This window comes from Phalacrocorax aristotelis, chromosome 13 (assembly GCF_949628215.1).
Source record: "Phalacrocorax aristotelis chromosome 13, bGulAri2.1, whole genome shotgun sequence".
In the NCBI taxonomy this organism is placed as follows: Eukaryota; Metazoa; Chordata; class Aves; order Suliformes; family Phalacrocoracidae; genus Phalacrocorax; species Phalacrocorax aristotelis.
Genome location: NC_134288.1, coordinates 11,876,070 through 12,136,867, shown reverse-complemented (window position 1 = coordinate 12,136,867; position 260,798 = coordinate 11,876,070). Strand labels below are relative to the sequence as shown.

Genomic DNA, 260,798 nt, shown 5'->3' with positions numbered 1-260,798 from the left:
GCAAAACCAAGGAGGGTCTGTGCTGCTTTACAGTCCCGCTGTGCCGTTAGGAGCAGCAATGGAGAGCATCCATCTCCCTCTGGTTGTACCCGTGGGCTTTGAGTATGTGGCACGCACACGCCTGAAGTATGGGAGTGGAGATCTGGGCTTCAGGAAAGACGCGTGCTGCACAGAGGGCAGCTGCTGTGTTGAGATCCAGGTGGCACTACAGGAGTCTGGCTGTTTTCTGAACTCCTGTCTTGCCTGCTTGCTTTCCCCTGTTGTAGGGCAAATGTTAAAGACACAGTATCTTGGCCATTATTTCTGCAGCAGCTCTGCCCAGAAAACAGAGCAGATCAGGGCATTATTGCACCAGGAGCTGCAGGTACACAGCGAAGGAGGCAGCCTCCTTCCCAGAGAATTTGCTGCTGAAAAACAAAGCAAGTTCACCATGCCCTAACAGTGAGATTTCCCTTCCTCCTTCCCCTCTTTTGCATGACCCAGTTTCTCCCTGGCAGCCGTTTTTCTAACACAGATGCAATTTTGTAGGAACAGAATTCTTGGGTATCACCCACTATATTAAAGTGTCCTTACACTTAATGAGCAAAAATCAGTCACCTCCATTCTCCCTGCAGCTCCTGGTTAACATTCTGTTGTAAAATAGCTCAATTGAGCACCAGGAAAATCCACAAAATCTTCATAGTTTTTAGCCATTCACCCCTATTGTTTTGATTTCTGGTAGAGGGAAAGGTTGCCTGGAAAGCAGCAACAAAATAAAATTTAAATATTTTGAATCATTCATGCCTGGAAAATTCATCTTCCAAAACTGAGCTGAAATGCACCACCTCTCCAGCATTTTGGTGCTGCTTCCAGATGAGAAGAGCAGGACCCTCTATTGTCCCTAGACCATCAATTATTAAAGAACCAAATAATTTATTTTATGGATCCTTTTATTTTGCATTCAGCCTTGCTCTGTTCAAAGTTATATTCTCATTCTGCTGCCTAAGGAGTTTCAGTTAGCATCTTCAGCAGTGAAAATCCAGAACACGTAGCAATATCTTTGTTTTCTGGCTGCAGGAGATATTTGTGCAGGGCACTTCGCTCCCAGTGGAGCCTCCATTGCTTAGGCAGAAATCCAGACCATGTTCAAGCTGGAGTGAAAAATGTTGCCCTCTGCTCGTGACGCCTCTAGCTCAGGGTTGACTCCTCAAAAAAGCAAAAGTCCTTTGGGAACCAGAGCTCCTCGCTCCACCCATGCAAACCTCCTACCCAATGCCACGCAACTGGGCATCACATCATGCCCCACCAACGCGAAGTTGTGGAGAGTCAATGAATTTCTTTTTTCCTTTATAAAAGCACTGTACCTCAAGCAATGAGGAATGCTTTCAACTTGACCCATATTTCTTATTTCAATTATAAAAGTAATTTCCATAGTTCACAAGAGGAAAATTTCAGGTGCCTTTTGAAACAAATGTTACATTTAGTAAATGGCCTCTAAAACTTAATAAACATCCATCCAGAAGTTAATGTATTTAAAATGTCTTTAAATCCTCTTCTGCCTTATTGAATTTGTTTGAACTGTAGATTGGGTTGGAGTATATTCATGAGGGTATTTAAGCAATAAGGCAGCGCATCCTGGTTATTATTACAGGTCCCTTGTAGGCCATGAAGTATGAAGCAGAGCATGAAGTGGTTTTGGGCACTCATGTGCAAAACCCCTCCAGAAGTACTCGAGCACAGACACGGCCCCGAGTGCTGCGGGGTGGCCGAACCAAAGTGCTGGGATTGTTTCCGAGGGGAAAAACCATGCTGGGTGAGCACACGGCAGCCAGCCCAGCCTCCGCCAGCTGCCAGCCCAGCCCTGGGCTCACTCAGCCAAATGCCGGGGGAAAGGACGGTGATGGAACGTTTAGGGTAGGTCAGCTGAGCTCACCAGCGACTGCAGCTACTGAAGAGAGAGAAAAAACAATTGTTTCGTCCTTGAAGACAGTCTTACTAAAAGCAAAATAAATGGGAGGAGTCAAAAAAACTTATATGAAACTTCAACCTCTCAGAGATGGCCAGAATATCATCATAGGTGAGAATACAACAGCCACACGCTTACCAGTGCATGCACTCGCTATAAATTTTTGGTCTCTCCAGAGAGGATCTCTTCCTCTTGCTTGAAAGTACTGGCAGGCTCGGCTGGTTTTTATCACCAGTGATGTGACATTTAATTACACTCGGCTCTTGCTCTATGAAATCCTGAAGAAATAGGAAGCAATATTCTTCTAATGCAAAAATGTAAAACCATCTTGTAAAGCAGCAACAGTCCACTCTGCTTTCACACTGCTGCTGCTCCGCTGTGCACTGCTGAGATGTCTCAGCTTTGTTGTAAACTGAAATTACATTACGAATGATTAAGAACACATAGCCTGGAAGATCTGCTTCGAGATCTGCAAAAGTACAGAAAGAATAAAGAACTCCTCTCTTGTGAGTAACATCAGTATCTTGGATGGACCATTCCATCCTCCCTCATCTTGATGAAATGCAGCATGAAGATGAAAGGACAGACACATTACATTTTGCCATTGTATTAGCTTCAGTTGCATTAAAGGCTAAACCAGTTAGCCTGGGATTTCTTTGTTCCTTCCTTCTGCTGCTTCTTTCTCATGTCTTTGGAAGCTGATAAGTAGAAAGGGTATGTCCAACACTTCTGCAATGGAGCTTTCAGCCTCACGCACCACTAAAACTCATCATAATTAATCAGGATGTCTGATTGCTCTGTATCTCATCACTACTCCTTAACTATGTAATCTCCAATGAAAATATTCACATACCGGTTTTTCTTTATAAATGTCTCAGGGCTGAACAGGTCACATAGGTCTGTGGTTCATCCACTGCTGAAGACAGACATGCAAGGAAAGAGTCCAAGGGCCAGAGCTACAAGGGAGGTTTGTAAAACGCCCATTTTTCCAGAAACGCATGAAGAGAAAGCTGCTGCATGGCCAAACTGGCATTAATGTAGTAGGTACTCTGAATAACTGGAGTGTGGCTTGCACAACGTGAGGCTCGCTCCTCTGAAATCACAGTTGTTGTGGCATCGCCGCCCTGAGCTCAGCTGGAGAACAAACACTTGGCCACTTCTGCCAGCCTGTACCTACATGCTGTGCACAGTCACTTGTGGACTCACCAGCACCCCAACATTTCATGAACATAACTGAGATGTAATAGCCATCATTACAGAGATTTAATACTGTTAGTGCACTGCTAACAACCCAGCACACCCCATACCTTTGTCGCTGCAAGGGAGCTCTTGTTTTATGATATGGTTTTCAGGCACAGAGAATGTAAGGGATTCACTCAAGATCTCTAATGAAATCTTCTTGTAGACCAGAGATTCAAACCCCAGTGTTTCCGGCACAGTCAACTCTGATTCATCTTTCCCTTCATTCAGCTTAAGCAGGTAGTCCATGAGCTATTTTAAGCCTCCATTCCAAGACATATATTAGCAAAGCATGCCAGCGTTCAACCATTTAAAATAACTTCTCGCCGATTGTCAACAACAGCAACAACCTTGGCATAGCACTTGGCAGCTTTCAAAGTGTTCTTGATGGTGCTGTTATCCTTGGGGTCTGCTTCCGTATAGAAAACACACAGACTGCAGGAGGTGAGGCATTGTGTTCTGAATTTAAAAAAAAACTCAAAGAGGAACAAAGTCCATTAAATGGGAATGACCTTAGCAGTGCCATGGAGAATTACAATGAAATCTGTGACACCTGACATTTTCAATATTCTAGTTCTTCTGTCCACTTGAAAAGCAACTACGGCTCTCAACAGCATTTTTAGTACAGCTCCCACACAGAGTACGCATTCTTACAAAGTTCCACGTTACTGCAATAAATCATATTTGTCTTCCTTCAGATTGGCAACAGGGATAAAATTAATTTCTCTTTACCATCATTACAAGCATGAAATTAGATTTTTCATGACCATCCCAGAAAAAAACACCTTATATAGCCAATGGTGTTTCCTGACTCAGAACTTGAGACTTACTCTTCTCCTTCCTCTGGGCTTGATCTGGATTAGGACAAGCAAGAGGTACAGGGACTTTAAAGCTAGCCACCAATGACACCACAGCAAGGCAGCCAGACTGGTGGATTTTCTTGCCCAGAGAAGTGAGCATCCTTCCCGGGGAGGCAGGCGGCTGATCTAGCAACACATGTAAACACAAGCCTATAGCTTCTGAAATGCAAGAAAATACAAATTTGTGGAGCGCTTGTGAGCCCAGGTGAAGGCCCGCATGCACCACTGGTACGAATCAGTTTGCATCTGCAAAGAAACGCAGTTTGTGTTTTTAAGTGGCCCAGTCTAGCTTTGTTTGTTTCTCTTTACTAAGGTTTTTTTTCTAAATATCATTTAGCAGGGGAAAACTGAAGCAGTTCATTTTATTCGCAGCTCCACAGCCAATCTTAAATGCCAGAGGCACTGATCAGATTAAAACAGAAATCACAGCTCATAGTTTGTGTCTGGAAGGAACAAAGACTCTGGTCTTGATTTTGATTGAATACAGGACGATATCTCTTCCTTCTTGTATATATTACAAGGCAAGGAAGGAAAGCGTTTATCACAGCATGCCTCAGTGCTTTTTAATATACTGTTTATCATATGGAGCTTACTGGCATTCACAAAACACCCCTGCAGATTTCAGTTTGTATCTTAATAAGTTTTCATGGACTTTGGGAGACAGAGAAAAATACACGTTCCCATGCTGCCACTCTCACTCCGTTTATATGCCATTAAAACTACTGAAGGGCAATGTCCTTGGCTTAGTAGAGCTAAGTGGTAGAAATCCCTCTCCCCCTTGCCCTAGGGTGATAGGATCTCTGTGAGATCAGCCACGTTGTTATAAACTGATTCCTGGGGAAGAAGTGTTGTCTTCTGCTGAAAGCATTTCATCAGTAAGCTCTAAGAAAGAATAGGAATAAGTGCGAGTTGCAGATTTTTACCTGTGGTGAACAGGAAAGCCAAAGGTGCCCGTAGACGAACACTAAAAAGAAAGCATGGAGGGCTATCTCTGCTCCGCTCATCAGCCTGGATGACAAATGCTACATTAATGAACCTCTCTATGGGGAGATAAAGGCAGGAAAGGCTTCTGCTGGGAGAAGATCTCGCATTGTTTGGTTCCCCGTTGAAATGCATGCCAATCCAAAATCTAGTGACTTCAGTGCTCAGCTTTGCAGAAGATTGTGCCAGATCAGCTTAAGATGTGGGACAAAGGGTACAAAGGACTCCAAACATATTCAGAAACTGTGGGAGAAATAAGTGCACAATGATAATTCTATTTGCTTTCTGTGTTTCTATATATATCATATCATCAAAAGGATTTGCAGGCTTCTTTCAGAGAGAAGACAGTTGTGTTAGCGGCATCAGCAAGTAAAAAAAAATACTGGAAAACGGAAAAGGAAAAAAAGAAAACATTCTGTTCCTCTCTGATTATCACATCTTCACAAATCAGTCAAAAGCTTTTCCCTTCAACCAAAATCTAACTTCCACTTGTTTATGACGGTTCACCCCCCTGTGCTATTAATTTTCCTTGCAGATTGCCTCCAGGGTTCAGGGTCTGCCTGCTTTTTATATCCATCTCTCCAGGAGGCACCGTAGGGTTTGGAGATTGGTTGTCTTGATCAACACAAAAAGGCTGGTTTATGTAAGAAGGGGCTGTGAGTCACAGCAAGACTTTGATGAGCCCAATAGACTTCCTTAGTTGTTGGCACCAGAGTACTGGAGAATTAGGAGCTGAAATGAAATACTGAATCAGGTGATAGGATGGGAAAGATGTCTTGTTGGGGCGACAAATTATAAAGCTGAGGATATTGCATATTAATCTGAAATTGAGCCTACTTCTTGAGAGGTACAAAATGGAGTTTCTTGGGAAGCTGTTAAATTGTGCACAGAGAAATACAGAAGAGAACCATGACCAAAATGAACTCGAGGGGAGAAAGGGCTAGTCAGACAAAGCACCCGATGCCATGGGATGAAGGAAGGGCATGGGTACCACCCCATTAACCTGCTCAGTAAAGCATCCCCTCACCAAGCATCAGAGAGAAGCAGAGTTTGCTCACATCTCCCAGCAAATGCCTCTTCCCACAACTGCTGTCTCTTTTTGGCCAGATTTCTGTATTTTTTAACTGTTCTCAACTGTCCCTTACAGCAATTATTCCAAAGTGCAACCATGGGCATTTCCCTTCTGCTCAGATGAAATTCACTTCTAGTCAGTTCGGTCATAGCTCCTTGGACCACTTAAAAGCATCTCCTGTCTTTAGTTTCTAATCTGTACATACCCAGCTTCAGGGAGAGCTGCTAAGACACTTGGAAAGTCAGCGGGAGAAGAGAGCAGGAGGGGAGAAAAAGGATCTGAGCTGATGCTGCAGAGGCTGAGGAATGGGACACTCACCTGGCTTTCAGGAGAAAGGGTAAAGGGGGAGTGGGCTAGCAAGGAAGGAGTTAAACATTCACATTTGGAGAGGTTTACTGGGTTATCTGCTGCCAAATACAGATCCAGAGCATGTCAAGCTGCATTTGTTGCCAGTATCCCCCTTCACATATCCATCTTCTCAATCAAAGAAATTTTCACAGTCATCCCCATTCTCCAAATATTAAATTCAGAAAAAACTGTCAGTCCCAGACCCTTAATACGGGTGTGTGTTTGGTCTGATTTATTTCCTCTCCACTGCAAATATTCACATCTTTCCAATCATCTCCTTTTATTTAGGATTAACAAATAGAGGTTTCACCTGAGCAGCTGTGGTTACACCCCATGAATGCTTAAATTGAGAATAATTTGTGTTTCTGTTCATGTCAAAGTATCTGCTTTATAAAATGGCTTGAGTCAAGTCTACATTTTCACTGTTTGTGAGCAGAAATATTTCTAGTTTATTGGCATTGTGGACAGATTTATTCCTAGCTTTGTTTTCTTTAATAAGGCTGTAACTTTAATAAGATTTAAATACTGGTTTCAGTATACAGATTTCAGTTACATTTGTTCACTGGTCAAGGCACAAAAGAGTAAATATTTCAGTTAAATTGAGTGTTAGCATCTATCTACTATTCTACCAGCAGTAATGAATTGCAATCTAAAACACAATTCAACTCTAACTATAAAGATTCAGAGCTAAAAGTCCTTATTTTCCCTTAAACTGTTTTGTGCTTCTAGAAAATGTAATGTTTCAAAAGTCAAACACTGAGACCTCATCATAACCAGATGTACCCAGGAAAACTGTGATGCAGAAAAATGGATTTCATCTCAAATAAATCATGAACTATGATGGGAGCAATGCTACTGCGAGTTAAAGCCTGAAATTTGCGCAGATATGTAGAAAGCAAATCCGAGACAGGTAAAACTGAGATTGCACAACTAGGATTAGGTGAAGACACTGAGATATCACAGACAGGTATTCCAGCCCCATCATGGGGATCACGAGCAGCCACTTGTGGATGTCACTTTTGCAACTCATCTGAAGGACAGCACTTCTGTAAGCAAAGACCAGTTTTAAGCATTAGTTTGAAAGAGGAGTTCACTTTTCACGTGAGAAGTTTGCCTCCTCTAACATCTCCAACTGCCTCTAATCCCGCTCTCCCATCCCGAGCTGACTCTGGCAAACCCCGCTTAGTTTCAGAAGTGTCACAACCTCCTCCTCAAAAGTGATAGTAATAGAGACTATAACAGTCATAGAAAGCAGAGGAAGATGCATCAGAGATTTCTGATACACAGAAGAAAAGCTGAAAGTCAATGTTCCCACACCTGTATGTGAGCAGTCCAGATGTACTGTGCCAAAAGAGTTTCCGCACTGCCGATAAACTTACATCTACTCAAAGGCCAACCTTGCACACATTACATTTACCACCAGCTTTTTTGCAGAAACGGGGACTAAGCTGCAAACAGCCAGGTTTTTGGCCAGTGTACCCAAGGCTGAACCAGACCTCCACCACTGCAAACCATGAACTGGTATTGCCTGTGTTGAACATCCATGGCTGAGGGCAGCACAAGCTCACATCCCCTGCGGCATCTCTGGGCCATCCCTGCTCGCTCATTTAATTCCACCTGACGGTGGGGAAGCGTGATGCCAAGCAGGAGTGCCAACCCTGTCTGTGGGAGCCTGAGTGATGGAAAATACCTAGAAGAGGCTGAGTCTAGCTCTGTATCTCAGCCCCATCAAACTCCAAGAGGTGATCTAGGATCCTGGTGCAGGAACCTTATATTTTCTCCTCTCTCCTCCCATCCTGTTGGCTGGCAGCTCACCATTCCTTTCAAACCTCACCAGGAATTTGCAGTTTGACATTCCCAGGAAGTAGGTAACTGAGGATTGACACATCTTGAAACAATGCTCCCATACTTAGATGCAGAGACAGAGCCACATTAGGCTATTTGTGAAGAGTGTTTGTGCGCACAACTGCATGGGGGGGGCGGGAAGGAAGAAAGGGTGTCCTATAAACTCCACGACAAATGGGAAGACAAAGGTAATTCAATTACTCTGCACAATGATGTTACCAAAAAGGATGAAGAACTTAAATAGATAATTGTTTATCCTTTGTTTTCATTGTTGATTCAAAACTAATACAATTATTTGTGCAGGTGATGTCTCAGTTCTGATTCACATGGGGGGAAGAGTACTTCTTGTGCCTTATGAACTGTTAATTCAACACGACAGGTTTGACCTGAGAACACTAATAATCTTGTCATCTCAGTTGTCTGTTGGCACAGAGCTGGGCTGATATATTCTGTCTCACTAGTTCAGGCAATTTTGTAGGAGAGATCTCTCGGGCGAGAACTGTGTACAAGGGGAATATCTTTATTTTTTCCTTTTTGTTTGTTTGTTTGTTTGTTTGTTGCGGTACTCTTTCACTTTGGTTTCACCACCTAAGTCTTTCCTATATTATGGCTCCAGTAACAGAAGAGATATGAGTGGGGAAATCATCTGCAGGGTGGACTTTGGAGTACAGCCACAATGTGGATGTGGCTGAGCTGTTCCTGCCCCTGCCCCTGCCCATGCCCATGCCCCTGCCCCTGCCCCTGCCCCTGCCCCTGCCCCTGCCCATGCCCCTGCCCCTGCCCATGCCCATGCCCATGCCCATGCCCATGCCCATGCCCATGCCCATGCCCATGCCCATGCCCCCGCCCCTGCCCCTGCCCATGCCCATGCCCATGCCCCTGCCCCTGCCCCTGCCCCTGCCCCTGCCCATGCCCCCGCCCCTGCCCCTGCCCATGCCCATGCCCCCGCCCCTGCCCCTGCCCATGCCCATGCCCCCTACTGTCAGCAGAAGATAATTGTTTCCTTTCTCTCCTAATCATCCCTGATACTCAAGTGGCAAAATCCTCACTCACAGGTGTTTTCCATTTGCCCCTTCCCATGAGAAGAAGCAGGGCTTCTGCTAGGGACCCTCCTGTTTCAGTTTAAGTTTCCGAATACTCCCACGCAGCCCCTGGCAGGTGGCCCCCTTGTACATAAGCTGCAGGCCAACCGCACCCACCAGTACTCCATGCTTTTGTAGTCCAGAAAGTACAAGAACAACTTTCCAGGAACCTGAGCAAGACTCCAAGCTTGCATGAACTTGAAGATATGATCCCTCAGGGAGAGGGAGGCTCAGCTCTTCCTTTCCTGTGTCCTCCTGTGATTCGATTTTATTTTACCCTGCCAGGAGAGGCTTCCCACTTGTCTGCTATATCCTGCCAAGAGAGAGAGAGACCTGCAGTGGGAAGAGATGATTGTTAACACAGCTGCTGCGGGATGCAGTATTGAACTCACTGAGATTCACATGGTGTCATCTTCAACCCCCTCCAGAAATCCAGCATTGCTGTAGGGGCCATATTTAAACACTTGGAGCTCTCAGGATGGGTCTCTGAGGGAAGGCTGGAAGTAACAAATGCTGGGTATTACCCATTGCTGGGTGTCTTCAGAAAACAACTCATTTGCCTTATTCATCTCTATTGATCCATCTCAGTATCTTCTTTTTCTTCTTGGGTTGAATAGCTCCATTTAGCACTAGGAGCCTCCATCTATATGCATATTCCTTTAAATGAAGGAAAACAGGCAGGGAAGACAGAATCCTCTTTATTTTACTCTGTCTTGAAACCTTGGCTTGGTAATCTTACTCACCAGTAGAGATGAGCATATACTTCCTTCTGGAGTACCGAGGAGAGAATAAAAGCTCTGTGTGCTACAGCTGCTGCCTCATGATCTTCACCGCTGGGAACAGCTTCAATTGTTACATCAGATTTCCCATTTCCCCTTGTTGCCCGTAGCTGAAGTAGTTATCGTGTCATTGGATGAAATGGATAAAAAGCAAAAAATATATATACACACAGTGGGTATTCATTATTGTAGTAAACCCCTTGGCTTGTCCTCTTTTCTACCTCATGGCTATCCCTCACAGACCAATATCATGGTACCTGGGGCTTTCTGAAGATGGACAGATCACACCAATCAGCTCACCCTAACTGTGCAGTCTTGCAAAGCTGTTGCTAAAGCACCAGTGCATCTCAGGAGCTACCTGAGCCTAAAGGCTAGGGCATGGACCACAACAGACACTCAACAGCATCCAAAGAAAATGATTCCCAAACACAGATCAGACACAAAATATCCATTAGGAACCAGAGCTGTGGGATGCCTCTTCGCACAAACTCCTCCACTCCTGCTGACAGCAGATGCTGAAATAAACTTGCTCAGATGTCACATTGGAGCCTGGAGACAGGCCAGTGGGAAGGGAGGAGGTGTGGGGGTGGATGAGGGGGAAGGATTTTTTGCTCTATGCAAACATCCAGTTTCACCACTGACAAGTCTGACAGGTGGAAACCAATTAAAAAAAAATCCTACTCACAGGTGCCCAGCTTCTTTGGAGAAGCTCCTCAGTTCTCCCCACTCCTTTGTAGCAACTGTTGGGTGCTGACACAAGGCAAGTGAGCTAAAGCAGCCGTGCCTCCCCAGTGTCCCAGCACTCTTGCTCAAACAGGGACTGTGCTGAGGTCTTTGTCAGCTAATGGGGTAACGTGGCCACAGTCCCTCTGCTTGCACACCTTGTGGGACGGTACATCAACCACTCTGCTGCCCATAGTCTGTGGAACAATGCTGCAGAAAGGTTGATTGCAGTCTTTTGCTCCCATTTTCCCATGAGATGCTAACAAAGTGTCTCAAAAAGACATAAGCTATTTCAGTTTGATGCTTAGCAAAGCAAGAACAAGGACTAGCCTATTAAGATGAGTCATTTGGCTTCAAAATTCCATTTTCTATCACATACTAAAAAGGATCTAAGTGAAAATATCTATGTCAAAATGCAGGTCCTGCCAATTCATCATCAGACAGGCTTGACACAAGAGCAGAAGATAGATTCTTCCTCTCCCAGGGTCAAGTGTGAATTTAAACACACATATTCTCAGGAATCTGCATCAAAGATCCTGAACAGCTCATAACAGAAATAGCAAGATGGACAAACAACGTTATTATTCACCTACATTTACAAAATCCCCATGCAAAATAAATGTGCATTAAATTACTGCTGCAGCATCTATGAATCACACACACCTTAATGTTTTCAAATTCCCCGATGAGCTTTGCTCTTCAAGATACTAAGCAAATTTCCCCCTGCACCCTGAAGTCAGTAAGGGTGGAGAGTTGCCAACGCTTTGTAGGATAAAGCTTTTTCTGAGACAGGAAAGCCTTTCCAGAAAAGCAGCTTGATTCTTGTCACTTGCACTTCAAAATAACCCCACGGGATCTCAATCCTGCAGACCCAGGTAGAAGCAGTCTGGGTTTAATTTTTCCACATACAGATCAGACACCAAGAGTACCAGCTCCTCTTCAGCCCTGCAGCTTTGGGACATGTATCACCGCTGGCTTTCATGTTATGCTCTGTTTCCAAGCTGCTCCCAAGACAGGCTGCACACTGAAATACAACAACCATTCACCCCTTTCCCAGGGAGCCTCCCATAAACAGAGTAAAGCTTGATTACAAACAGCTGGGTAACATCAGCAAGCATGGTCAGCCGGCCACAGTGGTGTCAAGGGGTTTGGTTTCTCAGTACTTAAAATGATGGACTCGAATTCTCTGAGGTCAGGAGAAATCAAGTCACCATTTTAATTTCTCCTAACTTTAGGACACGAAGGACAATAGTACTTATGGGTGTGACAGCAGCAACAACATTGTGAGTTGTTCCTCCTTAGGAAAGTATTACTGTTAGCTGCGGAGACCCTGCTGATAGCAACAACAGAAAGAAACCCGTGGCTTTCCTTGGCCCACAACAGAGTCCTCACCTCACTGAAGAATTCTCAGCTCAAGCAAAGGAGGCCCTTTCTATCCATCCAATGGTCCAGAAGCTCTTTTTCACTTAGCATTTGTTCCGGGATGCTCACCTCTGATGATGCTGCCCAGTCATCTTCGCTCACATGTGAACGCATGAGAGATTTTATGCTCTGAAGCCTTTCAAAAGGTTTCGCTCATAATTAGAGCCACTTCTCTCCAAGGAGCCCTCATGGCCTGGTGATCAAAGTCATCATCCGTCATCAGACAGAGCTGCACTGTTGTTGTAACCCAACTTGCTGCAGTGCAAAGCTCATTAATACAAGTTGCATTCATCACTGGTCATTGCACGTAGGGCTGACATTTTGAAACGCTTGGCAAATCACTCAGCAAGGTCCCTGTGCTGGTTTTGGCTGGGACAGGGTTAATTTTTTTCAGAGTAGCTTGTACGGGGCTGTGTTTTGGATTTGTGCTGGAAACAGTGCTGCTGACCCAGGGATGGTTTCGCTCCTGCTGAGCAGGGCTCACCCAGAGCCAAGGCCTTTCCTGCCCCTCACCCCACCCCACCAGCGAGGGACTGGGGGGGCACAAGGGGCTGGGAGGGGACACGGCCGGGACAGTGACCCCAGCTGACCCCAGGGCTGTCCCACACCACACGGCGCCATGCTCAGCACATGGAGCTGGGGGAGGAGGGGGAAGGGGGCACGTTGGGAGCGATGGCGTTTGCCTTCCCCAGCCCCCGTTGGGCGTGATGGAGCCCTGCTGTCCTGGGGATGGCTGAGCACCCGCCTGCCCGTGGGGAGGAGGGAAGGGATTCCTTGGCTTGCTCTGCTTGTGTGCGCGGCTTTTGCTTTACCTGTTAGACTGTCTTTGTCTCAACCCATGAGTTTTCTCACTTTTATTCTTCTGATTCTCTCCCTCATCGCACCTGGGGGAGTGAGCGAGGGGCTGTGGGGCTGAGTTGCTTCCTGGGGTTAAACCATGACAGTCTCCCAGCCCCAGTTTACTCATTCCCTCGCAAAAAAAGGATCTGCAGAGTAACAACTGACAGAAGGTCTTATTCACCAATGTCTCTTACGTCTGCACTCATGAATTTTCATCCTATTGCCTTCCTCACAGGACTTTCAGAAAGCCAAACTGATTTTATTGAATGTGACAGGAGATAACAGTGCCTCATAATAATTGCTCCTTTTTTTTTTCCATCATGAAAACTATATAACATAGCAACCTCAAGCTTGCTGATGAGCAAAGGGATGCCTTCCTAAGTCACAGACTATAATGCAAGCAGCTAGAGCTCTACTTACCATCATTATATCCCATGTAAAGAGGATGACTAGGGAGGTTAGCAATGATGTCCAAAGCATCTTATGATTCAGTTAGTCCCCTTATGGACAACAAAGGAGAACTCAGGATAGGAATAGAAACACATCAGAGTGCATCTCCCTTCTGAAGGACATCCTGCTAAGATGCGGAATGAGCAAAATGGCTTGATATACCTTGTTATTCTAATTCATTCCTGGAGATGGGCAGTTAACTGTTGGATAATTCCAACAAGGGAGTCTTCTCCCATGGCCAAGAAAAAGTCTGCCTTCATTTTGAGACTCAAAGGAATCAGTTGCTGAAAAGTTATCCAAAGCCAAAGGGAAGACTCTGCCTAGAACATCTGCCTCTCTGAGATGGGCGTCACTCACCAAGTATCAAAAGGACAGGAGATGAAGCAGGTTGGAACATGGAAGGCTTGAGAGCAGAGGAACCAGCTCTACGTGTGCTTGAACTGTGTGTGCAGTTGCATGTGTTGGTCGGGGCACCTGGCTGCACAGTGGCTCCCAGGGGTGCCTGCACTTCACGCTACAAGCACAGAAAAGAATGGCTGCACATTTTGTTAGAAGAAAATCAGGCAGTTTGGAGATGATTAGAGACGGAGAAGGAAGTAATATCACTCCTGGGTTCTGCTTTTTGCACAAAACCACTGTAACGGAGATATCAGCATCCTAGAAGAATGCTCATATACTTAATTTCTTCCCCATTTCAGTCCCATCATTCTCCAGTGACTCTCAGTTTGCTCCACTTGTAATATTTTTCCTCCAACAATAACAAAATTTATACTATTTTCATAATCCTTCAGTTTGCTGCACATTCTAAATAGCAGTCTTGGAAACTTGTACAGGGAGTGTGCTGCTGTCATTTGAAAGCAAGAAATTATTAAGGGGCCTACAGCCAGCCCCCAGATCTACTCCTTGGCTTAGCACAGCCAAAATGTGACAACGGAAGGATTACATTTGGAAAAGGGAATACAGAAATCACTCCATCAACCTGTGGCACTAAGCTCCAACAAGACCATCAGACACTTCCACACGCGTGTACGCTGGAAACATGCCTCCTGTGAGACCATGGCAAGGGTGAGATGCACACTTCAGAAAATATGTATGGGTTCTTGCAAATGCTTTCTGACTTGTTGCCCATGCCAGAGCTTCGGTCTCTTTGTTCTGCCCACTTCACCATTCTTTGCTTGAGACAGTGGAATTTCACCTTGATCCCAGAGAGGACTGGTGAGCTATGATGTTTTCTCCTCCTGACAGCTCTCTGCATCAGCTTGACAACAGTAAGTCAGAGCAAAAGAGATGTAAAAACTTCCTGAAAGCGCAGCTCATTCTAGGTGCACTCATTCGGCGAAACATTTTCTGGGGCTGCAAGGGAAGAACATTGTGTGAAAGTAATTGTACTGCATTTAATTAGCTCTCTGTCTCTTTTTCAGGTCTGCTACATGCATATTTCCTTTCTTCCTGTTCAATTATTTTACATTACTCTCTTTCAACTCATTTTTTCATTTAGCACTGTAACTAATTCTGTAGCTGGTTGTTTACTTAGGAAAGTGAAACTGAGGCAATTTGTACAGGAAAAAAACCCTTTCTGTGCTACAACAGGCATTTCTAGCGGCAGTCACCAGACAGAGACCCCTTCTGCTTCCCCATGTAGACCCCAAATAGCTAAAATCACCCTGACTGCACTATATGAAGCAAAGCAGCAATCTAGTTTAGATCTATGCAAATCCTACCTCCTTGGCAGCATTTTAAAATCAGGAGGAGCCAATATCAATGGCCTTCTATTAAAGTATTACATCAGAGCCTACACCTTTGGATAGAGAATACGCCTGATTAATTTTCAGCTAAATCCCATATGCAGTGGAGATGTGTTAATCTGACCGGGCACTGTATCCTTGTTTGGATTAGCAGAAGTTAATATTCCTGTGCTGGAGTGATTACCATTCTCAGTACTCATCTTTTCAGCTCTGTTATAGTGTCTTTCACCAGACAGAAGGATACCCTGGCATAAGCAGAAGCACAAACAGAAGAAGCAATAGGATTAACACAAATATATCACATCCACAAACTCATGCAGAAACTATTGGCAGCAGAAGGACCAGAGGTGGAATAATTCAATGAGCGTTTGCTAATCGAGGGGTTTGGATGAGCAAGCTCCAGGAAGGTAGCTGATGAGATGATGTGTGCTATGCAGTCAAGAACAATACATAATACATTAACTTCAAACATCATGGTCAAGTACTGGTTAGAAAGCGTATTCCAGTGTCCACTATTATATCCCTGGAAGCAGCCCAACCTGCAACCATCACCGTTGGATTGTGGTGACGCTGAAGATAGACAGTAATATACTGTCTAACGAACTGATGCGAGAAAACCTGCGCAGCTTTGTTTTGCATCCACAGTGAAACAGACGTCTGCCCCCCTCCCAGCTCTCACTCTTTGAAAAATTAGGTTTGATGGGATCTTGCCTATTTCTCCCTTCCCTCAGTTCTGCTCAAATTTCTTTGAGACAAGAATACTGCCCTAACAACCAGCTGAAGTGTCCCTCAGTGAGCTCAGATGTAAAGCCAGGCTTCTAAAGTTAGAATTTATGCAGAAGGGGAACAGGCATTTTGAGTTACTTTGGTCAGAATCTTAACTTCAATGTGCACAAATACACAAATGTACTTGGTGGAGAAGTGAGTCAAGGTAGCAGTACATGAAATTGCGTTAATGTTCTCTTTTCTTTGCCAGTAAGAATTAAAGCTTCAGGGCAAAGGTCTACTCTTCACCTGATTTTATTATGAGGTCTGGATTTAATTGTGAGCATCCTTTATCAGCTCTGTTCATTCTCTTCATCAGACTCCAGATGCACACATGAAAACATACATTAGTCTTCCCCTGCTATTTCAGCTGTCCCTGAAATACCGAAGCACCATTTTTCACAGCAGCATCAGTGGCTCCTGGGATGCCAGAGGGCAGCTTAAATGAAGCTGGACAAAAACACCTAGCCAGTTAAAAAACTGCCATGTTATAGCCACCTTAACTAAGTTGATGTGGCTGGAAGAAGAGCATGTCCTAACATCAGGGGGTAGTAGAGTGAGAGTTTAAAAACGTGAAGAAAGGATTTGTTACTGAAAAGTCAGCCTGGGGAAATTTTGTTTACCCAGTTTTGCCTACAGATCATCTCTTTCTTTTCTTATTTATCACTCAGCTTCATTACATAGTTCCCTAGTCATGCTGCCTTTACGCTCTCCAATTGTTTTGGGATTTTTCTCTCTCTGTGTCCTTACAACCCAGTTTCTGAAATTCCCATCACAGGCTGAAACCAAATGATACTGACAACATGATTTTATAACACAAAATATCATCATGAGGTCCTTTTCCCACACCGTTTCAAGCATATTAATTCAGAAGTGGAAGCCTCAAAATAGCGCTACTGCCACAAGCTCGTACTGAAAACCGAGGTCAAATACACGAAGTGTCTTTATTTATGAGTTCTGGTAAGTGTAAGCAAGCGTTGCCTAAACCTCGGATCCAGAATGTAAGGAGAGCATTTGTAATACATAAATATTCTTGGTCGGCGACACTGAATGCGGTACGACTGTTACTGTAAGACCAGCTTGCAATTTTGGGTCAGAGCCAACTGAACTCAAAGGATGATTTCTTATACCTCTGATAGGCCTTGGGATCAGGACCAATTTGCCTTAAATTAGGCATCTGGCACTTAAATAAACTAAAAACTGTCTTAGTTTGTGGGCTTCCAGTCAGACTAGCAGCACTATGCTGTGCAATTAGAAAGCTCTCATGTAATATTCCTGCCTGGATATAGCTTTGTCCCAAGATGATAAATTCTTTACAAATAGATAGACATGATATAGTTCTATTATAGATGCTCTATGCGTGCTTCATGAAGGGTCTTTCTACTTTTTTAAACTCCTTCAGGAAGCATATTTTCTATTGATTGTATTGATTTATATATATCAAAAGCCATATGTGTAAAAGGATAAAATAAGTTCACTTTTTTTCTAAACAGAAGAGAAGCAGGATATAACAGAAAATTACATAACTTGTAGTATGTTACAGTAATTATCTGGTGAAGGAAGAGATAAAACCTGTTCCAAAGCAATCTCAGGTAGGTGGGAACAGATCACCCCAGCATTAAATTAGCCCTTGTTTTATTTACAGAAGCGTCCTGTCAGAGATTTGTTTGTTCACTTGAAACCTGGTTTCTTCTCAACCCTTGGAAAGCTGACCAAGCATTTGCATGACCTGATTGACACCAGTGACATGTTCGTCTTGGCCATGCAAGAGAAGGTTGTCAACTGTGCTGCAACATATGTGGACTTGGCTGACTTGATAAGAAGAGACTCCTACATGTTGAGAGGATCTTGATGAGGCCCTCCCGACACTGCTCTTCCATCATGCTCTGCCAGCTTCAGGGGTCGGTTATGTCAGTTCTTCTACACACTGGCTATTCAGACAGTTCCTCAGCTGTTGCTGTTTTATTAGGAACAAAACAGCACAGCTTTGGCACAGGAGGGATCAAGCCCTCTACTGCCAAGAAGCTCTCATCTTAGTTTGTGTATCACTAATCTGCACTTACCGTTTTTCATGCTGGGATGATCATACGTAGAAACAAATGTACGCATAAAACCCCTGGCACTCAATATCTGGAGGATTTGGCTTTGGCCAAGAATACTGTGCACGACATTTCATGTGTTAAATTCTCTGGATCCTTGTTAGAAAAGGCAGACCCTAATATTTACTCTGCTCCATGTGTATCTTTGGCTTTCACAGCCTCTTCATTCTCAATGACCCAAATAGTTTCTGTCATGTCTTGTTGATAATCTGACTGTGATAAAACCTCTCTTAGTGTTATTAATCTCTCATGCGGAACCACGTGAGCAGAGCGCTCAGACTTACTAAAGCCTGTTTCAAGAACCTTTGAAAGCAATTCTCCCATTGCATCTGCCCCGTAGACCGGGTTTCAAATATGAGAGCAAAATGTCAGGTTCATGTTAATATGCACAGGGACTTACTGCAAATTATATATAGTAATGTTAGCTATGTGATTACCAACTATTATTACATCAAAGGCACTAGTACCTACTTCAGCTTTAATTATATTGATTAAACAACACAGGCGCAAAGCAAAAGGAGTTAATTGATTGCTGAGCACAGTGAAAGGCTCTTCCTTCATCTCAGGAAGATCCCTACATGTAATTATAAAGATGCAGCTTGGCCCATAGTGCCCATGTTGTGCTACAGCAATGGGCTGCCCTTTGCAATTTCTATCATCTTTCAGGCTTGTCTCCCTGCGTTCTTGCCTCTACCAGATTCGTAGTGACATCCCCAGCAGGAGCTGCTGAACCCTTGAGCTTTCTGCCATTCACTTGCTTCTTCTGACATGAATTGGATGCATTGGGCAATGCTGGGGAAGGGTGGAGGGCAGAGAAGCAATTAGCAATCGACCCGCCTCAGGGATGAAACAATTTAATCTCAAGCAGCTGTGTGGAGGCAGCTGGAAGGAGGCTCCTTCTTATTGCTCCCTTTTGGAAGGAGGACAGGAGGGCAAGGGTGAATTGGATGGTCTTGGGTTTTTGTTGTTTCACTGTTTCTTCAGCCTCTTTTTTCAACAATCCCAGGATGTATGATATACAGCAAGGGCAGAGATGTGTGAAATTATATAAATGGGAAAAGAGGTCAAGCCAAAGCATTCTTTAGAAGAAATGAAATATCTCTGAGTTGTTATATCTTTTCTCAGTGCCTTTCTTTGCTTGAATCTTCTGGCTAAATGACCAGGTCTCTTGGCACTGTTTCTCCTTCCCCAGTCCTGGAGAGGGTGCTTTTTTTCCCAGTAGTGGGCTGTTTTCTGGGTTTTGTATTAGCTCTGCTTAGTGTAAAACTAGTGTCTGCCTCAGAGGTGGATGCACTACAGGTGCCTTTGGAAAGCAGAGACATGAAATGCATATGAGCCATGGAAATATGATGTCTCTATCCTGGCACACCTAGCTAATAAGAAAAACTGGAAAACTTTTGGTGCTACAGACATCTACCTGGTGGTAGAAACCATCCCTCACAAGTATTTTTTAGTTTACTATAGCACCTAGAGGCAACAGAAAAGCTGAAGTGCCTCTGGGTTTGATGTTGCTCTAACTTAGACAGTTCCTTGCCTACATTTGGGTTTCATTGTCCCCAAGATCTAGAGGTCCGGTAGCATCAGATCAAAAGTTTAATTTTGGGATCATCACTATAACAGGCGGGTGAGTTTTCTCCTTCCGTGGTCTGAGGATACGTCTTTTTTTTTTATCTCAGATGTCAGCATAACTTTTATTGAGCCTTCACAATAAATATTCCAATGTTTAGTCAGTGTTATTGTTTCCAGGCAAGGGGTGACTCAGTGCTGCTGTAGACTGGCATTTTCTCTTGATCTTAACTGAATTAAAAGTCTAAATTAACAGTCTGCTATAAAAATGAAGACATGGCAGCAGCTGTCATAAAACTGTCTCTGTGGAAAGAAAAGTGGAATTTGCTGCTGATTTGCAGATGGTGGATCTGGGTCTCAGACCAGAGTACAGTATGCCAAATGGAGTTACACTGAGGTCCAGTGAATTAAAGAGCTGTAACTGCATTGGTGAGAGGATACAAATCCTCTATTACAATCAAATAATAACCAGCCAAATTATTTCCACCTGGCTACTTCTTACGGTTCATAGTATGGCCTTATTCTTAGGAGAAAGAACAGGATGAAAGAGGACAGTCTGTATGTCTCTAGGAGAATGCTTGGAACAATTTCCCTGACATAGTGCATCATTTTGCATTGGCTGCTTTGTCAGCAGATCTAAGGCAGATGGGGGAAATTCCCCCATCATAGAGGGATGTGATTGTGCCATAGCAGTAACCACTTGCAATTACCTGCAAGATCGGGAGGTTGCCAAAACCTAGGGACCTTTTGCTGTGAGCACCTTGGGGAGACAGGGGTAATGCAGTCCCAGACAGAGATATGCTGTAGGGACTGCGCATTGAATGAGCAATCCGGACACTTGAGTTCCAAATGCAGTGGGACATGTGGGGATGGAAGACAGAGGCAAGGCCAAAGCACTCACATTTTCAAGATAGAGTTGTTTCTCCACCTAAAGTTTATCTCCAGAGAAAAAAGGAATATGGGATTGGAAGAGCTATTGACAGAGCTCGGGATCCAGAAGAGCCATGTGATGTGTCAGTGTTTTGTACTATGACTGCAACATAAAAAGTTCATCTTCCTCTCCTTGGCTGCAATGTGAGTTTGTCATTTCCTCTGCTTAGGAAAGAAAAAAAAGATGGAAAGATGGAAATTATGTTCTGCTGTTGTAGCCCATCTCGTAAAACATCACAGCTGATGCGATAGCTGGGAGTGAAAGTGGGTCACTCTGGTACAGCAAGTGACTTTAATTAAACTTCTTGGCAGGATCCATGAAGGCACTGTGTTCACACCTCTTAATTTAATCTTTTTTGGGTGGTTGCATACAGCTACAGGATCTCCCTTTCTCCCTGTCCTCTGCAGGCATCCTCTGTTCCCTCTACTGCCTCTGACCCAACCAGCCCCTTTTCATATAAAAGCTGTAGAGAATAAAGCTTATTGAGCTCACTGGAAGCGGGTTGGATTGGTGGCATTTTGAGTATTCCCCTCTGACAGCCCTTCTTCCCTTGCTGCTCTCCTCATAGATGGTCAAGAGAGGACAGGGTGGCACAGAAGCAAGCAGCCGCCCAGCCGATACCAGCGGTGCCTGTATCAGACCTGCAGGCAACAGACAGCCTCTCTGTGTTGGCTTGGGAGATATTGGTGGAGAACGAGAGCTTTCAAATAAGCCCTCTGGAAAATTCTGCAAGATAATGCAAAATTGTATAAAATAGTATGAAATACTGAGTTGTGTCTTGGTGCCTCCTACATCACATTGTATTAGATTAAGCTCAGCACCAGGACAATGTATTACATAGCATCATAGTGTATTCACTTGAATTTGTACTCAGTGTATGTGCATCATATGATAATGGCTTGCTGTCAGCAAAGGTTGTTGGAAAAAGGAAGACTATTAATACAGACATAATGAAAACAGAGAGAGTGGGAATAATTACATTTCCTAGTTCTTGTCAGAGGTCTACTGGGGCTCAGGGAGTGGCGTGCACAGCCTGAACATGGCAAGAAAGGAGCAATTAAGGGAATTCAGAATGGGCGGAAAAAGAAGTATCGCCACGGAAGCTGAGACTGGATGGACAACTTTTCTTCTTTCTAAATTAGGAAGGATCTACCTTTTTTTTTCCCTGAAAATATATGCCACCAAGTAAATAACTATTCATGGAGATGCTCTTCGGAAATAGCTTCATTCAGAAACTCTGTCCCTGGTAACAGACAAGCATTTATTGGGTTTATAGGAAGAACACGGTGTTTCTTAGGAAAGATCTAAAGTTTCTGCCGCCTTATTTCTGTCTTCCAGGCTTCTCATCAAAGGAATAAAATTTGATTTAGCACTGGATCTCTGTCTAGGAGACACCTGTAATTTAGCCATCACTGATTTGGAGGGACATCAAGTGTAAATGGACATGGAGTAAACACCAATGTATAACTGATATTTTCCTGTCAGAGATAATAATTTATAATACTGAAAACAGGTCAGAACTGATTTCAAAGTGATCTCACTGTTGGAGAAGAAGTGAAAAACTTGTGAAACTATATCTTCTGCAGATGTATGTTCAACATATATATATTTAAAGACCACAGAGGAACAGAGGAAACAGAACAGGCTTTTAGGATGCCACCTGACAAGTGAGTCTTGCAGTCAAGATATTAAACTGTGAGTTAGAAAAATATGCTTTAGTTCCTGGCTCTGCAAGAAATGCTCCCTGTGACCTTTAACATCTCGTTTATTCTCCTGCTGTCTCCAAAATAAATAAAATGAGAAAAATCTTAATATTGTTGCCCAGCCTCCAAAGGGTACTACAGTGATAAATGCATTCATGCATCCAAGGCACCCAAGTAATGCCATGACTACAGCCTTATTAAACCAAGACGGATGCTTCATGCTTTGGCCCATCATTCACCCATGGGTCACCAAGTCAATCCATATCCTATAAATGGAAGTGACAGTCACACAACAAATTTGCAGGGCTGTGGGAGAAATGGATCCGTTACGTGCTTCTGACCCCATCACCTGCCCTCTGCCCACAAACACATTTATTCCATCCTTTCCCACCTTTGCAAGCTCCAACCTGCCAGCATTTGACAACTGAATCTCAGCTTTGATGAGAAATATTTAGGGAACTGCTTTGTGAGAGCTGCAAGATGAGCACTATTCTAATTCAACAGTGCTCAGATATCAGTGTAGCAGGGCGGGAAGTGTCTCCCGCCTTCTCTTTAACTCTATCTAATTTATTGCTTTACATTTAAAGAATATTCATATGAAAACCCTGCAGTGACCAACAACCAATTTCACTTCCAGTGTCATGGAATAAGTTACCATATATTATCAATAAATAGAGAGAGAATGTAACAATTCTAGAGAGAAATGTTGTTCAGTAGGAACTCAAGTGGACTCAAATGGAATAATACAGCACAAAAAGATCACTGCGCCTACCCTCATCACCAGCTATTTGTAGCAAGCACAGCATCAGCCATACTACCCCAAGGCAGTCCTGTCAGGATCAATGACATGTTTAATTAATTCAGCCAAGAGAAAAACAAAGGAAAGAAATCTCTGCATTCAATATTTTCTTTGCACTTTGTATAGCCCTCTGAAATGAACTCTGGGATGCGCAATAGGCATTTCAGTACCCAGGCATCCATCTGCGCTCCCTGCACTCCCCTTCCAACGGCCTTGCAAGCCATGCTGAGATGGGAAACAGTCGTCTGTTGTGTATTCATGCCCTTTCGTGGATCTCACACTTTCAGGTTCCAGTCTTTTAAGAGCCTGATTAGTCACAAAGATTTTATCAGCCCTTTGGTAAGGGCTGACCTCCATCAAATTGGGGGTGTCCTACCCTTCTTATGAGGATATTTGCTGGTGTCCATTCAGTACCCAGACTCTGCTTTGGTTTCTCTGAAGCAATCTAATGATATATGTTAATCTCTCTCTCTAGTCCCTAGCTTTTATTTTTAATTATTTCCTTTGCATTGCACATAGAAGGCTTGAGAAGTGAAGCTGCCAGGGGCGGATCATGCTGTCACGGAAATCGGGGATAACCCTCGTAACACCAATGCAGCGTTAAAAGGCAGGCATTCTTTATTCACGGTGCCAGATGCACGGGGGATCGCTCCACCTAACGTGCATACCTTACACACCTTTCCCACGTGATTTATAGAGACCAAAAATATACATACCCATTCTATCCATACATATTCAATATTATTCTCTGCGGTGACTGGCACAAACTTGCTCGCTTCACGTGTAAATTACTGCACAGGCTCAGTTGTCCTTTCCCATTGTTCGCTTTTGAGTAGGTGGTATTACTTGGGTCGGTGGTCGCGATCTCCCCCTGCTGGAATTACCTTTTACCTACTTGGCTCTTAATCCTGGCAGCCCTGGCCAGTTTTCTCAGTCCACTACACGAAACTACATTTTGTCATCCTCTTCTGACAGAAGCACATTGTCTATTGTTTCATTCGCATTAATGATTACCTAGAGACTAAAATACAGATCAAAGAATACACTGATTTGCGTACTCCATGTCCCCAGACTTAATGTCCAGTTGGATAGGGCTGTACAAGGAGTATAGCGACAGCCATGGTTGGTTAATTCCATCACCCTGGTTACAATGCACCTAAACAGACCTGATAAGCCAGTGTATCGGCAACACTACCAGCCTGGAGACAATGCTGCAGACGCCTGCACGACCTCAGGTAGACCAGATCGTTATCAAACATGATCTCAGAGGAGCTAATTCTTTATTAGGAGTTTATTAGGCTCTATATTGACATTCCAATCTCCAGCAGTTGACAGAACAAGCACAAATTCATCTTCTGGCTGACTGGGCAACCCTCTGCTCCTCTCATGTTGACAGATCTCAGCTGAAGCACATTTTCCGTTTTCTTGGCAAATAAGTCAAGGTTTTTTGCCATCTGAGCTGTCTCAGGCCAAATTAATTCACTGACACACACACGCATGCCCAGCTCAGGACACTGGGCATGTTGTCTTGGTGCCAGGAAGCACATGCTAACTGACGGGTGAAAAAGGACATCTCAAAACCCGGGTGACCCTATTAGACACCTCCAAAGTGCTAGTGTGGTTCCAGTCCTGTCCAGCTGTGGGCACTGAAAAATCATAGAATTTTTTTCTATTTTGTTTATGCATATACATCTGTATGTAAATTTACAGACAAACACGCACATATGCAGGTGTTTGTGTGTGTGCTGGAGGACATCTGTCCAAACAACCTAAGCAGAAACAGCACTACGTTAAGGTTGATTGGATTATGAGGAACTACTGTACGGTACGTATATTTGAAGAAAAAAATAGAGTAACAGAACTCATTTTCCCAACTGATCCAGCCTGCCCAAATACGCTTCCCTTTTCTCAGGAGACTTTTTTATACTTTATTTGGAGCTGTTGATGATTTCTAATGATTTTCTGCATGACCATGAAGACTATAGATGGACTCTGTGCTCCCCTACCATGGGGCTTCATGAATGGTGCAATCAAGACCTTTCAGATAGCTCCGATGGCCACAGGTAACAAACTGGTCGCTTAGGGTACATGGCAAGCCAGAGTCTGAGGGGCTTAAGGAGTTTCTCTGCTTTTAAACGTGATAATGTTTTGCCAGAAGTAGCACCCTGTGCTTGTTATAAAGCATAGTTTAATAAACTGGACCTCGAAAAACCTCTTACTACCACCACTTCACACCTCGTTTTCATACAGTTTGTACAGGGTCACTGTATGAAGCAGGGCTCTCTCAGACTGCTTGGGTTCCTGTGATTTCTCAATAGAAGGCAGAAAGGCAGATCTCACTGGAGAGAGCACACACAAGAGGTCCAGACAAGGATTTTCTCATCAAGGGACCTGCCTGCTGTGTTTCTGCGATATTCACTGGAAATTTGTGTATATCCTTCATAAATTAATGTCAAAGAAAATAAAAATCAGATATCAACCACTTCGCATCCTAATGGAAAGAACTCTAAAAAGCTGTGAACAATGGCTAATCACACAAGTGAAGAGGGCGGCAATTCAATTACCCAACCCATTAACTACTAACACAGTATTTGTTTCTTCGCTTTTCTGATGAAACACAGCAAAACACTAAGATAAAAATCAAAATGCATGATAAAGGCAATCCCTAAGGGTGTATTTATCGACACTCCTTTATTTGCGTAGAGCTGCCACCTATAAGAAATAAAGTCCTTGTTTGAATCTCATTTCAATAAAGCCCACACAATATGCAGAGGGACACCCATCCTGCTGAAGGTGGGTGTCTGGCAACCACTTAAGCCGATTCCACTCCTAAACACCTGCTGGAGGTTGCAACAGCTTCATCTGCAGGATTCTTGGCTGGCTGTTTGATCCGGTTTTTATAACTTGTCATCCGTGTGAGATGGGGGTGGTCCCATCCCGCCAACCCCATCTGCCTGAGGCTCCAAGACTCGGTTGTCCATTCTTCTGCTTCTCACAGCACACACTTGTGCAACTCGGTCAATTTGCATCTCTCCTGCATTCCCCATATGAGTCCCACAGTAACAGTCACTGCGCAAAGTTTTGCTGCGAGGCAGGACCTGCTGAAAACACGTTGGAAGCTAAAGGGAGATGGTAGGTAGGAAGAGTCATTATCTTAATTTTGTGAGCAGACAACTGAGGTAGGGAAACAGGGTCTACAATCTCACTCAAGTTTAAGAATTAAGCTTAATTCTAACTCTCCTTAAATCCCAGCCCAAGATCTTACCTGAAACACATCTTCTGAGCAGCGGTTGTGAAGGGGTAACTGAAAAACTACCCTTTTGTTAACTTCATCATTTTGGATCCCATTCTGTTACCCTTCCCCACATGGGACAACATTTAGCTCTGCAATTCATCTCACTTAAACCTCAGAACTCCATGGAAAGAGCAAGTCACTAATCAACTTGAGAGCAGACGGAATCTGGCCTTTAGAAGGGGATGGAATAAAAATGGGAAAGCAGAGGATCTCCAGGGAGTTTAAAGTGTCTGTCAAACACACACCAAAGCTCCAGTTAAGTGGGCTGTGGAAAGTTTAATCGGATGGCATTATCCCAAACTGAATTCATTTGCTCGTGTATAATGTTAATGAACCTCGGCTGCTCTTGCTGAAAATAGAGTATGAATGTGCATTATTTTGAGTGCATGCATTAGCCACCGTTAGTTCCTTAATTAGTTTTTCAAAGACTGTGTCTGAATGGAAAGGTTATGGAATAATAAGTGATAATGGACTCTTATTTTATTTGGTGCTCTTTCCTAATTATGGGACATTAAAAGAATGGTAAAGAGAAATAATTTCTTTTCATCAGAGATATCCATGTTGTGGGCAAAATGAAGCATGTATGTTTTCCACAAATGATCTGAAACTCTCAGAACCAGACAAGTTCATCTCAGATGGAACTCCCCTTTCAAGGGACACTTTGCCTGCCAAAAAGGAGTGTATTTTTCATAAAACCTTTGGAACCTGCCAGCTTCACTGTAATCCACTTGACTGATGCTCCAGTTCTCTTTAAAGAGCAGATCTGCATCTAAACTGCTTCGGTCGCAAGGACAAAGGAAACAGTGAAATTCCAAGAATTGAAAGCCATCAAGGCACTGGCAAATGCATTGATGTCCATGAAAAGAAATGGATCTGGAGCTACAGGGCAGGCTTTCACGGAGAAAGAGGGCTGATTATGTAAACACAAAAAAGGCCAGGGTCTTAGACAAAGACAGTGTCAGACTTCCTGTAGAAAATGGGAACAGTTCATGAAAGAGGTTTTCTTACTAGCGAAGACCTTTGCATTTTTTTAAGCCAGATTATGTAGCAGTACTCAGAGAAGCAGAGACAACGACCTACCTGAAACAGGAGACGCAATTCTTACCACGGAGCAACCTCCTGACAAAGGGACTGAAAGATGCATGTCTGCTTTCCTGTCTCCTAATAGGGAACCCCATTATGTCCTTCATATCCACAGGTGGCAGGGAGAGATCTCCCTTACCCTGACATGGGTGAGCAGTAAATACCCCCCACCATCTTTCTCCTGCCCCTTGCTGAAGGCTGGGTGTTGCTTTAGGGTTTGCTGAGGAGGGAGCAAGGAGCACTGAGCAAGCACTGTTTTCTTTACCAAAGAGCCATCTATGCTCCACAGCCAACATTTGAGGGTGGAAGCCAAGAAAGAAGTCTGAATACAGGCTGTGACGGCGTGGTCTAGAGTATAGGGACTGTATATGCAATGGGGCCGATCTGTGCACAGAGGTAGAGCTGGACTGATCTTAATCTCTTTCAAAAATAGTTTCACTACAAGCGTTCAGAATGCAGATGTCCAAATACTGTCTTTAATTTAGTTTGTGGTGGTTTTTGCTCTTCCCAGAAAACTAGAGGCACAAACTACACCCACAGAAAGGTTTCTATGGATGTCCACGCATGTCCCACTTTCATTGAGCCATGTTTAAATCACAGGGTTAGTTAAATAAGCCCAGCTTTGTGCACCATGCAGGCATTAATTAGATCTCAGGGCTCTACTGAGCTATGACAGGAGGGCTGTGCTTCAGCCCATGCATGTGGCATGGAATGATTTCCTTAAAACTCTGCCAAGAAATCATCTATTCCCTGTGCTCCCTCCCTGAGGATCTCACAGAGGCGGGGTGGGGTTGTCTGCGTTGGTTATTGATTACCCTGAAGGAAAAGCTCAGGGTAAAATTTTTGAAAATATTTTCTGATTTTTAAAAAAATAAAACGAAGTTGGATGGTACCTTATCAAATCACACAAAGATCATTAGCTTCCACTGACATGACTTTTGGCTCGATAATAAACGACTTAATAAAATAATAGTAAGTATTTCCATTTGTATGAACCTCTTTTCTGCATGGGAGATCCTTGAGGACATTCTCATGCCGGAAATACATGAAATTCAGGCCCATTCCCTCTGGTATGTTATAGCTGTTCTGTTCACATCCATTTCCTTCACCCCCATATATAACCTCTTTTACCTTCACTCCTTTTGCTATAATTTCTTTCGTATGAACTGAAAGAGTTAGATCTGTAGTGACTAAAACTTGTTGCTTTGGGGGAGTCAGAAAGGCTTCAAGACAAGAAGTGCCTAAACAAAATTTACAATGCAGATGTACAGAACCATAAAGATAAGGACACTGCAGAACTACCAAACTCCTGTCTGGAAACAATCTCATGATCCCTGAGGTTCCACTCAGAAGCACCCAGGACAAACAGGCAACAGCCTCACAACTGCCACTGCTGTGAGGGGCCTCAGGCAAGGAGGCACTCAAGGACATCATCTTCCGCAAGTCTGATGGGGAACGTCCTGGGGGGATGCAAACAACCCAGCAGCAGGCACCGGTCGAAACCAAGACAAAAGGACCTAAGGACACCTCCATCTAGATAAAAGTCAGGCCACCAGTTGAAACCAACACACCTTGCAATACACTGTGACAAGATTACTCGATGGGCTAACTCATGGCCATATGTGGAAGAAGGGACTTAAAACGCCTGGGTAATTAAGATTCAAGTACTATAATTAGTACCAGGAAATCTAATGCATATGTATATAACTGAGCACTGTAAGCTTTGTCCATCATGACCTGGGGATGCACATTAGGAGGAGGGATCACCTGTGCATCCAGCGCTACAGTAAAGAATACCTGCTTAATAGTTGTTCAGGCTATCGAGTCCCGATTTCAGCCTTTCACAGCATCAGAACTCTTGATGAAGTAAACTGTGTTTTGACTGAACACATACAAAAAAATGTAAATTTCTATCTTTAGAAATAATTGCACCTCAACATTAGTGTGCAAGGCTTGATTTTGCTTGTAAGGGATCCGTTTGCACACAAAGACTCTCTATGCCTTAGCTATTTTCCTTTGCTTTGTTGCCTAGAATAAACTGTAAACACCACAGTCCCTGCATGGTCGTGCATTTCATTGTATCTCATTTCCATACTCGGGTTTGCTAGCAAGTCATACTCAGTGGTTTACAGCAAAAGAAAGATATGACACTAATCTGTCAGCCCCGTCATTGAAAAACTGACACGTTATAATGTCTAGAGAATTGCCCCTAATCAAACAATTAGTTAAATTGCAGTGTATTTAATTATTGGTAAACTTACCAGATACTGTAGCACAGAGCAGTCAAAACCTCATCAGAAATAATTTTTCCTTGGAAAGATGTTGTGTTGTGTCAGGATAACGTTTACCACACTCACACTTCTCACCCTGGATTAGTGGAGTCTTTAATGTAGACAAGGATTACTGTATTATTTGCAAACCTATTCAACAACTGCTGATGCCATGATGAGTCAAATCAGTGTTTTCCTGAAAGTCTGGAATACAAATGAAACCCTGAGGGAGACTAATATCATCCCAGGCTGTTCTGAAGATCATGAAGGGACAGTGAGGCTTACTTAGATGCTCTTTTGTTTCAACCAGAAATTTAATTTGTCAGAACACTAGAACCAGCCTGTGATAAAAGCTTTATACCAAGTGGTTTTTTCTGCCTCTGTGAAGGAATCCTTTCCAAAGAGCCTGCTTTTTCCAACAAAAATATTTCTGATCAGTTCCTGCTCACAATCACATCCCAAACATTTTTAAATAAGGCAGAGGATGCACAGTATCAGCCACAAGAGAAAAAAACGTCTGCAGCTGTATCTGTCAGGCAGACACAGAGCACCCTGAAATGCCCCGGCTTTTTCAGAGTTTAAAGATGAATCATGGCCACCTGCAACTGGCAAAGAGGGAGAGTGAAGCTACCAGCATGAAGAGCCCTGGTGCAGGCTTGCATCCTTGCTCTCGTGGTTAGAAAAGAAGCCTTTTTATCAGCTGCCAGCAGTCGAGTTTATTACTCCAGACAGAATCTCATGAGCCTTTCACTCCTAATTCAGGACTTCAATAGAAGAGAGGAGAAGAAGGGTTGGAAATGGGAGATAAAATGAAAATCGCTTCTTAAATTCAAGTGACTAACAGATAATATTTTATTGATGTTTTACCTGCTTCCACCTGTCAAGTAAAATGCCAGTGGGCAGTATCAGACAGAAGACGGATGCTTTCTCCCCGAGTGTAAGGACTGCGAACTGGGAGACACAGATTTAGTACTTATTCATACCCAGCTAAAGAACTTCCTGTGCTGCACTTCCTTCTGTCTTCTTTTGCCACACAATAGGGAATTACAGGCAGAGGAAGAGTGGAAATACCCCAAACCCTCTTTGAGGATGACCATGGTGGGCAATCTCTGCCACCTCTGATACCTGATGCATACTTGGTTCTGGGTTGCTGTCCCAGAGGCTCAACAAGACCGAGCACCTAACAGTTGAAGCAAGAAGCTGCAACAGAACAAATAAGATCTTATTATCTTCAGATTAATAATGGGTGTCTTCCCAGCCATGTATCAGCCAAACAGAAATAGGTCAAAAGCAAGGTGAATGGGTGAAATTTCATGTCCATGACATATCTGAAGTAAAACTATAGGATTTGATGTCCCCTTTGGCTTTCAGCTCAATAGGGTTGTACTGCAGTAGTACGACAATAACATAGTCCTTGGTCAGAGCTTTTGTATTATTTCATGTAATACCATTGTGGTGCCCAAAGGACATGGGGAATTTGTCTTGACAGAGGAATTCAGTCCCTCAGGATCCTGTGTCTTAGGCCCTTCAGCAATATTTCATTTCTGGAAAACAAATTTCATTTTCTAAAAGCTAACTGCTGTATCTTTTTGGTGTGCAATGCCGAGAAGGAGGGAAACATCTGGAAATTTCATTTAACAAACTTAAGAAGTAAGGCTGTTTTTTGGGGCTGCATGTTCTCACTGGAACACCTCCAACTCCTTACTCAAGGCTCTTTTTGTCTCCTCAGGGGAAACATTATAGCAGTACTGATGTCCTGATGGATTAGACAATTTCTTAATAATTAATGACAGTTTCCCTGTGCAGCTTGGTCAGCATCCCACTAAACAGCACAAAACAAATGAGGTAACAACAAAATAGTTCACCAATAGGTAATGCAGGGCAAGAGCTCTGAGTCGTCTTTGCTTTTGCCATGCACCTTCAAATTCCTAGTATGGGAAGCCTGTTTAGGGTTGCATTTTTTTAAATAGGTCATTAAAGACCATCAGGAAAATGAGCTCAAAATTTTGCTCTCAATAATAGCCCCTGAAGTACTGTAATTTATGTTCCTTGAGTGCAATATACTGTAACTCTGTAGAGACTTCATCACCGCAGTGTACCACCCACCCAGAAGACGTGTAGATGGGGTAGGGCTGACTGCTCACGAGGAAAGAGCTAAGTCCCTCCAGAGGACAAGTCAGAGAAGCATAACCTAAGTTACCCTACGGAAAAACCTCTCCATTTCTCTCAGCTGGGTAGATGGGGACCTAAGCTTAGCCTTCTACCTGAAGAGCTGTTTGCTGTTGCCCAAAGTGAACGTATCCCCAAGTCTCCCCAGCCTGTAAAAGGCAAAACACAGTCACCCTGCCTGTGCTGTGCTCAGGCCTCATCGCCACGGTTTCTGATCTCCTCCAGCAGCATCAGGGACTGACATGCAGATGAAGAGACTTAATGTTGCCATCAGAGAGGCACTGCCTTATTAAATTATTAATGAGCTGCTGTTTTCCCCAATGTTACTGAGAAATTATTATTTGAAGAAATAATAAAGTATACTTTATACATGTATATATATACATACACTCTACTTTATCTATATATAAGGATGAAGTATTAGGAAAAAAAATTCAGAAGCATCAGGTGTTGGCTCCCATAGACTCCAGTTATACATTTTTCACTCTCACATTTAATTATTTGAAAATATTACTCCATTCTTTATCATGAAGAACACTAGCCATATGGGATAACCAAGCACAGAGAACTGTGGATCTGTTACTTACTGCAAAAGAAAATCAAACTGTAGATGAAATGGAAAAAGGTTGAAATATTTCAGAGCTGCTTTGCTATACCTTGACAAAAAATAAATAAGTGGAAATCAAGTATGTGCTCTCCACTATTTTCACACAGAGTGAGAAGTGCAGGCCACATACAGATTAAATACTATTTAAGTAAGGTGGATAATTGAGTTTGGCAGGACCTGCAGAAATCTCTCCTACAGTGTTTAAGGAAATGCTCAGACTTAAATACCTGACCATAGGTTACCTTATATTTTCCTGCAGTCTCTCCTGAGTATTCTCTATATAATGGAAGCAGAAGAAAATTACAACTATTGAAGTCATCATATCGTTTTACCTACTGTGCTGGGAAAACACATTAAAAGAAGAGCTGGATTTGGAAATATTTTTGTCCTGTTGGAGCTTACAGACTCATTCTTTACTTGTACAAAAAATCAGTACTGGGATCTGTTACAGCAGAAATCAAAAATCTCGAACTCTCAAACGAATTCTGTGCTGAGTGAAAATTTCTGTTACCCAGAGAAGCACATGGGTGGAAACTAGTGCTGATTTCAGGCAGACCTCGAGCCTGAGTGCACATAAATTTCTTATGTTGTGATCAAGTCCAGCCACAGTATAAGATTAAGGTTATGAAATGCTAAAATTATGTAATCTAAAATGACGTTAGCAGATAATTTATCAAGCTGTTCAAGAAAGAGGGATGTGCCTTTATTTAAATATTCTCCAAGCAGAACTAAAGGATCTCTGAATGGGAGAGGAGGGCAACAACCAAAAATTGAAGCTGCTAATAAAAAATAATAGGCTGAATCCTCAAGTATGGCTTAGCAAACTGCTGCTCTGGACAGAGTAAAACACCAGCAAATGTAACTCGTCTTCTGTGTGCAAGAATATTCACCGAGAGCCAGGTCAGGGGCAGCCTGCATGACACCCAGCACCCAGGGACACCCAGAGACAGAACATCTATCTCTAAGGGCACGGGCAAAGCAACCTATGGAAACATATACTAGTAGCGGTAAGGCTACCTACCCTCTCCAGCTCTGGATCCTGTGCTGACGGCAGCTCAGCAAGACCAGCAGATCTCCCAAAGAGCTTTTAGTATATTTTCTTGTCCATATGGATTGCAATTCTAGTGAGAAGCTCTCTCATCTCACCAGCTTCCTGTCCATGAGTAACCTACTACTAATCTCCGCAACTACCTGAAAGGAGGGTGTAGTGAGGTCGGTGTTGGTCTCTTATCCCAAGTCACTAGAGATAGAATGAGAGGGAATGGCCTCAAGCTGCATCAGGGGAGGTTTAGATTGGATATTAGGGAAAATGTCTTCACTGCAAGAGTGGTCAGGCACTGGAACAGGCTGCCAAGAGAGGTGGGGGAGTCACCGTCCCTGGAGGTGTTCAAAAACCAGGTAGACGTGACACTTGGGGACATGGTTTAGGAGGCCTGGGGGTGTTGGTTGGACTTGATGATCCTAGAGGGCTTTTCCAACATTAATGATTCTACAATTCTATACTTATAGGCCATGCTGGGTGACATACAGTCCCAGACTTCAGCTGTGCAATGGGGACAGCCAGGCAACCCAAATCTGCAGACTGTGGGAGGATGTCCATCAGCAACACAGTCAACACAACCAACCTTGTCACCTAAGGGAATGGGGGCCCTTCAGAGGTGTTATCACCCTGTGACTGCAAACAGGACTGGTGCTCTCACTTCTCGGAGCCATGCCATATCAGTCTGGCAGCTTGCAGCCCACTGCACCTTTTGCTGTGCGACCACTGGAGCAGGAGGTTTGGCCACCCACCCTTCACTAGTTTATCAGTGAGTGAAGTATTTCCAATGAAGAGACCTGCCTTTTTGCCAGTAAAAAATTTCTCAAATTCTCCTGTATCGCAGGTGCCTACATTGCCATCTCATCAATAAGTAAATATGATCACTGATTAGACACTAATAAGAATTTCATGCTATCATTCTGGCAAAAATTGGTGCCACCAACTTTCTGACAGTATTGGGTTGTTGTAAGCCTGGTAGGAGTTTGATTAAACTGTAAGTGAAAATGCTGAGCACTGCCACCAAAAAGCTTCCTGGAGCTGTAGTCCCAGGTAGCACTTAGTCCCCTGCAGGTATTCTAATTAATCAGAATCACAGCATTTCTCAATCAGAATTCCTTGTTCCCAAAGCAATGCTCTCACTGACAGTCTTCAAACAGAGGAGACAGAGAAGAGGCAGATAGCTCTGCAGATGAATGGACGGATGGACAGATGGAGGCGAGCTGTTACACTTACCACTGAGGGTAGGTCCCATTCATGGCTGTGGATGCAAATAGGCTTGAGCTGGCTTTAAACCACTCAAGCACCATGAACGAGCACTATGGAAATCAATGGGGGCTGGGGAAACCCCCTGCGGAATTTAAGTATTCATTGCAGCTGCCAAGTAAATTATATATTGGGGCAATGCCTCCAATTACTCCTGATTTAGCTAGTTAAAAGGTAATCTGTGTAGAACTGTATGACCTGACAACTTTCATAGTGTAATTATGAAAAGATGCCAGCTAGTAGGTATGATTTAAACACAGGTGTTGGTTAAACCCATTCTGTATTAGAGGGCAGTTCATGTCAGTCAGTTCTTTAATGTCTCCTTCATACTTGCCATTTGGTATCCATTATGCATTCGTCTCTGCAGTGCACTGAAATTTTATACTCCAGTTCATCCGGCGTTTACCTTTCAAGTCTTGCTAGTTCTACTGTAGCTAACTAAATTCACGGGTTTGAGGTTGTGCTTAGTATATTCCTGTTCTGGAGACAAATCCTGGTTGGTAGGTGCAGTCTCAAGACAGAAAAGGAGGTGGAGCACTGAAGGAAATAGCATTGCTCCAACGTTGGCAGCTTGCTGTAGCCTTCAGGTAACTGTCACGCACTGTCCTTGGAGAGTTGCCAGCGCTGCTCTGCGAGTGGCTTTGCCTTGATGGGTGCTTCTCGTGCGCTGGTCTCTGGGGCAGGAGATTCAGGGACACGTGCTCAGCAGTAACCAAAGGGAGTAAAGGGGTTAATTCACATCATTTAATAGCCTTCCCCGTGGCTGACTCACGAGTGATACTGAGAGGTCTGTGATACGGCTCTGCCCAGCCACCCCAACCCGGAATGATGCCAGTTCTGGGAAAAGGTTTGAAATTAGGGCCATGGATTACAGGTGGGGGGACGGTCCCAGGTGAGAGAGCCCTGCGGCAGATCCTGGAGGAGCAGGAAGAAATGGGACGTTTCTATTACTGTTCATCAGGCAGAATAATCACAGCCAGCAAGATGCAGATGACAAAGCTGTGCTGTGTTCGCATGTTCAGTAGGATACCTGCTTCGTAATTAAAGACTTCCACAGCAAGAAATACTGCACAGTGGATTTTATAGCAGTCTATAAAGAAGCAAAAGGGCACTATTTGCCTTCCAAGATCATCTGGGAAGCCTCTACTTAGGTAGAAAAGTTGTCTAACTGTGCCCGCTTTCTGCTTCCACCACCTAATGTCTCTGCCCTGAGGAGCTCCCCTACGAAACCAAAGCACTGACAGGAAAAGGCATGGGAAAACAGCCGGGAAGGAGGAAACTGGATGCTCCCAAGATATTTGCAAGCACGTTGTTCTGTGAGCAATGAAGCCCGACAGCCTACAAATTGGTGTTCCATGGCTGGATTCTCTCATATTTATTAAGGCACATATTTTTGTCCGAAGTCTTCCCTAAAGATTGCAATATTCATAATGACCCTTTCTTGTGTGTCTTCTCTGATGTCTTCTTAGGGCTGTGCTCCTACTGCAACTGTTCGCCAATAAGAACACTAACAAAGTCCATCCTCCTCGCCAGGCTACCTTCTGCTAACAAGTTTATCAGTCATTAATTCCTTCAGGAACTCTTTCTATCATATGAACTGAAATAAAACCAAAACTGACCATTTGAAGGACAAACTCAGAATTTGTTTACACAAGAATTCCTATGGAAAATAGGTTAAAAGCAGAAAGATGTGAAATACCTCAGATCTACTGAAAGTCAGCCTTTCTTTCTTACTCTTTGGGACTCCTAAGGATTTCAAGTCTAGTAGGGCAGCCATGGCTTGCTGTAATACCTGGCTTTATCCACCATGATTCTTTCACTAGCTAGACGCTAGAAGCACTTGGGAACAGAGTCTGTTTTTATATGACACATCCACAAATGCCTGATGCAAAGGGATTCTCACTGGATTTTCTGGCTAGTATCACAGTCATAGGAAGAAGAAAAACACCTGGACATCGAAAAGAAAATCCATGTCTCTTCAGTCACAAGATAAGGCAAAAGATCATCTTGAGTGTAGCTGGGGCAAAACAGAATTAGTACTTATGACCTTTTTATTTTTTAAGTTAATAAACACTTTATAATGAACACACAATAAACATATCCCCCCCCTTAAAAAATGAAATAACTTAAAGATTTTTGAAAGTTTCTCTTTTTCTGGATGTTTGAGAATTGCCTGGTATTGCCTCAGGTTAACAACAATCAGAATACAGTATTCTGCAAATGAGCTCAGGAAACTTTCCCCAGGACATCTCTCGATCCACCCTTTGCAGACTAGCGTTTTCAGCTTCCCTGTCTATGGCTCTGCATTAACATGATTTATGTGGCTTTCACTTGCCTTGGACAGGTGAACCTCTTCTGAACATCCATCACTGATTTTCACTGAGTAACATGAGCAGCAGCAGCATGTATCCTTGTGCTGTAAAAAAGAATGTAGTTTCTAGTCCTTCATGGTGTTAATTCACAGATAAAATCAATGAATTCCCATCGGGACTCAAGAGTAGTCAGCAGCAGCCTAGACAAAGGATTATGGATTCAAAAAGGCAATTTCTTCTGTCCGCTCCACGGCTGCACTGTGTGGACAACGCACATTGCTTATTTAGCTCACAACAGTAACAAAGATTTTCTTTAATGCAGGCCAGTATCAGCACGCGTTAGCACATCACTGCAGCGGCTCTGGTTTGGGGTTGGTTTTTTTTTTGGTTTGAGGGTTTTTGGAGGTTTGTGGTTGTTTGGGTTGGTTTGTCGGTCTGGGTTTTTTTTCCAGAAAAACCTAACAGAGTGGGAAGGTAGAAAAAGTACTGGCAGAGCCAATACAGAATGGAGTTTAGGACAAGTAAAGGGAAGGATAAAGGAAAATCCATCCTGAGGACACTCTTGCTCCTGATTGCCCAGGATACTTGTAACATAACAATTTTGGGCTCAGACACACATAGAACAACCTGTGCTGGTATATAGTTTGTAGAAATTGCATAATAATATGAGTTAGCCTAGCCCCAGCAAAGGCAAGATAAACTTATTCAGTTTTATCTAAAAACTACTACATAATGAGATCAGTATATCATTAATTCAGGAAGAAACTTAAGAACTGTTTTGATTTCAGAAGAGTTGCTCTTGACACACACCACTGAAAGCTGCATGTGGTGCTAAAACAGTCAGATATCTTTTTAAAGCTTCTGGAGGAATCCCTTGTGTTTTGTAACATAAAAATTACACCTTAAGTGAGCTTCTGAAATCCCTGACAGAACCACAAGGTCTTATTCTCCTTTCATTTTTACTAGTAGAATTACTCATAGTTTATACGGATAAAAGAGATGAGAATAAATAAAGCCAGGTTGTGCACTAACACTCTCCAAAGAATCATTAAGCTAATTGTGGCTTGTTCACTGGGGCCTGATTCCAGCCTCGCCGCCCTGCCCCTACAGCAGCACAGCCAGGGCCAGCAGAGTTTATTTTATACACCCAAAGACAACATTAAGATAAGTCCTAAGGAAAAGTACAATATGACTGAAATGCAGCACAGCAGTAGTTTTAATACTACAACGCTTCAGTTTGTTCCCTATGGATATGCAAGAACTGTAATGCATGCAAAGCACTCAGTGGGACCATATTTCCTCCAAAAATGTTTCCCACAGGAAGCCAAATTACGTTTCTTTATTCAACCCAGACTAGTTAAATTTGCATTTGCAAAGTGAGCACCAATTTCTTCATGATTTTTTGCTCCTCAAAGAGAGATTTTTTACAGTATGTCACATTTCCCCACATGCACAAATTCCCCACCCAGAATTGTGTCTGTTTAGTTACCACAACCGTGTGCACACAGGCCAGTTACTCCTCTAATGGAGAAACAGCAGATATATTATAATATTAGACACGCAAACCTGGTATGAAAATACGAACGTCAGTCTGAAATTCAGGATCGGTCTCTACTGGTAATTTTAATGCAAATAAACCAAGGTGACCTACTTCAGCACATCAGCTCGTCCCTGATATAGACGGTTCTTCCCAGGTTTCCTTTTGCTCTAGGTTAGGGTTTAATCTTTGTTGCACAGGTGTGACTATGGATCTACTTAAGCGACTTCAGCAGCTATCGCATTGATCCCAATAAGAAGATTTGGACTGTACCGACTGGCCCAATGTGTCATAGTGGATTTGTGACAGAGATGAAAAGAAAATCCATGAGTCCTGATGCACTCCCTGCTGTTCTGCTCCTTACACAACACTTTGTTACATAAAACCTTTTCTGGGGGAAAAAAAAAGGAGGGGGGAGAAATGGAAAAAATAACATCTTTTTGGTTGTAAGCCAGTTTTCTGTATCAACATGGCAGTAGCGTGTGAAGTGAAGCAAGATTTCCTTATAGCACCATGTGACAAGGCTAATCAAAATAAACATCTAAAAAATAAAGAAATTAAGGATGAGGTAGCAGACTGTGGGGAGAGCAGATGGTTATTTAAAATAACAGCAAATTTTGCATGCTGACTGCAACTACAGCTCTTGTCACAAAACATAGTTGTTAATGGCAAAAGAGAAGGCAGGAACATCATCAGGGTATTTTGTGGGGTTGGTGAAAGCCGAAGGATGAAAAATATATGGGGAAGAGGGTATTCTCAGCTCTCTGCAAAATCTGCCCCAAACACCATGGCACTAGAGCAGAGGCAGGGGAAACAGAAATGCAGTAGGTGGAAAGAACGTCATATTGACCAAATTTGTCACACAATATACAATGTCTCTCACAAGCCCAGGGATCAGACATTGAGCTAAAGGAGAATCTTTTGTCTCCCTAGGAAAAGAAAACCACAAAATCTGTAGTTTACAGTACCTGAAACCCAGAGAAGAGGGTCCAGACCCTGAGAAAGGAACTGGGAAATCAGAACTGCACTGACCGCTTAGCTCAAGTAGTGATTCAACTCCAGCCACTAGCACAGTTCCCACCCCCATGAACAAATCCACAGCTTGAGTTCAGAGACATGGCTTTAGCCACTGGTTTTGCTAATCCTGTGATTTTACAGGCTCTTACTATATGAAAGGGTTGTTGCCATGGGTCAGTCCCCACACAGGGCTGTTCAGCCATCGTATTGTGCAGAGGTGTGCCAAGTTATTTTATCTTAACCTGAGCTCTCAAGGGATGGGGCAGCAACCATACCTGCCTTCCCAAGTACTTCCATCTCCTCTCGTGACAGCCAGTCCAGCCAGGCAAGTGTCAGCCACGCAGCTCAGCGCTACTCTCAGTTATTGCTGCATGCGGACTGCCCCTTGGTTTTGCTAGGATACAGAGCAAAGAGAGGGGCAGATTATTGCTAGGCTGCAAATTACATTAGATAAAATAATAAAAGCCACAGATGGGTCCATTTAGAGACAGACAGGGGCATGAGCCAGTTCACAAACACGTTTTATAGCCCCCAAACTTGTATCTAGTATTCAGGTGGCTCATAGACCCTGATTAGGAGCAAAACACTCACTCAAAGAGGCTACCGCCACCTCAGAAGGGTTCCCAGTCATCTGAACATCCCCCATTCATTCCACACGTGCCATTCCCTGGGATGACTCCCTGAAAATTACCGTTGAAGTGTGTCTGGTTTAAGGAAAAAAAAATGGCAATCTCCTCCTGACATGACTGTTGTGACAAACTGAACTGCAGGAACAAAAACTTCTCTCTGTACAAACCAACCACTTGACAACTGTGTGGGAAGGTGGGTGGGAGCAGGAGGGGAAAGTGGCTCAAAGCACCCTAAAAAATCCATCTTTCTGTACTCCAGCCTGCAGCAGCTGCTATGGGAAGTGCTCTGGAATAGCAACCTCCCCCTGCGCATCCTAAGTGATGCTACTGCACCAATCCATCTGCTCTCAGAGACCTGATCTTCAAATGTTCTGCAATCAATAGGAGCTCCAAGTCCAAAGAACAAGGCAACAAAGAGTTCAGCTACATGGTCATCTCTGACCAGGCTACGGTTCACCCCAGACTAGGGAGGACAAGACTCTTCACTGAAGACCATGCCCAGATTACCCCATCCTCCCTAGACCCATGTTCCCTATGCCTAAGCCTTCCACACTGATCTCAGAGTCTTTCCTAGCAAATTGTAAAATAATGTATCTTTCTAGTTCTGCAGGAGGGACTCTGGGAAGGAGGGGTGGCAGGTGTTTCAACTCCCATCGCCATAGCAAAATGGGCAGCTCTCAATATGAAAAAAAAATCCTTAGCTTTAAGCTCACGCTTGTTTCAGGCTGGCTGGCCGCTGCCAAGTGCATTCCCCCATGCAGGCTGCACCATGCATACCGGCTGCTTTCACGGGCAGTACATCCACCAGCATGTTATTTTCTACAAGTTCAAAGATAAATGTATTGCTGGAACCTCAAGTAAAAACAGGGAGATGCAGCTTCTGAGAAAGAGAGGATGCTGCCAACCAACTGCCACACAGCACCTTGGGTGACTCAGCTTCAATGGAGGGGACCTGAGAGCCTCTGCCCGCAATTTCTCTCTGCCCTGGCGTGTGCTGTTTGCAGCTTGCCCAGTGTTACCTCTGCTAACTGTGAATTCATGGCTGACCCTCTGGCAAGGAGCGCCAGCAGGTTGCTATTGCACCACCACCCTGTCCGCTGGGACCAGCCATCCAAGTGGGGTCAGCCAAGCAATGATATAAACTCAACAAAGGATAAATGCTCTTATAAGTTCACAGAAAAATAACTGTTTTCTTCTGAGCCGCTAACTTTAAACTACTTTTTACTGTGAATCTCCCTTTAAGGCTGAATAATAAAAATAATAATCAGAAATTGCAGACAAACTGCTTCCTCTCTACAGTTAAAACTTTCAGAAGTGAGCTGTCGGCACATTTAAAGAATGGAAAGCAGCCGGCTCTGCTCTGCGCTATTAAGTGTTTTTAGCACACCAGACACTTTGGGATCTTGGCACAGTGAGCAATATGCAGAAGCAGCATCTTTTCTGTTTCCTGCAGAGGAGGGGGAAGACGAGGGACATATTCTAAAGCCTCAAAAGCTGGAGATGACAGTGACATAGAGGATGCAGCTGTATGCTTTTTCCAAGGATGACGGGTTTCCATGGAGTTCACACCACACATCACCTGCTGTTCTGTGGGCCATGTGCGGTACCCACCCCGCTCTGGCCTTCTGGATGCGGGAAACCCTGCCAAGCGCGTGTGCATTTTGGAGACACAGATACAGCAACACAGGCCTTTCCCTGACACCTGAGCACTGACTTTGTAGTTGTATCTATCAGAGAGGTGGAAATTGTCAGTTTGGATCGTTCCCAAGGTCCATTTACTCCACTTGCCTTCTCTGACAGTGGCAGCACCAGATGCTTTGCAAGAAAGTGAGAAAAATCCCTTGAGTACTGCAAGCTGGGCAATGCCTCAGATCTGGGAAGGTATCATCTGCCTTATTATCTGCATTTTCCTATCCTTCCAGCTGGTTTTCTGCCCCAATAGAAATGTGTGTGTTTTCCATGACTGTGAGACAGCTTTTCTAGGAGTTATTTCTCTCCTTCAGCAAAAAAATAGGGTTCCTGAATTTTTGGTTGAATAGATGCTTCTGACCTGTTGCATCAGGCTTCTCCTTACTCAGACACATCTCAGACCTCGTCTCACACAACTTCCTATTTAAAAATACATTTAGCAGCTACGTCTGCAACAGAAAGGACAAAGGCAAAGGCTTATTGCTTGCCTAGAAACACAGAATTTTTCATCTGTCTATCCTGATAAACTACTGCAGCTGAATAGCAAATGAAATTCAAGCATTTTTCCTACTTCTCTTCCTCCTAAGCAATCATCCTTGCAAAAATTAGCTGTGTGGATGCTCACAGTATTTAAGATCATGGTCTGCTCAAAGGTGTTTTCTGAAGAGAAAGGAAAGTTCTGCGGAGAGTCTCAATTCCTGGTGACTGGATTTTATACAAGACCCTTCTGCGGCATTATCTGGATAAATTACAACTCTAAATTTTCTCAGAGGTCATGCATCTTTGTACTGGCTTTGTATACCCTTTTCTTTAAACTCTCTGACATTATGCAACCTTTTTGTACCACCTCTCATCAGCACAGTATCTGAACACTTCTCACATAAAAAGTAAGAGTGAATGGAAACTTCAGTTAATTCTTCGTGTTTCTTGCACTTCAGGGTAAAACTTTAGCTTTGATGGAGGTCTTATTTTTTATTTCAGATGTTACTATTTCTTCTTCATTTAATATTGCTTGATTGAAAGTGCTTTACTGAGCAGAAAAGTTGTTCCTAAAGCTGGGACTCAGGGCAGGACAAATCTCATCACTACCAGACAGAACAAGGATATTTGCAGGGTTATGGTACACAGGTGGGAAAAAGATGCTGGTAATCCAGAGCAGAATCCCAGAACCACAGCTTGAAGGTAGTTGAGCACAGCTGGAAGGACCCAGGACAAATAGCAATAAGGAAAGAATAGGAGAGCTGACGGAGACAGTGCTAAATCCACTCAGGAAGCCCTGTCTCCCGTGTGTCACAGGCAGATGTGGTGAGTCATCATCCTGCTGTTGGGGAAGCAGAGCTATAGCTACATACATATGCGTCCTAATACTCAATTTTCTAGTTCCTGCCAGAGCATTTGACTAGAGCCCTTTAGACTGTTTAATTCAGTTTTGCAAATATATCCTACCCCAGTGGTCTAGTGAAACAAAAGCTTATGGCTTTCTTCATTGCCGAAGGCCTTGAAATTCAGCACGGCAACTTCATTACAGAATCAATTTATCAGATTACATTAGAGTCCTTCAGATTTGAAAAACGGACACCTGGTGAGCTTCTATGTTACATTTCCAAAACTTCTTATATTTAGCAGCATTTTCAATAAGTTTGTTGGCAAATTAATTGGCAGTGTGATTAAAGTCTTATTCGGGTACCCTATATAATGATTCAAGCACCCATATGAATATCTAATGAAACATGAGATTAGACTCACTATAGAAGAGAACAGGAACAGTGACTGGAAATGTTTGCTTGGATTTTTTCTTTTGAAATGAAAGTTCTTGCCATGTTCTACTACCCAAAAATTTACACATCTCTGCCTCTAATACTCTAATAAACATTTGCCTTGCAAAACATCCAGACTTAAGGTTAAATTATTAAGTACAACCCCAGAAGATATAATGGAGGTTACTGCCATGTTTACAAGCTCTGATTTTCTTTTGAAAAAAAAAGAAAGTCTTTCCATCTGGTGTTTTCAGTCTGCAGGCCCCTGGCTTGCTTAGTGAAGTACCGGACAGGCAACAGGTAACCTTCAGTTTATTTTCAAACCATCCAGCCTCTAGAGAGCTGTGTACTTAAAATACCTCCAAAACATTGTTTTTCCCTCTACCTACGTGGCCTGAAAAAAAGAAGAAAATCACCAAGAAACAAATTCCCCTGCCCACTGTCTAGATTTGTTTGGGTTCCTCCTGCTCAGTGCCACCTCTCCCACCCACCACAGGATCCATTAGGACCAGAACTAGCAGGATTTTCTGAAGGGAAGCACCCAAGTCATTCATCGGACAGAGGAGAGGTCCAGCCTTTTTGCTCAGGTGGGAGGCTCTAAGGCTCAAATTCCCCCTCTCCTTTTGCTTTGCATTTAACAAGTAATCCCCCCTGTTATTTCTGGCATCCCTGGTTGATAGCTTAGCAGGAATCATTCTGTGCCTGCTTACAGAAAGGTATGCACAAAATACCTAATGCCCTCTGGCTGTAACTGAAATCACCTAATCTGCAGACACCTTCCTCGTAAACAGCCTGATCAACAGTCCACAAACGTCTGTGGAACGTCTTCACCAATTTTACTAAATCCCAAGCTTGGATGTGGCTCCTTCTTCTGGAATTTGGCATGTTGAGCTCATACCCATCGTAGCTGTCTAATATCACAAAGCACCACCAGCCCTTCAGTACCAGCCCTGCTGGCAGCGTAAATGCAGATAACAATCACCAGTCTCAGGCTACACAATAAAAAAAAGTGATGTTAACTGCCCATTAAGCCTGATGAGCAGGACTTATCTTCCCGATTAAAGGAATAATAAAGTAGTTCTGGATTTGACGAGCGCAACTGTTGTTGCTACAGAGCTCAGGTGCCAGGCCCGAGCAAAGCCTCCTTGTTTTTATTTCCAGGCGTACGAATTAACAGCATTTTCCCTGCTCTCCTTGCTGCCCACCAGGATCACACAGGCACTGCAGGCATCACGGAGCTGCTGTCACTGGTGCCACCCAGTACCAACCATCCAGCCATGGTAACACAAACGCAGAGCTGCTGCTGCCATGCCAGGGCTTCCGATTTTCCTAGTGAGTTGATTCCAGTGCAAAGTTGCTGTCATTAAAGCCTGTTATTTTCACAACGCATCCACACAGGGCACGTTGTGCAATTTCCCTCTGTATAGTAAACTCGTTATCTCAGTGCTCTGTCTGTCTGATTCACGTGGACGCTGGTGAGTAGTTTGTTACAGGAACAGAGAATGCAAAATCAGTATCTAGGAGGGCTTTAAAACTGAAATAGAAACATATTCTCAGCAAGGGAATGGACGAAAGATAAGAATGAGAATGGAGCTGTGGGAATACCTGAATCCCGCCCCACTTGGATATTTAATGTGGTATTAAAAAAGGCAGTTATGGGTTTTATTCTGTTAGTTCATTTGTGAAAGATGGGGCGTTCTGATCTCTGAAACCTTTGTACTCCTTAGTCTGTTATTATGAATTTTTAATTAATACAAAGTATTTTAAAATCCTCTAAGGAGGCTTTATTCTCTGCAACTTGTTTGTGGTAAAAACTGGAGAAGGTGCTTTAGAACAGGCTTCCTACCAGTAACAGTCCAGCAGGACCAGGAATAAATGCATCGCCATGGGATAGTTTGTAATAACAGCTCAGAATCCAGACCCTGCTCTTCCCAGCAGAGCAGCTCCTAAAACAAGTCTCCTCCAATCAATTTTTGTCACCTCTTGTGGCCATTCGTTTGGAAAACCCTTGCAGCTCTCAGATAAACCAGTTACAAGAAGCTCTGATGCCTTTTAATAAGGAACAACCCAGCAACAGTGGGAACAGAGCACCCGCTGTCCAACACGCAGGAAAAGGTGGGGGCAACAGTCACTTCCAGATTCACGGTCCCAGCTGTACCCACCAGCCAGGGCAAGGTGTGAGGAGCGGGTCCCAGGGAGCGCTCAGAACTGGACAGCCTGCTGCTACAGGAACAAAGGCACCTCCAGGGGCTGTTTCCAAATGACTGCTAATGCAACAAAGGGGAATAAAAATAAGTGGTTTGCACATAAAACAGCAATCACAGGCAGTTCTACTTAAATGCTGTGAAACCAAATATTTCCCGCTTATGATTATAGCCTATAATGGCATTTCTGAAGGATCTTACTGTGCTGCTGACACAGACTAGAAGTGAATAGGATAGTCCCAGTAAAGCCTGATGTCCAATGGGTTGCTGGAAATTATTTACGCTAAATGGTTCCCTGAATAGCCTGTTTTCCTTCTGCAGAAATTAGGCAGGAGCTCACCTCCAGCGTGACTTGGCTACTTCTCTTTATCTTGCTGTGCTCCCCCACATGCAGCTCAGAGAAACACAAGAGTATTCAAACAACAAATTCTGACAAACTTAGTCACAGGCTTTCATTTAAGGATGTGTGGGATTAATTATATAGGAAAAGTTATACATCAGGAGTTGGAGGCCTGGGGTATTATGGTGAGAAGAAAATCACAGAATATCAGGAAACTTGTTTCCATTAGAGTGGGGAAGCACAGCACGTAATCATCACTTTTACTGCACTTCATCAGAGCCGGCAAGGCTGACACTAGCACACCTCTTGCAGCTTCTCTTTCAAGCTGTAACCCTTCCCGTACCACAGGGCTGTCGGACAATTTCACCCTGCTGTCTTAAACCAACCCAGCGCCATCACTGCTGCTCCTTCGAAACCTCCAATAAAATTGCTTCGTTTCTGCCAAAGGTGCTCTTTTGCTTTATGAGAAGTTCAAGAAAACTGTGTACAGAGACTAAAATCCCATTCCAAGTTCACCTTGAAACTGTTTATTTCTATAGATCAGACATTTTAAACATGTTGTTTGTTGCTCAAAACAGGTTTACTCTAAACACTTCCAGCTAAGCGGTGTCTCTGTGCCAGTATTTCTTTCTAGAGGTAGATTTAAGCATGAGAACTAACATCACATCTTTTCTGATGTTAGAGAAATTTGAGTCCAAACCCAAACTGCCCAGCTAAAATCTATTCCAGCAAGAACACAAACCAGAGTACAACTCCAGATTATAACCCAGTAAACTAGGCATTTGGATGTACCCCAGACTACCTTTTGCACTTCAGTGTCATCCCCTAAAATCAGTGAGCAATTGTGTTTGCTGAATATAAGGTAGTCATAGTGGATGGAGGCTGAAGACATGTAACAGGGTACGCTAGCAAAAAATCTTCAGTCTGGATTGATTTAACAGTTCATGGTCCTCAGAGTGGGGGAGTGGTAAACTGCGAGAAGATTAGAGAACTAAAACATTCAGGCTAGGAAGCATTACTCCTCTGCTCCATTGTGTACAATAATATCACAGAAGGGACAAGTACAAATAAATTCAAAGGTACGTAACCGGTGTTAGTGGTGCTAATTCCTCAGCCACAACTGAAATGGTGTTGCAGAAAGCAAGGAAAGAAATGCTGTGAGAACTTCAAAATCCACTGAATTTCAGGGGATGTAATGCAGGTATCCAACCACCCAGTATCATCAGCAGGACTGCACTTAGCTGCTTGACTGTTCTTAAAAGAAAACCACTCTTTCATTACAAAGTCAGAGCTGTGTTTAATGACTTGTAAAGCTACACCGAATTTTGAAAGGAAGAGACTGTCAGAGTGTACCAAGAAGCCAAGTAATTAGCCTGCATTAATCTTTGGTTGCCCCCAATCCCTAAGGTGACCCAAATTTGTAAGTTACGTGAGCTCTGAAGTCTGTGTAACCGCTGGGTCAAGCCACGCGGATTACAGAGAGTTTTTGTCCTGCGGCTGAATGCAAATGCACAAAAAAATAATAATGATTCTGAAGAACATTCAGGTTTCCAGTTGTTGACACCAACAGAGCTTATAAAGCAGCAAAAAGACAGCTGCTTCCATCAAACAACATCAGTTTGAGATCTGATGCTTGATCCCACTTATCTTAATTATAACCTTTCATTAACTGTCTGAAGAGAAAAACAATTTTAATATAGAATCTCTTGGCAGAAAACTCAATTGAACAGTAAATTGAGGAAAAAATTCAGACTCACAATGCAGTTAATAGCCATAATGAAAAGCTTTTTCCCTCAGCTGCCCTCTCATTATAATAGGTCACAAAGTTTTAAAATTACATTATCTTCAATGATTGGTCATTTTTTGCAATTTAAATAGCAATTGTTAGTCCCAACTGGAAATTAAAATGTAGGGTTTGGTGACAGAAGAAGTTTTTTATATCACAGATATTAATATTACCTCTTAACAGGGTTTAAAAATTTTTGTAGTCTTGTCTTCTTAGATGTCTGAGGAATACAGCAATTTAAACCTCTTGGACAACCCTTGCCCTGTTGTAAATCCACAGAAATGAAACTGCTCCCAGTGCTGTCCACTTGAGGGGTTTCCACTTCTCAGACATGTTGAAGGGTGTTTTGCAAGGGAGCTGGACTTGGATGTGAAACTACCCAAAAGAGCAAGTATCTAAGCCAGAGGGTTTCATCAGATCTGCCTGTAATGAATAAAAAGAAGATAAACAAAAAAAAGCATTGTGTAAAAGAAGGAGCTATGTGGCATGAATCGTACTGCCACATGGCCACAGCACCTCTTTCTGTTTGCACCCCCGTGAATCAGGAGTAACTCCAGTGACTGAACTTAGAACATTTAGGCCAGTGTCATAAAACAAGCGATTGTCATCGTGTTTAATTGTCTGTTGTTTAAAGCACTGTCTGTTGGCAACCGAAGAGCAAAGGGAGCAGCGCACACGGTGTAGTCATTGTTCCAGCAAGCCTGTCGTTTCCATTTTCCGGAAATGCGTTTGTCAGCAAACTTCCTATTATGAACCTGAGTATTACCTGCACTAGAATCAGGAGCTTCAAACAGCCCTTGTCAGAATTCATTCTATAAATTGGTCTGGAAGACAACTATAAAGACACCTGATCAGCAACCCTATCTAATAAAACTGATTAGAAGTGCAGCTTTGCTTGAGCCCCCCTTGATCATGGTGAGAGCAAATAGAAACTGTTCTGAATTTGAACAAAATAGAAACAATCCCATCAGGGCACACAGATAAGGGAATATACAGATAGAAACTGCTGCAATAAAATATAAAGTGGAAATTGAGGTAAGATTATCTTTCTTAACAATGTAGCTAAGTTGATCCAAGAATAACAACTTTAAAAATTCAAAGTGGTGAATGCAACTTATTGTGTTCTTGGGTTCCTCTTCCAGAACAGACTGCAGATATGGAAGAAAATTCATCAGCTCTCCCTTACCTCCCCACCTGTGCTGAAGATAAATTAGGCTTCTGCACATGGGTACATAAACCGCTACACATCTTTTGTGTGAAGCTGTTTTCTAAAGGTGGAAAGCTTCCTGCTTCATCCCACCTTTCTTCAAGGAGAATATTCAGATGGAATCAACCAGATATTTAATGCAGAAAAATTAAATGAATGTAGTAGCAAGACTCTTTAAAACAGCTTTAGAAACTGCTATGCACAAATGGGGAGAAGCAGCCACTTTCCGTGTTGTGCCCATGTTTGAAAGCCAGCGCAGATCGTTGCAGCTGGACGCTGTCCAAAAGGCAGTAGCAGATTAAATGTTGTCCTGTGCAAAAGCAGAGCTTCTGAACTGAGAATACCATCAAAATCACCTCTGAGGATGAAAGCCTGGCTGCTGTATAAGGACAGCAGTCCTGTTGGACCCAGGGCTAACTCTACATCCGTGTTTCTATCACTTTCACCGATGAAAAAGCCTTCCCATAAAAAAAAAAAAACAAAACACAAAACCAAAAACCACAATTATGAGACTAGTTTAAAGGGGATCATTTAACAAAGGCAGTGAATGACCCAGCATTTTAGATTTGCCATATGAATTGGTTTTGCCAGCTCTCATTTTAGATCTTTCTCTTCTTTGGCTATTGAGCATTTGGTCTTCAGGCTGAAAAATAAAAGGGACAACAGCAGAACCAGATATAGGGAAAAAATGAAGCATGGGAAAGGCCAGTATAAAAGGGAATTTCTGAGAAACTCAGCTGAGAAGTAGATTTGGTGGAGGGTTCTTGCACTCAACAGAGCTGAATGACTTTGTCCTCTGACCAAGGTCAGGTGGCTCCTCTAAGGTCACATGCCTCTTCCTTTAAAAGCATCAAACAAAACATTGGTGGATGCAAGTTTTCTTCTAAACTTACCACAATTGCAAATTGTAAATACCTTCTATTTTCATGAATAAGTAGAGACTTATTCATTCAAATGAAAAATTGTGGTGATTATGTTTAACATCACCAAAAGTAGAGAGCGCTTCAGGTAATAGCTTCCAGGGAGGGGAAATAAAACACTGGGAATAAAGCCATCCTTTTAATCTTGTAAATATTTATTATCATTACATGAGCAATTCAGAAATCTGGTCTGCAATGTTAATAGGACCCATCATAGTTCACCTGAGCCCCAAATTTCCTATTGTTAAAGCAAAACAGATTTTTTTTATTCTTATTATTTTCTTAAGGTACATTGTACTCTATTATATGGTAAGATCTGTATGGATTCCAAATGAACTTTCATCTGCTTCTAATAGTGAATAAAAGAAGAAAACTTTTGAAAGTCAGAAATATAATGTGATTGAATACTTCCTATGTTAGGGCTGCTAGTGAACCTAGGGCCTAATTCAGTGTCTCTGAAGCTGCCGCAAAAAAACCCCAAAACCCTTCTATATTTTTAAGGTTTGATATCTCTTAGCAGCAAAGAGAGCTGGGAAAAGAGCTGGTTCTGAAATACTTGGGAGCTAGCTCTGACATATAGTAAATGTGGCAAATATAAATAAAACACACCAAATCTTCCTTCACAGGTATACAGTCCCTAAAATATAAAGTGCACAGATACCTGATTTGAGGCACATGAGTTAACAAATCATCCCTCAAACAAGATGACATTAGTAGTTAATAAACGCACTGATTTTGTGTGAATGAAGGGTCAGCTTTGCCTCTCTCCCATCCAGCCAGATCAAGCCACCTTGGCAAATCTGAAAACTAGCCAGTGAAGGCAGATTAGAAAAAAGGAGGATTTTTACCCTTCCTAATTCTTTTGACCATGCAGTAGCATCTCTAGTGTGCTACAGGACCTCCAGGGCCTAAGACTTACAGATCAGCATAAAGTGGCTGGGGAATCACAGAGCTCTGACTTTCCCTAGGATATTCTTAAATTACTTCTCCAACTCCAAAAGGACAATCTGTAGCACATGCTGCTTCTCTGCCTCCCACTTCTAATGGCTTCTGAAGCCAAGAGAAACACCCCCACAGACATCAGTACATTCTGTATCAGCATCTCCTATGGACAGCGGAAGTCCTTTTCTAATGGGAATGTAAGAAAAGTGTGAGTAATTCAGCTCATCAGCAGAGACAGTTTTAAGAATGGGATAAGAGCAAGAGGTACTCGATAACTGTTACATGGACTGGAGGATGAGCCAGTAGCACCAGGATGTGTAGGTGGGATCCAAAGCCAGCCAAAGCATTACGTGCACCTGAGTCTTTCATGCCTCACCCTCCTGTTCCAATCTATAAAGAAAAAGTTAGTGAGATTTTAAAAGCATGCCCCCCAACACACATGATAATATCAAATGGGTATTTTCTTTATAAGTTTCTCACATAGTTAAACGATGAAGTTATCTATTACAAAAGAAATTGGGGCCTTCCTACCATTTAGAAAATTGCTTAAATTTGATACTTTACCTCTGATATCGTGTCAAGGAGCACAAAACCAGCATGAATGGCTGAGGCAATTGAGAAATCCTGAATAGGAGGAGAAGCTCTGTCTCTTTCCAAAAAGCTTACAGTCGCAGCTTGCTGGGAAAAGCTGTGAAATGTGCTAACCGGCTTTGTCGCTAACATGATTATGCAAAGTAGATGATAGTAATAGCGCTGCCCTGCCATCACTTACAATGGCATCTGTTCTCTTTCAATTTTATGTAATTTTCATTGAATTTAGGTCCATCAGGTTGCCCTGCCATAGGATTCATGTGAAAATGAGATCCTTATTCTAAGCAACTGATGCAGTTGAAGAAACAGGAAGTGGTAAGGCTGCTATCCATTACGCAAAGGGAGGAAGATTATTCCAAAAATGCAATGAGACAAAATCTACTTAAATGTGCAAACGTTCAGTTACTTCCATTCCAGAAAAAAATTAAGCACTTCTAAATAAGAGGTCTGTATATCACAGCTGTCCTCAGAATACTCTAACATATGTGTTCAGACAAGAAATATGATATACATGTAAAACTGCTTACAGACCTGACCCAGCAAAGAATCCACTCTGATAGGAATCTGAGCCGGAGTTTGGAGTGAACGCTCACTTCCACTAGCCTGAAATAGCAACTCTGGGGTAGAGGCTCCTGAGCGAAATAAGTAATGGATAAAGCAGAACCAGTAGTTTAAAGATGGGCAGTGATCTTAGCAAAGTAGTAGAACACATTGGCCAAGTCAGCCTGTTTCAATCCACTATAAATTCCTCCAACACCAGAGTTTAATTATGTGGTGATCCTAGTAGGAAACAGTGCAGAAGGTGGCAATTAGAATTTTGGCGTGCAGTAGAGAACTGCTGATCCAGTGGGCAGGTTTATGTAATTAAGTCTCCTGTGAAGATAACATACATAATTTGCCAAACTTTTTAAGCAATAGCTCATTGGCATCATTGACTTTTACATCAACTTATGTCATCTCTGTACAGTTAATAAAATCACTGAGTTACGGTATACAAGCAGGAATGCACTGAAATAAAGGTCTGCCTGCTGAATCAGAAAACAAGAAGTGGCTAAGTATATCAGCCCATCACAAAAAGAATGATTACCTTCGTAGTATTGTTAGCTGTATCTGTTCCTTTTTACAGGAACAGATTTCTATATATATTTATACTTTTATATTGTCATGCCAGTCACGACAGTGTTGTCTACAGCCTTTCTTTAAACCTGTTTATTTATTAGAGGGTTTTTTTTTTTCCTCCTGAGACGCCGTAGGCATGCACATGGTAAAAACTGACATTTCCTTGGCTATGAAGATGGAAACACTTCCAGGCTCCAGATCTAATCCAAATACTTTATATTACTGATAGAGTTACTTTGGCTTTTTTGTGCTGTTTTAGAAGGAATAACTGGCTTTGAAATACGTGGTGTAAATTACAACCCAAAAAGTAAGAGTTGCAGGCCTGAAATACAGTACCCAGCTGTCTCCTGTCTCTTACAGGTGTCTCCTAAACTGCCAAATAAATAGAAACAGGAATACAGTCTATATGAAATTCCACCTTCACTGAAATCAATGGATTTTTTTCCCCTTTGATTAACACTTAAGCATAAGACAACTATTTATTTTCAGTTGGTCTGTTTTAGGATTATTAAAGATAGTGGTGGGTTCATTGAAAATGGTGAAGGACAAAACTCAGAGACTTTAGGCAACACCAGTTGAAGCTGCTCCTGATCCAGAACGGCAGAATTTGTCTGGCTGAAGGCAAACTCTGACCCACATTAAGAGGATCTCCTCCTACCAATAGAACCACTGCAAATATACTGATGATTTTGGAGAATCCAGTTTCTTCTCCATGTGATGGACTTCGCTCCATACCCAGTGAGGAATTTGGCTCAACAGATAAAGCTCTGTCATCAGATATGTTGGTTTATCAAGCATTCCCTACTGTGAGTAATTATATTCTTTGCACATGAGGATAAACCCAGAATTATGCAGTGCTGGTTTGGTTCTATAAATCAAAGGCAGGCTTGAAATTCTGGAATCAAAACAGAAGTGTTTGCAAAACAAAACAGGAGACAGGACAGGCCTGTTTTTCATGATTAATGAGGAAAAAAGATCCTGTTACTAGCACTTTGTGGACTCTTGTTTCAGAGACATGCTGAATCTAGAGACATATTTTTACATATCAGACAAGTTCAGGCGTTCTTTAACAAGTTACTTGGCTTAAGCCTGGATGGTGCTGCTGACTTACCATCATTGCAAGCCAAATTTCAAACTAACACGTCGTTTCCACAGCTTTCTGTAACAACAGCATTGCCTGGCTGGTGGCAGCTGCAGTTTGTTCCTAACACATTACTGTTTGCCAACGCACAGGGTCCATACTAGGAAGCAATCCTAAACATCACCCAGAAGTTGTAGCCTAAGAGATGATACTGAAGGGCATCCGTGAATACTCTCAGGTAGTCGAAGTTGGAATGCAAAAAAAGGGCCCTGACGTAACGTCCCAAACCCTTGACTGGCACAGTTCTGTCAAGGTTGTAGTTGTTAAAGGAGTACACGTACTTCAGGAAAATCAGCTGCCACCCTCCGCCTCAGCAAAAGGCCGAGTGTGGTCATCATTTTAACGTCAGCTAGCCAGGTTTAGTGCTTGTCTGCTTTCCTTCTGAAGATCCTTTGTGTTTATGCTGACTCTTTTTTATTTTAAAAAGTAGTTTTTTTGTTTTGAAAAATTAATTTTAAAAATATGTCCCCATAGAAGAAAATGATGATCTGAACAATCCTGATGACAACGGTGAAACTATCATGAAGGGAACCCCTTCTAGATTTATGCTGACCAGCGGGGCTAGTGTGAGCTTAGTTTGGCAGGCACTTTAGGCACTATTGATAAAAATCACCTTCAGTAAAACATGATGTGGTATTCCCATGTTGGCTTGGGATAACCAGGCATCCATGAACTGATTCTCGTGCTCACCTTGAACTGGTTCATTCTAAATTCACTGGTTCTTCTTTACGCTTCTCTGAAAACCTGGGACATGACGGATTTATTAAACGGAGAAATCAGTAGGATGGCTTTTTCTTTCCTGATCCCCACTCTGCACTGGGATATTTTGAAAAGTAACAGCACAGTAATGAACACCTCTGTGTGTGCTTAGAGACAATTATTTGCACTGTTTTCAATCCATTTTTCAAAGGCTATGTAGCCTCTCTCTGCTGGGAGAATGAGCACAACCAATCACAAGGGAAAAGTTCAGTTCAGGAACATATGTCTCAGCAAGCAGAAGGTATCCTCTGTCTGACAGCTGCTTCCCCCCTCTTTGCTGCATCTCATCCCCCTCCCCCCCCCCCCCTTTGAATTCTATTCCATATTTTTGCCCCTGTAAGAAGCCATTGAGGCCAGATCTGAGAGTGATGTCCCCATTCAATGTTCTTGTTTCAAATAACCAAACACACCTTTTTGCTAAGAACTTGGGTAATTTGAAAAAAGGTGGGACCTATCTCCTTGCCAGGGGCCGGAAGAGGCAATGCCGCTCTAAAGGGCTGTGTGATAAGACTCTAACAAGAAATAGGTTTATCTTTTTCGGTTCTTCCTCCTTGACAGGTTTAATGGGGAGAAAAGCACATCTATATCAAACTGCCTTAACTGATTTATTAAAAGATGTGCAAAATGATCAAGCTCCAACTTTTGGACAATTCCTTGGGTAGCCCTGTAAGCAAAACTTCCTACAGGTTTCACACTGAAAGAACAGATTGTGAAAGCACAGGTAAAGCTTACAAATCAGATCAGAACGCCTCTTTCAGGAGGTCCTCCTTAGTCAGAAAGGACATTATATTTGGAAATAATAAAATATGTCAAGGCACTGAGATTGCATATCTTGTAGGAGGATTTATGGACCTGAGAGTCATTTGGTGCGGGACTATGTATGTACTTCTGCATGTAAAAACTATATATGCAGTGAAGATGTCATAAGAGTTGCTAATTCGCCAATCTGCCAAAAAGGAAACCCAGCTATGGCTAGTGACACACCTCAGCATCAGATGGCAGCGAGTGCTGAGCACATCCATCAGCTTTAGCAGGGATCCCGGTCCATCAGCTCCAGCAAACTGCAGTACTTGTCCTTCAACTTCTGTAGAATAAAGCCAGTGATGATCTCCAGGGGTCTCAGAAGCTTTCATTCACCTATATAAGAAAAATTATTTTAGATTCTGTATCAAAGATGTACTAAAAACCCCAAGCAAAGGTTAAGTGACTGGTTTTAATGCAAAAGTATGCAGATTATATTCTTTTACAAATGTTCATGTGGCATACCAAGTTATCCAGGATTCGGAATGAAGTTTTCACTTTGTTAAGGGCACCAACACATGGTGTTCTAAAATAATGACAGAAATAGTTGTAGCCATATTGCTTATCCCAGAAATCCAACACTTCTAGAGAGAATGCCAAATGCTGGGCATATTTCTCAGTTGTTCAGACTGCAATGTCTTATGAAATCCCAGATCGGGGGGACACGACCTGATCCAGCAAAGGGCTGAGAGCACCCTTAGTCGATATAACAGGCAGCCAGGTTTTGAAGGCTGAAAGCAGCCCAGAGAGTGGGAAGGAAAAGAGGAACTAAATTGTGCATGTCTTACATTGACGGTATTTGCTTAAAGCCAAAAGTAAGATTTAAACTTGAGCGAGAGGAGGGTAAATTTTTCAGAATCTGAAAAATCTGTTCAACAAGGGGGAAAAATGTCTAAAATTTAAAGAGAGAAAGATGTAACTCTGGTCCAAATCCAGGCAGAGGCTGTATGTGGCATTATTATAGTCTCGTGTATGTTTCCGAGAGACATTGAAAGAGACAAGGAAATTTAGACACAGGAAAACATAATTATTTGTGACTCAAACAAAATAGCAGACAGTTTATGCACATACTTTTCCTGTTGAATTAACATTATTCTACTAAATTAAATTATTTTCATGCACTATTGTACTTTCAGAGGTAGCCATATGTTTTTTTCACATTGTTTCACATGCTATTTTTTTTAGTCATCAGAACTTAATGACATAAAATTGCTATCTGATTTGACACAGTTATTCCCCCTTGATGATACTCTTTAAGTAGAAGCATAATGTGACAGACAAGAGTGCTGAAGCTCAGTGTTTCACACAGACTTAAAAATAATAAAACAAAATTTATTCCTGCAAAACTTTGGAAACTATTCTACGGAGGAACAATTTTTCTACTCTGTAATTTATTTGCTTTTCTTTCTTCATTTCTCTACATCTAGAAGCAAGTGTATGAAAACAGGAATTTAGGTGATCAGGAACTCATTTACTCCTGCTGTGCAGTCATCACAGGAAATCATAACCCTCTCTTTTGGTAGCAGCTTAAGACTAGGGAGCAGCATAGATCAAACAAGCATTGGAAGACTAAATAGGTCTGAGAGCCATTCTGGATTTAGGGACGGATTCAACTGGAAAAGCATGCAGACTTGTATTCGAGGTTGGCAAATTCTTGCTGACAGATAATTTTGGCTCAAAATGAGGAAAGTAGTGTGAAGTCTTGAGCTGTGTTAAGGCAGGTTCAGAGCAACCAGGACGGGAGAGACTCCTTTCCATTTTGAGAGGCCAGCCTGAACCCTGCTGGAAATAAGGATTTGTATCCAGGCATCTGTACCCAGGATCTGCACCACCTAACCTCCCAAGGCGTCACACGTGAAGTTTTTTGTTTAACTCATTCCAAATGTTTACTTAATGTTAATCTGGTTTCAGTATAAGCATGACATCAAGCCCCAGAGAACAATAAAAGTCAAGTTAATTCTTTGGGTATCAAAGGTACAGAAAGTTTTACATTTCAGAAGATTGCATTTTTCCCTTCCTACTTTTTATTATTTGGATCATTTGCATGAAAATAACATCCCTTTGCTTGTGAATTTTTGCCCCCATCGCTTTATTATTCACTGAGAACAGTTGTTCTTTGCATATATCATTGTCATTTGCTATTGAAATAATTTCAGTATCACAAAAAGGATGAAGATTTCAAGTGAGGAGTGAGTGATAGGAAAAGCTAATCACCTAAGCAACAGAAGTCCTGTTTCATGCCTCCGTGTCTAATAATACCTAACAAGGCTAAAAACCTATCACCGAGGGAATGATACATTCTCTTTGTTCCCAAACAAAATGGTTTTTTACGCCTTAAATAATTGCCAAAGCTGGTGGGTTCTGCATTTTTCAAGCGTGCCAGGCGTAGTTATTTATTGAGCACCAATGTCATGGTGATATAAAATGATGCTGTTGTGACAAGGACGAGTGGTCCAGGGGGTTTTGCAGCGCTCGGCACCCTTCCCCAGCGCCCTCTTCCACCTTGGCGGCTCCTTGCACCAGTGGACGGGCTGGGAGGGTGAGCCTCGGGCCCCGGTCCGACCCCCCAGTGCCGCCGGGACAACCCTCTGGTCGTCTCAGATGTAGGACAGGCCGAGGGAGGCCACTGGGGAAGATGCCGTTGTGCTGCCTCCGTGACCGGTCCAAGAATCTCAAAACCCAGAGACCAGAACTAAGAAAGCTCGGCAACGGCCGATGAGCAGCTCCTCGGAGGCTCCCGGCGGCCTCGCCCCGTCCCCGAGGCCCCGGGCTGCCTCCCCGCCTCACGCCGCCGACGTCGGGAGCGCGGCCCGGCCCAGCCCTGAGGCAAACCCCGCCGGGACCTCCCCCTGCTCCAGGGGCGAGGCCGCCGAGCGCCCTTCCCCGCCGCCCCGCCTCGCCTGGCCCCGCCCGAGCCGCGGCCCGCCACCCCCTCCTCCCGGCCGGCAGGAACTGCTGCGGGCGGCGGCACGGGCCGGGGCGGCCGGCCCGGGCGGCGCGGCCATGGGCGAGGCGGAGGGCGGCTCGGCCGGCGCTGTGGAGAAGCCGCCGCTGCCCGCCGCGGCGGTCGCTGCCGCCGTTGCGGCAGCCGCGGCGGCAGCGAGCGCAGCCCCGGAGCCCGGCGTGCCGGCGGAGGAGGCGGTGGTGGTGTGGAGCCCCGAAGTGGAGGTTTGCCTCTTCCACGCCATGCTGGGCCACAAGCCCGTAGGTGAGAGCAGGCCGCGGCCGAGCCGCGGCCTCGGGTGGCGGCGTTGGCGGGGGAGGAGAGCCAGGCGCTGGGTCCCGGCGGGGGGCCCGCCGCGGGGCTGGCGGCCCGGCCGCGCTGCCGTGCTGCCCCTAGCGGCCTCCCGGGCCCGCTCCCGCCGCCGCAGCCGGCCCAGGGCCCCGGGGCTTCTCCCGAGCGTGGTGGGGCCTGCGGGGAAGGAGGCGCAGAGCTCTCCCGGCCTCCTCAGCCGCCCCTCCTGCGGGCAGGGTGCCAGCCCTCCTTGCTCCCCTCCGTCTTCCTTGACCTGCTGCCTTGTGCCTCCCTTCGGTTGTTTTTCGCTCAGCCTCTCTGAAAGCTCCGGCTGCGGCCACATGTCAGCGTTGCCCAGTGGGGCACCCTCAGCCCTCCTCCAGAGCAGCACCTGTAACGTAGGGTGAAATACCTGCCAGGCAGGGCTGCCCGGGGTGCCCTGTGGCTCTCCCATGCCGTATGATCTCCCTATAACGACAGGATAGGATGCTTTTTTTATTTGTGTGGCATAAGTAAAACTGTTAGCAGTGTTAACTGCACCAAGTTCTTCCCCCAGGTGTGAATCGCCATTTCCACATGATTTGTATCCGAGATAAATTCAGTCAGAATATTGGACGGCAGATCTCTTCCAAAGTGATTTGGGACCATCTGAGCACCATGTATGATATGCAGGCTCTTGTGAGTATAAAGGGTTGATGCAGCCACATTCTTATTTCTTATAGTTCAGGAGTTTTGATAGGCCAAAATCACCGGGCCTGACGTACCTTTCATGTTACTAAGAATCACATGTCGTTCCAGTGAGCTGATGGGGTTTTCACCATATAAAAGTACATTAGGTGGGAAACAATAAAACCTGCAGTGGTTTGTGTTTTGGGTGGTGGTTTGTTTCTTTTTTTTCCATACTGTATTCTGACTTTGTGTATTAAAGTTGACTAAATTCTGGTCTAGAAAAAATTTAAGTAGATATTTTAAGTGTCAGATAAGGAGGTTATATGTGTTTACATAAGAATTTGCCATGTTTGGGTTCCAGAAATGATCTCAAATGGCCATGAGTGTTGATCTCTGATACCTTGACCTTAGTAATCAGTTTGGCAGCGGGAGCCTCCTGAGTTTCTAATGTCTGAAGCGTCTTGTTAAGAATTATTGAGCTACTAATTGCATGTAAAATACAACTTGAGATTGCACTTCTAAATCCAAAATAAAGTTTTTACCAAAGTCATTCATGGAGATCTTTCTTTTCTTTCTAAGCACGAATCTGAGATTCTTCCGTTCCCTAATATAGAGAAGAATTTTGCTCTTCCTGATGAGATGATTCAAGAGGTGAGAGAAGGTAAGATGTGAGAGCAGACTCTTATTCTTGGTTGCTCTAATCTCCTCTCAGAATGGGTAGTTTCACACAACTCAATCCAAGGCCGTTCTTTCAGACTGGTGTGTGAGGTGTGTCAGGAAAAGGAAGAGTTAAACTTGTATCTGTTTATCTCATGAATTTTCAAATGAGCTGAATGAAGGAAACTGTCCGGGAATGGATTGCACTGCGTGTACTGTTCATGTTCTCAGTATCAGCCTCTGGGATTGACCACAGTCCGAGGCAGCCTGGCAGGAGAGAGGCCTCTGGTCAGATACCACACAGTGTCTCTCATATTCTTCAATATGATGTAGATGGGATGCTCATACAGCAAGAACATGTTCTCTTTATCCACGTGGATTCAACTTCTCCTGGGTGTATGCACGAGATCTGTGTGCTTCCCTGATACTGGTTTGCAGAGTGAAAGGCAAAATGTGATTCTCTGCAAGGTGATTAGTGGTTTATTGTGAGTTTTTTGCACTTTGTTGAGGCGGCTGTAATACTACATCAGACCATAATTTTTGCTAAAATAGGTGATCTGCACACTTTTATGTGGTTCATTTTGTAGCGAGATCATTTTTTAAAGAGTAGGAGCTATAGGGCTGATGAAAATAACATTTTCTGTGTTTCATTTGTATTTAATATATCTGTGATAAAATTTTCTGTAGGAATGATGATTTCAGGCAGTTAAATAGCAATTCAGCTAATGTTTAAGAATGTACACCCGGAATGTATTTACTGAATAGCTGCAATTTCAGTAGCTGGAGAAACTTGCTTTTTGGCCATGGACTTATACCTTATGCTGGCATAACCAGGTCATTTTTAGGCTATTACTATTTTTAATACAGTTCATATGTCTTATTTTTAAAATCATTACTTGTTTTTGATGTCCAATGCTAGATTTTTCATGAGGCTTTTTTTTTCTGTAGTTGCACTGAAACTGATGGAAAACAAAACGGGTATGAAATGTTCAGAGGTGTTTGTATAGATTCACAGTGGTTTCATTGCACTGTGAAATCATCTCTTTGTGTTTTTCCCTTCTTGTGATTCAACTACTTGGTTCTTCCAACTCTCGCTCGTGCATGACAAGCCTCTCTTTACTGTCTAATCTAATAGAAACCTCCAGCAGTGTGACAGGAATCTTAGGCTGAGCAGTGAGAGCTAGATTTTCCAAGTTCATCCATGTGTGTGTTACCGTTACCGTTACCCAAGGAGGGAACTAGGAGGTTCAAGCATCTGCCAAATTAGTTCTTGTGATGTTTTAAACTGTAGTGGAATGCTTGTCAATTACTAGGTACACTAAACTTTACACTAAAAATTCAGTATAAAATCATAATATAGCTAAGACATTGCGATACTTTTTGCTTATTTAGCATTTCACTTTCTTCCTGTTAATAATTCAAGTGGAACTTCTTGCCGTGAGACCTCACCTTGTTCAGTGCTTTACGTGATGTTCATAGTACGCCTCGGCTGTTAGCTCCGTTTGCTTTCACAGCACTGAGGAACAGCTGAATGTTGCACTGAATAATTGTTAACATTATGCACATACGCTGAGGCTACTAATGCAGAAAAAATACGTACGGTCCTTTAAAACCATCTAAGCACTGCCTAACAATCCTTTCTGTAGGAAAAGTGTTGATAGAAGAAGAAGTGAAAGAGGAAATAAAAGAAGAGATGGAAACGCATGCGGGTCCAGAAGAAGGTAAATTTGTAACTCTCTACTGTGTAATACGAGATTAAAAACCAACTGTAACTCCAAGAAATTAATGTTAAAATGTAAATGCCAAATACGGTGTACATTGTGATTTGTATTCAGACTCAGCATGTGCTCATGCCAAGAACTAGGATGATTTCAGAATGCACAGAGTAAGCAGTTGCCAATGTCTGATACTTTGAAAGATTTCTCCTTTGCTCCTAATTCATACGTGCAGAGTTGTATAGCTTTGGAGTTTTTTGGTTTAAAGATGTACTTGACAAAACCCCGGGAGTCTGAAGTAATCTGAGGATCTCTGAAATAAAGTTAAGTCCAGGTTTAGTGAGCCTAAATACTCTGTGTTAGGATCTTTATAGTCATGGGGGAGAATAGGGCCTATAAATCAAAAGGTTGTAAGATTGTATGCTTAAATGGGAAGGCAGGCAGAGTGGTTTGTTTTATTTTATTTTATTTGCATTATCTTGCTTCTTATAAGGCTTATTTTCCTAACACTTTGCGGTAGAACAAAGTCAAATGTGAACAATAGAGATCCTGCTATTTACTGTAACAGACAAAGCCAACTGTTAACTAAATAGTTCCATAATATTTATATCACAGAATAAGTGGTGTTTTAAGATTGAGTGTAATAAAAGATCTAAAAATGTATTTTAAAGATATATTAAATTTCACATTTTGGGTGTTCAGTTTTCAAATCTATTTATAATACCAAATGTAATGACTGTTGCTGATCATAAACTTCATAGATTGGTCCTCTGTTCTGTAAGTGTTCTTATTAAGTATTTTAATTTGAAGTGCTGTTTAATTCCACTTAATTTCATTTTTAGCCTGTCAAATTACATGCCTGTCTTTAAAGCAAATAATAAAAGCAAGATGTGCCTTTCTTACAGAAGATTTTTCCTTTAAAAGTGAAAGTAATACTTAAATGGTGGTTAAATATGCTGAGAATTGACCGGTTTGAAAAGTTTTATGTAATATAAAGAAATTTGATATCACTTCTTGTTTGCCTATGTGTATGACTCTGATCTGGAATCATTACTTTGATCCTATTTCAGTTTTTGCACCCTCTGGAAGTTTAGGAAAAACAACTGAAAAGCCAAGCAGCAAAGAGAAAGAGAAAACTTCATCAGATTCTGGGTCCAAAGAAGGATCTGATAAGAGGAAGCGCAACAGAGTCACTGAAAAGGTCTTAAACGCAAACAGTAATCCTTCCAGTCCAAGTGCTGCAAAACGACGCAGAACATAAAGCAAGCTGTGAAAGAGAGAACTAATAAACTATGGAACATGAGGAGGGAACAGTAAAAACGAGTAGCAGGATAGTCGCTTCACAAACTTTTTGAGAAAGGAAAAGGTATCTGAGCCAGGTATTTGAAGAATCTGCACATTGGCTTTACACATGCAGGACTTTGTCTTTCATAACGTGTCGTCAGCGCGAGTAGCTGAGCGATGGCTACCTTCTCAGGGCGCCGGGGAGAAAGCTGGCAGCGTGCAAAGGTTATGCGTATGTAACAATTCCGGTGGTTGCATTTCAAACGAGTAACAGGCTCTGTGTCAGCAGAGTTTGTGAAACAAACACTCAGTGAAAAGCGTAGGTTATTTCTATAAGTTTTGGGTCGTTTTTTCTGCCTTTGCGTTCTTGCTGTCTTTGCATATCACAGACCTTCTGTGAGTAATGTTGTCTGGCCATTTTACTTACTGCAAACGTAACATTTGTGTCAAATGTCTGAATTCATCAGGCCAGTAAAACTAAAATGACTTTAAATACAAATAACTACTGAGTTGAAGTACTCTTTCGCTCTGTTTGCTGGAGGAACCTTTACTTCTTTCACCCTTAGTGACGTAACACTTTTCAATCTTTCTAAGTTTATATACCATAAGTGAAGTGAAAATGATAGTGCCCCTAGAAGAATAACAAGTATCCTAAATAAAATATCCAGTGATGTCACGTGGTTTTGTAAGGGCTCAGCTGAGCTGCGCATGAACCTGGAGATGTTGCTTTGTCCATTTGTACTATAGTAGTATACAAAGTGGGGTTTGTACTTCATTATTTATTTTTTTAAAGCAGTTTTAGTAGATGTTAATGGAATTGGTATTCCAAATGTTAATTTTGTTCTACAACTTAAGAATCTTACTGACATTGTAATGCTTATCTTTTATATGCTAGAATATTAACATTTGATAGAAGTTACTATTTTTGTGTTGTGACAAGATGGACCGCGATCAACAAGCACATGTTGAATGGTGAATGAGGTAGGCTGAAATGTTACTGAATTTGTTTCACCATATTAACTATCAGTTAATAAAAAAAAGAATTACTTCTTAATCTGCCAGTATTGCCTTCAGGGTGAGGAACTAGGCATCTACTAGTTTTTGCTTTTATTCTAGGTACGTAGCCAAGTTCTTGTCTGCCTTATTTGTTTAATTTGTTTTATACCAAGAATAAATTTGACTTGTCTTTATTTTACTAAATGGTAATTGTTGCATAAATTGATTAAAATTTGGCCCAGCTTATTTTGAAAGTTGTTTAGGTATCTTGTGTCTTGAGTGAAATTGGTCAAAACTGCCTACCTGGTGGGTTTTCCCCTTTTTTTACTAACTTTGTCTGGATCTTAGGATCTGCTACCCTGTTATTTCTGTAAGTTAACTGATAAGAAATCCTGGCCTGAGGAAGCAGATAGGTTGCTGTAAGTCTCCCGCATAGAGGATTTTCTCTGTTCTAACTAGCATGATGCAATTGTGAAGTACTGACTTGAGAAGACAAAGCTTTTGTTGCAGTCTTGGAAGCTCACCTGTTCACCCTCTGATACTCACTGGTGAGCGCTGGAAGGTCAGAACTCCATAGGGATGGCTGCTATAACCACTTTTACAGCGCGATGCAAGCTCACTGTTCTGGGGTCTGAAATAGTGGGGCATAAATTCTGAACCAGAAGGTATGAAATGCCATGAATTGAGTGCTGTGCTCTGAGCGATAAGCCTTGCAAAAGACAACCTGCCTGCTGGAGAGCTCCGTGGGGCTCTGGTTCGTGGGAGAGATGCTACAGGTGTCTTGGCGCTTTTCAGGGTGGGTAGAAATCAAACTATTATAGCCTTACGTGAGGAATCTCCTGGTTTTAATTTTGACATTCAAGAAGAATGCTCAGTTAATTTATTTGTTGGTACTGTCAAGTTGCAGAGGTTGTAATCATATATCACTTACAGATCTATCTTCTGTGCGATGTGATAAAAGGTGAATGCCTCCGAATTCTTAAGGAAACAAGAAAACTTAAAAGTGCTGTTTGTTGTGTTGTGATCTACGTAGATCTCGTCCATAAAGTGCAGATTTTCTAACTTGCAAGTCTCACGGCCTTGGGGGTAAATCCTTTTCATCCAGGGGATTCTAGTCTAAATTTTTTTTGCTATACCAATGAAATGGTTTTTTTATAGCGTGAAGTAGAAGTGTGTCAACATTAATGTGTACAACACTAATGTGGTACAATCTCTCGACACCATCCTTGAAGCTGGAAAGGTCCACTTGGGATTTCAGGGTCAATCCAGCAATATGAATTTTTTTTAGGAATTTGTTGGTTGCAAAGTTAGACATTTGGAAAACACAAATGCTCTAAATGACCCGACTGCTGCAGCTCTCTTTTCCTCCCTTCCCTTTCACCGAGTCCTGGCTTCTTGGGAGGATTGTTGTGTTACTCATTTTCCTGTAAGAGGAATATTCCCTCGCTCAATGGAAGGGGTATGTTTTTGCCGTGTGAAGTTGTTGCATCCTCAAGTTCTACTGAACTCCTTGCTCTGTGAGGAAGAGGAAGGCTCCCACAGCTCCGCTGTCTCGCGCGGCCTGGGGCGGAGAGGGGTGCACAGCCTGTTCGGGACCCCTCACCCCTACCCAGCGCCGGGGTGGATGGGAAAGAGCAGAATTACGTTTCCTCCTTTTATTTTTTCCCCTCAGGAGGGCAGCGGGAAGGACTCCGGGAGACCCGGCGGCGGCCCCGGCTGCGTGAGGGAAGGGGGAGACGGAAAGGGGCGGGCTGGCGCGGGGAGGGCGGGAGCGCGCCGGCCAATGGGGCGCGGCGCCGCAGGAAGGGGGCGGGACGAGCGTGCGCTTCCTGCCCCCACGTGGCCTGGCTTTGTGCTGGGCGCGCGGCCCCGCCGCCCCTTTCGCTTTCCCTTTCCCCTTCCCCTTCCCCGCTCCCATGGCGGCCTGGCTCGGCTGCAGGGCGGAGGAGGGCGAGGCGGAGGACGAGGCGAGCTGCTGGAGGTACGACTCCACCTGGGAAGAGGAAAAGGAGGAGGAAGAGGATGGCGGCGGCGATGAAGGCGGCGAGCCGGAGGGAGCGGATGCGGCCGGCGGGGAGGAGCTGGTGCCGAGCTGGGCGCGGGGCTCCCGGCAGGCCCAGGTGGGTGCCGGGGGGGCAGGGGTGCCCCGGGGCGGGCGCGGGGCGCGGAGCAGGCCCTCCGGGGCGGGAAGGGGGGCGGAAGCTCGTTCCCCTGCCCGCCCCGAGCCCCGCAGCCGCCCCTGGCCCCTGCCCCGCGCCGGCTGTTGCTCGCTGCAGCTCTTCTCCGTTCAGATATTTAATAGCTGGGTCGGTACCGTGAGAGCTGCTGTAGCCCTTGGGATTGTCTCGGATACTTCGCCTTGTGCGACCGATGTTGCACGCGTGGATCTTCCCAGGCCGCCTGCTCTGTGCTGTCAGGGCGTTTGGTGCCTGCTCTCTCGCATCCTGATTTACTGTCAGGAACTGGAGCAGCTTAAAATACTTACGAGAAATCAAAAGGTTTTTTTTCCCTGGCAGCAATCGCTAGTGTATAATTTTCTCCTCATCTTGAAGTCAGTCCTCAAAGAGAAGAGATGACCTGATCAGGAAAGAGCTCTGGAGGTGGTGAAGGCAGAGGTGTGCTGTGACTTCATGACCCCTTAAGCTTTACTTAACTGCCGTGAGCTGGCCTTTAATATTTTTTTCCCCCCACCCCTCCCTGTGGTCTGGGTACCTCACCCCATAAATACCCCCAGTTCATCTTCTGTGTGGCACCTGCCGGTTCGCCACGTTCTGGTGGCCACTGGGCTTGGTGTTATGACACTGATGTCCTTCAGCAGCTCCTTGCTTTTAAGTTTTTTACTGGCATCCTCATCTTCGTATGGTGGCCTTTTGTACTCTTTCATGCCTTCAATAAGAAGTCATCGCATAACACCTGCTTTCAAAAGTTAGCTGCAAGTTTTTATTTCTTTTAGACATGTTTTTTTTCCTAGGGAACATATTACAAAGCAACTCTGAAAACAAAAAAGATCCGCTGATGCTTTAAAAACTGCAGGTATGTGTGCAGTTGCAATTGCTGAGGTAGTGCTGCAAAATGTGGACGCTTACCTCCAGTGCCTTAGAATAATGTTGATTTGAAATAAAAGGAACTTGTTAGTCTTATGAGGTTCCTATCTTCAGCATCAATGTTTCTGAGTTTGGCGTTGAGCATCAGTAATTTCTTCTACAGCATTGCTTTAGCAAATGCAAACCTGTGTTTTTCGCTCTTTCCTGGGTCAGTCAAAACCCACAACAGTCCTTTAACGTAACTCCTCCCCTTTCTGGGAAACAGAAACTAACCCTTCACTTGAGTTTCATTTCAGCAACTCATCCATAATCCATATTCTTAGAATATAAGTAGCAGATAAAGCTTTCTAATTAATATACTTCTAAAGGAGTTTATAAAAAATTTAAAGTTTAATATTAAGCATTGTTATTAAAATAACCTCCCTTTAAAAAAAAATAAATCCATGCAACGTAGTATTCCAGACACTCATGTCTTCCTACAAAAACACACACCCTATCCTTTGCAAACAAAATCAACGTTTAAATAGAGCGGATGGAAATGCTCATGCATGTCTGTGCATCTTCATGGAGTTCACTGCAGGGACTGTAGTTCGGCCTTACCTGTGCATGTAGGTCTGTGAAGGGTCACAGGTGTTTGAGGAGGAAGAGTTGCAATACTTAAAGGAAGAGGCAGGGATTTCCTCTGAAGTGATTTGCATAGTTTGAGGGCACGCTGTCAGTTTTCTTTTGAACGTGGCTGGAATTCTCGTTTTGTTCACAAGTTCTAATGTCTTTAAAACATTCAGATTATTCTTTTTCAGTGCATTTGTTCTTCAGATTATTTTTTTTCCTTAAAGCAACTTCTAGATTGCCACAATGGTAAAAGCAGGGACCGTTTTTCACTCCAGGGAGTGGACTTTTCAAATTTTGCCTTACAAGGGAGGATGTTGTTCCTGAGAGTTACGGCTTCCGGAATATTGTTCTGTATCTTTAAAGAGGCATTCTTCCTTCAGCGATGAATGGGTAGTCATCTCTGTCAGGGCCTGAAAAATTTTTAAGGGCAATAAGCATGAATACAAAAACTCCCAGTAAATCTTCTGCTCTCCATTTATGCCTTTACAACCTGCCAAAGGCATGAAGCAGGTTTCAAAACTATTTCCTACTTCTGCTTGTTTTGCACTAATTCTCATTCTTCTCCCCTCAGCCAAGATTGTATGCTTTATGACTGGACCTGCTAATGCTTGTGTTCAATACTGAGGTTAGAGGATTTTTTATTATTATTTTCACTATGCACTTTTAAAACCAACATAAATTCTACTTTTATCGTTGTGTCTCACTTGGGGCTCTGCAAATACTCCATCTTTGCAGTCTGAAATTCCTGCAGATGTGTCTTCTCAGCTCTTGTGCATTTCAGTGCGTTTTGCTTCTAGGAGCAAGCCTTGAAAATCTCGGGGTTTGTGCTCATTTTAAAAAGGTGACCTCTTGGTCTGCTGTAGCGCATGGGTTCACGTTGCACTGCTCGGAGTGGTGTTTTAGTAACAAGCCCTGTAGTTCTACCTTCAGAACTCTCCATCAACAGAGTTTCGATCACCCTTCTAGGATTCTGTTGTCCTTCTCATTACTGTGTCTTGTTCACAATCCGCATGTTCTTTCATCCCTTTTGATTGGAGCTGGTTTCCAGTTTTCAGCCAAATATTGTTTGTGTTATCCTCTGCCATCTGTGTTCTCTGCTTTCCTCACGCGCTTTGCACAGCGATGCATGTTCTGCCCGATGCGTTGCAGGTTTGGAGGGAGAAACCCGCTTAGAGCGCTATCGGTGTTGTGAAAAATAAGGAGGTTTGACTTAGGCACTTCAGTTTGCCTTTCTAACCTGGAGGGAAAGGGAAGGTTATATTTCTGTGTGGCTTGAACAGAAGTTTATAGAGACCGAGGAGCAACACCTGCTTGGAGGGAGGGCTGAGTTTTGCTCTTTTTGCTTCCCCATCTTGTTCTCTCTAATGGTGTGCTCCGGAACACCTTTCTCCTGGATCTAGCTTCTTTCTAGACAAGCCTTATAGCACCTCGCACCATTGCGTTCCATCTGTCTCTGTATCTACACTTACTCTTCGGCAAACCAGTTCTTTTTCAGAATTGGAGCCAGTCTACTGTTAGCCTGTCCCACCTGACTGCGTTAAAGGATGTTATTTTAGAACGTTAAGTGTAAAGAATATCTGGAAATTGATCCTTCTCTAATTGGGAAAAATTTTTCATTAATTCCACATGTACCAGAATTTCATACTTGGAGTTCAAAAGTTATAATGAAAAGCATCAATGAATTTGAGTGCTAAATCCCAGTCTCAGCTTACATCTTGACCAAAAGAATAATATCAAGCGTTCTGGCTGAAAGTATTTCTTAATCTTGTGTTTGGGGCCACTTGTGGGTTTTTTTTTTTCCCAAATGTTAGCTGTGTAGCAAAGCTTTTTATGGTTGTGTGCATTTCTGCAGTCTGGGTAGATTCCGGGGGTGGACACCAGTGCTTGGATTTCTAATCCCGTATGGGCCGTGTGGCTGTGGGAAGTTCTACCACCTATTTTGGTCTGTGTTGGCATGTATAAAATGGAAATGTGTTGTGATGTAGAAAGGCGTTATTTTAGGTCATCACAAGTTACTACATTAAAAAAAAAATATTTGAGCTTTATTTAATCCCTGTCACCAAAGTATGGAGGACTCATGGTGTGTAAATGTATATTTAAAATGTAATTTTAGAAACTTCTGCATTGTTGACCTCCCTCTGTGGATAAAGCTTTGATCCCCCAAATACTGTGCATGCTTCATAAATTTCAAGTATTATCCATTCAGCAGCCCTGCTGATTGTTGACTTCATTACAGCGAGGTGTTAAAAAATCTAATCCAGTTTCTGCCTTAATAATTAATGAACCAGTGATCTGTAATCACTCTTCACTAAAAAGTGGCTTTGTTTTTTATTTTTCTCTGGGCAAGTGAGGTTAGGAAGTATAAAATGAAGTTAAACAAAATAACTTGGGAGAGCATTTGCTGCTTCTTTCTTCTAAGTTTCTTAAAATGCTTATTTTGCAAGAGTCTGCACATCTTCTCTCTGTTCCACAAAGACCCTGCTCTTGCTGTGGGCTGGCGTTGAGTGATCTACCTGCACTGTGCTTCGCACTGGGTGGCTCCTTTTAATCATGAGAAGTCTTGTTCATTTTGGTGGTGCTGCCTCAGAACACTCTTAAGCGCTTTCGTGGTTTGGGACAAGGTGGTTCAGCACTTGGCAAGATCAAACCTGTCTCTGTTGCTTGTGCAGTGTAACAAAATCTCTTACCATTGAAGTAACCCACTGTAAAAAAAAAAAAAAAAAACAGTTAAAATGCATTTTAAGTCAAGTCATACTTTCAACTTTAATTTCCATGAAGTTCAGAGGAAGAAATGAAGCTGTTCTTTGTGATTTCTGTCTAAATGCTACATTTGCAATGAATCTAGTGCATCTGTGTAGCGAGGAGAAGCTGACACCTAACTGTCAGGTGGATGTGGCACCACAGGTTTTTCTCTATAGCAGTTTGAGTTATGAGTAAAATCGAGTGAATTCAGCTGTAACTAGGTAAATCTGTCACTTGGCAACTAATAGGGATCATGTGAGTCACTGCTGTGGGTAGTCTCATTTCATGTGTATTTTTTAAATTTTATTAGTGAAGTTTGGTTTCAGACTGTTTCAGCTAAATGCCTTTTATTTGTAGGAGCAAAGATCAAATTCATCACCGCTGTCTCAGAGGGGTTTTCAGGTAGGATTGATATAAAGTTTAGTTACTTGGAGAGATGAGCAATAATGAAGATGATGATTGGAACAGAAGTCCAATAAAATAAATGTAATGTGACCATGTGGCTCTGTAATTGTGCACTGCCTAATTCAGCATGATGCTAAATCAGCAAGGCTGCTCTTGAGCATAAAGCAAAGATGAAGAAAACGTTATTTCAGTAATGTCTACAGGGAATGAGAATCTTGAATTTAAGGGTTCTTTCTGCATCTTAAATTCTACAATTCTGAAGTCTGATCTCTGTCTTGACTCGGGTATGTACTGACTCTGAGAGAGACAGGCAGGGAGGGCTTGTCTTGTTTTAGAACCTTTTCAGTGAAGAAAATTATTTCTTACTATCTGGGATTTCCAGCTAGTTCTGACAGTTTCTATAGGAAAACCCAGCTGGGATGAAGATATACATAAAACATAACAACCTTGATTAATAAAACTAGAAGGAAAAAGAAATGTTTTCATTAAAGGAGATGGTGTGAACTTCCTCTTTAGTCCAAAGCGGTTTTCATGAATGCAAAAAAAACGACTGCAGTCACAAACTGGCTGGTTTTTGGGGTGCTGGGAGCGCCGAGTGAGCGCGCAGGAGGGGAGCATGTGTGAGAGATGCTCAGCTCAGTCAGTGGATTTTTCTTTTTTTCTTCCCAGAAGACAACTTTATTCCTGATGTCTGATCTGGCTCTTTTCTCTAGTTCTCAGGCAGACGCAACTGGAATGCAGCAAAAGACTTGCAGAGATACAGACATCATTACCCGGTATGGACTAAATGATGATGCACATATTTTTGTGGCTCTTCCTCATCGCGTGATAAGTTTAGGAACACTCTCTAGGTTTCAGGGCACCCTTTTGTCTTTACGTTGACAGGCTCAGAACCTTTAAAGGATTCATTTGTGAGGGAGAAGGGATGATGTGCATGTGGGTGCATCAGAAACGAGCTGTTACTTCCCAAAACACATTTCAAGGATTTAGCTTGAAATGTTTAGGAAACATGAGAGAAGGCAGAGAGGTGTTGAAGTGAATCTGCCTTTTAAAAGGTTGCTGCTTGTTGATTTCTTGTTCTCATCTCCAGGGTTTGATAGAGTCGGAAAACGATGAGGAAGAAGAGATGTGGAACTTAAGCTTTTATAAAAATGAGATTTGTTTTTTGCCCCAGGGTGAGTACCTTGTATGATGACTGTTTGATGCAACTCTGCTGCAGCTGGTTGAATTGGTGAAAGAGTAGCTTGATCCATGTGGGCCAATTATTTAAAAAAAAAAAACAAACAACAAACCAAATGCACCACCAAACTAAAACCAACAAAACCCCAAACTAAAACCAACAAAAAACCCACCAAGAATTTTTATTTTAAGATGTCCTTGTCCCTGTTGTATGTTCCTTAATTCTCCCTTTGGTGGTAGAAAACCTTGAGTAGTGACTGGCTAACTTTAATTTTCATTTGTGTCACTTCTTCTTGCCTGACTTTTTCCTTTTCTTTTCAGGTTTGTATATTGAAACTCTGCTTGAATCTTGGTGGGACAACTATGAAGTTCTGGAAGAAAACCATTCTTACATACAGTGGTAAACTGTCTGCATGAATATAGTGCCTCTCCTTAGTTGTGCCTCTTGAGAGTCAGTTGTATCCGTGTTCCTGAATTCAGCTTCCTGAAAGGCCCAGAATTACTCTTGAGCGAAACCTGTGTCCACTTTATTTTTATTGAATTATATTCTTCTGGAAACAATGCAGTGGAAATCCTGAAGACAGAGGGTTCCAGTGCAGCAGTGGCAGTCGATCTGAGTCGCGCTTGGTCTTACAGCGTGCTGCAGACCAAAGTATTAGCGAAGCGAGAGAGATCAAGATAAGCGAAGTATGTTGTTATCATTGGTGTAGACAATGATTTTATGGGAGGAATTTATTTGTCATGTAGTAAACTACTACTGTGTCCATAGGGATGTGAGGTCTCCAAGAGATGCCTGTGATATCACAATTTTTGGAATCTTTTTTAGTTTTAACAAAATGGATACCCTGGGTTGGATGTCAGCTTTGCTCATCTGGGCTGAACATTTTTTTCCCTTCAGGCTATTCCCTTTACGTGAACGTGGGATGAACTGGCGTGCCAGACCACTCACACGTCAAGAAATCCAGGTCTTGAAAGCTTTTGTCTTGGGGGGGTTTCTGGGTTTGGATTTTTTTTTTTTTTTGAGATCTGAAGAATGTTAGGATTTTTCCTAAATGCCTTATATTTGAAGTCTAGATTTTTTTTTACATTGCTTCCTTGGGGCCCTAGTGTGAATGGAGCTCACTCAAGCACTGTTAAGCATTTGTCTGTCTTGTGTCTGCCAGTAGCTACCCCAGCAAATGGAATGATTAGTGATATAATCAAGCCTTGATTATAATTCAGGTGCCACTTAAACTGGGGCAGGTAATTAGGGAGTTGCGCCTTGTGCTCATTGGTCTGTCTTGTTTTCAGGCATTTAAGAAGTCCAATGAAGTTATGCAACGGTTTAGACGTGCTTATCAGCTCATGCTGAGATTTTATGGAATCCTGCTGGTCAATGAGGAAACTGGAGAACTTAAGAGAGCAGAGAATTGGGCTGAACGATTTCAGAACTTGAATCGGTGAGTCTGTCATACTGCTGGTCATTTACTACAACTAGGCACTTCTCTGAGTAGAAAAAAATCAAAGTCAAGAAAATCCTCAGCCCTTGAGGAATGGAGGCTTTTGTTGATAAACAAGTTTGCTAGTTAAGGTATTTTTAACTTGGCTCAGCCTCTGACTGTAGGTCATCACACTCTCTTGTTATTTTAAGTGACAAGTATAATAGGGAAACCAACTGAGACTGGTTTTCTTTTGTATCTGGTGCAGCTGGTAACAGCAGGCATTCCTCTTGTTGATATCCTGAAGTACAAAATACAGACTTGGAGATGTTAATATTCACTCTAGCAGAGCTTGTGTTTAAAACCATATTTTAAGCAGGAATCACTGAAACATTTTCACAGGCGGCCAAATTGCCTTTGTAGTATTTTGTTAAACTACAAAATAGGAGTCTTTCCATATGCTTCCCTGATTGATTATAAAGCTGCCTTAATGTGTGTAAAATGCTTTGAGTCCTTGGTTGAAAAGTGCTCTGCAAATTGATGGTAATGTTTTTATATTACTGCAGGTTTTATTATGGAGGTAGTAACAACCCTTCATATTCTAGTTCCCCCAATGATATTAACAAGGTCTCTAAAAGGTCTGGGAATATTCTCAAAAGAAAAACCAACTTGAAGACTGTCAAGTATTTAAAAAAAGCTGTGCCTAGCTTAAGTCCCTAAGTCATGAATTTCTGGCAGCATCCTTACAGGCCTGTAGTCCTATGCTTTCCTACAAGCTTACCCTGCAGGGTCACTGTCAGGGACAGGGCGTTGGGCTGCGGGGACTTGCATGTCTGACCCAGTATTGTGGCTGTTATCGACTGGTGCATGATGCAGAAAGCCAGAGCCTTTCCAGCAGTTGAGGTTATTAATCCAAGCAGTCCAACAGGGGCTAGGAAGGTACTGCTAAAGGCAGAAAGCAGCAGCAGCAGTAAGTGCTTTAAAAGTAAGCTCACCTATACTCCCATCTGCATTGTCAAATAGTCTTGTAGATCACAGACAGTAATGCACTAAACATTTTGCAGGTACCCTGGGGATTTGTTGTGACTTCAAGCTTGTAAGACTTACTTTAAAACTTTGCTTATCTGTTTATTTCAGGTTTAGCCACAACAATTTGCGGATTACGCGCATCCTGAAGTGCCTGGGGGAGATGGAATATGAACACTATCAAGTGCACTTGGTAAAGTTTTTCCTAACAGAAACTCTTGTTAAGGAGACGTTACCAAATGTCAAGAGAAGTGCCTTGGATTACTTCCTGTTCACCATCAGAAGCAAACAGAAGAGAAGAGAACTAGTCTACTATGCTTGGCAACACTTCAAACCTCAAGGCAGCTTTGTATGGGGACCGCATGACAAACTCTTGAAGTACAGAGCATGCTCTGCCAAGTCACAGCTGCACCGAAAGGCTGAAGTCAGACAGGAAACTCCTAATAAAAAAAGTGATGATTCTGTGGAAAAGGATCAGAACCAGTCTCCAGAGGAAGAACAGAAAGCTGGAGATGCTGTAGACTTGCAGCCTAAAGTGAATGGTGAAGATGTAATAGAGAAGTTAAGTGAATGTGTTTCGAAGAGAGGGGATGGTGAAGAGGCTTCATCTACCCAGCAGGAGGAGGAGGATATAAACAGTGAGACTGAAGACGTGCAAGGTACATCAGAGAATGATTGCACCAAGGAGAGCAAGAAGAGAAAACTGGATGCAAATATGGCAGACGCTAGTGGGCCGTTGAAAAGCCCTACTGATATTGAAAACATTTCCCGTAATCTGGGAGAATGTGCGATTGATACAGAAATCCCCTCCTCAGTTCCACTCTTACAAGCAGAAGAGGACGAGGAAACACTGAAAGAAGACAATGCAAGCATCAAAGACTCAACAGCATCAGAGACTGCTGATGCAGCTGTAAAACGGAGGAAAGTTGATAAAAGAACATCAAGAAGCAAAACATTCAACTTGGCCATAAACCTGAACATGGGGCCTTCGGCCTCTAGCGCCAAGTTAAATCCATCTGTTGCAAACACTGAGGCTGAAAAGGAAAATGCCAGTGAGAAAAACGCAACTGTGGTAGTGACAAGTGAGAAGGGCGACAGTGATGCAGATGTTGGGGATGTGAGACCCCCGGTTGGTTCCAGGCTCCCCAAGACTGCCTGGACTTCTCCAGTAAGTGATGGCTTGGAGTCAAGTGGAGATCACGTCACAGCAAGGAATGATCAGCATCACTGCAACAACACTCTTCTGGGAGACAAAAGTGAGGTAGACAGGGTAGAACAGCATGAAAAGGCAGAAAATGCAAGTGAAAAAGGGCAAGCAGAAGTCACAGGCAACAAACAAGTTCCAGAAAGCCTGGAGCAGAGCATGGCATCCACTTGTCTTGAGGAAGACAGTGCTGAGGTTGCAACGCAAAAACCTGAAAGCTCTGAGCGTGCAGCAGAACCTGATGAAGAGCAGGTAGCAGCAGAGTGAGACCAGCATAGCAAGCGGAGATGACACTGCCCTAACTGCTAGGCGCCAGCTTTAGTGATTTGGATAGCACAAGTACAGGGAAGAAACTTCCTTTGCGCTGATCCAGGCTAGCCCCCGTTGGACTTTCACCCTTCCACACCTTTTTAATCATCTGTAGTGACTTTGCTGAGATCCAGCCCTTGGTTACCCTAAAAAGGCAAGCTCTAATTTAGTCATCTTCACGGACAGGCTGCGTCCCGTTCCTGTTTTTTATCTGATATTCAGGACTGTGTTGGGGTAACGGATTTTTGCACTTTGCTTTCGCTCTGCTATGTCCCTTCGTCAAGAGAAGAGGAAAACTAATTTGTTTCCTTGTTTGAACTGATCAAGTATTTATTAAATACATGATTTTTAGTGTAAGACAGCATGACCTAATTTGCCACGCCTTTCTGTTACGATGTAACTATTTCTTATTTTGAAAGGCTGTACCTTCCCAGATTTATTCCTGGCAAAGATGCTGCTGCGTGTCTGCTTCAGAGGGCATCAGTCATTATTTTTGTGACATTTGCCTGAAAGAGATAAGTATATGCATTTCACATCATGTAAGAGTGTAATTGCCTCTCCTCCTGTAAAGAAAGTAGGTTTGACTTTAGACTGGGATAAATGCAGAGTCAAAACGTGTCTCTGACCAGTATTAACCTTTGTGTTCAGATGCTGTTCTCCAGGGTGCAAAATGCCGATTAATTTGTTCTGTTTGTACCCTGCAGAAGTTGCTTCATTGTGCTTGTTAGAATTGAGAATATGAATTGTCTACTGGTTTCTAAGAGAAAAACCTTCTTCAGACTTTGCATAAAGCTGTTCAGAGCTGCTCTTGCCCAGGTTTTTCCACCGCTTTCAGACCCTTGGTAGTCTTTGCTGATTCAAAGGCCTGCCTTCCTCGATTGCCAGAATAAACCAAATATTTGTCATTACATCTTTTCAGGCTCTGCCATTAATTTGCAGTTGCCTGTGGGGCTGTCTTTTCTGCAGGCCCTTCGCATGAAGTTAGATGTGTCAAATTGAACCCACTTCCTAGTTAGGGCAGAATTGTTTTACCATTAATGATCAACATGTCAGTGAGGGCGCAGTAGAGTGCAACATGTCTGGAAACCACTGGGCTTTGTGGGGCAGTTAAGTGAAACTTTAATTGGAGGGGGTACGCTTGTCTGGTTCATTTATTTACAGCCCTCAAAAATTTACTTTCAGACCTTGCCAGCTATTTGCCTGCCTTAATGTTCCTGACCTCCCCATTAGCTATGTTGCCTGACTGACTTACACAGTATTCAACCAAGTCTGAAGGAGCATTAAACAATTTAGCACTTTCGCTCCTAGAGGTTTACACCAGAGGACCCGTTTCATGAAGCGGAGGAAAGAGTTTCCCACAGCCAGAAGGTCTGGACTCGCTGTTTGCTCAGATTGTTTGTTTTACTTTTGGGGCTTTTAGGTGCCTGTTGTTTTGCGTAGGAGATGGCTAGAGGCTTGCCTGCCTTGCCAGAGAGCAGATGCAGTAGCCTGTGCAATGTTAATGTTTTTCCTCTCTCTGCTACAGCTCTTAAGAAGCTTCACCTTTCAAGGAATTTCATCGGTGACTTGCCTTCCCAAACTGTAGGTCCTAATCCAGCATGCCACATACATGTGTGTGGCAATAGAAGTCTGCAAGCTTAACATCTAATGTTCATGGTCACACACGTGCTGGGAAAAGGCTTTGTTTTTAAAAGACTTTTTTTTTTTTTTCATATGGAAAAAAGTGAGTTAAACAGCCAATAAGAATACGCTTAACTACAGAGATAAATACTTGAAGATGTTGAGTGAAATTCTTTCATAAAAGATTGATAAGAAATTGCTAATGGTGGCTTTTGTACAGATTTATAGCAATTTTCCTATTTAATGAAGTTTTCATTGTGAATGTGTGCTCAGTTGGGGCATAGATCATATATGTTGTTGCGGTGGTGTATGGTTTGTTTTTGTGTTTAATGGGATTTCACTGTGAGCCCTAGTCTGGAGCGCTCAAACCAAACCGTTCCCTATCGTGATCAGGTTTAGAGTTTCAGCCGTAGGTGTTTGCAGTGAGCTCACAGGTTGTTTTCCAGCACTCAGAGCTGTATCACAGAGTGTGTTACATTAATGTCACCTATTAAAGCATGACTTTAATGCATACCAGTTTCCACTTACGTTTTTTTTTAATCTTCAAGGAGAGGACATGACCATATACCTGCGCCACCACCATCACACGCTGTAGCCGTCTGCTGTTGCTTGGGCACCTCCAACGAGTGGGTGCATGGGGCTGTCCAGCGTTCCCAGGCAGAGATCTGGCGGGCTCACCGTGAGATAAACCTGCTGCTTGTTCTGTGAGGAGATGATGCTCAGTCTTCCCCACCGCTGTAAAACGTGGCCAGTGAACGTGGGGAAAAGGCACCTGCCCCCTTCTTTAATCATGTGCTTGGAAATGTTTCGGTCTTGGCTTCGTGCTGCCGTCCTCCCAAGTGTGTGTTGTGATGCTCTGTAGAGCAAGCAAGGACTTTGCTTTTGAGCAGCTCTTGGGGCTAGCAGGCAGGAGGGCAGCTGCCCAGCCTGCGTAGGGCGGATTTAGTCTAGCGGGCCTTTTCCCTCAAGACGCAAGCACAAGGGGTGTCTTTGCGGTAATGGTTTCTGTAAGGCGCTGCGTCCCTTCAGCGGTGCTCCCTCTGCCTGGGGGTGTGGAAGGAGAGGGGGACCAGCCCTCTTGTTCTGTGGGGTGAGCTTAAGGTGGATGCTCCCAGGGCTCTTCCCTTGCTGGTCACAAGCAGCAGCCCTCCAGTCCCTGGTTTGCTACGAACAACGTGCGGCCGAGCAGTCTGGACCTGCTTTGCCTTCTCTCTTGCCATCAGTTGGCCTCAGCGCGAAGCAGGAGGTACAAGCTCCGTGCAGAGCAGTTTGTGCAACTGCACTGCTCTCTCTCTGCGGGGCTTGTGGTGTCTAATAAAGCATTCAATTTACTTTGAAGCCATCCAAAGACATGCAGACACATGCTCCTTTTCTGTCCCCAGCTGCCTGTTCCACAAAATCTTGTAGGAACTTAGTAAATCTTTGAGTCCTTTATCCCTCTGTCGAGGCTGGTGGAATATTGGCTGCTGGGGAGCTAGACAGGCGCACACTGTGCTCGTACAAACCTCCTGGCATAAGGATGCCAAATTAAAACCTGGTATTTCATTCTTGAAGCTATGCTTTTCCACTTCTGCTGTCTTGCTAACCCAGTGAGCTATGTCATTTCAGTCCTGATGAATCTTCCCACTGTTTCCCTCTACTTCCAAGTCCTGCTTTGGATTAAATTGTCTTTAATTGATAAAGGGAAGCACAAAGCTATTTGCAGATGTGTCTTTGAATATATTGCCGTTTGGGATCACCTAGCTGGGAACAGTCGTCCTGTTCTTGTCTTGCAAATATTTCAAAGGCTTTTTTTTTTCTGGTGGCTCTGAGAATGTTTCTCCTTTTTTCTTCCTTGTATCTATCTGTGATGATCTGTTCTCTGGTTGGGATTCATCACTTTCTCAAGAAATCAGTGGCATTCCTTAGATCTCCCTGGGAAAAAAACAAACCCAGAATGTGAATATACCTCCAGAGCTAATAAACCATCTTGCAAAGCAGGAAGTGCATTTCTCTGTAGTGCATCATGCACTTGTTAAAGGTATATTAATTTCTCTAGCGAAGTTAAGTAGCCTCAGGCACTGAATAACTTACGCTCTGTGTTGCTTTTTATCTGTCCAGCACTGAGGTGGTGATGGGCTTTGAGAAATGGCCTGGGTGAGACTTAAGGAACATCTTTATATCTCCAGCTGGAGGGGCCGAGTTTTGCTCCTGCGGCGTGTCTGCAAGTGCGGCCCTTCCTTCGGCTCCCTCCGTGTTTGCTCAAGGCTGGGGCTGCCCGGCAGGGCATGAATGAGTGTTTCTCTTCCTGACTGACGACTGCTGCTCCCCCTCCTTCTCCCACCTCTTTCCAAAACCTCTCTCCTCCCAGCTCAGCCCCTTGCCTGTGCTCCTGAGCTCTGCCCCTCCAGCTGGAGCCACAGGTTTATCTGGAGGCGAGGAGTCCCTCTTTGTAAGCTGAGACCCAGGAGGAGGGATCTGCTGGACCCTGGAGGAGAAACAGTTTAGCTGCCCAGGAGGAACGAGGAGAGGCAGAGCCTGGGCACCATGGCTGGATTCTCTGCTCTTGGGCTTCTCGTCCTGTGCCAGCTGTTAGCCACAACATCAGCTCAGGTAAGGAGCCTCATTTATGTCTCGTGCTCAAGAAAAAAGTCTGTAAGGGAAAAAGAGAGTGATCTGCGTGTGTTATACTTGCAGGATGAAACGTAGCAATAGGCAGGTTATTAGTCTGAAGTTTAGTAAAAACGGGTGTGCTGCTGGTGCTGTTACACAGAGAGGTGCTAGCAAGCACATCTGGCTTTGCACATGCGTAGACAGGCTTTTAGATTGTATCCTTGTGTAGAAACTGCTGCTTTATACTGTCTGTAGAAGTATTGTCTTCCCATTCAGGACTGCAGTTACGAGAGATAAAGCCTTGGAAAAAGGAGACCTGTTGATGTAACAGAAACTGTTTTCTTTTACAGTGAAGTAATAGGTTGCCAACGAGACTAATCTGATCTGGGTCTTCATCTGAATCAGAACTTCTTATTCTGATTCCCTCAATCAATTTTAAAATTTTACACTTAGAGCATATTTAACCCTTGTTCGCTTCAGACATGAAGCTATATTAAAATTCCCTGTGTAGTGTTAATATTATTGCCTGGGGAAGGAACTCCTCAGTGAGGTTTTTCATTGTGTTAGTGAGGAATTTTTGCAGTCTGGCTTGGGAATTCAGAGCTGCCCTCATCTGCTGCGAGTAGAGCTGCTTCTACAATGAAACCTTTGTTCACTGAAGCTACAGCAAGTTGTTCTCTGGAGCCCTTTCCATACAGAAGTCATTTATTGGACCTTTCTTTCCTTCCCCCCACCTCAGACTTCCTCCAAAATTCCAGATTTTCAAATGGTGTCCTGCTCTGAGAGAGGACTTTCTCTTTGTCCTTCTGTCTCCTATGGTGCCCACCTGGTTCTTCCATCACCCCATCAGAGTGGGACTATAAACTAATTTTTAATGCCAAGCACTTGGCATCTATTTTCTGTGGGCTTTGCATTACCTCCTCTGCCCAAAATGAAACGTGCCTGCAGGCAGTGAGAACGTTTCCTATACAACCAAATCCATTTGCTGCCCAGCAACCAGCTCTGATTCCCAGCATAAGCCACCAGTTAAACGAGCTGGGAGCCCTGAGGATGTGCTCAAAGTCGTTTTCCAAAGAGCCTTGCACGGGTCCTGAGCTGCTCTGAGTCGACCCAGGATGGCGGGGGGCCCTGAGGGATGGAGGGTTAGTGCAGATTTAGGGTTATGGTGTAGGACTTGGCCATTGCTTTCTGATTTAGCCCATATGTTTCTTCTGATGCAAAAATAAGCTCTTCTTTCTCTTTCCCCCGATCCTTTCAGAGGGTAGGACCACAAGGCCCTCCTGGACCACGAGGACCCCCTGGACCATCTGGCAAGGACGGCATAGATGTGAGTGCTGTACGGCAGAGGGCAGGCTCGGCGAAGGGAGGGCGAGGGGTGGAGCAGAGGCAGAGCCAACTGAGCTGAGAAGCTGCTCTTGTTCTCTAGGGCCCCAGCCTTTGGGCCACCCTTCAGAGGTGGATGGACCTGGAGAACCAGCCTACTCGCAAGAGACCTCCTGCAAGGGTCAGAGCAGCGAGTGGAGGTGCTGAGTGGCCTCAGGTTCTTTGCAGTATCAATCCCCTGTCTCAAGAGAGAGCTCAGGACAGAACCAGAGATTTGTGACCCTGCTGGCAAAGCAGAATTTTTCTCTTCTGGTGTCTAGGGAGGAGGGGGGATGTAATACGGTTGAGTGCATGGGTACGATGTGCGTTGGAGTCATTGCATGTTCTGTAGTTCAGTGAGAGGTTTATGCGACACTCGGAGCGTCCACGTTTCTAGGGAGGCCCCAAGAATCTTAAATATGCAGCACTGGACACTGCTCTTACTGGTATTGGTTTTATTTCAACATAGTTAGCGTGGCTATCCCTAACTTACACTGGCACGTGAGAGGTCAGAATCTGGCTCGTGTGTTTCCAGACGTGAGTTGCCTTTAGTGGCAAAAAAGGCAAATGAAATGGGCGCCTGTTATTTCAGCATGCGGTTCCTGGTACGTACACCTCCTGCAGGGGTAGAAGACTATGTACCACAGGACTTACTGGAGGAGAAAAATGTTTCCTATTACTTTTAACTGATGGTTCCATAGAAATTAAAAATTTTGCTCTGTGCATCTGTTGGATAAGGACTGAATTGTGTCCTGTACTTGGCAGTGGATAGAAAAAGCATCAGATGAACCTTCAACAAGACCACATCAAATGCAAAGGCTGGATTCCTGCTTCGTTATTCAGTTTGAGTAGCGCTTGTCTCTCTAAGCAGCTTATGGAATAGGGCAGAGGTTTTCAAAGCTTGTGTGAAGTAAGTTTATTGGAATTGGGCCTTTAAGCAACGTTGAAAAAATCTATTCATTCCATGCAGGTCATTTTCTTTTGGATAAGAAGTTAAAACAAGATATATGAGTTCCCTGGTATTTGGTGAACAAGGAGCTTTTTTGTCTGCAGTGGTGAGCTTTCATAGTGGCCCTGTGAGCAAGGCTGGTCTGAAGAGAGAACCTCATTGATTTGCAGCTAGTCCCTCTAAAGTGTCCATTTGACGAATCGAGGCTGTTTCACTGAAAATCTCCCTCTGGTTTGGTAGTGTGAAAAGTTTAGAGGTGGTACCTTGACGGTTTGTCTCTGATGTTTCTCACGGTGTGACAAAAGGCTTAAGGGGACACCCTGGAAGAGGGCGAAGGACACGCTTTCATGTTAGCAGCAGCGAGCGTGTGGAGTCGTGGCAGCGGGGCATCCGTGTGGCCAGTGGGCTTCAGGAAAGGGTGCTGCGTTTTTATACAGAGTGAAAAAGAAGAATTTGAGAGGGATTAAGCCCTTCAGACTTCAAGTTGTAACCAACTTCTGTGTAGGCAATCGGAAAGAAACAAATCCCTGAAATTATGTTGTTCAGTTCCTGCTTTCTACAGGATATTTTACACCTTAATTCTGGAAGAGCACCAGCATCACTTCTACTTGCTCTTGGAAACAGGAGCCTGGGGAGATGCTGGCCACGTGAACCTGCACCCTTTTATCTGCCGCTAAAAGCTTCAGAAGGCTCCCTGTGGGACCGGACCAAATAACAACATCTGATTAATACGAAGAACTTAGTCCTAATAAATCAAACAGCTGAGTAAAGTATTTAAGGTGCTAAGTCTTGCAGCCTCAGCTTGAGTCTTGGCTATGCAGAAATAGTCCCTTATTTGAACAGACTTGATCTACATCCCTGGTACGGATATAGGTTGTCAGGTGCCCTGTTCATGTGGGACGGTTCAGCTCTTCAGGGACAGGCTCTGGGATGGTTTCTACTATTCAACAAGACATTTAGTCCTTTAAGAAGTGCACAGGAGAAGAGATGCAGAGCTGTGGCTAGTGGTGAGTGCAGTCCTGAAGCCTCCCAGTTTAAGGGCTACCATTTTTCTAACAGTACCCTCAAAAAAATTATGGCATATAAAATCCAGCACTGCTCTGCATTTTCGTAGTGCTGTATGGAGATGATCATGTGGACCCCAAGTGCTCCACATGTAGTATCAATTCTACCATTGCAAAGAATGAAACCATTATTTATTTTCTTTAGTGATGAGACTTTTTAAAGCACAGTCAGAACTTTTCTGGACCATATCTATCCAAATTTCCTGACCTCTGTAATTCACTCTAGCTTGGTCATCTTCACAGACGGCTTTGGATCAGTGCCATGTGGGAAGAGTCACTGAACGGTCTTTGAGCTGGATGAGTGCTGCCAAGGTGATCAGCAGTCCTTTTCCATTGGCCGTGAGCAGCGAGCGATGCATAACATACAGCTGAATTATTCAGGATATCTCCGAACAAACCTTGGATGAACCCCATAAGCACAATTTCTAGAAGCTCCTGCTTTAGTTCCTGCCTTTCAGTGGGATCTGCATCATTAAGTCCCTCTGAAATATTATATAATTATAGCCTTTAACATGCTTCACGTTTCATACTCAGTAACAAGCAAAATCTGTCTCTCCCAAGAATAGAAAAAGCATGTTATGATCAAAAGAATTAGTGACAAGTTCCTGTGAGTTATTCCTGGGGATGTAATTCCCCAAATTGCTAATAAGCAATTGTCACGTTTCAAAAATCAAGCTATTTCCCCCCCGCCATTTTTCTTCTCCTGGCTTGACTTGCTAAGAAAGAGTAAACTTCCTTCCCTCCCGTGTAGCACCAGGAGAGCATTTCCTTTTCCTAACAGCCTTTGCCTCTAATTCCCAGTGATCTGGCATTAGGGTTATAAACACTGATTAGGCTTTTGATTCAGCTGACTGAAGTTCTGGTGCTCCTGCAGAGTCCTGCAGGGGTCTGTGATGGCAGGATCAAGGTTTAAGATGGTCCCAGACAGCTTTTGCTGGTGCTGTGACCTTGCTGTATGGATTGCTATCCCAGGGGCAAGAAAAAATGCAAGGGGCTGGCAACCTGAAGTGATGAAGGAGGGAATAAACCTCCTCTACTGCCATTTCTAGCTGCCTTTTCAAACCGTTCATTGCAAAAGAACTGTTCCTTTCATTTCCTTGGCAGGGGACCTTCCCCACCTATGATAATGATAACTATTTGTGGAAAATCTGTGGGCAAAGGACAGCAAAGGAGTTGCTTCAGCAAGACAGAACATAAAGATCCCTCTATTCAATGACTCTCTTGTCTGCGCGTTGATCGGTCACCAATGCGGCACATAAATCCTCGCCTGAGCAAATCAAGGCAGCCAGTCTTGAGAGATTTACCCGCAGACTTCACAGTTGCCGACAGTAAATATAGAAACATGCTATAAATTCCACAACTTTGCTTACTGCCTTCTAACTCCTAATTATCAGGCCCACGGTGGGGATGATGTTATTTCTAGCCTTGCTCTGTTAATAACCACCCTTTTTCCATATAGATTTTCTTCTTCCAGGGTATCAACATGCTCCTTCCCCTCTGCTCACCCACAATACCTGAGCCTCTCACAATATTTAGTGCACTGATCCTAAAGCCAGGAGGGGAGGGTACGTGCATCTGGAACTGGGGCACAAAGTGATTTTCTGCAGGATGAGATGGGAAAACAGTCATAGAATCATAGAATGGCCTGAGTTGGAAGGGACCCACAAGGATCATTGAGTCCAACTCCTCTCCCTGCACAGGACAACCCCCAAAATCACACCAGTCGAGCTCCTGCTGATCGCAAATGATTGCCTTTTCCAGGGGCTAACAATAAAACACAAGTAGCTTGTTGTCCGGGGTCCATGCAAGCTCCTGAATGACATTACAGCTGGCTGAGCTAGGAGGAGTGATTCAAAGACTTTTTAAATATTGTCTCCCAAACACCTTTAAAGTTGCTTTCCATCAGGATAGGAAAAAATGAGCAAAATGTGTGGGGTTTTTTTTAATATTTTATAAAAATTTTATTTAGTCCAGATTGTGTAATTGGATTAGGTGGAAATCAGTTGGGGGCTTTGTTCATTTGCTCTTCCTGTCAAAGTTCAGTCATATGAAGAAAATAATTGTAGGTAGTTTGTTCATTCTTCACTTTCTCATAGTCCTGCTACTCCTGGTAGTGCCACAGTTTCATACTGTGTCCTGGATACCTGGAGCTCATCATTGTATCCCACTGTTTCATCAGGAAGATGTTTGAAAGCCTTGATTGCCGTCCAGCTCCCTCTCTGCCCCACTTGCAGTCAAGCCCAAGTGCAAATAATTTCTAAGTGTATCTGGAAAAAGTTGGAGGCGCAGGGCACTGTTCAGCAGCACTGATTCTCTCTGGGAGGCTGAGGAAGTGGGTTTCACCAAATGTGCTATCGCTGATGTGGAAAAGGCTATCCAAGTTCATCCTGCTTTAGGGGGTAGCAGGATCTAGAGCATCAGCTTTGCAAGACTGAGCATGGTAAATCTTCGAGTGGGCATGAAGGGACACTCGAGCGCTATGACAGTTGGAAAGGCCGTTGTTGCAAAAAGTCAAGAAAAAGAGGTTCAGCACTAACTCTGATGTCTCTTCTCTTTTGTTTAGGGAGAGCCGGGCCCTCCTGGTTTGCCAGGCCCACCAGTAAGTATTTTCTGGTTGATGCTGACTTGCTCATCTTTTTGAGAGGGACACGGTGCGAGAGCTAAGACTTACTGGCTCACTTTCCTATTGATCAGCAGCAGAATTTCCATAAGGGGTACACAGGAGCGGAGATGCTCAGCACTGGTCCTGGGGACAAACACAGCCGCCTCCTTCATTGATAGCAGAGGATATGCATGAAATAAAGCTCACCCATCACCAGTATAACAAAACTGGCACCAAGTCACACATGCACGGTTATTTTTGGCATTGGTCTGGGTCTGCTTCTGCTCCTCAGTCTGCCAAGGGGTGCTCAAAATTGTACCAGGTGACACAGCTCTTTGCTTTTGGCCACTTACAGCATCCCTTTCTAGCCCTCTACTAGGAGCAGCTTATGAGTAACTGTGTGTGGAACTGAGCCAAAGCACTGAAATCAATTCAGGATTTGGATATGGATTCATAGCAAGTTTCACCTCTCTGCAGGAATTCTTCTGCGTTGCGTGGTGTAATATTAACACACCAACAAATGAACTTCCATCTTGTAGCCTGAATCAACACACACCACGTTTCTCTTGTTAGTTTGTTAAAAATAATTGCCTGTTTCTCTGATTTAGGGGCCAAAAGGTGCACCAGGGAAGCCTGGAGCAGCTGGTGAAGCCGGATTGCCTGGCCTTCCTGGAGTGGATGTGAGTATTTTGTTATCTTCTCTTAAATCTTTTAATATTTCACGTAGGCATGGGTGTCTTCCCAAAGTGTCTCATCAGCTTTCTCTGTATCTACTGGAGAAGCAAAGTGGGTCCTGGATCTACATACGTGTCTAGCATATCAGGAGAAATTTTATGAGTTGAAAGCATCTCTTGATTGAATTAAGGCGTATGAGAACAATTTTGAGATGCAAAACTGATAGGACAGCACTCTTACAATGAAACATTGCAGTTCTTCAGAAATACACTGGGCAGGTCTGCAGAAATACAGGCGTCAGTTGACATTTCTGGAGCAAACCCACTGAGCCTCAGTTCAGAAATCCAGTTGCACTTATTAGCTGAGGCTTGCTGGTCACTGGCCTGGGATTTGCCCGACAGCTCTGGACAGGTGACTGCGCTCAGCCAACTTTTCCCAGCTTACCAACTTACTGCCACGGTAGCTGAGTGTGGGTAAGGTTTAAGTCAGCGCGTTTTCTTCTGCATCAGGTGAGAGGAAGCATATAGTCAGCCTCCACAGCCTAGCTGCAACTCAGTAAACACTAGTAACAAGACTGGTCGGTGGTGTTCATCCACACTTACAGTGCGCAGGGAACAGTACTGATAATTTACCTGTCATCCTTTCCTTTAAATAAAATGCTTAGGCTTTCCTGAGAGCTTGGCGTCCGGATGATTTGTGTTGGTGACAGTGACAGAAACTTCCTATAGCTCTTATTACTGTATTTCTCTGTTTTCACACTCATCTTTCTTTTCCTTTCTTTTCTATTTTTTTACAGGGTTTAACAGGAACTGATGGCCCACCTGGCCCAAATGGGCCTCCGGGAGACCGTGTGAGTACCATATTAGATCCTAAGTCCCTTTAAATTAGCATCGTCACTGATTGTATTGATGATTTTTCATTCCTTTGTAAATTGGTGACGTTAAAGCATTGATTACAGTGGCTTATTTATCCGTAAACCGTTTCAGGATACTTAGACCTTTGAAATGAAGCCTCAGATGGCTTTTCATCAGGGAGGGCCTGAGATCCGTCTTTCGTGTGGCTTTGAATGGTCTTGGATAGCCTCAGTGGTAGGAGTACCTGTGCAGAACAGCTCTGGTGGTATTTCGAGTATCTAAAAAGTTTCTTGAATCTGTCAATAGTCTTAATTATGAAGTTTATCAAAGTTGAAGCTATCTTGTCCTTTATTTGCAGTCTGAGTATGCAGCTCTGTTATGTTTATACTTACTGCTACTGTGTATTAACTGTTTAAACTTTTGCCTTTTGTTAATTCTGGTGCTGTCCATATGGTTGGCATTATTAATTGCTTTAGCATAGATCTCCCCAGCCAGTGTAGCAAGAAGGACGAGTTTTTTCTTGCTTCCTGTATATTACAGCTCTGCTAAGGGGCACCACAGGGATAGAGAAATGACTGCCTAAGATATTACAGATGCCATTCAGGTCATCTACAACGGGGCTGGAAAGGCACTTAGGCCTCCTTATGACATTGAGTTAAACGCAAATGAGCCATTCAGCACAGGTTTTTATCCAGCATAGCTATTTTTCTGTCTCCCAGAAAGTGAGACTTGTATCCACAGTTGGCTTATTGGCCTCCTGAACTCGGGGCTACAGTGATGGGCTAAACACGTATCACAGTGTGCAGAGGTTAAAAAAGATTCAGTAATCCATCTGTGGCCCCAAGGACTTACCCAAATATCAAAACTCTGTGAGTTGTCTCATTTAGTTAAAGGGATGAGTGATAGAGCCATGTATCTTTGATACACTCTTCTTCCTTTCCCTGTGCAAGGCAGTTTGCTTGGCCGCTGGGAAAGCTGAGTGGCAGGACCTGCATCTTGGTCACAGCTCCAAGCCTCCATCTGTTGGCCCTGCACTAAAAACCATCTCCTTTTCCTCGTGCCCATCTCCCTCCCCAGAGATCCAGGGCTGCAAAATCCTGACCACTCTCAGACAGTCTATGGCAAGAGTCCAGCACCTTCTGGGAACTGATCCCTGATTTTTAAAATAGAAAAGTTCAGGACCACACACCGAAGGCTGTGAGCAGTTTTATGCCCGTTCCGTGTTCGGTGGTAGTATTTGCCCATGCCCACTTTAGCACACAAGCTCCTAGGTTGCAGGGTAATGGAGCAGATAATTTCTGGGCACAAGAACTTCCTCTTCAGGTGTTTAGCAGAAGCACAGAAACGCTGTTTTAGTGTAGTTACTGTAACTACGCGCTCTGATTTGATGTGCTTTCCCATGTCTTGTAACTCAAGCTGTCAGCATGGGGCAAACTTGGGACCTGTTGTCATTTATGGGATCTTTTCAAGGTCAGTGGTCCATCTGGAAAATTGTTTTAATTGGTCTAATAGAAGCCTGGAAAAAGAAAACAACCTGTAAGTCTCTAGCACTCAAAAAGGACAGCATTGTTACCCCAACTTTCTTCCTTCTGCCCAACTTTAAGGAAGTATTTCAGTCTCCCAGGAATCACTGAAATAAGCAGGTGTCTACTTAGTGGTGTGGGATTGAATTAATGTTTAATACTGACTTCTACTGAACAAGCGTGCTTTTCTGAACTGGGATGTCTGAGAACGAAGGTGTTTAGCATATGGAAGTGGGCTCACGGAAGGCAGTTTTTAGTAATAGGTTATTGCTAAACATTACTTTTCCTGTACATGCTGCACTTCATCATTCCAACAGTGATTCATGTTTGAGCAGGGACAGAGTATTGTGAAGGCAGCACACCAAAATTGTTTTTATCTTAAATACTCCCATTGTTATCAGCATCCATTAACTTTTGTCGTGGTTCTGCCTAGAGACTGATTAGATCAAGCCTACTTGTGTTTTCAGTTTAAAAAATCAGTTATTTTTAGCCAGGAACGAGTTGGGTTCTGACCTCAATGCTAGATACTGGTGTCCTTCACTGGAAAATTTTCAAAGGCCATTTTGAAGTTTGATGCTTTACACTATAAGTAGTGAGGAAAACATTATTCATATTTATTTGTAAATGTCATATTAGTCAAGTATTTCATACACTCTGTAGTTGTATATTCATAAAGTATATTACTTTAACTTGAAAAATTATGGGGAGATTGTTTTCTAATCAAAAGAGAAAGAACATTGTTACCAGGAGAATGAGTTGAGTCAGACAGTGTTATTAAAATCAGGTGTAATTCAGAGTCTCTCCTTTGAAATTAATGGAGTCACATCAGCTTGCTCAGGGACTTGATGATCTTTTACCATACCAGGAACGTTCACTGCTGCATGCTGCACCTTACACCCTCTAAGATATCAAAATTAAGGAGAGTAAAGTGCCAATGCTTGGCACTTTGGGTACTCTGCCAACCTTACGGCATGTGGGCCAAAGCAGAAAGGGGCTGGGAAGCTGCTTTCAGTGGGGGCAGAATTAGGGCGCAAGTAGTAGGTGCCAGGAATTCAACGTTTTCTTTACAGGAGGACGTCCCACCTTATCCCTTACAACCACCAGTGATTGTAAGGACTTCAGCCTAAAGGTAGAAGTGACTGGAAGAAAAGCAGAGTAACTTGCAGTAAGAGAAGTGAATGAGCTGACACTTGCAGCAGAGTTGATTTTTATTGGATTACAGTCCTCTCCTCACAGGATTCCTCTTAATGAGGCCTTGGGTCCTCTGTATCTTTCTCCTTAAGCTTAACAATGGAAAATATTTCTAATCTCATTTGGTATGCGGAACATTAGGAGAGGGCTGGAGTCATCCCTGGGATCGCAATAAGCAGCGGTGTGCTGGGCTGTTTTCCAGTTCTGCCCATCTGCCTTGCTCTCCTGGTCCTGGGGGTAGATACCATTTAATTCCAGCTCAGGACATCATTCTCAAGATGTGTCTGTGCGGCATTTTGAGAACTATTGGAAAACAGATTTGGTCAGTCGGGCTGGCGAGAGGCTGAGGAAGCCTCGTGCTCTAACTGCTCTTTGTTCCCTGCACAAGGAGATGAGGCGTTTGCTGGCACTAGTTTAACAGAGTCCATAAATAACAAGATTGTTTGTTGTGTGTTTGTCTGTCACCTTCCTTCTATTTTAAGCCCTGCCTTTATCAGAGAGCAACATCAGCTGACAATACAAATGCAAGCAAAAAGCTGTCTGCGGCAGGGCCTTGAGCAACGTGGCTCTTCTGCACGAGCGTCAGCACAGCGTAGAGAAACTCACTGCGATGGCTGCGTCAGTGCTGTTGAGCAAACTATTATTTTAGTTACCATTCACCCCAAATTACAATAGCATTTCTGCACCTCTGCCACTACTTGGTTTTTCTTCCTTTCCTTTATTTGCTTTTTAAAAGGAGCGACAGAAGAGCTCTGCTCTCATCCCCTGCCTGCCTCTGCTTTTCCTTTCCCCATTGCAGCCACAGCTGTTTTCAGAGGAGGCTCTTGAACCCAGAAGCATCAGTCAGCAATGCACACCCAGTATCTTTGGAGATACCTTAACAGCTGCTGGCCAAGGTCAAGCCACTGCACTGTGGTTTTTGGTCATTTTTATGCTTCCATTTACTTTCTGTTTCAGAATTGCTACCTATAATTAATTTTACAGTCTACCAGCCAATGTTGGCATCTTTGCAATGCAACGAAGTGATTGAGAAGGTCTGCCTGTCTTACTATCTTTAGTTAAGCAGAAACATAACAACTTCAAGAATGATTTAATTCTAGTCTAAGACATAAGATCACCAAACTCTAGTTAAGCTTAAGAGTAAGAATGCAAATTGGGAAAAGGAGATTGGGGATCTGCCAAGGACAGCCAGTGAAGAGGCAGAAGCTGGCAAATCTTTGTCTTTGCTTGAAGGGAAAATGTATGCATTAATAAAATTCACTAGAACAAGTCTGAATCTTGTAAATAGTTTCAGATAACTCCATCATTGGATCTACAATATGAATGTATTATGAATGAGAATATTTGAAATGGATTAAATTCAATTTATGAATGTTTAAATACTAGTTGAGACTAACCTGAGACTAGCTTTGACTTGCAGAAGTGTCTATTTAGTCTTCTAGGAGCAGCTCATGTTTTAGTCTCTACTCTCTTTGACCAGCAAATGGTGAATACAGTTGCTGGGGCTGGTTCTGAACATCCATCCTTACTATCTTAAAACGTTCTTTATTCAAATAATTAATCAGGAATGGCAGAGTCATTATCCATAAGTTTCTGTCCTTATATTTGTGAATTCAGCTGATCATCTCCAGTTGCGTGCTGTGTCTGTAAGGCCCTGCTGGACTTTTTCAAGTAAAGACTGGTGTCAAGGAGAGCAGACATTGGTGTCTACCCATATGGAGGTTTCTGGTTTGTCCCTGCTGACTTGCACTCTCTTTTATTCCTGTAGGGTGCGTTAGGACCTGCCGGGCCACCTGGACCAGCTGTAAGTACCTTCTAGACCCACATATGAAAGATGGTGTGTAATGTAATGCCAAAATCACCACCAAGACAAAGGGATCAAAGCTTGACTGAGTGAAAATATTTCTCAAAGCATTTAGAAATATAGGTATGACCTATTCCGGTAACACAGGGCCTGTTCTTAGTCTCTGAGATGTTAAAAGCAAGCCAGCTTGGGATAAAGATTAGCATATCAAATGCTATCAAAATTATTAGATGTTAGATAATGTCTACTAAAAATGAAAATAAAAGTAGATAAACTAGAATGTTGTCTTCTTAAATGTCTGTGTTCCACTATCTTGTCACTGTAGGTGGCTTTACTTAGAGATGTCTCATAGGTAACAGTGATGTAAAGGGAATACAAATTATTAGAGGCAACAAAAGGATTGATTAAGGCTCCAGCTCTGCTCTGATTGCAAATTACATAATTGGGGACAGGGGGGTGCTAAGGAAACTTAAAAGAAAAAAGAAATTAAGCAGTGTTTTGTGCTTTTTTCCCCTGTACGTTCAGTTTCTAAGTGATCTTTTACTCTTTTAAATGTTATTTCCAGGGCAAAGGACTACCAGGACCTCCAGTAAGTAATGACACTGTTTTTTAAAAAAAGACGTCTAAATGATTACACCAGGTTTATTGGATACCTTGAGTGTTACAAATCCACCCTAGGCCCTGGGTCCCTTTCCTGTGCTGGGCAGAGGGATGAGGAGCCCTGCAGGTTGGCAGCCTTGTGGGGTTTTTATGCTTACCTTACCCCCAGGGAAGCTGGCAGTGGTGTAAATTCAAGGCATAACAGCCTTCTAACCACTGGAAATGACCAATTCTGGGACAGCTTTTGTTTGGTGGTTTCCTGGAGTACCTCAGAGCTGCTCTGTATCAGAGGGGATGCAGATGTTGGCAATATGGGATGATGAGAAGAGTGTGCTCTGTGGGAAGGTGGAGCGAAAAGAAAGATGTGCATTGGTAAACTGACTGTCTGGGTGCAGGACTGGGCTCCTTGGGTGGGTTGGACAAATGAACCCAGCCAGACTGTTTGCTTGCCCCAGGCTTTGGCAGCTATGTAAGGTCGCCACGGGTGTAAGGATCTTCTCTCTGTTCAACAGGGGCCTCCAGGACCCAGTGGGCTCCCAGGTGGAAATGGATTTCGGGGTCCTCCTGTGAGTTTCAACTACCATTTGATTCTTGTCTACTGAATGTGCCATAGCCACAGAAGAATGAGTTTCATTTCTGGTCTCTTACCCCTTTCTGGAAGCATGATGCACATGACACTACAGTCTCTACAAATGGCCACGGGCAATGCCATCCCTTGTATCAGCTTGTGTAGAGTCACCCCAGTCAACCAGTGCAATGCCAAAGACGGGTAACTGCTTGCAGCCATACCTTCCTTCACCAGATGTGAGTAAGGACAAAAGAGCAGCCAATGTCCCAAGAACAGATTATTTACTAGCTCACATGTGTTTTCAGCATCCTCAAAAGAAGCTACTGCACAGAATGTGTCTGGTCTGAGGGAGCCCATTCTGCAGAAGCATACCATCATTTCTGGGTGCCCACAGCTCCACTGGAGTGGTACGGAGCCAGTGGAAACAGGGATATGTTCTTCTGTCCTAATCCCTATACTTCCATATGCATCTGCTCTTCTCTTTGCAATCGTAGAAGCCTCTACAGAAAGAAAGTTTAGTCCCATTAGAGATATCTTGCCCCACATTCACCAATATGCCGTGGTATTTGGTAGCCACCCGTTCTTTCCCTTTTGATTTTCATTTAGAAAGAATTTTCCTTTTTCATAATTTTTTCACTCTTTTTAGGGACCTTTTGGTCTGCCAGGATTCCCAGGGCCTCCTGGACCACCCGGACCTCCTGTAAGTTTGAGACTTGCAAATAAATGGGGATTCCAGAGTTTTCTTCTTGCTGCTAGAACGTGTGCGTTTTATTTGCTGCTGTTGCCTTGAGTGCTCCTTTTCCGGACTAAGTTTCCGCAGGCCGTAAACACTGTGCCCCAAGGAGAGAAGTGACTTTTCAGTGGCTGCATGTTGGTGTGTTGATTATGTCCTGTTTATTGTCTGTGCTGTGTGGGTGGAAGAACCCAGTGACATCCAGGCTTTAGGGCAAAGAGGGATCGCAGGGTGGGCTTTCTGTTCTCTCAAGGTTTATATGGTTGCTTGGATCATGATGTGTTCTTGTAGGGCCCTCAAGAGGGGCTTGAAAGCAGCAAGTCTCTGTTTTGTGTTTGCTGCAGTATTTCTGGAGGGTCGGAGGGGTAGGGAGACGTTTCCAAGGAACCTCCCTGGCCCGAAGGAGGGCCAGGCACAGCTGCTTTTCTCAGATTGCTGCCTTCATCACCTAAGGCTCAGGGCTCTTCCCCAAGCTCAGCTGTGCATCCCTGGAGGATGACTACAACCCTGACATGTCTGTTGTGAGGACTGGTGCTGCTCCTAACGCTCTGGGTTCAGGGGCTGCATTTGACGCTGTGGGGCTGGGTGTCTGCCTTGTGCCGATCCAACTGAGCTGGGTCTGTAAAGTGTGTTTTCTAGAAATTGTATTTCTTCCTGGTGTTTGTCCTGATGTATTTAAAAGACCATGTTTCATGAATTGCAGGGTCTTCCAGGCACCTTCCCTGATGGCGGTGGGGACCTTCAGGTAAGTTTTTATTTGTGTAGCCTGAAGATATTTTTTGGTTTAATCTTTGATGTGACTTTTCGTTGGCATGCTTGGGTGACTGTCAGACCGTTTAACAGGCACCGTTCAGACCTGCAGACGTGGGTCTAAGCTGCCGTATTGCAGAACGCATAAGCGTTGCATGAGTATTTACAAGACTGAAATGTTCTTCAAGGAGGGAGATATGCTACTGCTGATTTTTGCCTTGATCTTTGCTTTCCAAAATGCATGTTTTGCATACATTCTCCATTTACAAAACAACTTTAGTGTTTGGTAAATAACAACAGCTTTTCATGCATCTGTTTCCAATCCTGCTTTGCAAGAGAAAAGGTCGTGCGTGTTGCACTGTTTATTTCCATGGATGGTGGCACCGGGTTCCTATGGGCATATGCTTTGTTTAGATTTCCTTCCTTCTGAGAAAGTCTTGATTCCTTTCTTTCAAGGGAATGAAAGGAGTGTTAAGTCCATGAACGATGGAAGCAACATTTCCAGATTTCACAGCTGCTGTTGTGACAGCATCTTTGGTTTTCTAATTGGCGTGCCCCAGAAAAAGCTCAGAGTCAGTTTAGACTGCCTTATGGCAAGTCACGTGGAAGTTAATAGAAAATGATGCTATTTCTGCAATTTTAATTTAAATTACCCCGTGGAATATGCTAGAAAATTAAATTCCTGCTACAGAGGTGTAGCCTGAGCTTTTATCAAGTGAAAAAAACTGAAAGAAAAGCTGCAGAAGAAAATCTCATTCCCTATTTATAGTTTTTAGAGTATGGCATTTTAAGTCCTATTAAATTTCCATGCATGTCTGTTTTGTTCTCAGTCAAACTAGACTTTCCACCATGGGCTCACCCCCACCCCTAGACATCCACAGATACCAGCTTATTGGTATTTGGGTTAACTTTCATAGGTCCCCTTCTGAAAAACTCTAATGCTTGTCCTTGTTTCAGGTAGGTGAGCCGTCTAATGCAAATTAATAGGGGTCAATGAATGCATAGAGTTAAATATGTTCCTAGTGATTTACAATATACCCATCCAGCTTCACTGGGGAACTGTGGTTCTCCACTATCTTGGACTATGGACCACTGTTAGCTTTCAGAATTTTTCACAGTCCATTCAGGCATGCTCAAAGTGAAGCAGAGCATTCCTAAATCACTATTTTGTGGGTTACTGGGGGCCTGAGGACCTGTTCAGGACCTCCTTGACATAGGGGAATGCTGGTGAATACATGATGCTATGAATGAAGTAGAGTTAGTGGGTTTAGAGCCAAAACCCACATGACCTTTTCTCCTCTCCCTAGTAATGAAACCAGCTTCCCTGGATGCACTGAGTGTACTCGATAAACCAAAGAGCGTTTCTGTTTCTTGCAGTGCCCAGCTCTGTGCCCACCGGGTCCTCCAGGTCCCCCAGGAATGCCAGGGTTCAAGGTAAGAAACACATCAACTGCAGATACAAGGGTCTGTCTCCCAAAATAAATACCACTGTGAACCCCTGGGTTTAAACTGTTTTGTATGCAGTACACGTCCCCTGTAGGCTCCACACCTCTGCAAACCAGCCACACGTTTGCCTGGGTTTATGCTGTCGAAACAGAAGGACCTGATCCTCCTCTTTACATGCTGTTCCTGCACCTGTAGCTATAGCTGCTCTGCCACTGAACCCAGCCCTGCAAAATGCCAGCAAAAGTGTGTGAGCGCTCTCCCTTCACCTTCAGCAAGAGGCTTTGCATCCTTCGAGGAACTGCCTGCACTCATGGGCACGTTGCTTTGTGGGTCTGTCGCTTGCAGGATTGCAGCCTTTGTCAGGTGGAAGATTTAACTGATGATTTTGACTACAGCCATTTACTCCTGCAAATGAAATTTAAGATTAAAACACCATGTAGGCCTTGCGAGGCACAACTGATGAACAGGAGCAGGCAGAGCGCAGTGGTTCAGAGCCGCCTCAGGAATGATGTGCTGCCTTTTCAGACTTCGGAGAGCTGTAAAAATCTCACCAGTTCTTAAATTGTGCTCACAGACCCTGTACACAGAGAGATACGTGTCTTACTGCAGCAAGACATAACTTACATAATTAAATACAATTAAATTGTCATTTTATACCCAGTGCGGCACCAGCTACTCTTTATGTAGGTGTTTGTAACTGTTTATGTTTTTTGATGCTGGTACATAAATTTTAGGTTGCAACCCTCAGGAAACCTCACTCAGCAGTTAAACAGCTCCTTCCCTGTCCCCTCTATAATTCACACGAATTCTGTGCAGCAGGTCAGACTCCAGCAGTGAGGTGAAGTAGTAACTTACTCGAATGTTTTTAGCAGGAGTTGGCAACGGGTGGAACACCTCCTGGGAAACGCTCTCGATTCCTCATGACCTGACCTTTTGCAGGTCTGTTTGGTCTCTGAGCTGAGTCATAATTATCATTAGAAATACACAATGTTTAGTGTATAACTCTTCAAAATTCATAGCTTATGAAATGAAAAAACCTGTGAAGGTCTCCAATTATGATGCAAATTATGCACAGGACTTTTTGCGTGGTGAGGAATGTCTGCCATGGCTGAAATTAGTCTGGGTCTCTCCCACAGTGATAGGAAGGAGCCAAAAAGGAAACTGAACCTGAGTTTATATAAAAGATTTCAGTGGGACATGGATTTCTTTGCCAGCTGGGTGATGCAAGCATTAAAGATGGCTTAAACAAAAAGGGAGGTTAAAGATACAGAATGGGGTTTTCAGAAGCGTCGCAGCCCTGTTTTCAAAAGTGATGGGAATTGAGTTCTGGTCCCTGGCCTGTAATTGGGAATTGCATCTGGAGACCTGTAACCTAGTCTCACCACAAGTCACTCTTGAAAACCAAATCTGGGCGTTTCCTGAAACTGGATCAGCCCCGGAAAGGTGCATGGCTAGTTAACCCCAGAACTGACCTCCCTCACACAGAGCACTTGTGTAGATTATTTTCCCCAGTCAGTTGTTTGTGTTGTGTGGGTTTAGGTGTTACAGCTATGTCACAGAATTTAAATTTTGAAACAAGACTGTACTGGAATGTGAATAATTGGAGCTCCTATTTCTAGGGACACACTGGTCACAAAGGAGAACCTGGTGAAATAGGAAAAGATGGAGAAAAGGTAAACTTCAGTTTAAGGGGGGGTTGAGGGAGGATTTTTCTCTTTAGAAGCACCATAACAAGTAGCTTCTTCAAGAAGACAGAGAGAAATGAGGCAATTGGCTGAACAGCAAGAACAAGTTACTATGACTGAAGCGCCATTGGCTTCCATGGCTCTGGATGCGTGACTGTGTGCTAATACATCAAGAAAAGTCATCTTCCCAATGATCAGCTCGATGAGTTAACACCTATTGTTTCACATGCAGGGATGTCAGCTCAGGAAAAAAGTCCTGCATTAATCACTCGGGTAAATTCCTGACTGATGAAGTGTTCGTGCACATAGAAAGTACAAGCAAATTCTGAAGCAGAAATCTGAGTGGGAGGGAGCTCAAGGAGAAATAAGAAGGGAAGGTCCCTGGCTTTGGGTTGGCAGGCTCATGCTGTCTCACTCTTTGTCTAATTATTTTTTCTCTCCCAGGGCAACCCTGGCCCTCCCGGTCCCCCAGGCATTCCTGGCAGCGTTGGCCTGCAGGTAACACGTACTCTTCAGACCGGTTCCTGTGACCTTTTTACTGTGAAACTCAGGGGTGCCATCAATTGTTCTGCATTACACAAACAGCTCTTGCCTCTGCATAATAACAGATGTGGAAGTTGATGCTGGTAAAAAAACCAAATCATGCTGGTTTCACTGAGCTTTAACTAAGGTCCTGCTTGTGGTACCTCACCTTGGATGAGACGTCCAAGTGATAGCCACTGTCCTGCTGGTACTCCAGCGGAGCCCTGGACACCTCTTGGGTGGATCTGAGGCTGAGCTCTGGGCTGGCTTGACAGCCTGGCAGGTGGGCTGGGAGGGCAGGAGCTCTGAATGCATTTCTGTGTGGGGTGTCTCCAGTATCCCTTCCTCAGAGGTCATCACCAAAGGTGAATGTCTTGTTTGTGCATAAGAATGCTGAGCTTTCTGCTGTTCTTTGCTGTTTCTTAATGTTTTCTGTGTTGATGAGTTGCTACGTCATGCTGTTCTGCCGCTTTATGATTAACAGTGCTTGGGTTTAAACTGATTTGTTTTCTTAATTAGGGCCCAAGAGGACTAAGAGGCCTCCCCGGTCCAATGGGTCCAGCTGGCGACAGAGTAAGGAAAAACTTCTTCTGATTTCCTCCCCTCATTTTTTCTCGTGCAAGGTCCAGGTGGCATTTCTCCTTACCGAAGACCACTGGGGAACTTGCAAAGTCACAAAGTGCATCTTTCCTGCACCCACCCACGCCCCCCCCCCCCCCCCCAAGCAGAACAACCTTCCAAAGGCAGGTGGAGTCTACATACATGAGGGATTGACAGGATCAGGCCCAGCATTGATTTAAGCATTCAGACATGAAGGGCAAAATGCTGTCCCTGCAGGGCTGACAATGCTAAAGAATCTTGCAAAAAACCTGAGAAATATTTCATGAACATTTCACTTTCTCTTCTGTCTCTTTACAAGAAAAAGCTAAAGAATCACCGGTGGACAAAGATTTTCAGGACATGAAAAATCTGATCCGTGAGAACAGGGTCAATCTCTGGCTCATCGTGGCTTTGGACTTTTGCCAAAGTCCCTTGACCATTGCCCTAGAGGCTGAATGGTTTTGAATTTGATAAAGTCAAGCATTTATTTAGGAACAAATGTGTTATCAAGATATTGAGGCCATGAACAATATCAGTGTATCAGGGAGATAAGAGCAGCGAGATCCAGAGTAAAAACCTGCTTGTTCAGAGGGGGATCTTTTGCAAGACTGTATTGCAAGCTAGCAAGAGCTGTGGGGTATCTTTCCAGGCCCTTTGTGCATTAGATCGTGGTATAAGCTGGGGATACTGTTACTTCACCCTCTGCCAACCACAGCATTACAATGATGTATTATTCTTTGCAGGGTGACATCGGTTTCAGAGGGCCACCTGGAATCCCAGGACCTCCAGGGAAACCTGTATGTATCTACTTCTCAGCATCTCTATGGCCTTGCCTTCCACAACCAAAGCCTAAAGTTTATCCCTCCTGCACTAAACTCTTTGCTGCCAGTGAACAGGAGTGTGCTGACCACCTCCATCACATTATTCCCTTTGCCTTTTTCCCCTCCAGTTAAAGCCATGTTGTTTCACCTGACCCAGATCTCATGATGCCTTTCCCTCACTCATGCCCCATGCCAGAATAAGTTCACCACGTTTCCATTGCTCTCTGTTCTTCATGGCTCTTCCCTGAGCATCAGCAGCTGTGAGCAAGCACCTGAGAGGGGCATCTGTGGTGTTCTCGGGAAGGAGAGTTTTGAGGAAGAATCAGTAGGTGCTATCCTGAGCTCACATCCTTTGAGCCTGGTCTATTCCCAAGCGCCCACAGCTCGCAAGGGCTTTTGCTACAAGCAGAAATAGTTGTGTGTTAAAGATGCAATCCTCATCCTTTTGCAGAGCTCTGGGGTGAATTGTAGGAGAACACAGAATCTGCACGCTTACCTGTGGGCAGACCCCGTACACTCCTTACCGTGACCAAATATGAGACCAGAGCTGCATCTGCAGCATTATGGCCTCTCTAAGAGCATTTCCACTGGCCTGCCACCCAGTCTCTCCTTAGTATGGATAATGTGACGTCCACTTTATAGCAGACACCTTTGCCTGCCTACACCAGCCCACACACCACGGTCTGCACTGACCCCGAGGCAGTACCACCCTCTGGGAACCCCTCCCTAGTCTTCGCACTTATAGAAGAAATTCATCTGAACTAAAATAAAATTAGGTCTTTACTGTCCACCAAACACGTAATTATGCCAAGCAGGATCTAGACAGTAAATATTAAAGTTTTTCTCCTACTTTGTTTCTGATTAAAGAAAGGGCTTCATTAAATGAAGGGGAAGATGGTGTCTGCCCCGAGGGGTGGTTGGCAAAGTCCCCGCTGCAGTTCATCTGTGTGTCAGGAATTACAGAGTGTAACTGAGAAAGCACATCCAAGCTCCAAGGGGAATGTACACACTCATGCCTCTGCTAATGTCAGCAAACGGCACAAAAAACCCATCATTTACATCCTTGAAACATTAGTCTTTGCCACTGTGTGATGAAGATGCTTAACGGCTTTTCCTCCTCTGTCATAGGGAGACCAAGGGAACAAAGGACCTCAAGGATTCAGGGGGCCCAAAGGCGATACTGTAAGTGCAGTAAAACACCCGTCTGCTCAAATTTTGGACGTGACATTTAAAGGAGTCTGTTTGACAGGTTTATTGTGGCTTGTCCCCGCCTTGGTTTATTTGAAAGGGAGGTGAAAGGGATGAAAGTGTCAGTCTCAAAAATGAGATGTTTCAAGTCTTATTGAAGATGCCTAAGTAATAAGACGCCTAAGTGCTTCCTACAGCCTAGAGCACAAGGATCAGACCTTGCATCTCCATCCCTTGAAATGATCAAGAATTTTCCCAGATGCTGCAACCAGCATTGGATCTGTTTTCTGGTGTGTCCTAAAAGAACCACCGTACCTATATGAGCAGGATAGGAGCCGGCGCAAACTCAGTGAAATGTCCCTACAGAGCTCAACTATTATCTTTGTTGACTGATTGTTCTTAAGGGTTATGTCCTGGATAACATAAGATTTGTTATTGATTTCTAGGGTAAACCTGGACCAAAAGGAAACCCAGGGCCCCGGGGACTCATAGGAGAACCTGTAAGTCAAATAAGATGCAAGTCTTACTGTTGTCCTGCTTGCAGGTGATGAGATAACACAGGATAGGAAAAAACTCGCATCTTAGTCTTTGCTATCAGACTTCTGCTCTGTGGGTCTCTCTAACCTTCGGCATAATCCCAGTTGGTCTAACCCTAGTTGTACTGCTGCTAACGAAAGATCTCCCCGTACAACTGGAGCTGGACCCAATGCCAAAAGGTTCTTTGAAGTGAATGTACTTTGCAAACCACAGAGCCTCCTCACAACCCTAACCTGCGTTGTGCATGGTTGCAGGGCATTCCTGGCAAGGACGGACGGGATGGAGCTCCTGGACTCGATGGTGAGAAGGTTTGTAAAGTCCTACTTAAACTGCAGGAAAGATTTGTGTCAGTGTCCCATGTGTGTTGCAAAGCTACTGATGCTTGTCATGAAAGAGCATGGCTGGAAAGCTTTTGTTTTTAAAGAGTTTTCCAGTAGCGTAACTAGTGAAGAAAAGTGAAGATGCTTCTATTAATTAATCCCAAGGAGATTCCCTAAAGAAAGAAGATGCGCATGTGGGCCATGCCCATGTGAACTAAACTCAGCTGTGTCCCTATACTTAGTGGTTCCTGCTGGCTGACTCTGGGCCTTCAGAGATGCCTTTTCAGAGCGGTTGACAGAGACAGATGTTTATTTTAATTGCTTGTAGACAAAGCGCTGTCAGGTACTAGTTGCGCGGGTTTTGAATGGTGATCCCGCAGGAACACGGACCACGTGCTGTTAAGCAAGGCCGGGAGCTGCAAGGGGACGAGGGAAACACCTGGGATCTCTGGGCACCCCATTTCCAGGGGGTGCCCACCTCCCGTAGACACAACAGGCTCTGGGTCCTGCACGTGTAGGGAGGGAGAAGATTACAAATGCCTGTTTGGGAATGTGATCCCTACGTGTGTCAGACCATTTTCCAGTAGCGGAGTGTCTCTCCTAACCTCTCGATATCCACAGGGTGATGCAGCTCGTGCGGGTGCTCCTGGAGAGAAGGGGCCAAACGGACTTCCTGTGAGTATGGCAGCGGGGCCCGTCGCCTTCGGGGCGGTACGGCAGCTTGGCCTGGGACGGAGGTCATTCCTGGGGAGAGGGGAGGTTCATTTCGTGCATTGTCTCCCAAGGGGCCCCACTGAAGCCAAGAGGAAATGCACTTTTCCCACCATACAAACAGGGGAGCAGTGTACAAGACAGAGCAGAAAACATCTGGATTAGCACCAGATACTAATGCAGTAATACCCTGGCTTTCGGCCACTCTGGCTCTGTTTAAAATTCAAATTTAAGAAGGATTTTCTCTTTCACATCCCAGTGACGTGCATTCCTTATGCACGGAAGTAAGATCTGGGATACAAATGACCATAATTCAACAATAGCCTGAGCTCTGTCCCTGGCTTACTAGTGTTCATTGGCAAAACGTTTCATCTCTCCAGTCTTCCAACTATTTAGATAGAGGTAAAGTACTCCTTTCTTCCTGTCTTAAGGAATATTTTGAACATCCCTGGAGAGAGGTTTCTGCTATGCAAAACACTGCTGCTGCTGCTCTATTTGTATATTCCTCTTCCTTGCTCTAATTGTCAAGGATTAGTGTATGTAGAGCGGCTAGTGCAGTGAACAAGAGGGAAACTGAAGCCATAATTTTCATGGTGAAAGCTGCAGAAATGTAAATCCTTCATTGCTTCAAGCAAACATTGCTTCTTGTATCTCAAATCAGACCAGAATAACAAATGAACTCCACTTCTGACATTGCTTTAATTTTTCTTTTTTTCAGGGACTGCCTGGAAGAGCAGGTATTAAAGGCTCAAAGGGTGAACCAGTAAGTGCATCTCTCTAATGATCAGTTCTGGTACGGAAGCAACTAAACTTGTCACAGGCTTTTCAGCTTTCGGAGATTGGCACCCACAAGTCCTGGGAGGACTTATTCCGAAGCGATGGTGTCGGTGTTGCTGCCGGGGCTGGGTTCCCCTGGCAGTGAGGGGCAGGCGTTAGCTGTATCGGCAGAGATGACCCTGCCCTTGCTGAGACAGCTCTTGCGTCTGGTTCAGTGAAGACGTAGCAGATACAGAGTCATCAGTGATTTAGTAAACCTCAGAAGGAAGCGTTCACCCTTTTGTCCCAAGAGCAGGCTTCATCTTTGGGAATCAAAAGGCTGAGCATCTGCAAGCAGGAGCAGGATTATCTCACCCTGCCATTTGGAGGCTTGCCCCCCAGCTCACGAGAGAAGCTTCCACGGAGCTTTAGATTGGCACGTACCTGTGAGACAAAAGAAAATCTCAGACACACCAAAGCAGTCCTGCACAAAGCTGTTCTGGAAAGCGTCTTTTTTTTCTGTCCCTCCCCTTCCTTTCTGAATTTCCCCCTCTGCACCGGCATCATTGTTTTTGCTAATCCTCATCATGAGAGCGCGCTGCAGGAAGGCGTTTCTCCTTGCAGAGAGGTGATGCAGGAAGGAATGAAGTGGGGTGTCCTGAGCATGCCTCCAAAAGAGCACCCCTGTCTCACTGGTCCACTTCAGTCCGAGGTGGGGCATGGTGGCACTGCCCTGGGGCTGGCAGCCCTCCCTAGTCACTGGTCCCAGGGCAGCATGTGCAGCTCCCCTGTTCTTTAAATGTCTGTTGATGAGAGTTTTGTTATCTTGGTCTTAAAACTGTAAAAGTTTAGAGCTGTTTTTATTTCCCGATCCAGGTTTTAACTCCCTCCCCAGTTTATTGCTCTAGGTAGGACAGAAATGACTCCCTGAAGTTATGCCCTAACTGAGTGTTTGCTCTCTCCTCTGCAGGGCAGTCCTGGAGAGACGGGAGAGGCAGGTCCCTCTGGAGAGCCAGGCATCCCTGTACGTATCCCCATCATTTACACTTACCGTGAGCTCTGCCAGGTGTTTTAAACCGAGATGCCAATCTGGAGCTCGCGTGCTGCTTCCCTGCACAAATAAAGCTTTTCACGATGCAGTAGGAGCTGTGCTGCCTGCAACACATGCAAGCCCACAGCGACGAGCGCTCCCCGGCAGCCCCACGTCTGCGTGGAGCTACCCAGCACACGCGATGCCAGCGGGTCGGGTGGGCACCTCCGTGCACAGATATTGTGCAGCAGCAGGGGTCAAAGTCCCCCAAGGCAGGCAGTGCAACCCAGGGGATGGGGCAGTGGGGCAGGGAGTTAGGGATTGAAGTAGCCTGGGATCTGGGAATTCATTTCAGCTTTGCAGTGGGTTGGGAAGGGTGGATTTGTGGTTCCTAGATGGCCCAGCTGACTTTGGTGTTATTGCCAGGGCGATGTTGGTATTCCTGGTGAGAGAGGTCTGCCGGGACCCAGAGGCGCCACTGTAAGTACAATGCTGCTTGTAAATCAAATAGATACCAAAATGGAGTTCACTACCTGGGATTACTCTCTGGATAAAAAAAAGGCCATGTTGTCTCTTGGTATTGTCTCTGGGGGAGTTTTGGCAGCAGAGGAATTACTCCCCCATAAACGGGTCAGATCCTGCTCTCGCTGACAGCTCCGTACAAACGCAAAGTGATTCATCCCATTTCGTTTGGCAAAGAAAGCTGCAGTTGTCCAAGAGGTTTGTGGAGCTGCTACAGTCACACAGGAGAGACTGGACAGTCAGCGACTCCCTGACTAGGCAGTAATAATAAGGTTCAGCTTGTGCTGCATGTGAGTCATTAATGAGGCAAAACTCCTGTTAAGCTGTTGCAACATACATTGCCGCCAGCACGCGAAACATTAAATCCTTCCCATTCCTTGGAGCAGTAGAGGTTCACGGCAAAACCTGAAGCCATACAAGCAGCAAAACTGGAAAGCCTACACACTGTCCTGGTGAATGGCGGGGGCTTGAAGCGTTAACAAGTTTGCAGACCTGTTGGGAATCTCTTGCCTTTCTGGCACACAGTCGCACGCTCTTCCCAACTGCTTGAAAATGCCCCAAGGTTTACAACCACACAGTGGGGCAACACCAGAACAGTTTTCAGGTGGGGAATCTGTTCACACATTTCCTTCTCTCACCCAGTGCTGCAGCAGCGTTTTCTTGCTGGGAGCTTGTAGTTATGAGCCCCTAGGAAACAAAATCCCATGCGCAGCTCCAGCAGTTTTCCTTTCTAATCTGTGAACTGACAACTTTTTGAGACGTCTGGGTGAGAAACCACTGAGGCCCTCAATGGAGCATCTTGTTCCTGCTTTCAGCACATTCCCTGCATCTTCTCCGAGCCTGAGAAAGAAAAACCTGCAGGAGTTGCAATGCAAACTTCAAAATAACTGCATGGCTGCCAGTTGCATCCCTGCTGAACAGCGGAGATAATGAATGATATCAGGATAATAAAAACCTCATTTTGTTCATGCTAGTAAAAACGCTAGGATACCTTTTATTGTGTCACTCCCCAACTAGTGCTGCCGCTGTGGTTGGACGTGACCTTCCAGTGGTTTTGTTGGGCTTCTGTTATTTTCTTTTTTTTTTCCCCTCTTAATTTTATTTTGAAATTCAGAAGCCTACAGCAAGTCTAACATGATTTCTGGTATGTGCCACTTGGAAGAAATTGAACTGTGTGATGATTTATTGTTAGTGAGCAGCTTCTCTTTGAAATTCCAAGGAAAGGAAAATCAGCCTTAGAAAATAAACAAAATTGATAATGTTTGCTTTACGTCTGCAATTTTTCATCAAAATAGCTGGCCCCACAAAAGGTATCATATTATTATAGCCAAAACCCAAAGGCAGTAGAGCTAATTGCGTTGGTGCAGACCTGCTGTGCGTGCAATACCAGATGAACCCGTGTGTGTTTCCAACCTGGCTTTCTGATTTATTAGAGTCCTAATTTATTTGAAATGCCGTTAAGCCTGGGCTATTCTAAGAGAGTTGCAGGATTTGTTGTTGCAGGATAGCGTTGAGACTGTTTGGCTCAAAACAGTTTGACTTTGTTTAGCGTAGCATACCGTAACACGGGTTTCTTCCCATTCAGAGGCTGTCAGGTCCCACCACTTCTAAAGGCACCAGCACAGCAGAGTTCTTGTTGGTGCGATTTAATGTAACTTTCCTAGAGCTCTGTATTTATAACTCTCAAAAGTTCTTCACTGAATTACAAGCAGAAAACAGAAGTGGAAACTGTAACCACAAGAATAACTGAGTGGTTCTCTAGCTTTTTGAAGAAAATACTGTTTAATTTCAGCAGATTGGCTCTTTCTTCCGGGCAGACGCTGGTTTCTGCACAAGGTTGCGGCCGTGCCGATCGTGAGAGCCAGGCAGAGATGAGGGCGGCTGGTTTAGATCGTACACTGAGTCGCGCATCGCATGAGGATTTGCTCTTCATGATGACCAGAAAACACTGTGAGAGGCAGCGGATGTTCAGATACCAGGGAGAAATTGTAGGGCTAACAGTTAGGGAAAAAACACTCTAAGGGAAAAATACAGATGCCATTTTAACACAGGGCGCACCTGCACTTGCAACCCAGTAGGCAGCTGGAGTCTTGGGTACGCTGGACAGTCCGTGCCGACTGATCCTCTGCCTGCGGCAGCCAGTTTGGAGTCTATTTGCGTCCGTTAATGCTACACCCAGCGGAGACCGCTGTGAAAGGAGAGAAAGCTGAAGTCCCACCTCATGACAGAGGTTTGCCTAAGGCATCTATTTCAAGAAGACATTTTACAAAATGGGATTTAGATGCCTAAATTACTCAGGTTTTTTTTAACCCAGAATCTTTATGGTGTATGTGATTTTTCTCAGTAGAAAGTAATAGAGGTTCCTAATGGCAATGTTCATGTTCCATCTAGCGAGCCGGGCTCCTGCACTAACCACATAAGAGACTGCGTTTTTCTGTATTGCAGGTACAAAGCGTGTCAAAGCAAGGGGATGCAATTGCCGTTTTTCATGTCCGAGTGCATGCAGCACACGTTTTAAAGTACTTTCTTGTAGAACTGGATCAATGAAAAGCATAATATTGGGATAGCAAGTCCCCTTTAATGTGTATTGTATATGACTTCTTGCTGTCATTGATCTTTACTATTCATGAGTATGGGATGTCATTAAGCATTAATATATGCAAATAAGCACTTTTGCTAATAATAACGATAATATTACTAAAGCTCAGCGAACACCACGCACCACTTTAGAGCGGCTTATCAGGTTCATCAGCAGTGCCGCTGGGCAAAGGGTTTCGCAGCACGGAACCGCGTGCTTGCTCTCTGACAGACGTGTGCCGGTTTAATTACGCCAGTGACTTACCTGGTCCTGAATTTTCTCTTTACCAGATCTTACCTTTCTCTTTTCAGGGCCCGCTTGGTCTTCAGGGCCTGATGGGAGCCCCCGGTGTCAGAGGTTTCCAGGTCAGTATGCTGACAAGGGTAATTTACGTGCATTGTGTTTTGGCAGGCCGCTGTTTTCGGCAAACCTCTGGCAAGAACAACTGCATGATGGCAACAAGTGATAGGAAGAACCGTCTTTCTGCTTGCCAGAACCAATCTGACATGTTTATGTCAGAAAAACATATATATTTTATAACTGACATGTTATGTCAGTACAGCAGAAAGAGCACAAGGCCAGATAAGCTGCTTGCTGGAACAATTTATATTTAGTATTTGTTTGCAAAAGAAGGGTTTGAGTTTGACCTATGTAAAGGCCCCTTAATTTCTCCTCAATCTTGACGCCCCCAGCTTGTGAACTCCTTTTCCCTTCTGCTGCACGGGAGACTCTCATATTTCTTGCTCCCCTCTGCAACAGAGTGTTCACAACCACTCTCCATTCTCCAGTGAAACTGGCTGAAAACCAGTGTAGGGTGCTGCCTTCTGGGAGCAGCACTCGGTCCGGAGTCACAGATGTGATTTTATTAGTGGAAAGCCCTGGGCCAGCCGAAGGCTGGAGCACTTTGGCAGTGTGGCTGACCTCAGGTGAGCAACGTGGTGGGGCAGGAGTTGGAATGAGCTGTACGGACCAGCGCAAGTGGTACCAGCAGTCGGCATGTGGTCCCCAGGTCCTGGAAAAGGAGTGAGGAGATGTAAGATAAATGATCTTTTTGAACATGTTATGGAGACTGGTGAACTTTGGGGATGTCAAGATATGGCACTTTAGCTGTAGCTCTTTCTTTTTTGTTTTCCTGACAGGGTCCCAAAGGTGCCAGTGGGGAGCCTGGCCTTCCTGGTCCAACTGGGATTCGTGGAGAGTTAGGAGACAGGGTAAGGAGACAAGCATTAGTCTGTAACTAATTCCTGTTTGGGAGATGTGAAATTAGAGAGCAATGGGGTCCCCAGACATGGTGTAGCTGATGCCACCCCAGCAAGCACAAGCAGGCTTGGTAGAAGGTAGGTACATGGGGTGTCATAGTCCACCCTTTGCGGCTGCTGCTGCGTGCCTAAGGCAGCCCCCATGGCAGGTAGCAGGATTTGTGCATCCCATCTCTCTTCTGTTCCTGTCCTTATTTCTGTTTCAGGTAAAAAACTCACGCTATTTTTACACAGGATGGATTGTTTAAAAGAGACTTTGGGATCCTATCCTAGCCAGAATAGACAATTGCTTTGGGTTTCCTCCCTGCTCTGTATGCTGATTTCACCAAAACCTTCCTCCACAAAAGAGCCGATTCATACATTGTTGTTATTCAGATGCTTGATTAGGGTTTCTGGATGTTTTTTTTTAAATTACAGTTTGCTCAGTGATTTTTCTTTCTGAACAGCAACACACCTGGGCCCCACACCTCAGAATAAATGCAACTTCTTATTTAAATGAATTCATTCTCATTTAAAAGGAGCCAGCAGGGTAAAGTGAACGACATTTGTTCAGGGCTTGCAGGAGAACAGTAGCTGTGTGTTCGCTGGCTCCCTCAACTCTAGCTTTAAGGTGAAGTTTCTGTGTAAGCAATCGCAGTGGCACCACGGGGGTTTCACAATGGCTCTTCTGTGCCGACGCCAGGCAGGTTTAAAAAAGCCTCTTGGAGGGACTGTGAGCCTGGAAGTGTGAAACAGGAGGGTTATTGTGGAGCTGTGGGGTCCTGGCTGTGTTCAGGGCTTCGCTGCGGTGAAAAAATATATGTTCAGAGGAGGAGAGGCCCCTGCACAGAGCAGTCTGGTGTCCAGAGAGCTGCCTCGAGCAGAGGGAGGGAAAATTTTATGCTTAAAGCACAGGTTTGGATAACGCTGGAGATATTCCACCTCCACGTATGCAACTGGTGCTGCGAGTAACTTCCACCTGCCCACCCAGTCCCGGCGGTGTCAGTGGCGGCCACTTGCGCCCACAGCCCTCCTCCGTGCGGGCAGTAACAAGGGCCGTGCCAGCAACCAGCACCGCGAAGTTCCACGCGTATCACCGGGTGCAAGATTTGGGCTGGGAAGACCCTAAAACTTCAGACCATGTCTTTATAGCTTAAACAAACAGCCTTTGCTGCTGAGGGTGATGGCATCTGCTGGGGGGTGGACAAAGAGCACAGCAGATACTGCCCTGGCTTTGCTTTACTGACAGCCCAGCCTGCTGGTCCTCACGTGTATAAAAAGGAGAACTGCAAATACAGGATCAATACAATTCCGCCGTCCCCACGGCAGCTAACCCATCACGCTCTCCTGAAATCAAGTGGGGCCTTTCTTTCTTTGGAAAAAAAATTATTTGTGCAAGCCTGAGCTAACAGGTACTGATATGCTTTTTCGCAGTCCTGGGACTGGCTGTGGCCAGGAATATAAACCAGCATATCAGTAAGTGTATCTTCTTACATAAAAATTACAAGAGGTTTAATGCATTTGACCATAAGATATGGAATAGCATTGAAATGGTGTATAAACCACCTTGCTGGAGTGGGATATTGGGGAGGGGAAGGGTTTGACTGTTATTACTGACTGTGGCAGTAACAGGTAAATATTCTTCCTAAGTATTTTTATTAAGATCAAATTCCTGGGGATTCTGAGTGCCGGCGCCACCTGGGGCAGCGTCTCTCAGCTCTGTACTGGCATCACTAGATGCTTGGTGGAAAATATTAGTTGTGTTTAACTGAGTGACACGAACATGAGGACGGCTGGTGAGCGTGGAGCTGGTCATCCTAAAGCCCTGTCACTTGTTCCTGCTGCTAGGAATTACTGCTCCACTGAATTACACAGTTTTGAATCTAAATCTTTTGGGCTAAGCTTTTCTTTAGGGGACCGTTCCTTGCACAACACAATCTGTGGTGACTAAGCTGTGTTTTACTGCCCTAAACTTCCGTGGGGCTTTGGGACTTTGTGAAGTTGGAGGTATAAATCTAGATTTTAATCTTCAGAAAATAATATGTTGCTTTTGCCATCAGCAAACATAAAATGGGAGTTATAAATAGCAGCTGTTCTTGCATTTCCACATTCCATTCTCTGTTTTGCCAAGAATTATTTCTTCTTTAATAGAAATCCCCCCTTTTTTAACTTTAGTGCTTGACTAAGCACTAAAGAGCACCTAACTCTAAATCCACAGGAGAACCGAGAGTCTAATGAAGCCTTGAAAAAACATCCTGACTTTTTGGCCTTGCGGTACAAAAATGTTCTTGTCCATTTTATACCGTGAGTAAATTCAATCTCCTTCTCGCATCGTCAGGTGCGAAAGGCAGAGATCGATCACCCACCAGTCTTATCCTGGACCTCATCCTTTAATTTGTGAATTTGTAAAATTGCTGCTGCGGTCATGATAGCGAGATGATGATAATGAAAAGCAGAGGAGGGGCAGAAGCAAAACAGAGCTCCCGCCCCTAGAATGGGTGTAAAAGACGACTTTTGTGAGACAGGTTTTAAAGACTAGGATTAAAAGCACATAATTAATTTTAGTTTTATTTAGGAGATCGAGGAGGATGGTATGAAAAAGACCAGTGTAGATAACCTGTGTCAGGCAGGTGGGGAGCAGCGCATTGCCCAGCCGCAACAAGAAAGTCTCTCTGCTCTGGCTGGATGAGGACTTGGTGGGCAGAAGACCACCAGGCCTGAGTTGGGGGGTCCTGCTTGGTCTGGCAGCTGCTCTGTGCTGTAGGCAAGAGGCCTGAGAAACTGTCCTACAACACAAGCCAGTGACTGTAGAGGGTGCTACAAAACTAGCACGGGTGCTTAAAATCTCTTCTTGTTTCGAGGAAGTATGAATGAGATTTGGTCCCTCCCACTTGGCAGTTGGGAGACTAATTCCCAACCCCTTGCTGTGTGAGCGACTGTCTGACCGCACCAGGAATTCACAGGAAAATAACAGTTGGAGCTCATTTGACTTCTTTCTTTTACTTATTCTCAGGGTCCTACTGGTGTTCCTGGTCCCAAAGGTAACCAGGTAAGTGAAGCCGTTCTTCCTCCTGGGATAACTTTCATGCTGTAGTCAGCAGAGGCGTTTAATCTGTACCTTAGGCACAGCCTTTGACAGCACAGCCTGCTTTTCCTTCTTTCAAACAAAAATACTCTGGAGCAGGCACCAAGAAAACCCGATTGGGTCCTGGCTTTCCTGCACTGGTGAAAGATATGTAGTCTGTTCTAGTGGGGACACATGACAATGCTGGGATAAAAATGCTAGTCTCTTGTTGTTTATTTTGTTACGAGGTACGCTGTATATGAGCTCCTTGCATCATGTTCCTCCCGAATTAAGTTTAGAAGCGTAGGTTTTTGCTGAACTTCACGTGCCTGATGAAGCGGGTTCGTCCTAGCCTCAAAGCTTGGCAGGCTAATAGACTAATATATTCTTTTACTTTTTGCTGCCTAATTTTCATAGTTGATTAATCTCAGTGATGACCTTTTGAGCCAGTTTTCATCAAATATATGACTTTTGTTAATGCATGACTGCATTTTTGCAGAAAACAAGTTCTTTTCCAACAAGCTTTGCTTCTTTTGTTTCCCAGTGCCAGCGTCTGCATGGTCCCTGTTCTGTTGCTAAGGGAAAGACCAACCTAACCTGCATTCCTCTTGAAATAACTTCTTCTCTAAAGCCATATAGTCACCATAACAGTGGTCATTATCTGCTCTAATTGCTGTTTAATAAGGCAGCTTTGCTGCAGAGCATTCGGCGCGGGAAGCGCTGCCCGTGCGGCCGGTGGCAGCAGATTGCAGCGATTCGTGTCGCCCCCAGCGATGCTCAAATTGCACACGCTGCTGTTGGCTTAATGGAGGTGATCAGCAAAGTGATGCTCCTCATCACAGCTACTAAAATTGATGTCACCAGAGCTTAAGCCACCCTTATGTTAGGAACCCCGGACAGAATGGAGAGGGGCGGTCTTCACCAAGTGAAGGATCACTCCTGTTTCAGGGTGGGATGAAGCGGTTCTGCAGCTGACTCTTTCCACCGAGGAAGCCTAGAGGACACAGTTACACTGGACACTGAGCATTTAGCTGTCATTGCAAACGCACATTTTCTGTGAGACCCAGAGCTGAGGACCCTGAAATTTAGATTCCCTGTAAGAGAAATGCGGATGCCAGCCTGTGGATGTTTTTCACGGCTCTCATCTATATGAATTCAGCCTTTCATCCAAGTGCCAGCCTGTTGCAAAAGGCTGCCTTGTGCCAAAAATGCCGTTTTCAACAGGGGAACAGCTACTGCAGAGTTCAGCTTTGGGAAGACAGAACTTCTGCTTGCTGGAGCAGCTGTATAAGCTGCTAAGTGCCCCCATCTCCTTTAGGAACCAAGGTTATCCAAGTCTCAGTGAGCATTATTGTCAATCTTGGTGCAGTGTTAATTCTGGTATCTCACTTTCAGGGCATTGCTGGAGCAGATGGCCTCCCAGGTGACAAAGGAGAACTGGTAGGTGTCCTTAAATTCAGTAGAATTGACTCCTGAAGTAACAGATGGGTCTAGAGAACCAAGAATCAATAACTAATATGATCAGTCAGAATTAAGTGTCCAAGAGCTCCAACCCTGCTGGCTGCGAAAAGAAAGCAACCCAAGCCTTGCCGCTGCTGTGTTCAGGGTGTGCATCAGCTCTTATTCTCAGGAAGCAGGGATAGCTGGTGTGGCCTTTGCAAACTGTGTGGTATCAGCACTCATTTGTCACATTGCTCCTCGCAGTGGTTGACTTTGCTCTGGCTGTGGGGCCCTTGGTCCATCTCCAGAAGTAGCCAGGTTGCCTGGACCCAGGGCAAGTCTTGGCGTCAGAGTCCTCTCCCTCCCGTGCCAGGGCTGAAGCTGGTCTGCAGCAGCCTGTTATCATTCCTGGCCCCTTTGCTAGAAAAGGCCATTAGGTGTCACGTATGTGCCATCACGGCTTCCCAGGGCTTGGGAGATTTGGCTTTAGATGTGCATTTTCATTGTTTCTTATTTCCCTTTTCCTTCTAACAGGGTCCCTTTGGTCCCCCTGGCCAAAAAGGAGAGGTAAGTGTCAGACATTGCCCGCTCAAAGGTTTGGGAGTAAACGTGCTTATCGCATCTTTCGATGATGTATGTCCATAGACTATGTTCTGGCATTGAATCCTAGAAGCATGTTTTTGTCATGACCACGCTATAAAATCTACAACAATTTTCTGTGGCATTCAAGGCATTCAAATGTCTTTGATCATTGTGCTGCAGCATGGACTCTCACTGTGACCTGTAAATGTCAATACGCCCATATGATGTAAGAAATGTACATGGCCGGCCAGACCAGTTAGGGGAACCTTCTTCAGGTTTAGGGTGAAAAAATTTTGTGGGTTTTTTTTTTTAGAGAAGAATTATTTTCTTTTAAAAATTCAAAAATTTAAAACTTTAGCCAAAGGCTTAACTAATCCCCACGAGAAAAGAATAGACCATAGCTTCCATTTCATGTGTTTTTGGTTTTTTCCTTTATTACAGCCAGGAAAAAGAGGAGAACTTGGTCCAAAAGGTGTCCAAGGACCTAACGGGACAGCTGGAGTACCCGGGATCCCAGGACATCCAGGGCCCATGGGCCATCAGGGGGAGCAAGGTGTTCCTGGCATCACGGGAAAACCTGGGCCTCCTGTAAGTATGATCTGCTGCCGAGGCGCAGTCAAGGAGTCCCTGAAGTGAATAAATGGATCGTGGATTTTGGATGTGTATGGAAAAAATAAAGTCTTGCATTTGAGCAGGCAAACATAGGTAACTGCACGTGCAGGCTAACTGTCTTGCACCAAGAGTTTACCGGGGCAAAAAGATGAACAGTTTGCAAGCTTCAGAACTAACGGTTGGACTAGATGATCCCTGATGTCCCTTCCAACCTGTGATTCTGCGAACTAAAGTCCTGCAGCATGAGTGCCTCGGAGAATTAATTGTCTCTCCCAGTGATGGACGGACAGATTATCTGTGTCCTTTGGCACGGGCCGTAAGTCACCATTCTCATTACAAAAGTGAGTTAGAAGCTGGTCATTTAAAAATACAACTCCTATTCACTACTTCAAATGTTAGACCTCTGTCTTGGTCCAGAGCTCATGTTTCATCATTCATTAAAGGCCAAATAAGCCCCACATTAAATATCTGGCGTAATTAAAATTAATCTCTGCCATTAATATAACAGAGCTGCTGCATTGAAGCTGTCATCTTTTGAAGAGGGGAAAAAAACCTTCCTCTTCATGCAGGATCCTGTGCTTCTTACCGAGCTGCTGGAAATGAGTTTCACATCCTGAAGCTTCTGTCAGGAATGATTATCGATAATGTGGTTTGTATAAGAACAGATTCTTCTGTTAATTGCAGGGCAAAGAGGCCAGCGAACAACATATAAGGGAACTCTGTGGGGAAATGATAAATGGTGAGTATTACTGAGAGAAAACTGACTTTAATTACCATATGTAGCTGAAGATTAATAGATGCTGAACATAAGATAGCTCCTGAGATTTGCTATTTTTCTGCCTTAATACGAAAAAATACCTTGACCTTTAATGTAAGGAAATGAATCTGGAGGTCACCTTGTTGTCTGGGATGTCTTTCATTTTTCTGAAATTTGTATTTTTAAATGATTAACCATGGCAACATACAAACTGTGCTGCAAGCAGCTTTGACACAAGTATACACGCACACTGGGAAGGGTGTCTGCCCTCAGCTGTGTCATCCCCAACTTTGGCTCCCGCCTCCTCGGCACACCCCATCTCCCGGGATCAGGGCTCTGGGCAGGGGCCAGCTCCCAAGGAGCCGCCTTCTTTCTTTGAAGCTACTGTTCTGCATTTAGAGGTTACGTTTGCTGTTTGCGATGAAGTTAAACACTGAAAGCTTGTTTTCTAGAATACTTGACATCTTTTAAAGTGGTTTAGGAAACAGAAATTATCAATGGCTTAAAAGCCTGCAGATTCCTGACCAAAATCTCCCTCTGTGGAGATTTAAAAAAATAAAAAGCCACAGCTGAGCTGAGAGGACAGATGCAATGTTTAGTTTCCTTCCGCCAGAAGCAGCAAGGGTGTAGGAGTGGCAGGGAGCGGGATCTGCCCAAGCATGCCGCTCTGCTTCACTGTCAGTGTTCAGCTGCTCGCTCAGTGAAGCACGCTTGGTGGCAGACAAGAAACAGCCAAGCAAAGAGTGAAAAAGTTGGATGTGCGCTTTTTAATTGTTCTTTTCAGATCAAATTGCACAGTTAGCTGCTAATCTGAGAAAGCCGTTGTCTCCGGGAATGACGGGTCGTCCTGGCCCGGCGGGTCCCCCGGGTCCTCCTGGAGCTGTGGGAAGTGTTGGGCACCCTGGTCCTCGTGGCCCCCCTGGGTACAGAGGGCCAACAGGAGAACTTGGTGATCCTGGTCCCAGAGGTAAGACTAAACCAACCAGCTTCTCTTTTATGCCCACTGAAATAAATTGCAAGCTTGTACTGATTTCCACTGAGAAGTGGAGGAGTAAAGGGCAGGCGTTGGGCAGCCGATGGAGGTCTAGGGGCAGTTTCGCATCTTGAGGGATGCAGTGTAAGCAGAGATCCTAGCAGCATCCTGAGGATTTTACATTCCTCTTGGTCTTTCCCCTTCCCGTCCTTGGATCCAGCTGCAGTACACAACTCACTGTTGAAATTGTGTGTTTATGCTTAAAGGTGACTCTGGCGAAAAGGGAGATAAAGGACCTGTTGGTCAAGGTATTGACGGGCCTGACGGCGATCAAGGACTTCAGGGTAAGGCTCTGCAGAGAATTTAATAAACCATGCCTGAAGTAAAGGCTTAAGAGGGACAGCTCTGCATATTGTTGGCAGTAGATTATAATCACTTTGTCCCTCTGACTGTTAGAGTAGGGTTGTTTTCCTGTGGGCACAGCAGGTGCAGACAGTTTGAACAGTAGAAGTTAATTAGCACATCCCCTCTTCACACCACTCCTGTCTAGTCCTAAACGATTTGGAGAATGTTTTTGAGAAAAGGCTGCTGGGACAGCCAGACTCCTCGTTTGTTCTTGGTTCTCCCACTAATGGCTGTGAAAGATCAGGAGCTTTTATAGATTGGGAAGTCAGAACCCTTCTTATCTACTCTCACGTGGCTGCTGGTGTCAGGAGGTTGTTAGTTTCAGTGGTACTTCATATGCAGTAACTAATGAGTTCATTAACAAGTAGTGTAGCAGTTCGTGTAAAGGTGTGAGGCTCCGGCTCCAGACTAAGGCAAAAGAATCATGCCTGCTGCCTGTTTTCTGATGGACACGTGTCTTTTTGATGCTCTGCTTAAAAGAATGGCTGCAGTGAAAGCTACAGCCTGGACTACCAGCTATAGTCCTCCAAAATTCAGTTCATGTTTCTGGATCAAACAAGAGAAATGGGGGACAATATTTAATTTTACCAAAACCAAATATAACTTCCTAGCGTAATGGTGTTGAGAGATAGTGGTGTTATTGCTCTGTACCTGGTTATAATCATAGTTCCTGACGCCATGAATCCTTCAGAGGATTCAAAGATTAACTTATGCAAATTAATTAGTATCTATTAGAAACTCGGAAGAATATTCTTTATTTTGCTCGTCTGTTAAAGCAGCTTTTCTGATTGTGATTACATCTGCACAATGATTACGTTACAGGCACCAAAAGCAGGCCCTGCATCCATTTAATTTCATAAAACCGGAATATTTACACCCAGATGTCTTAGATACTTACCTAAAATAATTGCATTAATCCATAAATGTTTTCTTTTCCAAAGTGTGTAAAAAGAGGCTGTCTAAGATAGTACACATTGAGAGCATTTGTCCTACTCGTGAAATGTAAGGAGATCAGCAGTAGAGGCAATTCATCACTTACATGAATAAAAAGAATCAAGCACTATCATAATTAAGACAGGAATGAAGTTTTATAGACCACCTGCTATGGCTGTCCATCAGGAAAACAATCATATTTTACAGTATTTAAAGAAGCTTCAGTAGATTGCTGTTATAGAAATTAGTGATTTGTGAATTAGGTTGGGCATCTGAAGGAAAAAAAGAAATAAAAACATAATAGCAGAAATTATTTTTGCCAATAAACAAAACATCTATTTCATCGTGAGTAAATTTTTAAAATTAGACACAGGTATAAAGGGAACTCCTTATCTGTAATGTCCGGGAGATGTTCTGTATCATCATTCTCTCTACTCTCCCTCCCTTACTCAGAATCTTAATTACAACTAAATTAAGGAGGTGCAATGAATTGAAGCAGCTGAAGGCCACTGCCTCCCACTAAGGAGCAGGCTGGTGGCCAGGAAGGAGGGACAGCTGTGAGCACTCCTGCTGTCACAACACATAAGCTGTGAGCTCACATAGCCAGGACATCCCTTGAAAAAACTATTCAGGGATGATGTAAAATTATTCTGGTTACAAATTACTTGTTATTATTCATGGAGTCGTACACTAACTGAGGCAGTACTGAGACGGAATCCAGTTCTGCAGCGATCAGCCAAAGTCAAACCAGACACATGCAGTAACAAAAGCGCAACACTAAACATGCGCCTTCAACTATACCAAGATAATCCCAGTAAATCCAAAGGTACTCTAAAAAATCCAACGCACGTGCTCCAGATTCAGGCTAAATTTATTCAACACCTTGTGCCCAACAGGCCATAACAAGTCTGATGTTCTCAGACACTCAAAGTATTTTAAGAACTCTAAAAGTAACATACACACACACATATGTATATTTAAAAAAAAAAAGGGGGGAGTGGAAGAAATAATACATGTAATCTTTTTCCCCTTCTTGTTTAGGACCACCTGGTGTACCTGGAATTACTAAAAATGGTCGTGATGGTGCTCAGGGTGAACCCGGTCTTCCAGGGGATCCTGGTACTCCTGGTGCTATTGGGGCTGCGGGAACTCCAGGAATATGCGACACGTCGGCTTGCATGGGAGCTGTTGGAGCATCAACTTCCAAAAAGTCATAAAGCAACAGTACAAGAAGCAAAGTGACTGAATATTTAAATAAACAGTGCATTGTGACAAAACAGGCAGAATCCTCCTAGTGATAAATGGACAGATGTTCCTTCTATTATATTAAGTGGAGACTGACACAGTTCTATGAAAAAGCATCAGATGAAAACTTTAATTAAAAGATGCTTTAGGAGTATTTTTTCCTCCCCTCAATTACTTTCCAGAATTTTGACTGCTAAACAACCTCACCTTCCCTTTGTCCCTTTGTTCAAGAGACCTGCAAGAGGAAGCAGCGTTCCTTTTTACCATCACCCCCCCCCCCAGCTGTGTACTAAAGATCACAACTTTTCGGTATAAACATTTGAGCTTTGTGAGTTGAATTCCTTGGTGCTGCTCCCCCTGACTTCAGTTAGTGCACAAACCTGCATGAGATACACGGGGTGAAGGAGTTCAGGCACCTAACTGCTGTTTACAGCAGTGGAAACTAGGCGTTTAAATAGCCCCTATTTTAATATCTTAAGATTCTGGCCTAAGACGAGACCATAGCTTATGTATATGCTGTCAGTGATCAGTTTGGCAGATTGCACCTCAAATATTTGCCAAGACTAGTAAATAGTAATCCTCTTGCAATCAAATTCTGCAAAAGGTGTAATGTATATATTTTAATTTCCAGGGGAGAATTTTTGTATATTTCCATATGATAATAAATGAAATTAAGTAACAGCATTTTCACAACCTCTACTTAAGCTATTTGCACAGTAATTGTGAACAAAGCCCCAAATAAGAAAGGATGCTCACGTCCAGCCAAAAACACCTGTATGAACTGTTGTAAAAATAAAAGGAGATTTTTTTTAACCTTTTCTTTGTGATGTTGTAAGTGTCATTGTACACATCAAAGAAACTCGGCTGAACTCCATTTTCCAGAACTACTAGCATTGTTTGGAAATTGCTGCAAAAATTGCCCATATCCGTGATTTAGAACAATATTTATTTTGGGAGACCTTTTGTACTTTAAAACTTGCTAGCATCATCTATTTAAAAAAAACGAATAAAACCACTGTCAGCTCACACGCTATTCTATTTCTGCCCTATATGCTAAAACTTACAAACAAAGGAGTCATATTAATCTTTAAATATGAAAACAGTTTCTGCATTTAAATAATCTACTGTTTAAAATATGCCACTCTTTGACTAAAGTAACAATACAAGAAACTGTTGGACAGATGGGTGACAAGCATTAAAAATGGTACTGTATTTTTTAAAAAATGCTAACACCCCTGTATTACTCTTTAGGGCCAAGTATGTTAAAATATGTATGGCAAATGTGAACTCCATAATACCAGCAGAGCTTAGAAACTATGCCCTTACCCAATTAGCCAATATAGCCATTAAATTTTTAATGGAAAAGATGGGCATTATAATATGGTAACTTTAATATCTTTTTACACTTGAAAAGTACTTGTGCATCTAGTCATTAAAGTAACAGGACAGACTGATGTTCTACAACTATTCCTAAATGTACTGGGTCATCTTTAAAAAAAAACCAAACCAAACCAAACAACCACAACAAAAAAAACCACAAACCGAAAAAGAACATACTTTTTTATAACTAAAGGGGAAATATACTTAGCTGTCATGACATTTTCTTATAGCTTCTGGTCCCAAAGCCCCTTTAACAGAGCACTGATTTCATTGCTGGCAGTTAACTTTCATTTCCATTTTGAATAAAGAATGTTTTCTTTAAAGTTCTATTTTTACAAGTTATATTTTGCACTTTACATTCAGCATGTAAACAGAGAAAATAAAATAGTCTGGGCCACTGTTAGTTAGCCACACTTGTCATACAATTTGAGGCAGTCAGGTCAGACTACTTGGTCTCCATAGCCAGGCATGTTTTCCTGCATTGCACACGTTACAAAGGAGTCTGATCTTGCTATTTTTAGTCTCCTGCCTGTTTTACCACAGAACACAGTCTCAAATTCCTAAAAAAAAAAAAAAAAAGAAAAGAAAAGAAAGAGTAACGATTATGTTTAATGTAGATACTGTCTCGAGATGTATGTTTTTATTCCACTGATGTCTTGGGAAAAAAAGAAAACCCTTTAATAGCAAGTGCTGAGGGGCCACGCCAGTGTCTTGAGAAGCAGGGATTCCCATACGTGCGCCGTCTACTCTCTTAAGATACTTAGCAGAGCCAGAATTACTCTGGGGCTGCAAGTACTGGTGTGGCTGCATGGGAGCTGCTTATAGGGCACATAAGCCTCTACAGTTCTCACCCACTTTAAGCTAGTGTGGGCATGGAGCTGTGAATCCCATCACTTAACTGCCCGGTCATGAAAACTAGCTAGACGACAACTCCATGAAGCAAGTAGAAAATAGAGACACTGAAGGAGGGGAAGGCAGGGAGGAACGACCAAGGAGAACTGCAATTCTACGCTGTTGGCCACATAGTATCATGCTCAGCAACTAGTCTAATTTAAAAACAGCTGATGTGAAAACCCTGATGGAGGACAGCCTGTGATTTTATGATTTCACACAACTGAACTGAACTCTTGTGAGGACAGCTGTTTAAAAAAAGCATTTTTAAAAGGGAGTTTCAATGACGGAGAGGTCCTTTCCAAACAGCATCAAGCAGAAGCATCCCATGTACTTTTAGCTTTAAACCATGTCACACTTTTATCAAGAACAAAAATGAAATTAGATTTACAACCTGTTTCAGAGAATCACCGTGCCTTTCCTGAATGTACTTCAGAAACGCAGTTGTCCATTGTAAAGTTGTTGCCTTATCAGTATCAACAGTACAGAACGGAACCAGAAGATTCAGCTCATCACAACAAATCCGGATTCTGCGCCTACAGGCAAATACAAAAGGTTATCAACCGATGGGCAAGAAGGAAGGGAAAAAAATGAAAAAAGGAAAACAACACACATGCGCTACACGCCATGGACTTTGGAGACAAGCTTGCTACAAGCTTTGTATTTGTATATTAATGTTATATGCAAGTTACCTCATCCTTACAGAATTGGTTAAATGTTTTGAAATCGCTTTTTGTGTGTTCAGAGAGTAAAAAACCAACAAAGACAACCACAATGAAATATATATTTTTTTTTTCCCCTCTAACAAACACCAAACCCTCACCACCTGCATTACTTTTTCTTGTAGGTAAAACAAAATACATCAATTTTGCATTTTACTCTGGATAACAGGAGTATTACAGTTTCAGTATTTTAGGCTTCAAAAACTTTGTATTGCCACCCCTCATAGAAGTTACCTTCTGTCTCTCTCCATGCGGTTGTGTCTCTCTCTTCGCTGGGCGATTCCGTCCTGTGTAGCACTTTGCACCTGCATGCTTGAATTTGACTGTGCTGACTGCCAGGGACCCTGGGCAGAGGCAGTACTCTGGCTGTCATCGCGCATATTTTGAATTTCACTAAGAGGTTTGCGATCTATGTTTGTATCCAATGGGCTTATTTGGCTGCAGCTTCTCCTGTTTATCCCTTGTTTGCATAAGGTGTCATCTTGGAAGAACAAAGAGGAAAAGAAGAACCTATTTATAACCCTCCCACTAATCACTGAAAATTAAGATAACGGAATTTTTTTTTTTTTGTCCCTTTATTTATGTGGAATAATCTTTGAAGCTTTGTTGCAAACATAGATCAGCTCTTACAGCAAGGCACGTCCTTTGGAAGCCCTAAGGCGCTCCTTGCTGTTTCAGAATCCGCCTAGTATCTATTTACTCAGAGAACCCACTGAGATCATGCCTGCCTTTGATTAGCATTTGAAGCAGTCTTTAAATGTTCTTCAGTTTGATACTGACTGGATCTGCTTTGGGGTCAAAAAGTGTAGAAAGAAACCAGTTGCTTACTTCGGGCCCAGGTTTTCAAAGGTACTTTGCAACCTTGGGTTTTCTCATTTCAAGCTAGAAGTACTCAATAATTTTGAAAGTACAGCTAAAATCATAGGCATTGATTTTTTTTCTGTTGAGAAATCTAGTCCCGTGTTGCCTATAGCACATCTCAGACATAAAACCCACACCTCATATAATTCACTAAAATCATATTGATTCTAAAAAACACAAAAATTCAGAAAAAAATGTACATTTGAAGGCCAAGAGAAAGCTAAGTGAAAAGAAGATAAATGGTTTACCTCCAACTTTAATCCAAACTTCCTCAGGCAAAGCTTTATTCATAGCACCTACTGTCTGTTTTGTGGGTTCAACTTCCTGACAGCAGAAAGAGAATGTCTTGGGTATCCCAAGGTCTTGATGTTTGGCAGCTTCCAAAATAGTGCAAGATGTTCCAGAGGTCTGTGAAAGCCAAAAAGGAAATACTTAGAGGACTATATACATAAAAAAAAATAAACTATTTTGATACCTTCAGATTGCCTTCTTAAGTATTAGCCTCATGATTCAATGCGTTGTATTAGAACAAATCCCAGTTACTTCCACACACCACAACCATAGGATTTTAACAGGCTGCTCATTTTTTGGGTGATACCTCTGACATTGCTGAATGCTGTGCTATTGCTCTTGCTTCAGAGGTTACTGCGAGTCAGGGGGAAAAAAATCAAAATTAATTTAAAAAATGGAACCACCAAAAACAGTACAAGGTGTCTCTGTTTTGTATTGCGTAGATGAAGCAGATATACACTGATAAACTCAGACGAAAAAAGTCCTTCTAGTAAGAGTTCTAAAGGCCTATTGATCATTACTTGGATGCATGTTATTACAAATGACATAACTGCCATGCCATTGGTTTGTGTGGCAAATTACTTTTAGTGGTTTTAAAGATTAACATAAGAATAAATAAATTGCATTACAGATCACTCTGATCATCCCTATTCAAACCAACTCACACTAACACAAACCTTTAGAACTATATTACACCTAATAGCTTAACATTAATTAGCATTTGAAATGAGCAGAGTACACTAGCGGTGAATATGTTATCTACCTGTGCTTGTGAGGGATTAGCACTTCCAGCAGTAGACCCTGTGTTCATAGTAAATAACGGGTATGTGAACTGTAAAGAAGGCGTGGCAGGCACAGTCTTATTTTTCCCTAACGCAGCACACTTGTTTTCTTGGTGATGAAGAGGAACACCTATCAGTTCTGACGGTTGTCGAATGAATGTTACTAAACTTAAAAAAAAAAAACAAAAACAAAAACACAACAAAACCAACACAGAAAACATACCAAACTTGACAACTTGAAAATGACTGCAGAAAAATTTACAGCTACACACACTTCTAGGAACTATCACTACCAAACCACTTTCATGTACTGTAAACAGAAATCGTTGTTATTGCCATATTGCCTACTTCAGGGACCAAAAAAAAAAAATCAGCTGAGAAGATATTTTATTCTGTGCAGTAACAATTCAGCTTTATGCCTCAATAAAATGTTTTATCAGCACATAAATACAGTTACAGGGCCAGATTGTAACAGTATTTTTGCTCAAAGTTTTCCCCATAGTCAGACTTCCACATTATAACACTCTGGAGCCCTCAGCACAGGAAGGACATGGAGCTGTTGGAGCTGCTCCAGAGGAGGCCACGAAAACGATCCGAGGGCTGGAGCCCCTCTGCTACAAGGGCAGGCAGAGAGAGTTGGGGTTGTTCAGCCTGGAGAAGAGAAGACCTGCGGGGAGACCTTATTGCAGCCTTCGTGTGCTTAAAGGGGGACTATAGGAAAGATGGGGGCCACCTCTTTAGCAAGGCCTGTTGTGACAGGACAAGGGGTGATGGTTTTAAACTAAAGGAGGGTAGATTTAGACTGGACATAAGGAAATAAAATTTTACTTATGAGGGTGCCGAAACACTGGCACAGGCTGCCCAGAGAGGTGGTAGATGCCCCATCCGTAGGAACGTTCAAGGCCAGTTGGACGGGGCTCTGAGCACCCTGACCTAGTTGAAGACGTCCCTGCTCACTGCAGCAGGGTTGGACCAGATGGCCTCTGAAGGTCCCTTCCAACCCAAACCATTCTGTGATACCAATTAATTGCTCTTAATATTTTATTATGATCAAAAGTCTACTTTGCTTTTAGCAAGTTGCATATTAAAACTAGGTAACATTCTTCCCTCACCTTTATTTACATTACCTGTTGTTATCAAGAATAAAGTTGTAAAGTAACTGATTTTGGAACTACATTCTGTACTATTTACGCAATATAAAGAGGGGCCTAATCTGAGGTCAGTTGAGGTGCAGCCACGTTTGACTGGCACAGTTTAAAAAAGCCCAACCCATCATTCTCATGCATTAAAAGAAGCACTGTTCTTAGGTTTCCTGTAGAAAATCAGTTTTGAACTATATGATAATACATAGCTTAACAACATAAACTAAAAATTAATTGCAACACACTTGTTAAGAGTTACTCCAGATTCTTGGGGTTCTTGACATCTGGGGTTTTCTGTCTGGATGCTGTTGAATCTGTCTTCCAACCGAACTCTGACTGCAGATTTAGATCTAGGCTCTGGTGCCAGTGCTGAATTTCCAATAAGTACATTTCCTTTATTCGCCCCAAGAAAATTTTCACCGTGTTTAACTTTTAGTGAACTGTGACCTGGGACGTCTACTGAGCTACTGTTAGGTGTTTTATCTGTCTGGTTCAAAGGGAGGTTAGACTCGCTAAGTAACATCATTCTGAGCTCCTGAAAGTCAGCATAGCCCAAACGTGTGTTTGAACTTAGCAAATTGCTGTCAGAAGGTAATCCAGACTGACAGATAACCGGGGAAACTGACCGGTTCCCAGAGCCGTTTGATGAACACACCTCCTGACTCGTGTTCTGTGAGGTCTGGTGCAGAGTGGGGTCTGCAGAATTACCAGGCGAGCAGAAACAATTGAGCCTAGCTTCCACTTCACCTTCACTAGCTTGTGCCTCCGTGTGTGAGTAGAGTATGTGCTGCAGCTGGGTGTACTCAGTTTCCATCATCTCCACCAGGCTGACGTCTGGGGTGGTGAAGCTAAGATTTTGCTCACCAAAGGAAACGTCACTTGAGCCTCCAGGTCCGACAGCAACCGGAGCAGGATCAGGAACACTAGCTGTGCTTTGAGGAATGGAGGTCTGAGGCTCCTCTGGGGCTGATCCTGACATGACTACAGGAAACCTTATCAGTTAGGTGTCTTTCAACTGTAAACCATTAAAGCCTGCAAAAATTATCAGTACCAGCTGTTAAAAAAAAAAAAAAAGGCAAAAAAATTGCACTTAAAACCGATTCTGTACCACCGTGAGGTAATCAAGAACACGCTCCTGACCGCGGGTACCAGACCGGCTAACCACGTCTCCCCCCCTCCAGCGACCCCCTCTGAGCGCGGGTGAACCCCCCCCCCCACTCCAGCGCCGCGGTTCACAAGGAACGGGTTCCCTCTGCCGCCCCCCGGCCTCGGGAGGGCGGCTCCGGGCACTCTGCTGCCCGAGGCACGCTCGGAGGACCCAACGCGGCCGCCGGAGAAGCGGAGGGACAGGCCACGGCTGACAGGAGCCGGGGGGGCAGCTCGCCCACCCCTTGCCCGGGGGGCCTCACAGCCCCCCGCACCGGCAGCGCCCCGCGGGCGGAGGAAGCGCCTCGGCCCCGGAGCGGAGGCGGACGAGAGGAACCCGCCGCCGCCCCCCTCAGCCCACCCTAACGCTGCGGGAGCGGCCGAACGGGGGGGGGGGGGGGGGGGGGGGGGGAGGAGTCCCAGCACCGGCCCCGCCAACCGCCCCGCGCAACGGCCGCGTGCAACCGCCGCCCGCCTGACCGCCGCGCGCCTGCGCCGCGCCCCGCCCCGCGCCTCAGGCGGGGTGTCTGTCGGTCTGTCCCTCGGGGTGTCCCTGGCCCGCCTCGCCCCGGAACCCCGCGAGGCCCCCACCGGAGCCCGCCGCGGTGCGGCAGTGGGTTCCCTGCCCTCCTTCCCGCCCTGGCGTCGGGGTGTTTGTTTTATCCGGTTCGGGCTGTGGAAAAACGGCCGGGGAGGGGTGGGGGGGTGGCGGAGCCCGGCCCGTGAGGAAACGGCCAGGGGAAACCGCCATGGGCGGGGAAGCGCCGAGAGGGGAGAGAGGAGCGTCCCCGAACTCCCCATCTCCCATCTTCGGGCCAAGCCTCCCCGTTAAATGCGAACGCAGCGAGGCTTCACGCCGTTGAACAGGAGGATGGCGTTGCTTTTCCACACAAGGCTGCCCCGTTAAACATGAACACGACAGGATTTTTTTCACCAACACAAGGCTTAGGAGTTTGTCAGCCCGCAGCCTGCAGGAGAAAGTTGTATTTACTCCAGGTTATTTTAAGAGCGGGACAGTAGAGCTCAGCTGTTCAGGAGCCCAAGGCCTGTTGAATGGCAATGGGTATGTGGTTTAAGTCACCATTAGTATTATAAAAATCCTCCCCAAAAGGCGTTTGTCCAGGGCTCCGAGGTCCTGACAGATGCCTGATCATGTGTCCTGTCCGTACCTTTTCCTGTGACCCAAGTACTGCTCAGTACCCTCACCTCTTAGCTGTTACCAGACACTGATGGCACAGATGGGATGATGAAGAAAAATTGTAAGAGGAAAAAAACCCCACAATGCTTGGAAATTAACCTTTGTTTTGTTTCACTGTTGCAGAATAAAGGCTTTTCCCCTTTTGCCCTTTTTCCCCACAAGGAATGCTTCTGTGAAGCACTGGAGACCGGAGGCTCTCCCACATCCAGTACACAGCTACAGTGGAGTCCATAGCCCTGGGTTTCCTGTTGGTTAAGTTAATAAATTATAAACACTTTACTAGTTTGCCAGTGTTTAAAAACTGGTTTTGGATAGAAAGTTAATCCAAAGCCCCTTAAAGATGTTCAATTTTTCTGGACTTGTAAAGCGGTATTACCATATGATTTCATGAAATTGAACTTAGATGCTAGGTCTTCCACTCGGAGACCACCTGAGTGCACCCACACAGAATCACTCTTTCCACAACAGGCACCTCGCACTTGTGAGCAGTTTGTACATTCGGTCTCTGTTACGTATCTGCAACTGGTTATGTATTTTAGTATTAAAAGCAGTGTGTATTACAGAAGACGAATTCTAGAAACAAGCCAGAGCACGAAAGGCACAAAAATGCCACTCTAGCTCATAAGCACACTAAAATAAACAATTTCAATAGTTTATGAAATCTGTATTCTCTTCAGGAGGATAAAAAAGTAAAATCTGCGTACTGCATTCTTCAATGGCATGCACATTCAGTCGCTGTAGCATGCACAGACATTTTCCGCTGCAAAATCCAAGTCCAGGTCATTATAAACTACATGAAACTGGTTTTAAAAATATTACGCCATTAGTGTCTACCTGTACGCTGTTGAGGAGGGTTTTTTTTGCCACTATGTCTGTAGGAGGATGCATTTACTTTACCTAAATTGCAAACAGATTCCCCAAACTGACCCGTGATAAAGGAGTGTTTCCTAGAAGATGGAAGGCCACACATCTATTTCATAACAATGTAAAGTCAAGGAATTCACAAATGGTGTGAACGGAGTTTTTCTTAAGTTCAAAGCTGACCTGAATGAATTAATACTGTTTCTTTTCTTTAATATTTTTGGTGTCAAATCTACAAATTACAAATTTCCTCATTAAAAAAAACCAACTTCAGAACAAATTAGGGGATGTTTTAGAACCCAGACAAAAAGGATAAGCAGTTTTTCATATGCTCTATAGAATGCCTACAATTAAACACCAATTGGTAGCGACGTCCTACAAAACATCTTCTTTCGTTAAAGAATGAGGAAACGAAAGCCGAGCTATGTGCCATCAGCCTCTTGCAGTTTGCTGAGAATAGCAATATTTATAAAATAACACAGACATACAGATCTAAGATATGGACAACAGTTCTCTGTAGATGTTTATTCTACTTACAGTAACAAAAACCTGTGAAGTCCCATATTTTAATGTACAGTGATATATTTTGCCATATAAAATACAATTTACAGAAATTTCTATCAAGTAAACCTAAACAAACACACTTAACTTTTTGCATACTTTTATGTATGTCTTTAAATTAGAAACATCTCATTAAGAAAAAAATCTTACACCATAGTAGATGTTTGCATTTAATACCACCTCTCTGCATTTTAACTTTTTGTCTACAGGTTCAGAATACGGACGAGCATTTCAACCAGCAAATCCTCGATGCATAAGGACTTCAAAGATGCACCACTGTGAAGTGTAAAATCTGTAGTGAGATACATGGCATAGGTGCTACTTGTAACGTAGTCCTCAAGACGCAAATGTTTATAGGAATCTGATTTTACATTTCCAAAACTATTTTATAAAAATATCAAAATATTTACCCGACTGTTAATTTACACGGTCAAATAAATTAGTGGGGTTTTATTTCATACTTTAGAATTACGCACTTGAAGAATACATGAAAAGTAGCAATGTAATGTATTTCACAGTGAAAAACATCTCTCTCGCATCACAACATGAAGTACCACCGCTCTTCTTTCCAAGCTTAATGCAGTTATAACTTTCTCAGTGGAGGGTTTTATATACACTACCAGACTAAGTAGGGTCTAACAAAAAAACAGTGACACTTTTTTTTCAGGAGCAAAACACTTTTAGAATGAAAAGTACAATAAAAAGGGAACATTTCTTAAGTCTATGGCAAAATTCTGCAAAACCAAACCAAACCAACAAAAAAAAAATGCTCCACTAAACCAGTTCAACTGAAGTAACAGATCTAACGGCCTACTTAACCAACTTGCTCTTCTTTCCTTTGGTATTCCAATTCCTTTGTAGTCTTAGCCTTTTCCAAAATAAATGTCTGATGTTTTGATGAGTTTTGCTGGTTATAAAGGTGCTACTCTTGTGTGTTCTTTAATTACAGATTTGTAAAAATGTGACAGTTAAAACCCCTCAGCCTCATGAAAAAAACTAGGTATGACTTGTTTCGTTGCTGTACACTTAACAGATGGATTCCAAAACACAAAATACCAGTATATAAAAAGGAAGATAGTGCACTTTAAGCTTATAACTTTAAGCTTATAAGATTCCGTTCTCAAATCCTCCGTTAGTCAAAAGTAATTATTAACACTGTTCTTCTGCAGCCTTTTTCCTAAATAAACAAGACGGCAACATTGGACTCTTTTGTTTAAAGCGTGTGCTGTAGGAACAATTTTGACACCAAAATATCACATACATGAGATGTAAAGGTATGGCTCCTAAGGTCTGGATTAAATTCTCTTATAAAATTACAATTCAAGTTACTGGAAAACATAACTTTATAATCTTAAAAAGCAATATGCTCTTCTTAGACTTTTTCCATTTCTGTACTGTAAATGGAAATTTTAAGATAAAGATGCAAGTAGAAAAACAAAATTTCAGTACAGGTAACGCTGTGAATTTTTATAAGAAAAACATTATGCACAAAATGCAGCAAGTGAAAGTCCAGTATGTTCTTGCCTTTTATCTATTCGAGTATTTTCATTCACAGTTGTTCAGAAATTGCTAATTTGTCAGTACATTTTGTAAGGCTAGTTTTACAACAGCATTTTTGTAAAGATGCGAATATACAGTATATACAGAAGATGCTGACTCAGTCCTTGCTATCTTGTGAAAGTGTATTATTTATGGGAAATAAAATATCAATCATATTTCTATGACTGATTAGTGGAAGATGAAGCTTCTGCTTCTGTTGGTTTCTGAGTTTCCTTCAGTGCTTCTGGCTTCGTCTCCTTACCAGTTTCCCTGCTCTTACTCCGATCCTTGCGATCTTTTCCTCTTTCTCTTTCACGATCTCGATCTCTCTCTCGATCTCTTTCTTTCTCCCTGCTTCGATCCCGGTCCCTGTCTTTCTCTCTGTCGCGATCTCGGTCTCTGCTTCTTGATCGCTCTCTATCACGTCTTCTGTAGGATTCTCTCTCTCTGGTTCTTGGTCTCTCTCGGTCTCTGTTTCTTTCCCAATCTTTAGCCCGGTCTGAATCCTTCTCTCTGTCTTTGTTTTGGCTTCTATCTCTATTTTTATCCCATTCCTTGTCCCTGTGTCTCTCCCAGTCCCTGTCTCTATTCCAGTTTCTGCCACGGTCTCTTTCCCAAGGTCTGCCGTGTTCTCGATCCCGTCGTCTTTCCTCAAAGGGTCTACCTTGTCGATTATCTGCTTGCTGAGGCTCCGGCTGATCTAAAACCTTGTCTTTATTGCCTCCCTCATATCTCTCTCTTTGTCTCCCTTCAAATGCCTGGCCTCTAAATTCAGGATTTTTGCCTTCTCGGAAGTCAGATGCTGACCACTGTCCTTCCGACTCAGATCCTTGTCCAGAAATATTGGAAAGAGATGCAGATGGTCCAGCTTCCTCCCACATCTCTTTTCTGTGGGGTGGTGGATGGCTTGGAAGGTCCAGGAGCGGTCTTGGGGTTGGCTTCATACCTTGTGGTGACTGACCTTGGAAGTGAAATCTAGAAGAAGGAGGTTCATTTTCTTCTGGAAACATTGCAGGTGTGGCTCCTCTTGGTCCTCCAAACTGAAGTGGCGCTGGACCCCTCTGGTTGGCAAATCTGGGTGGTGGACTCCCTCTCCGTTCTTCAAATGGCTGTGGCAGAAGTCCTCTTGGCCCAGGTATATGATTTGGAGCTGGACCTCTCTGCCCTTCAAATTGGCTTGGGTGAGGCCCTCTTGGTCCCCCAAAATGACTCGGGGATGGACCTCTTGGCCCTGAAAACTGAGGGCCTCCTCTCTGTCCTTTAAACTGAGCTGGTGGGGGTCGTCTTTGACCTCCAAAAGGAAAAGGCGAAGGTCCTCTGTTTCCCATAAATTGAGGTGGATCTGGTCCTTCGAACTGTCCTGGCGGCCTAATCATTTCATTATATTGGGAATCTGAGAATTCCCTTTGTTCCATGTGAGGTTCCCTACGATCTTCAAACTGAGATGGTGACATTCCTCTTGGAACACCATGATAAGAAGGGGCAGGGCCCCTATTATCACCAAAAAGAGATGGTGGTCCATGCTGTGTAGAAAACAAGGAAGGAATGGGACCCTTTTGACCTCCAAATCTTCCAGACGGAGGTCCGCGTTGCCCATCGTTATTTGGAGAACCATGCTCTTCAGAGAACTGTGGTGCTGGTCCTCTATAATTAGGTCCATGAGGTCCTCCAGGTGCATTGAGCATCAGTGGTGGTGGAGGCCCTCCCTTCTGCCCAGACAAAGAAAATGGAGGTCCAGCTCGGTTTTCTTCAAAGTGCTGTGGGGAAGGTCCGCCCTCACTCTGAACTGATGGAGATTCAGTTTGTTCTACAAACTGATGAGGCTGAGGATTTCTTTGTTCGTCATATTGCACTGATGAAAGACCCCTCTCTGATTCAAAGTGACCAGCTGCCTTTTCCTGAGAAGTAAACATTGCATTTGAAAAAGAATCCCTTCCCATTACTTCCTTTGACTCATTTGACCATACTTGATGCATATCTTGCAAAGACTGACTGTCATTTGATGTGGAGAAATTAGGCTGAAAAGATGTACTTGGGGGTGTTGGAAGCAGCACTTTACGTAAAGGTTTGGATGTAGAAGGTTCTCCAGAAGCTGTTTGACTCACGTTTTCCAAATTAACTTGAACAGTATTTTCAAATTTGCTGTTAGATGCCTCTTTCTGGGACACCGCAGAAGCCTTTTCACTTGAAACCCAATTATCACCACTAAAACCAGGCTGAGTAGCAGAAATTAATGGTTTTTCCTCCTTACCAAGTGAAGTCTGCAAAGCATTTGGAAAACTTGCTGGAGCAATTTCTCTTGTGGGTATCTCGCTCTGTACCACCTGTGGCTTTATTCGAGAATCAGCATTGTCATTAGTCTCTGTCGCCATTCTTCTAGCTTGTCGAGGATCTCTGTTCTGCCTTGGGTCACAGCCCTGGTTTAAAACTTGTGCTTGCTGATTTAAAGATGAAGGTAAATCTACTTTTTGCGCAGCTTGCTGGTCCTGATGGAATAATTCAGTCTTTGTTAGGGAAGATTTTGGTGGCGGTGACATTAAAGCATCGGACACTGAAAAATGAGCCATTGAAACACCAACAGCTGCTCTTTGTTGTCTGAGGGCTTCTTCTTGTTCCTCTAGTTGTCTTTTCTGTTCTTCTATTTGTTTGTTTAATTCTTCCAACATTTTTTGCTGTTCTACCAAGGATGAGGATGCAGATAAATCAGGCACGTAGGAAGCAGGTGTTTCCGAAGAATTGCTTTTAGTGTCTGTATACATTTTGTTAGGTAAATCATCAACAGTAACTTTTGCTTCTTCCAAAATAGTTTCATCTTCTGGATCGTAGGCCTCATCCTCTAGTTCTGCTGTATTAGATGGCTTTTCCACGTTGTATCGTTTTTCACTTTCACCAGTCTGCATTTCAAAAGCTTTCTCCGGACCATATTCTTCTTCAGGATCGTATGGTCTGTCATCCTCCTCCTCTTCTATAGCTCTGTCTTTCGACATCTGTCCAAACTGTTGCACAATGGGATCTAACAAGGGAACAGCTGACACTCCTCCATCAGCAGCAGCTTGGCCTTCCTGATTTTTTGAGGACTGGACAGTTTCAGAATCCTTAGCAAGAGGCTCAAAAGTCTTCTTTTTTCCAAAAAGGGTCTGCAGGATGTGCTCGAGAGGTGTGGCAGTTTTTGAGGATGAAGAATGCATAGCAGTAGCGCTTGCAGAAGCGGCTGTTGAAACTGGTGGTGCTACAGTAGTTGTGGTTCCACTTTTAATTGAGGACAGTATTTTTAATACTGAAGGTGTAACTGCTGAGGTGTCTGGAACGGGAAGTGGGGGTGGAGGTGGAGGAGATCCAGGTGGTGTTGTACTTACAGCTGAATCTCCTGAATAAAGTGTGTATTTTGCAGTTTTCTTCTCCTGCGAAGCAGACAGTGGCCCTTTAGAGAACAGTGATGTTTCGGTTTCCTCGTGTGCTTGAATTCTGCTTCGCTTTTCCTCCATCTTTTCTGTTTCAATGCCGGTGGCAAGACGTTTCCCTTTCTGACAGATAACCAATCCAAGAATCAAATTTGGCCGAGATGACTCAAGACCTGAAAAGGAAAACAAAGATTGTATATGTAAAAAATGAGTTTTTAATTATGCTTTCAGTAGAAACTTATTGTTCTATACAGTGGCAGCTACAAAAGTCATAAAGATAACAGTTTTTCTAAATTCCATTAGATGACCTATTGGCAATTTTCATTAGTCCATAAGCGTATGCATCTATATTTCTTTACCTTTTATATATATTTGTATATAGTTAGTAAAGAAATGTTTTAATTCCTTCCTTGATATTTTTAAGAAAATATTGCAACAGGTATGATTATTAAAAAGTGTCTCTGCAGATGTTCAAAACCAAAGAAAGTTTTAATAGTTTTGTATTGTAACATCGCTTTTGTTGTTGTTCAATAATGAAAAAAAATCATCTTCTAAATAGCTTGCAAATACGCTGTATACACAGAGATACTGAAAAGTGAGAAAACCTGGGCTAAACTTCATATTTGTTATAATCTGTGCTAAAGACTACATTGACATTTACACCAGTCTGTAAATATTTTGTCTATCCGTAAGTTAAACAAATATCAGTAATTGCTAAAAAGATAACCTCAAACAAACTGTGTTTGGAAGCACTGTTGAAGCTTGTAACCCACTCCCTCTTTGCCTGGGGTTTTCCAGCTAGTTGTTATTTTAAACCGTGACAGAAGCACAGAAACTGATAACTAACACGGCAAACACGCACAGGAAAGCTTCAGCAGCCACGAGTTCAGCGTGTAGGAGAAAGGGACGCTGGATGTGTTTGCTTCCTCTGCGAGAAAACGGTTAGGCGGGAATGAACCTGGCACGCAGGGGGCAAGGTGACTTTAAACCCCGTGCTGCAGGATTCGGTTTGATGCTGTAGGCCTTTCCATAAGTAAAAAACATTGTGAGCAGAATTAGTCCTTTGCGAAAGGATTCAGACTTGAATCCTCGGAGAAGTATATCCAAAAATGATGGGAAAGTTTCTGCTAAAGAGGAAAAACGCAAAGGTCTGTCGGTCTGTTTCAGGTTATTGTATTTCTGCCCTTCACGTGCACGGTTCCCACTGGCGCTTGTGGAAGAGTCCAGAATGAAGGGCAGGGAATAAATCCCCTAACGTACAGTTGGTGGCAGGTGTAGAAAATCTGTATAAAGACAGGCTTTTTTAACTTGGGAATTTAATGACTTCTAAAAGGTCCTCATCTGAGGACCAGTGTCTGCCCCGTGTGTGCCATTAGTTATTATTTGCATCCAGGTAGGAAGCACTAATATATAAACACAAGCCAATCCATAAAGTAACAGATAATATTCTCTGTGGTTAAATGGTAAGGTGAGGACTCCAACCTACATTGTTCCTTCTATTCATGATCCTGTAAGTTTTTAATATATATGTTCCTTGTTCTTATTAAACCAAACCAACTCCTCATTAAGGAACAACTTTAAAATATCTAATTATTAGCACTGAAACCTTTTTGATACCAACACAAAACCCCAAACCCGACCGTTGCAGATATATTCCATTAGCAAACCACATTCACAGATCCATTACTTTGCTGAAACAACTGGATTCAGAGTTTTAAGGGGACTCTTAAATTTACCACCTAATGAGAAAATTACATCAGCTGTTTCCTAAATTTATGTTCATGGTTAATAAGCTTCACCTTTTCTAAGTTCTTTGCCTGCTAACTTCACACTGGGCAATCAGTAAGAGAGTTTAGTATATTTCTAGGCTAAATGTGAAGTTTTGTTAGTGAGAAGACACCACCACTCTTACAGCTTACACTAAAACCAGTTAGAGCCTACTGAAGCACAAGAAGGAAACTTGGCTGAGTTGGTGCCAAGGGAAAGCCCAGGCATGAGAACCAACTTAATTAAGCCAAGATTTCTTCAGTGAAAGCCTATACAGCAGGAGTTATTTGCAGTTTGCTGAATAACACACCAGAACTACAGCTGCTTTATCTCTTAAACTTACTATTTCTCTTCAATACTTGCTATATATTTCATTAAGCAATAACTTTTGTTCACAGAATGTGAAATCACACTTCCACTTTTTATGCTCAAATCTTATCCTATATAAACCTTGTTTTCTAGATAATGAACTACAGATAATAAGACAGTAATTATATAAATATATATAATTATATAATAATATATAAATAAGCTAACTTCAAAGTTTTAGAAGATCTCTTGACAACTGAGGGGGAAAAACCCTCTAAAAATTCTGTGTTCTGATTGTAACTGGTAATAGTTCAGTGAAACTGTTTTAATCACTTAGTGAAGAAACCAGCAACGCCTGGTTACTCCCTAGAAATAGTCTTTTAAAAGGACCAAAGTTATAATGAAAATTTGAGGCCAATCTAAAATATTTGCTTGAGATTTGCTATCAGGAATGGCTCTCATTATAATTATGTCGAGAAACAACAATAATTAGGTTTGAAAGTTTTTGGAAAACAGTTATTCTGTGGAATGCGTTCCGGATCCAAACTACAGTTCGTATTATTTCACAGTTCAGTGGTCAAGTATAACATAGTTCTGTGGTTGAGAGGGTACTGGACGTGCTGTTTTAAATACAGTCTTTTATTTTTCATTTTGGAGTACATATTTCCTATTTGTACATCTAAAATCCAGCACAAAAAAGTTGTCTTCCTCCAGGTACAAGATTTCTGTATTAAGTGTTGCCAATTTGCACCTTATTCTTTCATATTTAGAAAAAAAATATAAAAATTATAAATACATGAAGAATATTTACCAGGTATATTACCAGAACTAAGGTTTGCTAATAATTCAGTACATGCACAAATTCTGCCCTTAAGAGGGGTAGGGATGCTGAGAGGTACAATACAAATAGGCAGGACAGGAACAAAACAATTATTTTCAGTCAATCTAAGATTATTCAAAAAGGATCACATAAATACTTGGCTTATCTAAATACTCATTTGCACCCACGGCCTACAAGCAATTCCAGCAGTTCTGTTCACAATAATTTACTACCTTAAAGGAAATTATATTAATATATAAGATCAAAGCATAGTTCAGTGGTAAGACGACTTAACTGGGGAAAACACCCCATTCACAATTTACAGTCAGAATAGACTCATTAGTTAGAAGTGATTCACTGTGTGTGAATTTGCTTTAAATTTTTTCTTTATCAGTATAGGAATAACGTCTCCACATGTGGTCGGTGCGGACCAGCACAGAGCATCTCACAAATTGGTGTCATCCAAGAACTCCTAGTAGGCATTTGCTGTTCTGCTGCTCTTAGCGTTTTCGTTATCTACTTTTATGCAGAGACTTACGGTTTATGCAATTAGTCACAATGAATCTCAAACCCTGCGTAACTGAAATAAACAGGTTTCTAAAATCCATCAGAGAGATAACTAATAAACTGCAATAAGTGAAAAAGCAGTTTTGAGTCCCTGTAAGAAACAGATCAACTCACTAATTAAAGCAGGGTAGTTTTAATACACTTTCAAGAAATAAATTCCAGTAGTAAATTAACAGCATTAGTTATAATTTAATCTGTTTAGAGTTTAGTCATCATAGAATAAATCCATTAAAATTTTACATTTTGATACTGTAATTTTACACAAATATTAGAAGTTATGCCTAACCTGGCTTCTACATTCACTCAGTTCAAAGTGATCAAATACAAAATGCTTCTTTTGAGTGGAAACATATAGCTAGACCAGCATTTCAGAGGTCAGCCTCATTCTATTTCAATATCCGTAAACAGGTTAAGTGCCTAATTTCAGGTAATAACGAGTGTTGGCTGCACTCTCCAACTATTGCTCAACAACTGTCTTTCACAAGCACGCATTTTAAAAGTGCTGCAAGCTGTGCCGGCAGAGTTAGTAGCGTTCAGTGCTGAAGTCATTATCCTATAATGCATTTGAAGTCCACATGCTGGTTTTATTGAGTTACATCCTGTAACTAAAGCCATTAAACCAGAATATACTAAACATTAGCATTGGATGAATGTTTTTCTTACCCTTAAATGCATTTTTTTTTTTTTCATTAAATCAGTTTTACCATATTTATGTATATGATGGCCACAACTTTCCCTATCATCAGCTGGGAGGAAGTCACCTGTACTGTTAAAGGTACAGGCCTAATTTCTGTACATCAATGCCAAAACCACGGGAATGGACTAAGCATACCCACGGGGCACACTTTTAAACTGCAGAGACCAATACAAGATATTCTTTAAATTTTATCAACACCATTTAAACGTTTGTCCCAATTAATCATGAGAGCAACCCACAAGTATCATCAAATTCGTGGACCCTTAATTCAGGGATACAGATCACTTCCAGCACTGTGGTAGTGCTGCGCATTCAGGTACGCTTGCTGAACGGCATCGGCTGGCACAGACAGTAAGGTTTGTAATGCCATGTTCTTCTACTGTTGCTGCCTTCCATAATGACACCTGCTGAGATGAAGGCACCTAGCTCCATTCGGGATACAGTTAGGATCTTATGCCGTTTGTCGCAATTTTTAAGAGCGTTCTAAACAGCATGAGGTTTCCTGCCTTCATACCTTAAGAAAATATGCACTTCCTATTGTAAACTACCAAAAGAGACAGATCAACATTTGTGGAATCCTTTGCTGATATATGGCTGTTTTATTAAAATTCATTTATTTTAACTATGTAGGATACTTGTTACGTTCCCAGCGCTGCCACTAAATCTCTCAATAAGTCACTTTCTATTGGTAATTAAGTCCAATTATGCATTTTTCACAAAGTGCTTTGAGATCTACAGAAGAAAGTACTAAATAACGTTAAGTGTGTATGTGAAACAGACAATTCACATACAGTAAACCATTGCGAAAAGACAATGCAGAAGAGCCCACTGATACATAAAATCTGGTAATAAACATCTGAGATGAATTAAGTATAAATCTGGATAACCTTCCATTTTCCTCTGCCTTTAAATCACCCACGTCAAAGTTTTTTGTAGATCTTCTAGGTACTAGCGCAGTTCAGAAGTCCTCAGTTGTGTTCCAAATCCAGTCCATCAGGAAACAGGAGAAATTCATAATCCATACGTGCCTGATGGAACTGGTTGATACAGATGGAATATCCTCTAACTAGGATTTCTGGAGTGGCAGGGTTTTATTGTCGTCTCCCTCCTCCCCCCTCCAGTCATCTTTATCAAATCATCTTAAGCTATCTAAAGCATAATGCTTTTCAAGTCCTTGCTAAACTCTACGTGAAGATACACGATTAAATTTAAGGACACAATGACCACTTTCCGGAAAATATTTTTATTGATTGTGAAAGAAAAAAAAAAGCGGTAAATTCCACAGATGTCATTAAAAAGTATGCATTACATGTCTTTTATGCTGTGGTTTTAATACATACACAAAACCAGAAAAACAGCTTACCTGATTTTTTTGCCCCCCGCATACTGGATCTGCTTTTAAAATACGAACACAACTCAGCACACTATGAGGTAAAGGCTGCCACAGAAGTTTCCGAGAAGTGTGGATTGATGGCTACGAGGTGCTGAGATTCACCAATTATAGCTATATTGCTATAACTTAGTTATCAATAATCCTGCCTTTTTAGCTACAGCCTAAAAACAATGACCTAGACTGTGCACTGTTCAAGGGCGGGTAAGACAGACTTGGAGCGTGTGAGAAAAACCTTGTCTGAGGACACGGCGCAGGTACTCTTTGCAATCTCATGGAGGAAGGTCGAGCGTTTAACTAACGATGTATCATTTGTTGCTGCTGTTGAAGTCATATACCATTAACACAGGAAAACCTGTCCCAGGCTGTTGCTCCTGCGTATAACCTCTGAGAATGCTTTATTGAGTTTAGTCCTAAACTTGTATTTGAGGAGTAGAGAACAGTCAGCTTCTCAGAAAGGCCAGCTCCTTGCACATTTCCTGTCTCATACCTACTGTTTAATATTTTGCAAACTGATGCTATGACAATGAAGTATTACGTTCATTGTAACCTGTAGTTCTTCAGCTTCTCAATCTGTTATTTTAAATAAAACCCCTGACACTTATCTGGAAACTAAGCATATGCACCTCCTCCATCCTCAGATGAAGATGACTTCAAGTTTTGTATCAGAAGGGTGTTTCATGGCTGAATTCATTCTCTGTTCTCCTGTCACCACGGTCAACGCACAGACATGGAGCAAACTCAAGCCAAGCATCACTACTGGTAATTTTATCTACAACTAGAAGGTTATAATACAACATGCCTATACCAACTACTGCCTGCCACCTACTGACCCTATGGAATGTGGATCCCTTTCCCCCACAAAAAACCCTGATTTTCAGAAGTCAGTAGCTTGGCCAGAGTTTGCTCCAACTAGAACAAAACATTCCAAACGCCTTGTGTACCGTATTGCACCTACAGCGTGACACTAGCGTGAGACTGACAATGTAGTGAAAGCACTATAAATATTACCTTTGTCTTCACAGATCTCTTGACTCCTCTGTGGGCTAAGTTTCCTGCTTGATTTAAGGGATGGTGAATGGCTTGTAAGGTTTTCCTAGGATTGGTGGATTTATGGGTTGCTGAAGATAGGATGGGTTTGGGGTTTTTTTGTTGGTTTTCTTTTTTTTCTTTTCAGTATAGTGGCTGTTCCACATACTTGATTTTAAAGGTAAACTCATCCTCCTAATAGCATATAAGCATCTTGTTTGAAAGGCTATGTAAATTTCAGACAATTTTATCTTGAACAGAGTTGGATTTCCTAGTTTTTCCTATTTACATACTTTAAAATTGGTTTTATATTAAAAAAAAATTTAATAACGCTTACATTAAACATTCAACAACGACTTGTCTCAGATTGACTTTCGTTTTGTGATTTTTACCTAGCATTTAACCTCCCCTGTTTTGTGCTTACCTGGTCCCTCAAAGGGCAAGAGTTTTGAAGGAATTGGGTCCTTAGTACTCAGGGGGATCAGGTAGAGATCCTTGACATGTCTGTTGTTATTAGCTACAACACCAAAACGACCACGACTGCTAAAATAGGAGTAGAGAGAGATATAGGCAACTTCTTCTTCTTCTGTCGCAGGATGGAAACGAATCAAACACAATTCCTGTAATACAAAAGCAAAGTGGAAAAATTCAACCTGCAACGTATCAGCAAATAAAACGGTAAAGGGCAAATTCCAGGGGTAAAAATAAATGGTACATTTACCACTGCAACTATATTTTCAAGGCAATACTTCAGCTCTAAGAGTACTGTTGTTCAATTTGTAATGATAAAGCAGAATTAGGTTTGTCATTTTCAGAAATACAAAATTCTTGTCTATCTTACATCAAACTAAACATCTTGAGACCCAAATTAATATGAAAGAAATGGAAAATTCTTAGTTTCATGATTGTATCTGTATACCGTGCATAATTTTTTCACTTTTGAAGTGTTTTTAATAGTAAAATCTATTACGTACATTAAATAAGTTCCTTTTCTTTAAAATTTGAATTTCAATCTTCAATACTGAATAAATGCATTATTTATATTCAATCATGAAAAAACAAATGGTACAAAGATTTAACTGCTACGCAGGAGAGAGAGGGCTCAAGAGGATCCCTAGCTCAACAAACATGTTTCTACAATAAATCAAAAATTTCAAAGAAATAAGTGGTGTTGGTAGTTTTCCAGGTGTGATCTATGCCAGTGTTTGCTGTTTACTGATTTATATTATAATAAGTTGTCATTTTATATTGCTGTATTTTTCTTCTGGGTTTTGCAAAGGATTTTAAGTGAATACCTTAGAAAGTGAAGATTTGAGTTTGCCAACATAATCCCAGACTGTCTTCGGTGAGATCCTCCCACCAATATGAATTGTATCTGGTAAATCCTAAACAAGAAGTATTACATGATAGCATGAGAAAAACCACAAGAGACTCATGTTTAAAAGCAGTGCAGGTTGCCCCATCCCAGTACCTAGTGGATAATGCACTATTATATTTGAGTAAACTTTCATACATACTTTTCTAACTTCAGACAGGCTATTTCTAAATTTCAAGGTGTTTAATTATGGCGTGTTACCAAAAGGCCAGCAATATACGTGAAACAGATAAAGCACTCCCAAACAAGGACAGCAACAAAACGTCTAATAGTTCTGTATGCCCATTACTGGCTCTGTTTTTATAGGGAAGCTGCTATTTGAAGTCCAGGCGTTCTCCACACCTTCAGTTTCTCAGGAAATGCTGTATTCGTGACTACAAGTCACATGAATTCGAATGAGCTTCCTGTCATGAGGGCACTGAAACTCATTGTAGCAAAAAAATACCAAAAAGAACCACCAACCCTATTAAGAAAAGTCCTAAAACACACACTTGTGTTTGAAACTTCCTAAGTCACATAAAATGCACTTCAAAGAAAAAGAGAAAGAAATGCTTATTTTTTTCAGTGCAAACCTTTATCCTGTCTCATTATTTGAATATAACACGCCCCCCCGAGTAGCATCATCCAACTGTTCTTATTTGAAAATTAATAAAAAGGATTATATTTTTCATAAATGGCCAAACAAAATTTTGTAATAGATCACATCAGTGACCCATCTGTTAGGGAACAGAACAAGACACCTTAGGTGTTTAAGTTATTAAGAGTTCAAGTTGTTAAACACTGGCTCTAAAACTTTTCAAAAAATGAAGCTGAAATAAAGGTACTATTCCATGTTCTATCCTAACACATGTATGTTTAAACACATGAGAACTCTTCACAAACGTGAGGAATTTTTAAAAAGGTTTCTTTTCTTGAGCTACTTTTCCTCTTACTAAAGAGATGCCACTTACCGCTGCTACAGTTCTAACACAACAATACATATGTAGTGACCCCAGCCTTTCTGGCAACAGGAACTGCAGTATGGATTTATCCCAAACACATAAACATGTTAGTGCTAACCTCGCTAAGATAATCAAAACACCCGGAGACAGGATATGCTTTAGTAACAAATTTGGCCACACTCTGCATGTTAATAAATCCTTTCCAAATGGTGTTGAGACGAGAGAGGAAGAGGGAAGTATCGCTGTCTTGAGGTGAGCGTGGCTCTGGAACACTGCAAAACAAACCCAAAACAGAAAGGTTACAGAACACACGTGACAATGGTCCCTTTTTTTTTTGTTTTCTTCCCTTCTCCTGTTGATCAAACACTTTATTTTAAACCAGTAATAGAATTTTTACTAAGTGCTTTGTTAATGTTTTCCATTAACTTGGTCTTAGTGAAAAATGCAAGTAACAGAAGTAACAGAAAATAAACCTGCAGCTGCAGACAGGCAAAAAGATGCCGGAAGTTAGGACTTTTATAAAATTAGGTTAGCACCATAACCACCGTGATCCTGACTCTATAACAAACTAATCTGAATTATATATTCCCACTAATTGAGTCAACAGTATAAATCTGAGATTCTCCAGTAAAAGAATCTGCTATGAACAAAAATATTTTAATTCCAGTTTCATAAGGATATACTTTGCAATATTCAATTTTACTATTTACTATTATATCCAGAATATGAAAGAAATCCACTTCCTTTCAGGCTGATAAATGGGTTAATTTTAATTCATATTCATAAACTCAGATGTAACAGTATTTTAATAGAGGATGAAAATCTGGAAATGCCTTTAAACCATCTCTTGCATACACCCGCTTTCTAAATATTAGCGTACATGCGGACTTCTAAGTCTGCATAATACCTTCAGGTTTTATTTAGCTGCTGCAATACCTTATAGAATCTTTGCCGTCTAATACACTGATGCTCAAAAATTTTACCGACTAGAGAAGGTAAATGAGGAGATGGGAAATTAAGATCGTAATCAGACTACCTGAACTTTGAAGCTGAGCATGCCTTTTGATGGCAGGGAGGGGAAAGGGACATGGGACACACGGGACTTTGAAGATAACCACATTAAAGACTCGGTAGCTTGGCTTATTATTAAGTATACGCACTTGATATTGGGTGAATGGTGAACTGCTAAGTATCTTGGATCTGGTGAGGATGATGGTTTCGTTAATATTGATTTGGGAACAGTCATAACTGGTTTTGAAGTTTCCTGTTTTGTTTCCCCTGTTGAAACTTTGTCAGATGCAGGACCAGGACGCAGGGCTGGTATCACAATACCAGAGGAGCTGCTCATTGCTGTCCTAGGGTCTCTGCCAGAAACTGTTACGGTTGTGACAACTCCACCAGCACAAGAGGCAGGAAAAGGACAAGCCTCTTCAGGTACAGAAGAATCTGTATTGTTATGGCCCTGGGCTGTAGGAATGTAAGTTCCTTCTACACTTGACTGAGGAATTGTTTCTTCTACCGGTCCAACTTCAGTTTCCATTGCGTCTTCAGAGACAGCCTCTTTGGCAGGCTCTGCTGCTGGGGCTGGTGCAGCACTTTCGTACTTTGGCTGACCTTCTGGTTTTGATTTGGACTCCGTTTTTTTAACGGGAGCCACTGACTTAATCTTCTTCGGTGGGACTTCATCTTCAGATGCTGAAATCTGACCTATAAATGTATTTTAAAAGCTTTTGATTACTATTTAACAATGAAATATTACGGAGAAAAACAGACAACACTTAACAGAACAATTCTTTTACTTCGCACAAAGTCAGCACTGTAGATACCTGTACAGATTTTGCAGTTCAGGTCAAAAAGATGGGCTCGATGTTGACTTGTTGTATCCTTCAGCATACTGCTAAAAACATCTAGAGAAGGAGCACTGTTTAAATTTGGTGCACTTCGGGCTGACTCTTGCTGCTCCTAAAATTAAAGCATATCGTGTCAGATTTCTCAAAAAAACTTTGTCCTCATTTCATTCCACAGTGTTCTGAATTAGATAGCTAATATTCCAAAACAAAAGATTTCTCTGTAAATTGACAGCAAGGGCTGAGAAATACACAGCATTTTAGAAGTACATGCAAAATATACCTATCATTTGACTGTTTCACTCCTTCAAACTAAAAGGAAAGATGCTCATAGCACACCTACTAGGTGATATCCTTACAGTTCATTGAAACAATCTGCACTTCTGATGAAAAATTCGAGGCCCTAGTTACCACTTATCTCCCTCGATGTCTTCATGCTGAAGCAATAGCCAATACTTACATCAGAATCAGACACTGGCGGAGAATCTTCCATATTTACAACTTGCACATGTTCCCGTTTTACAGATGCTTTCTTGATTTCATGAGATTTGCTTCTCGACTCTATCATCTGAAAGAAACAAAACCATTTTGGTAAAAAGTCCACATATTTATTTTATAATTTTCTTCTGTACTTCGTTATCGTTTGGCTGGTGGTAGAGGAAAAGTATATTGAAACTGAAGATTATTAGTATCTCATTAGGAAGAAAATGGTGCATTAACATATGGGTGGTAAGGGTTGGTGACCTCGCTCTTAATTCATATCTAAGGACACGGAGGAAAACTATGTTACTTACTGCTTTAGCTGGTTTCTCTTTCCATACAGACAGTTCTTTAGATAAAAGTTCTTCTGGTTTCATTCTCACTAGTTTTGACAACGAGATTTCCTCACGAAGGACACGATGAAAAAGTCCCTGAAAACAAAACAGGCTTTGTTACCGTGCTAAAGAAAACCTGCTCGGGTAACCAACAAAGATTTGCAGTGCTGAACAGGCAAAACCTGTTCCACTTTCTTAACTCTCTTAAAAAACCCGTCTACTTTTAAACACGTTTGGAAAGGTGCAGCAAACAGAAAATAAGGATGAAACAAACACAAAATATGAATTTTCATCATTATCATCAATATCTTTCAATATAACTGAATAGGGATGTCAAAAGTTGAGCAGCTGCTCTCCTGCATCTTTACTGTAGAAATTGGAAAAAAGTTTCAAGTGTTCTCTAGTGGGCACTTTCACCTGCACCAACATACAGTTTTCTCTTTTAAAGCATAAATATGATCACGTACGTGAGCAGTATCCAACACGTACTACAGAATGTCACAAGAGGAGAAATTAATAGTCTGTATTTAAGAAAGCCATTCTGTAAATAAATATTTCACACCAGATATCCAAACTTCATAAATACACATGACCAACTGAAGTAGACTTTGGATTCCTGGATTTAAAACTATTTTCTAAAGATCTGAATGGCTTTATAATAATCTTCTACAGTATAATTCGTAAGTCTTTATCTTGAAACTCCTAATGTTGAGGCCAAAGTTGGACATATGATTAAAAACCAAAAGCATATTTCAGTATATGTTTACTGTTTAAGGAAATTCCAAACCTGGTTTTTGGGGTCCTTGAGATTGAACATGATGCTACGGTATTTACTCTTGTATCTGTTGTCCGTAACTTGAAACAAATTAAACATCTCCTTTTCAATATTGAGTGCTACTTTCCCTACTTCACTCTCTGTCATGACCAGATCATCGCTATCATTGACTCTGTTAAAAACAAAAACGGGTACGTGCATTTATGTTAGGCATGAATTTTCAGGCAGCATTCATAAAAACTAACTTTTCAGAGCAAGGAGCTAACCTAAGCTCTTCCTCACTCAGTGAGGGCTCAAGACTCCTTTAGAAGACACCTCAAAGCCAAAATCTATCTCAGGACCTTGAACTGTGAACTCTGGCGACCTTTCATGACTGTCCACAGGCAGCCAGAGAAGGCAGCCTTTGTGAACAGCCTTTACAACCACTCCTGCTCACGGCCCTGACGTTAGGAGCTTCTCGGCCACGAACGACACAGGGAGCCCAAGCACTTGAGTTTTAGTCCTAGACCTGCCACTGTGAACAGCATTTCCATTTCAGAAACCATACCAGAGAGCAGTGGTCTATAATAAGTATTGATGGCTGGCATTAGCTTTAATAATCGTTCTGGGTCAATTTGCTTTTGTTTGTTCAGGGCTTTTTCTTCTTTCCTAAGTGATAGAGCTGCCCACTGACCAAGATTTGTTGTTGATTTTTATGTTGGGAGGGGAGAGAACGTCTACTTCCGTAAGCCTGTAACCTTTCACTATGGTATTTCCTATACTATGTTCCTTACAACCTCTGCATCTCCAAACACTCCCGTCACCAGATTTTAAAATTTCAGAGCACCTGCATTAAAAAAGTTTCTATGGTGTAATTTAATTCTTCAACTGTAATTGCCTCAGTATAAATGGAATGGTGAGGTGTCTTTTTCTTTGGTTTTTTTTTGTTGTTTTTTTTTTTTTTAAAGGAGCACATTTATAGCAGGACTTAAATTTTATTTTTAATATGAACCTGAAATGCCAATTATACTTGTAGCAATTTGTAGTACAAATTCAGTCCCTCATTATCACTTATCAAGTAAGCAAAACTCTGCAGGGTAAACATTTACACCTAGTTGTAGCTTCCGATATAAAATAAGTGCTTTGAATTCCCACCTCTTCCATAAAATTTCTTTTAGGGACCGTCGAATGTTTTGTCGAATCTGAGAGTTGGGTTGTGACTGCATAGGGCTAGGTGATGCTTTTGCTTGACTACTTCCAGATGCAGTAGAAATGGAAGACAGTGAAGGCTTTTTGAGTCCTCCACCCAAACTGGAAGATGTAGCTGGTTTTTTGGAAACTGAAGAACCATGAGAGAGAGACAAATGTTTTGAAGGAACACTGCCCGAGGAAGGAGCACTGCCTGAGGATGGCCAAGGTTTCTTGGGAATTACACCTTTGAAACTTCCAGCAGAAGGTTTAAGTGGTTGCTTAGTTAGTGATGTGTTAGAGAAGGATGGGGACTTCTTTGAAGGAAAATTTTTAGCGAGAGAAGACGTCTGTTTCTCCATTATAGATGCAACAGCTTTCTTCGATGCCGATGTAGGCTCTGATCTATCTTCGTGCTTTTTCTCTTCCCTTTGAGCTGTTAAAACAAAGAAAAAAATATTAAAGGCTTAACTTTATAACTTCCTATTCATGAAGATCAGTTATCTATAAAGAAAAGTCTGTGAAATTACATCTCTAGAGAATAACTATCAAGTAGGGAATTTAAGTTATTTATTTCCACTAGCCTTTTTAAAAGAAATTTTAAAAACCAGGCAGAGGTTGACAGAATTTTGAAGAAATTTGTCTTAGATGCTTCAGACAGTACTTTGTCTCAGAGGCCGACTGAAGAGTTTAAGGAAGTTCCACTTTGACTCTTAAGGTTCAAAATTTTATTTACAATCTACGCAAGAAAACTGAAGGGAAAAAAAAAAGGCACCACCTTCAAAGATTCCTGAGTGAGATAAGCTTAAAAAAAACACACTTTCACACATTTAAAAAAAAAATCTAAACAGAAAAATTCTCACAGCACCTTACAGAACCTCTTTATTACAGAGGCCAACCTAACGATAGACTCCATTGATTTGAAACTGCATTATTACCTTAAGTGTAGTATTACTGAAGCTTAATGAACCCTTTCCCCCAGACCTTTTATTTTAAAGAGCAAGCAAAGACAGACAAGTCACGTAGCACAGAAGTCGCTTACAAAATTCAAACACATACTCAATCTTCTTGGTTGCTAGCATTAATATCATACTGATGCCATTGCTATCAACTATTATTAGACCTTCCTACTCTGTTTCTAGGTAAATTCTAGATTTATAGGATAATTAAACATTAATACTGCTGCTTAGGCTATGACCATCTAACTCCCACTATCCACAAACTACTCCATTCACACTATTCAGATTTTCCATGTAAACATTTTTTCTAATGTTAATAGAATAATTGATACATGCCATATACAAGAAAATGAACAAAGTATAAGTAAAGGCTCCTGTTTCCATCTATGTTGAAATTATACTTGCACAGAACATGAAAAGCCAGCATTTCCTTAAATGCATGTCACCTGTCCACCTTCTGGCACCGACAGGAACAATTCAACACAGAAAAAAAAAAAAAAAAAAACAAAAAAACCCCACACACCCCCCAAGCAAAAACCACAATGTTTACAGGACTCCAAAGCTATAGTGGGCTCACACTAGCACGTTTATCCTGACAGCTCAAACACGGAAAGGCTCTGATGGAAGGTACCAAGAGGACAACTCCTGAAATACAACTGTTTCAATTCAAAAAGCCAAGTTTTCTCCCATAAAGCCTTTTTTTTTCTCACAAATCTGTAGAAAACCACTGACTACTTAACAAGTTTATTTTTTAATCTGATGTTTTTAGCTAGTGAGGGTTTGTAGATGAATTAGCCCGGAAGCCCTAGGTGCAAAACACAGGACGCTTCTTGGGAAAGATCCAGGAATTGAACTTTTGATAACTTCACCAAGGACCAGAAGGTCCCTCTCACCATCCAGATCTGCTAGAACAGGAGCAGGAATTACTAGGAGGATCTAAATTGCCCCATCTTTCCATCTGTTCTCAGATGGACTTGAAGGGGACAAAACACTCCCCTGAAGCCTGGTTCAAGAAACCCCACAAGTCAGCCCAAGCTTTCAGTGGAAACACCCCTTAAACGAGGGCAGGTTTGGAATGCTTGAGGCGTAATGCGATGCTCCCTCATTTCAGGAGGAAACGGCCTTGCAACCTTTCCCCATACTTAAAAGTTCAGGTACCCCCTGAATGTTAGCACACGCTTCCAGCAGAGAGACGCTTCTAACCCGGGGTTCTTTCAATGGGCTCTTACTGCTGGCAGTTTCAGCACAAATACAAACCCCAGTGGCTAAGTGAACTAAGAAATGAAGCTGTACTTCTGTAAGGCTAAGTACAGAGGTGCGTGCTGACCTTCTGCTCGAACACAAAGAGAAGCCAGAAGATCCAGAAACACTGTGTACTTATCCGTATTTTTTTAACCTAGAAACATTCTACAAGTAGACACCATGAGATTTTGAGTGCGATTTAACGGTTTGAAGTGTAAAACGAAACAGGTGACACCATACATTAAATAATTTCAAAGAATGTGAAGATTTTCCTATAAAGTAGATTAAAATGATTACTCACACTATTCCCATAGCTTTCCTTAGAGACTGGTCTCGGTTACTATCCGAGACCGAGGTGGGGAGACCTTCCGTGTGACCCACGTCTTCCCTTATGTCCCCACCCTTGGCCAGAGCTTACCCCGCTAACACTGTACGAGTTGTCAGCAGGGCTTTGGCAGTGACGGGGGGAGGACGGGGATCGGGAACTATTGCTGATGTTTTCGGTTTGGTCAGATTAGGCACCCAGAAGTTAACAGAGGTAAAAAGCCAAACTATTTTGAGTCTTGAATAGAGAGAAGGTGAATATCCAAGAGGTGCGCACTGATAGAGCTGCAGGAATTACTCCCATTCTCTTTTCCTGGTTTATTGTATCTTCTGCACAGGTTTGTACCTTTCCAGGCAGGCAGGACAGAAGCAAGTTTCTGTGACTCATCATGAAAAGGCAGGACATCACAGCTCAGGTTTCAAAGTGACGACAGAAAAATTCAGTCCTCAGCACCAAGACATATAGTTCTTTTGGTTTACAGCAAAAGTACAAAACGTGAAGTTCTAAATTTGTATTTAATTCTCTACATGCTATCTTTTTAATAATTAGTTCAAATTACTTAACAAGAACTACATTGCTAAAACTAAAAATAGCGCAACCAAGATGTTTTGTATCAATCCGATGTTGCATATATGAGAACTATATGCACACCACAAAGGTTTCTACGTTACAAACAGCTGTATGATAGTAAGAATACATACTTGTAAACTAAAAGTTACTAGTACAAAGGTAGACTGACGTTCCCAGGGTTGAAGGGCAGCAGAATCAACGTATCCAAGAAGAAAGATGCAGAAGCATCCTTTATTCTGCAAGCTGACATCATGACTATTTAGAAAAGTTTCCAATGTAAGGCATGTAGTTCTGTGCTTCTTTAGTCAATGGAAAATATGCAAATATTTCATAAGCCTCACAAAAGTTGTAACGGTTCCAATACAATACCACTATATACCAGTGAAAACGGAGTCCCTAACAGTACTTGTTCATTAGAGAAACCGATGGTGCAGATTTTGTATGCACCAACTCGGGCACACATGGGTCATTCAGTGATTCAGAACATTGACTCACTACTTTTCCAAATTTACAGGATGCATCACCGTATTTGAAGTAAACTCGTACCATGTGCACATTCTGACAAAGAATCAAAGCTACTGAAACCCTACACGTGCAAATAACCTGTGAGGGCTGTAGACGAACCTAATCTAAAAAGCCCCTCTTATCTTGACTATGAGAAACCAGAGTTTTTGTCCCATCAAATTTTGTTTTTTGGTGACAAGATTAATGCGCTGCCACATAATCCAGCTGAACCAACTCACTGTGTCATTACATGGGTCTTGGATCCAAGGCACAGGAGCACCCAGCTGAGTGGGAAGAAGGAGCAGGGCTGCCTCTTCTGTTGACTTAGCCGCAACATGAGCACACCCCAAAGCTTACGCTGTCTTCTGACAGGTATGAAACGACGGCAAGCGTATGTTTGGAAGAGTTAACAAACATGTACTCTTTTCAGAGTGCAGTATGCCAGCTTATGTAGAATTTCACTTCTGAACAGATGCCACAGTCGCTCAAACTGACAGGACGTATAGTGGAAGGGGTATTCCCTCAGACCATGAGTTTCAAAGCACTTGGCCTTGCAGTCCACGAACAACTTGAAGACGCAATCAATGCCTACTATACATACTGGCCAGTGATTTTATACTGTGATGTTTCCAGTCCTTTTCATCAGTAGCTCCAGCGTACCTACAATAAATGCTCTTAAAAAAAATTTAAAAATAAAAGGATAGAGGACTACTGAACATTAGCCTATCCAGCCTGACAGCGTAGTAGGGAGTTTCACCACAGACAGAAGACTAGTGCCAGGATAAGGCATTTAGTGGCTCTTCTTTTTGGCACTTTTGAACACAGATGTGTACCTCCCTTGGCTTGATGTTAGGAACGGTACTTAAAACAAACATTAATTCCTATTTTCCCCATTTTGTCCTGTGAACCATGTATTAGGACAGCAACAGGACTCTTACTGACTAAAGAGGCATGGGCTGAGAGGTTCAGCTGGAGCTCAGTCAGGTCATTTCCAGAGCGAAACCCAATGAAACCTCTGGCAGAAAAAGTGCGTTCCTTGCAAGGCTTAAGAAATGGCATTACTATGGTATGTTCACTAGACTTAACTATAATCTCTCCCACAGATACAGAACCCCTCCCCTAAGGAAATTCCCCCTGAAGCTAAGCCAAATATTACAACACGCAGCTAAGAATGAAACTTCTGTTAAGTAGTGGAGGACGTAACCGCCACATTATCTATCGTGTTACAGACCCGCCTGCTGAAAGCCTGATGGTTACGTAGCCTCCACTTCTGTACACCTCAGCACTGATGTTCCAACACTGACGTGGTTGTTCAGGCCCAGCGTAACAATGATTTCCACAGTGTAGCGCTGTTTAATTTTGTGTGAAGGATTTGCTAATGCCCTCGTATCATAATCCCTCACCAACGCCGGGAGGCTGTGTTTTACACCACCAGCATGGAAGTAATCCAAAGGAAACTTTGCTCCTCCTCTGATCTCTTAAAAATATTTCTGTATAGCATTCAAACCCGTGGAGGTTCTTCCCCCTTTCCCTCTCTACCCAATCTTTCCTTGGAATAGTAGCTTTAGAGAAAGCCACTTCAAAACCACAGCACCAACCCCCCTAGTTTCGATTCAAATTATCTCATTTGTGACAAGTTGTTTTGTTGCAGGCATTATCTAGTTTTTCCAATTTTTAAATACCTGAAGAAATGCGCTATTACTTTTGTTTGTATAGTTTTAAAAGTATTCAGATCACACTTCTAAGATCTTCAATTTCTTGCTCTATTGATGCTAGGAGTTTTAAACTGTGCTGTAGATAAACCATAGGCAGTTACACTTGAAGGGTCTGTTTCATAATGAGTCTGTAAGGCTGATTGTTTTCTTTTAGAATCTGAAAAAAAAAAAAAGCATCACAGCTACTACTACAGAACACTAAGACGACTTGTGAAAAATGTCTTACAGCCATGCAAGCTGACTGTTACATTGCACCAATTATGAGAAGTTTCCCTACAGACTTAAAAATTTGGCATCAGGCTGGTCACACACCAGAACTGTTGCCTCTGGTGTCTTAATATTGTCTTAACGTTTCCCTGTGTTCTCCTCCATCTACACTAATCCACGCTTTTTTCCCCCAGGATAGTTCCTCATGGCAGTGTGCGGGGAGCGCAGGCTGATGGCTGTGTCGCCTTGTCCAGCTTGCACAGACCTTCCTGCAGCGGGAGCAGCGGCCCAAGGGAGGACGTCGGCAGCCCAACACTTGAGGAGACGCTGCCTTGCACGCTGGCGAGCCTTTACAAGCCCGCGGTGCGGAGGCTGCTGAAACGTGTGGGTTCTACAGCTACTTCTCCTGCTCCTCTCACTAAAATAGAGAGTTTTAGGAAAAACAAAAACCCACAACTAACTTTCAGACGTATGCACAGCATACACGTTTGTGTGGCACCAATGGTAAGAAAGCTGGCAATTAACATTTTTCTGTAAAAAAAAATTTCTGTAAAATTCCACAATATAAAACTTAAGAAGCAGAGTACAGCTACTTATGATCCACCTTGTAAAGTGGGTCATTTACTACACTGTCCTTTTCAAAGAACACTGATGTCAAGTTAGGAGGAGGAAAATTCACACCAGTGCAGCTTTGCAGTTGTTAGAAAAGCAAAAAATTCTTGGTAGGTGTTCTCTGACAGCCTGCGTAAAGGCTGGCCAGAGCTGAGTAATCATGTCTTTTGAGAAGAGCTAATCTCTGAAGATAAACAGCAGCACTGGCCTTTACAACAGCTTAGACATCCCACAGGAATGAAGGTGTGAAAAGACCGACCAGAAGCAATGATCTATCCAGGAATTCACAAAAACCCCATCCAGCGTTTTGCGTGTCACTCAGAACTGGCCTGTGAAATTGCACTGTCAAGTTCTGTAGGGTCCCGCAGCTCCTCCTTGCTCAGGCGCAGGCAGCTGCACTATCCCTTACTCTGCAGTCGTTGCAGAATGCTGCAGCTGCCCGCTTTGAACACTGCAAAAAGTGAGGGCAGCCTGTTTTGACACCTATCACAGTAGTAAAGGAGTCTCTTGGCTCAGGGAAGATGAAACGTCTCACCCCTATTTGCCAGTATCTGATAATTCAAGAACTGCATTTTTCCCCTTTGTGAAACTGCTGAAGCAGAGGACGGGCAAGATCTCTCAAATTTAAAACTGGTGTTGTTCCAACAGCTTCCCCCTGCCACTCAACCTCGCTATGTCCCACACGGACTTGCTCGATGCAGCTGTGGTATGAACCCTCTCTGCATGCCTCATGATAGAAATCATTTTAACAGAGCAGAATTTAAAGTAACCCCCCCACCCCACTGCAGTGGCTGATACTGAACTTTAATCCATGAGTTCTTCCGAAGTGACACCTTTCCAGGCAGTATCCAACTTAAAAAATTGAACAAAGTACATGGGTGAGCCGGTGCTTTAGATGTCAGTTATAAAGCACTCTACAATGGGAAGTTACTTACCAGGTACGAGAGGTTCCTCAAGAGCAGCCTTTGCAGTCACACTGCTGGGGTGCATGCCTGACATCTCAGAGCCTCACAAACTCGTCGAAGAGTCAATCCTGCTAGGTGCCACTGAAGCACCCTCTTGTGGCACCGAACGTTCAGTGCCCCAGGCTGTGAAGGTGAGGTGGTTTGTAACCGCTTCTGTTCCAAGCCGTTCAACTGTTGCTTTCCTGAAACCTGTTTTTGCTAGACTTTTTGTCATTTCCCTCAAAGACAGCTTAGCATTAGCATTCTAAATTCAGAAGTGTTGAACTACTCTTAAATAGGTTTCAGTGTTAGTTTTCACTGTTAATTGCCTACAGAACAATGTGTCTGCTTCCACTCTCAAGACCAAACCAAACTTTATTACCAAACACTAGTGTTTCAGGGGTGTGCCTCCTGCCCTCCTGCTATTCTTCAGAGGTCTCTCAGTTCTAATCTGCAGCACAGTGAGAAGCTTGTAATCAAGGTGCCTACGTGCCAAGCCTTTACATTCAGGCACACAAAGAAAGTAAATAGGCTTTAATCAATTTAGGAAAATCTGACAGAACAGCCGCCTTCTGTCACGGTCATTTGTTTGCATTCAAGCAAACACCTTAGCTATGCACGTGCAAACCTGGAGCTCAGACATGCGAAGCTTTGTTTGTTTTGATCTACCTTAGAACTACATCTTCACAACTACACCACTCCCGAGTGAAAGAGAGGCACTATCTGCTGCAGAAAAGGGCTCCTCATTTTCCAGACCGCGTTAATGGATTGTTATCATCATTCCTTGCAGGGACAGGCCATCTTCAGGTTCCAAGTTCAGTACAGATCAGACACAGCGAATCATCAGCGCCAAGATGAGCAGCAAAACTTGACTCCAAAGTGCAAGAGATCACCTCAAAAACACCCTTTTATTTGGGGACTAGCAGAGGAAGACCTTTTTCACTGGCTAGGCAGTCAAGTGAGCAAGTTCAAAGAACTGAAGTACATTAGTAAAAGAAAGCAAAACAGCAATAGAGGGTGGTGAGGTTTTTTTTTAATCAAACTTTCATCACTTTCAGTGTGGATGACAAAAGATAAACCACCCTTATATTCATAGTGAATCCGTAAGTGGTACCAGGTTTCTGCCCCCCCAACCCTTCCTCTCAGCAACGATTCCTTACACTGAAGCCAAGCATCCATTACGGCAAGAGTGCTGGCTCTCTGTCGTCCAAGCGCCTTGGGGTGCTAGGTGCTTGAAGGGCAAAATAGGAAACATGCCAGCAGCAGGGACCAGGCTTCCTAACTTAAGGGACACGGCAAAAATCTTCAGGTGGCTGACAGCCACAGGACAGATGTAACATACCTTGGTAGAGCAGAGAAGGGGAGCTCCAGTAGTTCACAGGCAGGAGATGATAATCGCTCCCCAAGGATCCCACTCTCCTGTTAAGTGGCTGGGTCCCAGGGGATGCTGGCTTCAGCAGCCACTCCTGGTCCGCCTCGCGCCACAGCCAGGGTTCAGCCCACGCGCCAGCCCATGCGCCAGCACAGCCCCTGCCATTCTCATCATGCAAGTTCAGCACCAGAGCTGCGTTACACCAGCCGCTCCTGTACTATAAATCTTCCCAAAGCCAGACCTCCAACATCAACTCCTCAGAAGTTCTGGCAGACTCATCTTAGGTATTCTGATCATTATTTGGTCCGTCAGCAGCCTTTCTGAGAACTCCCCTAGTTACAAAGGGTTAAGGCTAGACCTACATATACAGCCACCACGTGTCCCAGAAGGTTGCTGGTAACAAAATAAATCATTTTTTTTATTCCCCTGGTACTACTCAATACTTTCTGCCTCTTAGTATGGGTCTACATTGCAGAACACAGCATTAAGCAAAGATGCCTTAGCTTTCAAGAGTTAATTCAGATGCCAGAAATAATTTAGTTGTAACAGTATGGAACTTGGCACAGGCTAGTTTATCCTATGGGGAAGCACTCACACCAAAACAAAGGCATCAAGTTTAACTACAATCAGTCCTTGCAGACAAACATACTTATGATTTAAGAATAGCTCCTCAGTTTAAGTAAATATTTTTAATAGTTAGTAGTCAAGTATTTTTAAGAGCTGAACCAATAGCAGTATGTCCACATAGACTGTACTCAATTGAAGAGTCAGTTTAAGCTGTTAGAATCTTGCCTGAAGAGAAGCATTAAATTGGCACCAGCCTGTGTGCAGTAAGGCCGTACTTTTTTCTTTTTACAACAGTACCTACAGCTTCGTACATAATTTCTACCTCCTGAGCCATAACTCCTCTCTGTCTTGAGTGCACCACTACTCCCACTACTCTCTCTATAGTGGTATATTTTCTCTTTCCTGCCTTTGTACTGTTATTACAGAAAGAAAAAAATACACAAGGAAAAAAAGTTATATGTGCTATAATCTAAGCATTTTGGTATGCAGATCACGTTTTCGGATGATGGGCTCCTGGTATCACCGCATTTCCTTTACAACGTCCCTACATTTTGTCAGAGGTGTGCAGAAACAAAGCAGTCCAAGTGCCCTTTGTGTCTGGGATCTTTTACTACACAAGTGAACACTATTCACTTTGTGAATAGGCCTTGGGTGTAGAAAAGTTTAGCTACAGAAGAAATGAAGAAAACTGAAAGGAGATAATAAAAGGGAATTTGTATCACCAGAGCCAGGGCTCTAAAACCTGCCTCCCACTTCCAGGAGGTGGCAGCGTTAAGTTGTCTCTCCATAATTCACGGCTGTAAAGCACAGGAGGTACCACAAACATTGTGCTCCTCTCTTAATGAAACACGTCTCCTTTGAAGTCCCACTTATTAACAATTTCTGTGAAATACTAGTACTAAATCAGATATTCTAATAGACACGTATAAACTCATACTATTTATCTGCCTACAGTTAAGTAAACAGAAGTTTAGTGCCTTGGTGTGACAAAGTGCTTTTTACTCAGGAAGAACAGTAATAAGACACACATTTAATGTTTATTTTTCACCTAATAAACCCTCTTCACTCTCTTGTGTGCTTACTTTTATCAATAATTGCAGTTAAGATGTTGAAGTAGCTTTAGCACCTGCACTGCGTAAATTATCAGTTCACGTATTTCTTTTAAGTCTAATAAGTCAGCTGAATTTGAACAGATTTGAAGCACTGATGAGTACTTAGTATATGTACGACTGCATAGTTTTAAAATTGGGATACTTCAAATGTCAATCTTCCCCTCCTTTTGAATTAATTTTCTATTTTAAAACTGCTGATACGTTTGCTGCTGACTTCTATTTGACGATTAACAACAAATATATAGAAAGACGTCTCTTCCAAGCGTTGCTCTATCAAGCAGAAAACCTGAGTTCAGGTGCTTCAGACATACTGATACTGCTGATAAGCCTTTGCACCAATGAAGTGTTCCTTTACCCCCTTTTTTACAGGGCAGAGTGAATATAATGGACAAATATTAGTGTAAAACTAAGTTAAAAAGCCCTCAGCAGAGTCAAATAAGCAGTGGACGTAAACTGCTTCTGTGGTTCCTTCTGGAAAAACGTGTACGCTGTTTAAAGTTTGTTGTCCTCCAGGATAATTAATAATGCTTCCTATTATTGCAAGATGTATGCTAGTCTGCTTACAAAACTGAAACATTTCAGAAATCACTTTGGGTGGTGCTTCCCCACACACACTTAGATCATCTTATTAGATAAACAGGAGTTTATTTGGCTTTTGTTATTAATTTTGTCTCCTTTGATATGACCTAGACAGTGATAATTAACACTAGCTCATGTGACAAATTCAGGATTTCTATCACAACTTGAATTTTTGAACAACACTGTTCCTAAATCTCAGCAATCTGTGTACTTGTATCAATTTGGAAGCTAGGATGAGTTTTGAAATTCAATATGGAAGTTGAGCACTGCATATTAAATTAATATCAATTTTCCTAACAGAATTAAAAGCAACACTTCAGAAAGGGAATGTGACTCTCATATAAATTCCTCTTCTATGTGTAGTTCAAATACTGCCTGCAACTTTAAAAGTACTTGTACTTAATACTCACTGATCAAAGCAAGTCCAAGGTATTTCCCACCCTAGCTATTAAACGAATAAATAGGATTATTTTCACTGGGAACATCAAGATGTTACCATCATTAATGAGGCTCCAGATTTTGGTGTACAAAGTCACTGCCAAGTACAGCCCTAACTCATCCCAAAGAAAGCTAGAGAGAAAAATTAGGAAGTAAAGAAACACGCACTAATGGGAAACAGAAAAAGAAATCACTGCTCTATGTAACTGCATACTACTAGCACCAAATATCTTTTTTTTTTAATGCAAAACAGGTTGGGAGGAGACAAGGGGCCTTAGTGGCAGCGTTTAGATGCAAATATACTCTATGTTCCTATCACCCAGTACATCTGTGGGAGTGGCTTGATTTTCTTCTTGCTACTACTTAATAAAACTACTGGCATATGTAACAACAACATCTTGTACCTGACAAGTACAGAGCAAACATATAAAGTAAATTCATGTCTGAAATATGATAAACTGACTGATGGAAAGAGTATCAGAGAGAGCAAGTCTGCTAATCACGGTAAATTTTCTTAATTCCTAAAGGGCCTCGTGCACTGAGGGCACAAATAAGGATTTGCGGACCACGACTTGAAGCTCTGGGAGAACGCAGGCTGTATTTTCAAATACTGTGTATGAAAGAATCCTGTCCTTACCCTCCCCTAGGCAACCTCAAGTCCAAACATTAGACACTTAGATGTCTGAATTAGTCATCTTAAACCTCTTTCATAATCAATGTTCAGAAATAAGCATTTCTAAACAGTGAGTCACTTTGTTCTAAGATTAGTGTCTAAAACAGATTATATGTTTTGTCCACTGAAGGTGTTTTTCTTGACAGGCTAGCTCAGACTTAAGGAGTTCTAATTTTTAGATACCTGAAGTTAGATGACTCATCTCCATAATGCTGTAACTTCTATGTTTTGAACAGCATATAAAGATTTGTTAAATAAATAAAATCTTGTAGGATACTCTTAAAGATGATGCAAAAACAGCTTCTCAGGAAGCTTTTACAGATCAAACCCATCCAAAAAAAAAAAAAAAGCAGGACAAATTTTTTCACAAATACACAAACAATTCACCTGGGAATTTAGTAATGGCACAGAGTCTCCACGTATTAGTATAACTTACCTTAACAGCAATCTGAAGTTCTTCCTTGCATTTGATATAAGAGTTCTTCATCACACGTACTAGGTTGTTTTCTATTTGTTATTAATGTCTGGTACATACACATATTTTTGAACCAACAATTTAGCTACAGGCATCCAATATTCTACTGAAATTGGTTAAATCTGTGTAACCTCCAGTGTGGTAAAACTTCTGCGCAACCCCCCATAAAAAAAAACCCCAAACTCACTGCTGCCTCAAAACCTGTAGTCCTGTCTCCTAGAAAAATAATTGTATAGTAATAAGGATATTTTAAGTGATATGATTATGAGATAGAACATGTCATAAAAATTTGACAAGTAAAATAAGCCCTTATAGTTTCATTTACATGTTTCTCAATTTTACTGTCTAAACACTACTGTTTCTGACAAGAAAAAGCTAGTTTCTGTAGAAGCTTAAAAAATACAAGTTTATAAAAATATGTATCTTAAGGGTTCACTATAAAAAAGGCACAGGGCTGAATTAATAAAATATGAAACAAAAATACGCAGGGAAAAATAATAACCATTTAAACATTTGATGTGGGTAAACACAATTAAAATATACCTAGTAAGTCTAAGTGCTATAATAATAAACAGCAATTTAGGGTACCTGGTGTTCCCTCAGTGTTTAAAAATTGCATCTAAAAAAATCTCATCTTAAGTTTATAAATTATCTTTTATCAGTTATTCTACATGTAAGTGTTTAATCACTAGGTTTATTTCTGCACATAAAATGTAAAATTGGCTGAACTGTGGTTAAGAAAGCTGTGAGAACTGGATTTCTGAATTCATTAACCTTCAAATGAGTAAACATTAGACACCAGGTCATGTGTTTTGTAAATGTGAAATGCAAGATTTCATCTGAAGTTCCATCACTAGAACTTACATTGTAAAACTACTTAGCTGGAGTCAGTCAAAAAATGTCATTAGCAGAAAGACTTGTTCAGGCTACAAAGTAGTATTTACTTACCTTTATGTGAGTTACAAGGATGCTATTCAAAACCTGCAAAAATATGCAAGGCAATATCTCTGCCTAATATCCACTTAAGATGTGTCCTTGTGTGCGTGGATCATGTGTGAAGAATGAACATATAAATAGGAAAAATAAGGGTACTGCCTCCCCCCAAACTTAAAAGTAAAGAATGGTCCTTAAATTATTTCATGTAAGGAAGAAAAGCAGCAGGAAGAACTTGGATATACTCGACAGTTAAAAGCTGTCTGCAGAAGTGTAAAGTATCGTTGGATAACACGTTGAGGGTTTCATTCTCGGCACTACCACTGAAAATGCAAGACCTGAGACAGGTGCCAAATCTAAATCACAAAAATACAATTCAAATTAGTACAATCAATTGCTGATTCACGGTGCACACTGTGCAACCTTCTTGTAAAACTTAACACAAATATATCAATACTTACCTTTGCTAAATTCGAAACATTTGTTGTCTTTATGGGAAAAATTTAAAGCTTAATTATGTAGTTTTCATCCAGAAATCAGCTGTGGAGGTTGACAGGCTCTTAATCATACAACTATCACATGATACAAATGAAACTCTAGAAGTGCCTCCCATTTGTGTGTATCTCTGTGTGCGAATCTTTGAAGGTGGAGAAAAGTAGTTTGGTGCCATATTAAGAAATAAAACCCAAATCCTAAACTCCCTAGTCTTGCAGAGCTAAGAATGGATGGGTATTCAAAGAAAATGTAAACAATTATTCAGGAATATCCCTATGCGATACATACATTTGAACAACAGTGAAGATGAAATGGCAGCAGTCCTTTCAGGCTTTACAGCATTGTAATTATGATCGCTTGCCCAGGATGGTGTGCTGTTTTCTGCTGCTGGCTCTTTAGCAATAGGTTGAGTGTTTGCCTCAGTCTTGGCAGTTGACAAAACAGTCTTCTTCATATTCATCTCTCTTTTCTCAGGAAATGGTCTCTTTTGGTTTGAAAGAAGCTTAACACCTGCCTGCATGATTAAAAGAAGCTTGATTACTAAAAATCAGCAAATACATTATATTGTAAGAACAAGCAGAGATATGGTTACATACATGTACACAAATTTATTTTATACTAAGCTCCTGTAAATACAGTTGAAATTATGTCATTTCGCATTTGAGTCTATAGAGCAAGTTCATCTACACTGTAACTTCAGGAAAAGAGAATGGCAAAGAAACCACCTCAGAATAAGAGTATTTATCATCAATTTGTGGGGGCGTTTTTTATGTTTGTTTGAAAAACTACTCCCCATTTTCAAAATGGTTTCAAAAGGGAAACGAGAGGCTTTAATTTAATCTTTTTGCTTCCCAAAGCACACGTACAATGCAGTCACATTAATTCACAATTCACAGTAATTCCAAATTACTGTCCAAAACCCAGTAATCTGGAGTTTAAGAAGGTAAAATTAATTTGGAATTAAATTGAAATAAAAAAGATGTATTGCTTATCCTTCTTTTTAAAAGGCAAATTAATTTGGAATTAATTTTTTTTAAAGTGCACTGCTATCTAGAAGGCCCTTTCAAGAAACTATCTCTGTCTAGAGGCAATTATTAGATTTTTAAAGTGACAGCAAAAAATTTTATTGTCAGAAGAATTAAACAATGCTTTTACCACAGAAGGCAGCAAGAGAACAAGGGGGGAGCATGGGGGGAAAGCAGGGAAGCAAGCTCCTCTTCAATGCAGGACCTGGCAATTTTATTTGTCCGAAAAAGGAGAGCACAGAAACAGGTCACTGTGCTTCATGGCAACTGTTTTGGATCACGAACACTAGCTTACCTGCAGTTGAGATTTCGGCATGCCAGGTTTTTCAGATTTGGGTTTGATCTTCTCTTTAGGTTTTGGTTTTGCATCTTTGCCAGCACTTAAAAACTTCATAGTGGCTGCAGCATGTTTGAGAATGCAGTCACTGCTGCAATACACAGAATCAGGCTGAGCCAAATTAAAGCAGCCAGGACCAATGCACTTTGATGCACCAGGAGCTTCAATTACCTATAGATTGAAATGGAATGAGTTCAAACTTCAAGGAGGAAACAACAGAAACATACCTGTGTAACATGAAGAAACGCTTGCACATCACATGTGCAGACCACAGCTATGACTGTTAGTGACTTGCACAATTGCCAGCGTGAAAGCAACTTTCGTTCATGATGTAACAGAGTAAGAATTTCACTCTTGTAACACACTTTTTTCAGAACATGTTCTATTTTCAAGTGCTTTATCTGCTAGCAGTGAACTAAGGGAGGATGGTTTCCTAAATTTTCAGATCCCATAAGCATGCAAATGCTTTTTTCTGATCCTCTACATCATCTGAGAAATCACCTTAATAATGCAGAACTGGTTTCTCAAGAGCAAGGTTTCTAAAACACATTTACTTATTTATCACCATCAGCAGCTGTCCTCAACCATGCACACATGATAAAGGAAGCACTCAGCTAAACAGGTGTACAGGTAACTCTTGCTCTAGGGTTTTACCAATTTTAATTTTACAAGTCACCAGCTTACATAAACACAACCATTCTCCTAACTTTGCTGTTCCCTAATACTTCTTACACATTGAGAAGTTTGCATACGCAGTCTGTATTTTTCTCTACTTCACAATTACTCTCTTATATCAAAGCATTATATACTGAGCACTTCTCCAAATGTTAAGATTTCGACAATCACACATTCCTTGAAAATAGAGTACATTAGGTCAAAGTCTAGAAAACTCTGAAAGCTCTTTATGCTCCAATATATCACCTCTAGGAATTATGCCTTTGGTTCCACTCTTCTAGATTAATCCTAAAAATGTTATACAACTGGCCTGACACTTGGAACTACTGTAGCACTAGACAGCACCTCCCCTATCAATAAAGTGCAATTTGTGATTACTCAAAGGAAGTTTTCAGGAGTATTTCCAGTTTAAAAAAAAAATATTTGCATAGCATGGCTTATTTCTCCCCAAAAGTCAGTAACACAGCATTATCTGCTGCAGTCTGATAAAACCTGGGTTTGGGAATTTTCCCATAAAAAGCAAGCTTATGCTTTAGAATACTTTTCTATCATGTACACACTTTCAACTATGAAGTACCTGAAAGAAGAATCGATTCATGTTCCCTAAGAAGGGCTTCAACTGAGCTGTCATTTCTGATTAAGGGCATTTACTCAGATGATAAAACTTTCAGTGTTGAGGTGCCTATACAATTTCCAGCTTTAATCACAAACCAAAACTCTCCAGCTATAGGTGCTTATGGACAGCAACAAAAAGGAGTCTTTCTCAAAGTGCTTCAAATACTGGTGTAAGAGAACAGATAAACTGAATAATCAGACTGGTCAGTCATCGGTACCACAGAGGGATTTCAGGGCATCAACATTTGAAATAGCAATGATCTTTTTGCCTAGAATGGGCAGGGAATTCTGCAGCCAGAGTGTGGTGCTTGTTTATACAAGCTAGAGGGATTGTAACTGAGGTACGAGGGACAGCATGGGCTAAAACACAGACTTGACCCTTCAGTTTTCTCTAGACATGGTACCACCTGGCAAACACAAATGGAGCAGTTCCACCCCATTTCCAAATACCAGAGTACCTAAATTAGCAGTTCTTCCGTAAGAGGCAGTGTGTTAATGATACTTAGGTTTTCCTCGCATTAAAGGAGAGGTGCCTAACACGTTTAAGTAACTTATTAGCATTTAATATCAAAGAGTAATTGGTAACACTCAGAATCAGAACTTCAAACTAATACTAACGTTGTCAGTAAAATGCAGACCAACACGAAAGGAACTGGACTCTCAAAAATGTTTTTGTGTACAAAAGAGTACAAATGTATTTGAAACTCTGTGAAAACACTTTTAAGAAATATACTGTTTTCTATACACTTGACTTAAAATAGTAAATATTTATATATTAAGCTCAAACTGTTTTGATCTATACACTAAGCGCACTATGCTGATATAGATAGCTCTGCTACTTAAATGCACTAGAAGTGGGGGGTGTTCCAGAAATGTTTTGTAGAAAATGTACTGCAACAGAAAGATTCCTCCAGACAGCTGCTTACACTCAAACTTGTAATACTTATTCTAGGGATGATTTCAAAGTTTAAAGATTAGGTGTCAAATAACAAATTCATACAGAAAAATATTCATAGCTGTAGCACTCTAACAGCACATATGCTAAAGACGCTCTTCAAGGCATACTAAGAAGGAAAATGTTCACGATGTTGGCATTACTACAGTAGCTTAGGCAGTACAAAGACAAACACTGTTGTACAAAGTTTTTTAATTTGTGTACATTGAGCTGAAGAAGCTTCTTTGCCTGTATTTTGAACTCGGCATGGACCTTGCTATTACAAAATTTAAGCTTCTTTTATATTTTGTGCCTGAATTTGCAATAATTCTAAATACAATTTTTTTAAATGTTGAAAAGGCAGTATAAAAGAATTCTCTATGTACTAATAACTTGAAGAAGCATCAGGACAAAAATCACTTCAAAATAACACTTTCTTCGTTTTAGTTCCCGTACTGATAGAACTACGGGTAAACTTCTGTTAAACAGTAATATTTAGTGGGTTGTTCAGCTTCATATTTAGCTCTAAAAAACCAAGCCAGGTTTACAGCCATACAAGTAACCCGTTGTCTCAATGTACTCAGTGAAACACAAAAAATAACAATACTTACAGGTTGAAATATCTTTAGTTTTTTCTTCCCACTTGGATTTGCAGCTTTTTCAATCCTACCCTTGATTCCTTGGTCCTCAACAGACTTTTGTTCAATTGTTCCTATGCTTGTGAATTCTGTGCCATCCACATTCAATTGCCCTGCTTTAGCTTCCTGCTGGTCTATTTCTGAAACAGGCTCATCCTGTCCCTGTAGAATGGTGCAGTTTGGACAGATATAGTCCTCACCATTCCTTTCCAACAATCGCCCTCGAGCCTCAGAAATACCCACACAGTCACCATGAAACCATTCCTCACATCTATCACAACAAATCATAAACCTAAAAAAAAAACAAACAGTAAAACATTGTGAAATTAGAAGTCTATTAACATTCAACAGATATTTCAAGCAGCAGATCTTAAGTACCCCACCAAAGTACCAGTATACTCTTTTGCCTCAATGTTCATTCCTGTATTCATTCGTTTATCCCCTCTTTTAAATATTTGTTATATACTTCCCCCTAAACTTCAAACAAACCCAAGGGCTCATTTACATATACTAAAAAAGTAAGCAATAGCATTTGGCTTAATTTTTCATCACAGAAAAATTCCAACTACTTGCACTACATTTTTAGTTGAAAACTTTGCCTACCTGTTGTTATGAGGCTGACGACAAATACAATACAGTGCGTTTGGGTCATAAATTTCAGACTCAGGTTTGCTTTTGGGCAGTTCTTCGGGTTCTTCATCTGTGATCCCTTTTGCACCAGGGGCAGGCTTTACCTCCTTCTCAACCTGAAGATCTTCAGTGTCTTCCTCAGACACAACCACCTGACTTGCAATCTCAGTGCTGTCTGCAGTCTCAGGCTCTTGTTCCACAGGCAACTCAGACTCAACTTGTTTTTCAGACTGGACATCACCTGGTTCTGTAGGATCCTCTTCTGAATTTCTTTTCCTCAGGCGGTTCTGTATATCCTTCAATGTCAGCTGCACAGGTTTCTGTTCAACGCGTTTCTTTCTTAGTCGATTCTGCAGCTCCTTTAGAGTTAACCCATCACTATCGCTATCAGAAGTATCATCTTCCTCCTCCTCTTCCTCCTCCTCTTCCTCTTTTGTGTGTCTGCTTTTAGAGCCTTTCTGATCCTTACTACTCCTAGTGCTAATCCTCCGAGTTGGAGGTTTTATATCCGGGGTGCTCTCAACACTGTCTTCTGAAGCAGTTTCAGCGTCTGTAGCGGGACAGGATGCTGGCTCACTTGAATCTTCCAGAGCAGTAGGAACACTCCTCCTTCCTCTGCGTCTTACTGTCGTAAGAAATTCTTCCACTCTTTCTGTTCGCTTTGGTTGCCGTCCACTACGTCTGAGGTTTAAGCTTTGCTGCTGCTGTTGTGGCTGTTGTTCACTAGAGTCCACATCAGCATCTCCCACACCTTCTCGCTTAGCAATTGTAGTCCTTCGAAACCCCCAGGTTTTCCTGAACTCTTTACTTGTTGGCTTTATAGTTTTTTGTTCCTCCTCATTGCTTTGCTCACCTTTCTCATCCAAAACTGATGCTAAAACCAAGGGGAGAGTTAGTAAACCGGTAGCGAAGGAAGATGGTTTTTCTTCAAAGGTTTTTTTTCAACATAATACATATATATATATATATAAAATCACACAGAAAATAGATCTCCACCTCATTTTAAGACCCTGAAAACAGATAAAATGCTTTCTGGTGAATGTAATGCAACAGCAATAACAACTAAGCACATCACTGAACACTGTGCCAACATAATCCAGCTGTTACAAACTCTTCTGTTATTTACAAACTATGTATATACACATACATACACAATGGACAGGTAAGCATATATTCTGCTCAATTTAAAAGGAAGAAATCTTACCAGGAGAGCTGTTTTCCATGTTGTCAGTATTAGATTCAGATTCTAATGGCAGTGGCTGTGAACTTACAGCTTGTTCCATAGTACGGACACCACTGTCCCCACCCTGAAACGCTGAAGAGAAACAAGGTTCAAAAACTCAGATTCAAAAAGACTCATATCCTAAGTAATTATCAAATATTCTGATGTAATCTCGTTATGCTATTGTAGCAGATACTTAACTTGAATTTCAACCCAGTAACAGTCGCTGAATATTAACAAAAAGTTGACTAACTCCTTCAAAACCAAAGTGCTAAGTTAAATATATGCATATGGACACCATACTGACATATTTATTAAAGAGCCTTAGGACTTCAGATATTTTCTGCCGTTTCTCAAAAAATCCTTTCATGGTAAGAACCTATTCCGTGGAGTTTGTCTGGGGAAAAACCTATAGCAGTTCCACTCCGTATGTGGGCAGAGGAACCAGGCATGCAGCAGTGTGAAAAACCGTGCAGCAGAACAAGTAGTCAGCTCAGACTCCTTAAGAACAAGCAGTCATAAACAGACAGTACAGACACAGCTAATGTTTTAAAGGTAAGGATGGTATATTCCCTATCAGTAACATTTGCTGGTAGAAAGGACTGCTGATTACCTGCAGCAGGATAAGAAACAAGGTAGAAACAACATCCAGTTTAAAGAAATTCAATGCTACTGTTCAGATAATACAGGGTTAGTCAAAGATTAATGAGTTTTTGGATTTTAAGCAAAATGTAAAACCAGAGAAATACCCTAGTCTCCCTTGTTAAAATAAACCAGGCCTGTATCTTGTCTGTTAAATAGTTTAGCTACTATTTTTAAGTTGTTTCAGAAACACTGGTGGGTATTTGGGATAAAACAATACACTTTCCCTTCATTCTTTCCCTAACAAGGTTTATTGGATTGAAGAAATACAGAAAAGAATAAAATAAAAATCTTCTCAAACATCTGACAAAAAAACCCAAAAAACCAAACAACACACCCAAAACCCTGTGTGTGTTGAATGAAACTCAAGAAAGGCTGCTCCTTGACATGGTTATTTACAAAAAGGTTTTCAAGCCTATATGACCTACCAGAATGACAACAAAACAAAACAAACCCCACATAACACCAAACAAACAACAAAAAAATCAGCAAAGAACCTCCAACTTTACAGGTGGAGCCACAGGAAAAAAAAATTCTTTTGGGAAAAAAAAATTGTTGCAAACAACTCAAATCCTTTCTTTCTCAAAAGTCTCCTCCAGCGTACTAGGAGACTTACTTGAGAAGACAGAAGCAAATGAGAGAAATAAAAGATCTGAGAGTGCATTTTGAGTAACTCAGGAATAACCTAGTTTGAACAAGTATTAAAGTTAGTATTACATCATGGTGCAGTGTTTTAAATGAAACTCATGTGAAACTATAACAAGCAGTAGTAAGAATTCCTCAATGAGCTGGGTAAACAGAACAGTACTTTAAAAAACAATGAGAAACACCCCCCAATTCCCCCCAGAAACGTTTCTGGAGTAGTCATATGCATATTCCTGGCTCCAGAATTGCACAGGTAAGCCAAAAGGGAACATTAACAGAATTTCTAAGTAACAGTACTTGCTGAAAGAATCAAAAATATTTCTAACAGCTGTACACATTACAGCTACAAGTTTTCAGAGGCACCTTTCCCAACCTTGCAGTGTACCCTGGTGATAAATGGCTCCTTATTTCATACATCAGTTGCCTTACTGTTCTGCCTCATCAAACAAACTATAGTGCAACTCCTCTGCTTTCTAGTGTTATATTTAACAATGCTACAACAGAAACGTTAACTGTCAATGCTATGCAAGCATCCATGCAAATACGTTAATTAACACAAGTTGTAACTTAACAGTCATTTCAGTAAGATACTGTGTCGCTGTAAAAGCTGCAGATTCCAGAACAACAATTTAAATAGTAACTGATTACTTTTAACATTACAGCTAGAATAAAAAGTTTTAAGCCTGTAGAACACAGGTAAAAAGCTGAAACTGCTTCAATCCAATATGAAATTCCACCAAGTTCCCCTGTAAAAAATCCCTTTAGGAAAAAAAAACAACCCAACACTAAAGTTATATTCACACCAGAAAAAGGCTTCAATGGAAGTAAGGGAAAAAGTCAAAACAGTTAAAGTTTACATCTTTGTTTACCTTGGAAGATGAAGAAATGTTAAAACCTACAAGCAGAAGTAATCCAAATTCTGAGATTTAAATTCCAGATAAAACGTAAAGAAATAGGAAGTCTCTTCAGTGTCCTCTATATGCTTTACCTGACACAGCATTAGAGGTTGGAATAGCTTCTCCCTGCAGAGCTGAATGAAAAGGAGAGCCAGAGGAGGGCAGTAAAGGATCAGAGTCATTCAGCATTATCCTTCCAGCACATGCTGAAGGGCAGAACTGAGTCTCTAAGCTGTCTGCAGGACCAAATACTACCAGTTCTCTTCCTGCTGGCTCCTGGGGGAGGAAAAGAAAGAGAAAATAAGGCACCGATATATTTATGAACTTATCTTAGTATTTCTTATATAAATTTGGGATTGTTTTGCCTCTATTACATTCTAATGCAAATTCCATTATTTTGCCTTCTTGACAGTTTTCTACTTTCAGGAAGACACTGAAACCAGAAAGAAGAGTTGAAGTAAAGCAACACCACCTCCACCACTTACCAACAGTTGAGACCTCTGAAATAAACACAAAATACAATTGTACTCTCAATTTGTTTAGATCCTATTATGACTTCCAGAACAGTAACAAATTGTAATCAACATGTCTATTCTATTTACAGGTTTAAAAGCATTCTGAGAGTGAAATTTAACAAGCATGTACTGTGCAATGAAAATGCAGAAATGCTTTTAAACTCCCTCAGCACACCCAAGGTTACAGTAGGGAAGATTTGCCCATTTGTACTAAATTTCATCCCAGAACACATCTGCAGCTTTGGGGATTTAAATTGAAGTGGCTACTCAGTGGTTTTGTAAGGTAGGATAATAAAAATTTATAGTTGAGCTTCAGAATTAAGGAATATTCCTTATAGCTGTCCCTTTCACTAGTAAGGTTTGCAATATAGAAAATTTCAGAAGCTTTATTTCAAGCTTCTATATCAGCAGGTTATAGCAATAATACCACATTTTCCTAAAAATTAACCCTTGGAAAACTTTTCAAAATCACAAGGCATTCTTTTAAAGCATCTGAAGAACAACTGTTTAGTTCAGGGGTCCCAATTCACATGCAGAATGGCAATGGAACATCATCACTGACCGCTTGCTTCGATGAGCTTGAAAATCAGTAGGAAATGCCTGCTTTTAACCCAAAACAGTCTACCAAACTACAAGAGCACTGGAAAAGTATTTGGGAAGAAAAGGAGGACCAGATGGAGAGGATGGAAAAAGTCACTTTTGAACCGGCCTATAAAATAAATCAGTGCAGACAAAAGAACAATACTGGATGACGACTCTGTGTGTCAGCATTCTGCAGTCAAAGATGCCGGGGAACTGTCACAGTAGGTGTAAGAAATAACTAAAATAAAATTCAATAATTCTTTCAAAGGAGTGAAAGCTGATTGCTAACACTCCAGCAGGTGGGGAGGCATCCAAATTTAAGAAGAGATTAGATAATCCTTCTCAGACATGCTGATACACAGTCTGACTTTATACAGTTTTTTTCCAAATCTCAAGCCCTCAACTCTTTAAAGCATCTTTGCTCTTTAGAAACTCTTTTTACTTCCTAAGCAGTGGTCATGGCTAGCCATTCTCCAGTAACATGTCACCACCCCAAAAATAAGGATGGTAGAAAAGACAAACCCCTCCCCAAATCTGACTGTCATTGGTGGATGACTTCATTATTTCAAGAACAATAGATCTCAAAATTTGCATGACTGTGGCAAAGCAGAATTAGGAAAAAACCCAAATGTATAGCTAGACCCACATCAGTATTTCCTTCCCCTGTACCTTCTCTATAGGGGATTATGTACATTATCTACATTCTTTCCCTCAGCTAACTATTCCCACTTCAAGAAGGAGGGGTGGAAAATTAAACAAAAAAAAGACAACAAAATAAACTGTTCTTTAAAGACCCTAGTGCTATATCTCATGGCATTGAATACCTGCTCTAATATGTATTTTGCTCCATTGTCTGAATCAGTGTTTACATCCAGGGAGTCAGTCACTGATGGCTGAAGACAGTCTGAGTTTAAAGTGCTTTCTTCCACGCTGCTGTTCTGTAATAACCTTTCAATCTCCCTGTTCAGAATCTCCAACTCATCACACATCACGCAATTTTTAAGTGATATGCCTAAAGGAAGAGGGAAAGTCAGCTGATCACTTCCTGTTCAACTCTAATATTGAACTATGAAACAAATTATGCCTCTAGAATATGCATGAAGCACATCCTAGTTGAATAGTTTATCCAGTAACATACTAAAGAAAGAACTGTCTAAAGGATTGTCTTCACAGTGCGCAATTATGTATCTGTGCGTTCAAGGCCTTTACAATTATGTTTGAGCTACAGAGCCGATATTGCTAAAGCGTTCCAAAACTGGAATCGGCATCCTCTCTTAGAAGACATTCTGGCTCGTGAACGTTAATACGTTTTATAATATTAGTCACACCCCACCCAGTGGCAAGGCTGCACAGTGCGCAGTCAATAGCTCTCATTTCACATAAAATCGCATTTTTAACACAATAATTGAAACCTAAGAGATTCTATGCAAGAATCAAGCTTCTTTTTGCATCCATAGATGTTATTTCATTATTATCTGTATTTTTACCTCTATTACCTACAGGAAAAATCAGAACTGCAATTTTAAAATAATTTCAAATTTGAGAGGTATAAAAATTCAGCACACTTCAAACAATTGCAGACCCCTTACATTTGCTGTAAAATGCTTGGTTGTTTGTTATTATTTAGTATCTCCATTTTTTCCTCTCAAAATTATTTTTCATGAAAAATAGCGTAAGTTCAAACTTATTCTACATGAATCTGCTCTTGCAGAACTGCATCTTAACACAGGTTAAACTAAATGACTAAAAGAAGTTGAAAAATCAAATATAATCAAAACATAAAAGCATAAAGCCTTAACTCACAATTACACTTTAAACCTAGGAAGCACATGTTCTACTAACTGCCTGCAAAAGTATTTACTACAACATAAGGCAACTTTGGACGTCTTCAAATACCTGTTTCTCTTTGCAATTCTGTATAATTTTTCGTTTATTTTGTTCTATTTGTTCTCAAGTTAACTATTCAGTTGTAGTTGACCTACTGACAGAAATGTAAGCTGAGGCAGCAAATTGGTTATTTTATTTTAAAGAAACTGAATGTCTGTGATCAACTTCATCTTATTCCTCCTAATACAGCACATTAATCACATTTCTGAAACTGGAAGTTCTCGCTGGAAACTGAAAATTACCATAGTTCCTTTAACAGACAATTCCTATCAGCATCATCCTGCCTTTCTGCCACATCTCCTTTAGAGAAGATAATCCTTTAGAAAGGATATTATGTACCTCTGAAAAATTTGAGGCAAGAATCTCTGTAAATGATGGGACAGAAAAGCAAAATCATGTTAATAAACATATATATGGTTGCTTATTCAAAAAGTCCTCTGGTTATGCTTAGGTTAAAAACTTCTGTGGTAAACAGTCACCACTGTGAAAATGCATAAGCTTTTCAGACAAACTATGAAGTCAGGAACACAAATCAAGAGTTTCTTAAAGAAAATCTCTTCTCACTTCAGAGGTGAAGTAAGCTTTGCCAATACAAACCTTAGGTTGATTTAAATGGTTACAAAACATATGCAGCAGGTCCTCATTGAACAAAGGACTCAGTACTTATTCAATCCATGTTTATGGACTACGAAGAACAAAGTACAACCCTAAGACTACTCGGGCTGCTACCATACTGCTCCCTTCTCCCATGCAGTTACATGGTCTATCCACCCGTGTACCTTTGTCACATGGCTCCTTAGTAAACACTCAGTTTATGAATTCAGCAGAAAATAAACCCGCCAAAGAGTGATCCATTAGGATTTTAAAAAAAGGAACATCAGAAATACTGTAAAGACATGCAAGAACAGGGATGGAGAATAAGATCCTCTTAAGCAGGCTGAGCTGGCGTAGCACCTTGCTGCTATCTTGTTCAACACGTGCGCGCCACCATCCATGCAGCAAGTGCTCATCAGATCTTAGCCAGCAGAATTTCATTAACTGCGCCCTCTGTCAAGACTCTGTTTTAAGCTTGCAAACTGTAATAATATGAGCATTCCAGTAAAACAGAACAGTCACTTATCTAAAAGTGGAGCATAAAGCTGATGCACAATATCTTGAGAAAGAATATTCAGCCAAGAAAACATTTATTCAGGTTTTCCTTCCCCCATTAGTTTGCAGGTAAAATGTTCCAGTTTTCCCAAAACAAGTTAGGCACTTGAATTCATTCCGGACCTAAATTCCAGAAGTAATCGAAGTACAAAAGTATCCTACCCTAGAAAGACAACAGAACTGTCAAAAGCATTTAAGTTCAATTTGGTCAACTATTTTCAAGCAGTGACAAACCCGAAAACACAGGGCTGCCCACCCTGTGAGACTACAGAAGCCACCACTCACATTCAGCATCCCTGTGGATTCTCTAACTACTGCAAACCTGTGTGTTTTTCAGCATACATGGCTTAAAGAAATTCCACAGCTGTGTCAGCAGCCAATCTAACAAGAGACAGAAAAGATATTCCCAAATTCCAAACCCTGCTATTGCCATACCGCCTGTTCACAAGCACGCCAAAAGCTAACCTCCAACATGCCTTCGTTAAACAACCAGAAGAGAGAAAGCTTGTAATCTCACTCCACTTCTCTGTAACTATATTACCCCTCTCACATTCAGACAAAACCTCAAACCTTCAAGAAAAGCATACTGCTATCGACTGCCATCTTTCTAACCCAACAGTTTACAAATCCCAGGCAAAAAGGGAGAGATATTTATGCCAGTACCAGAGTTGAGAGATATTAACTCCAGGACAGGCAGCTTGAAGTCACCTGGATCTGCTGATGCTGACTTCATTAAACCCTTTTTCAGATGCCTCAATACAACATCTTAATCTGATTATGACAGACCAAAGCTTTTAAACACCACCAACATTTCCCCATCTTTTTGTGTTTATACACAAAGGCCAATTCAACAGATTACCAACAAATACACATTCAGATCAGTACCTCCACTTCCAGGTTTTCCTCGCATTTCCCTGAAGAGGTAATAAAATGTTCAGTGGGTCCACTGAATGCACAAAGATTGTCTTTCTAGAACTTATTATAACTGCATTAAGAATTCCCTGCCTCAGCTAACTGGGAAGACTTGACTCCAAAAGGATTTTGAAAGACAGCTTAGTAACAAAACCTTTAACATGAACTAAAAACAACCAAAAGAAATAACTTAATTTCTCCTCTATCTGAGGACTTGTGTACAAAAAAAATAATTGAAAATTCTACATCAGAATTCAGGGTAAATTCTTCAGCTTCAGCCCACTAGCTATTTTATTTAGTTTTTTGAGGAATTTGTATGAAAGACTAGTGATCTTTAGCCTCTCATTAATGTTAACCCTTGTTGTCAACAGCTAGATGACAAAATATGCTGCACCTTACACCATGTTCTTGATGTCAGCACGCTTCAATACTCAGCCAATTTGCTGTAATCTGCACAAATTCTGGTATCTTGTTATGCAGAGGTTACACAATACTTCACGAAACCCTGCACGAATACTTCAGTCCAAATAATTAGTATCTGGCACCCATTAGTTCTCCTATTTCTTATTCACTCAAAGAACTCTACAGAAGGATGTCTCTGTTTTTGGAAGATCTCATGCCTACTCACCCCTACACAAGCATCCAAGAAAGCAAAGTTCACCTCATATTTGAGACTTGTCATAGACCCTAGTACCTACAGTTGTTTCAGTTACCTCACAAACACTTCTACTGTGACAGAGAAACAAAGGTGACTTTTTTTTTTTTTTAAAGTCTTCATATTGAAGCTCCAGTTATGTTTTAGATACATTATGGAAATTCAATGGCCAGGGCCCAAGGACAGGACAGAAATCTCAATCACGATGGCCAATATAAGGCTCACCAACTACCTGAAAACTAGAGTTAGTGAGAAGACAGAAGATTGTTTGCATCTGCAAAGAAATTCAAAGTGTAAGAGTCTTATGCCTTCTAGCTTTTAACAGCAGGTATCATTCATCAGCAACCAGTTTACTCTCTATGTCCTGACACAAATCCAGTCTGTGCCAGTATTTAAGATATTAGCTTCAATTAGAATGACTTGTAACTGTCCTTTAGTTGCATTTTTGGTGAGTTTCTCCAGAATTAGAAGGCCTCACATGCAAGGTATTTGGCTAGAACCAAAATATCCAGGACAGGTTTCTTAAATATCAAAGAAACTGCAGGGTGTTATGAACAAGACAGAAATCATCCTTTCCAGAACGATGGAACAGTGATTCCAATCACAGTTGACACTATTTTTTAATTTTATTCCCTATAAAAGAGGCACTGGGCTTGGCCGATGCCTCCTTTAAATGTTACAAATTTCCTAATAAGCAAATATATTAATATCACGAGAAAAAAAAACATATCTGAGAAGTCATGTAAGTACATAATTTCCGATGCAAATAAAAGAAACGTTGGTATGGCTTAGTTAATGCCACTCCCACTCACAAGACTGATCCCATTGAAAATTACTTTGCATCCCTATTAGTCAAAGATGACATCTGGGAAACCTGCACTCCTTCTACTAAGCAGCAGCAAAAGCAATCCCTTGCATCAGTAAGCATTACAAAAGCAGCCCAAAGGAAGTCAGTAGGGCAAAGCCTACTTTGTACACAAATGAGCAGCTCAGTTCAGACCATGAACAAAGGGTACAACCCATTGCCCCTAAGAACAGCAGGAAACAGGTTCTGCACTAGCACTGGGGAAAACCTTGTACACAGGGCTGCAGTGCAGTTCCCTCCATCTGCTTGTCCATGAAAGATGCAAGAGCAGACTACTTCTATGAAAAGCAACAAAATCAGTTGACCAAGTACAACTAGTATATGGTCTTTTATTTTCAAATTAAACATATCCACTGTTTACTAATTTAAGTATCTTCCTTCTGAAAGAAGGGAAACACCTCCCAAAAAGTTGTGAAATGGAAATGTTGTGATAAGAGCGAAGCAATGAGAGTTGAAGAGAGAGAGGCAACAGATGTAAGGTTCAAGTCTGTATGTGGGGAGTCATAAAAATTCCTTTGATCCTGAGCTCCTCCCCTGCACCCCAAATACTTTACTATCTCACTACTTGACTGCTATAGACAAACTACAGTTCAAGGTCAAAACTCCAGACATCCCTGGTAAATACAAAGATTTCATTCCAGAAGAAGTTTCTATTTGAAAGATCATGTTAAAAATATAATTTGCATAAAATCAAAGTATTTCAATGCTTATAGTTAGACCTAGAAGAATAAAAACAAAGAGAAATTGTGTTACAAAAACTGTAACACTTATCTGTAAATTCTCTGCTGACTATCGTTAAACACACTAAATTCCACGATTATAAGCCAACCTATCACCTCATATACCAGCAATATCAACAACTTTAAAATGGCAGTTAATTCCTTCCTCGTCTAGAATCAAGCCATTATTCCCATTTAAAAAATTAACAAGCTTTGAAATTTGCACACTGTAGATTCAGTAAATCGTAATTCATTAATATGCCACTTTCCTCAGAAATACCCCATCCTAATTTAAGAAATGTGTACTCTTAAATACTGCATGAAGCACTAAATTATAGGCAAATATAAGCTGTGCTACATAGCCACATTAAGGCAAAGCATCACTAAGATCGAGTTCTAAGGTAGCTTTTAGTATCAAAACAGTATTTCAACCCCGGATGTGTGCAACACATTATTAATTTGTCAGGGATGGCACCACATCTACAATACAGTCCCACATCACACCCTTCCACTCAAGCCTGCTGCTTCTTCCCTCACCTCCCTTTACAAGTTCTAGTACTTGTAAAGCCTCCTTTTTCAGTGTTGGGTAGTACCCCATCTAAGTTCCTACCAAAAGTAATGGAAAAGAACCGACTTGACTAGCACGGGAGATCAGGCTGCCCTAGGGTAGAAATGGTGCACCAGAGGACAAAGAATCTGCACCCTTCGAAGATGGTGGAAAACAAGCATGCAATGGTACCCATACCACAGCATTCTCCAACGTGAGGGAAAAGCTCCCCAGGGGCACCTTAGTACACCAATGTGATCAGATCTCCCGGGGTAGGGATGGGGGAGAATTAGTTCAGAGGCTTCTCCATCTCTGTTGAAACCCCCTTCCTCAACCTTTGAAGGTACTGTAAAACCTTGTGGTACCATTATGTGGTATCACAAATAATCCACTAGTGTCTGTCACTACCACATTTCTACCATCAGACACGCCTGGAAAATCAGAAAAAAAAATATTTCAATGAAGTTTTGTGGTTTGCAGACCTTCTGACTTCAAATGCAGTTTGGTTTTTTTTTTTTGGTGTTGAAAATTTATTTCAAATGTCCATGTTATGGTGCAAAATACTTGTCCTGTCTTGGTACAGGAGAGCCCATTAAGTACACACTGACATCATACCAAGTACTACCAATATGCAGTGCTGATGACAGTCTCCTAATGTTTACATTTTAAAACTTGTTAACTACTACTTTGAATTTCTAAAGATGCAGAAACAAGTGTTTGATCTTCCAGATTTTTCTCTCATGAAAAATGAGACTCAATACAATTATAAATTTCACAAAATCACTTTTTTTCCGCTTGAGAAAGGTATTGAAGAAATATTCTAAACTGACAATAAACTTTATAGCAAACCAACTTGACAGCTTTTAAAAATAATTAAGCAAACGTATTCATTCTGCGAAGAAGTAATACATTCACTTGGTCTCTGTACTTATAATCATAAAGAAATGAACCTTTAGAAATTTAGAAATTAAATGCCTTTAGTCACCCATTATTAAAATCCCTCTCTACCATATGTCTGAAACACACACACCATTGTCCTTCCCATGATTTCGGTCAGGCTACTCACTTACCTTACGTAAGCCTCATAAGAAGGCCACTGCCTCACATGCTGGATAACTGCGCACATGCAGGGCAGCAATCCTGCACGTTTGCAGTGAATGCGGGACCTCCTGGAAGTGTTGAATTTAACGTGCATGCACAGAATCACATTACCATGCACGCACAGCAGACTAGTGCGCAGTAGCAGTTAGACAAAAAAAGACACTGACTGACTCCACAGTATGACATTATTACTCCAAGCAAAAATGCATAAAGTGGTTCCCTGGTTTATGCAAAGCAAAATGCACACGCTGAAGTTTATTTTGATGTCTTTCAGACTAGAAAAATCATCTCCCCGAGCAAAAAAGCATTTAAAAAAATTTCTTATTTCAGATTCATCATACAGGATCAGAACAGTCGGGAAAAAAACCAAATGAAAGGAAAGAAGGGATGGACCACTCAGTAGGTAGCACAGCAGAATGAGAACAGCACCAGGTATTACAAGTGTATTTTATTCTGGTTAAGTTCTGGGTAAGTAGCAAAAAGTGCTTCTTTGAACCAGAGTGAAGTTCCCACAGCTAAATTCAGCTAAATAGCAATTTCTCATAGAAACATTCAAGGCAGTTTATCAGCAGGCCCATCAGAAATCTGGCAAACATGGAGATTTTATTTAATAACAGACAAGACTATCCTCATATCTACACTACAGATATTCACGGTCACAATTCCACAAGTCAGGAACGTGAAGGCGTACAACCCCTAATGAACAGAGCCGTGCTGGCATAAACGCCTCATATTGGTGTAATTACACCTGCAAAACTGTACTTTTACCTGTATGAGTCGTTCTGTTTGCAGGGTGGAGTAGCAGGTGTGCACCATCCTGGTGCAGCCGAGTTTTATCAGTGTGGCTGCACACATAATAACAAAGCTCTAACAGCACACTAGCGTGGGCCCTTCCAAGTAGGGAGGCAGTTTGAGGAGGAAGCAAGACTTTGAAAGTTCACTAAAAATCCTTGAATGAAAAATTTACATTAGCAAACAGATTCCAAGATATTTGTGTACACATTGGAGCTTTTGCCAGCACAGCTCTGGCTGTTAGTAGCTGGGGAAAGAACTGCTAACTGACAACTGCACTGACAGAACTTTAGTAAAGGTCAAACCTTAACAGAAGGCACTTCGACCATGCACATCCTCCAACCTGTAAGCCCATAATTGTGTCTGATAAACAAAATTCACATTCAATTTAGTGTTTTCTGCATTTGAGGAAACATTACCTGATTTTAAGAGAACACAGAAGTATTATATACATGCCATTGGTATTTTCTAGTCCAGAGCTTCATGGGTGCTTAAAAGGCTAGGCAGACACAGTCTACTGGCTTCCAAATAGATTGATTTTTGGCTTTTTTTCTACTCCTATAGTACCTTCTGAAGCCTTTATTTACATTCTGAGTAAGCTAATCCCATATCTGCCCTAACAATCAAAATTTATCCAAAGACAACAAAATAAAATTGAATTTTTTCATCAGGATAACTTCCGCTTTCAGGGTTTGAACAGTATGAGCAAAAATGAGATATCAAATAGATGCGCTCATTAAGAGAAGTTGTGTGCAGAAAAGCTCTGCTTTTTTCTCTTTCCCTTTTATACAGATTAAGAAAAAAAAAGGCAGCTTTTTGTGGTCAAAAGCTTAGATTAAAAAAACAAATATAACCATCTCTGTATAAGAAACCTTCTACAGGCCCCAGTACAAGCCAATTTTACAAGCTGTGGTCCTTAGGCAACAGAAATATCAGTTACAAACTTTGACTGGTATTGGGTATTACTCATATACCATTTATACTCTCTACCATTCCTCTTCCATCACCTTGAATGAAAATATTTCACAAATACATATTATTTATTTGCCTAACGTTTAATTTTTGCTACTGAACTTGACCTCTTCAGCAGCACTGAAAATACATTTTTAGCAACTGCACAGGAAACAAGGTTTGGATTTACGCAGTCTGACATTCCTCTGCTGAAGGATTAAAGAAATTATTTCTTTATCATGGCTATTAGGAACACTCAGCTGTTAACTGAACAGCAACAGTTATTTGGGCTAAGTCTGGGACCCCTACAGTTTAACTCTTCAACATCCCACAGCTTATTTTTAAACATCCACATTTCAATTCTGCAACTGTCAAATTTCAGCTTGAATACTTACACTATACTTAAAAATCCCTCTTCTCAAACAGTTTTACACAAGCTAGTAAAGCTGTATGGGCTTTCTGTCAAGTTGGATCGTAATAGTACATTAACTAGTTTCACATCCTAAACTATTCTATGTGAAAAAAAGAAGTTTTACATTGTAAACTATCTGTATCCTCTGGCATGTCTAGTTATTGTTGTTAGTCGAACTGTGTATACAGAAATGGACTCAAAACAACTGTAGGATTATAAATGTTGACCTTATCAGCACAGCTGTTGAAGAAAGAAATCCTGTGTTTTCACACTTTCCCCCCCTTATTTCATTTGTAAAACGTGAGCTAAAATACCACATCTGAAACCAGCTATCACTTTCATTCTTATTACATCAAAAAGGCTTCATCAAATGAAGTAAAAGAGAAATTAATTTCTCCTTCAGAATTTAGTGAAACACAGTAATTACAGCACACTGATGATGTTATTAAAAATGCAGTAAACAGTTCAGTTTCCAATTTTGGTTAGGGTTTACTGTGAGAAGACACATAATGCACATTTAATGTTTGTGTCTTAGCTCCCCTAACTGGAAATTTAAGATTTTTCTTAACCTCAAAGTCTGTCAACGCTCTGGAGACTACCACCATTAATAACTGTGAAGTATTCACTTATTTCAGAAGCTGTATTAGACAAAGCCTTAATAGTAGTACAACCCTCAAAGCGTTAACTCACAGCTGACTAAGATTCCCCTAGTGAGGAAAGAGGCTTGACAGCACACAAAAAAAGCAACCAGTTCTTGTGCAAACTAGATAAATCTTTCTTACATTAACGTCCTCTCCTTAGATCTCCTGTAGCACTATGAGAGATGCTAGGTAGAAGTGCACCAGAGAATAAAACCAGTGCAGAAAGACACTGCCGCTTCTGTCAACTGAAAGCCACGTGATCTTACTCTTGCTGAGTACAGTCCCTTCTTCCACTTTATCAGTTAAATCTTATAAACTCTCAGCCTAGACTCTATAATCCTTGCCCCTCCTCTCCCCACTTAACATTTGTAGCTGAAGTTTCAGGCTGTACAGAATTAAAATCCCACAGTTGTAAGTTACAACTATAAAGACAATTACCAACTTAAACAAGAAACAAATAACAATCTGCTGCAAGGAAATCTGAGTAGTGAAGCAGGATTAAAGCGAACACTGCTTTTTGATGAGTCCACAAGACATTGAAAAATATTTATTCAGTTTTATTTACTATTCTGGACTCATACAATTCTATTAGCATTGCTTTGGGGAGTTTCAGGGGGTTTTGGCTGGTTTTTTTTTTAAACTCAAAAGACATCTCAGTTATATGAAAAGCACCCTCTGAAGCACTGTGTGAATTACATGTATTATTTGATATTTGAACAGTTTTAAAATCTATAAATATTTTGTAGTTAGATTCACAGCAGAGCAAAAACTTAATTTGCATACCAATAGAAATAAACTAAAATAGCCCTTAAAAAGCAACAAACTTTGTAAAAAAAACATTATTTAACCGCTAGTCTTGAAATCAACAATTATTCAATTTGCAAATCACTGGAGTCATGCGGTCTCAAAGTAGGCTGGCAGCTAACATGAGCCTTTATTCTTCCACTAAAGTGCACTAAAATACCTTTATGTGCAATACGTTTCTGGAACGATCAAAGGAAGAAAATGTAAGGCCTAACTGAACAGCTATTTTGAGTGTACTTCTATATTTATTCCTATAGAAAGTTTCAAATGTCAAAGAATGATAACAAGCAGCTGACATATATAAAAGTGGAGCGGAACCCAAAATATCTATTACAATTAACACAGTATATGCTATACTTGTACAGTAACTACACATTATCATTTTTCATTGACCAGCAATTAAATTGCTCGAATAGCTACTAAATTTTGTTTATAGAAGTAGCTAAAAGACAGTTGAAGCTAAATCAATTAAAATTACTACTTAAAACCGTATAAAAAAGACAGACAAAAAAAGCAAACAGTGAAAAAGCCCTTATAAAATAAAGAAAAATATAGTTGAATATCAGCTCCCAAATAATTTACTTAAGGCTGTGGTGACTAAGTATTCAAAAGGACTATTTCTGCAAAAAATTTCACACAGATTATCCAAGAAAAAAAAAATTAACCAGGGAGATTAGGAATGATGTATACATCCTTTTGAGTTAAATAAAAGGAACCAGCATTTTTTGTCTCCCTGAAGTTCCTAGAAGGAAAACATAAAAGCCCATGCAAGGAAAACAGCATGTTACACTGTTTTGAATGACTGGCATACAAACAGCAGGGAGAGTGTAACACACATACATCTTGTAACACGTTAAAGAGATAGTAATGTTCTTTCCAAGTTAAAAATGACAAGCTAAAAGGGTAAGATTTTCTTATTCTGCTACTAAAATGTAGCTATCACTTGGAGGCATAAACTGAAAACTACTTAACTGTATGAACGAAAATTTGGTCACCATCATATAATGGCTTTTGCAAGCCAAATAAAGAGCTCGGAACTACCACCTCCAAGAGACAGTATTTAAGTACATTAGTGCAAGGGATGGGGAATAGTTATTGGCAGGGAATTTACTGAATATTTAAAGTCAGCCAACAATTACCACTGTCTAAAAACCCAACCCCTCCTCTTTTTCCCAAAAGAAAGTCACCAGAACATGATAAAGTTAAACTCTTCTTGTGTAACTCACCAATAAGGAGATCACCTGCATCTCCCAGAGAAAATAAACGTCACCTCAGAGGCAAGTTAAATTTTAATCCCACCCTCCGAAGAGCCCCAGCCCCGGAACGAGCTTTCGGCTGGGTTTCTGGAGCCCCCAGCGGCGACGAGGCCCGCCCCGACCAAGGGCGCTACCCCTGCACCCAGCCCCCGTGGGGCCGCGGCGGCGAACCCCTCCTCTGGTACTAGGGCAACGGTGAGACTGAGCGAGAAAGGCGGTTAAAGTCGGTCGTGACGTCACGGAGAAGCTTGCCGGCGTCAGCTTGGTTATGACGTCGATCGCCTCCGAGCACAACCGTCCTCTCCTTCCCCCCCCCAACATGGACGAGCCCGCCTTCTAGCCCGCTCCGCTCCGCCCGGGGAGGGCGTCCTCTCCGCTCCGGCCCAACCACGGTATGAGCTTACGGGGCGGCGGCTCTGAGCTTCCTCCGGGGCCCCCGCATTGAGTCGCCGACCTCCTCTGGAACGGGGCCAGGCCTCCGGCGTGCCCGCGCCCTGCAGCCGCACCGGCGGTCCCCTGGAAACAGGCCGCGCCGCCCGCCCCGGCCCGGCCCCCCGCCCGCTGCCCCGGGGTCCCTCCGGCCGCCCCGACCCGCACCACCCGCCCGCCTCCATTTTCTAGTCGAGCCCAAAGGCGTCCAGGCCGGAGGAGGCGGCCGCCCCTTTTCCGCGATCCCTCCGCCGCAACGGCGGCCCCGCTCCCTTTCTCCTCCCGCCCCGGTACTTCTCCGGCTGCCCCCCCTCACTCACCGCGGGGAGGGGTGCGGGGATCTCGCCGCCGCCGCCGCGGGTCTCAGCCGAGCCCAGCCGCCATTTCCTCCTCGCAACCGCTCCGGAGCGCTGGGCGGGGACGCTCCTCCCCCGCTACCATAGAGACGGACTGGGCGACCAACGGCAAGCCTAGAGCGTTACCTTTGCGCACGGCTCGCGGAGGACTTGGGCTGGCCGTTGGCTCCGCCTCCCGGCGGGGCGCTGGGCGGGAAAGGCGCGGTACCGGCCGGTCGCCCGCGGTGAGGCGGTGCTCCGCCGTCCTCCTCCGGCCCGAGCCGTTCCCCACACAGCCGTACCGGCGCGGCTGCCCGCGGAACCCCCATGCCGTCGGCTGGAGGCCGCCACACGCTGAGGAAAACGGGAGGCGGGTCGCCCGGCTCACCTTCAGGGCTTCCTCTGCAGGGGAGTTTTGTGGGATCAACAACGCCTGCTCCCGTTTTTATCAAAAATGCGGGGTGATCTTACCTCACAGGAACTGCAGTTTTATTCATTATTTGTGAGGTTGCAAGTCCCAGAGCAAAACTGCACAGTATCACTGCTAAATACTGTGTCGCTTACAGTGACTTCTCTCACAGGACAAGCACTGCTTTGTCAAAGGATTGACATGGCAAGAGGAGCTTGTCTGCTGTTTGCAGACCGAACTGCTCACATCAGCTGCACTCCCCACCTGTGCTTATTCCATTAGGGTTTTGTTTTTCCTATTCTACTCCATCTGGTTTAGGAAACCAAAGAGCAATTGCTGCAGTAATTTCCTCTGCATCCAGGTTATGGAGAGCTGTGAAAGGGAAGCGTTCACTCATCCACCGCATGGAGGCTTCCCAGTAAAAACCCTTTAAAAATGGTTAGGCTACTCAAAAATCTCTCTGGGATGCAAGCTGCTATAAATAGTTACGGAGAGTTAACTCCAATTTGCATGTTTTGTTCCTACTGTCAGCACTTTTGATATTAGCAACCTGGAACACCTACATCTCACAATCAATGGGACATCCAAGGTGTGCAGCCTCCATGCAGACACTCCTGACCTGGGCACCTGAAAAGCCTTTTAGGCAGTTGGAGGTGTGAAGTTTGGCTCTTTGATTGACCCTGGTCCTGCACATTTTTCCTCACAATGTTATCAACATTGTTTTCAGTTGGGTTCTAGACAGGTGCAGCATTTACTAAGACAGATTAAGGAATTAAAACATGAGGAAACATAAAAACATACTTAGCATTAATTCTATAGAATTACAGGATTCTATCGAGTAATTTCGTTACATCTTTTAGAAGCCTATATTCTGTATACAAGAATTCTGGTGGTAGAAGCTCAGGATGATGTTGGAAAAGCAACTATTAGCTTTTTTGTCTGATAGCAGAGTCTGCTTCTTTCTCCACCTGTAAAACTGGGCAGTATTAATACTTACTTCACACAGGAACACCGAGAGGTAAAAAAAACCCAACAGATTCCTGTGCAAAAGTACAAGAGACCATAATGAAAGACAAACATAAGTTTAATTTTTGTTCTGCAGCTACAGAGTACAACAAATGAGAGGCACATAAAGGGAAAATACCTTATGATTTGGTAGATCAAGCTGCAGTGTGATTTATGCCCTGGGAAAAGCTAATAACATGTTGTTAATAGACAAAATCAGCATCTTGGGAGTGCTCAAACCCAGGAATTGCACACCAAGGGAAAGGGACCATGCAAAACAAGGAATTGCACACCAACAGTGAACAGGGGTTGCCTGCAATAGTGGATCCAGCCATGAAACAGGCTTACACCATCCTAACATAATACTGGTTCACTGTGCACACCCAGTGAATACCATCACATTACACTTTCAATCCACAAACACCCCTACATCTTTGTTTTAAAGCCCAGGTCAGAGAATCTGCCTTTGCCGACTGAACACCTGTGTCACCTTCATTTAAATGGCACATCAGCACCTCTATTCTTTCCCTGCCTCATTCCCTTCCCATCCTAATGCTTTTCTTGTTAGAGCCTAATTTCCTTTAATTTGGGAAATTTACTCCTGGGTTACTGGTCTGAATCTGCACTGTCCTGGCAGGAAGCAGGAGCTTTTCTGGTGATCTTTATAATGGGAGTTTTATTTCGGTTTAGGCCTCCTCTCATACAACATGATGATAGTTTCTAAAGTGTTTGAACTGAAAACACTGCTGGGAAATCCTAGCAGAGATTAATGACTGTCAATCAGCTTCTAAAACAGTTTAATAAGCACCTTATCTATCTCTTCTTCTTAAACACCAGAGAAGCTTATCCTGAGATAACTACAAATTCCCCTAGCACTACTCTCCTTAAAACTTTTTTCCACTAATTTCCAAAACCTTTTCCGCTATTAAGCAGTCAGTACACCGAGACTGTCATCTGCAGCTGATGCATCTTTATTTGTTTATCCATTGGGTTTCCCTAATTATTCTTTTTTAAACTTTGGGCATCTACAAATTGGCCTCATATTTGTAGTGTCTCACAGGTCCTTAGGTGTGACCCATAAAAGTACTACTTGTGGTAGGTACTAAGGCATCATCTTTGTGTTGCACAGAGATGGGGTTCCACTTCTGCTCTCTCACCCACCTTTCCCTTCACCAAGACAGCAACCTTTTCTAGTATTTGAAGATGCAAAGCCCTTAAATAAAGTACTTTACGTTCACCCCTTCTCTCAGTTTTTCCTCAGTGAATGTGCTGGTGAGCCAATTTCAGCAGCCAGGTAAAAACTAGAGACAGAGTTAACCCATGAAAAGAGCAGGGATGAGTTCTCTTCCCTCCTCCATCTCTAGCATTGTTTTTGGTTTTTTGTTTGTTTTTTTTTTTTTAAACAGGTAATTAATAATTTTAAGTCAGAAGAAACAAATTTCTGTTGTCTGTGCTCCATCTTTACCTATTTTTTTTGTGTGTGTGTCAAAAAAGACCTCTGTCCTTGGGGTTCAGCACATCACTCAAAATAGATAAGTCAGGTGTCAAGGTAGTATGTCTTCTGGGTCCTTGATTCTCCAAGGCCCCTGATACTTCATTTCACATAAAGCATAGATGAACACAGAGAAATACTTTACTGAGGGTTAATCATATTCACATAAATAAAGCAATCCCCTTCCCTACCAGCTGACAGAAATTTACAGATTCCCCTCACCAGTTCTAGGTAAACTCTCCCCTTCTCCCCTCCTCCCTCAAAATATACCTTTTTTTCAGGGATTTTTTTCTTTTTTTTTTTTTTTTTTTACACTTCTCCAGGAATTAGCAACTTTGGTTTGGGATCCATTCAACTCCAGATATCGGACATCAAAATGCCTCTCTGAGATTAGGATTCATCAAATCCTAATTAGTGTAAAAATTCTATAAACTGCACTGAATTACAGTTAATATATGTTTCTTTTAATCTCAACTTTGTAGCCTTGCCCAGAAATCCAGCTTTCCATGCTAGTACTGCAAGGTTCTTGTAGGACTGTGGCAGATTGAAGCCACGACATAGTATCTTGAGAGCAAAGTAGTGTCTGTGCCTTTTAATCCAACTTTAGAGTCACAGAAGTGTCCTGCAAGGTTTTTCCTGAGTAATAAGTGAAAGGTTTCATTCCAACTTTGGAGACAATGTGAGGGTTTTTAACAGAAGTTAGGCTCTAGTGCTAGGAAAAGAAGGAATGACGTAGGAAGCTTTTGCCCTGAATTGCTGCACAGCATTGTGTCTTCCTACTCCCTTCCTAATTCTGAGAGTTTTAACAAAGAAAAGCCATGCAAGTTTGCTCTTTCCAAATCCTTGAGTATTCCAGGCTATGAAGCCCAGGGAACATAAGTGTTTCTCTTCACTAAAGACAGCAGCAGGTATTACATGTGGGATGATTAAATGTTTTATTCGGGGAGATAAAAGTTAAAAATGGGAGTACAGAAGGTGACTAGGCAGATTTGTATCAGGAGTTAGTATAAAATACGTGTCATCTGTTACTCAAGACTCTGCTCAAACCCCAAACATGCAGAGCATTCATTGCACCCAGAATACTAGTGGGGGAAAAGGCCTGCATCAAGATAAAGAATAGTTTTAGAACTTTTTTATATACTTCAGATTTTATCACGTGGGGCTAATGCCATCAAAAAATGTGTCACTACAAGTAGTACTACTTTGTATTATTATCAAATAAAAACAATTAATGCATTAGAAAGTCACTTTTTTTTCAGACTCAGTAAGAAAACTCTTCAATCGTAACACTCAAAGTGTGTTTGTTGCAACTAAAGTGGTTATAAAAGCTCTTCTCTCAAATGAAAGCTCAGTTTCAAAGAAGGTTTGACGTTACCAGAAACTTCAAAGAGCTAGGGAAAGCACATGAAAGAAAAAGGGAGGGGAATGCAGCAGGCTGTAATATTCTGCACAGGAAGATTACAAACTTCTTAGCATTACAGTTAGAAAAAATGTCAACCCCTAAAAATACTTTAAAAAACCCCAAACAAATCCAAACTATTTATCATGACAAGGAAAACCACAACTCAGGGGCTGCACTTTTAATCCATTTTTACTTTTCTTTAGCTCAGGGACAATAAAGGGGTAAAGGGAAATTTCTGTTGCGGTTGGTTGAACATCCCAACCTGTGAAAAAAACAGGTGTCAGCACCACACCTGTGGTCAGCGTGCGGCCAAACTGCAGCTCACCCATTCCTGGCTTACTGATTTAATATATTATTCTACTTATTAGAAAGCAATTACACCGACTCTTTACCTGTAACCAGCAACTGTGGTATGAACTACACTCTGTTGCCTCCTCTCTGCTCGGGGAGCGCTTCCCTCCACAGAAGAGCCAGGAAGCCCTCTCAGAGAGAGGGCCACCTTCCCCCTCTCGGCCTCTTTATGGACGTCTCCTGAGAAACTCCACCTTTTGGGGAGGAGCTGACAGGAACCAGACGGGACAGCTAAACCAGAGAGAGATTTACAAGCCTGCCGGTTCAGAAATAGAGCCTGAACGCTGGTGTTTCTCAATTAGTCAAATTCATTAGGATTAGTTTTTAGATTAAACCCTGAGGAAAAGCCCTCTCCAGTCAATAGGAACACTTGTCACACAGTAGCTTTCTTCGTCATGTTGCTAACAACTAATGGGATGTACTACTAAATATTGGAAGCTCTTTGTCCAAAACTCTGCGTTGTTTATAAACTTGGAGGTTTGTTTGGGGAAGTAAGTGAAAATAATAAAATATTGATTACACTGTAGATTTTCTCAGTTTCAACATAGAGACATTTGTAATGAAAGTGAGTTTTGAAGGCTGAGCTTTATTGCAGTTACAACAAGAGTGCAAAATCAGTAATTGTATCCATGTTCCCAGTCTGTGTAAGTGAAATTACATTTTTCTGAGCAGCATTTCACCCATAGAAGTACCTGTGAAGCCCGCTCTCCATTTGAATATACAAATTGAAGTCTCGGCTTGGCTTTTCTGCAGAGCGCTTTGACTCACACCCCCCACTGGATCTAGTCACGGTGAGTTTATTAACCCTCCTCAGCAGCCGATACAAATTTTGACAGAGATCACAGATCAGAGCCCTAAGCCCCAGCCGTTCACAGCCCAGGTATCGACAGAGGTGGGAACTGGTGGAACTGTACATGAATACACCGCGCTGTGCCCTACCGCAGACGCTTCCCCCCTTCGTTATCCCGGCGGCACGGCCGGGCCAGCTCTGTGGGCAGCAGTGGGGCCGCGAACGGCCGACCCTCGCCGAGCACAGCTCGCGGACGCGGCTGCCGCTGTGCACCCCGCTACGGCCGTGCGGGAGCGGTCACACCCTCGCACCGCGGTGGCTGCACACGCCGCACCGGAGCGGCGACCATCAGCCAACTCCCACTTCGGCTGTCACCGCCAGGGCTGGCGTCCCTCTCCCAAGGAGCGCCATTGCTGTCACCTCAGCCGTTAACACAGCGTCAGGGAGGGAGAGGAGCCGCAGAGCTGCGGGAGCTCCTGGCCGAGACGGCGGCACCATGGCGGAGCCAGCGCAGGCCTTGCGGCCAAAGCGGCGCCGAGGGAGAGACGGGGAAGGGACGAGACCCAGCCCTCGGCCCCGCTCGGCGCCCAGCTGAGCGCTGCTGCCCCAGAGGCGGCGCAGCGGCCATCTTTTCGTGCGGCCCGCCAAGATCGGGCCCAACCTCCAAGGCGCCCCCAACCCGGGCCGTCTCTATGGTACCGACACCCCGCCGGAGTGACATATCTCCAGGGGCAGACATACGCTCTGTCCCGAGGGCCGACTCTATGGTTGCGTGTTCTCGCCCCTCTCCGGGCGCTGATTGGCCGAGCGGAGGGCTCTCGCGAGATCGGGCGGCCGCGGCCTGGCGGAGGCGGTGGAGGGGCCTGCGTTCCTGCGTCGGAGCCGGCACGGCCGCGCGCTCGGTAAGATGGCGCCCGGGGGCCTGCGCCTTCCCTCGGGGACTGGGGGCCGGCGGGGCTCTTCCCGCGACCCGGCAGGGCGGCCGGCTCTCCACCGCTGCGGGCGGCGGGGGGGGGGGGGGGCGCTGGGCCTGTGCCGAGCGGCGCCGAGCGCTTCGGCGGCCCGGGCCTCGGGGAGGGCCGGCCCGCGGGCAGCGTCGCGGCGGGCCGGGGCCGGCGGCGGGGGAAGGTCGGAGTGCCTCGGCGGGCGGGGTCTCGGGCCGGCGCAGCCCGTTGCGGCGGGAGCCCTGTTCCCCTGCCTCCTGGTTGGGAGCGGCGAGAGCGCGGGGTTGGGGCGCGAGCGGCCCTGGGCCGGTCCCGCTCCGCTGTCCGGCCTCCCCGCCGTCCGTGTGGCTTTGGCGGTAGGTCAGAGTTAGAAGAAACCTGTTGGAAGTGGGCCGGTGGCGAGGCGGCGGGCTGCCGCTCGTGCCTGCCCGAGAGGGGTGGCGGCGCCTGTTGCTGTTGTTGTTGCCGTCTCCTCCCCCTTTCGTTGCCCCTGCGGTCGTGGCTTGAAGGTAGAAATGATTAAATGCCGGCTTAAGTTTTAGCAACGCGCTTTGCTTCCAAGTCTGAAAAAAAAATATAGCCGAGAAAAATCCTAGGAGATAACGTTTTAGTAGTGTTGACAGTAGTACTTCTGGGGACAGCAAAGCTAAGCTAGTGTAAGCCTTTTGGTTCTACATCGGATAACGTATCATGTACGGTTTTGTAGCTATGCAATATATGTAGCTGGTCTGTCTAAGTTTTGGTGGAAACTCTAAAGCAAATGTTTCTTATGTAGGCTTTGCTTTAAAGGTTTATTACAGTTTTTCTGGCTGTCTGTCAGACTCCTCGATTCACTTGTTTCACACTGTGATGCTGTGTGTCCTGTGTCGCTTGTAAACAAGGTTTGTTTGGGGTGGATTTAAGAGTAAGTACAAGAAGGTGGTACTTGAATATTTTATTCTGACGATTGATGAAAGCAGCCTTTGAGACTGGTAGATGTGAAAGAGTGCAGGAACAAGGAGGAGAAAAACGTAAAATTGTGGTTTGAGATGAAAGGGTCTCTTTTGGACTGTTAATTTAAAAGATCTCATGAAGAAGATATAAAGATGGTAGTGACACAGTGCTTATGCACATTAAACATATGTCTTTTTGATCGTGTTAAATGAAATGCTTTTCTTATCTTGTAGTAAGAGTCCAGGATGAGTTATGCAGAAAAACCTGATGAAATCACGAAAGATGAATGGATGGAAAAACTTAATAACTTGCATATCCAGAGAGCAGACATGAACCGCCTTATCATGAACTACCTTGTTACAGGTAAAAATGGGTAGTAATGTTGGGAGGCTCTTAAATATGTGTCGCTTATTTTACCAAGACAGACAGTTTTGGCTAGAATATGCTACTAGATGGAGTGAAATTGAGGGCTTTAAATATTCAGTGATCGTTATTGGCTTCTCTTAACAATGTACAACTGCTCTTAAGTGGAAACTGGCAGATTCAGAGACTGAGCAGTTATGGTGCAGTAGAAGGGACGTTTATTAACCTTAACTCTTCTGCTAAAAGGTACAGAAAATAAAGTATTTTCTGAAATGCTGTTAACACAGACGACCTGGTTCTTTCAGATGTCCTTTTTTGTGCCATTAAAACAGAGTTCAAGATACGTTGCCGTTGTTAAATGGTACTCTGAAAGCTGCACAGAACAACTACTGCAGCGAGTTTTGACTGGCTAGAAAGACAAACTTTAAAAGGGCACTGTCATCAACATAGTTTGAGACCAAAAATATTAACCCCTTCAGCATATAGCCTAACTTAATACTTAGAACAATCAAAATCCCTTCGAAATTGTCCCTAGTAATTATGGTGCATACCATCACAGGAAGCTAGACTAGGGCGGAGGCACCTGTATCCGATCTACACCCCTGTTTACATTGGTGTGTAGGTGAAGCCTCTGGGATAAAGGAAGAGCATCTTCATGACATAAATCATTTTTGCGTGTATGGAAGAATGATTTAGGATTTAAAATGTTACAACTTATAAATAGTACGAGAAAGAAAAATTCATTTTCTGTTTCTTCTCAGTAAAACTGCTGGGTGTGTGTAAACGGATTTGGGGGCTGGAGGGAGAAGCAAAACCACCCAAATTTTGAAAATGTGGTTTTGAAAATCCCATTTTGTACTAAGTACACTGCTCTAAGTATAAAACAAGCTTTGAGGTTAAGAGGTGTGTCAGACTCTGAGTTGCAGGCATCCTTAGAGAATGAGGGCACTTCAGTTAAGAATGAATATAGCATGTACTGTTAGATGCCTGTTGGATAAACACCTATTTAAATAGATAAGAATTTTTCAGAAGTTCAGACTTAATCTTTAAACTGCCAAAATGCACAAGCAACACTCAAATCTTAGGCTGATTATTTTTTTTCTGTTTGAAGTGTTTCATAAAATATATTTTATAAGTAAAATGTTTCTATTTCAGAGGGCTTTAAAGAAGCAGCAGAGAAGTTTCGAATGGAGTCTGGGATTGAACCCAGTGTTGATTTAGAGACTCTCGATGAAAGAATAAAAATTCGAGAAATGATATTGAAAGGACAGATTCAAGAAGCCATTGCGTTAATAAACAGCCTCCATCCAGAATTGTTGGATACAAACAGATACCTTTACTTTCATTTGCAGGTAAGGACAGGTGGCAAGCTTTTCCTTTGTTTTAGAGGTTGCTGAGGGGCTGAAAAAGCAGTGCAGATTTTACAAGTATGGTGGGAGGTTTGTGACTGAACATGGATGCAACTTCAAGTGTTTGATCTTGGCATCATTTTGTAGCAACTGGAAACTTTGTAGCATGGTGCAGGAACGGTCATATACAACTAGTCATGTGAAAACTTAGAACAGCAGCAGTGGCCTGTGGTCTGAATTTCTAGTGGTTCCTTCAGTAACACATCTTTTCAGAAACCGTTACGCAAAAGCATCGGGTTACCTTTTTCAGTAGATTTTGTAGACAAGTCTGCTGTTCCTTGTCTCACCCATTGAGAAGAATTGACCTCAAACTGTCAAATTATGGATTAGTGTTTGTCTCAAATTACGCACTAATGTCTGAAGATTACAGTCTGGGAATACTGAAGATTTGCTAATTTGTTTAGCTAATATTGCTGTGTCTTTTGTATGTAGCAGCAGCATTTGATTGAACTGATTCGGCAGCGTGAGACAGAAGCAGCTCTGGAATTTGCTCAGACCCAATTAGCAGAACAAGGCGAGGAGAGCAGGGAATGCCTGACGGAAATGGAGCGTACGCTGGCTTTGCTTGCCTTTGATAATCCCGAAGAATCACCATTTGGAGACTTGCTTAACATGATGCAGCGACAAAAGGTAGTGCTTTCTCAAAGGAAATTGATGTCGTGTATTCATATGTGGTGAAAATGGTACCCAAATATTTTTTAAATGTTTAGAAAAAAAGTATATGGTGGTATGCAAAAGAACAGGAGTATCTGAAGCAAGATTCAAAAAAAAAAAATGGTGTTAATGTGTTCAACTACTTGGCTCTCTTCCCTGTTTCCTCCAGTCTTGTAGTTTATGGAGCTTTGTCCTGACCATGTTCTGAGGAATTGGCGCACTAGGTGTGATCTTTTCAATGTCTGTGTGACATTAGCAGTGTTAATAGTAGGAAAACTATTACTGAACTCCAGTGTTTCTTTTCCAGGTATGGAGTGAGGTTAATCAAGCTGTTCTAGATTATGAAAATCGTGAATCAACACCCAAGTTGGCAAAATTACTGAAACTACTACTGTGGGCTCAGAATGAGCTGGACCAGAAGAAAGTGAAATATCCCAAAATGACAGACCTCAGCAAGGGGACGATTGAAGAACCCAAGTAAAATGTGTGCAGATGGACATCAAACAATCTTAGTACTGCACAGTATACATTTATATCAGTCTGTGACTGAAATATTTTTACTACAGTACAGCACTCAATTCAGATTTTTCAATGAACATCTAATTTGAAGGGAGAAAAGTCCCTTTTAAATGCTGCAAAAACTGCATTGAAAGGCGCTGTATCTCTTTGAAAGTCTGACTTAGGCTATGCACTATAATTCATTTTTAAAAAACAATTAAACAAGACAGGAAAAATAGCATTTTTAAAAGTACAGAGCTCAAGCTTTCTAATTGGCTACTGATGCCTAGTTTAGTGGCCAGTGAGTTAATACGGAGTTATATTGGCAACTATTCAGTTAAGTTTAACTGTCTCCTGTTTGAAATGTGTATATAGAACAGTGAATATTTTCTACCTTTAAGTTATAGCCAGATATACATTCCCCTTAAAAGTAACCGGTCAAGTTTTCATCTATAAACTTTGCAGTAAGGTCACCCTTTTGCTTAGGAAATAGTGTACAAACTTGTAAATCATAATTTAAGGACTTTTTTTTGCTTTCTTGTTTCTGACTTTTTGGTGCTTTATATGGTGAGAGCTATGTTCATAACAGATCAGTGACCCATCTTTTCAGGAGGAGTATTGCTGGAAATAAGTTTCGTTTTGTTTTTTATTTTCCTTAATTTTCAGGAATGACCAAAATGGCCCCCAGAGGCATTTGAGGGGTTTTGTAACGGGGCCTTTCCCCCCTGTATTGAACTTGCAGCTGTAGACTCTGCAGTGATTCTACCGAGGTTTTGAAGGCTGTTGGATGTTTGTAAGCTGAAAGACATGCTTGTGTTAGGAAATTTAGTGGGGGGGGAGAGATACTTGTTGAAGCCTCTGATACATCATCTTGTGCAGGATCTGCCTTTATGCTTGCTGAATAATAACTGTAATTTTAGAGTCTACTTGGGCTGTTTTTATGCCCTGAGCTGAGCAGAGCCGGGCTGTCTAAACCCAGAAATTTCCATTTTCTCAATTCTTCCATACCTTTCTGAAGAGATGTAGTTCATCTTCACCTGTATTTGTTTACTGGCTGTCCTCACTCCAGGTAGGGTTATAGGTTAAATGTTCTACATGTGAAGTCCAGACTTTCAAGTCAAAAAATTGTAATCTTCTGGGTATGGGATGTTCTGGTCGACTCAGTTTTGCAGCACTGTACACTGGTATGTAGCCAGTGGGAGTAAGCACTAATCTTGCCAAATCGACCTCTAGGTTTTTAGGTCCGTATATCAAGTTATTACAGGTTTGCTGGACAAAGACCAAGCTGATGGGTGAAATAGCTTAACATCATGAGACACTGGCAGTTGTCACACCGGTCCCATACTGTACATAATCTAGTCTTGTATGGTAGATATTACCCTGTAGAATGAAACTTAGTTTTCACTTAATTTTACTGGAATACTTACGCATTAAACTGTATAAAGCTTTGCAGATACACCTGACTTACGGAAACTAACAAAACCTGTTACTGATTGCATTACTGTGAACACTGTTTACTTGTGTAGCTATTTTTTGTGGGGGGAAACCGTTGTTTGTTGAGCAGCTGTTAGAGATGCAGAGCGCCAAGGTTAAGCTAGATGATGGATATAATGAAATGATTTGTTCTCATTTATTACTGATTGTTCTGTTCTCCACTTTGAGGCATTTGTGGTATGGAGGTCTTCAAGTTTATACATAACAAGTTATCAGTAGCCCCCTGACTACAACAGCGGTCTGGCTTTCCTTCACCCAGGCTGGTTATTCTAAAACCAAACTTTTAACAGTTGTGGGTTGTAATTTTTTGTTTGGTTTTGGGTCTTTTTCTGTTGTTTTGTTTTTCTTGTTAATTTTTTCTTCTTTTTCCAGTCGGCTGATGTCTGAAAACGATGTATAACTTTTAGTTTGTGAGAAACTGTATGGTTAATGTAACTTTGTTTAATAACAAACTGCAGAAACAAAACTGGAATAGCTCTAATTTCTTCACATATAACTGATCAGCTTTTCCTCTGTTCTGACACTTGTGTTGTTAAATCTCATCTAAAGCTTCTCCCGGATGAAGTGGAAAGTGGTGCGTTTTTGTGGCATGACTAGCATTTTTCTCCATGAGAAATGCAGTATTACAGTCCTGGTCGAGAAGTTCACTGTACTTCTAGAATGCTACGTTAATTTCGTATAGTATTTGGGCAACGATTGAGCATAGGCTACTTGAATTTTCACTAGCTTGTTTTTTTTCCATTAAAAAATAAACATGTTTTTTAAGGGGTTTAATACAAAATTAGTATAGAAATATTTCACTTTGTTTTTATGAACATGCCACATTGATAAGCAGCTTTAATCTGTAAAGTTTTTGGTAACTGCAAGAAAATATTGGAAAGCTATGCATTTTAGAGAAAGCGTAAAGGTAGTGATAATGGTACTTCTAAGGATCTTTATATTAGTGTATATAAAATAGTTTGCATATACAAATATAATATATAATCTGTTTGAAATATTCTTGAATGGTAGGGGCTGTGAAACATATTATAATTTATGGAAATATTGTACACAGTAAACAGACCTCTCAGTACACGAATGAACTTTTGTCATATGCATGAGAAATGTCTTATTTGGTGACTACTAATGAATGGGACTTTGTTAACCCATTTTTGTTAGATAACCACTTTAACAAATGTTATTAAATGCCACTTTGATCGGTTTGCTTTACTGTTAAAAGACCTATTTTGTTCCACTTAATTTAGATCAATACAAAAATAACTTTTGTAAGAAGATTTGTTCCAAACTCAACGGTGGCAAACAAATCTGGTAATTAAACGTGGTACACTACGCTCGTTCCTCCCCCAGCCTTGCCTTTGTTGAAAGCAAGTAAGATTTTTTCATTAATGCTATGGACATGAAGAAGTTGGGTTGTAAAATATTTTCTCTTATATGCCTCTGCAGAAAGGCTGTGTATCGAGTGTGTTTTGATTAGGCTACAACTCTCTCCTTTTCCAAAACCCACACCTCCCTAATAACTGTCGGCTTCGCTGTTACCATGTTTCTTTTCTGTCTGTCAAATCTAAGCTAAACTGTGGTTGCTTCTGTTGTACAATGGAGTCGTTTGTGAAGGGTGGGGGATAACGGGTTTCCATGAAGATAAAGTACTGGTGGTACTTTCTGAGAAATACTCACCGAACTGTTTAATTTTATATAGCTGGAAAAACAGAGGCTGCTGCACAGAAACTAAGAGCAGAATTTTAAGTAAAGCATTTCCTCTCAAGACTTTTTGAAGAGGCAAACATACAGCTTGAAACCAGGTGAAGTACCTCTCTCTCTAAGATGATTTCATTGAAACACTTTCAGCTCCTGCCACCCACACTAAAAGAAAAATGAAAATGAATGTGGAGAGCACTTACGTAGCATTTAAGATGTGTGAAATTACCTGGAAAGATTTCTGTCTCCTTTCTGCTCCTTGTACATATAGGGGAAGCCATTACATTATTCTAGGATGATTTTAGTGTTTTTAATTTGTAAAATTTATGCTTTGTATGCTTGAGTATAAGCTGAAAAGCATTACTTAAAAAAAACTCTTGACTAGTAGATGAGTGTTGCTCGACTTATTTCAAACCACTTTCTGTCCAAGTTCGTTACGAAGCTTATTAAATTGAGTTGGAGCGTGATCCCTGTGTGTCGTATCTTCACGGGTAACGGGGCGTCCTGCTGCCACCAGCAGCTGAAAGCATCCTTGAGATACTTTCCTCAGAGATATGAAAGGATATGGAGCCATGTTTTGCCCTAAATTTGCCTTCAGGCTACAGTGAGTTGAGACGGGTTCTGACCTGCACGGTAGATCTCTCTCGCTTCCATCCAGAAGCAACGTCACTGGTCAGCGTTTGCTTCTGCTATAGAGTTCTTGCAGAAAGGGGACGAGTAGGGTTTATAGCTGTTGCGTGAGCAACCGTGTCCCCAGCCCTGCTCATCAGCTGGCTTGCTTTATGTGCTCAGCTGTGTGGAGACAAAACGCAAAGCTTATGAGCAGCACCCTCGAAAGGATTTGTATTTCTCAGTGGACACGTCTAGGTGCTAGAAACTTTATTCTTTTCCTCTCCCCTCCTGCCTTCGTATAATTATAATAAGGACAAGAAGGGCCAGAGTACTGGTGGGCTGTACATTGATGCGACCGGGCACCCCGGACGCAGGAAGCCCTGCGCGGTCCCTGTCACGCTCCTCGCGTTAAATGAGGATTCCAGCAATGTGCTGCTACCTTGCACCCGCCTGGATCAGCTTCTGCACGGGGGTTACTGTTCACTTAAAAGCAGTCTCTATTTGTCAACCTCTCTGATAATTGGCTCGTTTTTCAGCATGTTGCAAAGTTGCATTATTTAGCATTAGAAACCACGTGCATTTTCTTCAGGCTGTGGGCAAGTTGTATCGAAACTGCTCATGGGTAGCAGGGAGCTTTCGGGCTACCGTTGGAGCGTCCTTGCAGGACGCACCAATTGTCCTTCATGGAATGTGTGCGCCTGTTTCTCACCCCTTCAGGATTTGGTCTTGATCTGTGCTTAACTTTATAAAATCTTCAAATAATACAACCATTGTCTGGATAAACTTCAGCGATAGTAAATGTCAGCTCAAATATTAACCCAATAATCTTTTGTTTGGTTTAATCTTTTGACAGATTAAGCTGAACACAGGAAAAACGAGAGGAGATTGTGTTCTTGCATAAGATTATTTCTTTAGTCAGCACCTCCATTTGCCATTTAATCGGCTCGGTGGGAGGTTTGCTTCTAGAAAATTATGCAGCCGGAAAAGGAACAATGTCTGTGGTTTTACTTTTTAAACTTATTTATGTGCATGTGATAGGTGTTACACTCAAACGCTGTTTTTTTTTAACTGTAGCTATTTTTGACAGTAAAACTAGCTGCTTAGGTGAGAAGCAAATTAGTCAAAGAAGTTATTCATTGAGGAGGTGATGCTGAGCCGTAGAAGGAGAGGAACTGAAAAGTACAACAAATAAAACTTTGTGTGACTTGCTTCATTTCCAGATTGAATCATAATTTTAGTAAGTTTGTAGCTAAGCTGCAGTGTCTGTGTTGCAGGCGCTTGCATCCCACAGCAGCGAGACTTGTATTAACTCACACGTGGCTGTGGGTTAGGAAGTATTCTGCGTCTGTGATTGCTGTAGCATGCCCAAGACCTCTCCGGTTCTTTTCTGAGCCTACTACACGCATTTCACTTCTTTAGGTACATCAGCACTCACCTCCCCTTCTGCCTCGAATGAACTCCAAATGTATGCACTATTTGAAAAAAATTACTGAAACTTATTGAACAATAGTTCCGATTTTTGGCTGCATTTTACCATGACTTGGCTCCCTCTTCTGGAAACGGGCACAGTAGCAGAGTGAATAAAAATTGTTTCTCGTGTCCAGTTTCCTGTCCAAATAAAGGGACACAAAGCCTACGCCTGGATGAAGGCTAAGCTCTGTGGTCACTACACGTGGTTCCTCTCCATTTTCACTGGTACCAAAGATTGTTGTATTGGTTTTCTCTGGTGGTAGCAGGTCTATGCGGCCATGTGTGACTGTGCCACAGGCCTTCTGGGGGAGATCTCTTTCCTCTGAGGAAGAAATGCTGAATCAAAGGACAAAGTATGATTTTTATGATTGGGTTTTTTTTTTCTTTTTTGCTTTTGTCAGCCCTGGTGACCTCCTCTTCTGGAGCTGTCTCTGTCGTGTGTGAGGAGCCTTTTGCAATTTCACTCTCTAAGGCCTAGCTCAATAATGCTGTTATCTCTCCTGATTTAAGTAGCTAACTGCTCGTCAGGGACCTGCAAAGCATTCCTGCTAGGAGAAGAATGGGCGAGTTAGCTAAACATTAGTCTGCCACAGTCTTAATTTAATGAGCTTTTGTAGGCTGCTGCCTGCAGGACTAGCAGAGGGGAGATGCCTGCGCTGCTGCACCTGCACCCTGTGCTTTTTGGTGCAGCCCAGAAGCTCCGGGACCTTTCCCACGAGCCGTGCACGACCTTGGTCAGGCTGGGCGGGAGCTCCTCCATCCTTCGCTGACCTCAAGCTTTGCCGTGCCTGCATCCAAGCTGCTATCGGTCACGGAATCTCACCTGAACGGTCACAGCTCTTCCGCCTCCTTATTCGGCTTCCTGAAGTGAGTCACGAGTCCTCTTGTTTTGGACTGAGATAACCATCATTTCAATTATCTATTTCCATAAAGGAGCCTGATTATCTCTCTCATACTTACAGCAGGGCAACAGCCCTATCCAATGGAGTTAAATCGAGCTGTAGCAATACTGATTCCTATTCATTTTTTCCTTAAATTGTTTGGATGGGAATATCATATTCGGCTCTAATCCTTAAAAAGCAGAGACAGAATCTTTTCTGCTGGCAAACCTATGAAAGCTAGAGGAGCAGGGGGCCATCTCACCAACAGTGTGTGTAACGCTGCGCTTTTGGGTATCAGAGGGAGAGACCCCAGATTAGTTCCCACTTTTAACCCCGCTCCATTTTGTGGATGGGGGTGTAAGTATTTACCGGAGAAGGAAAAGGAAAAAAAAAAAAAAAAAAACCCCAAAAACAGAAAAAGAGGAAAAACCTACAAGTTTGTGGGTGATGGAGGGAAAAAACGACCTTCCCCGCCCGAGCAGCCTCCGGGTGCCGCGGGTTCGAGGCTGCCCCGGGAGAGGGAGGGGACCCCGGGAGCGGGGGGGGACCCCGGCGGCGCTGCGGGCGGCCGCGGGGAGCGGAGCGGGGCGGGCGGCGGGGCTTCCCGGAACGGGGCGGCGGGAGGCGCTGACACGTGGCCGCGGCCCGGCGGGGGGGAGGGAGCCGGCGGCCGCCGCGATGTGAAGCCGGCGGAGGCGGAAGGCGCTGCCCGCATGGCCGCGGGTGGCGGCGGCAGGAATGCGCCGCTGTGCAGCGCCGAGCACGGCCCCCGCGCCGCGCAGCACGACGGCATGGGGCGGGATGGCGGCGGGGACCCGTACTGGTCCAGGTAAGGCTGGACCCGCTCCCGGGAAAGGCTCTCCCCCGGGACACCCACCCCCCCCCCCCCCGCTTTCCCCGGCCGGTCCCCATCCCGGCCCCGGGACCCCCCCACAGCCTGGGCAGGCGCCGCCGGAGGCCCCCCCTCCGCCGCCTGCTGGAAAAGACGCAGCTCCGGGATGGAGGGGGTCAGGCAGCCCCGACCGCTCCCGGGCGAGGCGGTTTCGGGCGGCGCCGGGCGCTCCCCGCCGGCCCCAGACCCTGCTCCCGCCGGCCCCGATGCTGCCCCCGGGGGCGCGGGAGGCCGGTACCGGGGACACGGTCCCGCCGCCCCGGGAAATCCCCGCCGTGTCACTCCGCCGGCCTCCGGCAGAGACGGTAGGGGAGAGGGGGAAGATGCGGGATTACTGTGAAACACGGGCAAAAAAAGTCTGTGGAGCTTATTTCTGGCCTGGAGTCAGTGATTTAAACATGCCGTTGAAAGCACTGTGAGGTTCTTATCGCAACATTCCAGCAAGGATGTCTGCACTGGTGATAGTCATTAATTAAGATGAAGTCCGGGATAGTAGCTGGGCAGCAGCTAGACAGCACAAACTGTCTTCAAGTAAAGTAATTAAAATACTTAAAAACACGATTAAGCCCAATCTGCCCATTTTTGGCAGCGGGGGCATAGGGAAGCGCAGGGCGCTCTGGCGTTTGGAGCAGAGGCTACGAGCCGGGGGCCGAGCTGGGATGCCTGGGGCAGCGCTGCGCCTCTGCCGCCCTGGGAAAGTCATCCGGCGCCTCCGGATCTGCCGCTTCTCCCATCAGAGGCAGGGGGAGACGACGATTCAGAAGTGCCGTGTGGCAGCTGGAAATGATGGTCAGAGGCTTTTTCCAAACTGGGAGCCCCCGGACTCCACTCTGTTGCTTCCACGCTTCTGAAACGTCGTTCAGTTTAACGCTGCCACGAGAGGAACTAACGCCCGGCTGCCATTGCGGTGCCCTGCCCCGTGGGCTCCCCATCGCCTTCGGGGCCGCTGTGACCCCGTGGCGAGCTCGCCCCGGCAGGAGAGCGGATGGGCAGCCACGGGGACAGGTGACATTGATGCCAACGCACAGGAACGTGTGGCCAAAGGGAGGAATTCTCCCTCCCAGCAGCAATTAGCCGCTGGATACATTAAGGTTTATCATGAATTGCTTCCTGCAGTGGCATCAGGCCAATAGCTGGCTTTAAACTGCTGTCCCAAGGGAGACTTTTCCTGCAGTCAGGGACCTGGAAGTCTAATCAAACCCAGACTTATCTCAAGCGTAAAGGGGGTAGGTCTCAAAAGCAGACCTTTGGCACTAGGGTTGCTTAAAATTTGAAGATTCTTTTCCCCAAAAGTGCTTAGGAAAGTTCCTTCCCTCTGTCTCCCCCTTTATAACTTTTCCCTAAGTCTTTGTGAAATGGGAGCAGTGGGAGAGGAAGATCCCTGCACCAAATTTTCATTTAGATGTTTTTCCTCTAGAGAAAATGAAATACATTTGGCCAGAATGAACCCTCCAGTTTCCCAACACTCTTTGAAAAATGGAAACCATCGATAACACTTTCCAAAACAAAAGTGATGATTAATTTATCAAGACTGACATATTTGGAAGCGATTCTGACCATCTTAAGTGTTCCTAGTAATTGAAAGAATCCAGTTAATGTGAAGGAGCAGCAGGATGACTGTAACTCCCATCAGACCGTTACCCGTATCGCCGTAATTCACAGAAGCAGCGATCGCCTCCCTCTTGTTTGGCATGGCCGCAGCCCTTGTTTGGGGGGGCTTTATGGTCTCAGGTAAAGAGGGCAGGCGGAGGATGGGAATGGGAACAGGGGAGCAGAAAGGGGGAGCGATCCACCAGATCACGCAAGCAGGTTGGTTGAGTTGTATAAAACACCTCATTGGATGGTTTAAAGGCAATTTGGTGGACAGTTTTTGAACAGCATATGCAAATCAACAGCTCTCACCATTTCCGAGTAATCAGTTATTGCCATGGAGGCAAGGTTTTATCAAGTGGGGGAAGTGACACGGGTTCTCCTTTCATGCTCCAACAAAAGACATGCCAGGCAGCCTTCCAAGATCTGTCTGCACCGTCAGTGCAAGGAGAGATAAACGCTTATCTTGGCAGGTTTATTTTTCCATCTTTGTTCATGCTGCTTCTTCTTTTGTCCTCCCTTTTTTTCAGCTGGCTTTTCCTTCCTCTTCCACTGTTCTTGCCCTGTGTTTTACCCTGCCTCTCTGGCTGCCTTCCCCAAACTTTTCTGCAGGTTTCCAGTGGCTCCGTTATCACTCATCTCCTCTTCCAAGAACAACACTCAGGGATTTCTGTTTCGGGCTTGAAAAAGCCCTCGCGTTTATGTAGCGCTTCTGGACATTCAGATAGCACTTTTTAACGGAGACCTTAACTTGCCAAAGCAGGACTCCTCAGGCGGTAGATGTGTTTTACCATCTCTGGTTTAACTGGGGGAAGGCCAAAGGGCTGAGAAGAGAAACCTGTTGCTGAAGGTTGCACACAAAGCCACACGGGCTGATCCCACGGTAGGCATGGGGATCCCATTTTGGATGGTGCCTCCAAGGAGAGAAATACAACATGGAAAAGTCAGTGTGTCCTGGGAAGGAAATGACTCCTGAAACCACTCTGCATCTCCCAGCCTCTGGCTACACCTGAAGACAAGGGATTATTATAGCGGTTTCTTTAAACTCCAGAGATAAAAGGAGTTGTACCATCAGCCACAAGCTGGTCGCCAGTCGCCTGATCGCATTCTTTGCCCGGAGCCAGCGGTCACATTGTTTTTCTGAGTTCTATGCCCTGATCTTTTGTCAACACAACATTGTAGCTTTTGTTGCAATTTTTTTGTGGTTGGGTGTTTTTTTTATTGTACAAGTTCCTCACCCTGGTTTTAACCATGCCCTTACTGAGAGCTTTTTTCACATGGGAAGCATAAGCAAGCCACACGTTTCATTCCTGGCCGATCCACGTATGCCCTTAGATCAGCATGCAAAGCACGCGTAAGCTCCACTGTTGTGTTTTCCCACCACCTGGACTTAACAACTCTTCCCAGCTCATAAGAGCTGCTGAAATCTAATTTCACCTTTGCTTTTGCCGAAAGCAAGAAATGAAGAGAGGAAATAAACCCAGAGCTGCGCTTGCTGAACACCACTTTGTTGCCATCTGCGGCTCTGCGGAGGGAGTTTGTGCATGGGAGGCGGACAGGAAACCAGCAGCTTTCCCAGGAAAAAAAGCCCTGTGTCCTCTGTGCTGCTCTCGTTGGCTGTTAGCTGGTGGGTTGGAAAAAAACCCTCCTCTAAACCCCAAAGTTACTTCTGACAGCGACAAATCATTAGCTTGGAGCCAGTCTGCAGCACGACAAAATCACCTCAATGAGGGGAAAAAAAAATGTCTCTGCCTTGATAAGCATGTTAGATTTTCAAGGGAAGAGAAATTGTTGTTGAGAAAAACAACGAGAGAGAAGTGAGAGGACTGTCAAACCAGGTTAAAAATATCTACCTGGGTATTATCTCCTCACACAGGACTGTCTGCACGACTGCTGTGTTTATACCATGTCAGTCAGGCCATGGTTGTGTTGGAGATGACTGTAAATTAAAGCCATAGGCAGGTAAGCTGGAAAAGAGGTTTTTGAAGGGGGATGCTCCCATGAGGCTGGGAACGGGTCACGGGGAGGAGAACAAACGTCCCCAGGCTGGGGTGCGGCAGGCGAGCAGGCATGGGGGGGCTGCAGGCACCAGCTGCCTGCACTGGGGATGTTCCCCTTGGGGAGGCAGCCCCATGCTGGGCCTGCTGGGAGCCCTTGGTTTGGAGCTGGTGATGCTCCAGCATGGCTGGGAGCCTGGTACCGCCACAGGAGCTCATCCCTACCCTGCTCCGGGCTTCCTGCAGGGACGGGTGGGTGTCCGCTGCTGGCAGCTGGGATGAGCAAGTGGGCTGGGGGTACTGGAAGTGGCTCCAGCTGATGTACCCTCCGTGCACGCCCCACAGAGCTACTTTTAGTCTCTTTTTACAGAAGAGGACTGAGGTAGGGATGCCCTGGGGGTGGGTGGTATGCCCCAACGCCGATACCTGCGCTCACCTTGGCCATAGCGCAGCTCTGATGCAGATAGGGAGCTGCAGCTCCCAGTTCTCCCACTTCCAATTCCAGTTATGGAAAACACCCACAAACCTCAGAGGCAGCTTCTGGCCAAAAGCTGTTGCTGGGATAGACTGTTTGTAGTCTTGCTGTCTAACACAGCTTTCTTACCAACTGAAAATACCTGATGGTCCAGACTCGTGCCTTGAAGGAGGTGCTAAACTGTAATTTAATTGATAGCCTGAACTCCAGCAAGTCCATTTTAACAGTGAGCTGCAGTGTCTGCAAACAGACAGACCTGCAGACTTGGGGGAAGGAGGGAGGCAAGTCAAAAGAAATAAAGTTGAATAAATATTTGCTCTGTGGTATCTACCAGAGAAATTCCTCCAGCAGGAAAACACACTGCAAATAAAGATACCCTATGCTGCTGGCTCTCCTTCCCCTGCAGGATGGCTCAGCTTGGTCTTGCTGCTTTGGGGCTCTCAGGCATCCTTAAAAATCAATCTTAACCACCGTGCCCTAGGCAGGGGACCCGCGTGGTTGGTGGGAGCTGGAATCACTAGATGCTTCAAAGCAAAGCTGTGACCACCCAGTGCCCAGGGCTGTGTTTGGAGGAGGAGAACTGAGGGACATCAGGCAGGGCTGCCCAAATATAGGGCTGCTGCTGTACAAAAAGCCACCCAGGAAGAACAATTAGGGGTCGAGCCAATTATAGTCGGTCTGGGTGGTGGTTGGAGGTTTATGAAATAGGAAGTGTTTTCTAGCTGCATGGCTGCTTCACTGGGTAAAGAGGGTCTCGGTGACATGCAGAAGGGGATGCACCTGCAGTGCCTGTTTCTTGCAAGCAGAAAGGCGTGACAGGTCAGGAGAGCACAAGCTGGGCAGCAGGAGCCGCCGCCACCACGTGGCACCCAATTAAGTCAATAAGGTGGCTCCAGACAAGCTCTGGCGATTCACCTGCTGATGGTTTGGAGGCGGCTGCCCCTCTCGCAGAGGTTTCTGCCCCATGAAGCCGGGGTCGGCCAGGACCAGCACAGGGCTGTGGGGAGATGCTCAGTCTGTCCGCATGGCCGATGAGACAGGCACAGTGACACCGATGACACCAACGGCTGTGACTCCTTAGGTTTAGATGTGCTTTGCCCTGACTCAGTTTGGTTATCTCCAGCACAGATCATCTCTACCTCCCTCATTAGGGAAGCCATTAGATTCAATTTGTTAACACTGGTAAAACTCCAATTTTTAGATGGCTGGTGTAACCTACAAAAACTGTTGTTTGATTTGTTATTATTCCTTAGTTTTTGAAGTTTTAATTTTTCCCCTTTGTGGTAGCTGAAGTTTCTCCTGTAACCTTTGCTGTTGTTGTTTTGCACTGAGCAGAACATTGACTCATCGGCAGCCGCTGTGATAACTATAATTAGAAGGAAATGCATTTACAAAGCTCTTTCCTCTGATGCAAGCACATCATTGTCCTTGCAGAGAAATAATTCTTGCCATGCTTTCAGGTGGGTGTGGGCAGCTGGTGATTACTTTTGACACTCATATATTATTTGAGTGGATTTTCCTCGCTGGATATGCTACCTACAGAGCAAGTGGTAGTCTGAAGCCATCTTTATACTCCCCACTTGTTTTGAGCATTTTCAGCATACATCAGTATGTATGGAAGGAAAAGATATAGGAAACATATAGGAAAAGATTATAAATGTATAGAATGGAGTATAGATGTATAGAATGGAGTAGCAATCAAAGAGAGCTTTGAGACTTTATCATACACCCAGGCACTTATTTAGTGCTTTTGAAAAAGAATAAAAGTCAAGAGAAAATAATTCACTGGAGTTTTGTTGAGCCATCAGCTGGGGAGGAGGTTCGTCAGGAGAACGTCTCTGCTTGGCAATCCCTCCCCGCTGCTGTATCTGAGCTGCACATTGAATGGTGTCTTGCTTTTGCAGGGAGCCACGTGGCACTTTGTGCCCTGCTCTCAGGCAGGTCGGACTTGTTGCCTGGATAGCCCAGCACTGTGTGCCCGGCTGCCTCCCCCCGGCACCCCCAAATCCCCACGTGTGCCCCCAGTGCAGGGACTGGGGACTTGGGTGACTCTGCCTGCATCGTCAGGCTGAGAAAATAGGCTGGGAACTCACAGCATCCCCTCCTGCCCCTCTGTCCTGAAGCCAGAGCTGCTCTGCAGCCTGCTTGTTGCTTTCTGAGTTCAATCCATTAGTACCAAACCAAGCTCCCTCTGCCTGCACCCTCCTCAGACACCAGCATTGCTGCGCATGGGTTTTGCTTTTCGTAGTTGCAAACACCCACCGGAGGGAACAGACCTTGGCAATATTATAAAGAGAAGCAGAGTAAAGACTGGTTGAGCTGCACAGGTCTTTTTCTCTCCATCTTACACCTTGCACAGCTGTGTAGGCTTTAGGGCCAAGGAAGAACAGTCAATCTAATATCCCGTTAAAATGCTGCTGCACTCATCAGAATAACGGCAGGGATAAGAGGCAGAGCTCAGCCCCGCTCCAGACAGTGAGAAAGCTCACAGAGGTCTCCCTTTGCTTTGGGGGAAAAGGCGCAATTTAGAAAACTTGTCTCAGCAGCTAAATAACCGGAGATACCTACACGCATTGCAGGCTGCTGCGTTTTACTTGGTCACCTCAGCTGTTGCAGGTTCAATAGCTCAAATTAATCAGTGCCCGTGCCGCTGTAGATAACAGAAGAGACGATGGCCCCGGATGGGCAACAGCCCATTTCTGCAGGTGCAGAAGCACTGGTTAGGCAGGCGTGGGCAGGTTGCTTATACCCACATGCGTCTGATCCCGGATTTCTTGAGGCACCTCTCTGAGAGCTCTCCATATCATTTTCCACCACCGCTTACCCCACACCAGCCCTCTGCCTCCAATGGGGGATTTATACCCAAAACCACCTGCCTGTATCATCCTGCTGGGGCTGGGCTGACCCGGACACTTGGTGTCTAGGAGCCTTTGGGTTTGCTGTGCTTTGCTGTAGCAAGCTGAATTTGGTGGAGCCGCTGCCGCCAGAGCTGGCTGGGGCAGGTGATTAAAAAATCACCTTTGCTTTTGCAGCAAATTAAGGTATAGTTGCTGCAGATCTTCCTCTTGGCATAAGACCAGGAGGGACTCTGAGAGTGTTTGTCCGCCAGTTCAAGGGGCTGAGGCAGGTCAACCCTTGGTTACTTATTCCTCCAGCAATGATCTGTGAGGTTTTCTAGTTCCTGTGTTATTTTGTACGTTTGTATGCATGCACAGTAAAGATGGTTCCAACTTTCAAAGCACCAACTGAAACGCTTCCAGTTCCTCCTGCCAGAGGTTGGCACTGAGCTGCTTATCTGCCTCGTTGGGAAACAGCAATAAATTCACCTTCAGCGGGCACAGCTGTCTGGTGTGTTTTACTTTTCATTGTTCCTTTGCCTCCCTCCGTGACGGACCATTTGACACATTTATAAATGGTCTTGTGCTGTGTGGGATTAGCCTACATTTATCGTAATTCCAGTACAGAGAAATAAATGCTCATTTCAATATAAAAAGTGACCCAGGCTTTTTCCTGTGCAGAAAGTGGTTATGTTTAGTAGGGTGGAAAGCACAGAGGTTAATGCCCCGGTACAGTGAATTCCCCAGTCATCTCTGGAGCAGAGAGAGTCTGTTTGCTCAGTGCTTTGTGCTCCTGCCTCCGGACATAAAAATAACCATATACAAAAAATATAGCGGGTTTCTCACTAAGCTTTTAACTCCATAATTCACAGGCAAAGAGGGACCCAGACTGATGTTAGGAGTTCACCTACACTTGGGGCCTGAAGTTTGCAGCGAAATGTGGGTCTCTGCTCGAGAAGCACATTGCTGACTTGGAGCAGGAGAAATTGCCTTCCCATTTATTTCCAGCCTGTATCTTCTGCAGGAGAACTTTTCTTGGGGCTGAGTACTCATGTACCAAAAAAATATATTCTGTTAACATATTATTACTCATATTACCTTAAACTTCTTATCAGGCCAGGCTGGATTATCTTGCTCGTCTCTCTGGGCTATTCAGCCCCATCATGTCTTGTCTCTCATAAAGGATTCCTCCATCTCCCTCCTATTTACCAAGGGTAACACACATGCCACTTCCCTTGGGGAATGGGTAGGGATGCCAAATAACAAATGTTTGCCACCAAGACAGTGTGTCTCATGCAAATGCTTCCAACCTCATGCACAGACCTTTCCTTTGTTAGCTTTATCTTTTAAGGAACAATTTCTAAAGCTTTTGTTTGGGGAAAGAAGCAAACAAACCAGGTTTCTCCCCTGCCTTTCCTTCGATTTGCAGTCAACAGTGTCCAAACAGCCTGTTCCACCTTGCAGCCTATGGACAGATATTATTTTGCTGCTGGGGTCAAATAATCTTTGGGATGAAAGTTAGCATCATTTATAACAGTCACCAGAAGTGCTACGCCCTGTGCCAGAACCACTGTGCCTCAGAGGGATTGCGCTGACCTTTGTTTTATCAAGATAGACTGGTTAGGGCTTTCAAGCAAACCAGTCTGACCCGTAAGTCCTCGCTGTGCCTGGATCTACCCGGCAGACCATTCCATCTGCCCTTTCCCCATCTTCCTCTCCATCCTTGCAGGCCTGAGTCCCGCATCTGGATGGTGATGTTGCTGCTGGGGACGTGCCTGCTGTACTGCGCCCGCGTCACCGTGCCCATCTGCGCCGTCGCCCTGAGCACCCACTTCGACTGGGACAAGAAGCAGTCCGGCATAGTGCTCAGCAGCTTCTTCTGGGGCTACTGCTTGACACAGATCATCGGGGGACATATCAGTGATCAGTACTGGAAATTATGTTTTCCTCCACTTGGTCTTTTTAAATGATGCTTAGCTTGGTTTCAACCTCTCAGTTCAAGTCTTGACAGTGGCTGTGGAATTTCCACCCTGGGACAGTGATGGGGTGGGAGGGTGAAGCGTGTCTGTGGGGACCAGCTTTATGGGGCACTGCAGGTTGCTCTGAGAGCAGCTGAGGTCCCTCATCAGTCTCACTCAGGGCCCAGAGCTCTGATTCAGAAAGGACACGTGTAGTTTTGACTGTCCAATTGGATTCCTGGGTTTTGAAATTGCTGCTTTGCTTATGGGGCAGTATCAGCCGAAGGACTTTGCACAGGTAAAATCCCCAGCAAACACAAGGAGTGCCTACACGATCATTACTGCCTCCACAGTTCCTGCACAGCAGCTGCCAGGAGAGATCTGCAGTCATGTTAATGGACACTGAGACCAACTTGGGTTGTTTTTCACCTGGAAATGGTGAAGAGCACTTTTACACCAGCACAATTTTTCTGACAGAGGTTGTTTTTAGCACTGGCTCAGTAATTGGAATAAAAAAAGCAAACCCCCAAGTTTACATGTTAAGCTGATGAAAGAAATAGTGGGTGTAAAGCAGACTTTATTTTAGAAGAGTGATAAATGCTTATGCTCTTTGCATAGTTCATAGCTGCGCCTCACCAGGAGCGTTATTTGTCCGTTAACAAACAGTTTAATCCCAGCAGTGCCAGGCAGCCATTTGGAAGGGTTTAGAGCTGCAACTGATAACGACAAGAAGAGAATATTTCCTTTTTGCAAGGAATACAGCTTTTTTTGGTATTCGATCTGCACAATCTAGCTTAGTTTTCAGTTCAGCACCTCCAGTTTTTCCACCCTATATTCTCATGCAATCTTTTCACAAGCAAGGCCCCATCATGGTTTCCATCATGTTTGGGACCAAGTGCCTCCATTTTATCATATCAATTAAAAACCAACTTCCCCAGCTAGCTTCCGCAGGAAAGATCAGAGTAATCACCTGCTCAAGTTCCTTTCCTCAGCCACCCTATCCTTAGCGAGGAGGGCTTTCCGATGAAATCTTCTGTGAGGAGCACGTGCCTGGAAGGAGTATCCACGCCGTGCACTATGCCATTTAATTATGTTTCTTAATAGTTTGCAAGCAAACGCCTGCAAAAAACCAAATGCTAACAGGCAGAGCTGATGCAAAAGAGCAGATGGAAGAGAAAACACTGTCACTGGTTAAGAAAAGCAGAAGAGTGACAGCAGCTTGGGCTTCCCCTCCATCAGAGACTTGAGAGACTTGAGCGTGTGAGCGCGGTGGTGTCTCTGGGGCTGGCGTGTGCTGGAGCCGGACGGGCAGCGCTGGCGGCCAGGGTCCGTGAGAGCAATCCCGGTGACTGGCCGCTCCTTCCCTGCTCCAGGGGAGCAGGAGGTGGGAAGGGAGGAGGTCAGAGCTGCTCCCCAGAGGGCTAAAGACATTTGTAAGAGAAGAACAGGTTTCACTGAAAGGTTGCTCTCAAAAACAGGCTAAACTGGGAAGAGCACTTGAGTCTTGACTGGGGGGCTTTGCCCTTTTGCCCTCCTGCCCTCCCCTTTTTTTGATAATGTGTTTTCTGTCTCCCAGAATAGGAGGTGAGAGAGTCCTCCTCCTCTCGGCATCAGCCTGGGGGTTCCTCACGGTCCTCACCCCTCTGCTCACCCACGTCACTTCTGCCCATCTCGTTTTTATGGCCTCCTCCAGGTTCCTCATGGGGTTGCTGCAAGGTGAGACCCCTGTCCCGAGCGTGTGTCTGTGTGTCGGTCTGCCCAGGGGCTTCCTTGCAGGGGGGCTCCTGTGCAGTAAATTCAGATGCCAGTCGTGGTTTGCAGTGCGTGAACGCTTCTCCTGTGTGTTTCAGCAACCCTCTGCTTCAAAACTGCCTCCACATCCAGAACTTCCATGGGAAAAAAAAGTGACATTTCTAGAGAAAGTCGCTGACTTCTACAGCGGAATCCCTGTAGAAATATCTCTGCCAGACAAGGGCTGCTGGCTTCTGAAAACATCACTGTTCCTGCTTGATCTTCTGCATTTTAAAACTGTTCCTGTTTGATTTTTCTGCATTTTAAAATGCCTTCAAAGCATTTGGGGAAAATTGGTCCTTTCCAAAACTTTTGGCTAATTTAGGATGATCTTCCTTCCCTCTTGCTGAGCTGCAGCACCGGGGAACCCTTGGGAGAAGTGCATTGGCACTGATGGATTTACAGTAGCAGCGGTGACGACGAAATGGGAGATTTTGGAGAAGGCACAAACAGACCTTTCATGGCGATGGCTTCACTTATTTTATTTTATATCCCTGTTTCGAATTCACCAATGGTCTTGTAGCTTTGTCTCGGTGTTTAGCTCCTGCTGGATCATTTAAATTTGCTTTTGATTTGCTCACGAGGGCACAGGAGCCTGACTGCTCCCTGCCTTGCTCCCGTTGCTTGCAGGGGTGTATTTTCCGTCCCTGGCCAGCCTGCTGTCCCAGAAGGTCCGGGAGAGCGAGCGCGCCTTCACCTACAGCACAGTGGGGACTGGCTCACAGTTTGGGTAAGTTCAAAAGGCTTGGAGCAGCGAGTGACAGTCTCCGGACACCGTATATGATGAAATGCCATCAAATAGTTGGAGGCAAAACTCGCAGCCCAAAGTACATGTGGATTCCTGGGTCCTTGAGGATACCGGCTGCAGCTGAGGAAGCCTCAGGCATTTGCTGTCATGCATGTCAAGGATTTATGCTTTTTTTTTCTTTGCAAGCTAGACTTTGAAGAGTGTTTGCAACATTTAATTACTACGGGAAACAGCCTGATTCAGTAGGAAGAGCAAGGGTCAGCCTGAGACTGGTCACCTGTCCTCTCTGGTAGATGGGGATAATATAACTTCCCCATCTCTGCTAATCTCCATGAGAATTACCTTTCTGAATGGAAGGGTTGCTTGAAAGGTAGATAGAAATATTACTGTGTTTAATCACTTAGTTTTCCAGTGTACTAATTTCTTTTGCTGATTTATACATTCTCTGGGATACTTTCTGCACACCAGCAGCCTCATTTTCTTTCCCTGACGAGCACGTTTCCGTGCGGGGCAGGCGAGCGTGAGGTCCCTTAGCCGTTTCTCCTGAGGATCCCGAGACGCCACACAGGGAACAGGGCAGGTTGCAGAGTCATGGGGTGACCGGGCAGGCGGGCAGTGCCTGCACATGCAGTGACTGATGGCTCTTAAGTGCACTTAGTGACGCACAGCATCCCCCATTGATGCATGCAGTCCCAACGCTCTTAGCCAGACCTGCAAATCCGAGTGTGTCTTCCCTTGCAGGACGCTGGTGATCGGCGGTGCAGGATCTCTCCTCCTGGACTGGTACGGCTGGGAGAGCGTTTTCTACTTCTCTGGTTTGCTCACTTTGCTCTGGGTTTATTGCACCTGCAAGTACCTGCTGAGTGAGAAAGGTAAGTCCAGCGCTTGCATCCCTCAGACTGCCAGCGCTCCTGAGGCTGCGGGACCCAACTGGTACCTCCCAGTGATGTCCTGAAAATCCCCTGTGTTTCCCAGATCATGCCTGGTTTTACACAAAGACCTTTTGTTCAGATGTCTTCTATAACACACACTGTGTCTCACCCAATATGCTAAATCCAGGAATAAGGTTTTGAGCTCTCACAGTGCTGATTTCCTATTTCAAGTCCCATGCTGGATTATATTGCTGTTGAGAACCTGATCTGACTCCTCAGTATCCTTAAGCACCAGTGAAAACACCAAACAGAGCATGATCTTCAAAGTGGATTAAGCTAAAGCAGGGCAAGATACTTATTCCAAACTAAGAGCATCTACACATAGAGCTTTTAAAAACCAGTTAATCCAGAATATCTCTTCCCAAATAACTGTCTGGGAGTAATTCCGCACATGGGCAAACAATTACACCTGGCTACAGCATTGTTAGCGTGAGTGCGGTATGCAGGAGCTCAGCTCATCAGGAGCCTGGTGTGTGCCTGGTGCTGCACAAAATCCAAACCTGGCCCTTGCCCAAAGAGATTTATGTTTAGTTACAACAGGAGATATAACAAACAGGTGACGGTGGCTGCGTGGGGAAGTGTGTGGATGCAGTGGAAAAATTTTGGTCAACGTAACAACTTGTTTTCGTGAGCATCCAATGCTGGTATTGCCAAAAAAGAGTTAGAGATTAAAAGTAGATACATCTATACATAGCAGTCTCCCAGGGCTCCCTCCAGCTGCACAGAAAATTACTGATCAGGTCTTTCCCTTGTATGTTTTCTTCCCTGCAGAACTCATCATCCCCATAGATTATTTAATGAGAGGCCTCTCGATATCCAAGCAGACCAAAGTTCCCTGGAAGCAGCTGTTTAAGAAGGCACCAATATGGTAGGCAGCTGTGGTGGCCTCGAGCATCGGCAGGGCAGGGGAGCACCCTTCTTCCAAGGGCTTTTTCTACTCTCTGTGCTTGTTTCTTCTGCCTATGTGTATTTTGTCCACTTATTCATATATTTGGGAAATATGACCAGGTTTTCTAAACCCTTCCGTATAAATACAGAACTGAAAATGTAAGTTTGACAAAAGGCGGTTTATGTTATGTCCGGAGGAATGTCAGGCTTGAATATTACTGGCAAACCTTCCTCCTCCACAGTCTGTTCCCTGTGTGGGTTGCGTGCTCCTCCGGAGGGGCGTTCTCCACTGGTCTTGTTAGAAATGCTGCTTGTGATGGGCTCCTAAGACGTGCTGCTCAGGGGCTCTGGGCATCACGGGCTGTGTTCTCATTGCTGGCAAAACACCATTTTAACGGCCATGTTTTCTTTGGGATTCTGCATTTGGTACTGAAGCTCATCCAAGCACGTTCCCATGTGCCATTTAAGGACGGGGAGGAGGGCAATGGGGCTGCAAGGCAGGAAGCCCATTCCTGCCTTGAATAAACATGGAGCATCTGCTGATAACAAATCCCTAGGAAACCCCAGACAACACCTCTTGGAGCAGGACAGCTCTTGCAGCACTTGAAGGGCCTGGTGCGAAATGCACTCGCACAATTGCCGCTGCAATTAACCTCGCGGGAACCCAGGGGCTGGCGCAGGCGCCCGCCCGGGCGCTGCGCAGTGGGGGCAGCGAAGGAACGAGCGGTGCTGCGAGCGTCAAGCCAAAAGGAGTAGTTATCTGTGAGAAAACCTCAGGAAGCTATTGTAGCGCCATGAGGGATTTATTTATAGACCAGGAGCTGAAATATTGGGTTGCTCGAGTGCCTGTTTCCCACCCAGTGTGACCTGTCACTGCTGATTATTTCCCCCTGCTGTGTATTTTCAGGGCTGTCATCATCGCTCAGCTTTCTACGGCCAGCACATTTTTCACTCTCCTCTCCTGGCTGCCAACTTTCTTTAAGGAAAGTTTCCCCGAGTCAAAGGTAAGTTGGTTCCGAGACATAGGCATTGCCAGTGTCTGTGCAAATGAGTCATGCTGGGTGCTGGCCAACATGGGTTGGTTAGGGAGGAAGGGATGGCAGAGGGACTTGGTGAGAGCAGGCTGGGAGGCAGGAGGAGGTGGGAGGCTTCCCTGCGGGATTAGGAGTCATTACCCCCCTGCACAGGCACTTGGAGATCCAAGGAAGCATCCTCCCTCTGGGTAGGCAGAGGCTAGTTTCTGCTTGCTTGTTTAGGGATGCTGAAGTGAGGCAGAGCTGGGGCACCTTCCAGGTAGGGAAGAGAGGGTTATATTTGGTTTTTAAACTGCTTTTCTTCTGAGGGAAGGATGGTTTTCAAATGGCACAGAACCCATGACATTATGCTGTTGCAAATGACCACCGAACCATTCGCTCCTGGGTTTTCACGGGGTTTTAAACTACTCCCAACGTGTAGCTCAGACCTGCCTGCGAAAATGATAATTACCATTAATAATGTGTACTTCAAAAATACTATAAAAGCTTCCCTCTGCTCAGCACAAAGGATGTTCCCATTTTTCAGAAACCTAGGCAGACAGCTTGTATTTTGATCTTGTTCTCAGAAACTCAGACAATCTTTTCCGCAATGGCTCTGTTCGGTTTTCATAGTTTCCAGAGCTGCTTACAAATGCCTTTTCATATTACATGTGTAAGGCGCTTTATGGCATACTTGGTATTTATATTAAAATCATGTATTAAACCAGCAAACATATTGTTGTGACAAGATCTGTGCACCTCGAGTAATATGCTTGTGAAGCAGCAATTTACCATCTGTTAAGCATTATATATATCGTGGTGCCTTTATGTAAGGTGCTCTACATAGCGTTCCTGCATCTGATAATCGCTTCATACATTTTAATAAAGTGGGGCCTGGGGATGCTTGATTTTAAAGGATGGACGATAATCCTTAGTGTGGGAAACCTATGTCACCTACTGGTCAAAGTCCCTTTCTGCAGGTGAGCTACCTTCACCGCTGCCTCCAGCCCACCTGGGTGGAGGCGATGGAGGGGTTTGGCTCACGCTGCTCAGGGCGGTGGGCCGTAGGGATGAGACAAGCGTGGCTCGGTGTGTTGGGATTGACTTGCTGAGCAACCGCAGCTGGTGTTAACAGACACCAGAGATATATTACCCCACAAGCCCTATGGGGTAACATTTTCAAAAGGGACCAAGACCCAAAGTTTCAAAGGCACTGAAAGATGCAAATGGACATTAGTACCATTTCCAGGAGCAGCTGAAACAGGATTATTCAAAACCGAGATTATTCAGCCCTCCCGCACACCTGAAGCCAGGTGAGGAGGGATGCCTCCACGGGGTGACGGGCTCTGAGCCCAGGGGGAGATGCGGGGGATGATGGATGGGTAGGTTCAACCAGCTGAGATGAAGCCCAGCCCAACTCACATGGATTTCAGCTCCTTGTGGGATCTGGGCGTAAAACGCCTCTGAGCAGCTGTAATCCAGATGACCAGTAATCATCTGTGATTACAACTGTGGCAAGCTTGCTTAATTGAAAATAGGCCGAAGTATGTTGCTACCCATAATGTTACCTAATCCTGGCATTAGAAAATCCAGCTATGTTCTCCGCTTCACAATAATGCTGCTAATGAGGTTGAAGCTGATGTCGGAAATTTTGCCAGCAGCTTTACTGACGACCCGCAGGGCAGAGTAGAAGCTACAGCTCACTTTCCTGGGCTGTCTGGCTCTCTGCCACATCACCTTGCTGAGCAGCAAACTTTGCCACATTTAATCCCTCTTTCCCAGAGCAGACAGAGCTTTCTGCCTCTCTCCTGGATGCAGGGTCAGCCGGGCAGAAGCAAAGACAACAAACCTGCTGAATGCCACAGCCCTGTAATGTGCCTGCCGCCTTACAGACTTCGGAGTGGTGCAGGGTGTAGCTGAGAGCTTGCTGTGCCAAGTTGGTAGAGATCCTGCAAGAAGTCCTGATCGTTTTTTTTCCTTTCTACAGATGTCACACACTATCAAATATTTGAAAACAAATGCAGCTCTGACAGCAAATCTCTCTTATTTTTGCTCCCTTTCAGGGCTGGGTGTTTAATGTAGTCCCCTGGCTGGTTGCAATTCCAACAAGCTTGTTCAGTGGATTTCTGTCTGATCATTTAATCAACCAGGGTAAGGGCTCGTTTGGCTTTTCCTCAGCTCTTATTTTATGTGATGTGGAAAGAGGATCTGGGTGGGAGGAGGTGGGCTTGTTGGTAGGGAGAAGAAGATCCAGCAAATAAACAACATGAGGTTCTGATATGAAAGCGGGATAAATACGGCAGGGTCCAAATCCCATCTGTGTGTTTGGGGGTCCGTTTGATCTTCATTGCAATATCCACCTGGAGATGAAATCTGGCCATTGAAATCCACTTACCCTGTGGCCTCCTGGCTGGAGAACAAGGAGACCTGGTGAGCTGTGCTTAACTGCAACTCTCCCTTCCTCTTCCAGGGTACAAAACCATCACCATTCGTAAGTTCATGCAGGTAAGAGAGCTGAAGCCACAGGAGTGACACTTGAGCTATCTGCTGAGCTCTGCTTGCATGGCAGATGAGACCTCTTATGGAGCGGGGTTGGTGGTTACAGGTGGAAAGAGGAAAGGGTTTCTAGCTTTGCCACCTTACAGACTTCAGAGTGGTGGTCAGTGCATATGGGAAACGAAATCCGGAGGAAAACCTGACCGAGGAACAGAGCATGGACCAACAGTAATGTTGAGCACAGAGGTTTGTGAGCACTCCGAAGAGGTTTTCTTTCACAGGCAAAGGCCAACCATACGCTGTCACTCCAGATGACCCCTTAGATACTAGGTAATAGCAATACAAGCATGAGCAGAAATAGAAATGCCAGGTGAGAGCACAGCATATCCTCTCTGCTCCGCAGCACCGCATCCCTCTGGACAGACCTCTGACACAGAAAGGCAGGACTCTGGGGAAAAAAAAAAGCTTGAGAAGCACCTGGTACATACGGGCCCATGCCATTGTAAAAGGGAACAGTTTGTCTGTGAAAGGAGTTGCTTTCTTCCTTACAGAAAATGTGCCGTGGTATTTAATTTTCTCTTTCTTCCAGGTCATTGGCTCTGGTGTCTCAAGCATTTTTGCTTTGTGCCTGGGCCAGACCTCCAGTTTTTGCAAAGCTATAGTGTTTGCCTCTGCCTCTGTTGGACTTCAGACCTTTAACCACAGGTAAAAACCATGATAACAACAGTAGCTGTGGCCCTTAGCGCTTATCCTATGCTTGGCATTTTGGGGTCTTAGAGGAGGCTGCCTCTGTCGTGACTGTCAGAGCAAGAACTGGTGTGTGTTGGTCCCTGCGAGGCTGGTGGGGTTTAGTGCCCGCTGGGCTGGAATTGATCCAGCAAACCTCTAGCGTGGGGAAGGGCTTGGCGTACTGGAGGGCACACTGGAGCAGGCAGGTGTCAGGGAGATGAAGCAGAAGGGGGGTGGCATTTTGCCCCCTCTGAATGCTTTGAGTTGAATTCTTTCCTCCTGATACTCTCCTGTGCTGCTTCACTCTCAGCCTCTTTCCTCCTTTCTCCCGACAGTGCCTTTTATTGTCTAGGATCCTTTCCTTTTGTCTGATAAACTAAACTCTGTGTAAATGATGAAAAAGCAGTCGCACTCCATTGAAACAGCCGTTTTCCCCTCTCTGTTTCTCATTAGTGGCATTTCAGTAAACGTACAGGATCTGGCCCCCTCGTGTGCTGGCTTACTGTTCGGTAAGGATTCCTGCGGGGTTTCGGTTGTGCTGGAGGGGCGTGCGTACAGGACGGGGGTCACGGTCGTCAGCATTAAGGTTTACAGGAGTAGCTCTGTGCAACGTCTACTCCGTATTCGCAGCCTCAGCTTCCTTCTGTGATATACCTGCCATTGCTGGGGGCAGGTAACTGCATGAACATGCCTTTCAATCTGCCACATGCTTACCTGCACCAAGGGGTGGGGGTGAGGCTGAGTGTCGGTTGTCCCTGCCGTCGGCAAGGCATTTAGCTGTGCACGCAGACCAGGGCCCGGGCGGGAGCCCAGGTGAAGCCGCTCACCTCTGCAGATGGTGAATACCCAATTTCTTTCTTTTCTTTGCAGGTGTTGGGAATACAGGTGGAGCCCTCCTAGGTAAGGCAGCCTCCTGCAGCTCATCCCTTCCTGCGGAGTGCTCTCCTTGCAGGCGGGCAGGATCTGGCCCCAGAGCCTTTGCATTTCTGTCTCTTCCCTCCTGTCCCAGGTGTCATTTGCGTGTACTTGGCTGGCTACCTGATTGAAACGACTGGCTCCTGGATTTCTGTTTTCAACCTGGTGGCTGCTGTTAACAGCATTGGCCTCTGTGCATTCCTCGTGTTTGGAGAGGCCCAGAGGGTGGACACAGACTCTGACTATATGGACCTCTAGAGACGACTCCAGCAACAGCCGAGGGACAGAAGAGTGTCACATCTGTGTGTCATTGTCGCACAAGTGCCAAAGAATATTTTTTTTTTAGGTGTTTAACAGGAAAAAAAAAGATACTGAGAACAAGTACGTAATGGGTCTGAATGAAACCCATGGGAGAAAAGAAATCTAGAGTTCATTTTTTGCTCAGGGCATGGCTGATGGCCTGTAGAGCCATCCAGCTTAACATCTCCAGTGAGGATATGGCCCGTGTGACTGGTTTGCCCCAGTCTGTGTCTAGCGGACAAATATCTGCGTGGCCAAAGCAGCTTACCTGTCTTACCTCTGAAGGGAGCTGCAGTTTGCATGCTCTGCCCTGGAGCGGTCGCTTGCCGAGGGGAGCTGCTTCGCTGTGCCGGGAACGGGTCCCTCCGCGCTCTGCTGTCCTGCAACTGCAGGGAGGGTGGCTGGCTCTCGGGCTGCCACGCGACACGCGTGGCCTGAACTACATGAAAGGAATCGTCCAAACGAATGTACCTCTGACCTTAACCCTCCCTCGCGTGCCTTCATTTTGCAGTCTGCTCAACAGGTACAAGCCAGGTGTACAAGGGAACGGGTGGTGAGATGAATTCAAGGCTTCCCTTCAGGGGAAGTCTTCTGGCTGGATGTCTACTGCAGACCCAGGGGCATGAGGTTGCATCAATACCGCCTTCATTGTGCTTGAGCTGAGCCAGGAGGATGCAGAGCAGGTCGCTCAAACCAGCTGAGCCCGTCTTAGCTCAAGGGCTCCCTCCTCCCGCCCCCGGTCGCTTTACTCCAGCCCTGAGCCAAGGCAGACCACCTCAAACCAGCGTGAGAGCAGAGGAAAGGTGCAATCACCCGTGGTCAGGCTTAGCTGGGCTGACCTCGCAGTATAGGTGCAGTCGAGGAATCCCCCAGGAGCTGTTTTGCCATGTGCTGTGAATGTATAGGAAGGACAGGTCACGTTCTGTGCTATGGATCTATACTCCCAAATGCTTTCTGCTTGATTTTGACGTGCTCTCAGAGGGGTGCGGGAGACTTTCCAAAGAGCCTGCAACAGGCAGCTCTTCTCCTATGTTGAGAGTAAAGCAAATTTCTGCATTGAGGATCCATAGTACGGATGTGGGCCCCTGCGGTTCCCCGTGCCAGGGGGAGATTCTTGGCTGTACATGCCTCTGAGCCTGAATGTCTTAAGTTATTTATAAATATTTTAAAATTTAAGTACCAAATACTATATTTTGTGTACTTGAGGCCTGATTCTGCATGCTTATTTCGAGTGGTACTCCCACCAAAATGCACAGTATTTCTAGAAGGGATGGATTTACCAACCTACAGTTTCTGGTTTTGTAAGACCTGTTTTAAATGTGACATTTCATATTAAAGCAATTAATTGCTTTTCCTCCCACCCCTTGCTTGCAGCCTGAAGGGATCTCTCTGATTTCTCCAGTGCTTACCAGAAAACTTCAGCTGAGACTTGGGACCAGATTTCCCAGGGGACCTGCCGTGCAGGAGAGCTATAGGTTCAGAGTCATTGTCCTTAAAAAAGAAACCTTATCCCCTGCTTCTGCTTTTGTTTTGGCCAGATTTCTTCTTGGAATATATGTTGGAGCCATGTTAAGTTTCTGAATAGCTGTGTTTAGAGTGAAAATACTGACAGCCTTTTAATTGCAGAGACACTATTGTGTGCCACTAAACTAAGCTGAGCTACTTATTGGGGATATTAAGAGATAAAGATGCAATGGCCTGATGTCTTTGCAAGAGAGTATAGGATCAGCATGGCCTGACTGGGGGCCAGAGAGACAAGAAAGTATTTTTGTCTCCTTCTGTGCTTCTTTCTCTAAAAGGCTGGTTGCTACCACAGGGACAACCCTGTATCTGGGGTGCTGCAGAGCCAGGACACACAAATGCTGCCAGAGTGCCTCTTAAAATCAGTGCGTAAATGGGGAAGGCACAAACAGCAAATGCAAACCAGGCTTGCCAGCGATACCTGAGGCCGTGCAGCCATCTCTGCCAGCCTTGTCCCTCGTCCAGTCCGAGCAGATTGTTTGCACGACTTTTTCTATAGACACATAGAAAAAAAAAAGTGGGTTTTGTTGTTGTTGTTTTTTTTTTTTTAACATCTACCCTGGCTGTTCAGTGTTGCAGGTCAGGAACACAAGGAGTGAATTCTGGTTCTCTTTGCTGGTTGCACAACTTCCTGTGGAAGAGTTGATCTGTTTAAATCACTCCCATTTGAACCAGGCGGCTTGGCCACCCCTTGGCTTTGCGAGCTGGGAAATCTGGAACTGAGATCTGCAAAGGAAAGTCAGCGTTGCTGGCTGTGCCTTCTCTGTAAATCCAGCTACCGCTTTGGTGGGTTGTCCAGATTATCTGTCTCTGTAAACTGGCTAATAAGTTAAATATTTGAAGTACATTTGAGGCTTAGGTTTCATTATATTCGTACCTCGTTGACAAAGCATTGAAACCGCTTTACATGGCTGTAAGATTTAAGCAACCTTGCCAAAACTTGCTGACTGAGAGTTTTTGTTACAGAAGGACCTGAAAAAATAAAGGCAGCAAATCATTTGCACAGTGTTTTATTTTCCTTTGAATGCAGAGGTGCTAATTTGCGTGATCAGTAAGGGACAGACAGAGCTCAAGTATATTTAGTGTGATTAACTCCTTCGGGCTGGTGACAGAGGACGGGGACGTTGTGCTGGGAGAAAATCTGGGCTGGCATAGTTTCACAGCATCCTCGCATGTCCTCGTATGTCGGACTTCCAGCTACATCTTCTCACTTATTTTGGAAAAATGACTAAAAAGCTGTCTTCAGCAAAGCTGCGGTCACTACAGCATCAGGAGACATTGTCCAGTACCAGTCGTTAGAGTAACAACACAAATGAAACAAGTCTTCGGTTAGGCGGGGTATGCCCCCGCAGAGAGATCGCCTTCCACCTGGAGACTCTGTTAAAAAAAAATACGTTTGCCAACTTTTTTGTGTCCTCGCTGATAGGTGCGAACAGATGCCAACAGAGGGAGCTGTTAGATTTGGGATGTGGCAGCTCCTGGCCTGCAGAGAGCTGCTGAGCCTGGCCCTGGCACAGCTGGCACAGCTGGCACGGATGGTATGGCTGGTTATGGCTGGCGTGGATGGTTTAGCTGGCACAGCTGGCACATCTGGGCAGCGAGTGGAGCCTGGCCCCACCGAGGAGCAGCCCTGGCTGGTGGCTCTCACCACCAGAGCCTGTGTCGGGGTGTCCCAGGACCTGCTGCCCCAGCGTTGGCTTTTCCTCTTCCTGTGCTCCTTTGGCAATTGTAATGTTACTATGGGGGGAAAGCAAAAGTTTGGGGGTACATTTTAAAAGCAGAAATAGCCACTAAAGGAATTTTAAATCCTCAGATGTAGGGTTACGTACCCAAGAAAATATCTCTGAGGACTGTGGAGTCCACTAATTTTCTCCTTGAAGTCCTTAGAAAAAAATAACATGAAGCCTTGTGGTATGAAAATGCTGAAGATAATTTAGCAGAATGAAAGTTATCCTCAACCTTTCCTGCCCTTTTGCCCCCTTATAAAGGTATAGACAACCTCTGACATACACACTTGAGCTACTTTAACCTGAAAAACTCTAAGAAGCCACAGACCCACCTTAAACCATGCCCTGTTCTTCTTCACAGTATCCTGCAACTGTGTAAAGCCTGAGAGAAAAGAAGGAGCTCTGCCATGTTCCTTAAATTCTTCGGGTCCCAGGGCTACCCCACCTGCCAGGCTGGAGCCCAGCTTCCCAGCCTGCTGTGAGCAAGCAGGGGTGGGTATGGTGCAAAAGGGACTGGGAACCTGGGACTGGGCTTAATGGCTGGTTAATCACAGGTACATTGTATTGCTGCTGTGGGCTGGAATTGATGGGTCAGTTTGTTTTTAAATTGCTTGGGGCATATTCAATAGCTGGCTCTGGAGAATTTGAAGGATACTGTTTTATTGCAGTTTGCATAACACTAAATCAATAAACCCATTCAAGCAGATGGAAAGCAAAACACAGGAGAAAAATAGCACTATTTGGAGGAGAAAAGAAATAGCAAAGAGCACTTCTTGTCGATACTTTTGCCTCGAAAATAAGCAGATGTTCTCACAGCAGAGACCTGATCTAACATCCACCTGCCAGGTCCCTGGGGCCGGGACATGCCCCAAAGACACAACCGTTCTGCAAAGGGCACCCAGCACCATAACAAGCAAAATATCACCATTTATTGCAGCTGTGACCTACTGCATGGCATGTAATGAGGAATTTTCCATTTCAAACTTTAATGCAATAATTAAGATGTCCATTAAGGTCTTCACAGTTTGACTGCCTGTAATTAAAAATGGGAGGGACAGAGGGGCAATGGCAGGGAGTTGCAGTCCAGGGTATCAAGCTCCTGCTGGTAGCTTTAAGTGTTCTCCCTGATTTTTCTTCTCTATATTGTTTCTTTCTTCAAAATAATTTACCTGGGTTTTGTTTGCAACTGTTCTCAGGGTGGGTGGCCTGAAAAACACATCAAAACCAATCTTAGTTCCCACAAGTACAACTTGACTTCAGAAAAGAACTTTTCCCCACTACCAAAACACCGCTGAAATACCCGTGCTCCTGTGCTGCAGTTTTTGGGGGTGTCTCTGAGCAGGGAGATCCTCGGGGCATCGCCATGAGCCAGGCTGCCCCATCCACCAGCGGCCCTACAGCAGCGCTGGGGACGTGGTGTGAGCCAGGACAGCTGAGCTCCATCAGCAAAGAGTCATGGGAAAAACCCAAACGCACAGGGTGACCATCAGCCGCAGGAACAGTAACTGGGGTTTTATGCACCGGTTGTTTTCCAGACTGGTACAGCTCCCTGCTTACACAGTTCCCGGTACAGGGTTCAGGGTGGGGTAAGTTTTAATCCAATCATGAAAAGAGAAGAAACCCCTATATAAACCCACATCTTCTGTCTCTGCTCCTGGGAGGCCAAAGTCCCATTATCCAGTAATAGGATTTGGCCTCCTAAAGCAGTGCTGAAATGCTTGCAAAAATTTGTTCCCAAATCACCAGATTTTTGCAAAGGATTAACAAAAATTAATGATTTGACTGAGGAAGTAGCTGCCAGAAAAGCTTCGGCTGATCCCTTGAATCCCTTCCCAAATTGCTTTTCCCCTGCTCTGTACAACTACCAATTTACTGGAGACTCGCTCTTGTTCTTCCAAACACAGCACTGGGCGCAATCTCCCAGCACTTTGGCATTAATTATTCTCTAATAAACTGTTTTTAATTTCAGCTCCAAAGGAAAAAAAAAATCCCACTTCCATGGGAGACAATGGAAAGGTACACGTGTAGCAATTATCGGTAGGATTTTACACAAAGAATTAGCAACCCACTCATGCATGTCCTGCATTCTCATTAAAGGCAAACCATTTGTGGTTGACAGGGGATTTTCCTGTGCAACCATTTAGGCTCATTGCAGCTGTTTTATTCCTTTCATATCGGGTTTCTTTCCCCCCTCTCCTACCAAGCCTCATACAAACCCACTCATTTTTAATCTCTCCTGTGTACGTGCGTGAGTTATTAGCGAGGTGAACGCTTTCAGGAGACTCATCCTCAACCCTTCAGATGCCTGGAGCTGGTGCAAACCCTGGCTGGTCATGGGTGCTTTTCTATGCTTTTGCTCTTATTTTACCCCAAAGGAGACAAGCGATGGCTCGTGCCCATAAACCCGGTGTCACAAATTTCCCAGCTGCAGTTGCCTTTGTGTGGTTTTGCTGCTGCAACCAACCTGCTCCTCAGCGCACGTAGCCCTGCTCTGCCTCCTCCAGCATTCTCCCTCCAGCTCCTCCATCCTGTGGTCCACCCCTCTCCCCGCCCCTCTCCACAAGCCCATTTAGCAGGTTTGGGGAAGCAGACAAGGCCTCCACATGTCCCCAGGCTCATGGGAGGGAGGATGTGCCCTCTCCTGTACCCAAGACCTTGGTTATTTACTGGTTATTCAGCAAAATAAACCTCCTAAACGAATAGTATTATCAGCAAAAGCATAATCAGATATCAGAGAGGACGTCTTCAGATGTGTAATTTATCATGATCTGTTTTATTTCATTTTTTTCAGCCCATCTGGGTCGCAATTGTGCTTTGAAAAGGGCTGGAGGCTGCAGGTCCCACTGCAGGAGCCACCTGGACCAGCAAGAGCTCAGCGTTAAACCTTCGTCCTTGCAATTTCATTTTACAGAAACCTCTAAGTGGGACACGCACTGCAACAAAGTGGGTGACCTGAGAAATGTTTGCACAGCCCTGGGCTGTCCTTCCAGGAGAGCCAAGGCCGGTGGCAGACGGGCTGTTCTGCACCTGGACAAAAAGGTTTGGATCCAGGCACCATGACAAACCTTTTCAGAGGGGTACCTGTTTTCTGGGGATTTTGTGCCTGGAGTCAGCTGGGAGTACAAAATTCAAATTTAACTCATTCCTTACTTAAATGATGTATTGGGGGGGATTAAAAACTGTGGGGAAATTTTGATTCACTTCCAAAACAGATTTTTTTCCTGGCACACGGCTCTGTGATGAGCTAAGTGAAAAGGTTTAGCCTTCATGTTGCCAGACTCTGGATGCAGCTCTTCGTCCTTTGCGCTCTGTCAAATACCAAGAGATCTCTCTCAGCACCCTCAGATCACTTCAATATTTTCAGAAATGCACTGTGTAATTTTGATTCGAGTTAGGATAAAATTACTGAAATCTAGAAACAGAGACTGAGCCTTGAGATGGACAAACTCTTCCTCGCAGGTTTTGGAAATCTTTCATAATAGCTTGGGGTTGAAAAATGAGAACTGTTTGGGAGGGCTAGGAGATAAACATGCCTGGAACCAGATGTATTTTAAAGGGTTTAGGACAGAAACTATGCCTGAAAGAGCATCATTAAGACGTATTACCCACAGTTTTAAAGGATATGGATAAAGCTGTTCAGGATGGAAACTGAACCAGATTCACTGTTGTTTCAAAACCGTATATGCTAATACACACACAATTATATGCCGAATTTGCTGTGGTAGTTAGCCCGGCTGAGACCTGCCTGTGTGGGTTGCATCTGCGTGCACTGTCACAGTTAAAACACACAGAGTAGATGTGTGAAAATTTGGCTTGTAAACGTAACAGCAAGGTGATGCAATTTGGGGTATTACTGGTTGCTTTTGCTGTTCAGATTGAGAGGGGGCTAAAGCTGACAGCTCAAATAAGGCATCTGCCTCCAGGAGTGCCCCAGATCCCTGGAAACCAAGAGGGGTTTTGCTTTAGCACCTATCCTTTTCTACAGAGCCAAAATCTATAGCATGAGTAAGAAATGGCATATTTTGGCATTGCTTAGGGCTTTGGTGTTTGCAGATGAATCTTTACCACTGGGCTGGTAAGAACAGGTCACCATTTTCTCTCTTTTCCTTCAATGCAGTGCCAATTTTTATCCTCTTCTGATGGTGCCTGTTCACCCTCTTCCTCCTCCTCCTCCTCCTCCTTGGAGATTTCTGGATTAAAGAATAAACCACAGAATTGATTTCCTCAACGTGCATTAGAGAGGATTATTCCAGGAGATTCATCTGTGTTTGGTGGATTAATATTTCCAGGGAAGGGCATCTCCAATCTCAGCCAATACTTCTCTCAATATATCCTGAAACATTTTTTCCTTTTGCAAGCAAGGAGAAGCATCTGTAACAGCAAGAGACAGACAGCAGGAGTTCACAGCACTGGCGTTTGAGCTTCAGAATCTTTGTAACACCAGCATTCCCCCTATAAATATATGAAGGGTGTTTTATGTGAATCCTGCCTTTACTCTGATAATAATAAAGCATAAAACTGGACACATATCAGACAGACTCAGAAGCCACTACGAGCACCAGGGAAGTCAGATACAAATCTCTGTGTAGCAACACTTGCCACCACCAGCACCCTCTGAGTGAGGGGCACAGCAGTCACATGAAATAGGAGCCTGTCCAACTAATTAATTTGGCCTCCAAACCCTGCACAAACATAGCAGATGAAGGGCTTATTATCTTACGAGAGCAATCTGTGAAGCCTTTCTAGCAGTGTGTGGCTCTGAATTATGCTTCAGAGGTTAACAGCTAAAGTAGAGCTACAGCTCCCTCCTCCTATCCTCCTCCTCCTGGAGGAGACTGTGTATAATTGAGCAGAAAAGGCAAAACCTCTTCCCAGGAGAGGTGGAGGCGAGTCAGCCCCGAACCCTAATGGAGGCCTCGGAGACCAGCCTTTAGATGTCAAGCAGCCGGACAAAAAAATGATTGCTCCTCCGTCATGCCTGGACAGATCAGCTGGGCTCCCCTTGCACTCGGCTTCAGCAGGGCTCAGTCTGGTAACGGCCGTAAGGAAAAAGAAGAAAGGAATTTTCAGATTTTAGCAGGGGGGCAAAAGAAAGCGTTCAGAAGGACTGCCTATCCACCCCTGGAAGTTTTCCCCTAGGTATTGACCGACCGCTCTATCTGCTCGTACTCTTGCACGGCCCAGGGTTTGCAAGCAGCGCTGCTGTAAGGCAGGGTAAGTGTTAGAAAGCAAGCTGGGGACTAGCGCCCGCAGGGGAGTGTCCTGTCCCACCGTCAGCACACCCGGCAGCTGCTTCATAGAAGGAAAGGGGCTTCGCTCTTATACTGCCTCCCAGTCTGAGGAAGGCACCGGGTGTTGTAGCCGCGCTTTTCTAAGAGTCTGAAATGCTTGGTTTCAAGAGCTGGTTTGGTTTTGGCTTCCAGTCTCAGTCTAGGACCAGAGCAGGAAATCCTGGAGTGTCAAAGAAAATAATCTACATGACTGTAAGGATGGGGAAGGAAACAGGGCCATTGTCCGGCTCTGTAAGAGGGGTGGGAAAACCTGGCAGCAGCTGAAGGGTCAGGCTAGATGGAAGGAGCTTCACTCTCCCGAGATGGATACTGGCATTCAGAGCAGGAGACAGGAACGGGGGATTTTAACTCCTGACCTGCTCTGAAGAAGCAGAGGCCTGGTCCAGAGGCTGGGATTGAGGCATGGGTGGGAAGGTGGTCGCATGGGAAGGTCACAGTGGAGAAAGATGTACATGGAGAGAGGGAAAAAGTTTCAGGGGAGTTCCTGTAGGTGAGGCTATCTAGCCAACTTTGGGGGTATTCTGAAATACTGAAATTTGTGTCCTTTTTTCCCCATTTGACATTGTTTCTTGCATGAATATGACTCATGTGACTGTTGTGAGGTTTCTCCTGATGTAGATCACCATGCCTGAGAAGACAGCCTGTCCCTGAACCTTACAACACCAGATTACCCCTCCTCACAACGCATTTAGCTCCCTGCTTTCATCTGGCTCTCAGGAATGATGTCTACCAAGCAAAGGTTTCTACCCAGGGCCTTGAGGCACATTTGTTCAGGTGACACCAGCCCTGTTAAATAATTCAGAGAAAGCAAAGCAAGAATTTGAAGTGCAAAGGCAAAATAATTGGTTGATATTTTGCCCACCTCTGGAGCAGCATCTTCCCAGCGGCTGCATCCGCATCCCTGCAGCTCTGCCGAGGGATGGCCCTTTGCACAGCACACACAAAATTTCCTTGACCGTGGTTCCTTCCAACCAGGGCTGATAAACCACACGGTACCACAACTCTGTCATTTCATTACCATTGCCAAACTACAAACATAACAAATGGATTTGCATTTTCTTAGAGCCACCAGGAATTTGGAGGAATAGTTCTTCCAGCTGCTGCTCAACACTGGGCATTAAGGACATTACCCTGTGTGCCACAGCTCTATTTGGGAAGCTGAAATGCAGAAACATGACCTGACACAAAGAATAAATAAAAACCACATGATTTATTTATTAGTCCCATCACATGATGTGCTGTTAGCTAATGCCTCAGCAATGCATTACCAACAGGCAACGTAATGAGTATTGCTTTGCCTTGCTTCAGATAGAAAGTCAAACAGAGACACAGATTGAAACATCTCCTTGCAGTCCCTCTTGCGTTCCTCCTTTTTCCCACAGGAATAATAGGAATTTCCGCCTCCCTTCCCTGTCTCCACAGGGAATAGACGTATCCTACATCAGGTCACCGTCTTTTTTGCTTTCTGCAACAAATCCAGCGAGACTTCTCTGTACTTCTGTACCCAAACAATCGGAAGAGTTGGAGAGTTCCTTCTCTCCCAATTTTTAATAATGTTTTCTCTCTAGAAGATTCTTCCCTGCCACCCCAAGGTCTGCTGGAAAAAAACAGCTCTTAAAACAACACATTTGGGGTTCGGTATGGATTTACTCCACAGGAATTTCTCTTGGTTTCATTTTCCATGTGTTTCAAATGGAAAACTTCAACCAGATGGCGCCCGAGAGAGCGCATCGCAGCTTTGCATTTTTTAGGATTGATATAACTTATCCTGAGCTGCAAAACAGCTTCTTCCATGCTGTTCCTTATACCAGCCCTTAACAGCAGCCTCTTTGGCGACACAGCTCAGTAATTAAAACATGCACTTGGGAAGAGATTCCTTTAACCATGGAAATTAAACACGTTGCTCCTGAGCTTCCAAACATTTGCACAGGGCCAGGAAGGCACCTGAGGGCTTGTCCCCACTGTGGTTTTACCCCAGGAAAGGGAGAGAAAACAGGAGAGCGATGCAACACCTGGGGCCCTTGGAGGGAAAAGAGCCGCCAGGGATCGGGTGTGCTGAAACTGCAGCCTGGGCTCCTTGTAAATCTCCCCCCCTTGCAGCAGCACCGCTTGCTTAATAAATGATGCTCCAGCCTAAAGTGTCAAAAGGAAAGAAAAAAAAAACCCTTCCTTTTTTTCCCCTACTTCTTTCTAGTTATTTTTGACAAGCTGGAAGAGGACAGGGGGAGAGGGAAAGGCTGATGCATGTTTGATATACACTTTTGATGGAGCTTTTACTTTATTATGTTTAATTGAAAAGTGTTAACATCATCTGACATGAATATTCAGCTGATGCCTTTTGGTGCTGTTCCAGGAGTTACGATCGCCTGTGATTCCACTACGGCTTCTCAGCACGGAGCCCTGTCAAAGCCAGAGTGACAGTGGGGAAGCTATTAATTGAAATAGCTTCATTAATTAGTAATTAACAGCAGGGTAATGACTATGTCACACATCGTATTTCAATGAATGCCCTTCATGTGTTATGGGGCCTTTAATTAAAGAATATGCATTTTAATTAAAGGCAAGTTTGGCCCTTTGGCCTCTGGAATACAAAAGATGTTTCTAACTTTCAAGACTGGGAGGAGGAAAGGTTAGCGCGGGGAAAAACAGGCTGAGTGCAAGTCGTTTCAAAGTTAAATCCCCACCGCTGCCGTGCCTGGAGCGTGGTTCCCGGCTCCTGGCCAGGTGAGGGGCAGCCGCTGTGTTTTCGTGCATAAAGCCAGGTCCAAGCAAACCGTGCCTTTGCACCCAGGGTGTCGCTGGAAGCCGCCCCGTGCCGTGCGTGACACAGCGGCAGTATTCGTGTCTGACCGAGGGAAAATGCAGGTTTGAGGGATTTTGGAGCAGCTCAAGCCCAGCTCCCATCCTTCACGGTGGTTCCTTAAAAAGAAACGACCCGTCACTCGTGAGATGGGCACAGGGGTCATTTCAATGACCAAACGGGATAAATTGCAGCAGATTTCGGTCTTTGGATATTCTGCTGGTTAGGATTTACTCCCTGGGACTGGAGCGGGCACAGCATTGGTTTCTTTTGGCTGTAAGTACAGCTCTTTCTGGAATGATCCCCCCCATATACTCAGAAAGACAGTTTGGAGGTTTGAAATATATGGACTATACAGTGAGCATCAAGGGAAAGTTAAGGAAAACAGATCCAAGGTGCCCGAGAGCTATTTACAGTCTCCAGCAAAAAAAGCCTCAAACCCCACAAAACAATAAAACCGCAACCCAACCCAACCAGGAACAACCACCAGAAGGGTTCCTTTACATTTTGATCAAAAAAGCATTTAGGTTTTAAAAACAAAAAACTTCAAACTCTCCCCTTTCAAAGATAAACTCTACTCCCCTGATATCCCGATCTGAAAGACTGAAGAGAAGTTTCCCAAATGTGATGAGGGTTAGATGAGTGAGACATTGCATTTCAAAGAGAAAATGGCACATCAAAGGCAGCGCCAGCCCGATATTGAAGTACCCACCCAGGAGGGCTCCTGCCTGGAGGATTGGACAAGGCAGAGGCGGTCGCTGCTCCTGGGAGCGCTCGGAGAGACGGTGGGAAGGGCAAAAGGCAGCCCCACATCTTTCTGAAGGCAGCCTGGGTCCGGATCAGGCCAACATAGCTTTTGGAAAGCACATCTGCCTCTCCCGGCTAATGATGCCGGTTGCAAAGTCACCCCTTTGCCCTGTGCTGCTGAAATGTCAACAGCGTAATTGTGTCTTTAACCAACCTCAGAAATTACTTTAATAATGAACTCAGAGCATCTTCCGCCTCCCCACCTGGCCTTTTCCAGAAGGTATCCTGAGGCATCCTTCACCTTGCCGTTACACTGCCAGCGTGTCTCGGGGATGGCCAATCCCACCAGGAGCATGGGCTGACCCTTCACGTGGTGAGGACGCTCTTTCCCTTGAGCAGACCAGACCCTGTCTCGATTTATGGGCCACAGAAAAAATTGTGCTAATACTTAGTCATAAAAGCCAATAGTTTCAGCAGGTGAAGATAATTTATACTACTATTTATACTAAAATATGGCCCTCTTATTGGTCTAGAGCACTGACCCTCTTACGGCACTAGAGCGCTGAACTCCTCCAGTATCTCTTTATCCTTACTGGCGAGGATGCAGAGAGATCTGTGAGTCCCTGATACCCAACAGCACTACCTGAGCCCACGCTGGGTGGGTCAAACCTTCCAGACCCCCCAGTATCCCCATGGATGTGATAGCTGGAATCTGGGACACACACATATGCACTAAACTGAGACTTGGTGGCTGTGGTGTGAAAGACGGAGATGCAGAGGAAATAAGGTTTGGAGCAAAGTGGACTGGGATGGTGAGATACCATCTGCCAAATCCCTTCTGCTGCTCTAAGGAAATAAATGGAGAAAACAAGCGATGTCGAAATTCAGAGTTAAACTTTGGAGGAGAAGTTGGGGGAGGGAAAACGTGTGAATCACTCCGGGTTTCCAAGTATGGTAATTAATGTTAATAACATTAAATAATTTAAACGGACAAGCAATATTTTATATTATATTTCTTTGGCATTTTTACTGGTGTCACACTGGGTTTGTCCTTGTGTCCTGGATCAGTAAGATCCCATTCACTGCAAGTAAAACCCAGGGTGACTTTGGGGTGAGGGGTTGTTTTAAAGATAATTTTTTTTCCTATTTCCCAAAGTAAAACTGTAGGTATGAAATTCCTACTCAGGTGGGAATGTAAACTGTACAGACACAAACGATTCATTTACTTTGCAGCACAGGTATTTCATGCAATTGTGGGAAGATGGACCATATCTCTGTTCACCACTAAGGTTTGTGTGTGTGCATTTTGCTGTTACACTCACTCAGACACAAAGAACAGCAAATTTTAAGCATATTTTCATCTTTAGGCCCTACATCCGTTCAAGACCCCCTGGGTTTGGTTTCACAACCTGTGCTAAAGTTGTGACCAAGCTGGAGGGAAAAGTGCCATCACAACATGTGTCAAAAAAAAGCCTTTGGTTTTACGGTGATTGTTTATACGATCGTTAAAATGCTGGGGGTGTGCTCAGCTGTGTATAAAACATGGAGATCAGGTTTGCCTCCTGAGTAAGGCTGCTTGAAAAATCATATATGAATTTTTAAAAGGAAAACAGCTCCCTAGGTAAATAATTTTTGGTGGCACATAGAACAGCAAAAGATGCTTTGGCTTTTCTAAAGATCAGAATCAAACCCTCTTCTTTTCCAGTTAGCTGATCTGTAATGCTGGCTGGATGTGCCTTAGCAGAAAAAACCCTAAATGAGTCTTCATTTTCTTCAACAATTCTAACAATAAATCCTGATTTCGGGTCAGTCTTGATAGACTAAATCTAAATATACTGCGCATGAAATGTCTGGATTATCCCAGCCTTATGCCCTTTCTTGCTGTAGGGCAGAGAGATGGTTGGGGTATTTTTAGATGCGGCTCTTTGCGACTCTGCAGTTGGAAAATTCATCAAAATACAGCGAAATCCCTGTTCAGATGTGATGCAGACTGGGGGAAAGGAGTCTGGCTGGGGTCTGTGGGACATCTTGGCCACAATTTTTCTTTCTATTTGCAGGCGCAGCAAGAAAGTCCAACCCGGAGGTGACCCCCTGTGTGGAGCAGAATTTGGCCCTGACTCACAGCGACCGCAATTCTGGTCTAATGATGCTCGTGAGGTTTCTCCCACCTGGGAGGAGAGTCTACCATCAGTCTGTCCATTAGGTGCAACTCGTTAAGGTAATTGCCATCGCTGCAGGAAGGCCACCCGACGGCCCCTGCCCCTGGCCAGGGGATGCCAACAGCCGGGTCTGTGGCCGATGCCGAAGCCGGCTCTGGAGTCAAGCCAATGCCACTCTGTGCTTTAGCTCCACCTGGGAAGAGCATCGTGGCAGAAGAAAGACAGACGTATCCTATTTACAGGTTTAAGTGAAATCCAAACATCCCCGCGACGCGCGCTGAAACCCCATGTAAATGTCTGACCTTGCTCTGCTTTCCCTCTGTTGTACAACTCCAGGAGGGGAGCCAACTTGTCCCTTTTTTCCTCCGCTTTTTTTTAATACCTTGTTTGTTGTGTACCAGAAGCCGCCTCATCACTTTCAAATCAAACGTCTTCTTCCTTTCTGCTCCCAGAAATTAAAATGTGGCAAGGTCTTTTCTTTTTTCTTCTCGTTCTTTTCTTTTTTTTTCTGTTTTTGAACAGAAAGATTAAAAGTTGTTTGAAGAATAATGTTTTCCTAAGTTTTAGCTGACATTCAATTTTAATGACTTTTTAAACAAAGTAACTATTAACTGTGCATCGTTTTATAGTTTCCTGATGTCTGACAGGTGTTTTTGCCCATGTGGGAAACAGATGCTAATAACATTTTCCCTAATAGCTCATAAATAATAAGCATTTAGCATTTTCCTTTGTATACTGCTCTGTCAATAGCCAATTTACTTTTCAGAAGCCGCAACGTTTTCCTGTCAATCAGTTTTAGCCTCGGGCACTTTTTGGTGATTAGAAACCCCTTAGAGAGCGAGAACTCCAAATTAGTTTTAAATAAAAAATAAGAATATTCATGCTGTTGAACATCTAAAGGTAAAAAAAAAAAAAAAAAAAGATCTGGGTACATAAATATCACTGGTGGGGTATTAATACTTCATAGAAATAGAGTGACCAACTGCTCTCAGGAGAAATGCAGCAAAGACAAGCATATGACACAAAGAAAGTAATGTATGCTGGAGAAAAATAACTTTTTATTTAAAACAGGAAGTAATTTAGGGGTTTGCTAAAAAGCTTTACTTTCAGGAGAGCTATAACACTGTCTTGTTTGGAAAGTAATCTAGCATAGCACTTAGCACCTACCATGGTGTCTCATTCTTTCGATATACCTTGGATCTAGTCCTGACATTTTGCCTCTTTCCAGAAGAGAAAAGGCGTAAAGCTGAAATCTTTCCCTCCGAGGGGAGAGCAGATGCCGCACTGGGAAGTCCGCAGTGGTAGGAACCAAACGCAGAAGGCGCCTGGAGGACCACGGGGACCCTGTGGAGGAGGGACCGGCTCTCTGGGCTGTTGTCTTCTGCTGGTTCATCCCTGCAGAAACCCTCCCTTTTCTGCAGTCACAAGAAGCATCAGGTAATTTCACAGAATCACAGAATCCCAGAATCCCAGGTGGGAAGGGACCTCAGCGATCATCTGGTCCAACCTTTCTGGGAAGAGCACAGTCTAGACAAGATGGCCCAGCACCCTGTCCAGACGATTCTTGAAGGTGTCCAACGTGGCCGAGTCAACCCCTTCCCTGGGGAGATTATTCCAGTGGTGACTGTCCTCACTGTGAACAATTCCCCTCTGGTGTGAAATCAGAATGTCCCCAAGAGCAACTTGTGTCCATTCCCCCTTGTCCTCTCCATGTGACTCTGTGTAAAAAGGGAGTCTCCATCTTCTTTGTAACTACCCCTTAAGTACTGGTACATGGTGATAAGGGCCCAGGTATCTCCTGTCAGTCTTTTCAGGCTTCACTGTAATATCTATTCACCTCTGAGGTAAAATCAGTTTTAATAAACTCCATTTAAATCACCTTTTTTCCCTCGATTACAATAAGCAGCACTTTGGAAGGGAGAAGAACCTTGTGCTCCTGGGTTCAAACCTATTTGTGGTGGTGGTGTGTTCAGATTTCACACCAGCTTTGCATCACCTGACTTTATCACATCAGCATTTTGAAGGTTGTTGGACCTTCAGCAGAGTTCTGGTCACCACTGGAGGCAGGATACCAATGTGGATGGAGCTTGGCTCTGACCCAGTTTGGCCTTTTTCTGCCTAAATGAGCTGAAATTAATTGATTTCACTGTTCATTAGCCTTACATCATCACATTGCATTGTAATATGCAGCTCTTCCGCCAAATTTATTTTCTCATTCATTTTGCAAGAGAAATGAAGTGATGCAACGTTCGCCCGCCAGTACAAAGCCCAGCATTTATTTTCTTTTTTAAGAGAAGGTGGCCTCATTTATTCTAAGATATTGACCTGAAACTCTGTGGTACACTGACATATCTGCAGCTGCACTGAACACCATTAAATCCCAAGGGGTCTTAGTTAATCAATGTAAACATGAACAATGCAGTGACATAAAATGCAGGTATCACGTATATACAAGACAAACAGTCAGACAGTGGGTTGGTTCTTCTGGCTGATTTTTCTCCTTGAATCTTTTGCCCTCAAATGAAGTGATTCCTCAGTCCCTACCATCAAACACGACAACAGTGACACGACCCACATTACTTACTTCCTTCACGAGCTCATTTTGTAGCAGCAGCAGTGTCACATCAACTCCTTTTGAAGTGACAGCAACGCAATAGTTAATGGCAGTGTTAAATGACTATCCTTGGTTTTAGCATTAGCACTGAGGTGAGGAAGCCTGGATTCCTCTAAGCAATTCAGGCTGCCTGGTTGCCCATGCAGAAGGCAAACACGCCTAATGTTTCAATTCACATGTGGTAACTTTCTAATAATAGGGGTGTTAATTGAGAGCAGAATAGCTCTAGCAGGTGAGCAACAATTAGCTGACGCTCCTGCTCTTACAAAATGTACCATGGCACATCCGTGCATAGTAGGCTGGAAATCACTTTTGCATATCTAATTTTTAAAGCCAAGAGGTGGCTGTTCTGGAAGCAAAAGGGCTTCTGGCACCAGGCTGGGCATTGCGTTAACGCTTACTGCATTAACACATGTTGCTCCAGAAGAGTTCCAGCGAACAGCCCTGGCATCACTGGCTGTAGGGGCTGGTTTTTGTTCTACACCTTCTGTTCAATTCCCAACTTGACAGTGTCCTTCAAGGAGTATTTGCCAGGAAGGGTTGGATGAAAAAAAGGTCGATGCTTGGTATTGCTGGGATCATAACTCATTTTCATGGTCTGGGTGCTGATGGAGTACCAAAACCTGCGAGAAGTTTTGAGGCTCGCTCTCCAGATGGCGTTGGGTGGGAATTGTCACTGCCGAGTAGCTCAGTGTTAAGTGCAAGAGGTTTGAAAGGAATCTGAAAGACTCTTGACACTTTTCTGTCTGTTATTTTTCATTCATTTACTCCTTGGTAACCTTCTACCCATCCCCACCAGTCTCAAAACCCTCATCACTGCTGCTCAGGCTCCCACGTGGGAACAGTTCGAGCCAGCCTCCTTGGCCAACCTCAACAGCCTGAAAATGAGGGACAAGCTCTTAAAACCCACACATATCCTTACGAGAATTTCTCTTGCACGTCAAAGTGATGGAGAGGAATCAGAATAATCCCAACGAGCTACTTCAGTGTATTTAACCCCAATTCTTTACACCCTGCACTAGTCAGGAATGACGCCTGGTTTTGGTCCTCTCCCTTTTTTTGGGGGGCTTACTACACGCCAAATGTTAAACTGCCCCGCACAGCTACCTTGTTAGTTTTTCCTCTCTGAGCAGTTGGGTTGAAACATATGCCATTAGACCTGATGTCCCCAGTTAAAACCCCTGTCACATCACTAAATATTTTAGCAAATAAAAAATTTTTTAAACACGCGGCCAGATGTCCACATTGACATAGTGCTTAAGGCGTTTGACTGATAAAAAGCCAGGGCCCTTGGTAAGCGGGGATTTAAAAACATGTCCTGAGGCAAGTGTGTGATATTAAAAACATCCTGGGCTCTTTTGTATGGAGATTTGCATACGTTGAGGTTTTAAAGAGAGTGTCCATCTGTCACTGAGCATTCTCCCAATACAACAAAGCATCGATAAATATTTTGAACCACAGTCACTTTTCAGCAGGCACCAGCAAGGAAGCAGAATGGTTTCAGCTGGGATATCCATTGCTTTGTGCAATAAAAGGAGCTGCAGTTTCACTTGGAAGTGGTGTTTAATATTTATGAGGATGACAGCCCTGTACAATTACAGAACTACAACCTGGCCCTTGAGTGATTCCATAAAATGTATCAGCCAGCCAGAGCAAAAAAAAAAACCCCAAACTGTAAAGCTTTTGTTCTGGAAAGTCTGGTTGCTGGATGTAGGGATGTACCGCAATTGCGCTTCAGCAAGTGGCACCCGCTTGCAATGCACATGGCAGCAGGCCTGCTCCAGCATCTGTTGAAGCAATGGAAAGACTCCCGCCAGCTTTAAAGAAGTCTGGACCAGCCTGGATGCATCTGAACTGTCACAGAAGTGGATGAAATTCATCGTTCTAAGTGTATGTGTTGGGAAGAACGGGTCAAAAATTCAACTGGCTGCAGTCCTGTTCAGATCCATTGCATCAGAGCTGGGTTTGGCTCCTTGGGTTTAAGAAAATATTCAGTTTTAAGGCTCAGCCTGGGATGCAAAAAAACATACAGTGGCAGCAAGGATGGGGATCCGGATGTTCTCACTGTAATAGAAGGCCCAACAGCATGGGAAGCATTTTACAGAAGGAAAAAGCAAGCAAGCAGGCATCACTTGTTGCCTTGAGCTGGCAGTCTCATCTCAGACAGGACAAAGTGAATAATCACATCTCCAAATTCCACGTTTTCATTTAGTTTTGTTTTTTGAGGTTGACATTTTTTAAGGAGGTGCCTTCTCCAACCATCTAGAAGATCTGAAGCATCTAACAGAGATGAGACAAAGTCACAGCACAAAATATGCTTGCAGCAACTATTTTAGTTAGTTAGACAATTCAGTTTAAGCACGTGTGCATCCGAACAGATTATCTCAGCAGATCTCCAGCCTGTCCTTCTCATATTCTTTCCTTCCTTTAATCTGAATCCAGTCCTGAACTCTTTCTGCCTGACCACTGACCTTTCCAAAGAGCCACCTATAAAATAGACGGTTATTAATCAGGGTTTCTCCTACCAGGAAATCTGGTTCTAACAGTGCAGTAAATATTACAGTGTTTATGGTGGGAGATGCCAGGTGGCAGATGGATTTTTTCGTAGGTGCAGCATGACGGTCTTACACAGTATATGTGTAGGTGACTGCATATCCTTCTTGACTGAGAAAGAGGAATGTCTACTAGCACGTGTTTGGGAGTATTTCTGTAAGTCTCATGTTTAAGTTGTTAAACATCTGAGGAAAGGACAGTTTCAAGAAAGCAAGAAGCAGACAATAATAAAAACCATCTCTGTTACCTTTGCAGAATACACATGTTTATTGGAAAGGCATTGATTTTTTTCCCCCACCAGGCAAAACATGTTTACTGCTGCTTGGAGGCAGCAATACTTTATTTGCAAGCATAAGCTGCTAGAGGAAACTCTGACTTTCCTGTCTATAGCTGTAGTACAGCTTCTACCCAACCAAGGGACACTTGATAGGCTTTGGGACAAATCCTGTGTGCCTTGATGGTTGAACAGCTGCATCAGTTGTGTCAGTGATTGTGGTGTTAAATGCATGATTGCTTGGGAGAACAAGAGGATGTGACAGGAAAAATGGCTTGTGACCATATTAATATCAGGCAGAAGAGAGGGGATGATGTGGGTAAGAATATCAGCCAAAGACATTCCAGTCCTAAAGCTGGCGTTTGGAGAAAGTGCATGCTCACCTGTTTGATTAATCTCTGCTTGAACTTTAAACTACCTAATATGTTAACTGGGAACTCAACGTGCAGTTGCAGCTCACAAGCTTCCTGCATGCTCAGTTACCGGTAGTAAGAGATGTGATCAGACAGCTCAGTTCTGAAAAAGAAATCTAGTATTCTAATCTTTGCTTGTATTTTGGACACTAATTTATATTAAAGGGCCATTTCCCTACTCAGGTATAAGACCTCAGCTGTCATTAAATATAAGGGCTTAGATATTTTCCTCAGGACTAAGGACTAAGAAGGCTCACAGCTTGCTTCCATCCCAGGGGTGTGGTACCTCTCCCGGCCTACAACATACAAATCAAATGATATAGTCCTTCCCTGGTGAAATCTGGTTCCCACAAATTTGAGACTTGGGCTGCTGGGAGGGATATTTCCACATCCCCTTCAAAACCCTGTGTTGAGCAAACTTCTGCTTCCAAGCAGACAGCCGTCCCTCGTTGGATTAAGCAAATGAATTTCAGAAGGTCTATCTTGGTGACTGCTGGAAATCGGTGCAAAAAATTTTTTGATTTAAAGTTTGCCATATCAAGAACATGCATGAGGGAGTGCTAATGCTTCCAGCACAGGCAAGAGCTAGGAAAACAAACGGTGATTTTAAAACCTGTGTGGATAGTCCCAGTTCCTTTTGCAGAGGGGATGCAGCTCTATATTGAACCGGTTTGGCTCTGCTTTATTTGATTGCCAGTGCTGGCTTGGGTGCACCAGACCTGTAGCCCGCGCAGGTGACGAAGGGCTGGAAGACTTTTATTGACTATTGAACAACCTGTTGGTTGGTGCATCCTCAGTCCAGCCTGATTGCCTGGGGAACACGCGCACTGTGCTTGTATCGGCCGGAGCCTCACCTCGGCAAGCCAGCAGAGCCATGCCAAGTTACACTGGCTCAGACTCTTGCCAAATGGGTATGCCATAGAAATTAAATGCCAAATCCTTTTCTTTTTATATAGCCGATTAAAGTCAATTAGACTACCGGTGTGAGCCGGGCACGCCAGCACTGGGGTAAAGACAAAACAGTGCTGCATGCCTTCAACAAGCAGAGCTGAATCACTCTGGTTTTTCCCCACCATGATTCAAACTACAGGAAGACAGTATCTTAGGAGGAGAAGCATTTTAGAGAGAAGAAAAAAAAAAATCATCCCTCACTAAATCCATATCCCATCTCCTCAAAGCTTGCTTACTGCCAGCTCCCTAATTTATGTAAACTGGTCGTCACAGCTGAATTAAAACCTACAATTAGCAATGCAGGAGGGCAAGGCTGTAATTCAGACAGATGTGCCACTTAAAAATATTTACATAAAGCTTGCAGGATAAGCAGCACTCTCAGAGGGAGCCATCAAGTGAGCCTCCCAGCACACCAGGGCAGCCTGGCTGCAGGGCAATGCGGCTCGGAGCTGGCTTTGGGGTGATGTCCACTGACTCAGCTCAGCTGCCCTAGTCTGCAGAGCACAACCTTGGCTTAGACTTGCAAACTGCTACAACCACAGCTGCTTGGGATGAAAAACCATCAAGACCTAAAGAAGTTGTCAAGAGCCTGAATGTTTTCCGAACTTTTTCTCAGAGGAGATTGGAGAAGATGCTCTAGAGCCAGTGTCAGTTTGTTTGAAGCTGCTCAGAAAAGCTCAAAACCATCTTAACAGACCAGGAAAGCCTTGTTGCTTGCTGCACCATAAGCTTACTGGCAAGTACCCTCCCTGCAGACAAAAATTAGGACTTTCTGAGCTTAAAATCCAGGAAGAAGTACATGACATGGAGAGCAGTTTGGCTCAGCGGTTAGAGCAGGAGGAATGGGATCTGATTTCTGGTGGCCATGCAAAGGGCTGGCAGCTGCCTCCCAATTCACTTTGTTGCTCGTAAGGGCCAACTCAGTCTAGCAATTACTTCTTGGAAAAGCCTTTTAATTTTCACTTTTAAAAACTTGGGAGTATTGACCAGACTAGAAAGCTTTCACTGTGACGTGGCTGTGAGCGTGGCTTCCACTTCTGTTTTAACCAGCTTGTGCCAGCAATGTGCTTTTCCTAGAAAGCATGAAGCAGCTTAGGGGAAAAGTTTTAATTTGCAAAGATCCATTGCTGTTATGGTGCAAAGCCCAAACCTGTTTATACACGGCCTAGTCACTTGCCAGTGCAATTCAGATGTGAAGGAAATCCTTGTGAATGGATGGTGGGTTCCATTTGTTGACCTCTCCCTTTGGTGCACCCCCTTTTTAATCTCCCAATTCAAATGCAAGAGATAAACTATCTCTGGCAAGCAGCACTTCCTATGTGTCAAGAAACTCTAATTTAGAGGCTTTATCTCCAATTTCAGAAGCACATAAGGATTGCTTAAAAGGAATCGTGTAGGTGGCTTTGGGATGCCAGGAGGGGTCTCAGGATTTCCTAGGAGGGTTTAGGAGCCCTGAACAAACACATCTGCCGGGGTGTTTTAAGGCTGGGAAAAACATTTGTAACAGTCAGTTACAAAATGGGGCCAGTTCCCACAGATGGTGAAGATGGTCATGCTGTTTTAAATCCGCTGCAAAACCAATGACTAAAATTGGCTCAGACATAGCTCTGGTAGAACCAGTAAAAACAATTCACAGATGTCGTTTTATGGAGATAAGCTTTTTTTTTTAACATCCACCACTGCCCTGGCTACTGATAATCATCATTTTCCACCTTTCCAGTTGCAGGAGTTCACATTTAATGTAAAGAAATTTCAGCCTGGAGAATGCAAATGAAATGTTGAAGATATTAGTCTGATATTCACTTGCTACTCTCATCACACACGGTATTTCCCTCTCTTGTACTTGTAGCCAACACCTCCTCTGGCACTGACACATATTCCCAAATGATTGTAAAAGCTCATGATTTTTTCTCAAATATTTATGTGAATACCCAGAATATTCACAGCAACAGATGAAAGAAGACCAAGTACCCAATTCACACATTTATTAGCAGAGTACAGAAAAAAAAAAAAAAGAAGAGTGGTTGCCCCGTTTGGTTTCTATTCTATCTGTGGCTTGCTCAAAACTTTCCAAATTTGAACATAATTCCATTTTAAAATGGAAGTGATTTACACCAAACTTGATTCACCTGTTGGCCTTGGTGGCTGGAATATTCCAGCAACGGGTTTGCTTTGTTTCAGCACAATGGAAGCTGAAAAAAATACTGCAGACAAATTTTATTATTGCAGCTTTTATATGGGACATGAAAGCGCACTAGTTTAATACAAAGTCATTACTGCAGTTAAAACCATTAAGTTAATTAATATGGACATTTATTACTACCGATAAAAGATAATATCAGGGGATTTATAGAAACAATATATCTGTATATTCTTCCTCCTAAAGTCTCCATGAAGACAGGACTTTAAGTGGGGCGGAATATATTGTAATGGCACCTGTTACTGGGGCTTGCACTAAAGGTAGGTCAAGGGGAACACTTGCAGGAGAGTCATTAAGATAACCTCGGCCCTGAGAGCACCAAGGCTTGCCAAATGAATCTTTCAACCTTTATAATTATAATACATTGAAGGAAGCAAAGAGTCCCTTGGTCCTGCCAAGCCTTGAGTGGTAGAGAGGGAGTTGTTAGTGTAACCTATTTTTTTATTGTGAGCAACCCCTCCACTACTAAACGTGGGGACCGTGTCAGCTCCCGTCTGTAGCAAAAAGATAATTCCATACTCATTCTTTTAGCTGGAGAAAAGTCAGCAAACCCTCAGCTTTCACCCCTTCCCTCCCCAGATCTTCGGAGCTGAAAAACCTCAAGTTGTCCCTGACTGCTCTTGGTCATTTCCTTTACTGATGCCGGATAACAGTTGGGAGACGTGGTAATTTAATAAAGCTTTGCAAATGCAGACAACTGCAGAATGTGATAGAGGGGCTGTATCAATCACGGTAATGACAGACATTAGCAGAATGCCAAGTGTTTTGGTCTCAACAGATCTGTCACCGGTTTGCAGGCGGCAGTTTTAAGTACAGGTCTGTGCAACGGCCGCTCTAATTTAGTGCTGTCTGCAAAGCTGTCATTTCAGGAGAAGATTTATTGGGCTGATACATGTGATTTATGTCAGACAGTTTCAGCTTTGCTAACTTGTGTGCGACAATAGTAGTTAACAAGCAATTAAAATCTGTGGTCCGTTGTGCTGGAAGCTACAGGATAGTTCCCTGGAGCCATCGTTTAGCGTTATCCTCTCTTAAAAATCCTCATTTTGGAGGCTGCGGGGGAATTTCGGGGACTGCCCTCCCTGGGATGGATGGTTCCTTCCCCTACTTAAAATGGTGTGAGTCTCTTCTTGGGGAGGGTATTTTTAACTCTCATTTTCTCTGGCTCCACTTGTTCCATGGTTATGCTGTGGAAGTCTCTAGGTGATGATATCTACCACTTACATGTCTGCTCCTGCATGTGCATAGTGCTGCGGCCGTGGTCTGCAGCCAGCGGGAAGCACCATCGGATATAATGACCCAAACAAACACCACCTCATCTCCTAACTAAGCCCTGACTAAACTGCATGCACATTTGCTGTGATCCCCTCTGCTAGAGAAGCTCCTCCAGAGCTGCTCTTCCCGGCTGCTTTCCCCAACGTGGCAAGCTGGTGTCCCTCTTGGTGATGTCCACACACCCAAACTGCTGCTGCCATACCCGTCCTGGGAGCAACCAGGCAAAAACCTGGTGCGGCCACACCGGGATATGAAAAATAAATATTCTGGAGCAAAAATGAATTTGGGTCGGTCATTTCAGGCAGCATCTCCTCAAGCTGCACTTGTGTAGCCACTGCCGTCATCCCAGCGCTGAGCGCCATCCTTCCCGCAGCCGCGGCTGTCGGGAGCTGCAGATGCTGATGAGCAGTAACAACCCTCGCCGCTGCCTCCGAACCCCACGTCAGGGCGAGGAGCCAAAGTCAAACTGCTCCGACTGAAGTGTGGCCAGCCTAGCTGTGTGAGCCCCTCTGCATGTTGGGGTGAACCAAACTCTTTTAAATCAGGCAGCACTTTGGAGATAATTAGCCTCATTGCATATACACAACAGCTCTCCCGTGAATGATGCAGGCTTAATTACTAATGATAGGGCCGGGTTGTTTTTTTTTCTTAGTTACAACCGTGAGTGACAGTAAATACACACCTTAGAGGCACTTTCACCCGCTGAATGCTGTGGTCTTTCCCCTTCCCCCCGCCCCAGTCTTTTTTCCCCCTCTTCTTTTTGTGATCTCTGAGAATGTATTTGAGTGATCAGATTTTTTTACCCCCCCCCCCATTACAAAACGGGTACGAGGCTGCACCAGCATTTTCTGTGCGTAGATGATGCCCTCTCTAATACCTAGTACATATTTAAATCTCTTTTTCCCCTTGTTTTATGTACAAACTTCAGTTCATATTAGAAATAACACATTCCTGTTTCTGCACTTTCCAACCTGTTAAAATCACAGGGAAATGTTACAGACGAGCGACTGCCCAGCACAGGGAGCAGCCATCGGGAAACGCTGCATCTCGCTGCTTAACTGCTACCCAGAGCTTTTATACATTTTCCAATGCTTTGTCCTTCAGGGACAGTGTTTGTATGCCGAAGGTGAATATTTGGTGCTTAAAAACCAGCAAAGCCTTTCCCCTAACCCTTATTCCTGCTATCAGTCACTTACGGTCCACGTGCAGAGAGCCTTGACCAGGGGAACGTGCTACAGGAGGGCAAACTCCAGTGATGGGCTTAGTTCAGATTTCTGGCTCCAGCCCAGCTTTACTAGTATTCAGGCAGGCTTTTCTGGTATTTATGATTTTCCTGGCTGTTTTTGCCTCTCCCAGCACCCTGGAAGCTGGATCCTTCCTGCCCCACCACTAACAAGTCAGGAAAACCCTGGGGCATCAGCTAATGAGGCACTGGGAAGGGGTTTGTGCCTTTTGGTACAAGGTGGGTAAAACAGACCTACTTCTGATCCTTTAAAATATTGAACGGCTTCCTCCTTTTCAAGGCAAAACCAATATCCACCCTTTTGGCTCATCTTTTTTTACCATGGGGCTGTATTGTCTGATCCATTATACACAGGACCTGGGTGTGAAGACCCAAGTAAGTCCAGGATTACAGTCAGCAGCCCAATGCAGTCTGTGGCACAGGGCCCTGCAACCTGTCTCACAGATCAGGTTGGGAAGAGCGCATGTTTGCTTAAAGTAAGGTGAAAAAACCCTAAGGAGCTAAACAAACCCTCTGGAAAAACTTCTGCTGAGCAAAGGTGATCTGAGCTGACATTGAGAATTGTTTGATTTACAATAACAGGGAGATAATATTTTGCTAAGCCTCCCTGTAATACAATGTGTGTCATTTTAAATTTCCCATTACACTGAGCAATCTAATAAATAAATGCCCCGGCTGCAATAAACATGAATCATTCAGTGCGGAGAAGCTCTCAGCAGTCCTGTAACAAATATCTTCTTCCTAATGGTCTTTGGAAGTCAACGATTAATTTGACTTTCAGCTGACTGGCTCTGAAGCAGAGGAGCCTGGCTACTGCCAGACAAGTGCCTGCAAGATGCTGGGTCAAACTCTGCAGAGATTTAGTGACAAATCAGATTTACAAATTAGGGATGTGCCGCTCTGTAAAGGATATGGCTCAAGCCTGGCGATTAGCAAGTACATGGTCGAACAGAATTGGCCACCGGTGGGTTTCAGGGTTTTTTTTTCAATGCTAGAAAACAAAAGCAGCTGTTTTACGTGCTGCAGCAATGGAAGCCACCTTCTGAGAACAGAAGTTCATGTTATTTGTCCCCTAATTTCTGCTGTTAATCTTTCACCAGATTACGTGCACGTGAAGGTATTTTAGCTATCTTCTGCCGTCATGCCAATATTTGTTAGAATTTGGGATGGAATTTAATATGAGTAATGTTAGGAGAAACAGGTCAGGGTTTCAGATTAACACCAATAACCGTAATGAGAACAGATGCTTATATCCATCTGGAATGTAGATTTAATATGTTAAATTCATAGCTCAGCCCATGAAATGCAATCATCAGATGTTTACTGGTCCCAATTTAATGAGCGATTTTGGATTAAACAGGGGCCAAACAACAGGCTACCAATCTATATTAAATCTCTGCAAAATGAAAATTGCAAAGATTTACTTAGGGTCATTACACAAGAAAATTTAATCACAACCTCATCCATAATGTCACATCGTCATCAGACTGATAATTGAAATGCCATGTGAGAGATTATGAATAACCCTCTGTTTATGAAGATAGCTTTCTGATTATCTCTATGTCCTGTGAGTAACATAAAATATGATTTGTATTAATGTACATAGTCCTTGCCTAAAAGAAACCCATTGGGGATCTGCAGAAAAAGTCTGATTTTTTTACCTTCACTATTACTGACGGGAGATGTTGTTAAGTGACATTATTGCTACAATTTTAAAGCTGCAGAGTAAGGTGACGCCTTGCGTACAGACCCGCGCTGTGTTTCACGGCATCGCAGGGAGACGTAGCTCGCAATGTCCCTCCAGCTGTGTGGGTGCTATAAAGTATTCAGCACATGATTTTAGTAAGCAAACATTGATTTGTCTAGAATCGATATTAATTTTTCAGACTGTATGTTCTCTGGGGCAAGAAATGTATCTTCCCATAGTTACTAAACACTTCGTACATTTGGGATGGCAGTAAGAGCACACTTCTGATTTTGGCATGTTGCAAAATACCACACTCTTGGATATCTGACAATTATATAATTGTGCATTGTACTGGATTATACAACAGCCTACAAATAGCCAAATTTCTAAGAGCATTTGGTTTGGAAAGTCCATCTAAATATTTATAGAGTGTGTGCTGAGGGACTCTCCGTTCCAGCCCCGAAGGCGAACGCTCAGTTGAGATACACCAGAAACCACGCAAACGAGCCACAGGCTCTTCTTGTGAGCAAGGGTGTGTGCTGCTGACATGCGTGTGCTGCTGACATACGTGTGCTGCTGACATGTGTGCTGCTGACATGTGTGCTGCTGACATGCGTGTGCTGCTGACATGCGTGTGCTGCTGACATGTGTGCTGCTGACATGTGTGCTGCTGACATGCGTGTGCTGCTGACATGCGTGTGCTGCTGACATACATGTGCTGCTGACATGTGTGCTGCTGACATGCGTGTGCTGCTGACATGTGTGCTGCTGACATGCGTGTGCTGCTGACATGCGTGTGCTGCTGACATACATGTGCTGCTGACATGTGTGCTGCTGACATGCGTGTGCTGCTGACATACGTGTGCTGCTGACATGTGTGCTGCTGACATGTGTGCTGCTGACATGCGTGTGCTGCTGACATGCGTGTGCTGCTGACATGTGTGCTGCTGACATGTGTGCTGCTGACATGCATGTGCTGCTGACATGTGTGCTGCTGACATGCGTGTGCTGCTGACATGCGTGTGCTGCTGACATACATGTGCTGCTGACATGTGTGCTGCTGACATGTGTGCTGCTGACATACGTGTGCTGCTGACATGTGTGCTGCTGACATGCGTGCTGCTGACATACGTGTGCTGCTGACATGTGTGCTGCTGACATGTGTGCTGCTGACATGCGTGTGCTGCTGACATGCGTGTGCTGCTGACATGCGTGCTGCTGACATGTGTGCTGCTGACATATGTGTGCTGCTGACATACATGTGCTGCTGACATGTGTGCTGCTGACATGCGTGTGCTGCTGACATGTGTGTGCTGCTGACATGTGTGCTGCTGACATGCGTGTGCTGCTGACATACGTGTGCTGCTGACATACGTGTGCTGCTGACATGCGTGTGCTGCTGACGTACCTGGGTTGCCGCCACACTTTGCTTCCAAAATTAAACCTGCTCCATTATTTAGTTCGTACCTACGTGACCCGGCCAGTCAGGAGATGATGCCCTGCTCTGCCACTGACCTCCCCGCTGGCCCTGGGCACGTCACCTCCTCCCCGTGAGATGGCACCATGAAGCCAAGTACCTGGGCGCAGGAGATGGCCCAACACACTGCTAGCAGAACTGGTAAGTGCCCTGCATAGGGGATGGCGTTTCTCAGGTGAGATGTCCATTTGAGTAACTAAACTACGCTTCCCCGTGCCAAGCCCAAGGCAGGTGTGTGGATGAACTGAGAAGCTCATATCCAAAAACGTGGCCTCCTCCTCCTCCAGGTTGCCTGAGCTCAGTCTGAACATGTCACACACCCTGGGGATTCAGCTCTGTATGGGGCGAGATCAGAAGGCAAGTGGAAATATGCCTTTTCTGCTGTTCGGGCTGCTTTCTGTACCTCCTCATTGTCAGTGCTGCAAAACTGATCACATCCGATGTGTTTTAATTGCCCTGCATATGAATTAATTAGCCCCTTTGTCAGAGAATAATTAAGCGGCAAGCTCAGGAACAAGAAGAGCCAAGGCAGAATAAAAACCTGAGTCTCCTGCCTGTCAGAGGCTGCCAGCAGTCCCTGAGACGTGCATCTCGCATCCGAGCTGGAAAGCGGCGCCTGGGGTGGGGCATCGGGACAGTCGGGTCTTTGTGTCGCTGCAGCCTCGAGCAAAGGTTTGGATCAACTCCCCACATCACACTTGTTTATCCAAATTTTAAACAGCTTTAGCCACATACATGCCCACGTGGAAAGCGCTAAAATTTCCAGTAGATTTCAACTCATCCTGAGCTTAACAGGGTCTGAAAAACTTTTGCATCTACTTCTTAGCTGTGTTAGCCTGGGAATAGCATTGCCCTCTGTAAATTATTTATTTCCAAGCAAACCCGCGCTCCTCTTTGACTGCAGCGGGCATCAGGCAACCAGAAGTGGAAGGAGCCAGATTTTTCACCAGCAATTAAGTGGGAGGTAGAAGCAAGCTGCACACTTTGCAGGTGAAGGTTATGCCTGGGAAAAGGCTGGCACTCAACACTGGACGGGTAACCCTGAGGGCTGGTACATTTACCAGCATCTATGGCTGAGGATCCACAGAAAAAAAAGTTGCTGCGTATTTAAGACACGGATCTGCTGTAGGTAAGCATAACATACGACTGGAGAAAGCAGCGGAGCAGCTTGATGGCCCCACAGAGGTACATCAGGGCCACCCCCTTGGGCATGGCTTACGCATTCGTTTGGCTTAGGTCAGAAGGTAGCAGGCACTGTGATCAAAGCACAGACAAAATGGATGTTGCAAGGCATAACTACAGGGCTTGTCAGAAAACACAGGCTGAACTTCTCGCCCTGAGATTAACGCCAGGGTGCCAGGCCCTGGAATGGGGACGAGGTGGTTACTCTGCCCCGACGATTGGCTCGGGAGAGAGGGAGCGCAGATGGAGCCTCTGCTGGCTGGATAGCCGGATCAATGACCGGACCCTGCCTTTCATTATTTACACAAGTAGCACAGATAAAGCTATTAAAAACAAGACATCTACAGAGAACAGGGAGCCATACGTTGCACATAATTTACATCAGAGCATGCACCAGCACTAATATATAACCAATGCAATTATATGCAGATAAATACATAAGGCATATCTCTCCAAGGACCAAGGTAAGGGAGGGTGTTATTTTAGAAGAAGTCCTTGTGATATTTCTGGCTGTCCAACTATTGGAAAATCAAGGACCAAGTCCCATGTGGGTGGAATTTTACCCGGGATGCCACATAAGCAACTAAATCAGAGGAGACGAATGCATTAAGTGGCTAATAATGGGGTGGAATCCTTGTGTTATTTAGGCATAAATCATAATGCCCCAGCACTTGAGCACACAGTGATTTCCATCTGCGGGTGTTGGCAGAGCACACGGATGGGGAACCTCATAGGCAATGACACTGCTCTGATTACTTCACTTCAACATACACTTCTTGAAGGGGATGGACCAAAGCTAATGTCACGAGACAAGGGGGTCTCTGAAATCGTGACAGCACCATGGAAAGGTTCCTTGGGAAGATTACCCTTGTCCTTAAAAAGAAACATATTTTCCACTAAATCCGCAAAATATTCCCTGAGCCTCATTTACAGGCTGTTTAATCCCTTACTGGCCAATAGCATTTTTGTGGGGATTAGTATGAACGACTGGACTGGGTGATCTCCTCTGTGGTAAGGGTTTGTGCTTTGTCATGCCACCCAAAATACTGAAAGACGAGCAATTGAGAAAATATCTGCTACCCCAGGTGCACGACTCTGACCCTGTCCCGACACCGGCGAGACAAGCTGTGCCACAGGAGGCAGGTTGGGTGTGACCTCAAGCTTTCATCTAGGAGCTGTTTGGCTCTTGTCCTCCACAGTATGTGTGACTCCATCAGAGATCACTGGCAGATGACAGCATATCTAGTGGTACGTTTAATGGCACCCTGAAATGCCACTTCCCAGCTATTCCCTGCTGCCACTATAGAACAAGGCCCCTGCTTTCCCAAGGCGTGCATGACAAGGGTGATGTGTACCCAACACGCCTGGGCTCTGCACACCATCTTCCCATACTCACGTGCAAGAATTGGGCAGCTGTGCCTGCAAGTGGACAGTTACAGTCACTTTCTCAGGATCTGCATGTTTAACAGGCTCAGCCAGCGTTACATCTCCCAGGCACCTTCTCTCCTGTGGGCTGATCCATATAAGCATCTAGAAGCATCGTACCGCTGCCAGGCGATGGTTTGCTCCACTGACAGATGTCCCTGTGTGATATTTAAACTCTGAGGTTCTAATCCTGCAATTACCCATTAGGGAGGTCATTATACAAGGACCGACGCAGCAAACCCCGGTGGAGATTGACGGCTTTGATTAGTCCCTTCCTCTTTTCCAAACCCAGGACATCTTACTGAGTTTTTCTAGACATACGGTGCTGGAGTGGATTCAGCTTTGCAGTGATGACAGGACGCTATCTGCTACTCTTTCATTGAACAGTTGGGCTGAGTGTTGCTTTCCTTATTACCAAGGGTAAAAAAATAATGAGTCATTATTAATGGTTGCTGGCATGCAGGCAAAGTTCAAAGGTGCTGGGTGAGGGCCAAGTTACACACATGCCCACGGCTCCACGGACACAGACATGCTCTCGTGTGCGGGTCTCCCTGTAGCTATGGGAAATATGAACGTAAATGCAAATACCGCTACGGGGACAAAGCTCTCTGGTGTGTAACAGGGCTGAGACAGAAGAATGATTTAGTAAATCCCATTCTGTAAAAGTACTCATCTGAAGGTGACAGCAGTCACAAAATGGAGGTGTTAAAGGGAACTGACGCATCAGATAAACTCCAGCTGTCGCCTCCAGTCAGCGCCTCTTCTCTTCCCCCTGTCTGGCCCTCTTCTCTTGGCTAATATCCCTAATGATTAAGACTGAAAACATTTTTTTCTTCTTTTGCTTTCAGCCTCAAAGGTTGATCTTTCTTTTTATTTCTTTCCTTCTTTAAACGGTCTAATTTCTCAAAGAAGAGGCAACTGAAACCCAGGAACAGTCAGCAGTTTGCTGCTTGATCTATTTTGCCCTAGAAAATTTGTAAGACACCTTTTGGATGGTTTTCTGTATCCTCCAGACCCTGTGCTCAGTGCTTTTCTTTTTCTTTCCCACCCCCTGTTTGAAAGATCACATTTGAAGCTTTTTTTCTTGCTGCAAGAAGTCTTATAATACAGATCAGAAGACGCCAACCCAGAGCCTCTAAGGTCACACTTGTGTCACATCATCTAGCCTGAAACAGATTACCTTTGCTGTATTTTCTGGTTGAAAGTTTGGTGAGGCGGTGGGGGGTGGTCTGCAAACAACTGCAACCTACTCCAGCAGCCCCTGGTCCAAAAATTAATTGAACGTAGTAGACTCTCTTTTTCCAATGGCTCCATAGGGTGATTTTCTCATAGCTTAACCTTAGCCAGGGGAAAGACGGGTCTGTTTGCAAGGACAATTATCGAAGAGTTACCAGTTCAGGATGCACTACCCACTAACTTGCTAAAACTAGTGTTCCTCAGTGGGTAATAAAGATTGCTGTGTGGCTTTTCTGAGCTGAGATGAAAAGATTTGGTTGAGATCCTTCCCAGGTACCCAATTTTTTGCACGGCAGATACTAAAGGCATTCCCAGCTCAAGTACAGTGCCAGTGAGGACCTGTCTCCCCCAGCTCTCATAGCCGGGAAAGGCAGTCGTCCCCGCCTACACGCAACCCTTTGCGATTCACTCAGACTGCTGAAATTGATCCCCCACCGTGTAGAGGCAAAGTAGTTAGGACCTTCTGGGACACTTAACTTCGTTTCAATAATCCCAGATGCATAAAGTTAAGTGCATGGCTTTAAGTGGACAAACATTTATTGTCGTGCTGACAAACTGGCCAAACGAGAAAATGTTCCTCCATCGATGGATGTATCAAGACACAGATCAATCCATCGCTATAACTCTGGACGTTATTTTGTGCAGAGAAATAAAAATCTTTTAAATTAATTTCTACTCTTGTCTCTGGGGTGCTGTGGAAAATTACCCAATGGTGAAGAATGTCACTTGCTAAAGTCTTACTCTGTCCAAGTAAAATGATTGATAAATTAATGTAAATAATCCACAGTATTTTGCTTTAAATAGTCCACCATCAGTTAGAAACCTCATAAAGAGAATGATGCAATGAGAAAATGTTGTAGAACTGATCCCTTGATGATGGTTTTTTTCCAATAGTGGCTATTTTGAAAATATACTCTGCTTACTTACATGAACGACACACAGAGAAGAGTTAGAAGTGGCACATTATCTTTCCAATGACATATTTAGCCAGTTATTCAGGCTATAATGAAGCTGTGTAATGAAGTCAACGTCCTTGAAAGTTCTTCATCAATTTTTTTCTCATCTGTCAGCATATCCACTTGCCGACACAATATTAATTAAACACAACATTTCCTGGAGTGTTGAAGTGAAGTCCCATCACTGATAATGAACAGGTTTAGGAGAGTCACATCCCAACAAAATTACTTTTTAAACCAGCCTTATTAAGCAGAAAATTAGACCTAAATCACCCTACAACATCCTCATTAAAAGCCACTGATCCTTGGCTGCTTCTATGTTCTAACATCTTTAATTAGCAAACTGCTAGTCTATCTGCCATGATAAATGCTATTAATCTTACCTTTCATTTGCTTTCTCTTAACCTATCATTTGCCCAGTTCAGGGAGACACACGCTTCCACTGGAATTCATTTTATTGCATCTAACGTCCTTGTAAGGATGAAAAATGCGGTAGTCACGGGTTAAACGGGATGATTCTCTCTGCCCTCACTCTATCACTGAATTTCAGGATTTGTAGATATCTTGGATGGCAGGCTTGCTGTGTTTGAGGGGAAATTAAGAGTATTTTCCAGTAGATGCCTATGCAATACTGTTGTCAAGCCTTGACAGTAAACCACAGTGCAACTGTGGATCAATGCCCTCTCTGCTGCCCTACTTAAACCAGGCAAGAGTTATGGATGTCAATTAAAAAATCTTCTGGGTGTCTGCAAAGGCTCCACCTAGGGAAAATAAATGCTTTAAAAACACAATTGCATTTCAGAATTGCAGCTACTAAATCTAGAACCTTTGAGTAGCTTTTACAAAGCGTGACAGCTTCACAGCTTCCTTAATATTTGTTCACAGAAGCTCCAGAATATATCGGGACAAATAACATACTGCATTAGGCCACTCTCACATTACATTAATCAGATGTAAGCATATAATGCAGAGCCATGCTATGCATTTCAGAAATGCATTATTTGCTGTGTTCTCAGGTACAAAATGCCATCTTGTATATGCAGTGTTTTTTCCCAGTTTATAGCTATGGAATTGGGACTTTTCACTAGATTCGTGCTGGCTGATTTTTGCAGTGGGTCTGTGCCTCGTCTTCTTACAGCAGATACCAGCACCGTGTTCAGCTCACAGCTCCTGGGCAACAGAGAAGTACAAATTTGACCTCACCCACTCAGGTATCTTGTGTGCTAAACTCAGTTTGCGTTACTCAGTAGGTCTTTTCAAAGGGCCTCTGAAAAAGGCTCTGACCTGGCTGAACATTGCATGTCTGGATCGCAGACGCCGCCCGCAACCTTCAATTTTAAGAGCTTAACTCTGAGGTTTGTCAGCATAATTTAGTCCATTTACCCCTATTCATTTATCTCTTTCATTGTTATTATCCCATATTATTTAGTGACCGCACTTGCTTCCCACAGACATAAAAACTTTCCCTTGGCAGCTTTAATGAAAGCGGCTTTTAATTTCACATTGCCTTGGGTTATTCTGACTGCTGATGGGCTGCTTCTTACTGGGGCCAGGTTATTCCAACCGCTAGGAAACGGCAACCTTTTAAGTTCTCATTCTAAGTCCCAGCACTAGGTCGTAAGGCAGGGGTTTCTCTCACCATCTTTGTGTGTCTGAAAACCGGGCGTCTATTCTAAGCTACCTGTGTAGCTTCTGCAATGTCAAGAGATAAGCATCCCCAGAGGGTGACTCGTCCACCTATGCTACAGCGACGTGAATTACTCTTGGGAAACCGTTATCTATTATTTCTCAGAATGAAGACAGCTCAGGCTTAATTAGTTGTCTGACTTTTAGGTGTTGAGTTAGGTACAATAATCTGACTCCCAGGGATTTTTTTTTCAGTCTGGAGCAGATGAGTCACGATTCACATGCAAGAATCGTATTCGTGAAGCTGTGCTTTTCTAATGAAACCCTTTTCTCACCCCCAATATGTTTCCATTATCTTGCCATCAGGAAATAATTTTTCCTCCAGCACGCAAAGACACATGACATGCTCATTTACTCGCACACAGGCGAAACCAGATTAACTACTCTATAAATTAGTTAAAAGATTTTCCCAGAGAAAATGAAGAGGAAAGACATGTAATTTCCACTTCTTAACTCCTGAACGAATGAAGATACTGTCTGCTCTGTCCATGACAATCTAGGCAGATACTAGAAATCAAGATCACTGGATTGTGATGACCAGGTTTATGTGAACAGAGTGTCCGGTCTATCCCAAGCTATTAATGCTTCTTATCTCAAAATTAATGACGATAGTGGTTTTTGGTTTTTTAATGTTTGGGTTAAACTCCACCATCCTGTGTCTCCAAATTTAGGGTATGCTGATCCTGAATTTTAACAGTTGAGCCAAACAAAACCCCAAACTCAGGGTAAAACCACATCTGAATGGAAATAGAGATCAGAACAAACTTTTGGTCTGACTCAAATAGAGCATTTCAGACCAGCAGCTAGAATAATGTGGTGAATGAATCATAAGCCAGTGCAGCAAACAGACTGCAATTCACCAGAGTCATCAGAAGATTTGTGACAAAAATTATCAGCCTTTTCTATGACTGGACTGGTTACGGGGCATCCGTGTCCAAGCAGATACCCCTCACATCACTGCCAGGCTGAGCCACTTCCTGCTGGCCAAATCCCAACAAACCCCAACCCGCAGCCCCTTGGAGCAGCTTTTAGAAGTTTTTAGGTCATATTAACGTGCAAAAGATGAGCGTTACTACTACTGCAGGACCCGATGGGTGTTGCACTCCTATGGAGCACCGCTGTCACGCTCAGCAAATGAGCAGAGACACATCTTTTGGTCTGGGTTGAATAAAACAACCTCTGCGCCTTACCAGCTCACCTGGGCTGTCTCCTTTTGACCAGAGTGCTCCTCATGCCATTTCCTAGCAGAGTCTTTAATGCCATCAGGGAGGTGAAAATAGTTCTCTCATTTCAGACAAATAAAACCAGTCATTAAAGGTGTTTCAGCCAGCAGAAGTGTGTGTGTGTGTGTGTGTGTGTGTGTGTGTGTCGCCAGCAATGCTGGTGTTACACAGGAAATCTTGGGAAGCCCCAGAGAATAGAAATGAAGTGCCCAAATAATGCTGGTTGCAAAAAGTGAATTTTACGAGGCTGGCAATTTATTATTTGAAAATGAGAAGGCTGCCTGAACTTAGGAGAGTGATAGTGGTGAAATATTAGTGTAAGAAATGGATTAGATCTGCAGAATGAAAACCAAAGGTTGGGTGTCACAGTGGGAGGGGAATTACAGGTTCTAAGTATCATCACCTCAGGATGAGTGAGACCAACTGGGGCTGGTTCAACGCCAAAGGCTAGGCTAAAATAGGGATGTGACTATATGAATAAAAATAATCCCTGTTAGAAGAGCCTGTTTTCCTTGTGTAAAAAGATAACCAGGGTTGTTCAGCCAGTGACAGCATCTCCTCCTCCCACTGTGTACCAGTCTTGTTTCCTGGGGTTACCAGCTTCGTGCAGGACCCTCTCTGAGGCAGAAGCCTGTGGCTCAAACAGCGACAGAGACACAGAGAAAGCGGCAAAGGACAGCCCTGCACTGACACTTCATGTTACACACTGGTGCTTCTACAGACAGAGCCGGGATCTTGGCTGGAGTCTTTGCCATCTCCTCGTTTCAGGGCAAGGAGCGAAGGCCGTTGAGACAGGCGCTCACAGACCAGAAAGCTGCGTTTTGCAGCGAGGGCATGTTTCTATAGCAAAGCATTTCATAAACTCTGGCCCAGATTCTCCCCTATGACTCGACTGCGCTCAGTGCAAGACGAGGATTGGAGAACAAAGGTGGCTTGAAGCCACCTTTATGCTTCTCCACTCTGGAAGCAGCTGGGGACTGGCTGGTCCCTGGGGTAGGTTTAAGTCGCCTCAGGCTAGCGCAGTGGCAGGAGAAGCCTAGAAAATATGCAAGATGTAGCTACACCTCCTTTTCCGCTGGCTGTCACTGCTCCAGAAGGAACCAGGAGGTGACTTGGGTGACACTGCCGCCACAACAGAGACTCTGTCTTCCCGGGGACCCTGAGCGTGTGGGGAGAGAGAGAGAAAATGTCAGCGCGGATGCTGCCAAGGAGGCAGCGTAATGTGCAGCTTATTTAGGAAAGCAGCAAGCTAAGATCATCTGAATTCAAGTATGGTGAGCCACTCACTCAAGTCAGTGTGTGTCCATGGGCAAACGCCTTGATCTTTTCTGTGCCTCAGGGCAAGGCAACTGGAGAAGGAAGTCAAAAGCAACAGAACTTCACTAAAATGATCGATGCTGCTTCCAGATTTAGTTTAACTCTAAAAACAAAACCAAGTAAATATCTACGGACATGCACGCTCAATGTGGTTGAGAACTGATTTTTCACATATTTATACAGAAAATATCCTGTTTGCAGGCTGGATCAGAATCGCACCAAGGGCAGAAGCATTTACAGGGGAGATAATTTGCAAGAATGCAAACTTCAGCAAGCAATCTGGTCCGAACAAGTGCACACAAAAGCTCAAAAAGGAAAGGAAAATCTCTTGCCCGGCAAGGGATTTTGGTTTTGCTTTCAATGAAATAAAATGTAAGATGGACCCCAAATATTTGCAGAGAGAAAGATTTCAGAAAAGGTGCTCTTTGCAGGATCGCTTACCCCTCAGAAAAGGGTATTTGAGAACTGCTACCAGCCAGCACCTGAAAGAGGAGTCAAGCCATCCTGGAATAAGCTTGCCTATATTGTACCGTCTCCCAGTACCAAGATTATTCTATACAGTGCCACATTCAATTGCAAAAAGGACCGTTAGGAGTAATAGAGCTCCTGTAACTAAAGTGTTTTCTGTCCTCAAATCTTCCAGAAAACTGATTGAGGCAAGAGAGGGAAAAAGCCAAGGGGAGAAAACTTGTTAGAAGTAAAATTGTATTTTCTTGGACATTGGAAAGGATGTAAAACTAACCCAGAGGCCTCTAAGTCAGCAGCCATTTTAACATTTTGCGAGAGATTTTCATCTTTTTCGCCTACAGCCTCCGTTCTGCTGTAAACACTGAGCGCACCCACTATGGCTGTCAGCTGCGTAGTTTGCTTTACACTGAAGCTGCCAGGAGATAAAAAATACTTAAGGTAACGTAATTCTCAAATTGGTGGCATAAGGATTTCTTCATGACATCTCTGTGAAGAGCGCAACGCACGACATTTACTTTTAGCAAATCAATAAAAATAGGATGCATGCTTTTGGAAACCAGTAAAAGCAAAGATAACGCTGGTTCTCTGTTGTTCTTCCTGCAAAGCTGCCGACGGCAGAATGGGAAACTAATACCCTGTGCTGTCCCAAGGCATCACTTTCTTTTTTAAGGGTAAAATAAAATGATGAAAAATATTATTCATGGGTGTGTCAGGTTGAACAGGTCAAAGCAATTTTTCAGGAGAGCAGTGGCTTTTATGCAATGACACTTTCTGTGCTACAGTCAAACGATGCTGTACAAAGTTTCATGAAGATGTAATAAAAGCATTCCAGTAAGCAACTGATGGAAAAAAAGACAGACTGGGTAAATAAATTATAGACATATTCATCCAGGCATGCACAGGTGGCAATACACGTGAAGACGTCATAAATACGCATCAACATACCATGCACGCGGATGTGCATTTTAGAGATAACCATGCCCGCACATACAACTACATTTATCAGCGCAACCTGATATTGAAAGGTTTTTTTCTTCAATAATCAATTGACTGCTGCGTTCTTGAAGGCAAAGACAAGCACAATAAATTCCTTACTGGTATCGTGGAAGAGGAAACATTACTACAGACCCCAGAAAAGTTCAGCACTAGTAAATTCTGATGAACACCATTACTGTGATTACTGTTTGTGCAAAGATATGCCTGCCTCATTGTCATTTCTTATCCTACATCAAGCAAAGGCTGGTGGGGACCTAGTACTGCTGTCGCCCAACTGAATGTGACCTTTTTTGGGTGACCGTGCTGCGGTGGGGGTTTTCCTGCTCCTCTGGAAGAGTGCAAATAAAAAAGTGCAGACCCACGGATGCAACATAAGGTTTTAAGTGCAGAAATTAAATAGATGAGCTTTTTGCTTTTAAATGTCAGCATTGTAACTTCCCTGTCGTTTGCAGGAGAAAAGGGAAGGGCTAAACATCTTGGGATGTGGCGAGTTTTAAGCCACATAATGATGGCGATAAAAATCTATAATGTCAGTTGCCTTGTGGCAATCAACAAACATTTCGCATTATGCTTGCATCTTAAGGTTTGCGGCCAAAAACCAGATTTGCCTCTGTCTCATTAAAATAACGAAAGCAGTCCAAATGGATCTGCAACGATTCACTGTACGTCACACTAAATCACAACGCTTTTTGGAGCCAACTGACTATGGCCTCATTACTTTAGACAAAAGTGGGCTTGGAGGAAAAACTGGGGTGATGTTTCTTTGCTCAGCCATGTTTTTCCCTTTGAAATACTTAAGGCAAAAGAGCAGAGTGTTTTCCCATTGGTAGCTGAGGAAGGGTGGGTTATATTCATACTATGATTCCATATCAATATACATAAAAACACAAAACATTAGCCTTAGCAAGGGGAAATAGAAATTAAGCAAATACGAATGGCATTAACTGAACAGATTTTAATGAACATGAATTGTTGATGAAATAGAAGGCTTAAAAATTAAAATAAGCTGTTAAATAATAATAAAAAATAGGTTTTAACTGTTCGACTAGGGCAGGGAGTTTGAAAACCAGCATGGTCTCCTCCTCTGTTGTGTAAGATGTTACGTACTTCTGGTTTGTCTTCTGCAAGTCTTTGTTCTGCTAATTTCACTACCTTAAGCATAGCAAAAAAATTAAACCTTTTTTTATCTGAAACCACTTGGCGAAATATCTCTACAAATTAATTTATTTTAACACTAATACTAAAGATTAATTTATTTGACCCTAAAGAAATGGAGAGTTATGTTTGAAACTGTTTAGCATTTTAGGAATATTAACTCAAATTTTACTATTGTTAAAGGAAGCTAGGAATATTTGAAAAAATTAACTGGAACATTTTAAAACTATATGTATTTATAAATGCAAACAGAAATAAGAATTTTAGGTAACAGGTAAAAATAATGTGAATTTTCACTATGAAAATATTATATAAAGTTCATGGTGAAAATCACACTTCAAAACATCTGAATGAATGACAAACTTCAGTATATTCTGTGTTTTGATAATTGTTTCCATTTCCTCTTATGCACATGTGCTTTTCTGTAAAGAAAA

The 260,798-nt window shown here is 43.4% G+C and overlaps 7 protein-coding genes and 1 long non-coding RNA gene across 12 annotated transcripts; 5 read left to right on the top strand and 3 right to left on the bottom strand.

Moving 5' to 3' along the window:
- The first annotated feature begins 58,371 nt into the window (after window positions 1–58,371).
- On the top strand, window positions 58,372–64,473 carry MRGBP (MRG domain binding protein). Its single transcript, XM_075108608.1, has 5 exons — window positions 58,372–58,879; window positions 59,463–59,584; window positions 60,155–60,236; window positions 61,879–61,953; window positions 63,018–64,473. Exons 1-5 carry the CDS (start codon window positions 58,387–58,389, stop codon window positions 63,206–63,208), a joined length of 963 nt encoding a protein of 320 aa, XP_074964709.1. The 5' UTR covers window positions 58,372–58,386; the 3' UTR covers window positions 63,209–64,473.
- Window positions 64,474–66,039: 1,566 nt separating this feature from the next.
- Window positions 66,040–78,297, top strand: OGFR (opioid growth factor receptor). Of its 2 annotated transcripts, XM_075108450.1 has the most exons (8): window positions 66,212–66,347; window positions 68,455–68,508; window positions 71,744–71,806; window positions 72,121–72,205; window positions 72,531–72,609; window positions 73,108–73,174; window positions 73,500–73,648; window positions 74,765–78,297. In XM_075108450.1, the coding sequence occupies exons 2-8, from the start codon at window positions 68,488–68,490 to the stop codon at window positions 76,122–76,124; spliced, it is 1,824 nt and encodes a 607-aa protein (XP_074964551.1). In that variant the 5' UTR covers window positions 66,212–66,347; window positions 68,455–68,487; the 3' UTR covers window positions 76,125–78,297. The 2 variants fall into 2 exon arrangements, with proteins under 2 accessions (XP_074964550.1, XP_074964551.1); XM_075108449.1 differs by lacking the exon at window positions 68,455–68,508 and having other exon boundaries at window positions 66,040–66,347.
- A 1,751-nt stretch (window positions 78,298–80,048) lies between these two features.
- COL9A3 (collagen type IX alpha 3 chain) lies at window positions 80,049–119,835 on the top strand. Its single transcript, XM_075108781.1, has 32 exons — window positions 80,049–80,378; window positions 81,637–81,705; window positions 86,317–86,352; window positions 86,964–87,035; window positions 87,827–87,880; window positions 92,367–92,402; window positions 92,968–92,991; window positions 93,515–93,568; window positions 94,217–94,270; window positions 95,007–95,048; window positions 96,431–96,487; window positions 98,119–98,172; window positions 98,629–98,682; window positions 99,226–99,279; window positions 100,050–100,103; window positions 101,256–101,309; window positions 101,762–101,815; window positions 102,107–102,160; window positions 102,794–102,847; window positions 103,602–103,646; window positions 104,610–104,663; window positions 105,096–105,149; window positions 108,081–108,134; window positions 108,909–108,980; window positions 112,021–112,056; window positions 113,467–113,511; window positions 114,046–114,078; window positions 114,535–114,681; window positions 115,390–115,444; window positions 116,247–116,429; window positions 116,702–116,779; window positions 118,815–119,835. Exons 1-32 carry the CDS (start codon window positions 80,313–80,315, stop codon window positions 118,988–118,990), a joined length of 2,028 nt encoding a protein of 675 aa, XP_074964882.1. The 5' UTR covers window positions 80,049–80,312; the 3' UTR covers window positions 118,991–119,835.
- A 907-nt stretch (window positions 119,836–120,742) lies between these two features.
- Window positions 120,743–126,210, bottom strand: TCFL5 (transcription factor like 5). Its single transcript, XM_075108782.1, has 6 exons — window positions 125,333–126,210; window positions 123,927–124,113; window positions 123,121–123,280; window positions 122,246–122,492; window positions 121,684–121,825; window positions 120,743–120,958 (listed from the first exon to the last, which is right to left on the bottom strand). The coding sequence occupies exons 1-6, from the start codon at window positions 126,064–126,066 to the stop codon at window positions 120,839–120,841; spliced, it is 1,590 nt and encodes a 529-aa protein (XP_074964883.1). The 5' UTR covers window positions 126,067–126,210; the 3' UTR covers window positions 120,743–120,838.
- A 2,580-nt stretch (window positions 126,211–128,790) lies between these two features.
- Window positions 128,791–183,946, bottom strand: DIDO1 (death inducer-obliterator 1). 3 transcript variants are annotated; one of them, XM_075108557.1, is made up of 18 exons: window positions 183,811–183,923; window positions 171,195–171,382; window positions 169,366–169,549; window positions 167,073–167,183; window positions 165,842–166,742; window positions 165,212–165,530; window positions 162,335–162,547; window positions 161,303–161,528; window positions 147,260–147,728; window positions 146,138–146,297; window positions 145,330–145,446; window positions 144,996–145,103; window positions 144,515–144,650; window positions 143,849–144,395; window positions 142,807–142,960; window positions 141,668–141,757; window positions 140,797–140,992; window positions 128,791–133,966 (listed from the first exon to the last, which is right to left on the bottom strand). In XM_075108557.1, exons 2-18 carry the CDS (start codon window positions 171,357–171,359, stop codon window positions 130,572–130,574), a joined length of 7,491 nt encoding a protein of 2,496 aa, XP_074964658.1. In that variant the 5' UTR covers window positions 171,360–171,382; window positions 183,811–183,923; the 3' UTR covers window positions 128,791–130,571. The 3 variants fall into 3 exon arrangements, with proteins under 3 accessions (XP_074964658.1, XP_074964659.1, XP_074964660.1); XM_075108558.1 differs by lacking the exon at window positions 171,195–171,382 and having other exon boundaries at window positions 183,811–183,946; XM_075108559.1 differs by lacking the exon at window positions 171,195–171,382 and having other exon boundaries at window positions 169,247–169,549; window positions 183,811–183,899.
- LOC142064038 (uncharacterized) lies at window positions 150,317–153,222 on the bottom strand. Its single transcript, XR_012662957.1, has 2 exons — window positions 152,575–153,222; window positions 150,317–151,552 (listed from the first exon to the last, which is right to left on the bottom strand). It is a non-coding gene; the product is annotated as an uncharacterized LOC142064038 (long non-coding RNA).
- A 6,133-nt stretch (window positions 183,947–190,079) lies between the features above and the next one.
- GID8 (GID complex subunit 8 homolog) lies at window positions 190,080–197,731 on the top strand. Its single transcript, XM_075108562.1, has 5 exons — window positions 190,080–190,176; window positions 191,385–191,514; window positions 192,670–192,866; window positions 193,356–193,553; window positions 193,885–197,731. The coding sequence occupies exons 2-5, from the start codon at window positions 191,397–191,399 to the stop codon at window positions 194,056–194,058; spliced, it is 687 nt and encodes a 228-aa protein (XP_074964663.1). The 5' UTR covers window positions 190,080–190,176; window positions 191,385–191,396; the 3' UTR covers window positions 194,059–197,731.
- Window positions 197,732–200,846: 3,115 nt separating this feature from the next.
- On the top strand, window positions 200,847–222,308 carry SLC17A9 (solute carrier family 17 member 9). 2 transcript variants are annotated; one of them, XM_075108560.1, is made up of 13 exons: window positions 200,847–201,056; window positions 209,748–209,945; window positions 211,553–211,692; window positions 212,398–212,497; window positions 213,257–213,387; window positions 214,219–214,315; window positions 215,243–215,339; window positions 217,412–217,499; window positions 217,819–217,853; window positions 218,434–218,549; window positions 219,027–219,082; window positions 219,444–219,473; window positions 219,583–222,308. In XM_075108560.1, exons 1-13 carry the CDS (start codon window positions 200,941–200,943, stop codon window positions 219,744–219,746), a joined length of 1,368 nt encoding a protein of 455 aa, XP_074964661.1. In that variant the 5' UTR covers window positions 200,847–200,940; the 3' UTR covers window positions 219,747–222,308. The 2 variants fall into 2 exon arrangements, with proteins under 2 accessions (XP_074964661.1, XP_074964662.1); XM_075108561.1 differs by lacking the exon at window positions 200,847–201,056 and adding an exon at window positions 204,211–204,671.
- The last annotated feature ends 38,490 nt before the right edge of the window (window positions 222,309–260,798 follow it).

Bases quoted from the DNA above. Each gene is read 5' to 3' on its own strand.
- MRGBP (XM_075108608.1), top strand. From the start codon at position 58,387: ATGAGCAGCTCCTCGGAGGCTCCCGGCGGCCTCGCCCCGTCCCCGAGG. The intron at 58,880-59,462 runs GTGAGAGCAGGC...TTCTTCCCCCAG, and splicing joins GCTGGGCCACAAGCCCGTAG to GTGTGAATCGCCATTTCCAC. The intron at 61,954-63,017 runs GTAAATTTGTAA...ATCCTATTTCAG, and splicing joins GCATGCGGGTCCAGAAGAAG to TTTTTGCACCCTCTGGAAGT.
- OGFR (XM_075108449.1), top strand. From the start codon at position 66,144: ATGGCGGCCTGGCTCGGCTGCAGGGCGGAGGAGGGCGAGGCGGAGGAC. The intron at 72,610-73,107 runs GTAAACTGTCTG...TTTTCCCTTCAG, and splicing joins AACCATTCTTACATACAGTG to GCTATTCCCTTTACGTGAAC. The intron at 73,649-74,764 runs GTGAGTCTGTCA...TGTTTATTTCAG, and splicing joins CGATTTCAGAACTTGAATCG to GTTTAGCCACAACAATTTGC.
- COL9A3 (XM_075108781.1), top strand. From the start codon at position 80,313: ATGGCTGGATTCTCTGCTCTTGGGCTTCTCGTCCTGTGCCAGCTGTTA. The intron at 103,647-104,609 runs GTAAGTGCATCT...TCTCCTCTGCAG, and splicing joins AAGGCTCAAAGGGTGAACCA to GGCAGTCCTGGAGAGACGGG. The intron at 115,445-116,246 runs GTGAGTATTACT...TGTTCTTTTCAG, and splicing joins CTGTGGGGAAATGATAAATG to ATCAAATTGCACAGTTAGCT.
- TCFL5 (XM_075108782.1), bottom strand. From the start codon at position 126,066: ATGTCAGGATCAGCCCCAGAGGAGCCTCAGACCTCCATTCCTCAAAGC. The intron at 124,114-125,332 runs GTGTGTTGCAAT...TTTTTTTTTAAG, and splicing joins TCTGGAGTAACTCTTAACAA to TTTAGTAACATTCATTCGAC. The intron at 122,493-123,120 runs GTAAACCATTTA...TGTTCTTCCAAG, and splicing joins AGTTTGGATTAAAGTTGGAG to ATGACACCTTATGCAAACAA.
- DIDO1 (XM_075108557.1), bottom strand. From the start codon at position 171,359: ATGTGTGATGAGTTGGAGATTCTGAACAGGGAGATTGAAAGGTTATTA. The intron at 145,447-146,137 runs GTTTGGAATTTC...TTTTGTTTTCAG, and splicing joins TCAAGGACCCCAAAAACCAG to GGACTTTTTCATCGTGTCCT. The intron at 144,651-144,995 runs GTAAGTATTGGC...CTTTAATTTTAG, and splicing joins CGCCAGTGTCTGATTCTGAT to GAGCAGCAAGAGTCAGCCCG.
- GID8 (XM_075108562.1), top strand. From the start codon at position 191,397: ATGAGTTATGCAGAAAAACCTGATGAAATCACGAAAGATGAATGGATG. The intron at 192,867-193,355 runs GTAAGGACAGGT...TTTTGTATGTAG, and splicing joins ACCTTTACTTTCATTTGCAG to CAGCAGCATTTGATTGAACT. The intron at 193,554-193,884 runs GTAGTGCTTTCT...TTTCTTTTCCAG, and splicing joins ACATGATGCAGCGACAAAAG to GTATGGAGTGAGGTTAATCA.
- SLC17A9 (XM_075108560.1), top strand. From the start codon at position 200,941: ATGGCCGCGGGTGGCGGCGGCAGGAATGCGCCGCTGTGCAGCGCCGAG. The intron at 209,946-211,552 runs GTACTGGAAATT...TCTGTCTCCCAG, and splicing joins GGGGGACATATCAGTGATCA to AATAGGAGGTGAGAGAGTCC. The intron at 215,340-217,411 runs GTAAGTTGGTTC...GCTCCCTTTCAG, and splicing joins AAAGTTTCCCCGAGTCAAAG to GGCTGGGTGTTTAATGTAGT.